General features: G+C 43.9%; 1 protein-coding gene across 1 annotated transcript; it reads right to left on the bottom strand.

The window, feature by feature from the left end:
• Nucleotides 1–76,754: 76,754 nt before the first annotated feature.
• On the bottom strand, nucleotides 76,755–237,885 carry matn4 (matrilin 4). The gene is made up of 12 exons (XM_060919279.1): nucleotides 237,813–237,885; nucleotides 234,818–235,384; nucleotides 231,020–231,142; nucleotides 230,759–230,881; nucleotides 192,124–192,246; nucleotides 190,666–190,788; nucleotides 137,425–137,547; nucleotides 88,406–88,528; nucleotides 87,793–88,206; nucleotides 86,910–87,062; nucleotides 86,478–86,582; nucleotides 76,755–76,813 (listed from the first exon to the last, which is right to left on the bottom strand). The coding sequence occupies exons 1-12, from the start codon at nucleotides 237,883–237,885 to the stop codon at nucleotides 76,755–76,757; spliced, it is 2,109 nt and encodes a 702-aa protein (XP_060775262.1).
• Nucleotides 237,886–288,358: the final 50,473 nt, after the last annotated feature.

The following is a 288,358-nucleotide window of genomic DNA, read 5'->3' as shown; positions in this document are numbered from 1 at the left end:
TATCATTCATTCTTTCCATTTTTAATTGGCAATCAAAAAATGAAAAAATGACTTGTCTTTCATTTCAATTTTAGGCTCATATGAAGAACCAGTCATTTTTTTCATTTTTTGTGTTAAAATAAAAACAAATAACAAAATAACCAGTCACTTTTTCATTTTTTGATTTTTGATTGCCATTTGAAAATAGAAAGAACGAATGATACACCGATTCAAACAATTAAGCTATACGGTACTTTCATTACAAGCATGTTGTTTAGCATGCCCTATAAGGCCTACTTCATGAAACAGTAATCAGTGGCTACATTCAACTTGTAATAGATTTCAGTAGTTAGTAAAGTCTTATAAGCAAAAAAAAAGTCCGTTTTCAGTCATCCCAACATTGCCACTATTTAATATTGTCTAGCCTATTTGAAAGCAGGACCTACATGTAACACTAAAAAGTGCACAGTGCTTCATTGCAAGAGTCACTTTTTTTTTAAATATTTATTTTTGAGCGAGTTTGCCTTTGTTTAACAGTAGCTGGTATAGAGGTTGGCAGAAAACAGGGAGAGAGGAGTGAAGGTGAAAAACCCAAGGCAAGAATCGAACCATGTTTCAGGAGTTACCGGTACAAGACATGTGCAGTAACCACCAGACTACCAAGACCCACAGTTTTGCCTGCTCCTGCACTGAAAAAAGTAACCTACCGTATAGAATTTACCCAATAAATCTGAGGTAACAATTTGCATTGACTTGTTTGGGGTAGATTTAATTCCATATATTGAGTATAAAATAACTGAAATAAAAAGCTATGAAATACTTAAATTGGGTAAAATTTACCTCACATTTATGTATCTATTCAACAGCTACTTTCTCATTGAAATTGGGTAAAATTATCTCTTGTTTGCTAGTAGGTAATACCTGATAATTACTAATCAAAGGTAATTAATATCACTTACGGTAGTATTACTTATTCGGAGAAGATGTACCCCCCCCCAAAAAAAGACTTTCAGATGGTTCATCATCTCAATGTTTTTAATCCATAAAATCATAAAAAAACAGAATAAAGTGCAGTACAACAGCTTCACACAACATTTCAAGTAATGAACCTGTTTTATAACTCACTAACTAACAGCTTCAAATGTTGTTTCTGTACTGACCAAATCTGCAGTTCAGGTGCATCTATACAACAAATAACTGAACTGCCTTGTTTATATGCAGCAATGATGCACCAAATGATCAAAAAACACAAAATAAAGTGCAGTACAACAGCTTCACACAACATTTCAAGTAATGAACCTGTTTTACGGTATACCATAGCTCACTAAACTACCGTAACAGCTGGAGAGAGGAAGATGGCAGTCCGAGAGTTCCCTGGCTGACTGCAATAATTCCTAAATATTCCTTGGCTGACTACAATAATCGAGTAAATTTTATCTGGTTTGCTTAGATTATATTTACCACTCTCCAAAATCACTTCTTACAGTGCACTGAAAAAAGTAACCTATAGAATTTACCCAATAAATCTGAGGTAACAATTTGCATTGACTTGTTTGGGGTAGATTTCATTCCATACGGTATATTGAGTATAAAATAACTGAAATAAAAAGCTATGAAATACTTAAATAAATTGGGTAAAATTTACCTCACATTTATGTATCTATTCAACAGCTACTTTCTCACTGAAATTGGGTAAAATTATCTCTTGTTTGCTAGTAGGTAATACCTGATAATTACTAATCAAAGGTAATTAATATCACTTAGTAACCATTACTTATTTGGAGAAGGTAAGATGTACCCCCCAAAAAATGACTTTCAGATGGTTCATCATCTCAATGTTTTTAATCCATAAGATCATTTAAAAAACAGAATAAAGTGCAGTACAACAGCTTCACACAACATTTCAAGTAATTTTTTTTATGAGAGAAGCGCCATCTAATGGCGACACCATGGAATCGAATGAATGGGCGTGTTTAGAATTAAAATAGGAGAGGGTCTGAGCCCTGGCTGGCAGCCCCCTGGCTTTCAGCTGGGAACTGCACAGCAGTCGCATGGTGTGCGGCGGGAACGGGAATTTACAAGAAAAATTCAATGGCTGTTTCCATATATGGGCATAAGCTGGGTGGCATTTTGGACATGCTACGAGAAAACTGGGAGGAGGGACCTTCACCTAGCAAAAATGAAATCCAATACATTCTTGACCTGCGTGCAAAACTCCACACCCTCACGCACCTAACCCAAGAGAATTTGCAGCAGGCACAAGAACATCAAATCCGGCTATATGACAGGGGCACGTGCCTTAGAGAGTTCATGCCAGGAGACAAAGTGCTTATATTATTGCCCACATTGAGCTCCAAATTAATCGTCAAGTGGCAAGGGCCCTTCGAGGTCACACGGCGAGTCAGGGACGTTGACTATGAGGTGAGGTGAATGGATGGGGCGGGGCATTGCAAATCTACCACCTCAACCTCGTAAAACACTGGAATGAGGGGGTCCCCATGGCATTGGCGTTGGTAGTCCCGGAGAAGGCAATGCTGGGGCCGGAGGTGAAAAAGATAACATCTCAAACCACTCCGGTCCCTTGTGGAGACCACCTCTCACCAGTCCAACTCACGGAGGTGGCCAAGTTGCAAAAGGAATTTTCTGACATGTTCTCGCCCCTTCCTGGTTGTACCCACCTCATAGAACACCAAATCGAAATGCCCCCGGGGGTGGTAGTGCATAGCCGCCCTTACCGCTTGCCCAAACACAAGAAAAAGGTGGTTCAGGACGAACTCAAGGCCATGCTCAAAATGGGCATAATTGAAGAATCACACAGTGACTGGAGTAGCCCAGTGGTCCTGGTTCCCAAGACCGATGGGTCGGTCCTGTTTTGTGTGGACTATAGAAAGGTCAATGCAGCGTCTAAATTTGATGCATACCCAATGCCTCGCATTGATGAGTTGCTTGATCAGTTAGATATTGCTCACTTTTATTCGACAGTGGATCTAACAAAGGGACATTGGCAGATCCCCTTGACTCCTCTATCCCGAGAGAAAACGGCCTTTTCCACACCATTTGGATTACACCAATTTGTCATGCTTCCTTTTGGGTTATTTTGGGTGCCCACTACATTCCAGCGGCTTATGGACAGGGTCCTCATATCTGGATGATATAATAATTTATACCCATGATTGGCCGTGGCACTTGGAACACCTGAGGCCCATTCTAAAGTCACTGAGGCATGTGGGCCTCACAGCTAACCTGAAAAAGTGTGCAATTGGGCAGGTGGAAGTACAGTATCTGGGGTTCCACTTGGGTCATGGACAGGTGCATCCCCAAATTAACAAGACTGCAACAATTGCGGCCTGCCCAAGGCCCAAGACGAAAAAGGAGGTGAGACGGTTCCTGGGGCTGGCTGGCTGGCTATTATTGTAGGTTTATAGCTAATTATTCGGACATCACCAGCCCTTTAACCGATCTCACTAAAAAGGGGGCTCCAGATCCGGTCCAGTGGACAGAGCAGTGCCAACAAGCCTTCTCTGAGATAAAAGCTGCACTGTGTGGGGGGCCACTTTTACACTCCCCTGACTTCTCTCTCCCCTTTATTTTGCAGACTGACGCATTGGGCAGAGGGCTGGGGGCTGTTTTGTCCCAGAAGGTGGAGGGCAAAGAGCGCCCTGTGCTGTACATCAGCCAGAAACTCTCGATGTGTGAAAGCAAGTACAGCACCATTGAAAAAGAGTGTCTTGCCATCAAGTGGGTGGTCCTCACCCTCCGATACTACCTACATGGTCCGAGAGCCCTTTCCCTCTCTGTTCGGACCATGCACCCCTCCAGTGGCTCCACCGCATGAAGGATGCCAATGCCTGGATCACCCGTTGGCATTTCGCCCTCTAGCCATTTAAGTTCAAGGTGGTCCACAGGCCGAGGGCACAGATGATGGTGGCGGACTTCCTGTCCCATCAGGGGGGTGTCAGCTTCAGGCTGGACTGCTCCCCAGCCTGAGTCATACGGTGGGGGTATGTGGCAGCGGGGGCGTGGCTGTCTTACGAGGTTGTGAAGTCTGCTGTCTTAGTGGCATATGAACTCTCTCCAGAGGTTTATAGGCAACGTTTTTGAGGCAGCGGGGGCATGGCCAAGCAGCAGTTTGTGAATGGAGGGTGGGGTCGAGGAAGGTAAGTGGCTAAGTCATTCCACCTGCAGTCAATGTGTGTGTGTTTGTTACAGGGACAGAGCATAAAATGAGGGGGAGAGCAGAGAAAAGGGACTCTCCCGACCAGAATGCATGTGTGGGAGTGAGTCAGCTGAAAAGCTAGACATATATAATTAAAATAAAGTTTGTAAGAACTTGATTTCCCACCTGCCGTGCTTCTGTACTCCACCCACATCAGGGATTTACTACAATTTTCATAGTTTGAAGAAGAATGCAGACCAAACATATATAGAATATGCTAGGGAAAAGGAAATAGCTTTTGATAGATGGGTCTACTCTAAGAATATTGGTCATGATTATCAGAAGTTAAAACAGCTGTTTCTCATGTCTGTGAAGATTCTCAATCATCCAGGTCATAGTAAACTGTGGGTGGTAGAAATGGGCAACTGGACTTGCTTGAAGATTCTTGAAAACGTTTCACCTCTTGTCCAAAAGGCTTCCTCAGTTCTGTCTCCCTATTAGTCAGACAGAACTGAGGAAGCCTTCTGGACAAGAGGTGAAACATTTTCAAGAATCTTCAAGCAAGTCCAGTTGCCCATTTCTACCACCCACAGCTGTTTCTCCTGGAAGATTATGAGTAGTGTGTTGTGTGAGGTGAAAAACTATTTAGAAGATCAAAAGGTTGAGGATATAAAGAAAGCTGCTGTTATGGCAGATGACTTTGAGATCACCCATCAGCACACATCTAGGGGTGCTGGTAGGCCCAATGTTTTTAGGTCCCAGGTTGGCATGGGGGCTTAGAATAGCTCCCTGTAGTCCTCAGTGGTAGCTAAAGATTGAGATCAAATTTCCCACAGTTAAGTTCAGTATGCACAAAGGGGCTAGTGTGTTATTATTGTGGTAAAAAGGGACACAAGAAGTCAGAGTGTTTCACTTTTCAGAATAGACATAAGGTAAAGGAGAGTTCTCCTAAACCTAACATGCTTGTGTTTGAATGGGCTAAGAGTGGTGGGGATCTATTAGTGGAGAGTGGCATTTTTGAGATATATAAGGGTTTTCTCTCCAGTGGCACTGTCTTTGTAGCTGGACAAGACTATCCTGTGGTTGTCCTGCAAGATACAGGTGCAGCTCAGTTGCTGTGGGTGGCAAATGGTGTCCCTCTTCCTCCATCTAGCTTACTGAATGTCTGTGCTCTTATTCAATGGGTTATAAGTAAAGCTGGGGAGTGTAAAGCTATCCCTCTCCATCAGGTCCATCTGAAATCACCTTTAGTGACAGGAGTAGTTAAAGTTGGGGTAGTGGCCAACCTACCTATTCCTGGGGTCACATTTGTGTTGGGAAATGACTTGGCTGGTGATCAGGTGTGTCACTCCTTTGATTATGGAGACTCCTGTGGAGTCATCTGAAACTGAGGCATTACAGGACCAGTTTCCTGGGGTTTTCCCTGCATGCATAGTGACTCATGCTCAATCTCAAAGCAAGTCAGAGGAACATAATGAGGTAGAGGAAGGATAGACCGAGTTGGGGGTAATACTTGCGGAAACTTTCTTGGTGGAGAACACTCTGGGTGATCAGAAGTTTATTTGTGAAGATCTGATAAAAGAGCAAAACAATGACCCTGCCATTAGCGACATCTTGGCCCATGCTGGTACTCTAGAGGATCTGGCAGGAGAGGTGGTAAGGTTTTATGTTTTGAATAATGTCTTGATGAGGAAATGGAGGGATCCTGGGTGTTCTGCTGCAGAGGAGTGGAGAGTTTACCATCAAATTGTTCTTCATCCCTGTTATAGAGAGGAGATACTGTGATTGTCCCATGAAATTCCTACCTCTGGTCATCTAGGCATAAATAAGACCAAGCCCAGGGTCATAAGATACCTTTTATTGGCCTAACATATGGAACAATGTGGTGGCCTTTTGTAAGACCTATCATGCTATCAGCTAGGCAGAAAGCCCAACTAAACTATTCTGCCAGCTCCACTGATCCCTATTCCAGTTCTTGGAGAACCATTCAGTTGGGTTGTAGTAGACTGTGTGGGTCCTCTACCAAGGACTAAGAGGGGATATCAGTATTTGCTGACTGTATTGGATGTGTCAACGCATTTCCTTGAGGCTTTTCCTCTTCATAACATCAGTGCAAAGGCTGTTTTGGACTGTCTTTTGAGGTTTTTTAGTCAGTTTGGGCTTTCCAGAGAGATACAGTCAGACCAGGGCTCAAATTTTATGTATGGGGTTTTTCAGGCTGTGATGCAAGAGCTGGGAATCAAGCAGCTGAAGTCTTCCATCTTCCATCTGCAGTCACAGGGGGCACTGGAATGACATCATCAGACTCTTAAGACTATGATTAGGGCATATTGTGTTGATCAAGAAGGAGAATGGGACAAGAGTATTCCTTTCCTGTTATTTGCCATAGAAGATTCAGTTTGTGAGTCTATCGGGTTCAGTTCATTTTAATTAATCTATGGGCATGAAGTGTGAGGTCCATTGAAGTTGGGAAAAGAAATTTTTAACAGAAGATTCTGAGGTGAATGTGCTTGACTATGTGTCTGAGTTTAAAGAGTGTCTCAGAGCGGCTTGTGCTGTGGCTAAGGGTCATTTACAAGGGCCTCAAAGAAGGATGAAGGATCGTTATGATAAAAAGCTGTTTCTAGGCAGTTTGAGGTAGGAGAGAGTGCTGGTACTTCTGCCCACTGGAGTGATCCACTGCAGGCACAGTTTAGTGGTCCTTATGTGATTAAAGAAAAATTGAGTGATGTCAGCTATATAGTGCACACTCCAGACAGAGGGAAATCTACTCACTAGTGTCATGTGAACATGTTGAAGAGGTATTATGAGGGTGGCACACCATCAGTCTCCTCTGTATGTGTCCATCACATTAATCAGACAGAAGATGACCTAGGGAAGATATCTCCTGGGGAACTTAAGCTGTCAAACAGTGTGGTGTTGGCTGACTTGGACCATTCTCTAAGTCATCTAATGTCACAGGAAGCTAGTGATGTTGTACAGCTTCTGAACAAGTTTCCCACTCCATTTACTGATGCACCATGTGACGCCCGTGTTGGTGCATGATATAGATACAGGTGATGCTTTGCCTGTCGAGCAACATCTGTATAGAGTGAATCCGTATAAACTGTCTAAAATTAGACATGTGCTCTAGCATGTATGCTATCTCATCATCGAACCAAGTATGAGTGAGTGGAGTTCACCTATAGTTACAGTTTCAAAGCCAGATGGCTCCATTAGGCTTTGTGTTGACTATCGTAAAGTAGATGCCCTTACTAAATCAGATTATTTCCTATCCCAAGGGTAGAGGATTGCATTGACCAGATTTGTACTCCCAAATATGTATCAAAATTTCATCTTTTGAAAGGGTATTGGCAGGTTCCTCTGTCAGAACAAGTAAAAGGTCTCTGCATTTTGTACACCTGATGGATTGTACCAATTCAACGTTCTTCCTTTTGGGGTTAAAAATGCTCCTGCTTCCTTCCAGTGGTTGATTAATCATGTCACTGAGGGCTTACATAACTGTACTCTTTGCATTGATGATGTGGTACTCTATGCAGACACTTGAGAACAGCACATGACTGACATGGAACAGTTGTTTAAAAGACTAGAGAAGGCACAGCTTGTCATTAACCTTCCAAAGAGTGAGATGGGCAAAGCTTGTATAATTTATCTGGGGCATGTACAGTTGTGGTCAGAAGTTTACATACAGTGACATGAATGTCATCTTGGATATGAATGTCATGGCAATATTTGGGCTTCCAGTAAATTCTTTGAACTGTTTTTTTTTCTCCCCTGTGGCAAAATATATGGCATACATCTTTAATAAAAAAAAACCCACTAGAATTTGGTGCACAAGTTTTAATTTTCTTTGGGTTTTCTGAAATCAACACAGGGTCAAAATAATGGTCAAGGTGAATCTTGCAAAGAGACAGTTTACCCAAATATTAGGTGTGCTGTATGTATATTTTTGATCCCGTATGTATAATTTTGACCCTGTGTTGACTTCAGAAAACCCAAAGAAAATTAAAACTTGTGTACCAAATTCTAGTGTTTTTTTTTTTAATTAAAGATGTATGCTGTTCATTCTGCCACAGAAAAAGAACAGTTCAAAGAATTTACTGGAAGCCCAAATATTGCCGTGACATTCATATCCAAGATGACATTCATGTCACTGTATGTAAACTTCTGACCACAACTGTAAATAAAACAGTTAGTAGTGGATGGGTCCTGCATTAGCATGTCACGGCAGAATCCCGCTGCAATGTTGGCTGGGGAAGCAGTTCCAGGGCTATCTGTTTCAGCTCTGTCATGATGACATGGAGGGGGGGGCAGGGCCCTGCCCCTGCTCTCTCTCTGGGAAATCCCTCAGGGGATTTCCCATTAGAACAGATGCGTGATGAGTCTCTGAACCATGCTTTTGACCAAGTGAAAATAATTGATGGTCACAACCTCCAGCCTAATGTTGCATTTTCCTTTCCATATTTTTGTATTTTTAATGATAGGCTATATTGAGTGATGCTGGACACTCAGAGTAAAGAAGAAATGACTCAGTTTTTGGTCCCGAGGAGCCGTAGGGAACTTTTATTCCATGTGGCACATCATAATCCTATGGCTTGGCATCTAGGTCAGGACAAAACACTAAATCATCTCATAGCTCATTTCTATTGGCCAGAGATTTGCACCGATGTCCACAAATGGTGTCCCAGATAGCAGAGGGATGTTGAAACAGCGCCGATTCTTGGTCAGAATGGTCGGTTTCCGTCGTAAGTCAGAAAATCAATGCTGAAACGGCGCCGTGAAACGTCGATTTCTCCACCGTCGGAGAAGGTCGATTTATCACTGTTGAATCACCGTGGGTAAAGGTTGATCTGTCGACCATCAGAGAAGGTCGATTTATCACTGTTGAATCACCGTGGGTAAAGGTTGATCTGTCGACCGTCAGAGAAGGTCGAATATACGATGTTGAACCATCGTCACTTTTGCCGGCCAGTTTTCAACATTGGTAGGATGAGCAACTAATTGTTCAGAATATAAATTGTTTGTCTTATCCTGCTTACACATAGATATGAGTAAATGATATAAGTATAAGTGATAATGATAAGTAAATGATAAAAAAAGAACAAAAACCAGTTTACTTTCTTAACTCAGCAATGGATTTGACCTTCTATCTTTGAAAGTTTTTTTGCAAATAACTTAACATTTCCAAGATGATCATAAATTAATTCTAAGAAGAGTGAAAGTGTTACAAAACCTGCATCTTATACCTAACTGGTGGGAATGGTGGTGTTACAACTTATCCTGGTGTTACTTTCATACCCGGTGTCTCTCATCTCTGTTGTATTGACTTTCATTTCAAGGCATGATATAAAAAAGGGCCAGTATGTATACGTAGCGATATGTCGTTGGATGTCCCACGCTGTCCCATAATGCAGTGCGATTACCACTGCTGTTTACTGGATGACGTCATTTCCGTTATATACCTGGGTGCACGTGAAACTCCCACACCACTCGGTTGGATCGCGACTCTCTTGTGGATCGGCCTGCTGTTACGCTTGGACCATTGAAACAACATTGAGAAAAACACTGGACCACGCTACATTTTCATTCATCCCTGGACATCTGGTACGTACCATTATTCAGTCACTATTAATAAAGGGAATTTCGAATACAATTTCAAGCAGTTTAAGAAGTTATGATGAACTTCAGTCATATCACGCGTTGGAGAAATTTCCCTCAACTAGTATCCATTTGAAACAACAACAATGCAGATGCATTATTCAATCGAAAAACGAGTCAAAGTAGTTGTCTTGTTGGAGTGAAAACTTAGCGTTGGTGTGAAAACTTAGCGTTTAAATCGAGCATGTAGGCCTAGGTCGCATGTCGTTTTGAGCTGACCTGTTCTTTTGTGTAGCCATGGGTCGCGCCTTGCGGCCATGAACTTTAAAGATTATCCAGGCTACCAACACTACCAACCCATAGCCTACTGCTGACTTTCTTTATCAACGCTGCATCAAATTAATTTTGGTTATGTTTTTCTGTTTCCATGTACAGGTGTCTGCGCCGCAGGAGGAATAGGCCACAATTATAAATTATAAATAAATCATAAAATGTTTCTAAGAACTTGTTCAAGTGTGTTCTGTTCCTTATAAATGTTAAAAGTTATGCCTCATTAGATAGCTTGACAAACATTAGGAGAGGTGCATTGTTGCATGCATTTTTATATCCTGTTGTACATAAAACAGGACGTAGCCTACGCACATTGATATAAATTAAGTTTCACTTTCATGGTTGAAGTATGCATGTGTGTGTTCATCCTAGGCAAGAGCCCCAATGCTTTATTGTTAGCTAGTTTAATTTAGCCTGTTTTGCTTAATTTGTAGCCTTCCTGTTGTACATAAAACAGGAAGTAAAGTTGGATGAATCATCGCCGAAAATTAAACTATAAATCGACCGAAATCCATAGTTGAATAAAGGGTGAAAGGGGGTCTATTCTCTGTCGGCCACCATCCACTTTTCAACGTCGTTTCAACGCAAACTCGTATGAGCAAAGAGGTGTTGAATCAACACCGGTGATCCACGATGATTCGACGGCGTATGGTCGAAGAACATGCCGATGATTCCCCGTCGAATCAACGCCCTTTTGCTATCTGGGTGTGTGGCTTGTTGCGAATGCCAGTTAGTAAATCCAGCAGCCACACCAAAAGTGCCATTGCACCCATTACATTAATTGAGATCCCTTTCAAAGGAATTGGCATGGATCTTGTCGGGCCATTAGATCAATCTGCATGCAGGTATCGCTTTGTGTTGGTCATCATTGATTATGCAACGTAATACCTGGAAGCAGTGCCTGTTCGCAATATATCTGCATGTAGCATTGCGGAGGAACACTTCCGCATTATCTCTCAAGTCGGGATTCCAAAAGAAATCCTGACTGATCAGGGCACTACCTTCATGTCACATGCACTATGCTAACTGTATGAATTCTTGTCAATCTGTACCAGTGTTTACCATCACCAAGCAGATGGGCTGGTCAAACAATTTAATCAAACACTTAAAAATATGATTCTTAAGTTCATTCATGGGGACACTAAAATCTGGGATAAATGGCTAGATTCTCTGTAGTGCATGAGGTCCCACAGGCCTCCATTAGGTTTTCCACATTTGAATTGTTGTATGGGCACAAGCCCCATGGCATCTTCCTTCCTTCCTTTTCCACGCCAAGTGGCGCATCGGGGGCAGCACCGATCTCTGTTTCACAGCCCTCGGCCTCTCGCCTATTACATAGCTAGGGTTACAGAGGGGGGCTAGTCCTCTGGTAACCACAAGAGTTTGACTCCCCACTCGCATCTGTATTGCAGCGTGCCTTGCCAGATGGTAGTAGGTACCATTTTTATGATGGTCTTTGGTATGACCCGACCGTGAATAGAACTCACGATCTCCCGATTGAGAGGCGGACACGCTACCACTAGGCCACTAGCTGGTCCATGACATCTTAGACAACATTAAAGAAAATTAGAAGGAGGGACTTTCACAAAGCAAAAATGAAGTTCAGTACTGTTAGGACTGGGACTGTTTTGGCCTCTAGAGGCAGCTGTTATTTCCTTTTCGTGTCATGTTTGTTTTGGCCTCTAGAGGCCGCCACTGTTCCTGTGTTTTGTGTTTGTGTTGATTGCCTGTCTTCATTAGTGTCACCTGTTTCCCATTTATTTTTTGTATATATACTCCCTCAGTTCAGTCCCTAGTCACGGAGTCTTTATGCTATGCTGTTAGTGCTAGTTCCCTCTGTCCCATGTACCTTGCCTGTGTCTTAGTATTCTTGGTTTTTGTTACTTTCTTTTGGACTTTGTGGATTTTTGTTTTGACCTTTGAATCTTCTGAGCATTTGAGTTTTTTGCCTCTTCTTTTCTAAGTTGGATTTTGGACAATGAACCTTTGGATATTTTTATTTTTGTATATCTTCTGAGCTTTTGGATTATACTTTTGTTTTTTCCTTTGGATTGTAAATATTGTAAATAAACTGTTTTTGATACTCTACTTTCGCCTCATGCCTCTGCACTTGAGTCATTCCCCTGGTGGCCTAGTGGGGGTTTGCTGGATTATCACACCAGCGACCCGGGTTCGAATCCCAGCAAAAACCTAACAGAAAGACTCTGTTATGACTGACTCAGCAGAGGCTGCTTCAACTGTCTACCCTGCCAACCTTCAGGGAATTATGGCAGCTCCAACACGCTTCGGAGCAACCATGGACATACGCTTGCAAGCCAATGTGAGGCCCTTGCTTGCCACGAGGTACTGCTTCAGCAGATTGGGAAAACCCTGGCACAGCTGACCCCTCTGTCTGCATCTCCTGATCCAGCTCCTGCTCCAGTACCTCCCGCCACGCTGCCTCCTTCACCTCGCGAACCCAGCCTTCCTGCACCACAGAGGTATGACGGCAAGCACGGTGAGTGCCGGGAGTTCGTTACCCAGTGCCAACTCACCTTTGAGCTCCAGCCTACCACCTACACTACGGATCGCTGCAAGATTGCCTTTGTGATAACCTTGTTAGCTGGTAAGGCTTGGGCAACAGCTATCTGGCAGAGACAGGGAGCCGAGTGCTCTGATTTCGAACTGTTTACAGAAGAGATGCTTCAGGTCTTCGATCAGGTGGACATCAGTACAGACGCAGCCAGAAAGCTCATGTCCATCCGGCAAGGAGGAAGCGTCGCAGACTACGCCATATCGTTCCGGACGCTCGCAGCAGTCAGCGGATGGAACGAGGCTGCCCTGGTTTCAGCCTTTCACCATGGTTTGTCTGACCCCATCAAAGACGGCCTGGCCTCTATCGGATGCCCAAGTGACCTCGAAACACTGACTTCCCATGCCATTCGTCTTGACAACAGGATGAGAGAATGCCGCCAAGTCCTGAGCCTCCCCGGCCTCACTGCCTTGACCTGGAGCCCATCTACTTCCTCCAGTGACTGTCCAGAGCCCATGCAAGTTGGCCGTACTCATCTCTCCACAGCTGAAAGGGAGCGCAGAAGGAGGGACAAGTGCTGCATCTACTGTGGCAAGCCTGGCCACTTCCGAGCATCATGTCCCGAGCTTTCGGGAAAAGGACCACCCCGTCCAGCCGAGGGAGGGTTGTGACGGGGCCTACCCTCTCTCCTGAACTTCCTGGCCAAGGAGTCTACATCCTGGTCTCCATCTCCTGGGGTGAGTCCGTCCACTCTTGTCAAGCCTTGTTAGACTCCGGGGTGGCTGGAAACTTTATGGATGTCAACTTCGCCCAAAGTATCAATGTCCCGACTGCACCTCTTGAAGTCCCACTGTCTGTGTCTGCCCTCGATGGCCAAGCGTTAGGTGATGGAAGAGTCACCCAAGTTACTTCTCCAGTCTTTCTCCAGTCTCAAGGTCACAAGGAAGAGATATCCCTGCATCTTATTCATTCACCAGAGTTCCCAGTGATTCTAGGCCTTCCTTGGCTTACCCGCCACAACCCTCTCATAGACTGGGTAACAAGCAAGGTTGTGGAATGGGGCCCTGCGTGCCATGCCTCTTGTCTGCTCCCTAGCTCTCCTGTGTCTCCTGCCGAGCCCCCTGATCTCACCGAGCTATCTCAAGTTCCCACAGAGTACTGGGATTTGAAGGAGGTATTTAGCAAAAGCAGAGCCGCCGTTCTTCCTCCGCAACGTGCCTACGACTGTGCCATCGACTTGCTCCCTGGGACTACCCCTCCTCGGGGCAGACTGTTCTCCCTTTCTCAGCCAGAACGCAAGGCCATGGGGGAATACCTCAAGGACGCCCTGGTCTCGGGGTTCATTCGACCCTCCACCTCACCTGCTGGTGCCGGCTTCTTCTTTGTCGGCAAGAAGGATGGGGGTCTCCGACCATGTATTGACTACAGGGGCCTGAATAAGATCACTGTGCGCAACCGCTATCCCCTTCTGCTGATGTCCACAGCATTCGACCTGCTCCAAGGCGCCACCATCTTCACTAAGTTGGACTTACGGAATGCATACCACCTCATCCGTATCCGACAGGGAGATGAGTGGAAGACTGCCTTTAACACCCCATCAGGGCACTACGAGTACCAGGTGATGCCCTTTGGACTCACCAACGCACCAGCTGTTTTTCAGGCCCTTATCAACGACGTCTTGAGGGACATGATCAATCAGCATGTTTTCGTCTACCTCAATGACATCTTAATATTCTCTAAGACCTTGCAGGAGCACCGCCACCATGTCCGCCAGGTTCTCCAGAGGCTGCTACGGAACAATCTGTTTGCGAAGGCCCAGAAGTACAAGTTTCATGGTCCCGAGGTCTCCTTCCTGGGATTTATTGTATGGACAGGACAACTCCAAATGGACCCAGCCAAGACCCTGGCCGTCCGGGACTGGCCCACTCCCAAGTCTGTCAAGGAGGTGCAGCGGTTCTTAGGATTCGCTAACTTTTACCGCAAGTTCGTCAGGAACTTCAGTTCCGTAGCAGCACCTATGTCAGATCTCACCAAAAGGACTGGTGGATCTTATGTCTGGTCTGCTCAGGTGGAAAAGGCATTTAAAGACCTCAAACACCGCTTCTGCACGGCACCCATCCTGGTCCTCCTGGACAATTCTCAACCATTCATTATCGAGGTGGATGCCTCGGACAGCAGTGTCGGCGTGGTTCTGTCCCAATGCTCGGAGGGTAAGCTGCACCCCTGCGCATACTTCTCACACTGCCTGAGCCCTGTGGAGTCCCAGTATGATGTGGGGGATCAGGAACTGCTTGCGGTGAAACTGGCCCTTAAGGAGTGGAGGCACTGGCTGGAAGGAGCGCAACATCCATTCCTGGTTTGGATGGACCACAAGAACCTGGAGTACCTCCAGCAAGCTAAGAGGCTGAACCCACGACAGGCTAGGTGGGCCTTGTTTTTCAGCCAATTCAATTTCACCCTTTCATACCGCCCGGATTCTAAGAACACCAAACCAGACGCGCTCTCCAGGCTGTTCTCGCCCAACAACAGGGAGAGTGAAGTTGGGCCTATTATCCCTGTGTCCCGGATTGTGGCCCCTGTCCGCTGGGGTGTTGAGGAGGCCATCCGACAAGCTCAACGCCAGGACCCTGGTCCTGGGACGGGGCCACAGGGCCTCCTGTACGTCCCTCGTCAAGCCCAGGCCAAGGTTCTCCAGTGGGGTCACTCTTCCCCTCTCACCGCCCACCCGGGAGCTCGGAGGACCCTGGACTTCTTGAAAAGACGCTTCTGGTGGCCAAACATGGAGAAGGAAGTGAGGTCATTCATCCTGTCCTGTGATGTCTGCACCAGAACCAAGAATCCTCGACAGTGTCCCTAAGGTCTCCTGCATCCTCTGCCTATTCCCCGGCATCCCTGGTCCCATGTGGCGGTCGACTTCATCACAGGCCTGCCAGACTCTCAAGGTAACACTGTCATTTTGGTTATAGTCGACAGATTCTCGAAGGCCCGCTGCTTCATACCACTGTGCAAACTCCCTTCTGCTCTGGAAACAGCTAAATTAATATTTAATCATGTCTTCCGAGTCTTTGGTCTCCCACAGGACATCGTCTCAGACCAGGGGCTCCAGTTCTCCTCCCGAGTGTGGCACGGGTTTTGCAAGCTCATCAGAGCCACTGCCAGCCTCTCCTCTGGGTTCCACCCCCAGTCCAATGGCCAAACGGAGAGGCTCAACCAGGACCTGGAAACCACCCCGCGAGGCCTGGCTATGGATAACCCGACATCGTGGAGCACCTGGCTGCCATGGGCAGAGTACGCCCACAACACCCTGCAGTCATCAGCCACCAAGCTGTCACCGTTCCAGTGCCAATTCGGGTTCCAGCCACCTCTGTTCCCGGACCAGGAGGAGGACGCTGGGGTGCCCTCAGTCAACCAATATGTGAGACGGTGTCGCAAGACCTGGAAGAAGGTCAGGAGGACCCTCATCCAGACCTCCAGAACCAACCAGACTCAGGCCAACTGCCATAGAAGGCCTGCCCACGTTTTCCGTCCTGGGCAGCGGATTTGGCTGTCTGCCAAGGACCTTCCACTATGGGTGGAGAACCGCAAGCTTGCTCCTCGCTACATTGGCCCCTTCAAAGTTGTGCGCAGGGTGAACCCTGCCTCCTACTGGCTCCAGTTACCACGAACGCTAAGGATCAACCCCACATTCCATGTTTCCCTGTTGTGGCCCGTATTGTCGTCCACATATGCCCCTGCCCCTAGGAATCCCCCGCCCCCCCGCATCTTCCAGGGTCAGACTGTGTTCACTGTGCATCGCCTGCTTGACTCCCGCCAGGTCCGCGGTGGGCTCCAATATTTAGTGGACTGGGAGGGCTATGGCCCTGGGGAGCGCTGCTGGGTCCCAGCTTGGGACATATTAGATAAGGAGCTTTGTCAGGACTTCCATTCGGCCCATCCGGATTGCCCTGGGAATGTCAGGAGACGCTCCTGGGGGGGGGGGGGGGGGGGTCCTGTTAGGACTGGGACTGTTTTGGCCTCTAGAGGCCGCTGTTATTTCCTTTTCGTGTCATGTTTGTTTTGGCCTCTAGAGGCCACCACTGTTCCTGTGTTTTGTGTTTGTGTTGATTGCCTGTCTTCATTAGTGTCACCTGTTTCCCATTTATTTTTTGTATATATACTCCCTCAGTTCAGTCTGTAGTCATGGAGTCTTTATGCTATGCTGTTAGTGCTAGTTCCCTCTGTCCCATGTACCTTGCCTGTGTCTTAGTATTCTTGGTTTTTGTTACTTTCTTTTGGACTTTGTGGATTTTTGTTTTGACCTTTGGATCTTCTGAGCATTTGAGTTTTTTGCCTCTTCTTTTCTAAGTTGTATTTTGGACATTGAACCTTTGGATATTTTTATTTTTGTATATCTTCTGAGCTTTTGGATTATCCTTTTGTCTTTTCCTTTGGATTGTAAATATTGTAAATAAACTGTTTTTGATACTCTACTTTTGCCTCATGCCTCTGCACTTGAGTCATTCCCCTGGTGGCCTAGTGGGGGTTTGCTGGATTATCACACCAGCGACCTGGGTTTGAATCCCAGCAAAACCCTAACAAGTACATTCTTGACCTGAGAGCAAAACTTCATGCACGGAGTTACATAATCTAGGAGAATTTGCTACAGGTGCAAGAATGTCAATCCTGTCTGTATAACAGAGGACATGACTAAGAGAATTTGCACTAGGAGATAAAAGTGCTCATTTTACTGCCCACATCAAGCTCAGAATTACCCACCAAGTGGCAATGGCCCCTTGAGGTCACATGGCGAATTGGGGAAGTCAACTATGAGGTCAGATACACAGATAGAGATGATGCCTGTCAAATTTACCACCTTGAGGCTCCCCCAGGGGTGGTGGTGTACAGCTGCTCGTATCAGCTTGCTGAGCACAAGAAAAATGTGGTTTGGGATGAACTCAAGGCGATGCTTAACATAGGAGTAATTGAGGAGTCGCACAGTGACTGCAGCAGCCCAGTGGTCTTAGTTCCCAAGACCGACAGGTTAGTCCAATTCTGTGTGGACAATAGAAGAATCAATGTGGTGTCTAAATGTAATGCATATCCAATGCCTCACATTGATGAACTGCTCAATTGGTTAGACATGGCTCACTTTTATTTGACACTGGATTTGACGAAGGGATATTTGCAGAGCCCCTTGACTCCATTATCCCGTGGAAAAAAGGCCTTTTCCACACCATTTGATTTACACCAATTTGTCACCCTTCCTTTTGGATTATTTAGGACCCCAGCGACATTTCAGTGTCTCATGGACTGAATCCTCTGTCCTCACAATACGTATACCGCTGCCTATTTACATGATATAATTATTTATAGTAATGATGAACAGCAGCATTTCGTCGCTGTCAGTTCAAAACCTGCTATGTGACAATTTAGGTCAACTTGGGTTCTCTATGCTGATTGGTCAATTTTGACCTCGTGCTTCCATTTATGCTAATTAGAAAAGCTAATAATAGAACAAGTAAACTTTTACTGGCTTTTCAGCTTGTTTTTTCAGAGTTTTATTCAGTTTTTTACATCTCCTGTAAAAAAGGAAAAATGTCACATAGCAGGTTTTGACCTGACAGCGACGATTTACAACATCTAAGGGCTGTCCTGAGATCGCTGAGGGACTCACAGCAAACCCAAACAAGTGTGCAATTGGGCAGGTGTAAGTATGGTATCTGGGCTTCCACTTGGGTCATGGGCAGGTGCCTCTCCAAATTGATAAGACTGCAGCAATTGAGGCCTGCCCAAGACCTAAGACCAAAAAGGGGGTGAGGCAGTCCCTGAGGCTGGCTGACTATTATATTCCAAAACTGGGTTTGGAATTTACTCCATAAAAACTGTTTCACCTGTTTCTTAAAATTATCACGTGTTTGACTAGATTGCACTGATTGAGGTAGGCTATTCCACAAACAAATTCCTGTATACCTAAAAGAACTCCAAATGGTTTCTGTAAAGTGTGATGTCACTTACAATACATGAACATATTCGACAAAATGGACCATAGCACCAGCGACATTTCTTCACTGATTTCCTCCAGTATTTTGGACAATGACACAAATAGCAATGATGATCATGATAAACAAGCATTACCATATCACTTGGTTACACACAAGTGAACAATATTTATAGAGTTGTTTTAGTTAGTCATTACCAAGGCTTTTTTGACAAATTCCAAACCTAGTTTTATGATGTGTATATAACTATTTTTTAATCATTTTGGTGCTATTTCTGTAATCTAGTTGTTCCCTGTGATAATTATAGTTAGTATATATTTTTTGTTTATGACTTTTTCATCATTGTTTATAAATTGACAAAATTGCATTATTGTCTCTTATATTTTGTTTCCTGCTGTTATCAAGAGCATAGGTCCCCAACCCCCAGGCCACGGACTGGTACCGGTCCGTGGGTCATTTGGTACCGGGCTGCACTGAAATAAAAAATAATTTATTTCCATTTTATTTATTATCTGAGTCTGAATGATGTTTTATTTTGAAAAATGGCCAGATTCTCTCTGTTACATCCATCTATGACTCACTCTTGACGCATGTCAAGACACTTGTCTCGGTCATGTGATACATTACCATTAAAATTAAACCCACAAGCTTCACTGGTTCCCATGCCTGTCTAACAAACTAGGTTGGTTGACCTACATAACGCTATATTTAGCAACACCGGGGATAGCAGTGAGGCCGGTCCCAGCCAAGCCACAAGCTAGCAAAAATGAGTAAAAAACAAACTCCTCTGGAAAGTTTCTTTGGGAAGGGGAAAAGGCCCAGTGAGGAGACAGAAGAAGAGCCTACAACTTCCAAGAAAAAGAAAGCTGCATTTAACAGACAATACCAGGAGTCCTATTTAAAATATGGATTTATCGCGACAAGTGATCCCACGCACCAAGCCCACTCTGCATTATATGCGGTGACCGGCTCTCTAATGAGGCAATGAAGCCATCAAAACTGCTTCGTCACTTGGAGACCAAGCATTCTGCATTAAAAGACAAGCCTCTAGAGTATTTTGAAAGACAAAAGCGTGAACAAGAAGGACAGAAACAATTACTGAGGGCCACCACATCAACAAATGTGAGTGCACTGAGAGCATCATACTTGGTGGCTAACCGTATTGCTAAGGCTAAGAAGCCATTCACTATGGGTGAAGAATTGATCCTTCCCACCACTAAAGACATTTGCCGTGAACTTCTAGGAGATGCTGCGGTTAACAAGATAGCACAGGTGCCTCTTTCGGCTAGCACCATCACTCGGCACATTGAGGAAATAGCAGAGGACATTGAGACACAATTGTTGGAGAGGATTAATATATCACCGTGGTACGCACTCCAGGTTGACGAGTCTACAGATATTGATAACAAGGCAATACTACTTGCTTATGTGCGATATCTTTATCAGGAGGATGTGCATGAGAATATGTTATGTGCACTATCATTGCCAACCAAAACCACAGCCGCAGAACTATTCAAGTCGCTGGATAATTATATATCAGGAAAACTGAAATGGTCCTTTTGTGTTGGCATATGCACAGACGGAGCTGCTGCCATGACCGGACGGCTGTCTGGTTTAACTGCTCAGATTTTGGAGGTTGCACCTGAATGTGAGTCTACGCATTGTATCATTCACAGGGAAATGCTGGCTAGCCGAAAAATGCCACCTGAACTTAACAGCATATTGAACGATGTCATTAAAGTTATTAACCACATCAAAGCACATGCTCTTAACTTGCGCCTGTTCAAACAGCTTTGTGAGGAGATGGACGCAGAGCACAGACACCTTCTCTTATACACAGAAATAAGATGATTATCCTGAGGGAGCTCGCTGGCCAGAGTATTTGAATTATGAGAGCCGCTGCAGAGATTTCTCTCAGAAAAAAAAAAATCACCGCTGGCAGCACATTTCAGTGACAAGGAATGGGTCACAAAACTCGCTTACTTGTGCGACATATTCAACCTGCTCAATGAACTTAATCTGTCACTTCAGGGGAAAATGACAACTGTCTTCAAGTTGGCAGATAAAGTAGCTGCATTTAAAGCCAAACTGGATTTGTGGGGACGGCGCGTGAACAGAGGTATATTTGACATGTTTCAAACATTAGCGGGGATTTTGGAAGAGACTGAGCCTGAGCCGTCATTCTCCCAGCTGGTGCACGATCACCTGTCTTTGCTGTCAAAAGAGTTCGAACACTACTTCCCAACTGCAAAAGACCCACGAACTGACAAGGAATGGATCCCCGACCCATTTGATGACAAACCGGGTGAATCCGGCATGTCTTTACAAGAAGAGGATCAACTGCTGGAGATCAGAAATGACGGCAGCCTTAAAAGAATGTTCCAGACAACGACTCTGCTGGTGTTCTGGATAAAAGTCATGGCAGAATACTCAGAGATCACCACAACAGCCCTAAAAACCCTGTTGCCATTTCCAACATCATATTTCTGTGAAGTGGGATTTTCTGCAGTGACAGTGATGAAAACCAAATTGCGGAGTAGACTGGACATCAGCAACACACTTTGGGTGTCATTGTCTCCCATTCCCCCCCCAGATGGGATTGTCTCATTGCAGAGAAACAAGCTCAGGGCTCACACTGATTCAGCGTTATGGTGACTTGCATTTTTCATGCACTTTATATTTGTTTTTGCGGTGTATCTTATTTTGAAGGCATGTTTAAATGTTACCACGGCAACCAGAGAGTGTTGGGGGCAGAGAGGATGTTACTCATGTTATGTTGTTGGCACAATATTATGAGGATGCTGCTGACAAAGTTGCATACGAGTATACAGTGGATTCATGTTTATTATTATATTGAGAAAAATCACTTTTTATGCCGGTCATATAATTTATTTTGTTGTATTTATCTGCCACACACGGGCTGGTCCGTGAAAATATTGTCTGACATTAAACCGGTCCGTGGCACAAAAAAGGTTGGGGATCGCTGATCAAGAGGACCACATTAGAAATAAGTGTATTTTATACTTTGTGTTATCCTCGGTGCTATTTATACTGTATCTTTTACATGTATGAATTTTACCAAATAAATCCATACCATACCAGCAGCTCGGGTGTTTCTGGCAATATTTCTGCCTTTTTCTGTACAAATGCATCCTCCTGTAATGTTCACATGAATCCTGTATAGTAAAGCAGTGTTTGTTTACCCTCCTTCTGTGTTGCCATGAGGGTTGGACTGTCTACCACAGTAATTACGGTAGGCTAGCCTGGTGATGTCTTGATGAGGAAGTTTTTCATGAATGAGTCGAGAGCATGCTAAGCATGCTAACGAGTGCTTATGCTGCCAGGAACATGGAAAAACTCATGCACTTGCCTCTTCAACAGATTTAGGTAAGTCAGATTGTATGCAGATCTGTTTGTAGGTAGTCTAGCAAGGTTACAGTCTGCAGAATGAGGTTGTCATAGCAGCACTACTTGTACCAGGGATATAAATATGAAAAGTCGCCTCCCCCCATTCAGTCACAAAGGAGTGCATCAGCTGTTCACTCTTCTCTCTGTGTTTATCAGTGACATCAGTATTATCTTTCTCCCTCCACTTTTTTGTTAGAGAAATAGAATTTCAATTATTTTTCATATAAACTTTTAATAAAATAATCTCCAGCCAGGGGCAGCTTCAAGTCTTACTCGCTATGCGGAGCTTCTATGTTTTGCACCCAAATGAGCATTGCCAGAAACGATCGGGGGGATTTTTCTGATTGGTTAAAAATATTTTCAATGGCGGCATCTATGAAATTGTCCATTCTGCATAGAAACTGACTTTCATAGATCTTAGTTGTGTGAGCTCCTTATTTTCAATTATTCACATGAATCTGTAGTTTATATCATAATCTATCTTCATAAACCTATTTAAAAAATGGGTTTTCTTTTCTTTTAACCCTCTGGGGTCTGAGGGTATTTTCTGGCACTCTGCTGGTCAACAACTGCATGACCATAATCAACTCTTAGAGAGAGTGGATCACCCCATAGAGAAATTTGAACAAGGTGAAAGCTCCATTCAGCTAGCAACGTTTACTCCGGTGTCATCACACACAAGGTCCCACACAATAAAGAAGGGAACTGAAAGCTCCCCAGTGCATGCTGATAAAGATCGGAAGGCTCACGCAGTCCTCCATATGCCAATGGTCGCTGTAGCCGGCCCAGAAGGCCCAGTTATGGTCTTTTATCCCTGGAGCCCAGAGGAGATTATGCAGATGGCTACTGAAATAAAGGACCCTAGGCAGCATGGGGGTCTAAAGTGTGCTGAAGAGCTGCTTCATTTCTGCAAGACTTATTTCCCCACTAGTCATGAAATGTGCACATCTTTGCGAAGAAACTGGGATGAGAGTTTAGTAAGGTTATACTAAGTTCATGTGCAGGGCCCAAACTGGAAAGGCAGTGCTAACACGGCATACCGAGACTTTATTACAGCTGTGCAAACCCACTTGACTGAACAATTCCCAGTGTGCATGGATATCACACAAGTCATGATCTACAAAAAGGAGGAGGGTGAAACCGTCTCGCAATACTTACAATACCTCATGATTGTCTATGATACACATTCTGGCTTGGAAAGACCACATGACATGGCCATCAGTAGCTAGGTCATGCCCTATGAGGTTCATTTGCAGAATGCCCTCCTGAATGGCCTGAAGCCCGAGATTGCATGCATGATCAAAGATGGGTGTGTTACATGGGAAGTCTGCAAGCTTTCTTAGCTAGAGAATCATACTGTACATGTGGAGAAGAGGCTGAGCAAAACGCAGGGTGCAAACAGAAAGCCAGAGATGACACCATGCACAAAGCCATGCTCACAATGGTACAAGTAGCGGGGGATGGACACAAAGCCAGGGAAGCAGGCCAAGGTCGAGGCCATGGATGTGGGAAAAGAGGCCATTCAGAAAACACAGGCCATTTTGTCTGCGGAGCACAAGATCATTGGGCCTGTGACTGCCCAAAAAAGGGGAAAAAGGCAAGTCTAGGGCCAACCATAAAGGAGGCAGACTGAGAGCTAGCTCAACTCCCCTCAGATCCTGTTAATAACAAAGACCCTGTGTGCAATGAAGACTCTGCTTTGCTTTTGCATGCTGCTATCACACACTTAGAAGATAGGGAAAGAGTCCACTATGTAGGAATGTACACTCTTTATACAAATGAGGTGTGCCAAAAAAAATGCCTGTGCTTACTTGAACTGCCTCTGGTAAATCTCTCAGCTTTCTAGTAGACTTGGGAGCAGGGCACTCTGTAATTACAGTGGTGCTTGAAAGTTTGTGAACCCTTTAGAATTTTCTATATTTCTGCATAAATATGACCTAAAACATCATCAGATTTTCACACAAGTCCTAAAAGTAGATAAAGAGAACCCAGTTAAACAAATCAGACAAAAATATTATACTTGGTCATTTATTTATTGAGGAAAATGATCCAATATTACATATCTGTGAGTGGCAAAAGTATGTGAACCTTTTGCTTTCAGTATCTGGTGTGACCCCCTTGTGCAGCAATAACTGCAACTAAATGTTTCCAGTAACTGTTGATCAGTCCTGCACACCGGCTTGGAGGAATTTTAGCCCATTCCTCCATACAGAACAGCTTCAACTCTGGGATGTTGGTGGGTTTCCTCACATGAACTGCTCGCTTCAGGTCCTTCCACAACATTTAAATTGGATTAAGGTCAGGACTTTGACTTGGCCATTCCAAAACATTAACTTTATTCTTCTTTAGTCATTCTTTGGTAGAACAACTTGTGTGCTTAGGGTCGTTGTCTTGCTGCATGACCCACCTTCTCTTGAGATTCAGTTCATGGACAGATGTCCTGACATTTTCCTTCAGAATTCATTGGTATAATTCAGAATTCATTGCTCCATCAATGATGGCAAGCCATCCTGGCCCAGATGAAGCAAAACAGGCCCAAACCATGATACTACCACCACCATGTTTCACAGATGGGATAAGGTTCTTATGCTGGAATGCAGTGTTTTCCTTTCTCCAACCATAACACTTCTCATTTAAACCAAAAAGTTATATTTTGGTTCATCCATCCATAAAACATTTTTCCAATAGCCTTCTGGATTGTCCATGTGATCTTTAGCAAACTGCAGACAAGCAGCAATGTTCTTTTTGGAGAGCAGTGGCTTTCTCCTTGCAACCCTGCCATGCACACAATTGTTGTTCAGTGTTCTCCTGATGGTGGACTCATGAACATTAACATTAGCCAATGTGATCGAGGCCTTCAGTTGCTTAGAAGTTACCCTGGGGTCCTTTGTGACCTTTCTGACTATTACACGCCTTGCTCTTGGAGTGATCTTTGTTGGCTGACCACTCCTGGGGAGGGTAACAATGGTCTTGAATTTCCTCCATTTGTACACAATCTGTCTGACTGTGGATTGGTGGAGTCCAAACTTTTCGAGATGGTTTTGTAACCTTTTTCAGCCTGATGAGCATCAACAACGCTTTTTCTGAGGTCCTCAGAAATCTCCTTTGTTCGTGCTATGATACACTTCCACAAACATGTGTTGTGAAGATCAGACTTTGATAGATCCCTGTTCTTTAAATAAAACAGGGTGCCCACTCACACCTGACTGTCATCCCACTGATTGAAAACACCTGACTCTAATTTCACCTTCAAATTAACTGCTAATCCTCGAGGTTCACATACTTTTGCCACTCACAGATATGTAATATTGGATAATTTTACTCAATAAATAAATAACCAAGTATCATATTTTTGTCTCATTTGTTTAACTGGGTTCTCTTGATCTACTTTTAGGACTTGTGTGAAAATCTGATGATGTCTTAGGTCCTATTTATGTAGAAATATAGAAAATTCTAAAGGGTTCACAAACTTTCAAGCACCACTGTAAGGTTTCAAATTTTTCCACTCTGCCTAAGATCAGTGCATGGTTCTAGATAACTGTGGGCACTTCAGGACAACAGGTTTTAGAGAAATTCACTGTTCCCCTCTCATGCAGCCTAAGTGAGTCTGAAACTTTCAAATACTCATTTTTGCTGTCACACTGCTGTCCAGTAAACCTGTTAGGTTGAGACCTAATATACAAACTTAACATAAGTCTCATCAGCATCCCCAAGAGGATTAAAGTGTTAAGGCCCTCAATGGAGGATAACCCTAGCTCAATCATGGTAAGGTTAGACCCTACATCTCCTCTCTAAGTGTATAAATGGAGACTGGAACCCTCAGATATCTTATCTACAAACTGTAAACTGGTTGAAATGGAAAAAACGCATACTATTACTTACAATACAGAATATATGTTACTCACTGAACTCCAATGCACAGTCCGTGTGAGCCATGATATGCCGGAAAAGGTGGCTCACTGGAAAGATTTGGGCTCATGGGTGTGTGCATGAGTGTGACTGGTGCTATACCAAAGAGCCGACAGAATTGTACAGCAAAACAGTTACTTATCAGATGGACCTAAATTTCATTGTCCTTGCAGTGAGAGAAATTGTTTTGGCAGGAAAAGACAAGGGGGGTGGCAAATGGGCTGATTGTCCATCCATCCATCCATCCATCCATTATCTGTAGCCGCTTATCCTGTTCTACAGGGTCGCAGGCAAGCTGGAGCCCATCACAGCTGACTATGGGCGAGAGGCAGGGTACACCCCGGACAAGTCTCCAGGTCATCGCAGGGCTGACACAGAGACAAACAACCATTCACACTCACATTCACACCTACGGTCAATTTAGAGCCACCAATTAGCCTAACCTACATGTCTTTGGGGGAAACTGGAGCACCCGGAGGAAATCCACACAGACACAGGGAGAACACGGGGCGGCACAGTCGCCTCATAGCAAGAAGGTTCTGAGTTCGAACCCAGCAGCTGGCGAGGGCCTTTCTGTGTGGAGTTTGCATGTTCTCCCCGTGTCTGCGTGGGTTTCCTCTGGGTGTTCTGGTTTCCCCTACAGTTCAAAGACATGTGGTTAGATTAATATGGGACAGCCTTGGGCTGAGGTGCTCTTGAGCGAGGCACCTAATGCCCAACTGCTCCCCGGGCGCTGTTAGCATGGCTGCCCACTGCTCTGGGTATGTGTGTGTGCTCATTGTGCATGTGTGTGTTCACTGCTTCAGATGGGTTAAATACAAAGAGGAAATTTCACAAGTGTGCGATGAAAAAAGTTGTGCTTTTTTTCTTTTTCTTTCTTTCAACATGCAAACTCCACACAGAAAGGCCCCCGTCGGCCTCTGGGCTCAAACCCTGGACCTTCTTGCTGTTAGGTGACAGTGCTAACCACTACACCACCATGCCACCAGGCTGATTGTCAGTTTCCAAATTGACCATTGATTCTCTATGTCTTGCAGAAGTGCCTAAACATCTCTGGGCAACAGGTAAACATGATGTAGGCCTCATAAAGGGCATAGAATATCACCCCAAAATCAGATTTCAGGCCATATTGAAGCCAATATCCACTAAAACCTGAGGCCATAGAGGGCATTAGGCCTGTGTTCAACTCCCTAAAAGCAGCAGGAGTCATTGTAGATTGTCCAAACTCCCCTGTGCTCACTCTTATCTTCCCCCTTAAGAAACACACTGAACCAGGCCAAGCTACTGAATGGCCTTTCATGCAAGACTTACAGGCTGTCAGTGCTGCTGCCCATGCTAGAGCCCCTAATGTCCCAAATCTACATACTATCCTTTCATAGATACTGCCTAATAGCACTTGTGGACTTGGCCAAAGCTTTTTTCAGCATCCTGGTGCACCCAGACAGCCAGTATTGGTTTAATTTTCAGTTTGAGGGCTGCCCCTTCACTTTTACATGTCTGTGTCAAGGCTATTGTGAATCACCCACCATTTATAATGAAGCCCTGAGGCAGAGCCTTGGTTCTCTCTGTCTGACTGAAGGATCTGCCCTTCTCCAGTATGTGGATATTCTTCTGCTGGCCTCACCCTCTGAAGAGCAGTGTAGAATAGACACTTGTTAAGTTCTTAGGACATAACATCTCTAGCTTGGGTAGGTCACTTAGTGAGGACAGAGTTGCTGCCATCTGAAATATTCCCAAGCCTGTTACGAAGAAACAAATGATGTCATTCTTAGGGATGTGCTCCTATCATCATTCTTTCATACATAATTATGCTGTTCTTTAGTCTCCCCTCAGCTCTCTGATCCATGGAAAGGGACTCCAGGCACACTACACTGTTACTTGTATCCCCAAGTGGAGGAGGCATTTGTTTGACTAAAAACAGGTCTTCAAAGTACACCCACACTGGGTATTCCAGATCCAACATGTCCCTTTACTCAGACAGTAGACGAGAGAAATGGGTGTATGACCTCAGTGCTCCTGCAAGAGCATGTAGGTAAGTTATGACTGGTCGCTTATTATTCAGGCAAGCTGGATCCTGTGGCTGTGGGGCTTCCACTCTGCCTTAGGACAATTGCTGCAGCTGAAAAAGCAGTGGCCACATCCAGAGATATTGTGGGGTATGTGGATCTAACACTTTTATTCCCACATGTGGTTTCAATGCTCTTACTTGAACAACAGATGTCACATTTGTCAGCAGCACACTGGCTCAGGTACAATACAGTTCTCTTGGAAATGCCTAATATCACAGTGAAATGTTGCACAGTCTTGAATCCTGTGACTCTCCTTACAACAGAGGAGGATGGAGAGCCCCATTGCTGCATCATGACAGTTTCTCAGGTCTGCAGTCCATGTCCAGACCTCTTTGAGGTCCCAAAACACAATCTGGACCTGATCCTTTTTGTGGATAGGTCTGCCTTGTGTGACCCCAGGTCACGCACAAGTCAGGTTGGTTTGCAGTTGTTTCAGAACACTCTGTTCTCGCTACAGGGTCACTCCCTAAGCATTATTCCATGCAGGCAGCAGAGCTTATGGCCCTCACAGAAGCATGCAGATTAGCTGAAGATAAATCAGCAACTATCTACACAGACAGTAGGTATGTTTTTGGTGTTGTCCATGACTTTGGCACCCTGTGGAAGCATATAGGCTTTCTGACCTCCACAGGGAAGTCTACTACACATCACATGCTTACTCAACTGCTTATTGATGCTCTCTTGCTTCCTAAACAAGTATCAATTTGTAACTGTGATGCCCACATTAATGCCTCTGATCCTGTTTCCTCTGATCTGCTGCTGCAGATGCTGCTGCAAAGGCCGCAACATCCAAGGGCTCCTCTCATGTGCATGTGGTAACTTCTGTTTCTTCCATAGCACTAACACCTATACTTGATTTGCAGGACCTGCAAAAATGAGCTACACCATAGGAGATTGGGCAGTGGAAGAAAGCAGGCTGTGAAAAGTGTGATGGTGTTTGGTATGGTCCAGATTCTGGTAAGCCATGTCTGCCACAGGAGTACTTCCAGCATTTTGCTAAGTTGATACATGGGTGAGACCATGTATGAAAAGAGGGAATGATGTGAACAATGGCTAAGCACTGGTTCACAAAAGGCTTCACAGTTTTTTCCAAAAAATTTTAACAAAAATGTTCCATCTGCACCACACACAACATAGGCCATGGGCAGGCAGCCCCTCAGGCTGCACACCCAATCCCAAACCTCCCATTTGACCATTTACAGATGGACTTCTGTGAAATGACACCCACTGAAAGGAAGAAATATTGTCTTGTAAAAGTAGACATGTTTTCTAAGTGGGTAGAAGCTTTTCCTACAGCCAAGCAAGATGCAAGAGCAGTAGCAAAGGCCCTGCTATCTGAAATAATTTCCAGGTGGGGTATTCCACAGAAAATAAGTATGACAACAGGACCCCATTTGTCAACCAAGCCCTCAAACGGGGAGGAGAGATGCTGAACATAGACTTAAAACAGCACTGTGCATACCATCCCATGAGTAAGGGTGCAGTAGAAAGAAAGAATGGCACTCTGAAAAACAAATTGGCTAAATGCTGTGCAGCTAGTGTTGCCACACGTCCAGGTTTTTCTGGGATTGTCGCGGTTTTTTTGTGGAAAATGGAAAATGTCCAGGAAAATGGAATAACCTTCCCGGGACACGTTTTGTCCCGGTTTTTTACTTCCTCACATTATCCCCCATTGAAATAAACACAAATCATTAATATTTCTCGCAGCCACTTAACATATTAATAGTTTTCACGTAAGCGGGCATATTGTAGGCAGCTACTTGTGTGGCCTCACCGAATGTTTGCACACGCAGCCAGTTGCCGTTGCTAGGTGATCGTGGTCAATACAACGGCGGCCGCGCGAAATCAAAGATACTGGAATACCGTAATACCAAACAATAGGTGAGAGTTCGCTTGGTCGGTGCGCGAGTAGGCTGGCTGTCTACTTCCTATGTTCTGATTCTGATAAAGGCTGGTTCTAAAGCCTGGGCCAATTTCATCAATAAATGAATCATTAAATAAATCATTAAATATATCAAAAAAGAATGCCTGAACACTGGCGTGAGAAATGAATAAATCAGTTGTCCCAATAACATAGCACCTCTCTCTTGTGATTAAAACAAAGGATTAGGGCTATTTGGTATGATACGGTAGTCTAACTTTTAAAGTTCAGTTCTCCAGAGAAAAGGCTAAAACAACAACGAAGCAGACTGAGAGAAATTATATTGATTATATTTGTATTATTTTGATTTGGAAACGGAATGGGAGGAGAGACTCTTCAGGGGGCTGTTAGCCTACTATTAAATATTTGTTAAAAAAAATATTGGCGTCCAAATAAGATCATTCCTATATGAAATTATTTTTTGTAATAATATTTGTGGTAGTGCCCATTTAAGGGTTAAGAAGACAAAATGAATTTTAACTAAACGCCTAACTGCACCAGTTGAACTGTTTTATTTTTAAACGTGAACATTCACATAAGGCATAAGGCATCGTAGATGTGCGTGTCCGCAGCCCTCAACCCCCGCGCTCGTACGTGCGCGCAGGCGCGGCCGCCGACCGATGTGTCCCGTTTTTTTACAACTCAGATGTGGCAACCCTATGTGCAGCAACAGGACTAAACTGGGTAAAAGCCCTCCCTATTGTTCTTTTCCATATATACATGCGGGTATGACCAAAAAACAAACTTTAGGGCCAAAGCCAATGTCATGCCTAACAACAAATTTGTGTGAAGATGAAATGTTGCATTATTGTGCAGAACTATCTTCCGTTTTGTGTGCCATCCACAAGCAGGTGAAAGATGCTCTTCCACAGCCTGTAATGGGTGCACTTCACGATCTGCAGGCCGGTGACTGGATAGTGGTGAAGGAATTCTGACATTGTAAAAGCTGGAGACACCCCAGGTGGCTTGGTCCATACCAGATCCTCCTGATGACACAGATGGCTGTTAACATCGGCGAGAGAGCCACATGGATAAATGCCAGCCACTGCAAGCAAGCACCAAATCTGAAGGGAAAGAAGAGAACAAGGAAGATAATGAGTGAAGGAAGGAGTTGGTGACAGAATAGGGTGTCCCTGAATCTCAGTGAGGTAGGAAGAATACGAAAGGGCATGCCTGCACTCAGAGCACCAACAAACGTCAAGAAGGATGAAGGGTCACCCAACCCTTCCTGTATCCAAGGGTTTGGAAAGAAGGTATCATTTAAAAAAGAGTGACAGTTGTAATTGAAAAACTGACACAAAGGATATTGGTGAAAACTAGTAAAATCAAGTGATACCAAAGCAGGATTGAGCAGTATAGGCAAAATAGAATGTTTTGGTCTAACCAAAAATGTCTTTTTGAAATGTTGGAGAATGAAGAGAGGGATAATTCTGTTATACCAGATACGGAAAAGAATGTAAGTTTTTGGACCAGCATTTGGGATAACCCTGTGAGTCTCAATAAAGATGCTGAATGGTTAAAAAAAACATAGAAGATGAGCTTTCTGGAATACACAAACAGAATGATATTTTGATAACCGTAGATAAAGTAACAAAACAATGAAAGAAGATGGCCAATTGGAAAGTCCCAGGACTTTATGGACTATAGGGCTTCTGGTTGAAGAATCTCACACCATGCAGAGAAAGAATAGCCATTCAACTACATGACTGTCTTGCCACCAACCAAACACCAGAATGGTTTACTAAAGGCCGAGCAGTGCTAGTCCTTAAAGACAAGCAGTCAATTTAAAGGCAGTTTCAGTAGTAAGGCATGGTGCAGGAATTATCAATTGGACCACAGAAGAACTCAAGAAATTGGACCAGAAAACAAGAAAGTTATTAACCATTAACAGAGCACCCACAGGCAGATATTGATAGACTTTATGTGAAAAGATCAGTGGGCAGATGGGGTTTATTAAGTGTAGAGGACTGTATAAGCATTGAAGAAGGTAGTTTATACAAGTATGTTGAAGCAAGTACCAAAAGGTTACTTTGTTTTGTAGCAGATGAAAAAATTTTGGATGAGGGGATGAGAAAGCAAAGTATAGCCAAAGAAAGAATGACCAAATATAGAAACAAAATGCTTCATGGACAATTTATGAAGGGAACGGAGGAAGTAAGAGATTTGGATTCATGGAACTGGTTAAAAAGAGGTACCATAAAGAAATGGAAGGACTCTTAACTGCTGCACAAGATCAAGCATTACAAACCAACAATATCAAGAACAGAGTCGACAAGGAGAATGTGTCCTCAATGTGATGATTTTGTGGAGAAAGAAAAGAGACAATTAGTCATCTAACAGCAGAATGCAAGAAACAAGCACAAAAAGAATACAAAATGTGGAGATGTAATAGAATAGAATAGAATAGAATAGAATAGAATAGAATAGAATAGAATAGAAGCTTTATTTGCCATTGCATAAAATACCTGGTATCAAATACAATGAAATTAGAATTGCCACTCTTGATCAGTGCTTCAAGACTAACAGGTAGTAAAAAAAATAATAAATATGTAAACAGACAGGACTCCATACACTCTCACACACACCCTCTTCCTGCTCCAAAGACAGCCCCACCTCTCCCACTCAAACAAACACTCCCACCCCAAGCCTATACACTACACCCCTCACACAAAACACTACTCCCTCCTTCCCTCCCAGACAAAACAAGACACTCCCCAGCACCAAAAGTATAGCATCATGACAAAACATAGCAGCACCAGACTGTAAAGTGCCTTGTGATAAAGTGCAAGTGCTCAAAGTCAATGTCCAGAGGTACAGTTAATCATGGCAAATGAAGAAGGGGGGGTTGGGCTGGTGGGTGGCTAATGTCTGCAGGGGATATTGCTCTTGTTAAGTGAACGTATGGCCCAGGGGAAAAAGCTGTTGGACAGTCTTGTAGTGCGAGCATTTATGGACCTGAACCGCCTGCCGGAGGGAATCAGGTTGAACAGGTGGTGGGCTGGGTGGGCAGAGTCTTTGAAAATGGACCTGGACCTGGAGAGGCAGCGGGCGTCGGCAAGCTCTTCCAGGGAGGGCAGAGAGCAGCCTATGGTCTTTTGGGCTGTGCTAATAACCCTCTGCAGAGCCTTCCTGTCCATTGCTGAACATCCCACATACCAAGCTGTGATGCTGTAAGTGAGAATGCTTTCGATGATTGACCGGTGGAAGGACACCAGCAGCCTCTGTTCCAGATGGTTTTTCTTGAGAATTCTCAAGAAGTGCAGTCGCTGCTGGGCCTTCTTGGTTATTGCCTTAGTGTTGGTGGACCAAGTGAGATCTTCGGAGATGTGCACCCCTAGGAATTTAAATGATGGCACCCTTTCAACACAGTCGCCATTGAGGTTTAGTGGGGCATGGGCAGTGCGTTTGCGTCTGAAGTCTATGATGATTTCCTTGGTTTTTATTGTGTTGAGAAGTAAGTTATTTGATGAGCACCAGGTTGCGAGTGACTGCACCTCTGCTCTGTATGCCATCTCATCGCCCCCTGAAATGAGACCGACCACTGTGGTGTCGTCTGCAAACTTTATGATGAGGTTGGAGGGGTGGGTGGGGGTACAGTCCGATGTGTAGAGAGTGTACAGAAGTGGGCTCAACACACAGTCTTGGGGGGAGCCAGTGCTGAGTGTGAGTGGAGGGGAAAGATGCTGTCCGAGTCTCACCTGTTGTGGCCTATTGGAGAGGAAGTCTTTAATCCAAGTGCAGGTGGAGGGGGGAGGCGAAGGTCCAGGAGTTTTTTGATCAGAATGTCTGGGCTTATTGTGTTGAAGGCTGAGCTGAAATCTATGAAGAGTAGTCTTGCATAGTTACCAGGGTGGTCAAGGTGGCTCAGCGTTGCATGGAGAGTGGTGGCGATGGCGTCCTCAGTGGAACGGTTTGCCCTGTAGGTGAACTGGTGGGGGTCGAAGGATGGAGGGAGGTAGCCCTTGATGTGCTGGGCAACCAGCTTTTCCAGGCACTTCATTGCCACAGATGTTAATACCACTGGCCTAAAGTCGTTCAGGTTTTTGCTGGTGGACGTTTTTGGAACTGGAATGATAGTGGCGGATTTCCAGCAGGATGGGACGATTGCTCGAGACAGGGAGGTGTTGAAGATCTTGGTGAAGACTCCTGCGAGTTGGTCTGCACACGCCTTAAGTACCTTGCCTGGTACTCCGTCAGGTCCAGCTGCTTTCCATGGATTAACCTCCCTCAACACCCTCCTCACCTGATGTTCCTGGAGGATTAGCGGGGTGTTGGTGAAGGCTTGGGGGGGTGCTGATTGACCATTATCCTCGAACCGGGCAAAGAAGTTATTTAACTCCTATGCCATTGAAGCATCGTCGGAGGGGGGTGTGATGTCATGGCCCTTGTAGTTGGTGATGCATTGCAGTCCGTGCCACACTTGACGTGGGTTCTTCTCTGTGATGTATCCCTCTATTTTCCTTTTGTATTCCGCCTTAGCAGCCCTGATGCCCTTCAGGCTAGCTCTGGATGTGCTGTACAGTTCTCTGTCTCCTGACCTGAATGCTGCATTACGGTCCCTGATGAGGTGCCGTACTTCACTCGTCATCCAGGGTTTTTGGTTGGGGAATATCCTGATGCGCTTAGTGATGGTAACCATTTCAATACAGTAAACAATGTATGATAGCACAGTCACTATAAATTCCTCCAAAACCTGGCTTTCAAACAGGTTCCAGTCCGTGGTGGTGAAGCAGTCTTGAAGCTGGGAGAGGGCATCCTCGGGCAAGGTTTTGATCATCCTGGTGGCCGGCTTACTTTTCCTGATGTGGGGAGTATAGGCGGGTATGAGGTGCAACAAAAGGTGGTCAGACTGGCCAATGTGAGGGTGTGGCTCTGTTTTATATGCATGCTTAATATTACAGTAAACATGATCAAGGGTGTTGTTTTCTCTGGTGGCACTTTGCACATATTGGGTGAATTTAGGGAGAACAGTTTTCAGGCATGCCTGATTAAAATCCCCAGCTATTATGTGTACCCCATCTGGATGGGCCTGCTGTTGTTTGCTAATGCATCCATGGAGATAGCTTAGGGCCAAGTCCACGTTAGCGTCTGGAGGGATATACACAACTGTGATGGAGACAACAGTTAGCTCCCTAGGTAAGTAAAAAGGGTGGCAGATGACAGTTAATGCCTCGAGATCGGGGGAACAGTATTTATGAGTGGCATGGCTTTGTGAACACCAGTCATTATTGATGTACACACATAGACCACCTCCTCTTTTCTTACCAGAGTCACTGTTTCTGTCGTTCTGGTGAATGACGCGGCCTGCTAGCTGCACAGCGTTGTCGGGTATAGCAGAATGTAGCCAGGTCTCAGTCAGTATCAACACACAGCAGTCCTGGACAAAGTTGTCGGTTGCTATCCGTAGCTCCAGGTCATCCATTTTCTGCACAACAGATCTTACGTTTGCCAGGAAGACGCTGGGGAGCAGTGGTTTGTGAGGATCCTTCTTAAGCCTCTTTATCAGGCCAGCTCGACATCCCCGTTTCTGTTTCCTGTCCCGTCTCCGTCGCCGCTGCCTGTGGGAGCCGACAACAATCCATGGAGATCCCGGTGTCCTCTATATTTTGGGCGGTATGTTGTTGGCTTGTCGGAAATAGTCCGTAACAGGAATGCTGTTTTGAAAACCGATGCTGATCAGGTTTGCACGGCTATATACACATCGTGCCTGACGGAGCTCGCCATGTAAATGCCATGAAAAACAAACTAAACACATTAAAAAGCACCGAACTAGAGGGCTACAAGCCGCAGCACTCACGCGCGCCACCATATCTTGGTCAGGAGACTGGCAACATGTCAAGATCGACTAATAAGGTTGGACAAGCCATTCATTGGAAGCTCTGTCAGAAGTTCAGTCTCCCAAGCAGAGATAAGTAGTATGACCACATTCCGGAAGGGGTAATGGAAAATGATCAAGTGAAAGTACTGTGGGACTTCAGGATTCAAACAGACTATCATCTTGAACATAATAGACCAGATATGGTATTAGGGAAGGAGGAGAGAACATGTAAGGTAATCGACATAGCATGCCCCTTTGGCATGTGAGTGCTGGTAAAGGAACATGAGAAAATTGAAAAATATTAAGACCTTAAAAGAGAGATTGGGAAGATCTGGAACTGCAGGAGAGTAAATGTAGTACCAGTTGTAATTGGAGTACTTGGGACAATCACTAAGAACTTCAAGGCATCACTAAACAAAATTGAATTGAATGATGGCAGTGTTGCTTCAGAAAGCTTGCTTGTTGGAAACAGCAAAGATTTTAAGAAAGTCACTTGACACTTAAGGCTATAGGCTGTAGTTTGATGTCTAGATTACAAAAAAAAATGCATTAACAGCTTACCATGTGAATTGCTGAAATAATAATAATAATAATAATAAGAAGAAGAAGAAGAAGAAGAAGAAGAATCTACATTTGAAAAGCCTGGATTTTATTGCTATTTTCACTAAATGTCTGTCCTTTTATGTTAGATTGGTTCAGTAAATGAAGTTCTTGGCAAATCTTTTTATAAAATATGCTGATTTTTTGTTTGTTTGTTTTCTTACACAGATTTATTAGCCAGGATTGATATCATTAACTGTATTAAAATGTAAACAACCTTTATTTCAAAACTCCATTAAAAAGAACTATACAAAATAAAAGAATTCTAAATCAAGATTTAAACAAAACTATATACATTTTAAAAATTTTACTTAATACATGACTCAGAATCTGTATTAAAATGAATCATACAAAAGAAAAAGAAAGTGCAGAAGAAATTTTAATACTCAAATGTACAAAAGTGGTAAAGGTTGTTTTTTCATCTTTGTTTCTCTGTATTTCCAGCTTTAATGTGTCTCATATCAGTGGCATAGACTAATATTTTTCTTTTGTCAACAACACAATTGTAGGGATGGGCTGCCATACCATAGCCATAGTAACCAATTCCTTTTCACTGTACAGCATTGAATACACCAATCCCTGTACTCAATGCCATGTTCTATCTCCAGCCATTCTTCTGACTTCCTGTAATGGTACTGGATATTGAGGTATTTCACCTGACGTCACAGGGTCACGTGACGCCCCGGTGTCCGCCATTTTGGACGGCAAGCTAGCTAATGTCAACAACAGTAGCTGGTATGTTACTGTAGCAATGTTTACGTTCAGTCATTTGGATGACTGTTAAAACCTTTCAGTCTCAAGTTTTTCCTTTACTGGATTTACTAGTTTACTGAGCCAGCCGGCCCCGGAGCGCTAGCTAGCCAGCCAGCTGGCCCCGGAGCGCTAGCTAGCCAGCCAGCCGGCCCTGGAGCGCTAGCTAGCCAGCCAGCCGGCCCCGGAGCACTAGCTAGCCAGCCAGCCAGCCAGCTCCGGAGCGCTAGCCAGCCAGCCGGCCCCGGAGCGCTAGCTAGCCAGCCAGCCGGCCCCGGAGCGCTAGCCAGCCGGCCCCGGAGCGCTAGCTAGCCCCGGAGCGCTAGCTAGCCAGCCAGCCAGCCCGCCCCGGAGCGCTAGCTAGCCAGCCAGCCAGCCGGCCCCGGAGCGCTAGCCAGCCAGCCGGCCCCGGAGCGCTAGCCAGCCAGCCGGCCCCGAAGCGCTAGCTAGCCCCAGAGCACTAGCTAGCCAGCCAGCCAGCCCGCCCCGGATCGCTAGCCAGCCAGCCGGCTCCGGAGCGCTAGCCAGCCAGCCGGCCCCGGAGCGCTAGCCAGCCAGCCGGCCCCGGAGCGCTAGCCAGCCAGCCGGCCCCGGAGCGCTAGCCAGCCAGCCGGCCCCGGAGCGCTAGCCAGCCAGCTGGCTCCGGAGCGCTAGCCAGCCAGTCGGCTCCGGAGCGCTAGCTAGCCAGCCAGCCAGCCCCGGAGCGCTAGCTAGCCAGCCAGACGGCTCCAAAGCGCTAGCCAGCCGGCCCCAGAGTGCTAGCTAGCCCCGGAGCGCTAGCTAGCCAGCCAGCCAGCCCACCCCGGAGCGCTAGCCAGCCAGCCAGCCAGCCCCAGAGCGCGCTCAGTAAACTAGTAAATACAGTAAAGGAAAAATTTATAATAGGCCATGTCTCAACAGACTAAGAAGTTATTTCAATGACATTTAATAACATTTTGTTTATCCTGAGGACCGAAAGTAAATGAAAATGTGAACAAATCTTAGCTGTCAGTGAACAATCCTGGTGGAAGCAGGTAAACGTCGTTCTCCAAGCCTGCTAACCTCAATTTTTGCAAATACCTCTCCCTCTGCTCGCCCTGTAAATGCCCTACGTCGCTGGATAGTGAAGGTGTTTTCTGCATCTCGCTCCTTTTTCTTTTATGTTTTTCGTTTGTCGCCTTCCTCGCATTCAAACTGATTCGAGCCGTGCCGTCCAAAATGGCAGCGTCACATGACTTGGTCACGTGAGTGAAATACCTCAATAGGGATGATACCCGATACCAAATACAGTGACGTCACGACTGTGCTTAAAACCCGTAGTGAAATCAAAATTCCTTCTCTCTGGTGGTGGGTTTTCCATGCGTGAAAGAAACATCATGCATTTGTGCTACAGGAGAACAAAGGACAAAGAACGAGCTATTGATACCAGACCTTTAGCCAAAGTTCAATGTATTTGAGCTTCGCATAGTTGCAATAATAACTGAACCAGTTAGTTACTGCAGCCCACGCAGTATTGAAAAGAGAAAAGGCGACCGGATCCCTTTTCCCTTTCGCAAAGTCGACGAACTACAAACAAGATTCCTTCCAGATCATCGGATGACCGACAGGACTCTGAAGATCTTCAGCTGATGAGCTGTAAAAGTAAAAGGAACAGAACTGTTTTCTCCCTGGACCTGCACTCCGCTCTGTCTTTGGAATAGAATAGAATAGAATAGAATAGAATAGAATAGAATAGAATAGAATAGAATGCCTTTATTGTCACTATACACATGTAGAATGAGATTAAAGCATTTCCAATAACAGTGCAAACAGCGTGTAGAGAGGGAGAGAGAGAGGAAGGGGGGGAAGAGAAAAGAGAGGGAAAAAAGGGGGGTAAGGTGCACAGTCTGAGGTGTATGTGTTGTGTTACACATTATGGAGTGAGGTATTGCACATATAAAGTATTGCACAGTGACAGTCACATTATAAATTATTGCACGAGAGAGTCACATTATAAGATAAAATATTACACATTATGAATTATTGCAAGGTAAGGTAAGGTGCACAGACTTGAGGTATATGTGCTGTGTGTAAGGTGCACAGTCCTGAGGTGTATGTGTTGTGTGTAAGGTGCACAGTCCTGAGGTGCATGTGTTGCGTTTCACATTTTGGAGCACATTATAAAAGTATTGCATAGACAGTCACCTTATAAAGTACTGCACATTTATAAATTAGTAAAATAGTAAAATAAAATAGACTATAAAGTCAGAGCATATCCGAGTTCAGGGCGGTTATGGCTTTTGGAAAGAAGCTGTTTTTTAATCTATTTGTCTTTGCCCTGATGCACCTGTAGCGCCTCCCTGAGGGCAACAGGTCAAACAGATCAAAGCCAGGGTGGGAGCTGTCCTTGATAATATTCTTAGCTCTGCTAAGGCAGCGGGAGGTGTAAATGTCCATCAGGGAGGGGAGAGGGCAGCCAATGATCCTCTGTGCTGCCTTTACTACCCTCTGGAGCCTCTCCCTGTCTACAGCAGTGCAGCTGCCGTACCATACTGTAATACAGTACGTCAGTATGCTCTCAATGGATGAGCGGTAGAAGGTCAGCAGCAGGTTGGAGCTTAAGTTGTACTTCCTGAGGACTCTCAGGAAGTGTAGCCGCTGCTGAGCCTTCTTAATGACTGCTGTGATGTTCTCTGACCAGGAGATGTCGGCGGAGATGAGGACACAGAGAAACCAGAAGGTGTGGACCCTCTCCACATACTCATTGTTAATGTAAAGGGGGGCTAGGTCGGTGCTGTGCTTCCTGAAGTTAACAATGAGCTCTTTGGTTTTCTTGGTGTTCAGAGCAAGGTTATTTTCTGAACACCAGGCTGCCAACTTCAGGACCTCCTCTCTGTAGGCTGCCTCGTCTCCCTTTGAGATGAGTCCGACCACTGTGGTGTCGTCAGCAAACTTGACGATAAGGTTGTTGTTGTTGTGGGTCAGACTACAGTCGTGGGTGTAGAGGCAGTACAGGAGGGGGCTCAGCACACAGCCCTGTGGAGAGCCGGTGCTCAACGTGCGGGTGGAGGAGAAGTGGGGGCCAAGTCTCACAGTCTGGGGCTGGTTAGTAAGGAAGTCCTTTAACCAGGCACATGTGAGAGGGGGGAGGCCGAGAGTGTTCAGTTTACTAATAAGGATGTCCGGGATTATTGTATTAAAAGCTGAACTGTAATCCACAAAGAGTATGCGGACGTAGCTCTGCTGCTGCTCCAGGTGATTTAGTGCAGAGTGGAGAGCTACGGCAATGGCGTCCTCTGTGGATCTGTTTGTGCGATATGTGAACTGGTAGGGGTCGAAGTCTGGGGGGAGGTGGTCCTTGATGTGCTGAAGAACTAGTCTCTCGAAGCACTTCATGATTACCGGGGTGAGGGCCACAGGATGGTAATCATTCAGGCTGGTGACGGGAGACTTCTTCGGCACTGGGATTATTGTTGCAGATTTTAGGCAGGGCGGGATGACTGCCTGAGCCAGAGAGAGGTTAAAGATCCTGGTGAAGGTAGGGGCGAGCTGGTGGGCGCATGCTCTGAGCACCTTACCAGGTACACCATTTGGGCCGGTAGCTTTCTTGGGGTTCACTGCTAGGAGCACCTGTCTGACATCGTGCTCCTGTACAGTGAAAGGAGTGGTGTAGGAACTGTGTGGTGGTGGGGGCAGGGCAGGAGCAGATGAGTGCTGCTGAGATGTTTCGAAGCGAGCAAAGAAGCGATTTAGCTCCTCTGCTAGCGGCGCACTCCAGTCTCATGTTGGCGCATCACAGTCTCTGAAGTTTGTGATGTCCTGAATGCCCCGCCACACCTCCCGTGTGTTGTTGCTGGACAGGTGGGACTCTGTGCGCAGCCTGTGGTCTGCCTTGGCTTTATTTATTCCTCTTTTCAGATCAGCTCGAGCAGCTCTGTACAGAGCTCTATCACCTGACCTGAAGGCAGCATCGCGAGCCCTGAGGAGTGAGCGGACCTGGCTGGTCATCCAGGGTTTCTGGTTTGGGAAGACACGGATGTTTTTATCCACTGTCACATTCCCAATGCAGAACTTGATATAGTCCAGCACCATTCCTGTGAATGTCTCCAGCTCCTGATGTTCAAATAAGTCCCAGTCTGTCTGTTTAAAGCAGTCCTGTTGTTTGGTGAGTGCATTTTCAGGCCAGGTTGTGATAGTCCTTGTGGTGGGCCTGGCTCTGCGTCTGAGGGGGGTGTAGGCTGGGGAGAGCAAGAGGGAAAGATGCTCTGACTGGCCGAGGTGGGGGAGGGGTATGGCTCTGTACGCATGCTTGATGTTAGAATAAACATGATCCAGAGTGTTCTCCCCTCTAGTGGAACACTTAACATGTTGGTAAAACTTCGGCAGTGCAGTCTTCAAGTTGGCCTTATTAAAGTCTCCTGCGATTATGTGAACACCGTCCGGGTGGGCCTGCTGCTGTTTGTTTACGGTGTTCAGCAGGAGAGAGAGCGCTGTGTTTACACTGGTGTCAGGTGGAATATACACAGCTGTGATAATCACTACAGTTAGCTCTCTCAGTAGAAAAAAAGGCCGGCATCTTATAGACATGTACTCGAGGTCCGGGGAACAGTGTTTATCTATAATTGTTCCGTTGTTACACCAATTGTCATGCACGTAAATACAGACCCCTCCCCCTCTGCTCTTACCAGAATTCTCAGTTCTATCCCAGCGGAGCAGAGTGCGGCCTGCTAGCTGCAAGCTAGCATCGGGTATTTCCGGATGAAGCCAGGTTTCTGTGATAATTAAAACACAGCAGTCCCGAACATAGCGATTTCCAGCGAGTTGTAATTCCAGATCATCCGTTTTATGCACCAGCGATCTAGCATTAGAGAGATACAGGCTCAGTAGAGGTGGCTTGTGTGGTTGTTTTCTTAGCCTTAGCATAGCACCGGACCTGCAGCCCCGCTTCTGCTTCCTCTCCCTCCTCCGTCTGCGCCACCTCCTAGACCCGACAACAATCCACGGAGAGCCCGGCGGTCTCGCTATGTCATCTGGGATGTTATGCGTGAAGAGAAAGTCGCTTGAAACAGATACCTGATGTTGGTTACCTATGGCTAAAAGTGTCTGGCGGGTGTACTGTATGTTTGCAGAACCGATGTTGCACAAACAAGCAAGAAATAAATACAAAAACAAACAAACAAAAGAGCACTGAAAAGGAGAGCCGTAAGCCGCTGCAACCACATGCTCCGCCATCTTAACAGATGGTGCACTTTCAGTCACCAAGCAAGAGCTATCTCAGGTAAGGCTGCCATCTGGGCAATTGTTAGTCTTAGCTGTGGCTAGTTAATGTGAAGAGTGTTGTTTGTTTGAATTCATTCATGGTTTAAATGTACGCATTTGGATTCACATGAAAGTCGGTCTTAGACCGCATGTTGTTTGATTTGCTTTGTTTACTATCTGTATTTAGTTAGATCGTGCATGCATTTTCTCTCTCTCTCTCTCTCTCTCTTTCTTTTTAACTCCCTCCATCACACTACACCCCTCAACATTGGGATTTCAGGAGTAGCTAAGGGTTGAGTAGAAGTTTGGGGTTTAAAGCGTAGCTGGAACTAGTTTTAAGCTATGGATTCCTTTGTCTCTCTCTCCCTCGTGCACTCTCTTTGTTGCCCATCCCCTTTTAGGCGGAACCTAGCACAAAGGCTCGTGCACATGCACACACACGCCTACACTCTCTCTCTCTCTCACACACACACACACACACACACACACACACACACACACACACACACACTCTCACACACACATACTCACACACAGACACACATAAACCCATGATTTCCCACTCACATTTTAACATTAACTTGCCCCTACACTGAACACTTGCATATAGTCTATTACTTCTGATCACCATTAGTGCCTTAGTTATCATCATATACACTACTGATTATTACCTGTATACATTGTATCACCATTTACAGTATATTGAATTATTCCTTGGCTGCTATTGTTGCTATATCTGATCAGTATTACTTTCTTAATTCATGTCAGATATTTCAATAAATGGTATCTTTGGAATAAACTGTGTCCTGTCTATTGCTACAACATTCACTGAGTGCCAACCTCTGCCAAACAAGTATTCTAATTGCCTTCACCCATTTGGTTGTTATATGAATGTTATAGATCTAGAGTAAACATATTACATTAGAGCTACAATATTCACTAAAACTATAGCAACATCACTAAGTTATTCCATTGATTTTAGATTTTAGATATAAACTATTAGACACTTGAATTAATGATTAATGAATTTATGAGACTGATCCCTTTTTACATGAGACTGATTTGATAAGCCTATTGCACCTACATATTTTGGTGCCCTGTGTGAGGAATGGTATTGTTGGCCTCAGTGATTTTTGTAGCAATAATGGATAAATTTAGTGTTGAGCCATTCCAGGCCTCTGCTCAGTAATAGGCTAGTCAAGTGGAATTGCCATGGCTATACCAAAGTGTTATTTTGGGCTAATTGCAGTGTAGTGATAGTGTTGTTTAACTAACAGTCTTGGGTGTCAGTCATACTGTGAACACAGCTAGTAGGGAGTGACTGTATCACCAGTAGCCATTGGTAGAAACAAGTACGGTTGCCATAGTTAGTTGGCATATTTTGAAAGAGAGTGATAGTAAATGAGTCACAGGAATAACATGGATCATTATCTAGTTCTTGGGTGGCCAACCCGCAGCTTGCGAGCCACATGCGGCTCTTTGCCCAGTGTCATGTGGCTCTTACATTCATATCGAAGTTTGTGTATGTGTTTTTTTTTTTATGTGCGTGTGCACTTTGCTTGAGTTCAGTATGGTATTTTCGTTAAATGCATCTTCGCTTTGCTTGGGTATATTACGGTATTTTCAGTGTCAAATGCGCATGTGCGTGAGATAATCGTTAAGTTTTTGGCCAAGGTGTATCTTATGTCAAGTAGCCTCTCAAAATGGCAATGAAAAAATGCACAGCAAAACGAAAATATGAAGACAAACATAGGACATTTTTAACAGAGTGGGAGAGTTTATACTTTTTTGTTGAACGTAATGGCAAGCCATTCTGCCTTATATGTCAGTCATCATTAGCTCATTTCAAAGCTTCCCGCCTCCCTGAATAAGCAAGGAGCCAGATATGCAACACTAACTGAAAACCTGCACAAAAGCTTTGTAACCCGGTTCCATGATATACAACTGAAAAGGCCACAGATTACGTTCCTCGTCGACCCATTCAATGCGGAGATGGACTGTTTGAAAGCCCCGCTTGTCACAGATGAGGCTGCGGCTGAGTTGGAGATGATCGATCTTCGTGAGGAAGACCAACTGAAACCTGTTTTGAGGGAAGGCACCATTGAGTTTTGGAAAAGTGTGCCATTGGAAAAATACCCGAATGTGAAACGGGCTGCGCTTAAGATACTGTCAATGTTTGGGTCAACATACGTCTGCGAGTCTGTGTTTTCTACCATGAAACACGTGAAGTCAAAGCATCATTCTGTTCTGACTGACACCCATGTGAAAGAACTGCTTCGAGTGGCAACGACGGAATACAAGCCAGATTTGAAGAGGATTGTTCAAGGCAAGGAATGTCAGAAGTCCCACTAAGCAACATGCATAGTAAGTGCACACAATATTGATTGCTGTAAATGACTGGCCTGTGGTATTAGTACTGACTGAAGGAGTAAATTTCTCTCATGTTGGCGTGTGACATTTACTATTAATCTGGCTGAGCAGAGGTGCGTGCGTGAGCGTGTGCGTGTGTGTCTGTGAGGGAGAGCGAGGGGGGGGCGATGTTCATGTGCGGTCATGTGTATGGTGTGGCTTTTTTTTTGGTAATGCCATGAGTCCCACTAAGCAGCATGCATAGTAAGTGCACACAATGTTCATTGTTAAAAATGACTGGCCTCAGCCTGTGGTCTTAGTACTGTAGGAGTAAATATGTTGGTGTGTGACATTTACTATTAATCTGGCTGAGCAGAGGTGTGTGTGTGTGTGTGTGTGTGTGTGTGTGTGTGTGTGTGTGTGTGTGTGAGAGAGAGAGAGAGAGAGAGAGAGAGAGAGAGAGAGGAAGGGATGGGTGATGTTCGTGTGCCCTTGTGTATGATGTGGCTCTTTGCGGTAACACAGTAAAAAATGTGGCTCTTGGTCTCCAACTGGTTGGCCACCCCTGATCTAGTTGTTGGTGCGAGCCACAGGTTAAAAGCCTCACCTGTGCATTTTCTTATTTTCACTGTTTGAGCACAGCCTGTTTGTCGTTGCCTCATAGCCATGACATTATCTTACATTTAAAAGGGGTAAACTGAGAAATAGTGCCCACATCACTAGCTCGTCAGGTGTAGGTCCGTGCCTTAACCAGGCAGTCAGGATGAGCCACCGTAATACCCCACATATGTCAGGAGGTGAGGAGGATAGCCTTCCAACTCTGGAACCTATCCCCCTCTCTGACTTTGTCTCTGATCTCCTCAAAATCTCTCCTAAGGAAAGGGAAGAACTTGGACAATTAACCCAGGATGGGTGTCTGTAGTAAAGATAGACCTTGCGGCTTCAAAGGCAGGACAGCGGAGTTGATGAAGTCGAGAGGAAGTTTATTTTCTTTCCCAACAGCAAGCAGTCCAGAAGAAAAAAAAAAGGAAAAAAAACCTCCAAATCAAAACAATCAAAAATAAACTACCAACTAAATCTTCCAACTAAGAACAAAATAAATCCAATAAAATAAATCAATTACAAAATAACTAGTGCTCAAATTCTCTGGTAACGGTTGGGTGTTCTCTCTAGCTCACCTCAACCAAGACTGATCTGCCACTGGGTTTCCCAAGGGTTTTCTAGCCCACGGCTTAAACCAAAACAGAAGCAAAAATCAATCTTTTGTAGCCCACGGCTTAAACCAAAACAGAAGCAAAAATCAATCAAGTCTTACAAGCTTAAAATCAGTAAAAAAAAATATATCTCAATATTATCTATAAATATTACAAATATTCCAATTACAAAATATAAACACCACAACCTTCACACACGCTATAAAACACAAACACACAAACACCCCTTTCCCCATACACCAGTGAAACATTCACATCTGTGACGACAGCGCTCCCCTACTACAATTGTCCCTCGGGAGCTGCCGTCGGGTCTTTTGCCACCAGGAAGTCAACATGCCACTGCAAGGTAAGCAAACTTCATGTTCTTACCATCTCATTCGATTAACTGCTTTACCCAAGTGTTAAAGTGTCCAAACATGTCCATAGACCTTTGCCTTCTGTTAACAATGTGAAACACTCAGGCAGTTTATTGATAAAAGTTCGTTTGTGTCTGTGTGTTGCAGATGCTGTCCTTCCGTGATCTCCAGAAGAATGTTCACGGTTCGCGGAGCAAAAAATAAAATAAAATAAACAGGCTGTGTTTAAAACAGTGTCCGTGTGATGATTGTTAGCGGTAGTGTGGTGCAAAAATAAGTGGTAAGCCAGGGTAACGGGCTGCCGCACTGTTACATTTCCCCCCTCCCCTGCAGACGACGCCTGTCGTCCAAGGGAAAAGGACGACCCCTACAGGCAGGGTTGAACAATGGGACCTCCCTACACCTCATCCTCTGGGATGTGGGACAGGAAGTCAGCCACCCTGTTAGAAGCACCAGGGCGATACTCCACCGTAAAGTTGTAGGGCTGGAGAGAGAGATACCACTTGGTGACACGGGAGTTGGTGTCTCGCATCTTCTCCAGCCACTGCAGTGCTCGATTGTCTGTCTCCAGTTTGAATGGCCTGCCCAGGAGGTAGTACCGGAGAGAGTCCAGAGCCCACTTGATGACCAGGGCCTCCAACTCCATGGCCGCATACCACCTCTCCCGGTCAAATAGCTTCTGGCTGATGAAAGCCACTGGTTTGCGCTGTCCATCCTCCTCCTGTAGCAGGACTGCACCCAGGCCCACTCCAGATGCATCAGTCTGCACAATGAAGGGCTTGTTGAAGTCTGGGCTCTTAAGAACAGAGTCACTGCAGACTGCCCCCTTCAGGTCCTGGAACGCCACCTCACACTGCTCGGTCCAGACCACTCTGGTCAGTGCGGCTGCTCTGGTCAGCTCAGACAGGGGAGAGGAACATGCAGAGAAGTCAGGAATGAATCTTCTATACCATCCCACCAAACCCAAAAAAGCTCTCACCTTTTTCTTTGTAGTGGGCGGCGTGCAGTTCTGGATGGCATCAACCTTCTCCACTTGTGGCCGTATGACCCCACCACCGATGACGTAGCCCAGGTAGTGGACCTCCCGCTTCGCCAGGGCACACTTTTTAGGGTTGATGGTGAGCCCTGCTTCTCGGATGCGGTCCAACACCTGTCTGAGGTGATGGCAGTGTTCCTCCCAGCTGTTACTCCAGATGCACACATCATCTAAGTAAGCAGCAGCAAACTGGTGGGTACCCCTCAAGACCTTGTCAATCAATCTTTGGCAGCTGGCTGGTGCTTCCTGCAGTCCAAAAGGCATCATATTGAACTGATACAGTCCAAAGGGGGTACGGAAAGCTGTTATCTCCTTGGCCTGTGAACTCAGTGGCACCTGCCAGTACCCTCTGGACAGGTCGATGGTGGAGATGTACTTTGCCTTTCCCAGGTGTTCCACCAGATCATCAATCCTGGGCATCGGGTATGGATCCACCTTGCTGAGAGAGTTCACCTGCCAGAAGTCGATGCAGAACCTGATGCTGCCGTCCCTCTTTGGTACCAGTACCACCGGGCTGCACCAATCACTGGATGACGGTTCTATGACACCAAGCGACAGCATCACATCAAGTTCCTCCTTTAGTGCTGGAACCAGGAGCTCCGGCACCCGATAGCTCCTCCTCTGGGGGGACATGTCAGGCTTCAGGATGATGTTGTGAGTCACAAGTGTCGTCCATCCCGGTCTCTCCTGGAACAGTTCAGGATCCAGCAACGCACTCAGCTGGTCCTGCCGAACGTCTTCTAGGTGAGACAGATCCACAGTCCCAGTCAATGGCTCGAAAGGGAAGAACTGCTCGTCAGGCTCCTCCTCTTCAGCCACAGCGCGGACGTACATCTGAGTCTCCACCCGGTCTCTGTCATGGTACTCCTTCAAGAGATTCACGTGGAAGGTCTGTTTCTTCTTGCCCCGTTCAGGCATAGAGATCTCATAGGTGACATCTCCCACCTTCTTGAGGACCTTGTATGGCCCATGCCATTGGGCCAGAAGCTTGCTCTCATCAGTTGGCAGCAGCAACAGCACTTTCTGACCTGGTGCAAAAGTTCTTCCCCTGTCCTTCTGATCATACCAGGTTTTCTGCTTCTTCTGCGCTTGCTCCATGTTCTGGTGAGCTAGCTCTAACATTTCTTCCAGCCTTTGCCTCATCTGGAGGACATATGCTGCCACGCTCTGTTGCTAAGCTTTTGGCTCCACCCACATCTCCTTCAGAAGATCCAATAGCCCCCTCACCTGCTGACCATACAGAAGTTCAAATGGCAAAAAGCTGGTGGAGGCCTGTGGAACTTCTCTGTAGGCGAACAGGAGATAGGGTAACCATTCATCCCAATCTGTCCCTGTCTGGGACACAAAGCGGCGGAGCATGGTCTTCAGGGTCCGGTTAAACCGTTCCACCAAACCGTCTGTCTGGGGGTGATAAGGCATGGTCTTAATAGCTTTAATCCCTAACAGACTATAGACCTGCTTCAATAACAGGGACAGGAAGTTGCTACCCTGATCTGTGACAATCTCCCTTGACACCCCCACCCGTGAAAACATCTGCACTAAAAAGTTGGCCACCTGCCTAGCTTTAATGTTCTTCAAGGGAAATGCCTCTGGATACCTGGTGGCATAATCACAAATGACTAGGATGTAGTGGTTACCCCTCTTACTTCCCTCTAGTGGCCCTACTATATCCATGCCTATATGGGTGAATGGTGTGTCAATGATTGGGAGTGGATGTAATGGTGCCCGCGTTACTGCCTTTCCTGAGGTAAGCTGACATTCTGGGCATGTGCGTACGAAGTCAGTGATGTCAGTGTACAAATTAGGCCAAGTGAAATGGCTACCTAGCCTAGCCAGGGTTTTGTACTTGCCTAGATGGCCTGACCATGGAATTGAGTGGGTTAACGTCATGACTCTCTGTCTCAATGGTTGTGGCACGACCAACATCTCTTGCTCCCCCTTAAGTTGGTACAAAATCTCATTCTTCAAGACACACTGTTCATCTTGCCGAAAGCTACCTGGTTCACTGCACTCAACTCTGCTAAACCATGGCTTCAGGGTTTCGTCTTGCCTCTGTCACACAGCAATGTTAGTGGGAATATCCAAATCAGCCAATTCAGGTTGTGGCCATAGTTCTGGCTCTGCCTGATCCATTACCCTGCTCAGCTTCTGCCTGCACTTTTGTTGTCTTGACAAGTGCCTCCTCTCAGGCCTACTGTCTATCACATCCAATTCTGTGTCAGCAAAAGGCAGCTCTTCCAACTCCTTAGCACTCTGCGCCCTCGTAACCACATTGCAGTGCTCGACCTTGGGGACGAGGTCCCATAGGATAGGGAGATCGTGACCCAAGACAACTTTGTAAGGCAGCGTGGGGGCAATAGCAACACACATGAAAAATGTCTGGCCGCTGACCGTAAGAAACACTTCAGCTGTAGGGTAACTCTTCACATCACCATGCACACAACAAACTTTAACTTCTGGCTGACCATTAAACTGCTCTCCAGGGACAAGGCTCTCATGTACGAGTGTTTGTGAACTACCTGTATCAATTAGGGCCTTAGCTGCTTCACCATTAACAAGCACCTGCACCAGTTGTTCTGCACTCGGTGTGTGATGGGTGTGTTGTGTGTGCGGCCTAGGTGTGTAACAGACTGTGGAGTTCTGGGTGTTCCTGGCCTGACAGTAATATTTAGTGTGACCCCGTTTCCCACAGTAGGTACATCTAACCTCCTGACCTTATCTATCTGGGTAGCGGCTAAAGCTAGGTCTAGACTGGAACTGACCACGACTCTCACCACCCCATCAGACTTATGTGCTGGCCATCTGTTGGTGCTTGGGCCCCCAATTCCCTGCCAACCTGTCTGGAACACATCCGCCAGCCTGGCTGCTTCCTCAGCCGTCTTGGGGTCGCGGTCTCTTATCCACACTGCCATGTCCAGGTTCACCATGTCCATGAACTGCTCCAGAACCATAAGCTCACATGGTCTCATCAGGCAAGATGGTTGCAGAGCGGAACCTCACATGATAGGTGTCGGCGCTGATGTTGTATTTCTTCAGGATGGCCTCCTTCACCTTGGTGTAGTCCTCAGTCTCCTGCATATCCATTGCTACGAAAGCACTTCGTGCTTTCCCTGTCAGTAATGGCACCAGCCTGATGGCCCACGTTGGCTCCGGCCACTTACAGGTCCTTGCGACACGCTCAGACGTGGACAGGAAGTGCTTGACGTCATCATCTTTGGTGAGTGGGTGGAGCTTGGGCTCTTTGAAGGTCAGCGGGGGCTGTGTCTCCACCACTGTCTGTTGTATGGTCGGTTGTGATGTTGTGGACCTGGAACTTTCACTACCCTCTTGAAGCTCCACCATTTGGCCTTGAAGCAGGTTGAACTGGTGCGCCATGGCTTTCCAGTGCTGATCTTGGGTCTGCACCTGCCTCTCCCATTTCTCATTCTGGGATGCTTGCACTTTCAGCAGGGTCTTCACGAGGTTCGACAACTCTGCCACAGCTTTCTTTGCTGGTGCTGCAGCTGCTGCACCAGCGTTGTGGAGTGCTGACTGATACTTCCTTCCGGTGGCGCAGCACTGTTGCGACCCAGGCACGAGAGCTCCTGGCTGTTTGTTTGCATGTTTAAAGTTTGTTCTGAGTTGGCTAAAGTTTGTCTAGGTCCATGAGTGTTGTTTTGTTAAGTTCGTCAAGTGTACTGCGTTTTTCGTCTGTCAGCATGTGGAGGACGTTTGGAAATGTATTCCTGGTGATTCTGGTCATCACATCCATTGTTTGGGCAGAATACGCCGATGGAACTAAGTCACCTGGCGCAGGTGCACAGGTGCTACGCTACGGGAGCGAATTGCTTTTATCACTGCGCACGAGAGCTACGCCGATGCCTGATTTTTTAGGAAATGTCCCCGATTTCCTGATATGGAGGGGACACGGGAGAAGGCCGCGAAAACGGGGCAGGAGAGGGGGCATTCGGCAACGTCTCCGACGGCGACCCGATAGACCACCCCTGCCCTCAATCATTTTGAGTAACGTGCACTCTTTGAGAAATAAACTGGACGAAATACACCTCAACACCAGGATCTGTTATGACTACTGGGAGGCATGCTTGATGGCCTTCACGGAGACCTGGCTGCAGGAGGATTTCCCTGATCAATTGACTCAGGTACAGGGGTTTACTAACGTTCGTTTGGACAGAGACTGTAGCTCGGGGAAACGGAGGGGAGGGGGTGTCTGTGTCTACATAAAGGATTCCTGGTGTACGAACTACGCTGTTAAAGACAAGGTGTGCACACCTGACCTCGAACTGCTGTGCCTAAGTCTAAGACCTTTCTACTTACCTAGGGACTTTGGGAACATCTTCGTGTGTGTGGTATATATACCACCAAGTGGTAATGCGGGGAAAGCTGCATCTCGTATTGCGGACTGTGTTCACCAACAATTGCTAAACAAGCCCGACGCACCCATGCTAGTTTTGGGAGATTTTAACCACTGCAACCCAAACAGTGTATTGCCTGGTTTTCAGCAATATGTGAAAAACAGTACGCGGAAAAACAAGATCTTGGACAAGTGTTATGGCAACATCGAGAATGCATATGTTGCTAAAATTAGATCCCCACTCTCGAACTCTGATCACAACACTATTCACTTAATACCTGTGTTCAAGCCATTTATCAAAAAGAGTAAACCAATCACAAAAACAGTCAGTGTGTGGGCGGACTCGGCTAAAGAGGAATTGAGCAGGTGTTTTCTCGCGACGAATTGAGAGGTATTCCACCAGGAAAAAGATCTGGATTTTATGGTGGATGTGATAACAGATTACACTCACTTTTGCGTCGACACAGTGGTGCCTAAGAAGTACATCAAAATCTACCCAAATAACAAAGACTAGGTTACGCCCGATATAAAAGACTGCATTAAGCGGAAAAAGCGAGCATTTCGGACTAATGACACTGTAGAGCTAAAGCGCATCCAAAAAGAACTGAAATGGAGACTAAGGGAGGCACGGGACCAGCATAGACTTAAGATCAAAGAAGCATTTCTAACGAAAGACACGAAAAATATGTGGGAATGTATAAAGGACATGACAAACCTAAACAACATGGGAAGGACCCTCAGTGTGCATAATGAACAAGAACGTGCCAATGACTTAAATATGTTTTATAAAAGATTTGATACTGGGAAGGACAGGGGCCTACCAGTAAATATTGTTTGTGGTGTCGATGATAATATAATAATTGAAACATCTACTGTTAGGAAGGCATTCAGGGCCTTGCACACTAGGAAGGCTAGTGGACCAGATAAGATCTCACCACTAATCTTACATGATTTTGCTTGTGAGCTTGCAGAAGCATGGTGCCCAGTGTTTCAGCTATCTGTTGAGACACACATCATACCTACTGGGTGGAAAAAATCAATAATAATTCCTATCCCAAAAAAGCCATGCCCAAGAGAAAATAATGATTTCAGACCTGTTGCATTAACATCTGTAATAATGAAATCATTTGAGCGATTGATGCTGGGCAAATTAAGAGCACAAGTTCAACATCTCCTTGATCCCTATCAATTTGCCTACAAAGATAGGAGAAGCACTGGGGATGCTTTATGCACTACATCCCACCTCATACTAAAACACTTGGAAAACAGCAGGGCATATGCCAGATTACTCTTTATGGATTTTAGTTCAGCTTTTAATACTATTGTACCAAACCTTTTAGTAGATAAATTAAAAAGTATGGAAGTCAACCCAGTAATAATAAAATGGTATGAAGCCTTCCTTACTGATAGAACACAGCAAGTAAAGATAAACTCCACACTTTCAGACTCACTGACCATTAATATAGGAGTTCCACAGGGTTGTGTGAGCTCTCCATTACTGTTCACACTATATACTAACGAATGTAGAAACTATTATACAAATAATCATATTATTAAGTTTTCAGATGACACAGTAATTCTTAGTCTGTTAATGCAGGACTCAGATGCCTCTGTCTATCAGTCAGAAATAGACAGGGTGGTGAGGTGGTGTGAATCAAACAAACTGGTTTTAAATGTGAGTAAAACAAAAGAGATGATTTTTGACCCCAGATCCATAGGCAACCATGCTTTGGTGACGTTAAATGGGGAGGCAGTGGAACAGGTAGCAATGTACAAATACCTTGGTGTTGTATTCGACTTTGAACTTAAATGGGGACCGCATGTTGAGTTTTTATGCTCAAGGATTAGCCAGAGGCTGCATTTTTTGAGAAGGCTGAGAGTTTTGGGCATTGACAAAGACATAATGATGGCATTTTACAGGGCCTCCATTGAGTCTATCATCAGATACGGCATCACAGTTTGGTTAGGGAACCTGTCTGTGAAACTGAAAGCCCAATTACAAACCCTTATTAAGAGAGCGGGGAAGATAATGGGCATGCCCCCTCCCACATCGCTTCAGGTTTTATTTGATGAGGCAGTGAGGAGGCAGGGATTGAAAATTGTAGAGGATGATGAACATATTTTGCATGGAGAATATGAACTCTTACCATCAGGAAGAAGATATAGGCTGCCAAACTGCAGGACAAATAGGTTTAAATTGTCAATGGTTCCTTGGTCTATTAAATTACTCAATAGTAGGTAGTGTGGGGGTGTTGGGGTGGGGGTGTTAGGTTAGGTTTTTTAGGCTTTGCCACCCGTGGTATTATATTAAGTGCAATTTTATTCTCTGGTCTTTTAATTTTCTTAGAAAGGGAGGGTGGAGGGGGGGGTGATGGGGTTGTGTGTGTGTGTGTGTGTCTATGGGTGGGTGTGTGTGTGGTAATATTTATTATGAATGCTGTTGTGTGGATGTTAAACGTTAAATGTATTTTGTGTTGTCCATTGTGTGTATAAGTCGATGTGAATTGCCAGACTTTGTGCCCAAGACAAATTTCTCTCTTGAAGAGACAATAAAGGCTCTTACTCTTACTCGTCATCTTCCGCTGGTGTTGAGGCATCCACCTGCTCCTCCTCTTACTCTTGCTGGGGTCTTGTCTCCTTCCCCTTGCCGGTCTTCGATAGCATCTTCTCCACTGCTCTCCCTGGAGGCGTACCAGGCACTCTGATGTAGCCGAGTCTTCTGACACCAAGTGCAGTAAAGATAGACCTTGCGGCTTAAAAGGCAGGACAGCGGAGTTGATGAAGTCGAGAGGAAGTTTATTTTCTTTCCCAACAGCAAGCAGTTCAGAGGAAAAAAAAACAAAAGGAAAAAAAAACTTCAAATCAAAACAATCAAAAATAAACTACCAACTAAATCTTCCAACTAAGAACAAAATAAATCCAATAAAATAAATCAATTACAAAATAACTAGTGCTCAAATTCTCTGGTAACAGTTGGGTGTTCTCTCTAGCTCACCTCAACCAAGACTGATCTGCCACTGGGTTTCCCAAGGGTTTTCTAGCCCATGGCATAAACCAAAACAGTAGCAAAAATCAATCAAGTCTTACAAGCTTAAAATCAGTAAAAAAATATATATCAATATTATCTATAAATATTACAAATATTCCAGTTACAAAATATAAACACCACAACCTTCACACACGCTATAAAACACATAAACACACAAACACCCCTTTCCCCATACACCAGTGAAACATTCACATCTGTGACGACAGCGCCCCCCTACTACAATTGTCCCTCGGGAGCTGCCGTCGGGTCTTTCGCCACCAGGAAGTCAACATGCCACTGCAAGGTAAGTAAACTTAATGTTCTTACCATCTCATTCAATTAACTGCTTTACCCAAGTGTTAAAGTGTCCAAACATGTCCATAGACCTTTGCCTTCTGTTAACAATGTGAAACACTCAGGCAGTTTATTGATAAAAGTTTGTTTGTGTCTGTGTGTTGCAGATGCTGTCCTTCCACGATCTCCAGAAGAATGTTCACGGTTCGTGGAGCAAAAAATAAAATAAAATAAAATAAACAGGCTGTGTTTAAAACAGTGTCCGTGTGATGATTGTTAGCGGTAGTGTGGTGCAAAAATAAGTGGTAAACCAGGGTAACGGGCTGCCGCACCGTTACAGTGTCAGACAGAGATTGACAGCTTGACAGCTTGACGTGCAGAATCCCCAATGCAGTGTCATCACCATCCAAGAGGTGGTAGGCAAGTTATTTCTGCTCCATCACCAACGTACCTGTTTGGAGCTGGAAACGCTCCAGGGGAGAACAGGGAGCTGAGTGTTAGCTGCAACCAGCTAGATGCAATGAATCAGACCCTTCACGATGAACTCAAGCTTACCAACGATTCGCTAGAGTAGTGTGCCAATAGACTCCAGCTAGCTGAACAGTCTAGCAGGAAAGCTGCCAATAACCAGGCCCAGGAAAAAAGTCACAAAACATGCGCCAGGGCCCAAGCAATGCTTCATGCACCATCCATGGAGGCAAAGGCAGAAACAGAGCCAGGAGCTGGGAGAGGGGCCAAGTCTGACACAGACTCCAAAGATTTCTTGGTCGGTTGCCAAACGCCCCCCTTTTCCAAACCAAAGCACCAGGTTGCTGGCCCCTCTCGCAATCCCAGTGGAGCAGAATCACGCCCACCTGCACTTGAGGGGCCTCCAATGCTCCCAACCATTAAAAGGGAGAAGAAGAATAAGAAGTATTCAGCAGTAAATCCCACCTACGAACACTCTCTTCCTCCTCTTCTTCTGATGAGTACCATGTGAGGTATCCCCCTCCATCAAACTCATCATCAAGTAGCTCAGACATCGACCCTCCCCAGAGGTCCAGGAGGACACAAAGGAACTGTTCCCCTGGCCTCCGTATGCACCAGCTTGACTCCTTTGCAAAGGACATCGAGCAGTTCGACCCTGACAGCCGCAACTCCAACATTGAAGATTACCTCAGGGAAGTGGAACATTGCCTCTCTGACCTGCCCCAGGCCACACCAAGGGAGAAACTGGAGCTTATCTGGAAGACAACCAGTAGAAGCGTTCATGCGTTCATCGAAACCCAGCCGCCCCGTATCCGCGACAAGTACTCCAGACTCTGCAAGGTTCTGCGCGAAGAGTACTCGGCTTACACAGACAAGAATCAGCAACCATCAGTGCCATTCAAATTAAGCATAAATGAGCAGAACCCCCACGAGAGTACTACAGGTGACTGAGGAATGCCTACTTCCAAGGCAGAAATGCACCAGGCCTGGAAAAAGACAGAGGTTTCAGATCTTTGTTTCTACACAATCTTCACCCATGTGTGTGCACTCACATCATGCTAACGTGCCGACAAGGTGAGAAAACAATGTGGGAAATCAGACAGATGGCCCAGATGACATGGGAGACAGTTGTGTGCCCAACCAACAAGCCGGATGAGATCGTAAGGGTGCTCAACGTACAATCTCAGGGTAGCACACCATTGGAATTAGAGGGCTGCAAAGTGCTGTCAGAAGGGTCAATCCGAAAACCAACCACCCAAAACTGCTTCCCATAAAACCATCAACAGGGTGGGTGGAAGAGCCAGTGAGGCTAGCCCAGGAGAGTTGTTGGTTATGGTACCAATGACCTGAGCAAGCCAGATGGCCATCACCCATGAAGGGAACTGACCCGCCAGGAGAAGAGTAATTGACAACAAGATCATTACCCCATGAGCTGCAGAGAAATAATTTTGATAGGAGACCAAATGATCGGTCCAGTTATGGCCCCCACCGTGGGTTCAAAGGCAAAGAGACCAAACCCAAGGGCCAACTTAGGGCAGAAATAGAAACCCTGAAGGAGCTCGTGGCTGATATCAAGAAGCAGCTTGCTACATCATATAAATGCTCCCCCAGTCCAAAGGGGGGTGGATAGCCCGTAGTGGCCTCACTCCACCTTTTTTTTTTTACCTTGCATGCATTGCTAACCCCATAGTCATGCACCACCATTAAGTATTCACCCAGAAATCCGATAGAGGCTGCTTGTCCAACAGGACCAGCTGCAGGGCCTAGGCAGAACCCTGCAGGGAACTATTCTCACAGTCAACATGCACTCACTTAATAAATAACACCCTGCATGCTTTAGACACATTGTCAGGAATTGTATGGTCAGATATAACCCATATGCATGTAATTAGAGATCTGATGCAGGACTTGTTGAGAAAAGTTAGTAGCTCAGTTAACAACTTAAGTGGTGGAAAAATCTATCTTTACCTAGTTCCTCTTAGCATGGTTGAGAACATACTGAAAGCTACTACCACCACTAATGTATACACCTCACAAGTACACCTGGCATATAGTCTTGGCAGTGCTATTCCCATATTTGTTAACCCACGAGACCTGAAAATAGGATTCATACTTAATCTACCCATCATTGAGAGACAGAACATCTATAGGTTGAAATCTGTCCTAAACGTAGCCTTCTGGAAAGACAACATCCATATACTTATCAAAACACCACCCATGTTAGCGTATCATGATGACAATCCATCTGTCTACCTCATCCCTAATCTGAACAAAAGTGCGTCAATAGTATGTCCATCAAGGATGAGATTGCTGAAACTAGGGTAGAAAGAGTAGGTAATCAATGGATTGTTACCACACCAAACACTGAAATCCTGATGTCTTACGCCCGGCATGACACAGTCACTAGGATGAAAATTCCCAACCAGACGGTGTTCCTCAATGTCCCACAAGGAGCTACCATTCATGTAGATGACATTGTGTTACATCACCTCAACCCTGATAGATATGAGACTGAAATCGAAATGACAGCTGCATTCCAAGGTCACAACCTGAGCACTGATGACACCCTTCAACAGCAGCTCCTGGCTGAAGGGACTAAAATGGTAAAGTTCAATTTGGAACCAGCTGGACTAAAAACCATGTTCTCTAACCAATTAGTCAGACAGTCATCTAATCTAGGACACCCTGTCAGTCTGGTTGTCCTGGGACTCCTCAGTGGCTGGGTCATCACAGCAGGAATCGCGTACATGCTATACAAACACATACAAACACTACAAACCAAACTTGACTCCATCATCAATGTACCCAACAGCTGGAAGCACTGCAGTGTCCGGTACACCCCCATACCGCAGGCCGCCACTAACCTTCCCAAAGAGTAAGCTTGCTAACTGCTATAACTAACACCTCTTTGTTTCTCTTTCCAGGTATACTTGAAAATATACTTGAAATGTGTTGAATCTCATCTCATCTCATCTCATCTCATCTCATCTCATCTCATTATCTCTAGCCGCTTTATCCTGTTCTACAGGGTCACAGGCAAGCTGGAGCCTATCCCAGCTGACTATGGGTGAAAGGTGGGGTACACCCTGGACAAGTCACCAGGTCATCACAGGGCTGACACAGACACAGACAACCATTCACACTCACATTCACACCTACGGTCAATTTAGAGTCACCAATTAACCTAGCCTGCATGTCTTTGGACTGTGGGGGAAACCAGAGTACCCAGAGGAAACCCATGCGGACACAGGGAGAACATGCAAACTCCGCACAGAAAGGCCCTCGCTGGCCACGGGGCTCGAATCCGGACCTTCTTGCTGTGAGGCGACAGAGCTAACCACCACACCACCGTGCCGCCCTCAGTAAATGGTATCTTTGGAATAAACTGTGTCCTGTCTATTGCTACAACATTCACTGAGTGCCAACCTCTGCCAAACAAGTATTCTAATTGCCTTCGCCCATTTGGTTGTTATATGAATGTTATAGATCTAGGGTAAACATATTACATTAGAGCTACAATACTCACTAAAACTATAGCAACATCACCACTAAGTTATTCCATTGATTTTAATAGTTTAGCTATAAACTATGAGACACTTGAATTAATTATTAATGAATTTATGAGACTGATCCCTTTCTACATGAGACTGGCTTGATTTGGTACAAAAATTATATGTCTCTGTTGTTACATTAGCTATGATAGGTGTATTTTAGTTTAAGAAATAAATAAGAGGCAGCATGGTGGTGCAGTCGTTAGCACTGTTGCCTCACAGCAAGAAAATTCTGGGTTTGATCCTCGCAGTTGATGATGCATAGTTTGCATGTTCTTCCCATACTTGTGTGGGTTTTAATTGATAATTAGCAACCTGTCCAGAGTGTACCCAGCCTCTTGCCCAAAGTAAGCTGGAACTGGCTCCATCTTCCCTTGTGACCCTGACAGATAATCTGTATCAATAATGGATGTATGGATGGAAATAAATAAGAACTATGAGGTTAGTTATCATCAAAGTATGTTTTATTGAAACTATAGGTGTATAACATTAAAATACATACAACAAAGTCTGTCAATTTTGATTTTCAAATTTTGATGGCTTTGTCCTCTTTATATAGCTCTAAAGCAAATTATGAGCCATGTAGCAAGGAAACTCATTGATAATCTCATGCCTGACAAAAGTGTAGACAAGTGTACCATCAATGTTGTTGATTGTACAACCCCAATTCCAAAAAAGTTGGGACACTATGTGAAACATAAATAAAAACAGAATGTGAGGATTTGCAAATCATAGAAATCCTGTATCTCATTGAAAATAGTACAAAGACAACATATCAAATGTAGAAACTAAGAAATGTAATTGTTATTTGAAAAATATATGCTCATTTTGAATTAGTTTCAGTAACAAATTTCAGAAAAGTTGGGACGAGGCAAAAAAAAATTTGTGTAATGAAAAAAAACCCAACCTAATTTGGTTAATTGGCAACAGGTCAGTAACATGATTGGGTATAAAAAAAAAGAGCATCCCAGAAAGGCTGAGTCTCTCAGAAGTAAAGATGGGGAGGAGTTCACTGCTCTGTGAAAGACTATGTAGACAAGCAATGCAACAATTTAAGAATAACGTTCCTCAATGTAAAATTGCAAAGAATTTGGGGATCGCATCATCTATGTGATCATAATATCATTAAAAGGTTCAGAGAATCTGGAGAAATATCTATGCAAGAGACAAGGCTGAAACCTGACATTGGACGCCTGTGATCTTCAGGCCCTCAGGCAACACGGCATTAAATGCAGACACATGTCTGGAGTGGAAATCACTGTATGGGCTCAAGTACATTTCATAAAACCATCATCCGTGAAAACAGTTTATTGCTTCATCCACAAATGCAAGTTAAAACCATATGTAAACAAAATACAGAAACACCACTACCTTCTCTAGGCCCAAGCTTTTTTACCATGGACTGAGCTGAAGTAGAAAATTGTCCCGAGGTCTAATGAATCAAAAGTTGAAATTATTTTTAGAAATCATGGACACCATGTCCTCTAGGCTAAAGAAGAGAAGGACCATCCGGCTTATCAGTGCACAGTTCAAAAGCTGTGATGGTATGAGGATACATTAGTTCACAGGACATGGGTAGCTTGTACATCTGGGATGGCATCATTAATGCTAGAGGGCGCTGTGCCGCATGTTCACACAGCAACTGTGTGAAGATTTCTGTAGTTTTTTCATTGACAAAATTGATAAGATAATGAGTGATATCGAGGACATCATTCACTCAGAGAATACTCCTAACGTGTAACGATGGTAGCTGTGCTCCTAGAGATTACCAATTTACTGACTTTAACATGTTGTCCATTGATGATGTTAGGAAACTCATCAACAAGTCCAAAACCAAGTCATCACGGCTGGATCCAATAGATAGTTTTCACATGACGTCACAGAGTCGGGGATTCCCTGGTGGCGGCCATCTTGGAGGGCTAGCTTACCGTACGGGTCACTGAGCACACATTGTAGCACGCGAGTTACATTCATTTATATATTATTTACATTTATAGTTACATTACTACTATTTAAAGCTAGCAATGGTGCACACCTGTCGTAATAGGTCAGATGATGACGTCAAGCAGAGCTTTTATGGAATTCCCACTGTACGGGAGTACGAGGGCAAGAAAACAAACTCAGCATACAAAGGAGAAATCTATGGCTTGCGAGAATCAACCGCAAGGATTATCAGCCTTCCAAACATAGCAAAGTCTGCTCCGATCATTTTATAAGTGGTAAGTTGTTTAAATAAACAATCAATTGTGTTTAAGTTTGTTTTTGGAAACCAAAACATCATGTGAACAATCTCTGGAGAACGCCTAACTGGAACCGCTGAGTGTACGTTTACATTGTAATGTACACTTAATATCGCTCGTTTGTCACGTTTCTATTTGAAACTTGTCACTTCACTCACGCAAGGGTCATTTTTTGAAAAACATTTTAGGTCTATTCTGTATGATTTAATTTGTGTTTGGGATGCAAACAGCGCGCCTTTTGGCGGATGCTGCCTGAATCGCGCAGATCCGGTTTTTTTTTTTAGGGGGGGCGTTGGAGTGTCTGATTATAATTTTAAAGTAAATTCTGTATTAAAATTACTAAATAAGCAAATCCGTTACAGTCCATGAAACAGGAAGTATAAGGATGAGAAAAAAACAGTTTAAATCACAAAGCTGCACACATTTGTGCAGCCCGAGCGGTGTGCAGGACTGCGCAAATGTGCGCAGCTTCCCGATTTAAACTGGTTTTTTCTCATCCTTATACTTCCTGTTTCATGGACTGTAACGGATTTGCTTATTTAGTAATTTTAATACAGAATTTACTTTGAAATTATAATCAGACACTCCAACACCCCCCCTAAAAAAAAAAAAAACGGATCTGCGCGATTCAGGCGGCATCCACCAAAAGGCGCGCTGTGAATATATAAAGTTGTATATATCAGACAGCCTTTAAAGTTTGATGAAGTCAGTTTCAGGCTTTGGAGCAGGCTTTGGCAGTTTCAGGCTTTGGCAGCCCTGCATAGTCACTTGAAAATGCATCTTTGTCCACTTCGTAGGGGTCAATTCCCCCAATCAAGGCCAGTTTGGCATACCGTGAGATGTGTATCTATATACTTCTGTTTGCTTGATTTTGCCGACATTGATCTTTATTTTAGAAAACTGACTATATAACTTCATAAATTCGTCCGAGATAACGTAGCCAGTAGTGGCGATGGTCCGTTTTGTTTGCCCTCCAAGATGGCGGCTGGGGGGGCATTCCCCGGAATGCCGTGATGTCAGTGAAAACTATCTATACCTACAGCCCTGCTGAAGCAGTGTATTGATGTGCTAATCCAGCCAACCACTGATATTGTGAACACTTATTTGTGTGAAGGTGTCTTCCCCAGCAACTGAAAGATTGCACTCATCATACCACTGCTTAAGAAGATGGGACTTGAGCTTACAGTGGTGCTTGAAAGTTTGTGAACCCTTTGAGATTTTCTATATTTCTGCATAAATATGACCTAAAACATCAGATTTTCACACAAGTCCTAAAAGTAGATAAAGAGAACCCAGTTAAACAAATGAGACAAAAATATTATACTTGGTCATTTATTTATTGAGGAAAATGATCCAATATTACATATCTGTGAGTGGCAAAAGTATGTGAACCTCTAGGATTAGCAGTTAATTTGAAGTTGAAATTAGAGTCAGGTATTTTCAATCAGTGGGATGACAATCAGGTGTGACTGGGCACCCTGTTTTATTTAAAGAACAGGGATCAATCAAAGTCTGATCTTCACAACACATGTTTGTGGAAGTGTATCATGGCACAAACAAAGGATATTTCTGAGGACCTCAGAAAAAGCATTGTTGATGCTCATCAGGCTGGAAAAGGTTACAAAACCATCTCGAAAGAGTTTGGATTCCACCAATCCAGTCATACAGACTGTGTACAAATGGAGGAAATTCAAGACCATTGCTACCCTCCCCAGGAGTGATCGACCAACAAAGATCACTCCAAGAGCAGGGCATGTAATAGTCGGCAAGGTCACAACGGACCCCAGGGTAACTTCTAAGGAACTGAAGGCCTCTCTCACATTGGCTAATGTTAATGTTCATGAGTCCACCATCAGGAGAACACTGAACAACAATGGTGTGCATGGCAGGGTTGCAAGGAGAAAGCCACTGCTCTTCAAAAAGAACATTGCTGCTTGTTTGCAGTTTGCTAAAGATCACATGGACAAGCCAGAAGGCTATTGGAAACATGTTTTGTGGATGGATGAGACCAAAATAGAACTTTTTGGTTTAAATGAGAGGCGTTATGTTTGGAGAAAGGAAAACACTGCATTCCAGCATAAGAACCTTATCCCATCTGTGAAACATGGTGGTGGTAGTATCATGGTTTGGGCCTGTTTTGCTGCATCTGGGCCAGGATGGCTTGCCATCATTGATGGAACAATGAATTCTCAATTATACCAGCAAATTCTAAAGGAAAATATCAGGACACCTGTCCATGAACTGAATCTCAAGAGAAGGTGGGTCATGCAGCAAGACAATGACCCTAAGCACACAAGTCGTTCTACCAAAGAATGACTAAAGAAGAATAAAGTTAATGTTTTGGAATGGCCAAGTCAAAGTCCTGACCTTAATCCAATCAAAATGTTGTGGAAGGACCTGAAGCCAGCAGTTCATGTGAGGAAACCCACCAACATCCCAGAGTTGAAGCTGTTCTGTATGGAGGAATGGGCTAAAATTCCTCCAAGCCAGTGTGCAGGACTGATCAACAGTTACCGCAAATGTTTAGTTGCAGTTATTGCTGCACAAGGAGGTCACACCAGATACTGAAAGCAAAGGTTCACATACTTTTGCCACTCACAGATATGTAATATTGCATCATTTTCCTCAATAAATAAATGACCAAGTATAATATTTTTGTCTCATTTGTTTAACTGGGTTCTCTTTATCTACTTTTAGGACTTGTGTGAAAATCTGATGATGTTTTAGGTCATATTTATGCAGAAATATAGAAAATTCTAAAGGGTTCACAAACTTTCAAGCACCGCTGTATATTCAATAATTTTAGACCAGTGAGTAATTTGTCATTCATGTCCAAGCTAGTTGAGAAGGCTGGCCTCACACAGTATGTAGCTCACCTGAAGCAGATCGACAGATTCTCCACCATGAACTCTGCATACAAGGAGTACCATAGTATGGAGACATTGTTGGTAAAAATTCACTCTGATATTATCAACAACATGGACTCTCAGAAGGTGACACTACTGGTCCTATTGGACCTGTCGGCCACCTTCGACACGGTCAGCTTGGACATATTCACCAGTATATTTCGGAGCCAGTTTCACATCTCAGGAAACGTACTTTCCTGGTTCCAGTCCTACTTACAAGATAGGGACTAGCGTGTCATCATTAACAATGCGATCTCTGACCATCACAAGCTGAAGTATGGTGTCCCCCAGGGAAGCTGTGCTGGTCCGGTGGTTTTCCTGGGATACCTGTGCTCCTTGTACGACATCATCGAGAAGCACCTGCCTGTGGTCCAGGTCGGCGGATATGCAGATGACCATCAGCTGTATCTGTCATACAAGCCTGGAGACCACTTATCTGAGACCAGTGCTGTCGACAACCTTCGTGCCTGTATCTCCGAGGTCAGGGCATGGATGTTATTCCATCGGTTGAAGATAAACGACATGAAAACTGAGTTCATGATACTTGGAACTCCACAACAGCTTGCGAAAGTGACACTTCAAGACCTTGAAGTTGGAAACTCTTACATCAAGCCTGTGCAGTCACTAAAAAACCTCGGTGTGGTCTTTGACCAGCAGCTCAAAATGACTCATCGTGTGAACTATATACAGTGGTGCTTGAAAGTTTGTGAACCCTTTAGAATTTTCTATATTTCTGCATAAATATGACCTAAAACATCATCAGATTTTCACACAAAGTCCGAAAAGTAGATAAAGAGAATCCAGTTAAACAAATGAGACCAAAATATTATACTTGGTCATTTATTTATTGAGGAAAATGATCCAATATTACATATCTATGAGTGGCAAAAGTATGTGAACCTCTAGGATTAGCAGTTAATTTGAAGGTGAAATTAGAGTAAGGTGTTTTCAGTCAATGGGATGACAATCAGGTGTGAGTGGGCACCCTGTTTTATTTAAAGAACAAGGATCTATCAAAGTCTGATCTTCACAACACATGTTTGTGGAAGTGTATCATGGCATGAACAAAGGAGATTTCTGAGGACCTCAGAAAAAGTGTTATTGATGCTCATCAGGCTGGAAAAGGTTACAAAACCATCTCTAAAGAGTTTGGACTCCACCCATACACAGTCAGACAGATTGTGCACAAATGGAGGAAATTCAAGATCATTGTTACCCTCCCCAGGAGTGGTTGGCCAACAAAGATCACTCCAAGAGAAAGGCGTGTAATAGTCAGTGAGGTCACAAAGGACCCCAGGGTAACTTCTAAGCAACTGAAGGACTCTCTCACATTGGCTAATGTTAATGTTCATGAGTCCACCATCAGGAGAACACTGGACAACAATGGTATGCATGGCAGGGTTGCAAGGAGAAAGCCACTGCTCTCCAAAAAGAACATTGCTGCTCATCTGCAGTTTGCTAAAGATCACGTGGACAAGCCAGAAGGCTATTGGAAAAATGTTTTGTGGATGGATGAGACCAAAATAGAACTTTTTGGTTAAAATGAGAAGCGTTATGTTTGGAGAAAGGAAAACTGCATTCCAGCATAAGAACCTTATCCCATCTGTGAAACATGGTGGTGGTAGTATCATGGTTTGGGCCTGTTTTGCTGCATCTGGGCCAGGACGGCTTGTCATCATTGATGGAACAATGAATTCTGAATTATACCAGCGAATTCTTAAGTAAAATGTCAGGACATCTGTCCATGAACTGAATCTCAAGAGAAGGTGGGTCATGCAGCAAGACAACGACCCTAAGCACACAAGTTGTTCTACCAAAGAATGACTAAAGAAGAATAAAGTTAATGTTTTGGAATGGCCAAGTAAAAGTCCTGACCTTAATCCAATGGAAATGTTGTGGAAGGACCTGAAGCGAGCAGTTCATGTGAGGAAACCCACCAACATCCCAGAGTTGAAGCTGTTCTGTATGGCGGAATGGGCTAAAATTCCTCCAAGCCGGTGTGCAGGACTGATCAACAGTTACCGCAAATGTTTAGTTGCAGTTATTGCTGCACAAGGAGGTCACACCAGATACTGAAAGCAAAGGTTCACATACTTTTGCCACTCACAGATATGTAATATTGCATCATTTTCCTCAATAAATAAATGACCAAGTATAATATTTTTGTCTCATTTGTTTAACTGGGTTCTCTTTATCTACTTTTAGGACTTGTGTGAAAATCTGATGATGTTTTAGGTCATATTTATGCAGAAATATAGAAAATTCTAAAGGGTTCACAAACTTTCAAGCACCACTGTATGTCAGAAAGGTCATTATCAACTTAAGCGAATCAGGCAAATACAGAAATATTTGGACAAACCAGCCACAGAGAAAATTGTCCAGGCGGTTGTGACTTCTAACATAGATTACTGCAATGCCCTGTTGTATGGGGCCCCAAAGTGTGTGATCAACAAAGTACAAAAGCTGGAGAATTGTGCAGCCAGAGTTGTGTGTGGTGCCCAGAAGAACGATCACGTGACACCACTTTTGAAGGATCTCCATTGGCTGCCAGTTTCGTATCGTATCTTATTTAAGATCACATTATTGACATACAAGTGTTTGAATGGGCTGGCACCAATTTTACCTTAAAGACCTTACTGAGATCTACACTCCACAATGAACACTAAGATCCAGCAGCCAGGGCAACTTCAAGGTCCCTAGGTGTAGGACTCAGGTTGGGACCCAAGCCTTTACTTATGCAGCTCCACAAGTATGGAACTCCCTCCCCATTGACATTAAATTCTATGATCTGGACTCTTTTAAGAAACATCTTAAATCATACTATTTTAAACAAGCATTTTAAATTGTATATTTATACATATATACATATGTTTTTAATTTTATTATATTTGTTATTTTATCATTTTTACTTCATTCCCTGTGTTATGTATGTGCACTGAGATTTTTATTTTCTGCACTGAATAAATAAACTGTTAAACTGTTAATTAATGATGAATGATATATACAAAATTCAGAGCAAAATGCTGTCATGCTCCTTCTCTCCCAGAGGGCCAGCGATAACAAGGCCCACCCCTGCTCCTTCTTCTCTCACCGGCTATCCCCTGCTGAATGTAATTACAACATCAGCAACAGAGAGTTGTTGGCCATCAAGTTAGCCTTGGAGGAGTGGAGGCACTGGCTCAAGGGGTCGGATCTCCCCTTCCTAGTCTGGACCGACCATAAGAACCTGGAGTACCTGAAGTCTGCCAAACGTCTCAATTCCCATCAAGCCCGCTGGTCTCTCTTCTTCTCCCGGTTCAACTTCACGCTCTCCTACCACCCAGGCTCCAAGAACGGCAAACCCGATGCCCTGTCCAGGATGTTCTCTTCCCACCAAGAGGAGCCCAAGCCACCCGAGACCATCCTTCCGCCATGCTGCCTGGTGGGAGACGCCATTCTAGAGGTTGAGATGCTCATGCAGAAAGCCCTGGAGCAGGACCCCAGTGAACGTAACTCAAGCAACATACCACCTAACCATCTGTTTGTTCCCTGTTCTGTGTGAACCCAGGTGCTGCAGTGGAGTCATGGATCCAAGTTGGCTTGTCACCCGGGAGCTGCTCAAACCCTGGTGCTTGTCCAACAGCGCTTCTGGTGGCCATCCATCAAGGAAGACGTCCAGGAGTTCATGGCAGCCTGCAACATGTGTGCCCAGAACAAGACAGCCAATTGACCCCCTGCCGGCTTGCTAAGACCCCTCCCGATTCCTCATCAACCCTGGTCTCACATCACCCTGGACTTTGTCACAGGACTCCCCAACTCAGGTGGCAACACATTCATCCTCATAGTTATTGACCATTTCTCCAAGACAGTCCATTTCATCCCTCTGCCCAAGCTTCCCACAGCTAAAGAAACTGCTGAATTACTCATCCTCCATATTTTCCACATACATGGACTCCCCACTGACATAGTCTCCGACCGGGGTCCTCAGTTCACTGCGCAGTTCTGGAGGGCCTTCTGCAAACTAATTGGGGCCTCCTGTAATCTCTCCTCAGGGTTCCACCATCAAACCAATGGCCAGGCGGAACGGGTGAACCAAGATTTGGAGGTGGCATTCAGGTGCATGGCATCCAGGGATGCTGGTTCTTGAAGTAAGTACTTACCTTGGGTTGAGTACACTCATAACACTCTTCCTTCATCTGCCACAGGTCTCTCTCCATTCCAGTGCTCACTAGGGTACCAACCACCACTGTTCCCCAGCCAGGAGGAGGAGGTCGCCGTACCCTCAGCCCAGATCTTCATACGCCACTGCAGGATGACATGGGCAATGGCCTGGAGAAGACTCCTTCACTCTGCCCTAGCATCCAAGAAGCAGGCTGACAAATACCGCTCTAAGGCTCCCACCTACCAGGTAGGGCAACGAGTCATGCTCTCCACATGCCACCTGCCACTCAGAACTGTCTCCCGCAAGCCGGCTCCCAGGTACCTAGAACCTTTCCTCATCAGCAAGGTAATCAATCCATGTTCCGTCAGACTGGCTTTACCACTCACCATGCGACGTGTTCACCCCACCTTTCACGTATCACAGCTTAAACCCCTGGTCTCCAATCCTTTGTGAAGCAGGGCTATGTTCTTGCCCTGACACTCTTTAGCATAGTCTTCTCAGTCATGCTGACAAATGCCTTCCAAGCTCATCAGGATGGGCTATGCTTCAGATACAGGACTGATGGTGGTCTGTTCAACCTCAGGTACCTGTAGGCCATCACCAAGGTGAAGGAGACTGTCATCCAATACTTTCTGTTCACTGATGACTGCACCCTCAATGTCTGTACAGAGCAGAAGATGCAGCGCTAAATAGACTGTTTTTCATAAACCTGTGACAATTTCGGTCTCACCATCAGCACCCAAAAAAATTAGGTAATGTACCAGCCCGCACCTGGAAGGCCCTACCAAGAACCATATATTTTAGTGAATGGGCAGAACATTAAGGCAGTTGACAAATTCATTTACCTGGGCAGCATCCTTTCCCGAGTAGTGAATATAGATGTCAAGGTGAACAGCAGGATTGCAAAGGCCAGCGTCACTTTCAGGAGACTTTGTGAGGACATCTGGGGATGGAAAGAGCTCAGCCTTATTACTAAGCTGAAGGTCTACCATGCTGTGATACTTACTACCCTACCTTATGCCTGTGCAACCTGAACTGTCTACAGCAGACACACTAAGCAGCTCAATCGCTTCCACTTCACCGGCCTCTGCAAACTCTTTCATATTAAGTGACAAGACAAAATACTGGACACGGAGGTCCTAAAATGGGATGGACTTTCCAGCATTAACACTCTTCTGCAAAAAGCCCAAGTCAGATGGACCAGTCATGTTGTCAGGATGCCAGACAGTCAACTGCCCAAACAGTTGTTGTATGGAGCACTGTACCAAGGCAAGTGCTCATTGGGGGGGTGCTTCAAGGACAATCTCAAATTGTCCCTAGAAAAACCCTAGAAAACCCTAGAAATCAATCTCAACTCTTGGGAGTTACTTGCTCAGCATTGTCCAACATGGCGAGCAAAGCTCACAAGTGACATATGTGCAGCAGAGATGAAACACATTGCTGAGGCCCAGAAGAAACGAGCTGCATGGAAGGCTTGAACAATCACCACCCCCACTACAGCACCTATCCATGCATGCCCAACATGTGGGCATACCTTCAAAGCCTGGATTGGCCTCATCAGTCACCTCCAGACCCACAATTGCCACCCACCAAATTGTCCACCCATGGTCATCTTCGACCCCAAAGGATGAACATCATCACAGTTTGGGTGATGTTGCTGTTCATGTTGGAATTCATCATGGCCTACTTTCAGCACCAGTGGCTGTCTTTCTGTGAAGTAGTCTATTAAAAATACAAAAGAGAACAATATTAGTCTTTATTCAAAAATACCTGATAGTATCTATCCTTATACTATATGATCCTTTTTATTATAAACACATAACCAACATGTCTTTAGATTTTGTTTTTATCTTGTTGTGTCCTTATCTTTTAACAAGCTAAATATACATACATGAAACAATTCCTTCCATACAAATGTTTATATGGAGTTAAGACAAGAGGGTCAGTCTGCTTATCCATACTTGGCAAATATTCACATAACAAATGAATGAAATTAAACACTGCTTCTATTTGAGTAATTCATAATTTTATTAAAAAGGCATTCCCAGTTTAGGAGGTCTAATGCAGCAATGAGGGACCCACTATGAATAATTATGATGACTGATGACTTATGATGACTTATTATGATGAATAATACATACTAGGTGAATAAAGTTGGTAGTTAATAGGATCATGTTTTGGTAACACTGGGTTGTGCATCAAATTACTTTTTCTAAGATGCAAAGGGCTACCTCATAATCAGCTCACCAACTGCTGAAATAAAGCATAGCCTTAACTGCAGCACATAAACACTACAACCAATTATTTGCTGGATTACTTAAGGCCACTTCATATTGCATTGCATAAATACATGGACCTTTTGTCTTTGGTTCATGAAGAAGGTGGCATGGTGGTGTAGTGGTTAGCACTATTGCCTCACAGCAAGAAGGTTTGGGGTTTGAGCCCAGTGGCCGATGAGGGTCTTTCTTTGTGGAGTTTGCATGTTCTTCCTGTGTCTGCGTGGGTCCCCTCTGGGTGCTCTGGTTTCCCCCACAGTTCAAAAGACATGTAGATTAAGTACAATGAGGCCACTGTAATTTGTGCAAGCTGTAGTGGTTTCCCAGCCATAATGTATGTACATATATATCTTGCTATGGCAAGGCTAATAAAATTAAGTGGAGGGGAATACATTTGTGGTCTTGTTCATATAAAACCATGAGTAGTTGGTGTGTGATTTAATTGGTCTGTCTGATCGTTTCATTTTTGCCACTGAAGATTTGAGTAACTACTGAGAAGAGCAAACATTACACCTGAAGTATTAAAGCTAACCAGAACGTTGATAATACAAGGAGGATCCAAATTTAACCCAATCTTAACTAAGCCATGAATCCATGCAATAAAATCTTCAGCCATTATTTTCCAGATGCTATAACTCTGTCTGTAAATCTGTTTTTCAGTAGGTATTCTATTATATTTTGGGTAATGCTTAGGTGCTGATTGCACATAAAAGCAAAAGAACTATGATACCCTGTGATACCTTACAACATGGAAAAAAATATTAACTGGTTAGATTCAGTCTATATTTTATTGACTCATATGGGATGAAATCAGACCATCAGGAGCATTGCACTGACCCCTAAGATAACTTTTGGTAGTTGTATGTTGGTTTAAAAAAAAGAAGCCCTTCAACTCACATTCTGTCAGTCATTTTATTATATTTATCATGATCATATTCTTCATAATAATAATAATAATAATAATAATAATAATAATAATAATGTACTGTACATGTTTTTCACCAAGGCTTGCAACAAGATCCTAATGCAAAACTATTGGGATAATTAACTAAGGCCAGTGGGATCCTCTAACATTTCCCAGCCTCCCTGGGGCCACTCATTAGGAAAAGCAGGCAAAAGGTCAACCCAACCAAGAACACTGCTGAAAAACACACAATCTCTTCCTGGGACTAGTTAAAATTAGTCCACGGAGACTGAGAGAAAATTCAAGATGTAGAAAATAGTTCCTTTGAACCATATAACTCTTTTTTTTTTGTCTCATGATACTGTACATTGGCTTTTGATTGCACGTGGAGACTGACAACACTGCAACTGAGGCACTGGTGTTGATCAAATTCAAGTTTAGCACAGGGGACAATTATAATGACAGTGTTTTTTTAAATAAACTTGAAAAAAATATTTTCTTATTGCAAAGTTTATGTTCAGGTTCTTTTGAACTGAGAGTAACAAGGCAGAATAAAAGTGTTATGATTACACAAAAAGCTGACCTTATGTCATATGATTTGCATCTCTTATATTCTTTCACACCTCTGCAGTCTTGTCCCATTAAGAGGATATCCAAAGCATTTCAAATGATAGGCAGGTTTGTTTGTTTTTAATGCCTATTCCAGGTGGTACAGCAGTGCAGTTGTTAGCACTGTTGCCTCACAGCAAGAAGGTTCTGGGTTTGAGCCCAGTGGCTGACAAGGGTCTTTCTGTGTGGAGTTTGCATGTTGTCCCCTTGTCTGTGGGGGTTTCCTCTGAGTGCTCCAGTTTCCCCCACAGTCCAAACACATGCAGTTAACTGGCTACTCTAAATTGTCCATAGGTGTGAATGTGTGTGAATGGTTGAGAGGAGAAAACCTCTATAATAATCCAGTAGAAGGCAATGGGAAACCACTACTATAGTTCTTCCCGAGAAACTTTGATGGCTGAAGCTATCAGAATGGACCTGCCATCAGGCAGAACACTAAAGAAGAAGAATGCTTATTCCATCAACATTGTTTATATCGCAAGTGCACTATATGGCCAAATGTTTGTGGACCCCTTACCATTATACCTATGTCTGTCTGCTTTTCAAACATCCCATTCCAGATTTAGTACTACTTTGCTGTTATAATGCCCTTCACTCTTACAGGAAGGCTTTCCACTAGATTTTGGAATTTGTGCCCTTTCAGCCACAAGAGCATTAGGCTACATTCACACAGCAGCCAAAAGTGGCCCAAATCTAATCTTTTTTTTTTTCCCCTCTCAAATGTGACACAGAGTTGTTACTTGCATGGCTATGTGAATAGGAAAAACACTGAATCTGATGTTTTCAAGTTTGGGTACTTTCATATGTGGCCTTGAAATCTGTTAGGTATCCCATATGTGCCAATGTAACCTTGTCTGAACAGGCAGATCAAATTTCATGCTACCTTTATGTCAGTCCAACTCAACATTCATCATAATTTCACACTATTGGGAAGGAAAGATGGAGGAGGAGAGTGAAGGATGATTTCAGTGGTGGGATAGTTAGATAACAGACCTCAATTATTTGGGGTGATGTTGCTGTAGAAGCAAAATTAGAAGGCACATCTTGCAACCACGCTGTATTTGAATTTCTTTTCTTTATCTCAAAAGAAATGGCCAAACATGGCCAAAAGATAATCTGGCTGCAGTGCCAAAGGAAGGTTAAAAGTTTAAAAGCAAAACTAAAAGAAATCAAGAAGGTAGCCAAGAAGTGGCTGTGGCTGATTAACAAGCTTGAATGCAATTGTGACACATTGTTCCTTTAATGTCAGATATAGTAGGTCACATTGAAAACATAGTGTGAACAGCCAAACAAAAAAGTCGGATTTGAACAATAAAAAAAGGGGCTCTGTGTTGGTCACTCATGTTTTTCCAATCAAACCTTGGCACACCATGTCTTCTTGCTTTGTGCACAGTGCCATTGTCATGCTGGAGTAGGTTTGGACTCCTTAGTTCCAGTGAATGGAAATTATAATGCTACAGCATACAAAAACACCCAATACAATTGTGTGCTTCCAAATTTGTGTCAATAATTTGGGGAAGGCCCACAAACCTTTGGCCTTATAATGTAAATGAAGGGTGGCATGGTGGTGTAGTGGTTAGCACTGTTGCCTCACAGCAAGAAGGTCCTGGGTTCGAGCCCAGTGGCTGACGAGGGCCTTTCTGTGTGGAGTTTGCATGTTCTCCCTGTGTCTGCATGGGTTTCCTCTCAGTGCTCTGGTTCCCCCCACAGTCCAAAGACATGCAGGTTAGGCTAATTGGTGGCTCTAAATTGACCATAGGTGTGAATGGTTGTTTGTCTCTATGTGTTAGCCCGACGATGACCTGGTGACTTGTCCAGGGTGTACCCCACCTCTCGCCCATAGACAGCCGGTATAGGCTCCAGCTTGCCTGCGACCCTGTATAGACCCTTTTCAGTCACGTGACCTTTGTAAACGCGACCGCCATTTTGGACATGTAGTGGACTTCGGCTCGAATCGGTTTGAATGCGAGGAAGGCGACAAACATAAAAGAAAAAGGAGCGAGATGCAGAAAACTGTATTTACTAGTTTACTGTAATTATGATCTGGCAGCTACTTACACCGGATCCAGTGTAAATAGCTGCCGCGAGCTAGCTGCCGGAGCCGCGCGCTAGCTGCCGGAGCCGCAAGCTAGCTGCCGGAGCCGCGCGCTTCCCGGCCGGAGCTGCGCGCTTCCCGGCCGGAGCCGCGCACTTCCCGGCCGGAGCCGCGCGCTTCCTGGCCGGGGCCGCGCACTAGCGTGCGCACGCTCCGGAACCTCGGACGTTGGCTCCAGCAGCTACTTACACCAGATCCAGTGTAAATAGCTGCCGCGAGCTAGCTGCCGGAGCCGCGAGCTAGCTGCCGGAGCCGCTCGCTTCCCGGCCGCGAGCTAGCGCGCGCGCGCGCTCCGGAACCTCGGACGTTGGCTCCGGCAGCTACTTACACCGGATCCAGTGTAAATAGCTGCCGCGAGGTAGCTGCCGGAGCTGCGCGCTAGCGCGCGCGCGCTCCGGAACCTCGGACGTTGGCTCCGGCAGCTATTTACACTGGATCCGGTGTAAATTGCTGCCAGATCATAATTACAGTAAACTAGAATGGAATGTTAACAGCAATGTAATGCCTTTTCTGGCTAATTTTATTCATCTTACCTCCAACAAAGTGGTCACTGCACAAGTGTTGGTATGCCGCTATCCATCTTCTCCGTCGGTCAGCATCTATTGGGATCCAATAAAATGATAACCCTTGCCTTGTTTGTTGATGGTTACTACATCCAGGTGCACAACAATATAGTGGCATGATGGAAGTCTTGCTGAAAATAAACACTTTCTTTGCTGGTGTTCCTCAATGCTGGCTGTGGTAAACTACTGGTAGTACATGTCCAAAATGGCGGCCGCGTTTGTCGTGACGTCACGTGAAAAGGGTCCATAGGATAAATAGCTACAGATAATGGATGGATGTAAATTAGATGAAATCAGATTGAGGATACTATAATGGATGTTACAATTGTGCCACTATAAATTCAGATGCAATGGCCTTGGTCAGTGGGTGAACAGATAATAAGGATTAAAAATTGTTGAAAATAATTCATGTTCCCAAAAAGGACAATGCACACAAATGCCAATACAGTATACATTCATGATGTATCATTCACTTATTATAAACACAATTCAAGGCCATGTTTCACATTTTCATAAATGTAAAAAATTTCAAAAATATTCATATAACAGCAACCTAAAGAGCTACTCTGTAAAATAATTTTGACCACTCTCAATCTTTTCAGCATCAACAAACAGTAAATTATAAAGTTTCATCTTTATTTCTCATTACAAAGTTGGTGAATGAAAAGGATATAAAATCACAGGTATGAAAATAAATTTTAAAAAATCACTTGAAAGTGTTACAGTATATAATAGGCTATTTCACACTAAAGTTAAGTTATAAATTAAAATCCTGAAAATCCTATTTAATCCAGATTTTGAATGATTGAAAAACCCATTTCAGTCTTATTTCCCTAACCATCTTCAATTCATATAATTGCCACTATAAACTAATTATCATAGAGGACAGAAAGTAGCAAAAAGACTCACAAGAAGTGCTTAGTGAAAATAGCTGAACCAGGTCATTTCAAAGTAGAAGTATTTAAATGATTTTCGTTTCCTTGACTGTGTGATGACAGAATTAATGCAATTCAATAAAGTGTTTTATCTATGTACAGATGGGTGACAAATAAAAAAGGAAAGTTTTTTTTCCAACTAATTACTTTTATCCAAAATTTTTACTCATGGAAGTGGTCTCTTCCCAGCTTACAATGTCCTCCATCTACAGGGCATGAGGGGTCACTGAATTGTTTGAGTATGAAAATCAACTGAACATCTCATCTCATTATCTCTAGCCGCTCTATCCTTCTACAGGGTCGCAGGCAAGCTGGAGCCCATCCCAGCCGACCACGGGCGAAAGGCGGGGCACACCCCAGACAAGTCGCCAGGTCATCACAGGGCTGACACATAGACACAGACAACCATTCACACTCACATTCACACCTACGGTCAATTTCGAGTCACCAGTTAACCTAACCTGCATGTCTTTGGACTGTGGGGGAAACCGGAGCACCCGGAGGAAACCCACGCGGACACGGGGAGAACATGCAAACTCCACACAGAAAGGCCCTCGCCGGCCCCGGGGCTCGAACCCAGGACCTTCTTGCTGTGAGGCGACAGCGCTAACCACTACACCACCGTGCCGCCCCTCAACTGAACATCTTTGGGCAATTTTAGATTGTGTTATCCAACTATCTTCACCACTATCAAAACACTAATTGAGGGACTACATTATCTTTGGGATGAATGGTGTGCCTTCCATATAGTTGAGTTCAAAAGACTGACAGAAACTTTGTGAAGACATGGAAGCTGTACTGGTGGCTTGAGGTGACACTTTACTATGACACTTTCTGTTGGTTTTTCCTTTATCCTGTCATCTCTCTCTGTATCTAAGTACTTTCTCTTTAAATTTGTAACAGTTTAGTAGAACCAAAACACAAAAAATATATAAAATCTTTACATTGAGTTGAATATATAAACTGTGCTCCATAGAGCACTGCTAATATTATACAAAATCGATCATACATATTCTTAATAACTATACAAAAGTTATAAACAAGGTACAATGAAAACTGCATCGAGCATGAACTCCAGTTCTGGTATGGTCATGCACAGTGATTCTTAGTGTAAATGGAGTATATATGTTCAATATTATCAGAACTTTATGTAACAAAAAAAAAAACCCTCTAGTCTTGCAGATGTAATAATCTCATTTCCTTCTGAGCAGCTGCTTCTCCAGAAACTCCAATCGTGTAGTCATTGCTGACAGTGATACAATTAAGGACAGAGTATAGTGGAAAAATGCCAGTTACCTATGTAACTGTGGTTCTACAAACCCCAAATAACTGCTACTGGCAAAGAGAATAACTTGGATACTTTCATTTGTGCATGCTCACATATGCAGTGATATTTAAAAAAAAAAAAAAAAAGGCACGTAATGATGTAGAATTTGCAGTAAATGGATACCAGGCATAGCAAGGTATGTGCTGAAATGTGGCCATCATTAAAATTACTTACTTAATTACTTACTTAATTAATTACTTAATTAATTAAAAAATAAAATGAAAAAATAACTAACACTGCATGTTCAGTTGACTGAGTCATAAAATTGATTCACAAAGACTTTGGGCAGGAATCCCAGGTTCAATCACAAAGTAACCAGAGTCATTTTGCCATCAGTACATCTAAGATTAAGTTATCACTCAGGCATGCAGTTCTCTCATGGTTTTTGCCATAGACAGGGATCAGACACACCCATTTCAGTTTGCCATTTTGTATAGGCTTGTAAGGAAGGGCCTTAAGAGACTTTTAGATTTGTCAGTGTCAAGGCAGCAAGCACATAGCTTAGCATTTTAAACAGACACCGTCTGCATGAGTGTGAATTTGCCACACAGCTTGTTTTGTGATATTGTGTGTTATGTATGAGAAAGGGAAAACCAATCAACCATGCAGAAAATGTTAATGCAGACACCTTTCTCTTTTAGCAGCATTAACTTTTTCAGCAGTTTGTGCTACAGTAGCTCTTCTGTGGGATTGGACCATATGGGCTAGCCTTCGTGCCCCATGCAAATCAGTGTAGCTTGGCTGCCCACGACCCTGGTGCAGGTTCACCGGTTGTCATCAAAAGGAATGATGTCGGTATGACAGTGATATTTAATGTAAATACTGCATCATGTTATTACAGGCTTTATTGAAAGGTCAATATTGTATCCAGGACTATCACTGGTCATCGCTGAATCAGTAGTTTGACCAGAATTCATGAAAATATTCCATCTGTCCCTTGAAATAATATGATAAATCGTTTGTTTGTCATGAACAGATTTTGATTTATTCAATTCTCAAAACAAGGCTTTTTTGGAAACAAAAAGCACTCATCACTGCTATTTTCTTGGTATGGGAACTGCACCATAAAAGCTCTTTTGTGACCACATTTTTCCATAGGATAGTGCAGTAGGGCACCATATGATAACTGTGGCAGCGGGGGCGTAGCCAAGCATCAGTTTCAGAATGGAGGGTGGGGTTGGGGAAGGTGAGTGGCCAAGTCTTTACACCTGTTATCAATTAGTGTGTGTGTGTGTGTGTTTGTTGCAGGGATGGTGGAGCATAAAAGGAGGGGGAGAGCAGAGAAGGGGGGGGGGGCTCTCCTGACCAGAACATGTGTGTGTGTGTTGCATGTGTGACTGTGTGTGAGTAAAGCTGAAAAGCAAAGAAAATAAGAAAAATGAAGAGTGTGTGTGTGAGAACATCAACTCCCGTCTGCCGTGCTTCTGTGCTCCACCCACATCAGGGACTGCTATAGTGATGCCAAAACCCGGGAGTATGGAAGGGAACCACCACATGGAGTCCTCCCCATTCAAGGAGCTCATCCATGCCCTCGCTACCGCCCAGCAGAACCAGCATCAAGTGCTGACCACCCTCCGGAAGGAGCAAGAGCAATGCTTTGAAGCCTTGATGCTGGCCCAGCAGGAAGATCACCAGGCATTCCAGCATCTGCTCGTGTTGGCAGGGGATTCGACTGTTACCACAGCAGACCCTCCTCACCTCACCCTCATGAAGATGGGGCCGCATGACAATCTGGAAACTTTCCTCACTCTCTTTGAGCAAGTGGCCAAAATGTAGGGGTGGACGCTCGAGCAGCGCGCCTCCTCCTGCTGCTGACTGGCGAGGAGCAGCTCGCAGCGCAGCAGCTCCCTGCTGACAGCCGGCTTATGTACGCCAACCTGAAGAAAGCCATTCTGCAGTGTCGGCTGTTCCCTGGAAAAACATCGCCAGCGCTTCCAGACGCTGACATTGGAGGAGGTCAGCCAGCCGTTCGCATTTGGCCAGCAACTCTGGGATACCTGCTGGTGGAAGACCGCGACACCGACAGGATCGTTGACCTGGTGGCACTGGAACAATTCATCTTCTGGTGGAATGGGTCCAGTGTCATCACCTGGCATTGCTAGAATGAGTAATCGAGTTGGCAGAGGACCATCTGGAGGTGGTTCTGACAGCAGGCGGACAAGGTGTCTCTCCTTTTTCCCCCGCTCTCTCTCTCTCTCTCTCTCCCTTCCCTACCCAGTGCACGGGGATATTCACAATTATCCTCTAGTTTCTGTCCATATTCTATTCTGGGGCCAAAAGCATAGAATTAAGGTGGTGGTAAATCCTCATCTCACCCACCTGCTGATTTTGGGAACTGATTGGCTGGGGTTTCGAACCTTAATGGAGTACATAGTAGGGAGTGGGTCCTACAGTAAAACATTATGGGGGGGATCCCGGTGTGGCATTGACTGGAAAAACTGTCACAGAGCCATCCACATCATCACTGCTTCAGGGCGATACAAGGAGTGGGGAGCAGCCCACCCCTCCTCCCTCTCTCAGGGATTCCCTCGAGGATTTCCTTTTAGAGTAGTCATGAGATGAGACTCTCAGACATGAGTTTGAACAAGTGAGAGTAATTGATGGTCAAACTCTCCAGCCAAATGCGGCACCCGTCTTCCTGTACTTCACAATTATTAAAGAGAGACTGTATCATGTGACACAGGACACTCCAACCGGTGAACAAATAACCCAGTTGTTAATCCCTAAGAGCCGTAGGGAACTCGTGTTCCATGCGACTCACTTTAATCCCATGGCCGGACACTTAGGGCAGGATAAAACCCCAGCCTGAATAATGGCCCAGTTCTATTGGCCAGGGATTTGTGGGCATGTTTGTCGATGGTGTGCGGCGAATGCCAACTAGTAAATCCCACGGCCACTCCAAAAGCATCTTTGCACCCTCTCCCTCTAATCAAGACCCCCTCGAGAGCATTGGTATGGATCTCGTTGGGCCATTAGATCGGTCAGTACGAGGAGACCACTTTATTTTAGTTCTGGTGGACTATGCAATGTAATATCTGGAAGTGGTGCCTATCCGCAATATCTCAGCACGCAGTATTGCGGAAGCACTCTTCCGTATTATCTCCCGGGTTGGGATTCTGAAAGAAATCTTGACAGACCAAGGCACTTCATTTATGTCATGCACACTGTGCGAGCTATATGAGTTGTTGGGGATTAAATCTATCCGCACCAGCATTTATCACCCACAAATGGATGGTTTGGTAGAGAGGTTTAATCAAACACTTAAAAATGTAATTCGGAAGTTTGTAAGTAAAGACACATGTAATTGGGACAGATGGCTCGAGCCCCTGTCATTTGCAGTACGAGAGGTCCCACAAGCCTCCACGGGATTTTCCTCATTTGAATTATTATATGGGCGGAAGCCACGTGGCATCTTGGGAAAATTAGGAGGCGGGACCTTTGCCTGCAGGCAAAGCTGCACACCCTCACACACTTAACCCAGGAGAATTTGTGGCTGGCACAAGAACATCAAGCCCGACTGTACGATAGAGGCATGCGCCTTAGAAAGTTCACACCAGAAGACAAAGTACTCGTATTATTGCCGACGTCGAGCTCCAAATTAAATCGCCAAGTGGCAAGGGCCCTTCAAGGTCACATGGCAAGTTGTGGACATCGACTATGAGGTGAGGTGAGCGGATAGGGGTGGGGCATTGCAAATCTCCTACCTCAACCTGTTAAAACATTGGAATGAGGGGGATCCCATGGCGTTGGCTTTGGTAGTTCCAAAGAAGGTGGAGTTGGGGCTGGATGGAAAAAAAAAGTAACATATCAAACCACTCCAGTCCCTTGTGGAAACCACCTCTCACCAGCACAACTCATGGAGGTGGCCAAGTTGCAGAAGGAATTTTCCAATGTGTTCCCATCCCTTCCCGGCTGCACCCATCTCATAGAGCACCACATTGAGATGCCCCCGGGGTGGTGGTGTGTAGACGCCCTTACCGCTTGCCCGAATACAAAAAAGTGGTTCAGGATGAACTCAAGGCCATGCTCGAAATGGGCATAATCGAGGAGTCCCACAATGACTGGAGCAGCCCAGTGTTCCTGGTTCCCAAGACCGACAGGTCGGTCCGGTTCTGTGTGGACTATAGAAAAGTCAATGTGGTGTCTAAATTTGATGCATACCCAATGCCTCGCATTGATGAATTGCTCGATCGGTTAGGTGCTACTCGCTTTTATTTGACACTGGATCTAAAAAAGGGATATTCGCAGATCCCCTTGACTCCTCTATCCTGAGAGAAAATGGCCTTTTCCACACCATTTGGGTTACACCAATTTGTCACTCTTCTTTTTGGGTTATTTGGGACTCCTGCTATGTTCCAGCGGCTCATTGACAAGATCCTCTATCCTCATGCTGCCTACGCGGCCACGTACCTGAATGACAATCATTTATAGCAATGATTGGCAACGGCACCTGGAACACCTTAGGGCCATCCTAGAGTCACTGAGGCATGCAGGTCTCACAGCTAACCCAAAAAAGTGTGCAATTGGGCGGATGGAAGTACGGTATCTGGGTTTCCACTTGGGTCATGGGCAGGTGCATCCCCAAATTAACAAGACTGCAGCAATTATGGCCTGCCCGAGGCCCAAGACCAAAAAGGGGGTGAGACAGTTCTTGGGGCTGGCTGGCTACTATCGTAGGTTCATACCTAATTATTCGGATATCACCAACTCACTGACTGATCTCATTAAAAAGGGAGCACCAGATCCAGTCCAGTGGACGGAGCAGTGCCAACAGGCTTTCACAAAGGTAAAAGCTGCACTGTGTAGGGAGCCACTTTTAAACTCCCCTGACTTCTCTCTCCCCTTCATTTTACAGACAGACACATCAGACAGGGGGTTGGGGGTCGTTTTGTCCCAGAAGGTGGAGGGTGTGGGGGGGTGTAGTCCGCTGCAGGCTGGACGGCTCCCCGGCCTGAGTTGGGCGATGGGGGTATGTGGCAGTGGGGGCATGGCCAAGCGTCAGTTTATGAATGGAGGGCGGTGTCGGGGAAAGTGAGTGGCCAAGTCATTACACCTGTTGTCAATTAACGTGTGTGTGTTTGTTGCAGGGATGGTGGAGCATAAAAGGAGGGGGACAGCAGAGAATGGGGGCTCTCCTGACCAGAACACGTGTGTGTGTTGCCTGCGTGACTGTGTGTGAGTAAAGCTGAAAAGCAAAGAAAATAAGAAAAACAAAAAGTGTATGTGTGAACATCAACTCCCACCTGCCGTGCTTCTGCGCTCCACCCACATCAGGGACTGTTACAATAAATTAATGATCCCACTATCCTATAAAAGGATATGTGGGCTAGAAATAATGCAGTCATTGAGTGATCAAATGTAATCACCAAAGAACCTTCTCAAATCTAGCTAGCTACCATCATTTGTTCTACCAGACATCATCATACTGCCATCAGTGTCTGACAACATTCTCATTATGTATGATGGAAAACTGAGAAAGTTTCATCTGGTCACGGGAGCAGAGCCAGCTAGTTCCAGCATTTGCTGTAAGCAGTGCTCCAAGAGTTACAGTTAAATGATGTCACAAAAAAAGAAGAAACTGAAATCACAATGATAACTGCTACTTACACTATGCACTGGGAAATGGACACTGGTACTTAACCAGGGTATTGTATAATATTCTTAATAGATGAGTTGTACAATCACCCCACCATGTTGCTAATATCGTAGCCTCTTCAGATATCTCAATCAGAATTAAATTAATCTTATTTAAATATTATATTTAAAAATAATTGCAGCTTAACAACCATGTTATAAAATGGCACAAAGAAAACAGAATTTATGATGTTACGAATTTGAGGGGGAAAAAATCGCATTTTAAATAAAAACGCTAAAATGTTTGCGTAACACATTAGATTCACAGCGACGTGGAATTAAAAACAATTGTGCAAAAGTTATATCTCATTAAATATGAAAGGAAAACTTATAATATACAGCACATACAAAGATTATTATCCAATAAAGACACACAAATTTTATGAACAATGGTTATTTATTTTTAATAATTTCTTCTGAGCGGCACGGTGGTGTAGTGGTTAGCGCCGTCGCCTCACAGCAAGAAGGTCCGGGTTCGAGCCCCGTGGCCGGTGAGGGCCTTTCTGTGCGGAGTTTGCATGTTCTCCCCGTGTCCGCGTGGGTTTCCTCCGGGTGCTCCAGTTTCCCCCACAGTCCAAAGACATGCAGGTTAGGTTAACTGGCGACTCTAAATTGACCGTAGGTGTGAATGTGAGTGTGAATGGTTGTCTGTGTCTATGTGTCAGCCCTGTGATGATCCGGCGACTTGTCCAGGGTGTACCCCGCCTTTCGCCCGTAGTCAGCTGGGATAGGCTCCAGCTTGCCTGCGACCCTGTAGAAGGATAAAGCGGCTAGAGATAATGAGACGAGATGAGAATTTCTTCTGATGAAACATATATGCAAGATGTCACTAACACTCACCCCTTCAGAAAATATTGTAAAAATGAAAAACCTAAGTTGCCATTCTCAAATTTAAAATTTAATAAAATCTGTGTGTGTCGATCTGATGGGCAGTAACTGAAATCATAAAAAGGAAAATATGAAATAAATCTTTTGCTCTCAACCTCCATATGAGGAAAAAATATAATTCAGAAGCACTTTTTCTAATGCTAAAAATACACAAAATAAACTAATTTTATCTGGGGAAACAAGAAAATAAACTGACAAACCTGCATGTTAGGGTACTCACTTTAATACCTGTGCTTTGAGCTTGTGTTTATCCAACATCTCCTGGATTTTCAGCCATTTTAAATCATTTAATGCTAGATATTCAAGTTTAAACACTTTCTGCCATAATCATTGTGGTTACAAAGCATAAAGAGCATTATAACATGACATTTAAGCAAGGAAATTGAATTCCAATAGCATCTAAAATCTTGTTCGGCGTTCACTTCTTCTTCAAGAACTTTGTTCGTGAATGGATTATGTGCAATTGCCTATAGTCTTGGGGGGGGGGGGGGGGGGGGGGGTGTTCAATACATAGAACAGATGTTTTATGTTGTAGTTGTTTAAAAAGAATTTGTCCACATTATGTGAACTGCCCATGGATATAAGAAAAGCTTCATCATCAATTTCCTGCAAACAAGCTGCCAAAAAAGAAAACAAAAAGAGAAAAAAGTGAGAGATAGAGAATATTAACTTAAAAATCATGAGGAAAAAAAACTGAGCAAGTCAAGAAATAATGTCAAGTAAAGCAGGAACTGTCAAAGCAGCTGCCACGAACCAGACATGATTTGAAGAAATGTGATCTCAAAGAGCAAGTAAAAGAAAGAAGAAACATAGCCGCAAGCAGCAATGAGGGGCCCTTGCACCTCCGGTTCCACAACCTGTCACACATTTTCATCAAACAAGGCACACGCATCTGAGATGTGAGACAAACAACTGGGTACCTAATGTGTGCGCCGACAGTGATGAGTTCTTAGGCAATGGAGTCATTACTGTCCAGGTCCAAATGGTGGGGCTATACCAAAGGGTCACTTTGGGCATGTGGATATCATCAAAGCTATGATACCCTATAACCTGTGAAGTTTGAGCATTATCAGGTAATGCATGGTGAATTTATGACACATTTCCTGTTTGTGGGCGGAACGGTGGGGTAGTGGTTAGCACTGTCGCCTCACAGCAAGAAGGTACGGGTTCGAGCCTCGTGGCTGACGAGGGCCTTTTTGTGTGGAGTCTGCATGTTCTCCCCATGTCCGCATGGGTTTCCTCCGGGTGCTCCGGTTTCCCCCACAGTCCAAAGACATGCAGGTTAGGTTAACTGGTGACTCTAAATTGACCGTAGGTGTGAATGTGAGTGTGAATGGTTGTCTGTGTCTATGTGTCAGCCCTGTGATGACCTGGCGACTTGTCCAGGGTGTACCCCGCCTCTCGCCCATAGTCAGCTGGGATAGGCTCCAGCTTGCCTGCGACCCTGTAGAACAGGATAAAGCAGCTAGAGATGAGATGAGGTCTGTCGGAAAACCATAGGGCCTTGCACCTCTGGTGCAGCAGCCTCCGGTGGAGACCAGAGGCCTTGCACCTCTGGTGCTCGGGCCCTCATAATAAAGAATCTGTACGAAAACAATAGGGCCTTGCACCTCCAGTGCAGCCACCTCTGGTGGACACCAGAGGTCTTGCACCTCTAGTGCTCAGGCCCTAAAAACTGCCCAAGAAGAAAACAAGAGAAGTAGAGAAAAGATTAAAGAGCAGACCAGAGAAAGAGTCAGAAAATACAGAGAATGAAGGCAACAATATCAAGCTTGGAAACAGTTGGCTCAAGGACACATGGACGGTGGATTTCCAAATTGGAAATCCAAAAAACATGACTTTGATAAAGTCAAAGGAAAACATCCTGCTACACCTAGCAAAAAAGCAGATATCATCCAAAACCTTTTAAACAATCCCAGAATGCAGAAAATTCTCTCCAACCACAGAGGCTTGACAACACCAGAAGAAAAAGAGGTGAAGACGCTAAAGGCTCTTACATCCAATATATTGTTTGGAATAAGTGAAATAAAACAGTCCAACTTGAATGAAAAAATAGCTGCATTTAGAGCTTTTAAATTTCTCGCATTTGGTGATCATGTAAAAAAGTCCAGGGCCAAGAAATCTTTAGGAAAATTTGTTAACTTCAATGAACAAAGCATATTCAGCCCTTTTGGAGGTGGTCCACAGGCCAGGGGGGCACAGATGGTGGATTACCTCACCCACCCAGAGGGGGAGTCTGCTGCAGGCTGGATGGCTCCCCAGCCTGAGTCGGGCAGCGGGGGTATGTGGCAGTGAGGGTGTGGTCAAGCATCAGCTGTGAACGGCGAGGAGTCAGGTTGAACCAGCAGACATGTGATGAGGTACGCCTGTGTCTAATTACTGGCTGTCTATTAATGTGTGTCTCTGCGTGTCTTTCAGATAGCTAGTAATGGGAGAGAGAGCTTTGTTACCCTGTCGTGTCTGTGTGTGTGTATAGTGTGCCTACATGGTTGTCAAAGTCACTGAAAAGTGTTAATAAAATTAAAGCACACCTTGAATTGCAGCGTGCATTGCCCACTATCATAAAGTTGCTACAGGGTGTAAAACTAAAAGTTTCAATAGTTAGCCAAATATTGCAAATATTTTAATTTTTCCAAAAGAAATATCAATTACATGTAATTCTTCAATAATAAAAGCATAAAAGAGATATAAATAAAAAGTATTGTGTTTTTGCCTTATGTCACACAAAATGTAGGGGTGATTGTTGTACTCATCAATACTAACGAATTAGTAAGCATACCAACATGCCAAACTGCAATGTCTGGTGGTAAAACACTATTACAGAATCAGAAAGTCATATTAGACTTCTTTATAGAAGAGTCTTTTGCTTAAATGAGCTGGACAATGTTAAAAATGCTGTATAACCAGCAGTTTCTCTCTCTCTCTCTCTCTCTCTCTCTCTCTCTCATGCACACACACACACACACACACACACACAAATTTTATTCTACTCTTACTTCCTATCGCATGTGAAAGTAGAGTGTTGTAAAATATTTTAGTTGCTTTGACACAGAACTATCAAGGATATGTTTCTGGTTGAGCTCGTTCAGCATGACCATGGTAGCCTGCTGGAACTCCACAAGACGATTACAGGCACAAGGATCGTTCACCTCTATTTCACCCTGACCCTCCTCTGCAAAGAAAGAAAGAAAGAAAGGAAGGAAGGAAGGAAGGAAGGAAGGAAGGAAGGAAGGAAGGAAGGAAAAGGAGAATATATACCAATTTTCAGTAGCTTTGATATTGAAATATTCGAATTTTGATTTTTAAACTTATATCAAGTGCAAATGTGTTCATTTCCCTGTGTGTTAGTAACAAACTATGCCCTCTAGATGGTGGTATAGAATAATTTATCAACAGTGACGGCTCTTGGCCACGTCTCACTCTGTGTGGTTTCAAAGGTGTATTTATGTTGCTCTCATTTTCTCTGTTTCAGAGACAAATTTTCTCTTTTCCCATATACCTGGACAGATATTGAGTTTAATGTTCTCTGCAATCTGGTTAATGGCAGTGAAGTCAGAGGTGTAGAAAAAATGTTTCTCCACTGGCTTAGAGGCAATCTCTCTCAGCTCATCCTCTACAGCTTTGCCCACACCGACAGCATACATTGTAATTCCTGTAAAACACCATAGATATATCTCTTCAAGATTCATATCTAACCACAAATAGTGAAAAATAAACGTGTGACACTGTGAAGTTTTATGAAGATATTTGTACTAGTGTTGAGTCGGTGTATCTGGACTCATTTGTCTTGATGCCTTGCAATAACATTAGTACTTCATTAGCCTTTCAAACAGGGCTGACACATCCACATTGGCAACTGCCTAGAATGGTAATTGAGCAGTGGTGGCCAATTGCACCAAATACCACATTTGAGTTTGAATCTGTGATTTTGCCTTGACCTCTATGAGCAAACTATGCAAGCTCAGGCCACCCTGAGCTTAGTATGGCCCTCATATACCCACAGTAGCCTATTGGTTCCAATAGTCATTAAAGGTGACAAAATATTTGCGTTGACACAGTGACATGCACTGACATATCTTCATGACACTGTGCAAAATATGCTAATGAGAAAGAGGCAGTGCACACAGGGATATGATCGTGAATGTCATTCTATTTTAGCAGCAGAGATAGGATCTATCTGTTGGGGCAAATGAAGTGTTTGGACACAATGTTGGGTGTGTTATTTGTGCATTGGAAGTTGCACAGGACACTTATTTTATTGCATACTTCATGAGTGTTGAAAGTACAAACACTTTAACCCGACAATAGTTAATCTGTGTAATGTGATTAACACAGATTAAAATTAACATCTCTGTACTTTGCAATTTTTGGCTGCAGCTCACCTGCTTCCTTGGCCTTCCTGGCCCACTCTGTTATGTCATCCTGAGAACGTCCATCAGTAAACACCAGCCCAACACGGGGTATGTTTTTTGAGGCAGCACGGGCACCCTCAGCCTCAGAGAAGCTATCCTGCACCATGTGTTTTAGTGCTAGCCCCGTCATGGTTCCTTTCTCCATGTAGGCTACTTTCATCACAGCTGCCTTGACTTCTTCCTTGCTCTTGTACATACTTAGTGGGAACTCTGTCCTCACCTGGCTGGAGTACTGGACAAGGCCCACATGTGTCCCATGAGCAGAGATATCGAGTTGGTCCACAACCTGGTTGACAAATTGCTTGACAAGTTCAAAGTTTTGTGGCCGCACACTCTTAGAGCCATCAATCAGGAGAACCAGGTCAATGTTGGCTGACCCACAGCCTAAAATTGAGAGAATGTATATTTTAAATGATAAAAAGACAAAAAAGATAAAAAAAAAAGAATAAAAGCTTCTCTATATCAATTTTGTATATTGTTCTGAAGGACTGTCCCTAGGCTGCTTTATTTAAATCAAACCGGGTCTAAACAGGGAGAGTAAAATATTTTGCTGGGATATTTATTTGTTGTATGCATTGAATACTTCCACAGCTCCTTCCATCTTCTTGTAGTAGATGGCCCTTGGAGCAGATACAGTGGTATGATCCTGGTGTATTCACACACTGGTGCTGACAGCCATGCTCTACTATATTACACAGGTTGTACACTAGAAAAACGAAACAAAAAAAAAAGTGTATTTGTTTTTTAATCTTAATTATTGTTTGTGTCACAATAAAACAATTTTCACCTTTAAAGCTGTAGGCATGTTGTGTAAATCAAATGGTGCTAACTTCCAAAAAATCCATTTTAATTCCAGCTTGTAATGCAACAAAACTGGACAAACACAAAGGTGGATGAATACTTTTGCAACACACTGTACTCCATTATATTGTCCTAATTGTCTATCCTATATTACTTTTTTGTCATGTTAAGATGAGATAAGATAAAACTTTATTGAACCCTTTGGGAGGGTTCCCTCAGGGAAATTAAGATTCCAGCAGCATCATTACAGATAAACAGAGAAAAGAAATAGAGAAAACTTCTAGATAAATTAAAATAAATTAAGTACTTACATATACAAATATAAAAGAATAAGATATGGGGAAGAGAGGAAGGGGGGAGGAGGGAAAGGGGGCAGAAGTGGGGTTAGGGTAAGTGTGTGTGGGGGGGAGCAGGAAAGATATTGCACTTTATATTGCACATTATATTGCACATTGTCTGGTATTGCTTATTGTTAGGCTAGGCTACTGCTCCTTCCCATCCTCTGTCCTCCTGTTACCCCTCCTCCCCCCCAGAGAGGAATTGTACAGTCTGATGGCATGAGGGACAAAGGGGTTTTTGAGTCTGTTCGTCCTGCACTTGGGAAGGAGCATTCTGTCACTGAACAGGCTCCGCTGGTTGCTGATGATGGTGTGCAGAGGGTGACTGGTATCATCCATGATGTTCAATAGTTTGTCCATAGACCTCTTCTCTGACACCATCACCAGAGACTCCAGCTTCATGCCGACCACAGAGCCGGCCCGCCTGATCAGTTTGTCCAGCCTGGATGTGCTCACCTGTTCTGTGACCATGCATTCTATTTTTTATGTTCTATCTTAATGTATCCTCATCTCATCTCATCTCATCTCATTATCTCTAGCCGCTTTATCCTGTTCTACAGGGTCGCAGGCAAGCTGGAGCCTATCCCAGCTGACTACGGGCGAAAGGCGGGGTACACCCTGGACAAGTCGCCAGGTCATCACAGGGCTGACACATAGACACAGACAACCATTCACACCTACAGTCAACTTAGAGTCACCAGTTAACCTAACCTGCATGTCTTTGGACTGTGGGGGAAACTGGAGCACCCGGAGAAAACCCACGTGGACAACATGCAAACTCTGCACAGAAAGGCCCTCGCCGGCCACGGGGCTCAAACCCGGATCTTCTTACTGTGAGGCGACAGCGCTAACCACTACACCACCGTGCCGCCCCCATTCTATTCTCTCCAAATTTATTCTATTCTAGCCAATTCTCTTCTTTATTTCTATCCATAATGCATTATACTGTCATTTATAGTCTTGAGTATGACTTTAAACTGCAACTGGTGGTGAGTCTCAGTTTCGGGAGGACTTGAGTATTGGGGAAATTGGAGTTACCCCTTAATCATCATTGCTCCCAGGTCCGCTCTGACCTGGAGTGGTAGCACCTGTCTGGGTTCCAGCTATGGGTTAAATAGTACATCACCAATAAGGCACTGGCAGCAGGGTGCTTTTCGGTGCAATGTGGCAGATGAACCCAACAGGGTCAATGGCACACCACCAGATGGCATGTGGAAGAGCCACTGAAATGGCCAACGGATGGCATCACTCGGCAAGTCAGTTGTCATTGTGGGGCAATTTCCATATCCGTCAGGTCTGTGGCACTTTTTGGACACCACTTGGCATCAAGTCTAGAGGTCCAGAGAGACAACACAATGGGGGCACAACATCATTTGTCTTACCTTACTGTACAAGGCACTTCATTAAGACAGGAAAATAGGAAAACCCTGTGGTGATGGAATAAATGTGATGGCAGTAATTTGATGGTCGCAGCCTAGCTGAAGCTCTGGGTAACAGTGGGCTGAGGCAGCATTGCAGGTGTCCAGGCAACCCTATTTAGGGAGAACACTGCCTGTCCTGGAAGGGGAAGCCCCTAGAAAACGTGGGGTAAAAAAAAAAGCTTATCCAGTCCTTATCTGGCTGGCTCACTATGGCCAACAGGTCTCCATAATAGCAGTAGAAAGATGAAGAATATGAAATTGATAGTTGGGACTTGGAATGTCCACACCATGTTGAACAAGGATGAGAGATCTGAGTGTAGAACAGCTCTGATTGCGAAGGAACTAGATCGCTACATCATCGACATTGCTGCACTCCAAGAAACAAGGCTTGAAGTCCAAGGACAAGTACAAGAAAGCAAATACACCTTCTTCTGGAGTGGGAATATAGACAGAAGAAAAAGTGCAGGAGTTGCTTTTGCCATCTCAAATAAGATAGCTGGCAAACTGCTATCACTACTAGTTGGAATATCTGAGCAAATCATAAGTTTATGTGTACCCACAGGGAATAATCACTACCTAAACCTGATCAATGTGTATGCACCTACCATCACCTATCCCAATGAAGAAAAAGAAGCCTTCTATCATGAATTACTTGCTGTGGTAAACAGGGGTACTACAAGTAGAGAAGCTCCTGCTCCTGGGAGATTTCAATGCAAGAGTAGGGAATGATCACGTAACATACAAATGTACTCTTGGGAAATTTGGCAAGGGAAATAGGAATGCAAATGGTGAACTCATGCTCAACTTTTGTTCTCAACATGAATTATGCATCACTAATACCTACTTTCGTCAACCAGACAAAAATAACTTTACCTAGTGCCACCCAAGATTTAAACAAGTACATCTTCATTATGTCATGAATTGCAGATCCAACATGAAAGATTCCATCAACAAAGGTAATGTGAGAAGCTGAATGATTAACAGACCATGATATGGTCTAATCAAAGCTAAGACTCAGACTTGTATTCTTTGGATGCAAGGGAGCAGCCTCCACAACAAATAAGAAATTAGGCATAGACAAGTTGAAGAATGATGAGACACAGTGCAAACTCAAAATAGCTATTACAACTGTTCTACAGGAAAACACCCCTAATCAAGAAGACACAGAAAATGTTGAGGACATTTAGCAATGGCTGAAAGATATTGTGTACACAACTGCAAGTGATATACTTGGAGAGCAGAAGAAAAGTACACCAGACTGGTTTCAAGAACAGGCTGATTCTATCCAAGCGTTGTTAGAAGAAAAACGCAAAATTTATAATCTACATCTCATCTCATTATCTCTAGCCGCTTTATCCTTCTACAGGGTCGCAAGCAAGCTGGAGCCTATCCCAGCTGACTACGGGCGAAAGGCGGGGTACACCCTGGACAAGTCGCCAGGTCATCACAGGGCTAACACATAGACACAGACATCCATTCACACTCACATTCACACCTACGGTCAATTTAGAGTCACCAGTTAACCTAACCTGCATGTCTTTGGACTGTGGGGGAAACCGGAGCACCCGGAGGAAACCCACGCGGACACGGAGAGAACATGCAAACTCCACACAGAAAGGCCCTCGCCGGCCCCGGGGCTCGAACCCAGGACCTTCTTGCTGTGAGGCGACAGCGCTAACCACTACACCACCGTGCCGCCCCTTATAACCTACATCTAAAAGAGAACTCTGATAGAAGCATGAAAGCTTTCAAAGATATTAAAGTGAAAGTGCAATGAGAAATAAGAGCCATGAAAGACAGATGGTGGTGCAAGAAAGCTGTGGAACTACAGGAACTGGCAAACAGGAAGGACTACCATGGATTATTTGCCAGACTGAAGACCAAGAAGCAATGTAGTGGCACCAGTGAAAAGTGCTGAAGGAAGTATACTCCACACAAATTTGGAAGACATAAAAAGAAGGTGGAAGGAGCATTTCTCTAATCTCCTAAATCAGCAAGGGTCAGCCAATCCTGAGGCATGTCACTGGCTTGAGAGGAGACCAACAAGAGAAGATCTGTGTGTACCCATCACATCAGATGAGCTTGAGAAAGCACTCAAGGATACTATATGTGGCAAAGCATCCGGCCAAGATGGCATCCCAGCTGATGTGTTAAAGCGAGGCAGCCCCAGCCTAACACCTGCACTCTTAAAACTGTACAATGCATGTTGGGAGAACATGTGTCTTCCCCAATACTTCAAAGATGCACTAATTGTGACCATCTCCAAAAAGAAAGGAGAAAGGAGCGAATACGGAAACCACCATGGCATATCACTGCTTTCCACTGCAGGTTAGATTCTGGCCAGGGTCATTCTAAACCAAATTAAAAATATCTCAGATGATGTACTTCCAGAAAGTCAGTGTGGTTTCAGGGCTGGCAGCTCTACCTCAGATATGATCTTTACCCTGAGACAACTTCAACAGAAAGCCATCGAGCAACATCAACTTCTGTACATGGTTTTTGTAGACTTCTCAAAGGCCTTTAACACCACTGACTAAAAGACATTTTGGAAGATGCTAGAAGTGTATGACAGCCTGGAAAGACTGATACAGCTCCAGAGGTGGACAGTAACAAAGTACATTTACTTGAGTATTGTACTTAAGTACACTTTTTGAGTATCTGTACTTTACTTGAGTATTATATTTTTTGGAAACTTATGACTTTAACTTCACTATATTTGAAAGACAAATATTGTACTTTTTACTCCACTACATTTCTATGAAGGTCCTTGTTACTCGTTACTGTGAGGCAGCTTAGAAACTGGATGCTTTTTTCTTTTCCTTTCTAAAATTTGATTGTTTTTTTTTTTTGCAGGTGACACTGAGAGCCTATCAGTAATCACTAGGGTCACGTCACATCCATAGACTGGATAAAATCAAGTTCAATGATTTCTCAGCAGCATTATTTAACACGATCAGTTGATGGCCGAATGGAAGGAGGTGGTTCTTCTGGGGAATGCACGCACCCATGGCTATAGCTAGAACTCATGTTTCAGTTTTCTCAAAGGATTAAAGATTCGGGTTTTTTTTAATTGTTTGTTTTGGTTGCCTAAAATGAACCACATCACGGCCTACAAAAACTCGCTATCCAACCTGTGGAAGCATATTGAGGTATGTAAATATTTTATTCCAAGAGAAAGCTTGCAGTGAAGTTGTCTGTGCTTTAGAGCTTGCGATAACATTACAATAGCTATGCAGTCTGGTTAGTCAAATGACTTTCTATGGCTTTGCCCACCAAGTTGCCACAGCCTTGTCCACAGCTAACATTAACACATAGCTAGTTAACTTGGACACTGTTAGTTAGCATGTAAAAACAGTGATGCTAACATGAATAACATTAACTTATCTGAAGTCCTTTCAGAAATATGTTTTAGCATAATCTTGCCAAATAAACAGAATGTAGAAATCTTTCTTTTCTAGTAACATTAGCTAACCAATATGATTTCGAGTTTGAAAAGAGTTTGCTAGCATGTCAGGTGGAGTTTCACTGATGAGCTAGCTTAACATTAAACCACCATGATGGCACAGCATGCATTCATTTTGCAAATAAATCCAGTCGGTTGCTTCAGAGGCATTAGGTTTTGTAAGTGTTATGGCAATAATACAACAATGCACTGACAGAAAATGTACTTTTAATGTTTAAGTATTTTTAAAAGCAAGTACTTCTGTACTTTAACTTAAGTAAAAATTTGACTGTACAACTCTCACTTGTATCGGAGTAACATTTGACCAGTGGGATCTGTACTTTGACTTAAGTAATGAAGTTGGGTACTTTGTCCGCCTCTGTACAGCTCATTAAACTCTTCCATGAGAACATGTCTGGGAAGGTTTCGAACAGAGGAGACATTAGTAAAGCTTTTCCTGTCAATCATGGTGTCAAACATGGATGTGTTCTTGCCCGGACATTGTTTATACTCTACCTTACAGCAGTCCTAGAGACTATGGGCACTAACCTAGATAAAGGAGTCCACATCATGATTCGACTGGAAGGCAAACTCTTCAATCTTGCCAGACTCATGTCCTCAACCAAAACTCAGCAAATATGTGTGCAAGAACTGCTGTATTCAGACGACTCTGCATTTGTAGCAACAGATTTGGATGACATGCAGGAAATCATTGATCGCTTTGCCACAGCTGCAACACTCTTTGCACTGAAAATCAATATCACAAAAACAGAACTCAGAGCTACAGGCAAAATGTCAAACAGTTGTTTTGGTCAAAACTTAGGAGTTCTGAGAGTTTCATCTACTTAGGCAGTGCAATTACCAACACAAACTCATCAGACTTGGAGGTAGACTGCCAGATTCAAGCTGCCACCAAAACCTTCAGTGCATTAAAAAAGCAACTATAGTCACACTATGACATCAAGAGAAACACCAAGTTGAATGTGTACAATGCTGCAGTCTTATCATCTCTGCCTTATGCCACCGAATGCATGACGCTCTACCATAAACATTTCAAGAAACTGACCAGGCTACAGCTTTGACACCTGCGTCAAATCCTCAAAATAAGATGGCAGGACAAGGTCCCCAATGTAGTAGTCCTCAGGTGAGCCAAAACAGTAGAAATCCTTATCACAGCCTCCCAACTTCATTGGGCTGGACACATCTGGTGCATGCCTGACACACAAATACCCAAAGCTGTTTTCTACAGAGAACTGAGCCAAGGAAAGAGGAGACAAGGGGGACAGAAACTGAGGTACAAAGATGTCTTGAAGAGGAACATGAAGAATGCCGGAGTTATCGATCAGATGTAGGAAAAGGATGCCTCGGATAGAGCAAGATGGCGAAGCATAGTTAAGAGCTCAGTGTCCACAATTGAAGACAAGCATCAAAGGGAGTATATGAGAGCTCACAAAACCAGACATTCCATAGCAGCTCAACCAGGCCATTCATGCCACCACTGCAGATGACTCTGTTGCTCTAGTGCAGGCCTCACAGCCCATCTGCCTTTCTGTGCATCCTAATGAAGCAGTCATCATCACTAGCGTTGGACAGCTGATGACGGGTGGAATTGTGCTCTCAGGTCAAGAATTTACAGATTTTTTTTCCACTCATAGAATGCCCCTTATCCCAGTTTTCCCTAATGATGTCCAAGATCCCATGAGACTTGTGACCACACAAAAATTCAAATGGGGAGAATTCTATGGAGGCTTGCAAGACCTCTCATACTCCAAATAAGAAGGGCTCCAGCCACCTCTCCCAATTTTTTGTGTCATCAAGTTGTGCCTTGATCAATCAGGAATTTTTTTTCAGGATTCTAATGTAGAAGAGTGCTTCCGCAACACTGCATGCAAAAATGTCACAGAAGCATTACTTCTGGGTATCCCATTGCATAGTCCACTAAGTTGGTCTGGGTTTAACACAAATTTATACCCTCATGCAGATCAATCTAATGGCCTAATGAAATCCACAACATTCAATCCTTGAATACTCATTGCTACTCTTTATATTCCTGCTCATTCAAGGGAAGCCCAAAGCATGTCAGGAATATGGATCAGAATCCCCACCTCCTTAAGGGGATGCTGATAATGGAAATGCTCAGCTTTCCTACCATGCCTGCAGACCTGCCTGGACTTTGTCCCAGTTCTGGTGTGCATGGATGGTGCCCCTTATGGAGAGAAAGGAAGCTAGTAGCAGCATTGGCATGGAGGCACAAAAGGATAAGGGAAAACAGGGAGGAAAATGGGTTTGGGGAACCGGATTCAGGGGAATTGGCCCCTGTTTCTACAGTGTGGGGATAGATGAGGGGCAAGAAGTCACCAGAGAAGGAAAAGAGAGAGCATGCATGTGAGAGAGAAAAGGGGTGGAGGCACCTGCTTCCAAAATTCTGACAGATGGTCCTCTGCCAACCAGTCCACCTCTTCCAGCAATGCTGTGTGGTGGCACTGTACCTAAGCCAGCATTCCTGCTGGCTGCCAAATGTTAAACTGCTCTAGTACCACTTGGTTGATGATATCACCAAGGTTACACTCTTCTGTCAGCAGTAACTATTGGCAGGCATCTTGGAGCTGTTGTGCAAAGGTTAACAGGTGGCAGATCTCACTGTATGCTGGTGCATGGAAGCATTCACAATGGTCTTCCAGGTGTGTGGCTGACTGGCTGCAAAATATCTCATTTCAGATCTGAATACTCCAGCAGGTTGGTGGCTGTGAGCTGTGAGCTGGGCTGCTCCAGACAGAAGTAGCAAGAGGTGAACTGTTCACTGTGAGTTTGGCCACAAGCTTTGCTTTGGTGACATGCTCAAACAGCTCCACAAACACCTCTGAATCATCCTGCAGAACCATCTTGAGCAGCAGAACATGGGGTTTGGCCACAGCATCCATGGGAGTGGCTGCTCGAGTACCCTTTAGCTGGACCAGGCTTCAGATCAGCTGCCAGTCCTCTGCCTGGGGCTGGAGCAGAACCCAGAAGGGCTGCTCCTGCTCTGTGCACATCACAAAAAGGACCTGATGTGTTTGGTGGTTGCTGTGGAAGGTCTGAAGGATCTTGGTGACTGGTGTGAACTCCACTTTCTCCTCACTCTTGGGTTTTGGCACCAGTGTAACACTTTCAAGGCTTTTGGGAAATGAGGAAATGGGAGATAGACTTGACAACTTAAGATGCATTTTTTTCCATTTAACTTCACTTTTCAGTGACTATTTTGCTACACACACACACACACACACACACACACACACACACACACACACACTATTGACATTATCTTACCCAGCTTCATGTAGTTATCTGGAATGCTTTTCAATTAACAAATGTGCCCTGTCAAAAGTTCATTAGGGAATTTCTTGTCTTCTTAAAGTATTTGAGACCATCAAGTAGTAAATAATAATAAACCTACAGTAAATTGCCCTGTTTAATAATTGTAGTAATCCATATTATGTCAAGAACCACTCAATTAAGTAAAGTGAAATGACAGTCCATCATTACTTTAAGACATGAGGAGTCTTTTAATGAATAAAAATCAAGATAAACATGGGTTCTTCTTCTGTTTCCAGTTGAGAGTACACTGTGGTTGGTAGAAGAGAGCAACTGGACTTGCTTGAAAAGTCTTGAAGACGTTTCGCCTCTCGTCCGAAAGATGTCTGCCAGAAAACTGGCAGACATCTTAGCCAGAGAGGATCGTTCATTTTTGTCAACCTGGAACGACCATCACTGAACAGAGGTGGGTGTCTATGACATCTATCAGCCACCTACTGTACAATGCAGCCATCAGCATTCTGATTCGGATTCTATTATGATCCATGAGAGGATAAATACTTGATACTCCCTATTAGACAGACAGAACTGAGGATGCCTTTCGGACGAGAGGCGAAACGTCTTCAAGACTTTTCAAGCAAGTCCAGTTGCTCTCTTCTACCAACCACAGATTACTATGTACCTGGATGACTGAGTATCTTCACAGATAAGTTGAGAGTACACTGTGAGCCTTTTGGCTGCCGCTTCTCACTGGAGCTTTTTCTTTTTTTTTCTTTTCCCCCTCTTTTTTCTTTCTGTGTTTGTATGGTCTGATGTTTGTTCTTTGTTTTAATGTTTTGTCCACCGGTTGTGGCGTAGCTCCAGACCCAGTTTTGGGTGTTGGTTTCCTCAGGCCTTGGTCTGCCATGGGTGATGCATGTTTTGATTGCTATGGACTGCAGTGAGCTCATTGTTCTTGTGAACATCAGAGTTGCCCAGCACTCTGTGTGGTGGTGCTTTTGTGCTCGCTTTCGGGATCCATGGTGTGGTGTTCCAAGCACTGTTGCTCAGTGGTGCCATGGTGGCTGTACAGGCGGTGTGGGATTTACCTTTGTGCACCTTTTGGTGGGACTGTGGCCAGCTACACCACTGGAATTACACCCTGATCTCTTTTGGGGGACTTTTTTTTGTAATTGTAAAGCGACCTTGGGTGTGAGAAAGGTGTGATAGACCCCTTGTGCATGACATCATGCATCACATGACTATTTCACCTGGGGGGGGGGGGCAAACAGACACCATCTTTCATGTAAGCAAGGCTTAATCTGTCAAGTCAACTCAAGTCAAGTTTATTTTTATAGCGCTTTTAACAACAGACATTGTCTCAAAGCAGCTTCACAGAATTACTTTAAACATGAGCTAATTTTATCCCTAATCTATAATTTATCCCCAATGAGCAAGTCTGTGGCAACAGTGGCAAGGAAAAACTCCCTCAGATGACATGAGGACAAAACTTCAAGAGGAACCAGACTCAAAAGGGAACCTATCCTCATTTGGGTGATAACAGACAACATGATTATAACATTTTTAACAGTTTTAACATGAAGTCTGTTTTGTTGATGTTATAACTCTTCATTGATGGAAACTTGAGTGCAAAACTGTTCATGATAACTGCAGTCCTAAAGTTAGCAAGTCAACTGTAGTCCTCAGCCATAAAAGCATTACTGTAAGTGTCCAGAGCATCTTCCAAGTGTGACTTTCAACTATCCATATGGGACCGTCCTCCACAGGAGCGATGTGATGAGACTCCAGCCAGATGTGGGGCATCAGGATGGATCAGGAAGGTCCGAGGAGCAGAAGAGGTCAGCATCTCAATCTCAAGATTGACATGTACAGCAAGGAAAATAAGTACTGAACGCATCAACATTTTTCTCATTAAATATATTTTTGATGGGGCTATTGACATGAAATTTTCACCAGATGTCAGTAACAATCCAAGTAATTCACACATACAAAGAAATCAAAACATATATGTCCATAAATTAAGTGTAATAGAGTGGAATGACACAGAGAATAAGTATTGAACACATGAAGAAAAGGAGGTGCAAAAAGGCATAGAAAGCCAAGAAACCAGGTGAAATCTGTCAGTATTTAGAAAGCAATCCTGCCCCATATCAGTGCAAATTAATATCAGCTGGTTTAGTCCTAATTGATGGCCTATAAAAAGGTTTCTCATTACCAAGGTGTCACACAAGAAGCATCTCATGATGGTACAAGCAAAGAGCTCTCTCAAGACCTTCACAACCTTATTGTTGCACAACATACTGATGGCATTGGTTACAGATGCATTTCTAAACTTCTGAATGTTCCAGTGAACACTGTTGGGGCCATTATCCAGAAGTGGAAAGAACATCATTTCACCATAAACTGGTCATGACCAGGTGCTCCTCACAAAATTTCTGACAGAGGAGTCAAAAGAATAATCAGAAGAGTTGCCCAAGTGCCAAGGACCACTAACGGAGAGCTTCAGAAAGACCTGGAATTAGCAGGTACAGTTGCTTCAAAGAACACAATAAGTAATGCACTCAACCGCTATGGCCTCTATGCACACTCACCGCACAAGACTCCATTGCTGAAGAAAAATCATGTTGAAACGTGTTTAAAGTTTGCTGCACAACATTTGGACAAGCCTATGAAATACTGGGAGAATATAGTCTGGTCAGATGAAACCAAAATTGAACTCTTTAGATGTCATAGCACACACCATGTTTGGAGGAGAAATGGCACTGCACATCACCCCAAAAACACCATACCAACAGTGACATTTGGAGCTGGGAACATCATGGTGTGGGGCTGTTTTTCAGCATATGGTACTGGCAGACTTCATATAATTGAAGGAAGGATGAATGGAGAAATGTACCGAGACATTCTCGATAAGAATCTGCTGCCATCAACCAGGATGCTGAAGATGAAATGAGGGTGGACATTTCAGCAAGACAATGATCCCAAACACACAGCCAAGGAAACTCTAAATTGGTTTCAGAGAAAGAAAATAAAGCTGCTAGGATGGCCCAGTCAATCACCTGACTTGAATCCAATTGAAAATCTATGGAAAGAACTGAAGATCAGAGTTCATAGAAGAGGCCCCTGGAACCTTCAAGATTTGAAGACCGTTTGTGTGGAAGAATGGGCCAAAATCACACCTGAGCAATGCATGTGACTAGTTTTTCCATACAGGAGGCATCTTGAAGCTGTCATTACCAACAAAGGCTTTTCTACTAAGTATTAAATACATTTCTGTAAGCGTGTTCAATACTTATTCCCTGTGTCATTCCACTTAATTTATGGACATATATGTTTTGATTTCTTTGTATGTGTGAATTACTTGGGTTGTTCCTAACATCTGGTGAAAATTTCATGTCAATAGCCCCATCAGAAATACATTTACTGAGAAATATGTTGACGCATTCAGTACTTATTTTCCCCACGGTAACTCAGAGGGACAGACAGAGTGGGTGGGAGAGGGAGGGGAGAAAAAGAGAGAGAAAAAAAACACAGGTTGTTAGGTATGTCCAGTGTCACCTGATGAGTAGGAACAGCATACATTTTGCACTGAGTGCAAGCAGGGACCCCGGCAAAACTAACTATGACAGCATAACTAAAAGGGGAGAAACAGAAGGTAAAACAGGCATGAGGGCACCTTGGGACATAAAGCAGCCAGCCATCAACTACACCATCAACAAACTTGAGTGAGCAAGTGAGTGCAGGGCTGACAGCATCCATACATCCCAGTTTACCAAAACACTATGTCTTAAATATGGTTCATTTTTGTGCTGTTTTTGGTTGTTCAAATAGAGAGGTAGATAAAAGGCATTACCGTCTCCCTGCTATCAAGAAAAATGTTAAATTCTTCAAGAACAATGAAGAAATGAGTGGTTAAAGATAATGCGATGAGAAAAAGCCTGAAAACTCCAGAGAATTTCGCAAATACCTGCGTTTATAGCGATCAATTTATTTCAGGTAAGAACTTCACCTCATCTCATCTCTATCTCTAGCCGCTTTATCCTGTTCTACAGGGTCGCAGGCAAGCTGGAGCCTATCCCAGCTGACTATGGGCGAAAGGCGGGATACACCCTGGACAAGTCGCCAGATCATCACAGGGCTGACACATAGAGACAGACAACCATTCACACTCACACCTACGGTCAATTTAGAGTCGCCAGTTAACTTAACCTGCATGTCTTTGGACTGTGGGGGAAACCGGAGCACCCGGAGGAAACCCACGCAGACACGGGGAGAACATGTAAACTCCATACCGAAAGGCCCTCGTCGGCCACGGGGCTCGAACCCAGACCTTCTTGCTGTGAGGCGACAGCACTAACCACTACACCACCGTGCCGCCCCAGGTAAGAACTTATATTTTAAAAAAATAATAGAAAGTTGTGAGTGAGTATGGAAGTGTTTGCTTAAGAATCTCATTTTATTTCTGTTCACATTCAAGTTAGCCTCTTTGTGAAAGTGCTTGATTTTCTTACAGGTGAACCAGCTTCCTTATCTCTCTAGCCGCTTTATCCTTCTACAGGGTCGCAGGCAAGCTGGAGCCTATCCCAGCTGACTATGGGCGAAAGGCGGGGTACACCCTGGACAAGTCGCCAGGTCATCACAGGGCTGACACATAGACACAGACAACCATTCACACTCACATTCACACCTACGGTCAATTTAGAGTCACCAGTTAACCTAACCTGCATGTCTTTGGACTGTGGAGGAAACCGGAGCACCCGGAGGAAACCCACGCGGACACGGGGAGAACATGCAAACTCTGCACAGAAAGGCCCTCGCCGGCCATGGGGCTCGAACCCAGGACCTTCTTGCTGTGAGGCGACAGCGCTAACCACTACACCACCGTGCCGCCCCAGCTTCCTTATTTGACATGGAAAACCCAGACTGGGCATCAAGCAAACAACTCAGACATAACTCAGTAAAAAAAAACTAACAAAGAGCGACATGCATAATATATCCTGAAAGAACAGAAAAGATTAAGAGCAGAGAGCGCTGATGGTTTGCTTCTGTTATCAAAGGAACCCAGTTCTGCAGAAAATGTCAACATGGAGCCAGAGTATAGTAATGATGCTCAAGTTCGAGAGTGTTCTATGCAAACAGACTGAACTTTAGAACAGCTGCATGCATGTGAAATGGAAATAAATTGACTAAGGCAGGTGTAGAGGAAAATATAATTTTTAGAGAATTTATAATATTTAGAGACTAGTGATCTTTAGAAGGGTAAGCTTCTAAACATGAGACACGGTGCCTCGTGTTTATATAAGATGAAGAATGTTGGTTTTGTGTCACATTGTTCTATTTTGCAAGGTTATCATAAGTATGTGTACATGCAAAGATAGAAGAGAAGATGCCCCGACCGTGAAAGGAGATAACAGGGGAACATCTGACATGTCAGTCATGCTAAACTGTATAAAAAAAAGCATGTTGATAACAGAAGATGCTTCTCTGGGTGAAATGCTTTGTGATTCACTGGGAAGCTTATTTTTGCAAGAGTATAATAAACTCATATTTCTGTCTGCTTTTCCTAACAGTCTCAAGGTGTTCAATTATCACACTTTTTCACCACAATTCTTAGTGATGAGGATGGCCTGTCATGGGTAGCGGGGACTTTTCCAGATCCAAGTTTAGGGAAATTATTGCCCAGCAAGTCTGATGAGCTCTTTGGAGACAGACTGATTCTTTAGAGAATGGGGATCCCCCGCTGCCACTAATATCCAATGAACTTGTGGTGAGGAAAAGCTTTTTCCTTCTATTCTTGTAAATTAATGACAAATGATTGTGTTACAGTGAACTGTAGAAGATGCTTGAGTAGATGGGTAGACCCATCGTTGTGCGTCTTTTTGAGAGGGTACATGCCAGGTTGAGAGAAAAACCTTTTCTGATCTCTTTAAGTAAGGTTTTGGGCAGACTAGAAACCTACCTGTTATTGATGAATAGCAGTAGGCAATTGTGATCATGACACATTTGGGGTAAACGTGAGATTAAATTACAGTCTTTGCAGTTCCTCTGCAACCTATAAGATGGGACAGAAAGGAACTAAGCAGTCAGAAACTGAGAACTCCTGAAACCTACCCCCCTTTTCCAAACATCAAATATATGTTAACTAATTATGGACCGGACTCGTGCAAGCAACTTAGGTTGTGGGTAGAATGATGTGGTTTCCCAGAGGGAGGTAGTTTAACCCTCTGGGGTCTGAGGGCATTTTCTGGCACTCTATTTTGGCATGCTCTGATTTTGTTGTCAATTTCAACAAATCTAAGCAATATTTTCAAAGTCATGTGACTTTTTTGTATTCAGCACAAGTTCAGCTACAATCATATCCATGTAGTATGTATGTCATGATTGTACTTTAAAAATAACAGATAAATAAAGTTGTGGACATATATATATATATATATATATATATATATATATATATATATATATATATATATATAAAAAGCAGTTTTAGAACTGTGTTGGAATGTGTGAAAAAGCATTACTTTACCCATTGTGACAAACCGTTTTGATAACTTGAGGTGATTCTGTTCAGTCTTAGAACTGTATCAAGCACAAAAACTTAAATCTGCTCCATTAATTTGGACAATTGGGATAAAGGGTTGGCAGTGGGAGGGGTATTCAATGAGAAGGGTAAAAATTTCCATTACATGAGAAGAGTGAAAACCCCTCCCACTGCCAACTCTTAATCCCATTAGGTCAAGTCACAATGGGTAAGGTAATGTAATCACAATGGGTAAGGTAATCACACATTCCAACACAATTCTAAAACTGCTTTTTACAACAGCTTCATTTGTCTGGTATTTGACTTTATTTTGGTATTTGACTCTATTCCGTGTGTCTTGAAATTAACAGTTGGACTATTTTAATCAGTTCAGAACCACAACCAACTCTGTTACTCTGTTACTGTCAGGGAGCAGGCACTTATGGATGTACATGCAAGGGAGAGTGGGGAAGCAAACTGAAGACGTAGCCAAATCGCAAAACTAGAAGAGTAGTCAAAGGCAGGCAAGTGTCAGTCGATCGGTAAACAGAGCAATATAGATTAGACTAGAGACATAGTGGGAAATAGCAATAGCAAGGGTCAAAGAAACAGGAACGCAGGCAGAACAGATAAGGCTTGGTATGATTGGGTAAACTCAGAAGGATACTTTGCAGTGAGAGCGTGTGAGAGAGGGGTTTAAGTAGCATGGCTGATTAGATGTGAATGAAAGATGGCTGGCTTCAATAAGCCAGTGACAGGGGGCACTGTGCTTCTTGGGCGTTGTAGTTCTGAGAAGCCATGTTTGTAGTTTGGTTAGAGCTATCGCTCTTAATGCCATTACTGACAGAACCCCCCCCCCCCCGAGGATCTCCTTCTGGGAGCTACATTTTTCCTGGGGCACACTCTCCCCCTTGGTGCAGGCTTGTCAGGGTGCTGTGAATGAAACTCCTGTGTGAGCAGTGGATCTAGAATGTCTTTGGCTCCTATCCAGCTTCATTCCTCTGGTCCATAGCCCTCCCAGTTTACCAGGTATTCTAACTGTCCTCTTCTGTGTCTAGAGTCAAGTATTTTGTTCATCTGGTAGATGGGTTCTCTTTCTATGCTAAGAGGAAGATGATCTTGGGCAGGAGCATTCTCAGCAAGAGGACCTTGAGACATGGAAGGTTGGGGCTATATGGCAGTGAGGTGGGAGCTCTAGTTGGTATGAGACTTCATTGATGCATCAGAGTATCTTGTAGGGACCGATGTAGCATGCCTGAAGCTTCTTGTACGTGTTGGGTTGCTTGAGGTCTCTTGTGGACACCCGTACTCCGTCTCCAGAAGCAAACTCTGGGTTGTCACTTCTATGCTTGTCAGTGTACTCCTTATATTTGCCATTTACTCTCTCAATACATTGGTGAACCTCCTCCCAAATTGCTTGACTTCATGAAAACCACTCCTCAACTGTTTGAACCTGAGTGGGTGCGTCATCCCAGGGGAACAGGGGTGGCTGGTAGTTGAGCATGCACTGAAATGGTGTTAGTTGCATAGCAGAGTGCTTAAGCGAGTTATGTGCATACTCGGCCCACAGGATGAATCGAATCCAGTCCCGCTGGTTTCTCATGCAGAAAAGCTGAAAGAAACAACCAATCTCCTGGCTAGCCCTCTCCACCTGGCTGTTGGACTGGGGATGACATCCAGATGTTAGGCTCACCTAGATTCCTAATCTTTCCATGAAACGGGTCCATAATCTTGAAATGAACTGGGGACCACGGTCGCTGACTGTGTCCTCTGGGATGCCAAAGTATCTGAAAACATACTGAAAAATCAGTTCTGCAGTCTGGAATGCAGTAGGGATTCCAGGTAGTGGAATGAGTCTCAGTGCCTTGGAAAATCTGTCCACAGTGACCATGATGGTGGTGTTACCTTGAGATGGTGGTAGGTCTGTGATGAAATCGATGGCCAGGTGGGACCAGGGTCTCTGAGGTATGGGGAGGGGTTCACAGAACCTTTGCTTGGGCACACTCGGAGCAGGAAGCAATGAACTGGTTGACCTCAGTTTGCACGTTCTCCCACCAGTACTTACTCTTTAGCATCTGGTGAGTCCATTGGCTACTTGAATGGCCCGTGGCAGGAGATGCATGTGCCCATGTGATGAGTTTCCCTCGGAGATGCTTAGGGACGTAGAGGAGGCCAGGAGGACAGTTGGCTGGACTCTCCCAAGGTTGGGAGGTTCTTATCTCTTAAAATATAGAATATCTTTATTGTCTCATCTCATCTCATTATCTCTAACTGCTTTATCCTGTTCTACAGGGTCGCAGGCAAGCTGGAGCCTATCCCAGCTGACTATGGGCGAAAGGCGGGGTACACCCTGGACAAGTCGCCAGATCATCACAGGGCTGACACATAGACACAGACAACCATTCACACTCACATTCACACCTACGGTCAATTTAGAGTCACCAGTTAACTTAACCTACATGTCTTTGGACTGTGGGGGAAACCGGAGCACCCGGAGGAAACCCACGCGGACACAGGGAGAACATGCAAACTCCGCACAGAAAGGCCCTCACCGGCCACGGGGCTCGAACCCAGACCTTCTTGCTGTGAGGCGACAGCGCTAACCACTACACCACCGTGCCACCATCTTTATTGTTATTGTAATAAATACAAACAAAATTAAATGCAATTCTTGGTGCAAAAAAGTGCATCTAAAAACAAAAATAATGCAACAAAATGAACTAATAAATATATAAATAAATAATTTAAAAAGCTATTTAAAACAGCAGTCATCACTTGCAAACATTCACATCCTATGGTGTGGAGGGCATTGCACAATCCCATATTGTATCATATTTGTATTATTGAATGCACAGGTTTGCTTTATTTAATGCTCTTATGGCACTGGCATAGAAACTGTTCCTAATCCTGTTTGTCCTAGCTGTTAATGACCTGTAATGTCTGCCCAAAGGCAGCAATTCAAACACTGTGTCCAGGGTGAGATGGGTCCCTGAGAATGTTTTGTGCTTTTTTTTATACTGCGGGAACTGTACAAATCCTCCAGAGAGAAGAGAGGGCAGCCGATGATCTTCTGGGCCATAGTGATGACCCTCTGGAGTGCTTTCCTGTTTCCTACTGTACAACTAGAAAACCACACACAGAAACAGTAAGTCAATATGCTCTCAATGGAGCAACGGTAAAAGGACACCAGTAGTTTTTGTGAAAGATGGTAGTTCCTGAGCACTCTCAGGAAATGCAGCCTTTGCTGTGCCTTCTTGATAACAGTTGTAGTGTTGATGTTCCAAGTCAGGTCATCCTGAATGCGGACCCCCAGAAACTGAAATTCTGAGACCCTCTCCACACAGTTCTCACTAATAAACAGGGGCAGAATGTCCATTTTCTTCCTTCTAAAGTCTATGATCAGCTCCTTAGTCTTGGTGGTGTTTAAGACCAGATTGTTATTTGTACACGAATCTGACAGCTGCTCCACCTTCTCAGTATGCGGACTCATCACCCCCAGAAATGAGCCCCACCACAGTGGGATCATCAGCTAACTTGATGATGCTGTTACTGGAGTGGGCAGGGATGCAGTCATGGGTATAGAGGGTGTAGAGTAGGGGGCTCAGCACACATCCCTGAGGGGAGCCAGTGCTGATGCTGAGGGCAGAGGAAATGTAAGCGCCTACTCTCACTCTCTGGGAGCGATCAGTGAGGAAGTCCTTAATCCAATGACAAATGGTGTGGGATATTCCCAGGTTTGTAAGTTTGGTCACCAGTCTGTTTGAGAGGATGGTGTTAAAGGCGGAGCAACCATACATAGCTCCCCTGCTGCTGCAAATGGGACAAAACAAAGTAGAGAGCCATGGCTACTGCGTCCTCTGTGGCCCCATCAGCTCTGTAGGCAAACTGGTGAGGGTCAAACCTGGGTGAGAGGTGTGAAATAATTTGAGTTCGGACCAGTTTCTTGAAACACTTCATAATGATAAGTGCTGCTGGCCGGTAATCGTTAAAGCTGCTAATGGTGTTCTTCTTTGGGAGGGGGACAATTATAGAGGACTTTAAGCAGGGTGGGATGGCAGCCTGAGACAGATTGAAGATCTTGGTCCAAGTCCCAGGTAATAGTCTGGACGAAACAGTTGGGTGTGATAATCGGGTGAGACTCAGGGTTACGAGGTGACAGATTGAAGACACATGAGAGAGCATCCGCCTTGGAGTTCTTGGAACCTGGACAAAAGGAGATTGTGAACTGAAAATGTGTGAAGAGTGCCCATCTGGCTTGGCATGGATTCAGTCTTTTGGCTTTATTGAGATATTCTAGGTTCTTATGGTCGGTTAATATTATGAAGGGGTGTGTAGCTCCCTCTAGCCAGTGCCTCCACTCCTCAAGAGCCAGCTTGATGGCTAACAGTTCTCTGTTCCCAACATTGTAGTTTCTTTCTGCAGATGTTAATTTTTTCGAGAAGAATGCCAATGGGTGAAATTTTGGTTTCTCACTGAAATGCTGAGACAAGACACCATCTACCCCGGTTTTGGAAGTATCTACTTCAACCGTGAAGGGTTTGATCAAGTCAGGGTGTTTCAGGATCAGGGCTGAAGGGAAGGCGGTCTCGAGTTGATTGAAGGCTTCCTCCGCTGTGAGGTTCCATTGGAGGTGTTTGGGTCCCTTCTTTAACAAAGCCATTAAGGGAACAGCAATCGTACTAAAACCTCTGATAAAGTGGCAATAGAAGTTGGCAAACCCTAGGAAACATTGGAGTTCCTTCACTGACATGGGTACAGGCCAGGACATGATGGCAGACACCTTGGAAGAATCCATGCTGATGACTCCTGCACTGATGACGTAACCCAAGAAGGAAATTTGACGTAGATAAAACTCACATGTCTCTGCTTTCACATAGAGGTGGTTCTCCAATAGATGTTGGAGAACAGATCTGACATGTCCCAGATAACTCTAATCATCTGGTGAGTAAATCAGAATATCGACAATATAAGCAATGACAAATCTTCCCAACATGTCCCGAAGCACATCGTTAATGAAACACTGGAAGACACCGGGCACTGAAGAAAGCCCAAACAGCATTACCTGGTACTCAAAATGGCTGCTGGGAGTGCTGAAGGCGGTCTTCCACTCATCTTCTTCCTTGATTCTGATAAGGTTATGTGCACTGTGCAGATCCAGTTTAGAAAATACTTTGGCAGTTCAAAGTAGTTCTAATGCAGAAGGAACTAGTAGAAGATGATAAGGATACTTGACAGAGATCTGGTTGAATCCTCTGTAATCAATGCAGGGCCAAAGGCCTCCTCCTTTCTTTTCCACAAAGAAGAACCCTGCCAAAGCTGGTGACTTGGATGGACATATGCACCCTTGCTTGAGAGCCTCTTGGCTGTAATCTTCCATGGCAGTTTGTTCCTTTTGAGAAAGGGGATAAATACAGCTGCGTGTAGGTGATGTACCTGGCAGAAGATTGATGGCAGGGTCTTAGGGACGATGTGGTGGCAGGTGTAGATGCATTTGGTAATTATTAAGTGATCTCATTAAATCAGTCTCATTAAATTTGAAGGTTAATAATTAAATTGAATCAGTCTCATTTGAATCGTTTAAAGTGAATCATTCAAGTGAATCATTCAAGTGAATCATTTAAAATGAATCAGTGAATCATTCAAAGTAGTGAATCATTCAAAGTGAATCATTCAAGTGAATCATGCCGTTAATCCTGGTGCTTAATAGTAAATTACCAAACAGCCAAATTATGGTATATTCCAAATTATGATCACTTATCATATTACATAAATGATATGCACCTTTCTGAATTCTTTGGGAGATTGGGGACTTCGGAAATATTGGAACACAAATAAAACACAGTTTGTTTAATAAATGAATTTATTATAACAAAGATAAAAATGGATAATAACAGTTGGAATCATTATATACAAATATGATATGGTGTGTGTGTGTGTGTGTGTGTGTGTGTGTGTGTGAGAGAGAGAGAGAGAGAGACAGACCTTGGGTGTGGCTCTTGAGAGGGTTGGCTCTTGTGGCTAACTCCACGTGTTTGTGGGGGAGGAGTTAAGGCCCAAGGACTACCTCGTGGAGTTAAAACAAAGAAAGGTGTGTGTGAGTGTGGGGGAAGGACTACCACATGTTGAAGGCCGGGATTAGCCTCGTGTGGCTAAGCTAAGACAAAGGGGAAGCTAGCTAACGTGGGTTTGTGTGTGCCACATGTCTGGGTAGGCCTGGATTAGCCTCGTGTAGCTAACTACACATGGTGAAGGCCTTGTGGTCCCTTGAGACAATACAATTAGCCCTAGAGGCTAATGGAACAAAATAATTAGCTTTGGACGCTAATGAGCCAAAAGAAATTAACCATAGGCTAATTTCACTAACTTATAACAGTACTGAATCCACTGAAACCTTGATAAGGTCAAAATGTGTGATAAGGAGATTGAGGATATTAGTAGGGAACAAGAGAGAGAGAGAAGCATGCACAGCCTATCTATTTGAGAGATTAAAAACAAAACAGATCAATTCAACATGCTGCGTGTTTAACAGTGTAACAGATAAACCTGGGTTTAAATTCACACTATTTCAATAAAAGCAAATTCCTAAGACTAGCTTTAATTATGCCCAAAATATGTCTAGTCTTACTACCAAATCCCACTTCTATGCGAGATTGAGAAGATGTCCTGAGACTTGAGTTTTCCACCGTTGGGAAGATCTTCCGTGAAGTACAGGGGATTACGTGGAGAGAGTTCACAGGAGCTCGTAGACTTCTGTAGAAACAAAGAATTCTCGGTCCGACGCTTCGTAGCTCGGGGAAGAAAATCTTTGTAGAACAATGTGCACAGAACTTTGGTCAGAAGGAATCCGGTCACTTCTAACTTTTAATTAAAACTGCGTTTGGGCGGCAGTCGTGACGTCACTTCTAATACGAATAAACCGGCTGTAACTCAGGTTGAATTTAAAGATCGCGCGACTCTGGAGTTTACCTTGGCCAAGGGTAAGAAAGAAATCGCGCTAAATCGTGGATCTTGCAAGAAAGAGGTGGTTTTAAATTTACTCGCGGAGCGAGCTTTCTCTTTATGTCTGCAGACCGCTGGTCCCGACGGAAAGAGGAAAAGCGGAGCATTCCTCTTTCTCTTATGCCTTCAGAGAGGATGTGGTGGTGATCCTGCCCCGGCGTGACGCAGGTCAACGCGGAAGTGGGCTGATGGGAAATGTAGTTTCTAAAAGGGACTGTACCCACAATCCCCCTTTTGGTCTCAGGGGTATGATGGAGTTGTAGCACTGAGAGCACAGTACCGTACAGTCCACATGTCCATAGTCCTTGAGGTAGCCTTGCTCTGCACAGTCCATGGTGTCCTGCAAAAACTGTGTAAACTCATGAGTTCCAGTAAGACAGTTGGAGGCAGAGGCATTTTGGGCATGTAATCACTATAGGCATTTTGGGCATATAATCACTATCTAACTAACTAGATCAAAATCACATCTAAAAAAAAAAAAATCAAACAAACATGAAACATGTAGTGTTCAATTTCCTATGCATAAAAAAAACAAGAAAAGAGAAGAAATGAAGGAAAGAAAGAAGTATTAGTGTTTGGGTTGGCAAACCTAATCTTCTGAGGAGGTGATAGCAGTGGGTGGTCTGGCCAGAAAGCGTGCGCTACTGCGGCTAAAGCTGTCAGGGACGCAGACCATCTTATCCAGTTTGGCATGTAGTGTTATGTATGGGTTGCCTGGGCAGACCCAGTGGATGTCTTTAGTGGAGGTGCACATCTCTAAGTCTTGTGGATTCACAAAAATGAGGATAGCACTGTCAAGACTATATGCCAGGTGTATTTGCGATGAATACACACTAGTAATAATAGCGGATTTTAGTATTTCATCTACCATGTTATACCGAAGGGTTATTACTTCATTGGGTTGGTGAAGTCTGACCGGGAATGTTAGTGTACGCTTATGGGTGAGTGATGCATACAAGCTAGGTGGACAGGATAGGCCTAGCTATCGTCCACCCCCTTTTGGAGTGAGGACTGTTCAAAAGGTTTGCTTCGATTATTATGGACCCATCGATATGAGAGCATTTGATTAGGTCTGGATGTCCTAATGCGATACGCGACGGGGAATGGTTTTCCCACGATCGAAAGGTCTCGAGCAGGGTGGTAGGAACTTCTCTGAGATTCGGGCGTAGTAGGCTTTTTGTCCCTCTACGCTCGAATTGAGATTCTTTTGGGCACCTGTAAAGGTTGACTGTAGGTGGCGTCGTAGGTCGGCGACATGTTGATGTGCGGTGTATGCAATTGCAACGCTCATGGCCTCTGGTTTGTATAGGAGATGCGGGGGGAGAACCGTCTCTCGCCCAGTCATCATCCCAAAGGGTGTGACTTCAGTGGCGCAATGAGGGATGGACCGAATGGCCCTTAGCACCAAGGGAAGTTTCACATCCCAATTTTTACCATGGTGGGTGACATACTTTCGCAGCATGCTCACAATGGTTTGAATGGCTCGTTCAACCTGACCAGAGAATTGAGGGTGGTACGCGATATGGAATTTCACCTCGATGCCTAACATGTTCCACAGCGCAGCCATTACACCAGCAGTGAAATGGGTGCCTGTGTCTGAGTCGATGGATCGAGGGAGGTTTTTCAAAGAATTGTGGCCACTAGGGGGAGTCGCGATGTCAGGTGTTTCGACACCGGACTCGGTGTTCAAAGACATGAACTGTAGTTCATCGGAAATTTGATCTCGCGTGGCGCTTGGTTGATCGGTGTTCGCACTAATCTCATCGCAACGAGTTTGTGCATGTTTTGTGGGATCCAACGACTGTGGGATTTTGTTTTGTGTGAAACTGACTAAGTTTATGTTGCAGGGCTTGTTTGGGATTGGGTCACCTTGTGAGAGCTGTGTCTGAGAGATGGTGGTGAAGACTTTAGAGCACGTGAGAGGCGCGTTTTGTGGGTTTGCCTTCACCACCAGGGGGGGCCCTACATCCTGACCCTCGCCTGCTGTTTCAGAGGGATCTCCTCCCCCTTTCACGAGACATACCCGTGGTTCCTGGCCTAGTCATGCTAACGGATAGCTTTTGTCATTTTTCTTGAGCTCTTTTGTTTTATCGGTTGAGGAATTTGACTGTTCCTGTAACAGTCTTCTAAATTCAGCCAAGCAGGCCTTTAAAGAGTCCAGCTCTGAGTGGGACTCATCAGGTTGGTCCGAGTGACTGTCTCGGTCACCTCTACCCCTACGTTTAGTGTTACGGTCGGAACGCTCCTGCCATCTCTGGCCAGAGCGGGGATGACGATCTTGCTGCCAACCGTTTTGTTCCTTATGACCATTCTCATCTGATGAGCGGTTGCCATGGTCACTATGGCCTTGCCATCGGTCTCTCCTGGCCTTACCTTGCCGATTCTCCCACTCACCTTGGTGATGGCTCGGCAAGGGGCGGTTTGGACCGTAATTTCTCCAGGTGGGTCCCCCTTTTGGAGCTTCACCTTCTTCTAAGGTTAGCGGGGGCTTGTCCTCACCCTGGAGGCTAAGGACTCTGGGTTCATCATCGTTTCCGTTTGCGGTTTTGACAATGGTCTCCCAGGTCATTTGGGCTAGTCGCCTAGTTTCCTTCATTGAGTAGAAACCTTGTCGACACGTCAGTGTGACATGGGTCCACACGCTTGGGTGGAGGTTATGTAAAAAGAGGGATTTGAAGCCTCTATCTTCTTCCAAGCCTGGTGCGCTTCTTCTTCTTCTTCTTCTTCTTCAGGACGAGCTAGCTTGGTTTAGGTCTTCTCTTTTTTGACAAATCACTTCGGTTAGCCAGGGTTTTCTTTTCTTAGCTTTTGGCTTTAAAGGGACGCTTTCTCGAGCTGTTTCTCTACATGCAGTTTCAAAGTTTTCATAGGTGGTATTGGCATTTGATGTTAAGGTCGAATCTTGAAGAGCGGAAAATCTATTTTTCACTTGGATTACAAAAGTATCAGCAATCTCAGGGTTAGTCTTAAGAGATGCCCAGTCATATGATGGAGCCGTATTACTGGATTTCTTCCTATTTGTGCGGAGACTCAGGCGGATCTTGGCAGTGATAATCCGATGGTCTGATGTGACATTGACAAATGAGTTGAAAGCCCTGCAATTTTTGGCACTATTTCTCCACTTTCGATTTATGATGACGTAATCTAGCTGTGCCTTATTTCCATTTGGTGCTTCAAATGTCCATTGTTGGCCTGATCTTTTCTGGAAGATGGTATTTAGGCACACGAGGTTGTTTTCGTTCAGGAAATCTTTCAACATTTCGCCCGTTTCGGTTTGTCAGACGATGTTAAGCATGTTTAAAACCATCAAGTTTGCCAAGATGAGCATTGAAATCTCCACTAATTATGAGAAAATTGTGTTTTGGAACGTCTCTGGTGAGAGATGATAATTCCTCATAAAATCTTTCCACCTCGCTTACATCACTGACATTGGTTGGACTATAGCAGGAGATTACAGTGGTTTGAGGATTTCCATTGAAGGTTGCTATCATTATTCTCGGTGTAATCATCTCAACACTGGAAAGCGCTTTGTATGTTCTGGGGCTGAGAAGCAATCCTACTCCTCCAGTTGCTGCATTTACACTGTTTTTCCACGCAGAGCAGGTGACAAGTTTCCAGAGACCGTACGTGTGTTCTTTGGTATCCAGATCATCATGTATAAATCTATGTTCTTGAATACAGACTATGTCCTGATTTGTAGATTCCGCTGATGCGATTAGCTCAGGAATTTTATGATCCTTTTGGAGTGTTTGTACGTTCAATGTGCCAACAAAGATGTCTTTCTTTCCTTTCAATAAACACGTCTTGGATGGAGTTAGTGTCTCTTTCCCAGTATCTAATTTTTTGACTGCAGCCTGGGACGTCACTGCAGGACGCGCTCCTTGTTTGACCGCGCGACGAGCGATGCGGGATGAACGTCGTTTAGAGGTAGGAGTTTGTGACATGTTAAACTTTCGGTAGCTGAAATAAACACTTGCGGTCGCTACTCCATGCAAGTGTGAGCAGTACCCTCCTTAGGGTGGTTGTGCCATTGTCGAAGACATCCAACATTGTTGAAAAGTATTATCATTGCCATGAGTAGCATGGACCAGTTCACGTAATACGTGTTGCTCCACAACTACAGACATCCTGCTTCACAATGCCTTCGCGTGACCCAGCGCGGGTGGCTAACGGGTACTGTGCCTTGCCAAAGGGCAGCCCGTGATTTTGTCCGGCGCTGCTTATTTGGATATTCGCAGCTAACCTCTATATCTAGAGGTCGTCCCCCTATCCGCAACCTGGAGAGCCGGTGGATGGGAGCTGTCATCTCCACACCTGGGCCCTGTACTACGAACGGAGGTTAACCTACCCAGAAGTAACCCAGGGTTCCCCCGCTAAACCGGGGTTGACAAAACCTAGTTATCTTGTTTGGGGTTAAACGGTACTACGATGCCAGTTATGAAGTTGATTTGTTGAACCTGGTTTAACCTAATCAGGGTTAATGCGCGTTCACGTTAAAGGGGAGGTTATCAGCGCAAATCACCACTGTTCACAATGGCACGGTCGCCGTACTTCACGGAGGAAGAATGCGCTGTCATAATGCAAAGCTACGAGGAGTTCAAAACAACATTAAGAGCAAAATCTAACACAGCGGCTGCCAATAAGGAGCGGCAAGCATGTTGGCAACGAATTGCCGATCGGGTAAATGCGTAAGTACATTCTCTCTTCTACATGTTCCAGAACAGAAGTATAGGATGAAAGAAAGCTTCATGATCAATCACAAGTCACAGAAAATGGTCCTTCGACATGGCCCCAGTCATATATAGCTTGTTTAATGTCCGAAAAATCCTGAATAAAATTTGGTATGGTAAATTCATGGAGTAGCCTACTTAAGCTGATATGTGCACAGAGTCACATGAATTAGGATGACTGACTGTTCAGTCCCTTTGACTAAGTTGGTGTATGTCCTGTGAACATTTCAGAGGCAACAGCAGTGCCAAACGCACCTGGCAACAGGTGAAAATGAAATATAAAAACATCATTCATAATGGGGTGTGTGCGCGTGCAAGCAAGCATTCATTTGCCTTTTATTTATTCAAGTTTTATCTGTTTGCCTAATAGTTCAAATTGTTTTGTATATAGTTTATAATGTTGTTGTGTGATATTAATGATAATATTGTGGGAAAACTACTTTGCACGGACGTTCATTTAATTTATTCTATTGTCATTTTGTTTGTTCTATTTTTGTGTATTTTATTTATTTATCTGTTTGTCTAGTTGTATCTATTTTTCTAATAATAATATTTTTTGCATTAATAGTTTGTTTTTTCCTATTAAAATAATCTTGTGTTCTTGTTATAACTTTATCTATTTATCTGACTGTTTAGTTGTATCTATTTTTGTTACAATTTCAATATTTTTAATATAGAAAGTTTGTTTTTTTCTATTAAAATGTTCTTGTGTGATAACTAGTTCTTGTGTTATATTTATTGTAGTTGTATCTATTTTGTACCTCAGACTTAAATATTTTTGTAAAACAAGTGTTTTTTATAAAATATTCTTGCATTCTTGGTAACTATGTTCTTGAGTGGGTTCTTTTTTTTTTTACAGAAAAGCCGTTCTGCATGGACATTCATTGAAGCCCTCATTGTTTTTAATGGTTATTTATGAGCGTTTAGGGGTTACAATAATGTAAGTCTAGGTTGCTTTATATAAAAGGTATGTCCAGAAATATTGATGTCACTGTCTAAGCAGAGGGATCTGGCTTCTTTAGACGCTGTCTTCTTAAAACTGAATAAATATTTAAAAAGAGCCAAATGAGCCAGTCTTTTGAACGGCTCTTTTCAAAGAACGGATCACAAAGATGCGGATCCCATCAAAGAGCCATAAATCCCATCTCTAATCTGAGCTCCGATATCGCACGGGTCATCCAGGTACGCTGGCATTGTCTCTAGAGGAAATGTCGGGGGAGAGGTGGTGTTTAAAAAGGGTGTGGGGTTAATCGGAAACCTCGGGTTAACCAAGAACATAACCTGAGACGAGCAGGTTTGAGATGCAGCGTAAGTTGCCATGGCAGCATACCTCGGTTTGAACATAGCCAACTTTCGTAGTATGGGTTAATCGGGAAGTTACGCTGCACGTGATCAAGTTACTCTCGAAGTTACCCTGGTAAGCCAGAAAACCCGCTTCGTAGTACAGGGCCCTGGTGCGCTACTACCCTGGAAATAGGCAGTACGTAGCCGTCTATAATATTCACGAGGCGCCTCAGACCGTTTTTGTTTGATTTGTATAGCACACAATGTCGCGGAGGTTTCATCCGTGTACGGCACATATTCTTCTCTCATGTAATTGCGAAGTTTCGAATAACTATCGTGAACGTTTGGTGGTAGTGTCTCTAAAAAGGCACGAACGCTGCTACTGGAGGTTTTCCAGATCAGTTTGAGTTTCTCTCGCATTGTGGCTTTCGGTAGGTCTATCAGGCATCGGTCTATTTCTCGTAAATAATCATTTACGTTGGTTCTTTTATTATCGGGATCGAATCGCTCGATATCTTGGGCAAGTAGGTCAATTTGCCGTATGCGGAGGGCTTGGTGCACATCCTTGTGCGGCCTCCTTCGCTCCTCTGAGTACTCACTGTCTGAGCTACTCTGGAATCGCTCCCATTTCACACGAGATGCGTAGTCTGATTCATCTGAAGATGGATCAGGGAAACTGTAGCGCACTGACCTGGGTGTGCTACGGGCCTGGGCTCGGGATGGGCGCAGGACGACTCCATCCTGGCTAGACGACGACGGAGTCGTGTAGCGAGTTGATGGAGTTTGGCGGGATGTCTGGTTCTCGACCAGGTAATCCACGGTGTCGGGTTCAGACGCCGCTTCCCGCTCTGAGCTTCGGCGCATTGTTGGGGGTTTTTCACACCCCACGCGCCCTTCTTGGGGGGTCTGCTCCTCGGCAGCCCTCTTGGCAGCCATTTCGGCTTTCGCTAGCCTTTTGGCGCAATCAAGGGAGTTCTTCAAGAGACTACACTCCCTATGTAAATCATTGACATCGGCTGCCAGCTCGGCGTTGCTGGTGGTCAGCCTGTCAACCTGTCTGCGGAGGGATCTGATCTCTAGATCAGTATCCTGGAAGTGTAAAAGGAATAGCTTACCTAGTGCCTCTTGGACACTAATAGTTGTTCTCTTTGGATCTCTCATATGTTTTATTGAGTTGATTATGTTAATTTGGCATTCACGCCTACTCATGTCCTTAATGCTTGTCCTTTCGGAGTCAGAGCAGTGAATAAGGTCTGCAATGACCTCAAAGAGAGACACGTCTTGAGCGTTGTCTTCAATTCCTGAGACACGAGGGGATGCCATTTTGCTTAGGCTGGATAATTAATTAATTAATCAATGAGTTGATTTATTAATTAATTTTTATTGATTAATATTAACTACATAATCAATCAATTAAGTTTGTTTTGGTAATGCTCTCTTATCCAAAATTGAATAGGTTATGAGTATTGGTGATATGGTTATCACGCTACTGTTAACCGTTTTAACACACCTGGGGATATACCTTAGCAGTTGCTGAATTAAACTGATAGTTTATTTGTTGTTGCAACAATATTCAAGAAGTCAACGATCAATCGCCTCACACGGGGCACCAATTTACTGTAGGTGCATTTGGTAATTATTATGTGATCTCATTAAATCAGTCTCATTAAATTTGAAGATTAATCATTAAATTGAATCAGTCTCATTTGAATCGTTTAAAGTGAATCATTCAAATTAATAATTCAAGTGAATCATTCAAAGTGAATCATTTAAAGTGAATCAGTGAATCATTCAAAGTAGTGAACCATTCAAAGTGAATCATTCAAGTGAATCATGCCATTAATCCTGGTGCTTAATAGTAAATTACCAAACAGCCAAATTATGGTATATTCCAAATTATGATCACTTATCATATTACATAAATGATATGCACCTTTCTGAATTCTTTGGGAGATTGGGGACTTTGGAAATATTGGAACACAAATAAAACACAGTTTGTTTAATAAATGAATTTATTATAACAAAGATATAAAAATGGATAATAACAGTTGGAATCATTATATACAAATATGATATGGTGTGTGTGTGTGTGTGTGTGTGTGTGTGTGTATATATATGTGTATGTGTGTGTGAGAGAGAGAGAGAGAGAGAGAGAGAGAGAGAGACCTTGGGTGTGGCTCTTGAGAGGGTTGGCTCTTGTGGCTAACTCCACGTGTTTGTGGGGGAGGAGTTAAGGCCCAAGGACTACCTCATGGAGTTAAAACAAAGAAAGGTGTGTGTGAGTGTGGGGGAAGGACTACCACATGTTGAAGGCCGGGATTAGCCTCGTGTGGCTAAGCTAAGACAAAGGGGAAGCTAGCTAACGTGGGTTTGTGTGTGCCACGTGTCTGGGTAGGCCTGGATTAGCCTCGTGTAGCTAACTACACGTGGTGAAGGCCTTGTGGTCCCTTGAGACAATACATTTAGCCCTAGAGGCTAATGGAACAAAATAATTAGCTTTGGACGCTAATGAGCCAAAAGAAATTAACCATAGGCTAATTTCACTAACTTATAACAGTACTGAATTCACTGAAACTTTGATAAGGTCAAAATGTGTGATAAGGAGATTGAGGATATTAGTAGGGAATAAGACAGAGAGAGAAGCATGCACAGCCTATCTAATTGAGAGATTAAAAACAAAACAGATCAATTCAACATGCTGCGTGTTTAACAGTGTAACAGATAAACCTGGGTTTAAATTCACACTATTTCAATAAAAGCAAATTCCTAAGACTAGCTTTAATTATGCCCAAAATATGTCTAGTCTTACTTCCAAATCCCACTTCTATGCGAGATTGAGAAGATGTCCTGAGACTTGAGTTTTCCACCGTTGGGAAGATCTTCCATGAAGCCCAGGGGATTACGTGGAGAGAGTTCACAGGAGCTCGTAGACTTCTGTAGAAACAAAGAATTCTCGGTCCGACGCTTCGTAGCTCAGGGAAGAAAATCTTTGTAGAACAATGTGCACAGAACTTTGTTCAGAAGGAATCCGGTCACTTCTAACTTTTAATTAAAACTGCGTTTGGGTGGCAGTCGTGACGTCACTTCTAATACGAATAAACCGGCTGTAACTCAGGTTGAGTTTGAAGATCGCGTGACTCTGGAGTTTACCTTGGCCAAGGGTAAGAAAGAAATCATGCTAAATCGTGGATCTTGCAAGAAAGAGGTGGTTTTAAATTTACTCTCGGAGCTCTCTCTCTCTTTATGTCTGCAGACCGCTGGTCCCGACAGAAAGAGGAAGAGCGGAGCATTCCTTTTTCTCTTATGCCTTCAGAGAGGACGTAGTGGTGATCCTGCCCCGGCGTGACACAGGTCAACGCGGAAGTGGGCTGATGGGAAATGTAGTTTCTAAAAGGGACTGTACCTACACAGGCCACAGGCCTTACCTTTACTAAATACTTTTTTGAGGTCAGAATATCACTCTGGAACATTCTGTACTGAATCAGGCTGTGGACTTTCCACAGAAGTAGAGCTGAGACAGAGTTGGGGATGTGAGAGAGAGTTCTGGAAACATGTGGATGACCATTGGAGAATCTCCTTATTTTGGCAGGAGATTAAAAGGTCATGGAGCTGCAACCATGGATATCCCAGAATGATATTATGGTTAACAGTGGAAGTGACAGAGAGATGAGTTCAGAGTGGGGTGCTCCCACCTGAATATGAACGGGAGCAGTTCTAATGGTGACCAGGCTGTCCTCTATTGGTCCTCCATCAATGGTCCTGATGCTGAGTGGACTTTGCAGAGGGGTTGTGAGCAGATCAAACTTCTGGACGATCGAGCTATTGACGAAATTTCCTTCTGCCCCCGAGTCTGTAAAGGCAGACAGCACATGTGTCGAGGATGCCAGTTTCAGCAAAACAGGTACTTTGAAAGACTGAGTTAAAGTTTAATATCAGTAGTCTGAACTAGCTTAGTGTTTCCCCTAAGAGGGGGTCAGTTAGCAAGTAAATGATCCAATCAAATTGCTAGGTCAGTGAGGGAGTCCAAGGTTAGATGCTTGTCTCTGCATGCCAGTTCGCTTAATATCTCCAGGAGAAGACCTTGACGAAACACTGCTTTTAGAGCTGGCTCATTCCATGCAGTAGCAGCTGCCAGAGTTTGAAAACCCACAGCATACTCTATGACTCCCCTGGAACCTTGTGTGATGGTGAGTAAGCTCTCACCGACTTCAGTCCCCTCAGGTTCATGATCAAATGCTCGCTTGAATAGTTAATACGATATCATGTGCTCCTCTCCCTTCCTCCATACTGCACTAGCCCACTGTAGTGCTTTACTGGTGAGAAACAAAAGAAACTTTGAGATTTTACATTCTTCTGAGATGTTCAGCATGGAAGTACATGGAACATTGAAGTAGAAATCCCTTGCACATGAGGGCATCACTGGCATATTTCTCCAGAATGGGGAGCAGTGGTGCAGGGCTTGGAGAGGCTTCAGGGTGCATTAGGAGGGCCTGCAATATTACAGCTACTAGCTGTGCCATCCTGGTATTGAGGTCTGCAAGCATCTGTTGATGTTCTCCCAAGAGGCATCCCTGAGTGTTCAGAGCAGTCTGGTTCATCTCTTCTTCTGCATCCATGTTAGGCAAAGTATCCTGTCAGGGTGCAGGCACTTATGGATGTATATGCAGGGGAGAGTGGGGAAGCAAACTGAAGATGTAGCCAAATCACAAAACTAGAAGAAGAGTAGTCAAAGGCAGGCAAGGGTCGGTCAATCGGTAAACAGAGCAATATAGAGTAGACTAGAGATGAGTGGGAAATAGGAATAGCAAGGGTCAAAGAAACAGGAAAGCAGGCAGGATAAGGCTTGATATGACTGGGTAAACTCAGAACGACACTTCACAGTGAGTGTGTGTGAGAGAGGGGTTTAAGTAGCGTCACTGATTAGACATGAATGAGAGACAGCTGACTTCAATAAGCGGCTGACCGGAGGTGCTGTGCTTCTTGGGCATTGTAGTTCTGAGAACCCATGTTTGTAGTCTGGTTAGAGCTATGGTTTTCAATGCTATTACTGACAGTTACACAATTACTCTAATTTTGCTCCCACTCCAACTCCAAATTTAACTCTCTAAACTCAAAATAGAGCAAAATTAACTATTTTTGAGGAAAATACTTTTAACTTTCGAAAAATTGCTCAGTCATTTTTCCTGTGTATGCGCAACAGCACATGCATATCAACCGATCTGTCCATAATAAATAGAAGAAATATTTACACTTACTCAAGTTGATCTTCGGCTGGATTGAGTCTAAGTAAAAGGGGAAAAAAAGGCACTGTTCATCATCAGTGTTGCAGTTCTCAAGATTGAATTGCTGTCCTGAATCATGAAATGAATCATGAATTGAATTGCTATACTTAATCATGAATTGAATCACTGTCCTGAATCATCTGAAATGCATAAAATCTGCATACCATCTTGCAACAAGTTTTACCTCCAAACGGTGTTCCCACCTCAAAAGAGAAACCAATTGAAACCAAAAGAGTGAAAGTGATTATCATGCTGTTACCACGTGAATAGTATTTTATGAATGCATAAGTGGGTGCTCAGTGCTCCAACTCCGGTGTGACTGAGTAAGGTGACAAGTTTTATGTTTCATCTAATTTAGGTAATTTAAAAACTATAATATTATTTAGCAGTGGACACATAGGAAAGTGTAAAGTTTGTCAATATGTTTATCATGCTTGTATGATAAAAAAAAAAAAAAACTCGTGAAAGTATTTATCTAAATAAATGATCTACTCATTCTAAACCTGTCGAGCTTTGCCGGTGAAGCTCTTGACCCCAAAGAGTTAAGTGTGTGGCAGATACAGAATCTCGAGAAAGTTTGAAGCAAGTAGAGGAGGATAATGAAAAGGACAAAGAAATATAGAATACAGGTTGACTGGGATGCATTTAAAATGTGGCAAATAGAAGCTGCAGTAAGAGATAAACAGGTCAATGCACATACACATCAGGGTCAATTAGAGCAGCAGGTAACTAAACAGAATTCTAGTGCTTTTGTTTCTGCAGCTTCAGCTCTGCCCCCCATGTGCCTGGAGCTTTGCAGAGGAATGCTGGCATTTATCCAAAACTCAACCCGATGCAGGATTCATTCCCTCCCCCTTCTCCTCTGTCTTCTTCTAGGCCTCCAGAAACAGAGCCCATGTCAATCTCTGCTGGTCAACCGGTGTATGACCATAATCAACTCCGAGAGAAATTTGAACAAGGTGAAAGCTCCACTCAGGTAGTGGTATCTATCCCAGGGTCATCACACAAGGTCCCACACAATGAAGGAGGACTATAAATTTCACCAAATGCCCATGGTGGCTGTTGCAGGACCACAAGGGCCAATGATAGTTTACAGACCATGGGATCCACAAGAAATTATGCAAATGGATGCTGAGATAAAGGATCCCAGACAGCATGGTGGTCCGAAATGTGCCGAGGAACTTGACAATGTCTGTAAAACATACCTCTCCACCAGCCATAAATTGCACTAAATGCTTGCAAAGAAAATAGGTCTGGATTTTAGCAAGATCCAGGACAAGTTTCCTGGAGAAGAAGAGCACGCACTCCACCCAGATTGGATGCACACCAGTAACCAGGACTATTGAGAGTTCATTACTGGATTGCAGAATGCTGTCAGAATGAGGTTTCCAGTCCAAATGGACATCACACAAAAAACAACCTGTAAGCAGCAGGATGATGAGACAGTAACACAATACCTGCAGAGATGGACCATAGTGCATGATACACACTCGGAACTTGGAAGGCCAACAAACATGGCAACCAGTGGGGACATACAACCCCGATTCCAAAAAAAGTTGGGACAAAAGTACAAATTGTAAATAAAAATGGAATGCAATAATTTACAAATCTCAAAAACTGATATTGTATTCACAATAGAACATAGACAACATATCAAATGTTGAAAGTGAGACTTTTTGAAATGTCATGCCAAATATTGGCTCATTTGAAATTTCATGACAGCAACATCTCAAAAAAGTTGGGACAGGGGCAATAAGAGGCTGGAAAAGTTAAAGGTACAAAAAAGGAACAGCTGGAGGACCAAATTGCAACTCATTAGGTCAATTGGCAATAGGTCATTAACATGACTGGGTATAAAAAGAGCATCTTGGAGTGGCAGCGGCTCTCAGAAGTAAAGATGGGAAGAGGATCACCAATCCCCCTAATTCTGCACCGACAAATAGTGGAGCAATATCAGAAAGGAGTTCGACAGTGTAAAATTGCGAAGAGTTTGAACATATCATCATCTACAGTGCATAATATCATCAAAAGATTCAGAGAATCTGGAAGAATCTCTGTGCGTAAGGGTCAAGGCCGGAAAACCATACTGGATGCCCGTGATCTTCGGGCCCTTAGATGGCACTGCATCACATACAGGCATGCTTCTGTATTGGAAATTACAAAATGGACTCAGGAATATTTCCAGAGAACATTATCTGTGAACACAATTCACCATGCCATCCGTCATTGCCAGCTAAAACTCTATAGTTCAAAGAAGAAGCCGTATCTAAACATGTTCCAGAAGCATAGATGTCTTCTCTGGGCCAAGGCTCATTTAACTCATTCCCTATGGCAAGCCGCTGACAGCGGCTCGGCGAATTTTCCCATTCCCTCCGGAAAGCCGGTACTATCGGCTTTGGTGACATCATACGGAATTCCCTCGAAAACTCCCATAATAAAGCAGTACACGTGAATTTGACCAATCAGAGCCGTAGAGGACTGCACATAGACCACATTTGGATATTATAATTAGCGGGAAACCCCAGAAGTCACACGTAGGGAAGGTTTATTATAGCAGGGATAGACTGCTATAATATTATTATAGTATTATAATATTATAATATAATGACTGAGGCTTGTGAAACCTACCTACTTCAGAATTATACAAAAATAATTCCAAATTTAGAAAGGATAGGTTTCAAGGACTCGGTAAATGTATATTTTTCTACCTCTAAAATAATTTGTTATGGAGATAGAGACATTTAACTGAATGTACCTATTAAATTGGTGATTTTCACAAAAAGTATTCCATCAAAACGTGACTGAAAAAAACTGAAGTATTCCATAAGGAATGAGTTAAAATGGAATGTGGCAAAGTGGAAAACTGTTCTGTGGTCAGACAAATCAAAATTTGAAGTTCTTTATGGAACTCAGGGACGCCGTGCCATTCGGACTAAAGAGGAGAAGGACGACCCAAGTTGTTATCAGTGCTCAGTTCAGAAGCCTGCATCTCTGATGGTATGAGGTTGCATTAGTGCGTGTGGCATGGGCAGCTTACACATCTGGAAAGACACCATCAATGCTGAAAGGTATATCCAGGTTCTAGAGCAACATATGCTCCCATCCAGACGATGTCTCTTTCAGGGAAGACCTTGCATTTTCCAACATGACAATGCCAAACCATACACTGCATCAATTACAGCATCATGGCTGTGTAGAAGAAGGGTCCGGGTAGTGAACTGGCCAGCCTGCAGTCCAGATCTTTCACCCATAGAAAACATTTGGCGCATCATAAAACGGAAGATACGACAAAAAAAGACCTAAGACAGTTGAGCAACTAGAATCCTACATTAGACAAGAATGGGTTAACATTCCTATCCCTAAACTTGAGCAACTTGTCTCCCCAGTCCCCAGATGTTTACAGACTGTTGTAAAAAGAAAAGTGGATGTCTCACAGTGGTAAATATGGTCTTGTCCCAACTTTGAGATGTGTTGTCTCTCATCTCATTATCTGTAGCCGCTTTATCCTGTTCTACAGGGTCGCAGGCAAGCTGGAGCCTATCCCAGCTGACTATGGGTGAAAGGCAGGGTACACCCTGGACAAGTCGCCAGGTCATCACAGGGCTGACACAGACCACCATTCGCACTCACATTCACACCTACGGTCAATTTAGAGTCACCAGTTAACCTTACCTGCATGTCTTTGGACTGTGGGGGAAACTGGAGCACCCGGGGGGGACCCACGCAGACACGGGGAGAACATGCAAACTCCACACAGAAAGGCCCTCGCCGGCCATGGGGCTCGAACCCGGACCTTCTTGCTGTGAGGCGACAGCGCTAACCACTACACCACCGTGCCGCCAAGATGTGTTGTTGTCATGAAATTTAAAATCACCTAATTTTTTATCTTTAAATGATACATTTTCTCAGTTTAAACATTTGATATGTCATCTATGTTCTATTCTGAATAAAATATGGAATTTTGAAACTTCCACATCATTGAATTCCGTTTTTATTTACAATTTGTACTTTGTCCCATTTTTTTTGGAATTGGGGTTGTAAAACCTTCTGAATCCCACATAAAGAATGCTTTCCTCAGTGGCCTGAAGCCTGACATAGCTAAGATGGTCAAAGATGGATGTGTCACATGGGAGGTGGGCAAACTTAGCAAGGTGGAGAGACATGTAGTGCACGCAGAGAAGAGGTTGAACGAGAAGATGCAACAAAGGCAGAGGAAAAAAAAGACACTCTTCACAAGGCCATGCTTATAATGGTGCAAGTTATGCAAGCAAGCCAGCAGTATGGAAGAAGTCGTGGGAGAGTAAGAGGTTGACAATGCTAAGATGGCTGTTTCATCTGTGGCTCACTTGATCACTGGTGTGACCAATGTCCACAGTATCGAAGCAGTGAGGGTCCCAAGATTACTGAGATGGCAGACTGACCGCCAGTCCCAGTAACTCAAGCTTCTTGCAATGAAGAATCTGCTTTGTGCTCACCGCTTGCTACAGCCTGTACAGAGAGTAGGATAATAAACAAGTAGGTACATATGCATTATACACTGATGAATTATGCTTGAAAATGCCAATATTTTCTCTAACTATCTCAAATAAGCTTTTAGATTTCTTAGTAGATTCAGGAGCAGGACATTCTGTCATTAGATCCTCAGAGTTTTCTACACAGCCAAAGATCAGCAACCAGTCCCAGGTCACTGTGGGTGCCTCTGAACAACAGGTCCTCAAGAAATTTACTGAGCCACTCCTCTGTAGACTGGGTGAGTCTGAAACATTTGAGTTTTCATTTTTGTTGTCCCATTGTTGCCCAGTAAATTTGCTAGGAAGAGATCTGATGCGCAGGTGAGGCATAAGTCTCCTAAGTACCCCAGATAGGTTACAGGTAGTGTGAATCCCAGATGAGGAGGGTGCAATTATGATAAAATCATGACAATCAAAACAATTCTCCACCCCTTTGTGTGTACAAGTGGAGGCTGGCACCCTCAGACATTCTGAGTACAAATCAGGAGCTGGTTGAGATGGCAAAAACATGCACTAGCCCAATTAGCACTCGTTGTGTTTGATCAGAAAACTTACATTTCACCACTTATGTTAGCCACAGGCACCCAGATGATAAATTTGAGCAGGACTGGTTTAAGGACAGTAGAAGATGTGAGAAACTGTTATTAAAGAAGTTATTTTGGAATAGTCACAGGTGTGCTGTGTTTGTATAACCACCAAGCAATTATCAACTGGTGTTTGGTTCACACACAGCTCCACATGTGTCATTGGAAAAACAACAAGGAGATAGGTGGAAGGATTTGGGCCCATGGGTGTTGAAGTGTGTAAATGCAAGTGATTGGCAATATACCACCGATCCAAGAGTACTGTACAGTAAAAACATGAATGCATTTCAAACAAATCTGGATTTCATGGTCTCTGTAAAGAGAGACGTAGTATTAAATGGTGAAAAAACTGTGCCAGGGATGTGGCCAGGATGGCAATTTACGAAACTTACAGTTGACTCCCCATGTTTAGCACAGGGCAAACACAACGTAGGGCTGATAAAGGGTATTAAGCCAGTGGTGATCACTCCAAAATCTGATCTTAGACACTAATTCCCAGTATCCCCTGAAACCTGAAGCCATAGAGGGCATTAGGCCCATGTTCAATTCTCTAAAGCAGGGGTAATTGTAGCTTGAAAATTATTCGGACACACCGTGTCAGGCTCAGGAAAGTCTCTGGGATCAGGAAGAATCAAAGCCATACAAAATATACCAAAACATCTAACCAAGAAGCAAATGATGTCATTTTTGGGCATGTGCTCATATTGTCATGCATTTATTCCTAATTATGCTGTTCTTGAATCTCCCCTCAGTTCACTGATCCATGGCCAGGGCCTACAAACTTATAAGGTGACATGGACTCCTGAGACAGAAGATATATGTTTGTCGAGCTTGAGTTAGCTCTCCAACACTGGGGATCCCAGACCTCACTTGTCCTTTCATCCAGACAGTTGATGAGAAATCTGGATGTATGACATCAGTATTATTACAACTGCATGGAGAACAAAAAATCTCATCTGTCAGATACAGTATCTGGCTCAGATACAACACTGTTACTCAAAATGCCTAACATCACAATGAAACGCTGTTCTATCTTAAACCCCGCAACGCTGTTACCCACGGAGGATGATGGTGAGCCTCACTGTTGCGTATCCACCATTTCCCAGATTTGTTCAGCTTGTTCTGATCTCAGCAAGGTTCTTTTGTAAAACCCAGACTGTGCGCTTTTTGTGGACAGCTCCGCTTAAAAAAAAAAAAAAAAAACAGACTCAGGTAAGAACCTTGTTGGTTTCACAGTGGTCCCTGCCCACAAAACCCTTGTTTCAGGGTTGCTTCCAAGTCACTTTTCGGCACAGGCTGCTAAACTAGTGGCACTCACAGAGGCCTGTAAATTCACAGAAGGTAAAACAGTGACTATATAAACAGACAGTAGGTATGCTTTTGGAGTAGCACATGATTTTGGTATGTTGTGGAAACACCATGGGTTTCTAACATCTACAGGTATACCTATAGCATATCATGTACTCAAAGAACTATTAGATGCCGTTTTACTCTCTAAGCAGGTTGCCATTTGTAAATGTGAAGCTCATATTAACTCGACTGAGCTTGTCTCTGCAGGTAACGCTGCTACCCCATTTGCGCTTGCATTAACCCTAACTGTCTCAGAATCCTCTTTACAGGTATGCTATGCTAGAGCAGGTTTAGTCAACAGCTATGCCACAGGAGATAGCACACTGAAAAAAAGCTGGTTGTATCAAACATAATAGGGTGTGGTATGGTCCTCATACCAGGCCAGGTCATGTGGGAATGCCCTACCTTCCTACTTGTTGTTTCCCAATGTTTGCCAAGTTGTTACATGGGCAGGAGCATGTATTAAAAGGGGGAATGATGAGCTATATGGCTAAGTATTGGTTCACAAAGGGGTTTTCAATTTTCTCCCAAAAATGTTGTGAAAAAATGCTCCGTTTCTCAAAATCCAGTGAATGTGGATATCATCTCATCTCATTATCTCTAGCCGCTTTATCCTGTTCTACAGGGTCGCAGGCAAGCTGGAGCCTATCCCAGCTGACTACGGGCGAAAGGCGGGGTACACCCTGGACAAGTCGCCAGGTCATCACAGGGCTGACGCATAGACACAGACAACCATTCACACTCACACCTACGGTCAATTTAGAGTCACCAGTTAACCTAACCTGCACATCTTTGGACCGTGGGGGAAACCGGAGCACCTGGAGGAAACCCACGTGGACACGGGGAGAACATGCAAACTCCACACAGAAAGGCCTTTGCTGGCCACGGGGCTCAAACCCTGACCTTCTTGCTGTGAGGCGACAGCACTAACCACTACACCACTGTGCCACCCGAATGTGGATACAATAACAATTATTCCACTCAATCTTGTAGTACATGGCTTATAGCCAGCTTGGCGCTACACACCTTGTTGACCATCAGCTCATGCATGACTCGATTTCATGGAATAATTGTTATATATATATATATATATATATATATATATATATATATATATATATATATATATATATATAGTGACATCACGAGAGGTTGGCCGGCTCTCAGCGGGACCCTTCAATCAGTGCAAGGACACAAAGGTTAAAATAAATTAAGATTTTTAATGTTATGCCAGGAGATTAAACATAAAAGGTATCTCAAAGTCCAATGTTCAAACAAAGATGGATTCCCAAAAGTCAAACTCAAACAATGTCTCTGGCTTTAGAAAAACAAAATTATAGGCAGGTTTCCTTCAGTCCAATATCCTTTTCACACAACAAACAAAATCTTCTGCCTTACTTTGAGTCCAGTCAACAATCCCTGTAGTCTGCGGCCTGGTGGCAGCCCAGTAGCAGGCGCTCGTAACACAGGTAAGTATTTCAGTGCAAAAATCCCTCGGGTAAGAATTCCAGATAAGCAGTTCGATGAATACTCTGCCCAGCAGGATCCACTCAGCAGGAGAGTCCATGAACCTCACTCCTCTCTCCTCCACATTCACACTGGGAGTTTTGAGCTCTCACAAAGCCCTCTTACTCATTAGGCCCTCATTGGCCACAGGTGTGTTGCCGTGTTGGGTGCTGAGGGTGAAGTTCCCAACTCCACCACCAGATGGAGTTATAGCTGCTTGTTGTTGGAGCCATCTACGTGTGACATAGCACCCCTCGACAACGCAGCCTCTCGGGATATCACACATCCCCCCCCCCTCAGGACCAACGTCCTCGTCGGGCTGAAGGTTACAAAGAGGGCATCTAGCCGGGACAGGGCGTCCGCATTGCCATGGCGCCTGCCAGCCCTGTGGACAACAGAGAAGTTAAACGCTTGCAAGCTTAAAAACCATCTGGTAACCCTACTGTTTATCTCCTTGTTCTTGGCCATCCACAGGGGCGTGGTCAGAGATCACTGTGAAACGCCGGCCCAGGAGGTAATATCGTAGGGACTCTAGGGCCCAGGTAATGGCGAGACACTCTTTTTCGACCATTGAATAGTTCTCTCTGGGGAGTAGTTTTCTGCTTAGATATAGGATGGGATGTTCCTCACCTTCATGTACTTGAGCGAGTACAGCCCCCAGCCCCACCTCTGAAGTGTCTGTTTGCACCACAAACTCCCTCTTGAAATCTGGTGCCACCAGAACCGGACTGGAACAGAGGGCCTGCTTCAGGTTGATGAAGGCTGCCTCCGCCGCGGGATTCCACTTTACCATCCTTGAGTGCCGTTTGGTTGTCAGATCTGTCAGGGGTGCAGCAATGGAGGCAAAATTGGCAATAAAATGCCGGTAGTAGCCGGCTACGCCCAAAAATGACCTCACCTGCTTCTTGGTGAGGGGTTGCGGCCAGTCCTGTATGGCCCGCAACTTCACTTCCTGGGGCTTGACTAGTCCCCGGCCAACAGTGTACCCCAGGTAATTGGTTTCACTGAAGGCCAGTCTGCATTTTTTCGGGTTTGCCGTCAGACCTGCATCTCTGAGGGAATCAAGCACAGCTTGTACACGGGGTAAATGACTGTCCCAATCCGGACCTTGAATGACCACATCATCTAAAAATGCAGCTGCATACCTCTTGTGGGGAGCCAGGACCCAATCCATTAAGCACTGGAACGTGTTCAGCACTCCATGCAGACCAAATGGGAACCGTGTGTACTGGTAGAGACCCTCTGGTGTGGCAAAGGCTGTCTTCTCCTTTGATGCCGGGGTCAGGGGCACCTGCCAGTATCCTTTTGTAAGGTCCAGAGTGGTGAGGAACCGGGCATGTCCTAAGGAGTCTACTAAGTCATCAACACAGGGCATAGGGTATGAATCAAACTCTGACACCTCATTCAATTTGCAATAATCATTGCAGAATCTCACCGACCTGTCTGGTTTGGGAACCAGGACAATGGGGCTTGCCCAGGCACTTTTGGACTCTTCGATGACTCCCAGCTCTAGCATCTTTCTCACTTCCTCCTGGATGGCCACCTTGTGAGCCTCCGGCACACAATAGGGACGCTGGGTCACTGTTCGGCCTGGGACGGTGCGGATCTCGTGTTGGACCACCTCTGTGTGCCCAGGGAGTGAGGAGAAGACGTCTCGGTTGCGGTCCACCAGCTCTAGGGTCATCTGCCACTGGTGTGGGGATAGGCCTGGCCCCACCTGAACCTCCTCTCGGGCGGGTTCTTTGGACTTTGTCGGGGGCAAACAACTGAACAATGCCTCCCTGGCGTGCCATTTTTTCAAGAGGTTAACGTGATATATCTGCTCAGGTTCTCTTTTATCAGGCTGTCTCACCTTATAATTCACTTCTCCTACCCACTCGATGACCTCATATGGTCCTTGCCAGGTTGCCAGGAACTTACATTCCATGGTCGGCACCAGGACCAGCACTCTGTCCCCCGGCTTAAACTCTCTCGGCTGGGCAGGTCGGTTGTAGGAGGCCTGCTATTGCCATTGAGCAGTCTCCATGTGTTCACGCACTGTCGGATAGATGGCCCTCACTCTCTCCTACATGGCCTCGACATGCTCGATCAGGGTCTGCTGTCTGCAGGGTTGCTCCTCCCAAGCCTCCTTGGCAATGTCCAGCAGCCCTCTGGGTCTGTAAGAAAGCAACAGTTCAAAAGGCGAAAAGCCAGTAGAAGATTGGGGTACCTCTCTTACTGCAAACAGCAGGTATGGCAGCAGCTGGTCCCAGTTCCGCCCATCCTCTTCAATGGACTTCAGAGTCCTGTTAAACCGTTCGACCAACCCGTCTGTCTGGGGGTGGTAGACAGATGTTCGCAACTGTTTGATTTTCAACAGGGCACACAGTTCTTTCATCACCCTGGACATGAATGGACTGCCTTGGTCTGTCAATATTTCCTTTGGAATCCCCAGACTGGTGGAGAGGAGGAACAGCTCCTTGGCTATCTGTTTGGAGGTAGCCTTCCTCAGGGGGATGGCCTCAGGGTACCGGGTCACATAGTCCAGGATGACCAGAATGTACTGATGCCCCCTGGAGCTTTTTGGCAAAGGCCCAACTATATCCAGTCCAATCCTCTCAAAAGGAGTTTCGATAATTGGTAAGGGGATGAGCGGGTTACGGTATGAGGGTTTAGGCGCCACCTTCTGGCATTCTGGGCAACTACAACAGTAATTCTCCGTTTCCTTGTGCACTCCCGGCCAGAAGAAATGCTGTAAGATCCTTTCTTTTGTCTTCTCTACACCTAGGTGGGCCCCCAGTGGATGTGTGTGTGCCAGATTGAGCACAGTCGCCCAGTGGGGCTGTGATACAAGGAGCTGTTCATGCACTTTGTCATTTTTCTTCACCACCTCATACAGTAGGCCCCGTATAATTGTGAAATGGGGGTATGTAAGGCTTGCTCTACCCCCTTACAGCACACCCTCTAGCACCTGCACATTTCTTAAGGCATTTGCAAGTGTGGGATCCTGCAACTGGGCAGTACCATACTGGGCTGTGAGAGGGGGAAGCTCCTCAATGCCTGGGGCGTCTTCCTCGTCGGAGCTCGGAGAGCTTTCCGGGGCCCCATTCTCTTCTCCAGTCTCCGAGCCAGTCTCTGTGTCAGCCTGGGTGCCTGTCATCCCTGCGAGGGCAAAAGCGGGGATGCGGGGTTGTGCGGGTTGCACTTGTGTGGTTGCAGGATGAGTCTTACCTCTCTGACTGCGGGGTACCCAGGCTGGCCTCTGCTGGGTCTCTCTCCACAGCAGGTGGAAGGTTGGGCAATCTCACCCAATCAGAACAGGAACAGGGAGGGAATCAACCACTCCCACCCTCATGTGTATAGTCCCCCTGGTGGTGGTCATTTTTAGTTCAGTGGTGGGGTACTCTTTGGTGTCCCCATGGACGCAGGAAACTGGGAGAACTTTGTCAGTGGTCAGACACGATGGACCCACCAGGTCCTTATGCACCAAGGTGACCCAACTACCCGAATCTAACAATGCCTCGACATCACGGCAATTCAGTCACTGGGCAGGTGGGGGGGGGGGGGTCGATCTGGGGGCCCGTCTGAAGCCCCGACGAGTGATGCAAACAGCTGGGCGGAGGGTGAGCTGGAGGATCCTGCAGTGGGCATAGGCTCATCCACAGGTTTCCCATACTGCCAGGACATGTGTCCCCTGCCCCCACACCAGAAGCATTGTCGGGTGTCACCATCACGGGGAATCCTAACTGGACCCGGCTGGCTTCTGGCTCCCCCTGGAGCATAGCCAGGTCCTGCTGTGGCTGGGCTGGACCCCTTGGGTTTTTTGGGGTGGCCTCCCCCTGTCAGCAGTGGGGGCATAGTCCTGGGGTCCTTCCTGGAATCACAGAGCATTTCTGTTGTGGCCTGGTACTTTTCCACAGCTTCAGTCAGTTCAGCTGTGGTTAGGGCTTGTTGGCTGATGAAGCGCTTCGCCTCATATGGCAGGGCTCGAATGTAGTGATCCACAACAACGGCCTCCACTACTGCAGCCGCTGTGGTTTTCTCAGGTTCCAGCCATCTCCTCGCGATTCTGGAAAGTTCGTGCATCTGCGCACGGGGAGCCTGGTCTGCTTGAAAGGTCCAGCTGTGGAAGCGTTGAGCCATACCGAACTTGGTGAGCCCATGTCTGCTGAGGATCTCAGTCTTCAGAGCATCATAGTTCGTAGTCTTGTCAGGGGGTAGGTCTCGGACAGCGTTCAACGATTCTCCCGTTAAAAATGGGGCTAACAGTCCAACCCACTGTGCCTTGGGCCATCCTTCCCTAGTGGCCGTGGCTTCATAGGTGTGCAAGTATGCCTCAACATCATCTGTAACCCCCATTTTGGAGATAAAATCACTTGCCTTTATTGGGCCAACGCTCCGAACAGCCATCTTCTTCTGTAGCTGCAACTCCTCTGCCTTCAGTTGGTTGGCTTTCCTTTGTTCCTCCAGGAGGGCCGCGCTCACCTGCATTTGGGCTTGCTGGCCTGCAATAAGGGCCTTCAAAATTTCCTCCATCTTGTTATGCAGAGGGCCTATGGTTAACTGGGAAAATTGAGCAATCAAATGTTCAGTGTCCTCCTTGTACATGCACTATTATTGCTGATTGAAATGCCCACATTCTCCACCATATGTGACATCACGAGAGGTTGGCTGGCTCTCAGCGGGACCCTTCAATCAGTGCAAGGACACAAAGGTTAAAATAAATCAAGATTTTTAATGTTATGCCAGGAGATTAAACATAAAAGGTATCTCAAAGTCCAATGTTCAAACAAAGATGGATTCCCAAAAGTCAAACTCAAACAATGTTTCTGGCTTTAGAACAACAAAATTATAGGCAGGTTTCCTTCAGTCCAATATCCTTTTCACAGAACAAACAAAATCGTCTGCCTTACTTTGAGTCCAGTCAACAATCCCTGTAGTCTGCAGCCCGGTGGCAGCCCAGTAGCAGGCGTTCGTAACACAGGTAAGTATTTCAGTGCAAAAATCCCTCAGGTAAGAATTCCAGATAAGCAGTTCGATGAATACTCTGCCCAGCAGGATCCACTCAGCAGGAGAGTCCATGAACCTCACTCCTTTCTCCTCCACATTCACACTGGGAGTTTTGAGCTCTCACAAAGCCCTCTTACTCATTAGGCCCTCATTGGCCACAGGTGTGTTGCCGTGTTGGGTGCTGAGGGTGAAGTTCCCAATTCCACCACCAGATGGAGTTATAGCTGCTTGTTGTTGGAGCCATCTACGTGCGACATAGCGCCCCTTGATGACGCAGCCTCTCGGGATATCACTATATATATATATATATATATATAATAATTTATATATATATATATATATATATATATATATATATATATATATATATATATATATACACACACACACACACACACACACACACACACAGACATATATCACAACCCCAAATCAGAAAAATTTGGGACAGTAGAGAAAATGCAAATTCAAAAAGAAAGCAGTGGTTTCTAAATTTACTTTATCTTGTATTTCATTGCAAACAGTATGAATCCATGATATTTCATGTTTTGTCTGGTCAATTTTGTTTTATTTTTTTAATATACATTAATTTCTGTGTTTCATGCCTGCAACACATTCCAAAATAGTTGGCATGGGGCAATTTAGGGCTAGTAATGAGGTAAAACAACTAAATAATGATGTGATTTGAAACATGTGATGTCAACAGGTGATTATATTCATGATTTGGTACAAAATCAGTATCCAGGACAGGCCGAGTCTTTGAGGAGCAAAGATGGGCTGAGGATCTCCAGTTTGTAAACAAAATGGATGAGAAAATTATTGAAATGTTTAAAATCAATGTTCTTCAATGAAACATTGAAAGGGATTTGGATATTTCACACTCTACGATTCATAATATCATTAAACAATTCAAGGAATCTGGAGAAATTTTGCTGCATAAAGGGCAATGGTGCAAGCCTAAGCTGACCCCTGTGATCACCAATCCATCAGATGGCACCACATCAAGAACCATCATTCGTCCATAGCTGATATAACCACATGGGCTTGGGATTACTTTGGCAAACCTTTGTCAAGCACTCCAATACAGAGTTATATTCACAAATGCAAGTTAAAACATAACTGTGCAAAAAGGAAGCCTGATGTTAACTGTGTCCAGAAGCGCTGTTGATTTCTCTGTGCTTGAAGGCATCTGGGATGGATCATCACACAGTGGAAATGTGTATTGTGGGCAGATGAATCAGTATTCCAGGTCTTTTTTGGGAAGAAATGGACACCATGTGTTCTGGACCAAAGACAAAAAAAAGACCACCCAGACTGTTACCAGCAACAAGTCCAAAAGCCAGGGTTTGTCATGGTATGGGGTTGTGTCAGTGTCCTTGGCAAAGGTAACTTACACTTCTGTGTTGGCAGCATTAATGCAGAAAAGTACATTGAGATTTTTGAGCAACATACACTGCCTCCAAGATGACATCTTTTCCAGGGATATTTCAACAAGACAATGCAACACCACATTCTGAACACATTACAAACACATAGCTGCAGAAGAAGAGGGTGCCTATCCCCTCGGTCCTCAATAGAGAATGTCTGGCAAATTTGGAAATAAAAAATGTTGACCCCGTACTGTAGTACAACTGATGACCTGTTTCCAGGAGGAATGGTACAAAATAATACCTCAAATGCTTCATCACTTCATGTCTTCATGGCAATGCTCTCCCATCCCAACTTTTTTTGAAATATGTTGCAAGAATCAAAATTGAAATGTTTATTTTGAAAATAATAATAATAATAATAATAATAATGTACAATCCATGAGGTTAAACATCAAATAATGTGCTGTTCTATTGTTTTGACTGCAATACAGGTCAAAGATTATTAACAAATCATTGGTGTCAGTTTTAATTTCAACATATTGTCCCAATTTTTTTCTGATTTGTGTGTGTGTGTGTGTGTGTGTGTGTGTGTGTTATTCTTAAAATTATTAAATTGAAAATTAAAATAAATTGTTAAAACAAATAAAATGTAAGATTTTGATCAGAAAGCCAATATTTGATATCTTGAGAAAATGTCATATTAATCATCATAATGGAAATTTTTTGAACAATAAATCAAATACTTTAAATGTTGAAAAAAAAAACCAACTTACTCTCCCTGTTGCTCAGTAACTTCAGACAGCTTACAATATTTCAGAGTTGCTATTATCTAGCAGTAAAGGCGCTGGTAAAATGATGCATGGTAAATATCATTTTGAACTCATTCCTGTATTCAGGAAAGAACACTGGGATACCTTTAAACTTCAAACTTGGATTAATTTATGTTTGTGACCATTCTGAAAATGTACTGATGACTGCAAAACCTCCCTCAAAGTAAAAATTTAAACTAAGTGTTGATGTATGGGTTTAACACGGTTTCTCAATCTATATAATAATATCTATCTGTCAAGAATTCACAAAATATGCTTGAATATTCATTTTCAGAACTTTAATTCTACTCCAACAAATAGACACTTCAAAAGTATATACTTAAAAATTATGCATTTTAATTAGTCCATACATACCCTGACAGGTCTTTCCGTCCCCTTGAAGTGTGTATCCTTCATTACAGTAGCAATGGAATCCATTTAATACACTCAGGCATTCATGATCACAGCTGTGATTCCCAAATGAACAATAATCAATCACTGGAAAAGACAGAACAAGTTCCATGAAGTTATATGGAAATGAATAGTTGGTGACTAATTGTAGACATATGTATCAAAAGTCATGTTAAACTGTATGATTCCTTGTTGGTGGGGTGGTAGCCTTAAGTGTAAACCTTTTGTGTCTAAAGTTCTCATCTCATCTCATTATCTCTAGCCGCTTTATCCTGTTCTACAGGGTCACAGGCAAGCTGGAGCCTATCCCAGCTGACTACGGGCGAAAGGCGGGGTACACCCTGGACAAGTCGCCAGGTCATCACAGGGCTTTTAGGAGTTTGTTACTCTATAGATTCTTTATCTAAAAGTATGTTTGTTTCAAGATTGATGAAAAAAAGTGTTTAACAAGGTGACTGATTTTCTGTTGGGGTCCCATAACTCAGAGATTTGTTGCAAAAATATTTCAGCAAGTTAGTCGCTTCTTTGTGTGTTTATCTTTGCCTATCTGTATTTTTGCATGCTTGTCTCAGATGTCTGCCATAATTAAGAATATAACTCTTTCTTACAAATTGTAGATAACTAGTGAACCTGTTAGTTATAGAGTTACTGAAATATCTGATGCTTATCTGTCCATGCACTCTCCAAACACAACCACATACCACAACAGATTCCTCTTCCTTGCACCTATCCTGTAAATATGCTTTGTGTTGATATGCTAATGCTTAATAACAATGTGTCCACATACCAACTCTTCAATAAAAAGCTGGGATAAGTGATTCCTTATTTGAATAAAAAAATTTATAAGACAAAATTTGAAACCTGCACATGTCAAATATAGTATTTCGAATTAGAAGTATTATTCGTTTTTTACTTATTCATTAATATGGAATGAAGAGTTCATTGCATCATAAACATGTGGACACATTTGAAGGTAGCTTAATATGCATGCTCTTAGAAAATGCTCATTCTGCTTTATTTCAGAATGAAGGTCTGTAGATGCTAACACTAGACATCACCTGATCCCTGAGCATATATAAACCAATATCATGGATGACAATTGTGTAATTTGTAATAAGCCAGATGATGGCTCTTTCTCAGTGGCAAGTGAAAAATCATTTATGAAGATCAAAACATTTTGTGAAGACTGGTCGGAATGTAGTTTGGACATTAAAAAAAAAAAACAGAAACTGCTAGCAGCTTAGTAATAAATGTATCACAGAAATATCTGAAATGAGAGATTGTGAGCTGAGTTCTGGAATGTAGATAAGCTATAAATATTCTCAAGTTCTGTAGCAATAGTGTAAAATATTTCTGGCTATTTTATGTTCTCTATGTACTTAAATGTCTCATTTTAAACTTAACTTGATAATATCATGTAAATATATGATTTCTATTCACATAAAGTTAGTAAACGGGTAATTTAAAAAAATACAGATGTTATAATGGACTTAAGTGATATGAATGTGTGTGTGGGGGGGGTTGGGTTTTTTTTTTGTTTTTTTTTTACATGTGATATTTAGCATTTCCTTTGTTTGGTGAAAATGGTGATTGCTGACATTACAACAAGTAAAATAATTTGTTTGGGATGTAAATAAAAGATTTAATACTGAGAAACCAGACTTGGCAAATTTTGCAAAGTAGGTTGCATATGCTCCCTGACTATGAAGGAAATACCCCTCCCCACCTTCAGATCAACACAAATTAAAAGAAACTGTGGTGAAAACCTCACAAAAGAAACAGGCAACAGTTTGGTGATGTCACTGAGTCACTGGCTTTACGCAGTTATTGCAGGCAAGGGATAGGCAACCAAATATTACAGTGTCTTGCAAAAGTATTCAGCCTCTGTATTTGTCCTGTTTTGTCACATTACAAGCTGAAATTAAAACAGATTTTTGGGGGGTTAGCACATTTTATTTACACAACATGCCGACAACTTTAAAGGTGAAAATTGTTGTTTCATTGTGAAACAATAATTAAGATGGAAAAACAGAAATCTGGAGTGTGCATAGGTATTCACCTCCCCAAAGCCAATACTTTGTAGAGCCACCTTTTGCTGCAATTACAACTGCAAGGCTCCTGGGGTATGTCTCTATTAGCTTTGGACATCTAGCCACTGTGATTTTGGCCCATTCCTCAAGGCAAAACTGCTCCAACTCCTTCAAGTTAGATGGATTGCATTGGTGTACAGCAATCTTCAAGTTATGCCACAGATTCTCAATTGGATTGAGGTCTGGGCTTTGATTAGGCTATTCCAAGACATTTAAATGTTTCCCTTTTAATCACTCCAGTGTAGCTTTAGCAGTATGTTTAGGGTCATTGTCCTGCTGTAACGTGAACTTTCAGAATCAGAAACACTTTTATTGCCAGGTATGCGAACACACGAGGAATTAGACTCTGGTACAACTTAGCTTTCATAGTACAACACAGATAAAAGTGGATACACAAAACAAACAAACAAAACAAAGGAATGGTAATAGTCGGGAATAATAGAGAATACAGAGAGACAGTCTAACTGCAGTGATCTTCAGGGGAAGATTGTTGCTCCAGCAATGACCTTGACCAAGGCAGTGCTGGCTGAGAGAGCTGAAGATAAGATTGGAATTTGTTTAGGCTTGAAACGGGTAGACGTGGCAGACTACCCCACTCGTCCATTCTGGTCCCTAAAAACCATTTCTCTCTGCAAAGCCATCACTTCCCCTAGGTGGAATCCACAGAGTGGCTCAAGTTCTGAATAGCCACAGTCTAAGTGCCGACAGCTCTGCCCACCACTTCAATCATGTTGGGCAGCTTTATGGGGCTTTGAACAGCTGTCATCATTTTCTGATTTCCTCGATACACCAGGGCAATGCCTAGTCCAATCAGCAAAAGTCCTGTGATCATGGTTCCGAATAGGTAAATATCCTCAATGTCCTCCACAGAAAGAACCGCCAGGCACACGACACGCCACGCCACCTCTCCCACACGTCCATCGTATATCCAGCTACAAACGTTCCAGCAGGACAGGCTGGTTCCCCCGAACCCAGGCTTCTCATTGAGAAGATTGTGTCAATTGCGTGAAGAGACCAGTTTATCAAATCCATGAATTTTGATTTGAAGAACAATGCAGAAAGGGTCTCTCAGACAAGACAAGTCAGCAGAGCAGAAGCAGGAAAGCTCAGGGGAGGAGAGGCAGAGAAATGCAAGATGAGAGGAAAAAAACACCTCCGCATTAGGCTCCTATCAGGAGCACTATGTGGAAACATTTTAAAAACCTCAGCACAGCAGCTTTCCGTGAAAGCACAGAGAAGAATTAACACAACAATTACACAAAACACAGAAAGTACGAGAGAGTGAAGTCCCGAGGCAGCCATCGGCGGCGCCATCTTGGATGGAAAACGGAGGTTTCATCCCAGTCTCAAACCTTTGGCTGATTAAAACCAGGTTTTCCTCCAGAATTGCCCCGTATTTAGTGCCATCCATCTTTCCTTCAGTCCTGACCAGCTTTCCTGTCCCTGCAGATGAAAAATATCCCCACAGCATGATGCTGCCACCACCATGCTTCACTGCAGGAATGGTGTTCTCAGGGTGTTGGGGTTGTGCCACACATGGCATTTCCCATGATGGCCAAAAAGATCAACTTTAGTCTCATTTGACCAGAGAATCTTCTTCCATGTGTTTGGGGAATCTGTCACATGCTGTTGGGCAAACTCCAAATGTTTTCTTAAAGGAAAAATGCAGAACCTTTATCTTTAAATAAATTTCTGAGTGGATAGTATCTCCATCCTTGACTCTTGTATGCTGCATAAATGGGAATAAAAAATATATATATTTTTGAGAGTTAAAATTGACCACAAAATTGGAATTCGAGCTGCCCCGCTGAGCCAGCCAGCCATGAGTGTGTGACATCACAGTGGTAACCGGTTTTAAGGCCGAGGCCTTTGACAGCTATAGACCAAAGTCATATAAATAAAAATTTATGGTGAAAGAAAGAAATACCGTTACCGACTTGCTCAACTAAGACTGATTTGACTTCATTGATTGTGGGTTGACTCTCATTAAAACAAGATAGGCATTATAACTTATGCAACATACATGTACATGCATGCATTTTCACTGATAAAATGTAAAAGGTGAATTAAATAATCAGACGAACTGAGACAATCACATTCTGAAGCAAATTAAATAATCTTATACTGGTAACTTAAATACACAACACAAGTTACGTGTATTAATCTAAATGCAGGTAAACAATGAGTGTTGTTGTTTTTGTTGTTTTTTATCTAAGAGTCGCAGCTTACCCATCCGTGTTCTCGCTTCTTGAAGGCCAATCTTGTGGCTGATTGTTTCGAAACAATCTGACTTTCAGTTCTTCATTCAGTTTTTCGTTCAGTTATTCATTCAGTTGTTCATTCATTTGCTTCTTCCACATAAGGGCGAGATATTGCTGCTGAGACAAACATATCCAGTGGAGAAATCAGATGGCTGGTCCACTCATTCTCCTTACTGAGTACTCCACCATTACTGCTTGGCTCAGGCAATTACTAAAACCCAGGACGGGATAGGACGTCACCAGTTTTAGCAACAACCGTGGGGAGGTAACTGCCCGAGCGATAATATATCCCGTTCCGTCCCAGGTTTTAGCAACAACCCTCAGCTCACACTCCGGGAGAACTGGTGCAACTGAACTTACTTTCCCTTTTCTTATAATTTTATTTTCCTTTAAATATTGGTACTACACCCTCTTTCAGTACGGGCTTATAGCCAACACTCCTCAACAAATCAGAGATTTCATACGAGTCTTCAGTAAAATGTGCAGAGCAGAGGAGAGACTACATCATAGGCACCCAACGTACCTGTGAATTTCTCACAAAACGTGTCCAAATCTTTGCAGTTTGAACATTCTTGGGCCATGAATGCAACATAAAGCCACCTTCTGTCGTGTTGCTGCATCTGCCAAAAACACATCTATGTGGCATGGCAATAAATTAGCTCAAAAGGGAAGATCAAAGTTGCAGTCAGCTCTGTGTTTTAGTATAGCGGAAATGGCGATCAGACCGATAGACTTCCTGCTGTGACATCATGGATCTCAAGGTCATTCACTTAGACCGTTACCTATATGAATCACTTTAATCATAAAAATTACTATATTAGATTTTTTGTTAACACATAAAACTATTCCTATGCCATTCTTGAGGTTTCAGGCATTTATAAATAAAAAGGGAGGCCATGGTTCTGCATATATGCTTTAAGCAATGGCTTTTTTCTGGCCACTCTTCCATAAAGCCCTGTTCTGTGGAGTGTATGGCTTAAAGTGGCCCTATGTTCAGATATTCCCATCTCCGCTGTGGATCTTTGCAGCTCCTTCAGTGTTATCTTTGGTCTCTTTGTTGCATCTCTGATTAATGCCCTCCTTGCCTGGTCTGTAAGTTTTGGTGGGCAGCCCTCTCTTGTCAGGTTTGTAGTGGTGCCATATTCTTTCCATTTTGCTATAATGGATTTAGTGGTGCTCTGTGGGATAGTCAAAGTTTGGGCCATTTTTTTATAACCCAACCCCGATCTATACTTCTCCACAACTTGGTCTCTGACATGTTTGGTGTGCTCCTTGGTTTTCATTTTGCTTGCTTAGTAGTGTTGCAAGAGTCCTTCCAGAACAGGTTGATTTTATACAGGCATCATGTGACAGATCATGTGAAACTTTGATTGCACACAGGTGACTCTTAATCAACTAATTATGTGATTTATGAAGTGAATTGGTTGGCCCAGCTCTTAGGCTACGTTCACACTGCAGGCTGAAGTGACTCAAATCCGATCTTTTCGCCCATATGTGACCCGTATCCGATCTTTTATTGACAATATGAACGACACAGATCCGATTTTTTCAAATCCGACCCAGGCCGTTTGGATATGTGGTCCTAATTCCGATTCCTATCCACTCTTTTCATATGCGACTTCAGTCTGAACCGCCAGGTCGCATTCATCTGACTTACATGTCATCAACAAGCCACAAATGTCACTATTCTGCACTGAAGTGGGGGGTGTCATGGCTCAGATGGCTAAGGCACCATACCATAAATCCGGGGACCCGGGTTCGATTCCGACCCGAGGTCATTTCCCGATCCCTCCCCATCTCTCTCTCTCCCCCACTCATTTCCTGTCTCTCTACACTGTCCTATCTATAAAAAAAAAAAATTCTGCACTGAAGTAGGCAGCGGGTCTCTCAAAAAAAGTAACAACAACATGGCGCATAATCACGGGCGCAGATAGAGGGTGGGACTCGTCCCACCCAGATTTAAATTCACCTCATTCGGTCCCCCCCACTTATAGGGAGGAAGAAACGTCTATGCTGTCTTTCTTTGCATAAGGCAAACCTCACGGAAAAATCAAAAGACTAATTACCCTTCGGTTTATTGAGGTGCACAGCAGTGTATACATAGTTGCAACAACTCACATAAAACAAAGACTGATATTCGGTTGGTTGAGCTGCGCAGACTGCACAGGTTGCGAGCTCAAGCTTGGTTGCTATAGTAACCCACAACAAGTTTGACAGGCATATCGGGGTTGGGGTTGGTTTGCTGGCAGCTTTGTCCCCCCCAGTTCCAAAAACGTATCTGCACCCCTGCGCATGACATCAATGCGAGGGACGCTTCGGGCTGTGAAGGTTCTGAATCTTCTCAATGGAAGGACGCAGAGGTTAGGGAGCTGATTTCCATTTGGGGGGATACAGCTATTCAAGCTAGATTGGATGGGTCATACCGCAACCGGACACTGGCCATGCTCACTGCGTGTGACGTCGTCGTATCCTGCAATGCGCATGCGGAACACTTTTAGGTCGCTTTTCGTTCATACTGAGGATCACATACAAGTCGCATATATTTGTTAATGTGAACGACCTCACAAAAAAATCGGATTTCACAAAAAAATTGGAATTGAGCATTAAGCCTTGCAGTGTGAACGTAGCGTTATTTAGGGTTTTCATATGAAAGGGGGTGAATACCTATGCAGACTCCAGATTTCTGTTTTTTCATCTTAAAAGGGCATATCACAGGTAAATTCAGGAGCAAGATCAATGTAATTCTCCTATTGTATATTAAACTTTGGTCAAATATCTGTAACATTCTGCATTCTCTGCAATTTTTTACCTTGTGCAATACCAGAAAAATTCAGTTGAAACCAAGCCATTTGAGGCGAATTGGTCCGCCTCTGAAAAACTTGCATTTGGATTTCCCAGGGGAAACATTGATTTTCGTGACATCGTGTGCGGGATGCCTCCCTCTGAATCCTATGTCAGCACTGGTTTGTTTATGAGAATACGACCTGGTGGTTTTCTGCAAATTTCTTCAACTTTATTGGGTAATTATTAAAATGGTTAACAGACGTATCATAGAAGGGTGTAGCAACACCAATCTTGATGGGATTAGTACTCATCGTTTTCCAAAAGACTGGACAATGAGAGAGAAATGGGAGTGCTTGGTCTACACCGGCTGTGCACTTAAACCGTGCAAAGCTCACGCAGCCTGCTGGCGCTTCCGCAGGTAACGTCACGATTCTGGCTCCAGACTCCCTTGGGATTTTTCCAGATGCATTTTGTTATCTTATTTTTTTTCTGCTGTAGACAGATGGTCTTGTGCAAAATTACTCTTCTGGATGAGTGTGAAAAGGGACATACTTTCATATTTTAAAAAAATGAAATTGGTCCAGAATATGCCCTTTAATTACTGTTCGTGTCACAATAAAACAATAATTTGCACCTTTAAAATTGTAGGCATGTTGTGTAAATCAAATGGTGCTAACCTTCCAAAAATCCATTTTAATTCCATCTTGTAATGCAACAAAACAAGAAACCACCAAGGGGGATGAATACTTTTGCAAGACACTGTAAGTATTATTTACTTTAATTTACATTAAGACTATCTGATATAATACTTTTGCTGACCTAGAAATTGGGTGCTGTGCCACTAAAGGTGCCATGTTCGAAGTGATTTAACACATCTTGTTATACATATCAGTAAATGAAAGCTGAAATTATGATCCATCATCTCATGTTCATCTTTTAATCTCAAACTCTAATATCTTCAGCATATAGTAAAATCAAATTCACTGACCTTGCTGTTCCAATACTTTGAGAGAGAACTGTGTGCAGTGGTGCTTGAAAGTTTGTGAACCCTTTAGAATTTTCTATATTTCTGCATAAATAGGACCTAAAACATCATCAGATTTTCACATAAGTCCTAAAAGTAGATAAAGAGAACCTGTTAAACAAATGAGACAAAAATATTATACTTGGTCATTTATTTATTGAGGAAAATGATCCAATATTACATATTTGTGAGTGGCAAAAGTATGTGAACCTCTAGGATTAGCAGTTAATTTGAAGGTGAAATTAGAGTCAGGTGTTTTCAATAAATGGGATGACAATCAGGTGTAAGTGGGCACCCTGTTTTATTTAAAGAACAGGGATCTATCAAAGTCTGATCTTCACAACACATGTTTGTGGAAGTGTATCATGGCATGAACAAAGGAGATTTCTGAGGACCTCAGAAAAAGCATTGCTGATGCTCATCAGGCTGGAAAAGGTTACAAACCCATCTCTAAAGAGTCTGGACTCCACCAATCTACAGTCAGACAGATTGTGTACAAATGGAGGAAATTCAAGACCATTGTTACCTTCCCCAGGGGTGGTCGACCAACAAAGATCATTCCAAGAGCAAGGCGTGTAATAGTCAGCGAGGTAACAAAGGACGCCAGGGTAACTTCTAAGTAACTGAAGGCCTCTCTCACATTGGCTAATGTTCATGAGTCCACCATCAGGAGAACACTGAACAACAATGGTGTGCATGGCAGAGTTGCAAGGAGAAAGCAATTGCTCTCCAAAAAGAACATTGCTGCTCATCTACAGTTTGCTAAAGGTCACGTGGACAAGCTAGAAGGCTATTGGAAAAATGTTTTGTGGACGGATGAGACCAAAATAAAACTTTTTGGTTTAAATGAGAAGTGTTATGTTTGGAGAAAGGAAAACACTGCATTCCAGCATAAGAACCTTATCCCATCTGTGAAACATGGTGGTGGTAGTATCATGGTTTGGGCCTGTTTTGTTGCATCTGGGCCAGGATGGCTTGCCATCATTGATGGAACAATGAATTCTGAATTATACCAGCGAATTCTAAAGGAAAATGTCAGAATATCTGTCCATGAACTGAATCTCAAGAGAAGGTGGGTCATGCAGCAAGACAACGACCCTAAGCACACAAGTCGTTCTACTAAAGAATGGTTAAAGAAGAATAAAGTTAATGTTTTGGAATGGCCAAGTCAAAGTCCTGACCTTAATCCAATGGAAATGTTGTGGAAGGACCTGAAGCGAGCAGTTCATGTGAGGAAACCCACCAGCATCTCAGAGTTGAAGCTGTTCTGTATGGAGGAATGGGCTAAAATTTCTCTAAGCCGGTGTGCAGAACTGATCAACAGTCACCAGAAATGTTTAATTGCAGTTATTGCTGCACAAGGGGGTCACAGCAGATACTGAAAGCAAAAGTTCACATACTTTTGCCACTCACAGATATGTAATATTGGATCATTTTCCTCAATAAATAAATAACCAAGTATAATATTTTTGTCTCATTTGTTTAACTGGGTTCTCTTTATCTACTTTTAGGACTTGTGTGAAAATCTGATGATGTTTTAGGTCCTATTTATGCAGAAATATAGAAAATTCTAAAGGGTTCACAAACTTTCAAGCGCCACTGTATAAAATTTAATGTATATAAAATTTGTAAATCTGATTTAAAATTTCTTTCTAAGTTGTTCTTGCAATTTAATAAACTCATATGTCCTAATTGTCAGGGTGCAGGCGCTTATGGATGCAAGCATAGGGGAGTGCAGGTCTGTCACAAAGTGGAAACAAATCGAAATCAGCAAATCACAGACGGGACGGGCCAGGGTTGGCCGATTCGTGAACTGAATGTCAAAGGGCAGGTGAGAAAACGGAGTCAGAAAATAAATGTAAACAAAGTCAAAGCACAAGTAGTCAGGCAGAAAGTCAGATGGCTTGGTATGCTCAGGTACAGAGACACAGAATGATACATCTCCTGGTCAGCAAACATTACAGCAGTCATTAAGAAGGCTCAGCAGTGGCTATACTTCCTGAGAGTCCTCAGGAAGTACAACTTAAGCTCCAACCTGCTGCTGACCTTCTACCGCTCATCCATCGAGAGCCTGCTGACGTACTGTATTACAGTATGGTACGGCAGCTGCACTGCTGTAGACAGGGAGAGGCTCCAGAGGGTAGTTAAGGCAGCACAGAAGATCACTGGCTGCCCTCTCCCCTCCCTGATGGACATTTACACCTCCCACTGCCTTAGCAGAGCTAAGAATATTATCAAGGACAGCTCCCACCCTGGCTTTGATCTGTTCGACCTGTTGCCCTCAGGGAGGTGCTACAGGTGCATCAGGACAAAGACAAATCGATTAAAAAACAGCTTCTTTCCAAAAGCCATAACCGCCCTGAACTCGGATATGCTCTGACTTTATAGTCTATTTATTTTACTATTTTACTAATTTATAATGTGCAGTACTTTATAAGGTGACTCTCTATGTAATACTTTTATAATGTGCAATACCTCACTCCATAATGTGAAACGCAACACATTCACCTCAGGACTGTGCACCTTACACACAGTACATACACCTCAAGTCTGTGCACCTTATCTTACCTTGCAATACTTCTTAATGTGTAATATTTTATCTTATAATGTGACTCTCTCGTGCAATAATTTATAATGTGACTGTCTCTGTGCAATACTTTATATGTGCAATATCTCACTCCATAATGTTTAACACAACACATACACCTCAGACTGTGCACCTTACCCCCCCCCCCTTTTTCTCTCCCCCTTCCTCTCTCTCTCTCTCTCTCTATACACGCTGTCTGCATTGTTATTAGAGATGCTTTAAATCTCATTGTACATGTGTATAGTGACAATAAAGGCATTCTATTCTATTCTATATAGGGAAGTGATTATGGTCCAATAGGAAACAGGTGCACTTCTTAGTATTCCAGAGATGAGGGGCGCTGTGGTGCTTGGGAGTTGTAGTCTGTAGTGGCCATGTTTGGAGGCTGCTCCAAACTCAGATTTTTGGTGCTGACAGAAGTCCCCCAGGAGCAATCTCCTTTCTTAGATGGCCAATTTTTCTTGGTGCTGGCTTGTCTGGATATTTGTTGAGGAATACCTGGGTGATGAGTGGGTCTAAGATATCTCCAGAGTTAACCCAGTCACGTTCCTCTGGGCCATACCCTTCCCAGTCCAGTAGGTACTCCAGCTGCCCTTGTCTTCACTGAGAATTGAGGATTTTGTGAACCTGGTATATTGGATCTCCTTCTTGTTCCAGGGAGGGGGGAGGTTCTTGGGTGAGTGTGTTAGTGACTAGGGGGCCTTGGATGGTGGGCTTCAAGCATGACACATGGAATGTAGGGGCCATTCTGCAGTGAGGCAGGAGTTCCAACTTATAGGAAACCTTATTAACTTTGCAAATCACCTTATAAGAAACAATGTACCTGGCTTGGAGCTTCTGGCTGATATCTGGCTCTAGTAGGTCCTTAGTGGAACCCCACACTTGGTCACCTGGGGCATACTCAGGAGTCTCCACTCGATGCTTGTCTGCATATTGTTTATATTTGCTGTTGACCAGTTCTAGTCTTTGGTGAACCTCTTCCCATATCTGCCAACTCCTCTTGAACCAGGAGTCCACTGCCAGGATTTGTGTTGGGGAATCGTCCCAGGGAAAGAGTGGTGGTTGATAACCAAGGATACATTGAAATGGCATTAGTTGTGTGGCAGTGTTTTAGTGAGATCTGGGCATATTTGGCCCAGGGAAGGAACCATGCCCAGTCCTTCTGGTTCTTCATGTAGTAAATCCTGAGGAAGCAGCCTACCTCCTGGTTGGCATGTTCCACCTGGCCACTGGAATGTGGGTGATATCCTAAAGTTAACTTACCAATACCCCTTGTCTGTCCATAAACTTGGCCCATAACTTGGAGATGAACTGGGGACCCTGGTCACTGATGATATCTTCAGGGATACCATAATATCTGAAAACATGATTGACTAGGAGTTCTGCTGTTTCAAATGCTGTTGGTAGACTGGACAGAGGGATGAGTTTGTGAGCCTTGGAAAATCAATCTGTGACCACTAGGATGACTGTGTTGCCTTAGGATTGGGGTTGGTTGGTGATGAATTCAATGGCTATATGTAACCAAAGTCGTTGAGGCACCGGGAGTGGACAGAGCTTTCTGGCAGGTGGGGTCTGTGGCACCTTCGCTTAGGCACAGGTGTTGCAAAATGAAACAAAGTGGTTGATCTTAGAAATCATGTTTTCTCACCAATACTTATTTTTGAGAAGTTGGTAAGTTCTGTGACTGCTAGGGTGCCCCATGGCTGGAGAAGAGTGGGCCCAGGTGATGAGTTGACCTCGGAATCAGGGCAGCACATACATGAGTCCAGGAGGACAGTTCTCAGGCAGATCTGGAGGTTGCGATTGTGCCAGTTCTTTATCTACATTTCAAGAAAACAGCCTGCAAAAAACATTCAGGTGATAGGGTAAGTGTGGGTTCTGGAACATGGTTGAAAGTGGTGCGTATTCTGGAGACAGCATCTGCTTTAGTGTTTCTGGGACCTGGGCCAGAGGAGATCGTGAATCAAAATTTCATGAACAGAGCCCATCTTGGCTTGAGGTGCGTTAAGGCATTTAGCTGTCTTCAGATATTCTAGATTCTTATGATCAGTGAGGATAGTGAATGGATGTGTGATGCCCTCTAGCCAGTGTCTCCATTTGTCTAGAGCCAGTTTGATAGTTAGGAGTTCATGATTGCCAATGTCATAGTTCTGTTTGGCTGGGGTGAGTTTCTTAGAATAGAAAGCTATGGGGTGTAGTTTAGGCTTATCCCTGAAACGCTGAGATAGGACTCCTCCCACTCCAGTCTCTAAGGCATCAACCTCTACAATAAATCATTTAGTAGGGTCTGGATGCTGAAGAATGGGGCTGTTGTGAAGGTGGTCTTGAGCTGGTTGAAGGCTTCCTTGGCAGCTGGGTTCCCCTGGAGATGCTGTGGCCCCTTCCTTAGCAGGGTAGTGAGAGGAGTGGTGATCATGCTAAACCCATGGATGAAGCAATGATAAAATTTGCGAACCCCAGGAAGCATTGTAGTTCCTTCACAGTAACAGATGTTGGCCAGGACGTGACTGCCGAGACTTTGCTAGGGTCCATGCTTACTCCTTCTGTGCTAATGATGTACCCAAGGAAGGAAATCTGGTGAATGTGAAACTCACACTTTTCTGCTTTCACATACAAGTGATTCTCCAATAATTGGGCGAGTGCTGACCTTACATGTTCATGATGTGAGCTGCCATTGGGGGAGTAGATTAGGATGTCATCTATGTAAGCTATTACAAACCTTCCTAGCATGTCTCTGAACACATCGTTAATTAGGCATTGGAAGACACTTGGAGCACAAGAAAGTCCAAAAGGCATGACCAAATATTTGAAGTGCCCAGATGCAGTACTAAAGGCAGTCTTCCATTCATTGTCTTCTTGAATTCTAACCAGGTTATAGGCACTTCAAAGATCCAGATTAGAGAATATTTTTGCTGCCCTGAGCTGTTCCAAAGCCAACAGTACCAGGGGAAGTGGATAGGGATATTTGACTGAGATCTGGTTTAAGCCTCGATAGTCTATGCAGGGGCAAAGACCTCTTCCTTTCTTTTCCACAAAGAAGAAGCTGGCTGAAGCTCGAGATGTAGATGGCCTAATATATCCCTGTTGTCAAGCCTCCTGTACATACTCCTCCACAGGAGCGATGCGATGAGACTCCAACCACACACAAGGCACCAGGATGGATCAGACAGGTCTGAGGAGCAGAAGAGGTCAGCATCTCGATCCCAGGACCAACATCTAACTCAGAGGGACAGATTTGGAGGGGAAGAAGAGAGAGAAAACACAGGTTGTTAGGTATGCCGAATGTCACCTGAATAAGTAGGAACAGTATACATATTGCACTAAGTACAAGCAGGGACTCCGGCAACTAACTATGACAGCATAACTAAAAGGGGAGAGCCAGAAGGTAACACAGGCATGAGGGAGCCCCAGGACATAAAGCAGCCAGCCACTATACTGTCAACAAACTCGAGTGAGCAAGTGAGTGGGGACTGACAGCATCCATACATCCCAGTTTACTAAAACACTATGTCTGAGGACCCTCGAGATCTACACCTTTACCTCATAAACACCACTAACAAAAGGCTTGATAAAACAGATATGTTTTATCTTTCACAAAACCCAAGTTCACTTTACAGTTATAAATAAATAAATAAATGTCAGTCAGTCCACCAAATAGAGGCCAGGATATCATTCCAATGGTGTAGCAGCCACAGTCCCACCAAAAGGCGCACGAAAACAAGTCCCACACCGCCAGCACAGCCGCCGCAACACCACCGGCAACATCACTCGGAACACCACGCCATGGATCCACAAAGCGAGCACAGAAGCACCGCCACGCAGAGCGCTGGTACATCCCAAACCACCTGCACAGCTGCCGTGACACCACCGAGCAACATTGCTCGGAACACCATGCCAAGCACTAAAGCACAGAGCACTGGACAACCCGAATGTTAAAATGAGCAATGAGCTCACTGCAGTCCATAGCTAGGAGCACAGGCATCACCCACGCCAAACTAAGGCCTGGAGGGAACCGACGCCCAAAACTGGGTCCGGAGCTACACCGCAACTGGTGGACAAAAACACTCAAACAAAAACAAACATCAAACTACACAAACACACACAAAAAATAAATTAAAAAGAGAGAGAAAATAAAATAAAAATGCTCCGGTGAGAAGCGGCAGCCAGAATGCGCACAACGTACTCTCAACCGGAAGCGGAAAAAGGATGATCTCCTTTTCGATCCTTCTTTATGCATATTTTATACTTAACATTGATTTCTCCTTCTTTGTGATGTATAAATGACAGTTAAGATCAGCTTTATATTGCACAAATAAAGCCATTTGGTGAAACTTTGAAGAAGTGTACCCATTTAACATTTTGACCTAATTAGCATAATTAATACTAATTGAATACTAATTTTCAGAATTGGGTTTTACACATTTTTAAACATTGTATTCAGTATACAGCCATCTACAGTGGAGCAAAAAAGTATTTAGTCAGTCACCAATTGTGCAAGTTCTCCCACTTAAAAAGATGAGCGAGGCCTGTAATATGAGAGACAAAATGAGAAAAAAAAAATCCAGAAAATCACATTGTCTGATTTTTAAAGAATTTATTTGCAAATTATGATGGAAAATAAGTATTTGGTCAATAACAAAAGTTAATCTCAATACTTTGTTATATACCCTTTGTTGGCAATGACAGAGGTCAAACGTTTTCTGTAAGTCTTCACAAGGTTTTCACACACTGTTGCTGGTATTTTGGCCTATTCCTCCATGCAGATCTACTCTAGAGCAGTGATGTTTTGGGGCTGTCGCTGGGCAACACGGACTTTTAACTCCCTCCAAAGATTTTCTATGGGGTTGAGATCTGGAGACTGGCTAGGCCACTCCAGGACCTTGAAATGCTTCTTACGAAGCCACTCCTTCGTTGCCCGGGCGGTGTGTTTGGGATCATTGTCATGCTGAAAGACCCAGCCACATTTCATCTTCAATGCCCTTGCTGATGGAAGGAGGTTTTCATTCAAAATCTCACGATACATGGCCCCATTCATTCTTTCCTTTACACGGATCAGTCGTCCTGGTCCCTTTGCAGAAAAACAGCCCCAAAGCATGATGTTTCCACCCCCATGCTTCACAGTAGGTATGGTGTTCTTTGGATGTAACTCGGTGTTCTTTGGATGTAATTCAGCATTCTTTCTCCTCCAAACACGACAAGTTGAGTTTTTACCAAAAAGTTCTATTTTGGTTTCGTCTGACCATATGACATTCTCCCAATCCTCTTCTGGATCATCCAAATGCTCTCTAGCAAACTTCAGACGGGCCTGGACATGTACTGGCTTAAGCAGGGGGACACGTCTGGCACTGCAGGATTTGAGTCCCTGGCGGCGCAGTGTGTTACTGATGGTAGCCTTTGTTACTTTGGTCCCAGCTCTCTGCAGGTCATTCACTAGGTCCCCCCGTGTGGTTCTGGGATTTTTGCTCACTGTTCTTGTGATCATTTTGACCCCACGGGGTGAGAGCCTGCGTGGAGCCCCAGATCGAGGGAGATTATCAGTGGTCTTGTATGTCTTCCATTTTCTAATAATTGCTCCCACAGTTGATTTCTTCACACCAAGCTGCTTACCTATTGCAGATTCAGTCTTCCCAGCCTGGTGCAGGTCTACAATTTTGTTTCTGGTGTCCTTTGACAGCTCTTTGGTCTTGGCCATAGTGGAGTTTGGAGTGTGACTGTTTTGAGGTTGTGGACAGGTGTCTTTTATACTGATAACGAGTTCAAACAGGTGCCATTAATACAGGTAATGAGTGGAGGACAGAGGAGCCTCTTAAAGAAGTTGTTACAGGTGTGTGAGAGCCAGAAATCTTGCTTGTTTGTAGGTGACCAAATACTTATTTTACCAAGGAATTTACCAATTAATTCATTAAAAATCCTACAATGTGATTTCCTGGATTCTTTCCCCCCATTCTGTCTCTCATAGTTGAAGTGTACCTATGATGAAAATTACAGGCCTCTCTCATCTTTTTAAGTGGGAGAACTTGCACAATTGGTGGCTGACTAAATACTTTTTTGCCCCACTGTATGTGCCTGCCAATTTCCATGTAAATATCTTGAAAAAAAGTTATTAAGAAAAAACATTTGATCTCATTCATTAAAGCATATACGCAGAACCATGGCCTCACTTTTTGTTTATAAATGCCTGAAATCTCAAGAATGGCATAGGAATAATTTTAAGCATTAACAATAAATCTAATATAGTAATTTTTATGATTAAAGTGATTCATATAGGTAGTGGTCTGAGTGAATGACCTTGACATCCATGACATCACAGCAGGAAGTCTATCGGTCTCATCGCCATTTCCGCTATACTAAAACACAGAGCTGACTGCAACGCCGATCCTCCATTTTGAGCTAATTTATCACCATGCCACGTAGATGTGTTGCTGGCAGACGCAACATGACAGAAGGTGGATTTATGTTGCATTCATGGCCCAAGAATGTTCAAACTGCAAAGATTTGGACGCATTTTGCGAGAAGTTCACGGGCGCATTCGGCACCTATGAAGTGGTTTCTCCTCTGTTCTGCACATTTTACTGAAGACTCATACGAGAACTCTGATCTGTTGAGGAGCATTAGCTATAAGTCCGTACTGAAAGAGGGTGCAGTACCAACAATTAAATAAAATTACAAGAAAAGGAAAGCACCAGTTCTCCCGGAGTGTGAGCCGAGGGTTGTTGCTAAAACCTGGGACAGAACGGGATGTGACATATTATCGCTCAGGCAGTGACCTCCCCACGGTTGTTGCTAAAACTGGTGATGTCCCATCACGTCCCAGGTTTTAGTAATTGCCTGAGCCCAGCAGTAATGGTGGAGTACTCAGTATGGAGAAAATGGAGAATAAGTGGACCAGCTATCTGATTTCTCCGCTGGATATGCTTGCCTCAGCAGCAATATCTCGCCCTTACGTGGAAGAAGCAAATGAACAGAGAACTGAACGAGCAAATGAAAGTCAGATTGTTTCAAAACAATCGGCCACAAGATCGGCCTTCAAGATGAGTAAGCTCCGACTCTCATTTGGATACAAAACAACACTCGTTGTTTACCTGCATTTAGAGTCATACATGTAACTTGTATTGTGTGTTTAAGTTACTGGTATAAGATTATTTAATTTGCTTCAGAAAATAATTAGAGTCTGATTATTTAATTAGCCTTTTACATTTTCTCAGTGAAAATGCATGTACTAGTATGTACACGTATGTTGCATAAGTTATAACGGCTATCCTGTTTTAATGAGAGTCAACCCACAATCAATGAAGTCAAATCAGTCTTAGTTGAGCAAGTCGGTAACAGTATTTCTTACTTTCACCATAAATTTTTATTTATATGACTTTGGTCTTTAGCTGTAAAAGGCCTCGGCCTTAAAACTGGTTACTGCTGTGACGCCACGCACTCATGGCTGGCTGGCTCAGCAGGGCAGCTCGAATGCCAACTTTGCGGTCGATTTTAACTCTCAAAAATATATATATTTTTTATTCCCATTTATGCAGCATACAAGAGTCAAGGATGGAGATACTATCCACTCAGAAATTTATTTAAAAATAAAGGTTCTGCATATATCCTTTAATGAGGCCCATTTTGGACCATGTTATCCTAATACATAATCTTATGTCAGTTTTCTAAAAATAAAGCCATTTTTTCAGTCTTTGATTTGTAATATCTCAAAAATGCATAAACATTTTAATTCTGTAAAAAGTATGTTGTTCTGCAATCATTTCTGAATTCAGTGAAACCAGTTTAAGTGATTTGGATTGAAGTTGAATTTTCACCTGATATCAAATGGTGTGGTTGGAGACTTGTTCTCGGACTCAACTTGGACTTGACTCAAAATTTTCTTTAATGACTTGGACTTGACTCAGAATTGATCACTGGGGACTTGAGACTGAACTCGGACTCGAGGTTTAGTGACTCAACTACAACACTGGTTCATACTGTCTGCAATGAAATACAAATCAAAATAATGTTAGAAATCGCTGCTTCATTTTTTTTTTAATTTGCATTTTCCATACTGTACTCTTTAACTTTAGGGGAACAGAGGAACTGGAAGCAGGCTTCAGAACAGGTGTGTTCTTTTTATTATGACACTTCGCAGTGGCAACTCACTGCACAAACATATACAGTAAACACATGCGGGGAGACGCTGCTCTCTCTCTCTCTCTCTCGCATTCCTGACTGTATGAAAGACACACAGAGAGACAGGTTAACAGAGAGCCAGTAAGTTGACACAGGTGAACCTCATCACATATTACCAGCTAGTTCAACCTGCCTCCTCGCCATTCAGAACCGATGCTTGACCACGCCCCCACTGCCACATAACCTCAGTGCCTGACTCAGGCCAGGGAGCTATACAGCCTGCAGCTGACTCCCCCCTGGCAGGAGAGGTAATCCACCACCACCATCTGTGCCTCCGGCCTGTGGACCACCTCAAATTCAAAGGGCTGAAGGGCCAGATACCAATGAGTGATCCATGCGTTGGCATCCTTCATGTGGTGGAGCCACTGGAGCAGGGCATGGTTGGAACAGAGGGCGAATGGGTGTCCTAGCAGGTAGAACTGAAGAGTGAGGCCCGCCCACTTGATGGCCAGACATTCCTTCTCCATCATGCTATACTTTGACTCTTGCATGGAGAACTTGTGGCTGATGGACAGCACTGGACACTCCTCCCCCTCCACCACCTGGGACAAAACAGCCCCCAGCCCTCTGTCCAACACATTGGTCTGTAAAACAAAAGGGAGAGAAAAGTCAGGAGAATGCAACAGCGGGCCCCCACACAAAACTGCATTCACTTGAGCAAAAGCCCGTTCGCACGGCTCCATCCACTGGACCAGATCTGATGCCCCTTTTTCAGTGAAGTCAGTCAGTGGGCTGGTGATGTCCAAAAAGTTTGGCACAAACCGCCTATAATAGCCAGGCAGCCTCAGGAACTGCCTCACCCCCTTTTTGGTCTTAGGTCGTGGGCCAGCTGCAATTGTTGCCACCTTATCATGTTGGGGATGCACTTGCTCATGACCCAAGATACCCTACTTCCACCCATCCAATTGCACACTTCTTCGGGTTTGCTGTGAGCCCAGCATGCCTCAGCAACCTCAGAACTACCCTAAGATGTTGTAAATGCTGCTCCCAATTATTACTATAGATGATTGTCATCTAAGTAGGCTGCCACATATGCATTGTGGGGATGGAGAATTTGGTCCATGAGATGCTGAAATGTCACCAGAGCCTCAAGCAACCCGAAAGGAAAGGTGACAAATTGATGTAAGCCAAACAGAGTGGAAAAGGCTGCTTTCTCACAGGATAATGGAGTCAAGGGGATCTGCCAATATCCCTTTGTTAAATCCAGTGTCAAGTGAAAGTGAGCTGTGCTTAACCGATTGAGCAGTTCATCAATGCAAGGCATCAGATATGCATCAAATTTAGACACCACATTGACTTTTCTATAGTCTACACAGAACTGGACCAACCCATTGGTCTTGGGAACCAAGACCACTGGGCTGCTCCAGTCACTGTTCATAGCTTAAGCATAGCCTGGAATTCGTCCCAAACTACATTTTTCTTGTGTTCGGGGAGCCGATATGGGTGGCTGCGCACCAACACCCCTGGGGAAGTCTCAGTGTGGTGTTATATGAGGTTAGTGCGACCAGGCAGGGGCGAGAACACATCTGAGAATTCCTCCTGCAACCTAATTACCTGTGTTCTCTGGGACAGTGAGCGGTGGTCTACACAGGGGACCGAGCTGAATTGGGCTGCACTTTTTAGACTTACCTCCAGTCCCAGCTCTGCCCTCTCCAGAACTACCATCGCCAGAGCCACAGGGGCCTCCTCTCTCCATGGTTTCAGGAGGGGGACATGTGTCACCCCATCTGGCCATTTGACCTCATAGTTGACCTCCCCAATTCACCGTGTGACCTTAAAGGGCCCTTGCCACTTGGTGAGCAATTTTGAACTTGAGGTGGGCAGTAAAATGAGGACTTTATCTCCCGGTGCAAATTCTATTAGCTGGGCCCTTTTGTTGTACAGGTTAGCTTGATGTTCTTGGGCCTGTAGCAAATTCTCCTGGGTTATGTGACTCAGCACATGGAGTTTTGCTCTCAGGTCAAGAACGTATCGAATTTAATTTTTACTTTGAGAAGCGGCGGCATGGTGGTGGTTAGCGCTGTCGCCTCACAGCAAGAAGGTCCGGGTTCGAGCCCCGTGGCTGGCGAGGGCCTTTCTGTGCGGAGTTTGCATGTCCTCCCCATGCCCGCGTGGCTTGTGGGACATCGCGCACTGCAAATAACAGAGTTGGTGGGGTTGAGGCACCTGTCCCAATTTTTATCATCATTCCCATGAATGAACTTACAAAACATGTTCAAAGGCTTTGGTTAAATTGTTTGACCAGCCCATCTGTTTGCGGATGATAAACACTAGTATGGACTGATTTAATTCCAAATAATTTGTACAATTCATGCAGTGTGCATGACATAAATGTAGTGCCTTGATCAGTCAGGATTTCTTTAGGGATCCTGACTCAGGAGATAATGCGGAAGAGCACCTTCACAACACTGCATGCTGAAATATTGCGGAGCAGCACTGCTTCTGGATACTGCACTGCATAATCCACAATGACTAGCACAAAGCGATACCCATGTGCAGATTGATCTAATGTCCTGATGAGATCCATGCCAATTCTTTCGAAGGGGATCTCCATCAGTGGCAATGGGCACAATGGTGCCATTGGTGTGGCCACTGGATTTACCAGCTGGCATTTGCGACATGCCGCACACCACCTGCGGACATTAGCATGAATCCCTGGCCAATAGAAATGGGCCATGAGATGATTCAGTGTTTTATCCTGCCCCAAATGCCCAGCCATAGGATTATGATGAGCTGCATGGAATAAAAGTTCCCTATGGCTCTTCAGGACCAATAACTGCGTCATCTTTTCTTTGAGTGTCCTGCATCACTCAATACAACCTATCCTTAATAATACAAAAGTATGGAAAGGAAAGTGCAAAGTTAAGCTGGAGGATTTGGCCATGAATTACTTTCACTTGGTCAAAGGCATGTCTCAGAGACTTGTCATGTGCCTGCTCCAATGGGAAGTCCCCTAAGGGATTCCCCAGAGAGGGAAAAGGGCTCTCCCCACTCTCTGTGTCATCATGATGCAGAGCTGACGTGGGCGTGCCTGAGACCACCTCCCTAGCCAATGTTTGGCACAGGATCCCCCCATGACATGCTACTGCAGGACTCACCCACCACCATCTCATTAATGTTTTAAACCCCAGCCAGTTGGTTCCCAGAATCAGTGGGTGAGTGAGGCTCAGATTAACTGTGGCTTCTATGCTATGATTTTCTCCCCAGAAGTGGATAGTGATGGGCGTCAGCAAATATTTATGTAGATCACTGTGCACACACTTAACCTTCACCAAACATGTATTTCCCAGTTCCCTGCATTGAGTCAGGCTTTGAAGTATGGTAGTCTGATTACAACCCAATTCAAGGTCAAGGTCTTTTTATTTGCCATTTGTGCATAAACCAACAGTTCAGACACATTGGAATTTTTGTGCAGGGCTCTCTCAGTCAACAGATTAGAAAATAAAAACACTATAATAAAAATATAAAATATAGAAACACTATACAATACATTGGGGGGGAAGGGAAAAAAGTTATATGCTCAAAATTTTAAATACGAGTATTAAACAGAAGGAGAGGGCAAATGTTAAATAACATTAATAAAATAAAAGGCTAGTCCTGAGTGCTGTTCCTGGATTATTAAAGAGGGGAAGTTATATGGAAATATTGCACATTTTGGGAGGGGAATGAAAGTTATGTGGGGATATTGCACAGTTAAAATATTGCACATTTATCAGAGGGTATATGACACATAATCCTGTTTCACAGATAATAGTATATCACATATTGCATATGACAAGTGAACTGAAGTAGTAATGGTTATTGTTACACTTATTCAATAATTTTGTTTTGCCATCAGTCTGACTGTGGCAGGGAAGAAGCTGTTGAAGAACCATGTTCTATGAGTGATGATGCTGTCCAATCTGTTATGTCTCAGGTTGTACGTGCAGTGTTTGTGTCTGAGCAGAGAGTGAGCTGGGTGGAGTGAGTCTCTGATGATTCCCTCTGCTCTTTTCCAACAGCATTGCACATACATAGAGTCCATGGAAGGAAGTTGTCCCTATGATCCTCTCTGCAATGTTTATGACTCTTTGCAGAGCCTTCCTCTCTGCCTGTGTGGTGTTACCGTACCAGACGGTGATGCTTGTGGTGAGGATGCTCTCTATCAGTCCTCTGTAGGCCAGGGTGAGAGGGTGATGGTTCAGACCAGCTTTCCTGAGCAGCCTGATAAAATAAAGCCTTTGCTGGGCTTTTTGAGTCCAGCTCAGGTCAGATGTAACTTGCAGTCCCAGGAATCTGTAGCTGTCGGCCCTCTCCACCTCAGTCCCTTTGATAATGAGAGGCTGTAGAGGGGGAGGATTCTTCCTAAAGTCCAGTATTATTTCTTTGGTCTTGTCTGTGTTGAGGATGAGGTCATTCTCCTCTCCGTAGACAAGAATGTTGTTTACCAGGGTCCTGTACCCTGACTCGTCTCCCCCCTTGATGAGCCCCAGGATAGTGGTGTCATCAGCATATTTGATGATGAAGGTGTTGTCCTGGGTGGAGACACAGTCATAGGTGTATAGGGTGAAGAGTTTGGGGCTAAGGCAGCAGCCCTGTGGGGATCCTGTGCTGACTGTGAGCTCAGCCGACACCTGTCCTCCCATTCTCATCACCTGTGGTCTTTCTGTCAGGAAGTCCAGAATCCAGTTGCAGGTGGGAGTTGGGACGCCAAGGTTTGTAAGCTTCTCAATCAGCTTGCCCGGGCGGATGGTGTTGAAGGCAGAACCGTAGTCCAGGAAGAGCATCCTAGCATACGTTCTGCTGCTTTCCAGGTGTTGCAGAGTGTGGTGTAGGGCTATTGCTACCACGTCATCCACTGACCGATTGGGGCGGTAGGCAAACTGAAGGGGGTCGACAGTGTCCGGGACCATGTGGTTGATGTGTGTGAGGACTAGTTTTTCTAGGCACTTCATGGCGACTGATATGAGTGCCACTGGCCTGAAGTCATTTAGGGTGGATGTGTCTGGTCTTTTGGGGACTGGTATGATAGTGGAAGATTTGAAAATATGGGGGACTACAGCCTGGGATAATGACAAGTTGAATGTGTCAGCATACACCCCAGCTAGTTGTTCCCCACAGGCCTTCAGAACTTTGGGAGGGACTCCGTCAGGTCCCACAGCCTTGTGGGGGTTCACCTTCTTCAGAGCCTTCAGGACCTACATGTGTGTCACCTGAAAGGCAGTGTCCGTAGGGTCACAGGGGGCTTTTGAGGGTGTCTCTGTATTCAGCCTGTCGAACCTGGCATAGAAGGTGTTAAGGCTGTCTGGCAGGGTGGCATCTCGGGGGTCTGTGGTTGCTATGATTCTCCTATAGTTTGTGACAGACTGGATTCCCTGCTACATACTGCGTGTGTTGTGGTTGAGGTAGTAGCTTTCAAGTTTTTGGGAGTGAGCCCTTTTTGCTGCTCTGATGGATTTCTGCAGCTCGTACCGGGCTCTCTTATACTCTACTTGATCTCCTGGCTTGAAGGCCTCCCGCCGCTTCCTGATTTTCTGTTTTATGTCCCCATTAAACCAGGGTTTTTGGTTGGGGAACATATGCACAGTCCTGGGAGGTGCACATATGGACGTGTACCAGCTGATGTAGTCGCTCACGTCTCTGTGTATTCGTGGATGTCATTAGTGGCCTCTTTGAAAGTGCTCCAGTCTGTGGCCTCTAAGCAGCTCTGCAGGCTAGCCTGTGCACCTTCAGTCCAGGTGTTAATGGTTCTGACTGTAACTGGTTTTGTCTTGAGCCTTTTGTTATAAACTGGTTTGAGCCGGATTACTTGGTGGTCAGACTTTTCAAAATGGGGTTTTGGTTCAGCTGAGGCGGCGTTTCTGATGTTGCTGTAGCAGTGATCCAGTGTTTTATTTCCCCTGGTGGGGAAAGTCACAAACTGATGCAGTTTAGGCATGTTTTTCCGGAAATTGCAATGGTTAAAGTATCCCAGAATAATCACAGATGCGTCAGGATATGTGTTTTCATGCTCATTGATCATGTTGTGTAGCTCCTTCAGTGCAGCCTCCTCCTTGGTGGTGGTGGTGGGGGGGATATTCACGACACTCACAATGATGCATTGCAATTCTCTGGGCAGATAAAACAAAGTCAGATATACCACATTTTCAGAACAAGATTTTGAGATGATCTTACAGTTGGTACACCAGGATTGTTTGATGAGGGCGACCGTTCCTCCTCCGCAAGTCTTGCCGCTTTCTGCAGCCCATTGGTCCTCTCTGAAGACCGTGTAGCCATCTGGTGTTATTGCCTCATTGGGTGTCCTCTCCCCCAGCCAGGTTTCACAGAAACACAATATGGAGCAATCCTGAATGTCCTTCTGCATGGAAATCCAAGCATGGAGTTCATCCACTTTATTTTCCAGAGACTGAACGTTTGCAAACAATATAACCGGGAGGGTTAGCCTTCCGTTGCTAACCAAGTGCCAGAGCCTTTGGTCAGCTCCTCCCAATCTGCCGCGCCTCCGCTTCGGCCTGTTGTTCTCAGGAGAGCTCCCTGTCGGGGGCCGGCCTAGCTTCGAGTCAGCATAGCATGTTAGCTCAGGGTGGGATTCCAGCATGCTCTGGTCGAAAAGTCCTAAATGACTTCACTCTCGCAGCTGTAATAAGGTCACCTGATCATAGAAAAAGTTAGCAGAGTGTATCTTAACTCGGCACAAAAAAGTAAGAAAGAAAAGAAGACAAAGAAGTAACTTGACTCGGACAGCTCCATGATGTCGCCCTCTGAGGAGCGCCATCTTAAATTCCACTAAAGCTTGATGTGTAACCCCACTTGATCAGGGGAGCCCTGAGGTGCATTGGGGACACAACTCAGTAGTCCCACCTCCTTGTGGAAGCACTGCTTCCCCACCTTCCCTCCATGCTTACAGACCTGCCTGGACTCGCTCGCAGTTCTGGTGAGCATGGGTCAGTTCACCTGTTGGGGGGGGGGTTAATGGCAGCACAGACACAGAAGGAGAAGGGAGAGGAGAAACATGGGGATAGACATGGGTGCGAGGAGCGGGTTTGGGGGAGTTGGCCCCTGTTTCCGTGGGGCTGGGGTAGGGGAGGGGCGAGGAGAGGGAGGGGGAGAAGCAGAAAGCGAAAGTGAGTGAAAGACAGAGGAAGTTGTAGCACAGCCTGCTTCCAGATATGCCATCAGATGATCCTCAGCCATTTGGACAGCCTCCTCCAGCGATGTCGGTCGGTGACACCGGATCCACGCTGACATCCCACTCGGCAGCTGGGCAACAAACTGCTCCAGTGTCACTTGCTCAATGATGGATTCGACGTCGCACTCGCTGACAGGCATCTCGGACCTGTTGTGTGAACATGAATGGCCAGCCCACTTCACCATAAGCTAGCAAGCAGAAGAGCTGGTACTGCTCTTCTGGGTCATGGTCGATTCGCTGTAAGATTGCTCACTTCAGGTGGAGGTACTCCAGCATGTTGGTCGCCGGGAGCTGTCAACCTGCGAGCTGGGTTTCCCCCAACAGGAGTGGCAACAGGCGAGCCACCCACTGAGAGTTTGGCCATGAGCTTGCCTCCGCAACACACTCGAACAGCTCAAGGAAGGTGTTGGGGTCATCCTGAGGCCCCATCTTTACCAGCTGGACAGGCATGCTGGCCGCAGGAATGAGAGCTGGAGCACCCACAGACTGGATCCAGCTCCATATCACCTGCTGGTCCTCTGCCTGGGCTTTGAGCAGGGCCTGGAAGCGCTGGCCCTGATCTACCGTCATCACGACGAGGGCATGCCGCTGTCACTGGAGGTCGTCAGCAAGCGTTTGGAGGAGCTCTCTGACCGGTTCGGATCCCATGGCGGTGTTCATCCCTTAGTCCCAGGTTTCGGCACCAGTGTAACACCTCTTTAACTTTGGGGGAACAGAGGAACTGGAAGCAGGCTTCAGAACAGGTGTGTTCTTTTTATTATGACACTTTTCAGTGGCAACTCACGGCACAAACATACGCACACATATAGGGAGATGCTGCTCTCTCTCTCTCTTTCTCTCATTCCTGACTGTCTGACAGACACACAGAAACACAGGTTAATAGGCAGTCAGTAATTTGACACAGGTACACCTCATTACATGTTACCTGCTGGTTTAACCTGCCTCCTCGCCATTCACAGCTGGCACTCGACCATGCCCCTACTGCCACACATACCATCCCAACTTTTTCTGATTTGGAGTTGTATTTCTATGAAAATTAATATTTCAATCATTTAACATAAATGTAGCCTCACATAAAACAAACCTTGATTACTTGTTTAATATGACTGTATTCTGATAGCTTTTAGCCTTCAGAAACAAGTACAAGTTAAAATGTCTCTGCTAAGTAATACTCATTCCCCTGCCATTCTCACCTCCTCAGTTGGGCCAGGTGCCCTGAGAAGTCCTCCACCTAGTTCTAGAACTATGACACAAATTTAACAATGTTAGATGCATCACCTTGTAACCTTTGACTTTACGTTGACTTTATTTCAGAACTAGTGGTGGTCATATATCAGACCCATCACAAGGGTCTGTCATACATCCAAAAGAATGCATCATATGAATAGTTCTGATGCTATACCATACACTGAGGATGAGAATCACAAAATGTGACACTGCTTCATGTTAAGGATGAGAATTGCTTAAAGTTCTAATACTAACAATGATGATGTGTTTCTCTTGTGGAAAAAAGAACAGCTCAAATGATATTAATTTCCGATTTGTAAAAAAAAAAATACACAAGGTGTGGCTACTGCTCTTTATTGAAGAAATGAATCACTCAAAGTTCTGGTTCTCTATTAAGGATATGTTTCACTTCAAATCCTGACACTGTACATTATTGAGGATGAGAGTCTCTTAAACCCACCATAGAGCACATGGTGTGCAATGACTCAATGATCCAACCTGTAAAATCTGCCTAATATATCTTTGAAGAGGGGAAACTCTTTCTGATGCTCCCCAAAGCACACAATAGCTGGTCAGTGATTAGACAACTGGCTGTTTTGTTTGTTTGTTTGTTTTGTTTTTCCACAAAAAGTGACCTTTAAAGTCCCCACTGAAAGGCTCAGGCCAGCCCTATCCAATCAGGATATAGAGGATCCACCTGTAACAGAAAAAATTGTTAGATTACAAATGTGCTGTGGTACCAATGCCTTTGGCAGAAATACTGGGTTTGGACACAGCCTGACATGTTGTACTCCAGTCCCCAATGCAGACACAGCATGCTGACCAGTAAAGAATGTAATTCATCAACTCATCTGACCAAAATGATGGCCTGCAAAAAAGATGTTTTTAAGGAAAACCATTTTATAGCTTCAGCTTTTGTTAATTCAAACATCAAGATGCACAAACTCCTTCACACCAAGCCCAGATCCACTGTAGAAACATTGAATCTCTCTGACCCCCACAAAAAACAATGTTCCTTCTTTGTAAACTTAATCTCTAGGCAGAGGACCACTGCAACACAATAGGTGAGTTAACTGGTCAACAGTTTAGCCTGGAGACAATTTTGAAGACAGACATTATGCATGTCCCAGCATCCAGAGCTCACCTTTCCGCATTGCTTGCAATTTTGTGCCCCCTTGGTAGTTGACCACTGTGTTCCTGGCCTGCACTAGGAGGTGTGACCCCCTTAAGGGTTTTCAAAAAAATATATTGCAGCAGAGGCCACAGAGAGACAATGATGGTGAGAATAGTAATAAGTAAAACACTAGTACCACCATCACACAAGATGCGTGTCCAGGCACATTGCTTTGACGCTGCAGATACTTTTCCCCATTTTTCTCTGTAATGTAGTCACCTGCCAATTCCCTCCCACTAGTCAGCTTTCCCCTTATCATGTCGCAACTACTCAAGGGGAAGGTGAAGGCTAACACATGCTTCCTCTGAACCAGTTTGCTTATGTTGAGTAACACTCAGGAAAAAAAGCATTTGCACTCTTCAGCACACAAGCTCATAGATGGCCATGATTGGCTAGTGTCACTGTGATTGGCAGAAAAGGGAAAGTATGCTTCTTCTCCCACACAGACAACATGGCCAATTTTCCTTCCTTGGCCCCCAGCAAACAGATGGCTGTGACATCACCAGGATTTCAACTCACAGTCTCCACACAATTGAGGTATTTCACCCACGTGACCAAGTCACGTGATGCAGCCATTTTGGACGGCACGCTTAAGTCCTTCAGTGCAAGGCAGTATGAGATGGTGGAGACCTTTGCACATTTTAACAAGAAAGTAAGCTGTGATTCGTGTTAAATTGGATCTGTCTTTTATCACAAACACTGTACCCAGCCTTGGTATGGAGCCAAGGTTGTCGACAGAAGTCAACAGTTTGATGAAGGATGACCCCAGCAGTTTGAAACGGTACAAGGTAGGCTATGTTCACAACACTGTCTTGTTACTCGGGGGATCCGAGATCCCCTGAAACAGACATGAGATCCTTTGAAAACATGATTTGGGAAATGTTGGGGGTCTCTAAAATATTGGCAAAATGATGTTTATTGACATAGCAATCGTGTGTAATGGGAAGCATTTGCATATCCGAAGTGTTGTGTTTACATGACAACGACTGCTGCTGCCAGGTTGGTTGTTGAGTAGCCTGACTGTTTTTTTTTTTCTTGCGTGTGGTATCATTGTTGACACGAGGTTGTTTTTTGAACATGCCAATGCGGACACGCATTGAGTTATGATTTATGAGTTATACACGCACTGATGAGTTATGACTTCAGACGCGATGCGTGTGTGGAGTCCGCGTGATATGTGCATAAGATAGGCTTCTCATGTGTTTGGAGATCCGCGCTCTTTTTTTTTCTCTTTCTTTCTTTCTTTTTACTTAATTTCCCTGTTTATTTCTGTGTCCCATTTCTTTCTAGCCTCTGTTATTGCGTTTTATGTCTGATGTCTGCTACATGCAACCCTAGACAAATTAACACTGCCTTGTTTCACTGCTCAGATGGGTTAACAAACACTGACCCATTTACTTTTTGCTATATATTTTATCAAAATTGCGTTAACTGATAAACTAACCTGAAATGAAATGATCACTGCAAAGTCTGGAGTACTCTGTTGGCTCCCAATCCTGTCTTTTCACAGCTGTAATCCCTCTTGTCTGGGTCAGTAGTAAACCGGTAGTGATGTGTCGGTCGCGAACGATCCGGTTCAAAGAGCCGGCTCTTTGAAGTGAACGACGGGAGCCGGCTCTTCGGTGGGAGCCAAGTTGGGGAGCCGAATTATTTTTTTGTCCTTAGGTGCCTCAGAGAGAGAGACTTTCACAAAAAAAAGTTGCTGTCTGATTGCGTCTTTGTGCTGTCTATTACCATTCAAAGGAAAAAAAGTAGCATGGTGTACGCCTACTTTTTTTGGTTGATGTCATTCACAGCTGCGAAAATACGAAAATTGGTGTAATGCTTAAAGCTGTGGAGCGCAGGGGAGAGGAGTCTGTGAGGCACCTGAGGAGGGGAAAATCAGCTGTATATTTTATATTGGTAATATAACACAGTTTTGCATTATGTTTATGAGAAAATAATTTATTAATTGGTAAGTTTTATTTCTATAGCTAGAACATTGTTACACTGCTATACTTTACAAAGCTTTACAATGGCTACAAAAACTAAAAAATAAAATGGAAAACATCCTATTGATAAAATATAAATAATGTAATTAATTAACTAGTTAATTGCAGCAATTAAATCAAAAATAAAATCTCAGGAGCCGTTTGGGAGCCGTTTGGGAGCCGAAAGAGCCGGCTCCTTATAGTAAGAAGAGCCAAAAGAGCTGGCTCCCGAAAAAAAGCCGAAATTCCCATCACTAGAAACCAGTAAAAGGAGCGTCCTGCACGCTGTCCCTGTCTGTTGTGGCAGCCCACAGCACAACAAGCAAACACCATGGTTATTTATAGAGTGCTTACTGAGAAATTAATCTATTCTAGGTGTCTGTAACACGTTTTTTTCAAGCCGGTTCTCCCTCTCTGTCTGCAGCGTTAGTATGTAGCTTGACGTTCAAAATGGCGGACACCGGGGTGTCACGTGACCCTGTGACGTCAGGTGAAATACCTCAATAGGGTAAATGCTTTGATGTTGCACCCCCGTAGAGCCCCAACACTGCAGCTCTACCAATAATACACTTAGCAAGAAACAAAAATAATAGCAATACACTTGGCTTTTTGATGCCATAAGATAAGAATTGGAAAGAGAACAAGCATGGTGTAGCAGAGACCTTTTATAGGTTACCCATGTAGGGTTATGGTCATGAATTGAGAACTTCACCATTGGTACTTGACAAGGAAACAAACATATTTCTATTCCCAAGCGAAACCCCAGGGGTGACCCTGAATGCATGAAACTGTGTCTAACTCACATGAAAAAATAAAGAATATACAACCCAATTGCAAAAATGTTGGAACACTGTGTAAAATATCAATAAAAACAGAATGTAAAGATTTGCAAATCATGGAAGCCATATATTTCATTGAAAATTGGACAAGGACAACACATCAAATGTTGAAACAGAAATTTTATTGTTTTTTGAAAAATATATGCTCATTTTGATTTTGATGTCAGCAACACATTTCAGAAAAGTTGGGACGGGGCAAGAAAAGATTGAAAAAGTTGTGTAAAGCTAAAAAACTAATTTGGTTAATTGGCAATAGACCAATAGCATGACTGGGTATAAAAAGAGCATCCCAGAGAGGTTGAATCTCTCAGAAGTAAAGATGGGGAGGGGTTCACTACTCTGAAAGACTGCATAGGCAAAAAGTGTAAAATTTAAGAATAATGTTCCTCAATGTAAAATTGCAAAGAATTTAGGGATAACATCATCTATGGTACATAATATCATTAAAAGATTCAGAGAATCTGGAGAAATCTCTGTATACAAGAGACAAGGCTGAAAACTGACATCGGATGCCTGTAATCTTCAGACCCTCAGGCAATACTACATTAAAAGCAGACATGTGCCTGTAGTGGAAATCACTGGAGGGGCTCAGGAACACTCAGAAAACCATCCATCCATCTGTAGCTGTTTATCCTGTCCTACAGGGTCGCAGGCAAGCTGGAGCCTATCCCAGCTGACTATGGCGAGAGGCAGGATACACCCTGGACAAGTCGCCAGGTCATCGCAGGGCTGACACATAGAGACAAACAACCATTCACACTAACATTCACACCTATGGTCAATTTAGAGCCACCAATTAGCCTAACTTGCATGCCTTTGGACTGTGGGGGAAACCAGAGCACCTGGTCCTGGAGGAAACCCATGCAGACACAGGGAGAACATTAGCCTGGGAAATCCCATGCTGCTTTGCACAATTGTTCCGATCTGAAAAGACAGCATGGAAACTATGGTCTAAAGGCTCACCTGAGTTAGGGAGCCAATCAGAGAGTGGGGAGGGGTGGAAAGACGGTGATGCGTACTACTCGACAAACGGAAGCTTGTAGTTTATTTGGGACTGTTTACGGATCACATTTAACATGGCGGCGAGCGATACGAACCAAACTTTCGATCAAGCTTTAGACATGAAAAAACATGTCTGTTGAATGTCCAAATACGGAGGGCCCAGCTTCTCTCATATTTGTCTTGCACAAACGGCAGTAATTGTTCGGTGCCATCGTTTTCCTATTTTTGTTTTGCCTTCTCTTTCTCTTTCCTTCTCTTCTTCGCCTCTTCGTCTTCTTCGTCGCTCTAATTACGTCACCGGGTACAACTGCCATGATTGGCCATGGGTTACGTATACGCCAAATGATAGACATTCGCAACGTCCAATAAACGGCTGTTGACAATCGTAAACCACACCTCCCCTATGAGAAATTCAATAGGCGGATTCCAGACCATATTTCACTTGTGATATGGTCTGGTGTTAACCAGACTAGGAGAACATGCAAACTCCACACAGAAAGGCCCTCGGCTGCTGGGCTCAAACCCAGGACCTTCTTGCTGTGAGGCGACAGTGCTAACCACTACACCACCATGCCGCCCCTTAGAAAACCATCATCTGTGAAAACAGTTAATTACTGTATCCACAAATGCAAGTTAAAACCATATACAGTGTCTTATAAAAGTATTCATCCCCTTTGTGTTTGTCCTGTTTTGTTGCATTACAATCTGGAATTAAAATGGATTTTTGGGGGGTTAGCACCATTTGATTTATGCAACATGCCTACAACTTTAAAGGTGCAAATTATTGTTTTATTATGACACAAACAATAATTAAGATGAAAAAACAGAAATCCAGTCTGCATAGGTATTCACTCCCTTTCATTTCTCATCTCATCCCATTATCTCTAGCTGCTTTATCCTTCTACAGGGTCGCAGGCAAGCTGGAGCCTATCCCAGCTGACTATGGGCGAACGGCGGGGTACACCCTGGACAAGTCGCCAGGTCATCACAGGGCTGACACATAGACACAGACAACCATTCACACTCACATTCACACCTATGGTCAATTTAGAGTCACCAGTTAACCTAACCTGCATGTCTTTGGACTGTGGGGGAAACCGGAGCACCTGGAGGAAACCTACGCGGACACGGGGAGAACATGCAAACTCCACACAGAAAGGCCCTCGCCGGCCCCGGGGCTCGAACCCAGGACCTTCTTGCTGTGAGGCAACAGCGCTAACCACTACACCACCGTGCCGCCCCCCCTTTCATTTGAAACCCCTAAATAAGATCTGTTCCAAACAATTCACTTCATAAGTCACATAATTAGTTGATTAAGATCCACCTGTGTGCAATCAAAGTGTCACATGATGTCTGTAGAAATCAACCTTTTCTGGAAGGACCCTTACTCTACAACATTACTAAGCAAGCAACATGAGAACCAAGGAGCACTCCAAATAGGTCAGAGACAAAGTTATAAAGAAGTAAGGATCAGGATTGGGTTATAAAAAAATATCCCAAACTTTGAATATCCCACGGATCACCATTAAAGCCATTATAGCAAAAAGGAAAGAATATGGCACCACTATAAACCTGACAAGAGAAGGCCGCTCACCAAAATTCACAGACCAGGCAAGGATCGCATTCATCAGAGATGCAACAAAGACACCAAAGATAACACTGAAGGGGCTGCAAAGATCCACAGTGGAGATGGGAATATCTGTCCATAGGACCACTTTAATCCATACACTCCACAGAGTGGGACTTTATGGAAGAGTGGCCAGAAAAAAAGTAACTGCTTCAGAAAACATGTATGGAGTTTGCCCAGCAGCATGTGACAGACTCCCCAAATGCATGGAAGAAGATTCTCTGGTCAAATGAGACTAAAATTGATCTTTTTGGCCATCATGGGAAATGCCATGTGTGGCACAACCCCAACACCCTGAGAACACCATTCCTACAGTGAAGCATGGTGGTGGCAGCAGCATGCTGTGGGGATATTTTTCATCTGTAGGGACAGGAAAGCTGGTCAGGACTGAAGGAAAGGTGGATGGCACTAAATACAGGGCAATTCTGGAGAAAAACCTGTTTGAGACTGGGACAAAGGTTCATGTTCTAGTAGGACAATAACCCTAAACATACTGCTAATGCTACACTGGCGTAGTTTAAAGGGAAACATTTAAATGTCTTGGAATGGCCTAATCAAAGCCCAGACCTCAATCCAATTGAGAATATCTGGCATAACTTGAAGATTGCAGTACACCAATGCAGCCCATCTAACTTGAAGGAGTTGGAGCAGTTTTGCCTTGAGGAATGGGCCAAAATCCCAGTGGCTAGATGTGCTAAGCTAGTAGAGGCATACCCTAAGAGCCTTGCAGCTGTAATTGCAGCAAAGGGTGGCTCTACAAAGTATTGCCTTGGGGGTGAATATCTATGCACACTCAAGATTTCTGTTTTGTCACAATAAAACAACAATTTTCACCTTTCAAAAAATTGTAGGCATTTTGTGTAAATCAAATGGTGCTAACTCCCAAAAAATCCATTTCAATTCCAGCTTGCAATGTGACAAAACAGGATAAACACAAGGGGGGGGGGATACTTTTGCAAGACACTGTATAAACAATATCCAGAAACAACACCACCTTTTCTGGGCCTGAGCTCTTTTCTGATGGACTGAGGCAAAGTGGGAAATTGTCCCGAGGTCTGATGAATCAAAATTAGAAATTCTTTTTAAAAATCATGGACACCACATGTTCCAGGATAAAGAGAAGAGGGACCATCCAGGTTGTCATCAGTGCACAGTTCAAAAACCAACATCTGTGATGGTATGAGGGTACATTAGTGCACATGACATGGGTAACTTGTACATCTGGGAAGGCATCATTAATGCTGAATGATATATACACGTTTCAGAGCAATATGCTACAATTCAGACAAAATCTTTTCCATGGATGGCCTTCTTTCTTTCAGCAACACAATGCCAAACTGCTTTCTGCACATATTAAAACTTCATGGGTCCATAGTAAAGGAGTTTGGGTGCTAAACTGGCCTGCCTGCAGTCCAGACCTGTCTCCTATTTAAAACATTTGGTGCATTATGAAGCACAAAATACAACAAAGAAGACCCCAAATTGTTGAGCAACTGAAACTGTATATCAGGCAAGAATGGGACAATATTTCTCTTTCAAAACAACAGCAATTCATCTCCTCAGTTCCCAACCATTTACAGATTGTTGTTAAAAGTAGAGGTGATGGAACACAGTGGTAAACATGCTCCTGTCCCAACTTTTTTGAAACGTGTTGCTGACATCAAATTTAAAATGAGCATGACTCTTAAAATGACTCTGACCTCGTTTCCATACATTCTAGGCCATGACCTAGATTCATCTCCGATACCTTGTGGAAAAGCCCAAATTGCACCCCATCATGTTCTTTTACAAGAAGCTTTCTCCAGCTGAACAAAACTATGACTTTGGCAACCAAGAACTTCTTGCTCTTAAACTCACTTTAGAAGAATGGGGACATTGGTTAGAGGGTGCCATCCATCCGTTTGTCATCTTTACACACCATAAGAATCGAGAATACCTCAAAACAGCCAAACAACTGAACCCCCATCAAGTGAGATGGTCCCTGTTTTCCTCTCAATTCCTCTTCATAATTTCTTATCATCCTGGTTCTAATAATATCAAGGCCGACACCCTGTCCAGACTGCACACCACAACTAGTGCCAGTGGTGAACCCTCTCCCATTCTACCACTCAACTGTTTCGTCAATACAATTACCTGGGAGGTAGACAAAGCCATAGCCCAGGCCCAGCCACACAACCTTCCAGACTTCTGCCCCCCTGGCTGTATGTATGTGCCACCATGTTTCCGCAACAGCTCATCACCTGGGCCCATTCATCCCCAGAAACTGAACATCCAAGTAGTCAGAGAAAATACCAGCTCCCAAATAAGTATTGGTGGGAAAACATGTTGACTGAGATTGACCAGTTTGTTCCCTCATGTTCAGCTTGTGCTCAAGCTAAGGTACCCTGAGCTCCCCCCACTAGCAAGCTTTGCCCTCTTCCGATACCACAATGACCCTAGTCCCATTTAGCTATAGATTTTATCACTGATCTCCTCAAGTCTCAGGACCACATTATAATCATGGTGGCCATCAATCAATTCTCCAGGGCACTAAAACTCATTCCCCTGCCTGGGCTCCCCACAGCACTCAAAACTGCTGAACTCCTCTTCTCCCAAGTCTTCAGATACTATGGCATTCCAGAGGATACAGTTAGTGACAGAGGTCCACAGTTTATGTCACAGGTCTGGGCCAACTTCATGAACAAGCTGGGGGTTTCGGTGAGTCTGACCTCGGGATACCACCCGCAATCAAATGGACAAGTAGAATGTACTAACCAGGAGATCAGGTGCTTTTTAAGAGTATTCTGTATGGAGAATCCACAGGACTGGTCTCAGTTCCTCCCATGGGCAGAATATGCCCAAAACTCAATTAAGCACTCAGCCACACAGCTCGTGCCGTTCCAGTGCATCCTTGGATATCAGCCTCCACTGTTTCCATGGGACGATTCCCTGACCCAAATCCCAACCATCGACTCATGATTCAGGAGGAGTGAATAGGTATGGGAGGGAGTCCATCAAAGCCTGGAAGAGGTAGCCAGCCAATTCAAGCGCTATGTGGACAATCACAGAGGGGAAATGCCGGTATACTTTCCTGGTGACTGAGTTTGGGTATCCACCAGGGTTCTGCCTCAGACCAGCACAAGCCATAAGCTCCAAGTCTGCTACATAGGCCCCTTCAGGTTGCTGAGCAAAATAAATGAAGCCTCATACAAATAGGAAATTCCGCTACGGTGCTGCATGGGCCTGAAATTACACGTATCATACCTCAAACCAGCCAGCCATTCAAGGTCCATTAGCCACCAACTCACCCATCAGTAAACCTCTACTACCCCTGGAATTGGAAGAAGAACCCATCTACAAAGTTCCCAAGATCCTCAATTCCTGTCACAGACAAAGCGGATTGGAATACCTGGTAGCATTGTGGGAAATAAGGAATTTTAAGCAGACTGTCACAGAACAGACAAGTCTGAAATGTTGTCTGCCTGTCCAAATGATGGGCCAAAGGCCTGGAACAATGTGTCTGGGGGTCCGGGGCCCACCTTAGGGCCATGGAAGCTGAAGGGCTTTAAATGCCTGGAAATGGCTTCTTAGCTATTTCCAAGCACATTTTTATGATCTTCAAAGGCCAAATTACATGAGACATTAGTTGCTAATTACACTACAAATTGAATATAATTTACAAGAAAATGTCAAAAGATTCAAGAAAAACATGCTTAAAGTTATACCCAAGAAAACAGTAGTACACACAAGTCAGTTCCATGTCTAGAAAAAAGTATGGGGCAAGGATGTTCCAATTGGTTACAACTTACTGATACTCATATATAGGTACCATAATAACACTCATGAAACATTGTCAACAATGACTATTTTTATACTATGTTTATGATAAGTCTATAAGAAATTTAGTAATTAATAATAGAACTATACTTACATAATAGAGTTAGAATTTTGAGTATGAGATTCCAAGTAACTTTGTAAAGAAAAAAAAAAGACTCAAAATGACTCAAAACTAGACATGGTAATATCATTTGGCACTCAGACTAAAATCTGCTGGACTAGAACTTGGAAAACAGAAGAAAATAAATATTATTTTAAAATATAAATCTACATTCTCCAAAGCATTTTACTATGACTGTCATTCTTATTATGAATGAAAAAAATGCACATAATAATAACTTAACCTCTGATTGGCAGTTTGGCACTTAACATAATATTGTACTGCAAAGTTTCATGTAAACTGAAGTCTTAATCAGCTGACTGGATCAATCAGATACTGTCAACCCTAAAACACTAGTTCAACTGCATCGTGCAATAAAAACAACAGTGAATACTGAGTGTATTATTATTGTCTTATTTAGTGTGCCGCTTGGGTAGAGGGAGGTGCCTGTAAATTTTGATGGGGCTAGGACCTTTGGTGGCCGAGTTATGAATTTTTAAACCCCGTGTGCACACGAGCGGCTGAAGCTAAGGCTCATGCTAAAGCTTTCCGCAATCCACGCTCACTGCTGATGTCTGATTGAGCGGAGCCTGGGCTGGCACGAAAGGTCTCAGGGAGAGGGATGTGCCTGTAAATTTTGGTGGGGCTAGGACCATCGGTTTCCGAGTTATGAATTTTTAAAGTTGCGCCCATGGAGTCCCCTGTTTCACAGGCCGTGTTACGAGATAATGTAACATTTGGAAGAAAACTGGAAGTAGATTAGAACCATATCTTTACAATTTTTTCACGGACAATCTGGTTTGATGCTTCTGAAATACAGACAGACACATTAGAATTATTTTTTAATTATTTAATTATTATTATTTTTTTTTTGCACACTCATGTCCTCCATTTTTCTCTCCTGTTTCAAATTTGTATCCCACAATGCCTTGCGCGAACAGGGAAAGCCCACCACGTGATGCATAACTTTGTATCTTGAATTGGGTCATGGTGAAGCAGGAAAAAATAGCAGAGATTTTAGGGCCACATGGCCCTAAATTCATTAATTGTTCTATTTAAAAAAAAACTCATAAAATTGGAAGTCTGTGATTTGAATTCAGTAGCTTTTGGTCCACTAAACAAAAATAATTGGGTGTTAAGGAAAATTATTTTTATGACTTACCCTTGAAAAACCTGAAAGGCAGTCGACCTTTAACTCAAGAATTCCACAGCCAACAACCCGACAAGGCAGCTCCCAGAACAAGAGCTCGCCCTAAGAAGGAAGTAGCTCCCAGAGTGAGTGCCTCTAGGAGGGTGGGGGTGGTGTCTGTCAGTAATAGCACCGAAAGCGTAGGTTCAGAGAGGCCTTCAAACATGGCCTAAATGGACTACAACTCCCAAGCGCCACAGCACCCCTCCTCCCCAGAATACCAGTCACACTTCTTTCCTGTTTCCCAATCATCCACCTGCTGATATTCCCAGGCAAACAAACAGACAATGTGAAGTATCACTCAGTGTTACGACCTGATCTTACCGAGCCTTGATTTCCTGTTTCTGTATTCCCATGACTCTGACCTTGTTTCCGTATATTCCCGACCTCAACCTAGATTAGTCTCCGATACCCTGTTTGTACATCGGCCGTCCTTGGCCTGACCCTGACTATGCTTTCTGGACTTTGAATTGGATTTGGTTACTAGTTTGCGATGCACCCGCTCTCCTCTGCAACTGCATTCAGTAAGTGCCTGCACCCTGACACATGATTCGCAAATTATCGCTTTCTGTTTTTATTTACAGTTTACACAGCATTCCAACTTTTTTGGAATTGGGCTTGTAGGAAAATAGTAAATAAAAATAAAAGAACATGCCAATAAATATAAAAAATGAAGTAAAAAGAAAATAAATAAAAAATAAGCCCTGTGATGATTTGGTGACTTGTCCAGGGTGTCTCCTGCCTCTCGCCCATAGTCAACTGGGATAGGCTCCAGCTTGTCCATGACCCTGCACAGGATAAGCGGTTATGGATAATGGATGGATGGATGAATGCACAAAAATAAAAAAGAATAAGAAAATACAGAAATAAACAGAAATGGATAAGAAAATGCTTTTCTTTATTGCTTTTGCTATTCCATATTTGTTTTCCCTATTGCTTTTTCTTATTTATTGAAGGACCAAGCGGTCCATCAACTCACTTTGGGCAGGCCTTCCTGTCCAGGCTGAGTAGTCAATTCCTGCACACATGAATTCTGCTTTGTGAACATGGTAGTGATTTGAAGTGGGGAGGGAAGGAGAGTATTTGCTTCCTCTATGTGTACACTAGCCATTAATTATCTGGTCTTGCTCTTTTACAGTCTTCGGGTTTTTTTATGGCACTCCTATGACAATGTTCTGTTTCCTCACATTATTTTTCTGTGTAAAATAACTTGAAAAATATTCATTGGTAAATGTAAATAATGTGTTCCTATGTATAGTCTCAGTCAAAAGTGTTGAAACACCTAATTCAATGTTTTTATTTATTTTTATTCAAAAATACACTTCATATTTTAAAGTAACAATGAACTGTTGTTTCTCTTCATTTAGTTGAGTGATTCTTGATATAATGGATTACTACATGTCAGAAAGCACAGGTTGATTGGAGACAGATGTATGTTCATGAAGAGTGTCTTTATTATAAAAGAAGCAAATGGGCATATAGTCCAAAACGGCAGGCTGAATCTCATCTCATCTCATTATCTCTAGCTGCTTTATCCTGTTCTACAGGGTCGCAGGCAAGCTGGAGCCTATCCCAGCTGACTATGGGCGAAAGGCGGGGTACACCCTGGACAAGTCGCCAGGTCATCACAGGGCTGACACAGACACAGACAACCATTCACATTCACACCTATGATCAATTTAGAGTCACCAGTTAACCTAACCTGCATGTCTTTGGACTGTGGGGGAAACTGGAGCACCCGGAGGAAACCCACGCGGACACGGGGAGAACACGCAAACTCCGCACAGAAAGGCCCTCGCCAGCCACGGGGCTCGAACCCAGACCTTCTTGCCATGAGGCGACAGCGCTAACCACTACACCACCGTGCCGCCACATGCTGAATTAATAACAATAAACAGGTGAAAAGGTTGAGTGAGGCACAGACAGACTAAACAGGGCAAGACTAGATAAGAAACAAAAGCACAGAACAAGAATCAAGAAACCAGGAAGACAATACGGTTACAAATGGGTTGGTAATGGTGATCAACAATGCAAGACTTCGCACAGTCCAGGTGTTGGCAGTGCCCATTTATTTGCACACTAATTCCGCTTAATCCAGGGCAGGTGCTTGTTATTAAAGGCACATGCTGTTCAGAGCATGCATGAGTGAAAGTCTGTTGTGCGTGCCAATGTACACAGATGTGACAGAACCCCCCCTCCAAAGAGCTCCCTCCAGGAGCTAAAACCCATCTTCAATGGCCCCAGGGATGAGGGTCTGGCACTGGACAATGCTGCTCTGGCTTTGGGCAAACATGACACCGGATTTTTGGCTCAGGTGGGGGCTTCCACTTGGGTCAGGCCTTGAATAGATGCAAAAACACAGAATGGAGGCTTGGATTCTGGACAAGACTTGGGCTCAGGCTCTGGACAGGACCTGGACATGGGCTCTGGACAAGGCATGTGCTCAGATTCTGAACTGGAAATGGGCTTCAGACTGGACATGGGGTTAGGCTCTGGACAGGACCTGGACATGGGCTTCAGACAGGACATGGACAATGGCTCGGGTTCTTGACTGGACATGGGCTCCAAACAGGACCTGGGCTCAGGCTCTGGGCTGGGAATGGACTCGGGCTCAAGCATGGGCGTGGACCCAGATGCCACCATGGGCTTTGTCCAGGTAACATTCTTGTCTTTGCTGAAGCTGGGCGGTGTGGCAGCAACATCTTCCTTGAAGCCTAAGCAAGGTGGTGATATCTTCAAAGCCGGGTGGCAGGATGATATCTTCAAAGCCGGGTGGCAGGATGATGTCTTCAAACCCACGTGGTGTGACAATGTCTTCAAAGCTGGGCGGTGGGATGAAGAGCTCATCTGCGCTGAAATTTGGTGCAGAGGCCACCCTGTGGACCTCTGGTGCTAGCTCTGGAGCTGGCAGTGGAACAGAGGCCACCCTGTCGAACTCTGGCACTGGAGCTGGAACTGGCTATGAAGCAGAGACCACCCTGTCATCCACTGGCAATGGCAGAGGACTGGCTCTGGACCTGGCAGAGTAGCAGAGGCTGCCTAGTCAGCCTCTGGCACCAACACTGGTTCTGGAACTGGCAGTGAAGCAGAGGCTGCACTGTTAGCCTCTGGCATAGGCTCTGGAACATGTAGTGGAGCAGAGGCCGCCTTGTCAGCTTCTGGCAGTGGAGCAATGGTTTCCTCCTCTGCCACTGTGTCAACCTTTGGAGGGAGCTCTGGAGCAATGGCCTCCTCCTCTGCTGCTGCATTGGCCTGTGGAAGAAGCTCTTGAGTGATGACCTCCTCCTCTGCCACTGTGTCAGCCTCTATAGGGAGCTCTAGAGTGATGGCCTCCTCCTCTGCCACTGCATCGGCCTCTTGAAGGAGCTCTGGAGTGAAGGCCTCCTCCTCTGATATTGCGTCAGCCTCTGGAGGGAGCTCTGGAGTGAATGCCTCCTCCTCTGATATTGCGTCAGCCTCTGGAGGGAGCTCTGGAGTAGAAGTCTGCACGGGACAGAATTTTCAGTCCCACTCCCGCCCGCTCCCGCATTGTGCAGTCCCGCTCCCGCCCGCTCCTGCAAAGAATTATGATTTTCAGTCCCGCTCCCGCCCGCGTCTGCCATATTTTGTCCTGCTCCCGCCCACAAATCCTGCAGACATTTGCCTTATTTCTCACGAAAGTTCTTGTCATTGGCTTGGGGAATTAAACATGCTGAGCTTAGCTGAGCTCTCCACTGACCGATCCTTCACCTAGTGCACGTAGCGAGGCTGCGCGTTGCCAGGCGGCATGCGCAGCTGAGGCTTTACAGAGATACCCAACACACCTACCAAAATCTACAGTGGATATTAAGAATATTGTACATTGCACATAGCTTATATGTCACTCCTCACATTTACATTCTAGGAAATACAAGTAGGCCTATAAGAAATTAATATAATTTAAAGACACAGCATGATGGTGCCCCGCCCCCTACTTGGAGTGGATTTGAGCATAAATATCTACAGCTCACGTTCAGGGGTGCGTTTCCCAAACAACCAACCAAGTTAGCATTAAACTAATATGGTACGATGCAAGTTTGAACTAACTAACATCCAAAAAACGACTGTTTCCCAAAGCTGTAGTACCAACTTGGTCTGAACCAAGTTGATTTGAACCAACACAGTTCAAACCATGATGTTTTCAGATGTGCTCGGATGGTCTTGTTTATTGTCGGAATTCAGAGAAACAACCCGAAGTTGGCTGACCGTTAAGCCAAATTTGGTGCGTCCATAATCTTCCCCTGATGCTTGCAACTTGGTGTAGATGTTCATTTAGACTAATATAAAATTGCAATACCCCTCATTTGGAAATCACGTGTAAACAAAAGGCATCTCCATAAATTAAAGCATCATATACTAGTTTTGGCTAGAAGGCTATTTGCCCTGATTAAAAATAGCTAAGCAAACTGCTGTGAGATGGCACAGATAACGTTATGTAGATCTACATGTTGTGTATTTATAGGTGGCATTGTTAGGTTGATTGTAAGTTTATTGTTTAGACTGACATTCTGCTGACACATTCCAAGTTGAGCGCTGCATGCGCTCATGATTGACAGCTCTCGCTTTGATTGACAGCTCTCGCTTTGATTGACAGCTCTCGCTTTGTGCACTCGCACTCCCACTTCCGAGTCTGTGGCGTTATGATTCCAACCGCGATTTCATTCTCCTCTCAAATGAAGTGTTGCGCAACCACACAGCAAGCAAAGGGCAGCTGATTTCCCTGTGCATCGTACATGAGTGAGAACGACTTCCTTAATGTCTGATTTCAGGACTCTTGACTTTTTAACGGCAAATGTACCTCTTTTTAAAGCAGCACTTACTTCTGAAGCACTGTGAGCTTCACTAGAGGAGCTCTGCTCTTCTGCCATGATCGGAGATCTCAAACACGGAAGAGCGGAAAGGAATCGGAAACGTACGCGAGATTAGACCACATCCGCAAATTTAGGCATCTTAAAATGTTTTTATTAATGCCAAATAAAATATCCAGCACAAATTATATATGATAGACATAAATTAATAATTTATAAATTTTATTTTAAACATGTTTTTAGTTAGCGGGACTGCAGCTTATCACCTCTCCCGCCCGCTCCCGCATTGTGCACTCCCCCTCCCGCCCGCGCCCGCAATGCTTTGCGTCGGGTCCCGCGGGACTCCCACGGGAGTGCAGGGCTCTACTCTGGAGTGAATGCCTCCTCCTCTGATACTGCATTGGCCTCTGGAGAGAGCTCTGGAGCAATGGCCTCCTCCACTGCCACGGCATCAACCTCTGGAGGGAGCTCTGGAAAGACGGCCTCCTTCGCTACCACTGCATTGACCTCTGGCGTCTTAGCCCCACCCCCAAAATTTTATGGGGGCATTCCTTCCTGGAGGCCTGGAACCAGGATTTAAAGCTCCTCAGCAAATGGCTGGACATTCTGGAGGCATAGGTGCTGCATCCTGACCAGGCCTTCAGGCCAGCAGCGTGCTGGTCCGGTGAGCCAAAATATTATGCAGCCTACACAGACATGCTCAGAAGGCTTGGGCTCCACCAGCTCAGAATAAAAGAGCACACATTGTAGTAGGAATACTCCACCGCATCATAGGGTGCCAGTTTGTCCAACCCTAGCCGCTGCAGAAAGATTACCAAGACAGGTTGAGGCATGGAAACCTGGGCCTGGTGTTGAGCAGCATGTCGGCTCTCTTCTGCTACATCGTGATATGGTGAAGTATTCTGTCAGAGTGTGCATGTTGATTGGAGATGGATGTATCTGCAGCAAGAATGTCTATTATAAAAGAAGCAAACAGGCATATCATCCAAAATGGCTGGCTGAATCAATAACAATAAACAGGCAAAAAGGTTGAGCAAGGCACAAACAGACTAAACAGGGCAAGACTAGATCAGAAACAAAACCATAGAACAAGATTCAAGAAACCAGGAAGACAATATGATTACAACAGCTTAGTAATGGAGATCAACAACACAATACTTTGCACCATCTTGGTGTCGGCAGTGTCCTTTTATGCGTGAACTTAATCCAGGGCAGGTGCTTGTTCTTAGAGGCGCACACTGTTCAGAGCATGCATGAGTGAAAGTCCATGGTGCGCTTCAATACATGCGGACGTGACACTACAGTTGTCGAATAGGGCTATTTTGTGTATTTTTTTTTTAATTTACTGTTCAATGGTCTGAATGAATTTAAGAAAGCAAGAAATTCCACTAATTAACTTTTGACAAGGCGCATCTGTTAACTGAAGAGCATTCCAGGTGACTGCCTCATGAAGGTGGTTAAGATTATGCCAATTGTGTGCAAAGCTGTCATCAAGGTAAATGGTGACTATTTTGAAGAATCTAAAAGATGAAACATTTTTAACACCTTTTAGTGGGGCAGCATAGCTAACCTATTGTGCATTTTGTGATACAAGCACCAAATTTGGCACAAATGTACATTGACATATGGCGAACATTTTCAGATATTGAGCCACTCGGAATTCTCTCTTCATGTCCGCCATATTGGAATTCAAAATGGCCGCCATTTGAAATCTACATTTGCACTTATCTGACCTAAACTTCACTTCCCTGTTGTTTCCATTCTGTGGACTGTTACATGAAGAATAGATATTTTTATATTCCAATTAAATTTAAGGTAATACTAGCACTGTGTTTGCCATCCAGACTGGTCCTATTGCAAGAGGATAGTGATGACCACATCAGTGGATTTTATACTTTTCCTCATTAAATAATATTTGGTGCAGGTGATGACCTAATCAATACCTCATTAAGTAAAATGAGATGTGTTGGAATCCCAGCACAGACACTGGAATGAAATGGCTGCCGTACACAGAGATGCTGATTTAAGAAAAGATTTAAGTGGTCTCTTATTTCTTTTTTTTCCAGAGCTGTATGTCATGTCTCTACACAAAATAGCCCATATTATTGAGAAATGGATTGATCAGTATAGTTTGCAAAATTATTTATAAATAAAAAAAATTAATTTGTCAACTATTCACCCTCCTTTGGTGTAAAACCCCTAAATTAGTTATGGTTAAATCAGCTGAAAGTTTCCAGAAACTATGAGGTGATTTCCATTCTAAAGACAGTGATTTGATTGTAGAAAGCTCCAGGGTTTATTAGAGAGCATACTTAAGCAAACAGCATCATGAAAACCAATAACCTATGAAAACATGCAGGACAAGGTTCTGAAAAAGTGTCAATTAGGGTTTGGTTATTAAAAAAATATCCCAAACTTGGAGCACCCACAGAGCAATATTAAATCCATCATTTTAAAAAAAGGAAAGAATTTGGTACAATCATGAGGAAGTCATCCACCAAAAGTCAGTGACTGAGTAAGTAACCAAGAGGCAGAGGACGGAATAGATGCTCATTCTTGTTCATCAGCATTATCTAGTTGTTCCAGTTAAACTTTCAGGAACACACACCTTCTCCTGCTTGACAATGCAGTCACCTTCACCCTTCCATCCATCCATCCATCCATTCATCCATCCATTATCTGTAGCCACTTATCCTCTCCAACAGGGTCACAGGCAAGCTGGAGCCTATCCCAGCTGACTACGGGCGAAAGGCGGGGTACACCCTGGACAACTTGCCAGGTCATCACAGGGCTGACACATAGACACAGACAACCATTCACACTCACATTCACACCTACGGTCAATTTAGAGTCACCAGTTAACCTAACCTGCATGTCTTTGGACTGTGGGGAAAACTGGAGCACCCGGAGGAAACCCATGTAGACATGAGTAACATGCAAACTCCACACAGAAAGGCCCTCGTCGGCCGCTGGGCTCGAACCCAGGACCTTCTTGCTGTGAGGCGACAGTGCTAACCACTACACCACCGTGCTGCCCGTCACCTTCACCTACTTTAGGATAATTAGCCTATTGCTTAACTGTTGGAACTCCTTCGGGTTCCATATCAAACCTAGAACAACACAGAATCTAATCAATATCTCAAACTTGTCAAAACAATTTTTACTTCACAGACTTTGAGTAAAATATTGTCTTGTCAAAAATACATGATGATGAATATTCATCTCTCATGAATTAAGTGGAGTACTGTAATAAAGTATGTCATTTTGAAAAATGGATACCAGCAAATATTGTCATGTACTATAAAAATATTTGACCCAGAGGTAATCGCACATGTAGAATTCAAGTGGCGGCCATTTTGAAATCCAATATGTTGGCTAATTTATAAAGATACACAATGCGGATTGTAACCATCGGATTCCTTTCCTCCCAAAACATACATTTGGACACCAGAATCGAGTCAATAGCAGCATTAGACCCAAAGATAATCGAAAATGTAGATTTCAAATGGCGGCCATTTTGAATTCCAATATGGCGGACATGAAGGGAGAATTCCGAGTGGCTCAATATCTGAAAATGTTTGCCATATATCAATGTACATTTGTGCCAAATTTGATGCTTGTATCACAAAATGCACAATCCTTTTGAATATTCGAGCTAAACCGCCCCACTAATATAATTCCACATATGTTCCATATAAGATAAGTCTTTATTGTCATTGTCACTTTTCCAAAGGTACAACAAAATTGAAGGTGCTGTTGACTCATTATGAGTTATGGAAAAAAATAAGAACAAATAAAAGTATAACAAAGTATACAGAATTGCACTGGTAAAATAGTATAAACAGAATATAAACAGAATTGTATTGTATTGGCTCTATATGGGGGGCACGGTGGTGTAGTGGTTAGCGCTGTCGCCTCACAGCAAGAAGGTCTGGGTTCGAGCCCCATGGCCGGCGAGGGTCTTTCTGTGCGGAGTTTGCATGTCCCCGTGTCCGCGTGGGTTTCCTCCGGGTGCTCCGGTTTCCCCCACAGTCCAAAGACATGCAGGTTAGGTTAACTGGTGACTCTAAATTGACCGTAGGTGTGAATGTGAGTGTGAATGGTTGTCTGTGTCTCTGTGTCAGCCCTGTGATGACCTGGCGACTTGTCCAGGGTGTACCCTGCCTTTCGCCCATAGTCAGCTGGGATAGGCTCCAGCTTGCCTGCGACCCTGTAGAACAGGATAAAGTGGCTAGAGATAATGAGATGAGATATATTTTATATTTATATATATATATATATATATATATATATACACACATTATATATTATATATATATATATATATATATATATATACACAAATTGCACATTGGGGATAGGGCCAAGAATAGTTCTATTGCACCTTTTAGTTTAAAGCCATGATTGCTTTGGGATAGAAATTGTTTTTAGGCAGTTTGTCCTGGTTTTCATTGCTCTGTATCACTTGCCTAATGGCAAAAGCTGGAAGAGACAATGACCAGGGTGTGAAGAGTCTTTTGAATTGTCCATTGCTTTCCTGCAGCATCTGGAGGTGTAAATCTGTTCCAGGGTGGGGAGGGGGCAGTCTATTGTTTTCTCTGCTGCCCTAACGACCCTGTGGAGCACCTTCTGCTCTGAGGATGTGCAGCTGCCATACCAAACACACAGTCCGTACGTGAGCACACTCTCTATGGAGCAATGATAGAAGGCCCGGAGCAGATTTTGGGGGAGACAGTTCTTTCTGAGGATTCTCAGAAAGTACAGTCTCTGCTGCGCCTTCTTCAGCAGCTCCTTGGTGTTGGCACTCCAGGTTAGGTCGTTCTCCAGCTCAATGCCGAGAAACCTGAACACCGGGACCCTCTCCACACAGGTCCCGCTGATGAGTGGCTGGATATCAGTTTTGTTTTTCCTAAAGTCAATAACCAGCTCCTTTGTTTTGGTGGTGTTGAGGAGCAGATTGTTGACTTTGCACCACTCTGACAGACACTCCACCTCGTCCCTGTATGCCAGCTCACCCTCCTCGCCCAAGATGAGTCCGACCACGGTCGTGTCATCTGCGAACTTTACAGTCTTGTTGCTGAGGTGGGTGGAGACACAGTCATACATGAAGAGGGTGTAAAGTAGTGGGCTAAGTACACAACCCTGTAGCAAGCCGGTGTTCAGGCTGAGAGCAGTGGAGGTGTGGGAACCCAGCCTGACCCTCTGGGAGCGGCCTGACAAAGTCCAATATCCAGCTGCAGGTGAGTGGTGGAAGCCCAAGGTCCACCAGCTTGGACACCAGTCGTTGTGGGAGGATGTTGTTAAATGCCAAGCTGAAGTCCACAAAGAGCATTCTGACATAACTCCCCTGCTGCTCCAAGTGGGTCAGTGCAACATGAAGCGCTGTGAATACAGCATCCTCCATGGATCTCTTTGCTTTATAAGCAAATTGAAGAGGGTCCAGCTCAGCAGGCAGGCAGGCAAGGATATGACTCCACACCAGTTTCTCAAAGCACTTCATGATGACAGGTGTAAGTGCCACTGGGCGGTAGTCATTCAGGGTGTAGATATTCGTTTTTTTTGGTAGCGGTACAATGGTTGAGGACTTAAGGCAGGATGGGACAATGGCCTGAGACAGGGACTGGTTAAACATTCTTGTGAAGATTCCAGCCAGTTGATCCACACAGTTTTTCAGCACCCATCCCATCACACCGTCGGGTCCTGCAGCCTTCCTTGGGTTCACCTTCCTCATCACCCGCCTCACCTCACACTCCTCTACTGTGAGTGTGAGGCTACTGTGGACAGGCGGCTGTGATGGAGCTGCTGTTGGTGTCACCTCAAAGCGCACAAAGAAGATATTCAGCTCCTCTACCAGAGAAGAGTCTCCCTCCGTGGGCGGGGGGTTGCTGGATCTGTAACTGGTGATGTGCTGGACACCCTGCCACACCTACCTGGTGTTGTTGTTCCTGAGCTGGTCCTCTATCCTCCTTCTGTATGTTGCCTTGGCCTCACAGATGCCTCTTTTCAGGTTGGCTCTAGCTGCACTGTGGAGTGCCTTATCCCCCAACCTGAAAGCAGTGTTCCTGGCTTTCAACAGGCTCTGGACCTCCTTTGTCAATCAGGGCTTCCTGTTGGGATAAATCCTTATACGTTTGTCCCTGGTGACATTGTCTGTGCAGAACCTGATGTAATCCAGGACTGCTGTAGTGTGGTTCTCCAGGTCCTGGTGAGCAAAAATCTCCCAGTCAGTTCTTTGGAAGCAGTCCTGTAGCTGGTGGGAGGCATCCTCAGGCCATGTGCTAACAGTCCGGGTCATAATGGGAGCTTGTTTCCGGAGGGGGGGGTGTATGCAGGGATCAGAAGCAGGGACATGTGACCAGACTGGCCAAGGTGTGCTAGGGGTTTAGCCCTGTAGGCCTGTCTGATGTTTGTGTAGAACTTGTCCAGTGTTTTTTCTCCTCTGGTTGCACACTTTGTGTGTTGTTGGAATTTGGGGAGGACTGCTTTCAGATCAGAATGATTAAAGTCCCCAGAAATGATGTGAGCAGGCTTAGGATATTTGTTCTGTTTGTTGCTGATGGTGTCATGCAAAAGCCCCAGAGCCGAGCTAGCATTAGCATCTGGTGCTATATACACAGCAGTGAGTAGTACAGCGTTAATTTCATGGGGGAGGTACAAGGATCTGCATTTAATTGTCATGAACTCCACATCCAGAGAGCAGTGTCTAGCGACTCTTGTGGAATTCATGCACCAGCTGTTATTTACATAAATGTATAGCCTCCCTCCTCTTTTCTTACCGGAGCTTTCCGACCTGTCTTGCTGGTGTGCAGTGTAGCCTGCTAGCTCGATAGCCGTGTCCGGTATGAGTGGATTCAACCATGTCTCCATGATCAGCAGAATGCAGCAGCCCCGGATAAGATTATCGGTTGCAATCCGCAGCTTCCAGTCGTCCAGTTTGTTCACAAGAGACCTCACATTAGAGAGGAAAATGCTTGGAAGCAGTGGTTTGTGTGGCTGCTTCCTTAGCCTCACTAGAACACCACCTCAGCATCCCCTCTTTTGTTTACGTTCTCTGTGCTGCCACCGGCTCCTCGAAGCTGGGATTGTAATCCACGGGGAGCCTGGTGTCAGTGCGATGTCGTCTGAAATGTTGTGGATACGGAGAAAGTCGTATGACAAGCTTCCCTCGATCTTTTGTCCTATACGTAGATAAAATATCCAGCCAGCTATGGAGCACTTGCATGTGATGTCACAGCCAATCCAGATTGTGACAGACGCCATCTTGTCGGTCAAATGCCATATTTCCGCCTTCTGCTTCTAGTTCTACTTCTGCTTTTACTTCTACCTTTTCTTCTGGAAAACCCTACTATATACAATTCTACTACAATGGCTGCGGCTACAAGCTCTCCCTACCTGTGCACGGTTTTTATGTTTTTTGTGTGTATTTTTGCGTGTTGTTCGTCTGTACCGGACTTCAATATCCACTACAACCGTATGGACTTACTGTACATTGGTTTCCAGCAGAAAATGATGGTTTGTAGCGATTTCCATCGCATGCACAACATTCCAGACGAGATAGCGAGACCAGCGGGGTCTCCATGGATTGTTATCGGAAGCAAAGCGAAGGAGGCGGCGCCGGGAGCGGAAGCAAAAGCGAGGCTGCAGAGCCGGCCTGTTGACTAAGCTCAGAAAACAGCCACTCAAACCTCCACTGCTAAGCCTCTACCTCTCCAACGCCAGATCCATGTTAAACAAGACGGACGATTTGGAATTACAGCTGGAATTACCTTATTCTATTCTATAATCGGCTGGTCAGTGCTATACTCAATACTTAAGTGATTTACCCGTCCAATGAGGATTGTTATTTTCTTGTTTACAAGATGCCACATCTGAGTCGCTGACAAATCCTGAATTTCTGTAAAGATAACTGTCCAGAGATTTATAAGCAGGCAGTGCTTCACCACTGAACAGCAAGGGAAAGTTAATGAGGTAATTATACACATCCGGGTATTCCGCTGGCAGTTCAACATCCACTGACACGGTCGTGAAAACTCCGTCCGGTAAGCCATAAGGGTCACTAATCTGTAGATCGTTTATTTTAGACATATATCTAGTTATCTGTTCATTAGAAAAATGAGCCGTGTAGTCCGTCGGTTGAAATTGATCCATTCTGTACACAAGTGCAGCAGTATTCAGCTGTGTTTTTTACCGACAAGATGGCGGCTGTGTACTTTCCGGTCACGTGACTGCAAGATCTCTATAGGTGTTTTTAACCAGACAGGATGGAAAAAACAAACTCTGAGTCGGACAGCACAAAGCCGCTGCATCTAGGCGCGCCGCCATGTTATTTCATATGTTATTTCATAGTTATTTAGTCTTCCAGTAAAAAAATCAATAGGGAAAAGTCAGATGGAAAAGCAATAGGGAATAGCAAAATCAATAAAGAAAATGTATTTTCATATTTTATTTTTATTTCTATATTTATTTTCTTATTCTTAAGTTTTATTTCTGCATTTTTTCATCTTTTTTATTTTCTTATATTTTTCAACATTTATTTTCTTAGTCTTTTACAGAATTATTTTTTTTAATCGCACTACCGTGGCATCATCGTTAAGAGTACATGCCAATTCAACAACAACAACAAAAGCCAAAAAATGTTACCATTAGCAGGGGACAGTGCAGCTTAGGTCTGCAAATTAACTGTGATGCCACATTTTGTCACTGCTTCCTCCACCAAGTGAGCTTCACTGTACTTAGGTACGCTTGCTGAATTTGGGTATTCTTCTTACCCAGGTATTTTCTGAGTCAAGCTAAGACATATTGGAAAGGTAGAAGCAATGACCTTTGGTCTATCAAAAAAATTCTAACAGAACCATTCTCAGAATGTCTCAAAAAGGAATCATAGTCTTCTGAAGCAGTGTATTATCTGCTGAAGTTTCTGAATGCACTACAAGTTTGTATGGGTGGAGGACTCATACTCTAACTTTTGCAGGTTCTTTTCTCTTTGTTTAGTATGTATGCTTCATTACAGTAACAATAAAAGGCATTGAGGGTGCTAATACACTGTCATTTCTGAATGAACGGCTGTCTATTACTTCAGCAGATGGTTTACTTTCAACACAACACAGAAGCAAGCAGTGCAAACTATAAGCAAGCAGTACACGCAATCCAAGCACGCGTATGTACGAAAACATGAACATAGAAGATAATATGGCCTTTCTGATAGGAGATTATTTGCACTGGACAAGCTGATAAAATATAATAGAAAATTGGCTCTGAAAAAAAAAGCAGCTGTATATTTACAGCAGAGTTTTGGCATGTGTTCAAAGAGGATGCCTGTGTGGGTGGAGGGCAGAGATTAAGCTTCATTAACTTGTGCAGGTCCTTTCATCCTTGTTTAGTTTGTATCCTTCATTACAAGGGCAGTAAAAGCCGTTAAGGATACCCACACAATTGTGCTCACAGCTATCATTTCTGAATGTACAGTAGTTTATCACTGAAACAGGCAGAGAACAGTAAGTTACAGTAAGTGAACTTAATTTAGAAGAGTAAGAATATCAAGAACAGTTGATATGCAGCAAGCATGAATTACTACTTGTCTAAAATATTATTACAATGCACAAGAACAATCTGATCTAATGAAAAATGCTGTTGAAGTTAAATGAACAAGGGTGAAGTGGTTAGACTTGATTCAGTTGCCAATGTTTTGCATTGAAGAAATTCATTTAAAGAAATCAAAACAACTAGAAATGCAGTTTTCAATAATAATAATAAAAATTATTATTATTATTATTATTATTATTATTATTTCCAAAAAAATTCCACATTTTAAATCTGACAATTCCTCAGAGTAGTCATTTTTATAAAGTTTCAACATAACTTTATGATGTTTGAGCAGGAAATAAGACTTTACTGACTGAACAACCATTTCACTGATGTTCAGAAGACTAAAAGCTAAAACAGGTTTCAAACAAGTATACTCGGGCTTTAGAATAGTAATACATTCATGCATCATATATTTGATGTAAACAACATCAGAGAACACACAGTAAAAAAAATACTGTTACATGAGTAAGTTGTTAAGAAAAGGCAGTTTTACAAAGGAACAGGAACATCAGGCCACATTTATGATAGATATTGCAAAGATATTCTGTGAATGAACAATCTATCCCAGTAAATCATGTTGTAAAACTAATTTCTTGAATGGCACAGCAAAAGATTTCTTTCCTTTCATTATTAACATTCCATACCTCACAATTCTTGCAATGAAAACTTGAGGAGCTGAGGAACAAAAGCCCTATTAAGATGCGCAAGCCTACCTTTTAGGTAAACAAATGAGAAGGGCCTTCATTACCAATATAAGTCTCAATATGGTCTAACAATTGTGAATTCTTAAAAAAAAAGTTAAAATGGTTAAGTTTAGGGCTGGGATGGGAGAGTGGTTGTAAATTTTCTTGTAGCATGTATATCATATACAACAAAAAGCAAACTAAGCTTACTAACGATGACTCTAAATGATGATAATTGAGCAATGCGCAGATCAACAAAAAATCATTGTAGTCTCTTGTATTATGATTATGATTACAATACATTGTAATTGTTAATGATACTCAAACTAAATGTATTTCAGGTTTGGATCATAAGCATTAAGCTTTTTTCAAAAAATACTGAACAGATTGTATTCACAAATTCAATTCACAAACAAGTTATTATCCCTTTTCTGTTCTATCTAGTGCTTCTGTTATTTGATCCACCTCTCTTTATATGCGTGCGTGTGCATGCGTGTGTGTGTAAAGTAGGAAAGCATAGATGGACTGTCAGCTCCACTAACTTGTGCAGGTCATTTTATCATCATTCAGAGTGTATCCCTCCTTGCAGTGACAGATAAAGCCATTAAGGATGCTGACACACTCATGCTCACAGCTATGGTTTCCAAATGAACAGTAGTCTATCACTGGAAGAAGTAAAGCAAAATAAATGGTACTATTAGATGAGCAGCAAACATGTGAGACAATACATTTATAGAAAAGTATTTGAAAATGTTAAGTTCTAGAAAATATAATTTCTGACAATCATGGAACGGCAGCAATATATACAGTTGTGGTCAGAAGTTTACATACAGTGAGATGAATGTCATCTTCGATATGAATGTCATGGCAATATTGGGCTTCCAATGAACTGTTCGTTTTCTGTGGCGAAATGATTGTACAACATATATTTTTAATAGAAAAAAACATGAATTTGGTGCAGAAGTTTTAATTTATTTTAGGTTTTCTGAAATCAACACAGAATCAAAATTATACATACAGGGTCAAATTTACATACACTCACTTAGATTATTAATTCAGAGGTGCTGAGACTTCCAAAATGTCTCTTATCTGGCCAAGGCCTCTTAACTTCCTGTTAGTGATTATGACTGACTACAGCTGGTAGCTTCTCTGTGCCTTCATAAAAAGGGTTTGTTTCCAGCACTCATTGGATTGACTAACACACAGTAAAATGGGAAAGTCCAAGGAGCTCAGTGCAGATCTGAGAAAGAGGATTGCAGATGTACACAACTCAGGAATGTCTCTTGGAGCCATTGCTAAACAACTGCAGATCCCAAGATCAGTTCAAACAATTGTATGCAAGTTATTGTGAGGTGTAGTCACTTTGCCAAGCCACTTTGCTTCAAGAAAACCCAAACTGTCACCCTCAGCTGAAAGGAAATTGGTTTGGATGGTCAGGAACAACCCAGGAACGACCATGGCACAGCCTTGCCATGAACTGGAAGCTAATGGATCACTGTCTACAATTCAGCGAGTTTTACATCACCATGGACTAAGAGGCTACTATCCAAGAAATAACCGCCTGCTCCCAAATGGACACCTTCAACCTTAACTAAAGTTTGCAACTGACCACATGGACAAAGAAAAAGACTTCTGGGGAAAAGCTGTATGGTCAGATGAGACAAAGATTGAGTTGTTTGGCCACAATGACCACCATGTACAGAAAAACACTGTACCAGCTGGTGGTGGTGGTAGCAGCATCATGCTCTGTGGCTGTTTTACAGCCAGTGGAACTGGTTCATTGCTCAAAGTGGATGGAATAATGAAGGAGGACTACCTCAGAATTGTTCAGCATAATCTCAAACCATTGGAAACTTGAACATGATTAGGAGTCACAACAAGACAATTAGCCCAAACACACATCAGAGCTGGTTGTGGAGGATAAAGCAGGCAAACATTAAGCTTAAAACAAGCCCTGACTTCAGCCGTACTGAAAATATATGGATCGTGCTTATAAGTCGAGTCCGTGCCAAGAAAAAAAATAATAATTGAACTCTACCAATTCTACCATGAAGAGTCATGAAATATCCAACCAGAATTCTGCCAGAAGCTTGTTCATCGTAAACAAAAAATGTTTGGTTAAGTTGAATCTTGCAAAGTCATTTTACCCAAATATTAGATGTGCTGTATGTAAATTTTTGACCATGTGTTGATTTCAGAAAACCCAAAGAAAATTGTGCATCGTATTCTAGCTTTTTTTTTTTTTTTTAATATGTATGCATTCTGCCACAGGAAAAAAAAATTTCAGAGAAATCATTGAAAACCCAAATATTGCCATGACATTCATATCCAAGATGATATTCATGTCACTGTATGTAAACTTCTGACCACGACTGTGTGTGTGTGTGTGTGTGTGTGTGTGTGTGTGTGTGTGTGTGCGCATGCACAAACCCCATTTCCAGAAAAGTTGGGACATTTTCCAAAATGCAATAACAAATCACAGATTTTTGTTTTTAATTCATGTGAACCTTTATTTAACTGACAAAAGTACAAAGAAAAGATTTTCAACTATTTTATCGACCAACTTAATTGTGTCACTGATAGCACCAGCAATCAGTGTTCGTGGCAGCCTTGGACTACAACTCCCAAACACCTCAGTGCCCTCCCGCTCCAGAATTCTAATCACCGCCACACCTGTTCATCATTACAAGCCTCATTACCATCAGTACTTAAAGACATCTGTTACAAGCCTTCAGTGCGAAGTATCGCTCAGCGTATCCTTACCTGATCATACCAAGCTTTTTTTTTTCCCCCCTAGTGTTTGACTCCTTTGTGACTTTGACCCTGTTAACTGTTTATTTCAGACTCTGAACTTTCGCCATCTCTCTGACACACTGTTTGCTCATCAACCGACCCCTTGTTCGATGCTGATGTTGCTATTAGTCTCATGATTTGGCTGCCAGTTTGCGATGCACCCACTCTCCCCTGCAACTGCATCCATAAGTGCCTGCACTTCTGACAAGATACTTCACCATGGACGCAGCAGAGGAGGAGAAACAAACTGCTCTTTCTGCACAGGGACTTCCGTTAGGAGAACACCAGCAAATGTTGAGTGATTTAGATATCCGCATATCACAACTCACTGCTGCTGTCTTGCAAGGCCCTCCGAACATGTTCAGCACCCACTGTGAGCTCATCTATGCTTGTTCCTTGATCAGAAAAATTCTCTTGGTGTGGTATCCGAGTGCAAGGGCTTCCTTCTGCAATGCTCGCTGTTCTTCTCAGCACAAACTGGAACTACCGATCAGCAGAAGATTACTCAGTTTCTCAATCTGCTCACTGGCAAAGAGCTTCAATGGGCCACTGTGGTATGGGAATATGGTGACAAGTCCACAACCTCCTACGAGTGCTTCACAGACTTATCCAAGTAAGTGTTCGACCACCAGCCCAAGGGCGTGGAAGTAGGAGAAAAGCTGTTGACTTTACAGCAAGGGGAAAGAAGAGTGGTTGAATTTGCCCTTGAGTTCCATACTCTCACAACCAGCAGTGGATGGAGTGAGCCAGCTCTGAAAGCTACGTTCTGTCAAAGTTCTGACCCACTGATCCTTACAGAATTCACATGCTATGATGAACAGCAAACTTCTGACTTTTTCATTGACCTGGTTATTAGACTAGACAATCTCCTCTGCAACAGGCCTTCCTTGTAGAACTCCCCAATAAATGTCCAGCCAACCCAATCTCCCATGCCAATGGAAGTTTCTAATACTCACATGCCCCACTTGGAGAAAGAAAGGAGATGCTAGGAAGGACTATGTTTTTACTGTGGAGCTTCTGGTCATCTGTTAGTCCACTTCCCAGTCAGACCTCCTAATCCTAAAAAGCATGATGACCTCAGGACAGAAGCTAACACCATGCCCCTGGTCAAGTCACAATGCCTCTTCTCTCAATCAATTCCTCAAGCTCAAAGTATGATTAAACATCTCAGTGTCTTCCCATATTCTTTTCTGCTCTGATAGACTCTAGGGCTGAGCACAATATAATTGACTGACTATGAGGTTGTTCAAAAGCTTGGGTTACCCACAGAAAACCTTCCACAACCTGTAAGTCTTAAAGTCACTGATGGCAGACCCACTGGGAAAGGGTTCATCATCACTTGCACTGCACCTCTGGAGATTCAGATGGGTTGCAATGCACAAAGAACGCATCTCACTGTTTGTCACTTGCACTCCAAACCAAGCCATCATTCTGGAGTTCCCTTGGCTGCAGCTCTATGACCCTCTTATCTCCTGGCAGAAGAGGGAGATTATCCATTGGTCCACATCCTGCCATCAATGCTGTCTGCACCTGTCCCAACTCTCCCCAGCTTCCACGTCCATGGAGATCCCTTCACTCGAGGGCATCAAACATGTTCCAGCCTGTGATCACAAGTTCAAGGAGGTCTTCAGTCAAGGAAAGGCCAGTGGATTACCTCCTCACAGATGTTATGACTGCGCGATTGACCTCCTCCCAGGTACCACATCTCCATCCTGTCACATTTACCCACTTTCAATCACAGAGCAGACTGCCATGTAAGAATACATTCAGGAAGCACTGCAATAAGGCTGTATCTGTCTGTCCATGTCTCTAGCATCCACAGGCTTCTTTTTCATTGAAAAGAAGGGGGAGGGAGGTCTCCAACCTTGTATCGATTACAGAGAACTTAACCAGATCACTGTAAAGTACCCTTATCCACTACTACTACTGCCTTCAGCCCGTAAACAACTACAGTCTGCCTGCATCTTCACCAAACTAGACCTCAGGAGTGCCTACAATCTGGTGCATATCCGGGAAGGTGATGAATGGAAGACTGTGTTTAGCACCACTTCTGGGAACTTTGAGTACTGCGTCATGCCATATAAGATAAGTCTTTATTGTCATTGTCACTTTTCCAAAGGTACAACGAAATTGAAGGTGCTGTTGAATCATTGAGTTATAGAAAGAAAAAAGAAGGAAAAAGAAAAAAAAGAACAAATAAAGTATAAAAATAAATAGTAAAGTATACAGAGTTGCACTGGTAAAATGGTATAAACAGAATATAAACAGAAATCTATTGTATGGTTCTATATGTACACGGATTGCACTTAAAATAGTATAAACAGAATTGTTTTGGTAAAATGGTACAATGGTATGTACAAAGATTGCACTGATAAAAATATATACACCCATACACACACACATTGCACATTGGCCAAAACTAGTTCTATTGCACACTTGAGTTTAAAGCCATGATTGTTTTGGGATAAAAACAGTTTTTTTAGGTGGTTTGTCCTGGTTTTCATTGCTCTGTATCACTTGCCTGATGGCAAAAGCTGGAAGAGACAATCAGTGCGTTTACATGCACATAGAGAAAATCGAATTTCTGCCGTAGCTCGACTGAAATCGAAGTTCTAAATGCCATGGAAACACCTTAGCTCGGCTGAAATCGAACCGAACTGGATTTCTCGTAATCAAGCTACGCAACCTAGATTATGCGATTGTAGCTGAGCTACTTAGTGCATGTAAACCCTATCGAGCTACGTAGTCAAGCTAGTTACTTCAGCACTGCCCCTTCCGGAAGTGACGAGTGACGAGACCACAAGCGGGAAACACAACAGCCTCGGTCGGCATGACAACAGTAGTAGTAGCGAGCAGCAGAAGAGGTCAGGAGGAACAAGGAGAACGAACGAATGAAGAAGAGAAAATGGCGAGCAGAAACGTGCACTTCTGGAGCAATGAGGAGACAGAGTTCATGCTCATTCAGCTTAAGGAGTTGAATATATTAAAATGCATGAACACGGAACTGATAACTTTGTTTATACTCTTGAATAACTCTTCTTCATGACGACAGCCGGAAGTGTACCAACACGATGGGGCGTGTAGCGCCACCTGTGGCTTGGGTGCACAATGTACCTCACACAATAGCTCGATTTCCTTGTGTGCATGTAGGATTGGATTTCTCCAGCACCCCTGCTGGGACCCTTAGCTCGATTACCGACAGTAGCTCGATTTGGATGTGCATGTAAACGCACTGACTGACCAGGGTGTGAAGAGTCTTTTGAATTGTCCATTGCTTTCCTGCAGCATCTGGAGGTGTAAATCTGTTCCAGGGTGGGGAGGGGGCAGTCTATTGTTTTCTCTGCTGCCCTAACGACCCTGTGGAGCACCTTCTGCTCTGAGGATGTGCAGCTGCCATACCAAACACACAGTCCGTACGTGAGCACACTCTCTATGGAGCAATGATAGAAGGCCCGGAGCAGATTTTGGGGGAGACAGTTCTTTCTGAGGATTCTCAGAAAGTACAGTCTCTGCTGCGCCTTCTTCAGCAGCTCCTTGGTGTTGGCACTCCAGGTTAGGTCGTTCTCCAGCTCAATGCGAAGAAACCTGAACACTGGGACCCTCTCCAGACAGGCCCCATTGATGATGAGTGGCTGGATGTCAGCTTTGTTTTTCCTAAAGTCAATAACCAGCTTCTTTGTTTTGGTGGTATTGAGGAGCAGATTGTTGACTTTGCACCACTCTGACAGCCGCTCCATCTCGTCCCTGTATTCTAGCTCACCCTCCTCACCCAAGATGAGTCCGACCATGGTCATCTGTGAACTGTACAATCTTGTTGCTAAGGTGGGTGGAGACACAGTCATAGGTGTAGAGGGTGTAAAGGAATGGGCTAAGTACACAACCCTGTGGCAAGCTGGTGTTCAGGCTGAGAGCAGTGGAGGTGTGGGAACCCAGCCTGACCCTCTGGGAGCAGCCTGACAAAGTCCAATCTCCAGCTGCAAGTGAGTGGTGGAACCCCAAGGTCCGCCAGCTTGGACACCAGTCATTGTGGGAGGATGGTGTTAAACGCCGAGCTGAAGTCCACAAAGAGCATTCTGGCATAGCTCCCCTGCTGCTCCAAGTGGGTCAGTGCAGCGTGAAGCGCTGTGAATACAGCATCCTCCATGGATCTCTTTGCTTTATAAGCAAATTGAAGAGGGTCCAGCTCAGCAGGCAGGCAGGCAAGGATATGACTCCACACCAGTTTCTCAAAGCACTTCATGATGACAGGTGTAAGTGCCACTGGGCAGTAGTCATTCAGGGTGTTGATGTTCGTTTTTTTGGTAGCGGTACAATGGTTGATGACTTAAGGCAGGATGGGACAATGGCCTGAGACAGGGACTGGTTAAAAATCCTTGTGAAGACTCCAGCCAGTTGATCCGCACAGTTTTTCAGCACCCATCCCATCACACTGTCGGGTCCTGCAGCCTTCCTTGGGTTCACCTTCCTCATCACCCGCCTCACCTCACACTCCTCTACCATGAGTGTGAGGCTGCTGTGGACAGGCGGCTGTGATGGAGCTGCTGTTGGTGTCACCTCAAAGCGGGCAAAGAAGATATTCAGCTCCTCTACCAGAGAAGAGTCTCCCTCCGTGGGCGGGGGGTTGCTGGATCTGTAACTGGTGATGTGCTGGACACCCTGCCACACCTGCCTGGTGTTGTTGCTCCTGAGCTGGTCCTCTATCCTCCTCCTGTATGTTGCCTTGGCCTCACGGATGCCTCTTTTCAGGTTGGCTCTAGCTGCACTGTAGAGTGCCTTATCCCCTGACCTGAAAGCAGTGTTCCTGGCTTTCAACAGGCTCTGGACCTCCTTTGTCATCCAGGGCTTCCTGTTGGGATAAATCCTTATACGTTTGTCCCTGGTGACATTGTCTTTGCACAACCTGATGTAATCCAGGATATAGCATGAAAAGGGCCTGAAAAGTCAGACCCGAACCGGCCGGGGCCCGACAGAACTCGACCCGAGCCCAGCCCGGCCCGTTGTGATTGACAGCTTTGTAGAGCCCGTACCCGTTGCAGCCCGATTGTTTCTTTCAGGGAAACCAGGCGGAAATAAAGAACACATTTTTATCCATTCATTTATTTTATTATTTTCTTAATGTCAACTTTTTTTAGGCTACCTCAAAACATTCATAGGTCAAATGAATGCATCGTAACTTTTAACAAAATAGCTAAGATGTCCACCTTACTCAGAATCGAAGAGGGGCGCATAACAAACACAAATGCGCACATAAAAGAAAATATAGGCCTAGCCATTAAAAAAACAGAACGTGTCTTTTATGGAGAAAATATGGAGAAAAAAACGCTATCCATGTCTTTATATATTTGAAAATGATGCAATCAGCGGCGGCTCGTTGAAAAATGAAAACTGTTTAACTGAAGTCTCTCCTCAACCCTCCACGTTGTTCAGCAGCTGAAAATTAATAAAAGAATAGCATTAGCCCACGAGCAGGCATTTTGCACAACACAATGACCGCTCACTATAATTAAGCATTGGATTTCAAAAATATTTACTCACCAAGATCACATGCTTTTGTGGAGGAAGATGATTGCATCCACAGTAGACGGCTTCAGCGCAGTTCTGCGCTGACTGATGGTGCGTCCAGCAGCGCTGAAAACCCTTTCGCTGCTGCTGCTACTGGCAGGGATGCAGAGCACTGATCTCGCTAACTTTGCAAGTTTGGGGAATGATGTTTTGTTGATCTTCCACCAGTCGAGAATTTCCACTTCGTTATCCATGACAGCCATTTCAGTGTAGCGCGTGACCTCGTCATCTTCCCAGCCAGCTTGCGGTTCATTTTCCCATTCAGCAAAAAGCGCTCTTTTTGCTGGAAGAGGGGCTTCAATCTGGGGGTGTTCCACATCTGGGCCTTCTTCTGCAGAATGCAGAAGGGTGCGGACATGAGCATACACGGCGTTTCTGTCTGATGATGACATCATTCTCAGTTGATTGAATTTTGGCCAGAGGAACAATGCGATCTTATGCATGTCATGTATACACACTTTCCGTATGAGCCAGTCTCCGTGTCGCTTACGTAGGACAGCTTGCTGTGGGGTGTCAAGGGCATTGGGCTGACAGTGGCGTTTAAGTTTCTCGACCCAGAGGCACACACGATGAAGTGTCGGGTATTTGTCTCCCTCAAGCTCCCGTTGAGCTTCACAGAATGGCTTCAAAAAGTCTATCAGAAAGCTCAATGTGTCAGGTGCTACGTTGTCAATGCGAGCGCTCTCCCCGCGTTCAGCCAGCTTCTCGTAGAGCTCCTGAAAAACGGACTGAATGGATGTCAATGTTAGGTACACCGAACTGAATCGCGTGTCTACCATTTGCCGCAACGTCGTGGACAGGTGTGCAGCCAAGCCTGACTGTTTCACGTACTTCACTAATGCTTTAGCAGCACAAATTGTGTCTGCTATGTCTGGAGCGCCGTCTGGTTTTGACAGCTCTGTGATATCTAGACCATGGCGAAGTACTGTGTTGAGGACATGATCAATGCAGTCCAATCTCTGATATGGCCGCAGAGCTAGTTTAATATTCGCCCCCTCATCAGTCACCCACACAATTTTGTTGAGAGCGGAGGCGTTAAGGCCAAACTTCGTCACCAGCAGTCGCAGTATCTCCCGTCTGATGTTCTCTCCCGTTTTTGCCTCATCCAACGGGAACATCGCAGTCGTCAGGGTTCTGTTGACCAGTTCCATGTCAGTGGTTATGAAATGGCAGGTGATTGTCAAGTAGCTAACTTTACGGTAATCATCTGTCCACATATCCGTAGTCATTGCTACGGTAGAGTCGTTCAGCACATCATTAAGTGTCTTCACTAAAGCATCCCTCTTCTCCTCTGCCATGTCAATGCACCGGCTCGCAATCGTCTTGGGGGTGGGGATAACGGAGTCTGCGGGAACCCTCCCGTACGCAGCCCCAACATTAATTAGCTCTTGAGCCAACTCTGCAAATCCCTCTCCATTTACGACATTAAAAGGTCTAATGTCTTTACAGCAGAGGCTAACACACTTCTCGGTCACCGTTTCTTTCAACTTCGCAGGTATGGGTTTTGGTGCCGTAACAAAGGAAGAGATTGAGGTTTGTGTTTGATCAATGTTACCTTTACAGCTACGATCAACATGCCTGATGAGGGACGAATTCCCGGTTGTCTTGCTGTCATACTTCAACAACGCGTCGCACTTCTTGCATTTAACATACCCCACTGCATCATTATTTTCATTGTGCACATGGTCAAAGTTTCTCCACACTTCTGACCTTGCATTTTTTGCTTGCTGAACCAACACATAATCGCCACTGGCTAATCTCCTTTTCACTTCTGCAATGTCCATTTTGAATCTATCGCGTACCGGTCAAAATGCTCACGTGATGGCGATTTTCCCGCGCGAGTAAGGTTAAGCCCGAGCCCGACCCGAGCCCGACTATAAATCATAAATAATATGCGCAACCAGCCCGAACCCGGCGCGTCACATCGGGCCCCGTCGGGCTCGGGCAAATATTACAGGCTCTAATCCAGGACTGCTGTAGTGTGGTTCTCCAGGTCCTGGTGAGCAAAAATCTCCCAGTCGGTTCTTTGGAAGCAGTCCTGTAGCTGGTGGGAGGCATCCTCAGGCCATGTGCTAACAGTCTGGGTCATAATGGGAGCTTGTTTCCGGGGGGTATGCAGGGATCAGAAGCAGGGACATGTGATCAGACTGGCCAAGGTGTGCTAGGGATTTAGTCCTGTAGGCCCATCTGATGTTTTTGTACAACTTGTCCAGTGTTTTTTCTCCTCTGGTTGTGCACTATGTGTTGATGAAATTTGGGGAGGACTGCTTTCAGATCAGAATGATTAAAGTCCCCGGAAATGATGTGAGCAGCCTCAGGATACTTGTTCTGTTTGTTGCTGATGGTGTCGTGCAAAAGCCCCAGAGCCGAGCTAGCATTAGCATCTGGTGCTATATACACAGCAGTGAGTAGTACAGCGTTAATCTCACAGGGGAGGTACAAGAGTCTGCATTTAATGGTCATGAACTCCACATCCAGAGAGCAGTGTCTAGCAACTACTGTGGAATTCATGCACCAGCTGTTGTTTACATAGCCTCCCTCCTCTTTTCTTACCCGAGCTTTCTGACTCGTCTTGCTGATGTGCTGTGTAGCCTGCTAGCTCGATAGCCATGTCCAGTATGAGTGGATTCAACTACGTCTCCATGATCAGCAGAATGCAGCAGCCCTGGATAAGATTATTGGTTGCAATCCACAGCTTCCACTTGTCCAGTTTGTTCACAAGAGACCTCACATTAGAGAGGAAAATGCTTGGAAGCAGTGGTTTGTGCGGCTGCTTCCTTAGCCTCACTAGCACACCGCCTCGGCACCCCCTCTTTTGTTTACGTTCTCTGCACTGCCACCAGCTCCTTGAAGCTGGGATTGTAATCCACGGAGAGCCCGGTGTCCGTGCGATGCCATCCGGAATGTTGTGGATACGGAGAAAGTTGTATGACAAGCTTCCCTCGATCTTTTGTCCTATAGATAAAATATCCAGCTGGCTATAGGTGTTTTTAACCAGACAGGATGGAAAAAACAAACTCTGAGTCGGAGAGCACAAAGCCGCTGCATCTAGGTGCACCGCCATCATATGAGCTCTCTTGCATGCCCAGCGTGTTCCAATTTCTAACAAATGATGTACTCAGAGACATGCTTGGATGCTCTGTGATCACCTACATACATGACATCCTAATCTACTCCCCTGAAGAGGTGAGTCACCAAGAGCATTGGTATTGGAATTGGTACTCACCCAATTCCACAATAAGCAGGATAATTGGTAAAAGGTGAAGGTATCATGATTGAGTATAACAGGAGCATTCACCAAAGGCTCAGTCTTTGCAAGCAAGGATGGGTCGTGGCTCACTCCATTGTTCCAAACTTTGTGAGAGAATTGTTTGTCAAATCAAAAAGAACATTTCTTAACACAAGACTGCAAAGAATTTATGTCTTTCAGAATCTCTCATCTCATCTCATCTCATTATCTCTAGCCGCTTTATCCTGTTCTACAGGGTCGCAGGCAAGCTGGAGCCTATCCCAGCTGACCATGGGCGAAAGGCGGGGTACACCCTGGACAAGTCGCCAGGTCATCACAGGGCTGACACATAGACACAGACAACCATTCACACTCACATTCACACCTACGGTCAATTTAGAGTCACCAGTTAACCTAACCTGCATGTCTTTGGCCTGTGGGGGAAACCGGAGCACCCGGAGGAAACCCACGCGGACACGGGGAGAACATGCAAACTCCACACAGAAAGGCCCTCGCCGGCCACGGGGCTCGAACCCGGACCTTCTTGCTGTGAGGCGACAGCGCTAACCACTACACCACCGTGCCGCCCTCTTTCAGAATCTACAGTACATAATATTGTGAAAAGAATCAGGGGAATCAGAGACATCTCAGCGTGTAAAGGGCAAGGTAGGAAACCACTTTTGAACGAGCATGACCTTCAAGCCCTCTGGCAGTAGTGCCTGAGAAACTGTCAGGGCGATGTGACAAATATAGCCACATGAGCTCAGGAGTACTTCAGAAAACCTTTGTCACCTACAACACAGTCTGCCGGTACATCCAGAAATGCAACCTAAAACTGTATTACACAAGGAGGGAGCCATTCAGAAATGCTGCTGATTTCTCTGGGCCTGAACTCATCTCAGATGGACCAAAAGACAGTGGAAACATGTGCTGTAGACAGATGAGTCCACATTTCAGCTCGTTTTTGGGAAAACTGGACATCGAGTTCTCTGTGCCAAAGGTGAACACAACCATCCAGTTTATCAAAGAAAGGTGCAAAAGCCAGCATCTGTTATGGCATGGGGGTGCCTCAGTGCCCACGGCATGAGTGAGTTGCATGTGAAGGTACCATTGACGTGGAGGCATATATTGGGATTTTAAAGAGACATATCAGTTGTTACCTTAAACAGTGAAGGCTACATCAGGGGGCAGAGCCTTTTCTTACAAAGCTCCACAGTTATGGAACAGCCTTCCAAGTAGTGTTCTGGACTCAGACTCAGTGTTTAAGTCTAGGTTGAAAGCATATCTGTTTAGTCAAGCCTTTCGTTAATAGCATTTTATTAGGTAAAGGAGTCGATCTGGAGGTTCCTTGGGCATAGTGTGTTTTGGTAAACTGGATGTATGGATGCTGTCACTTCCACATGCTCATGTATTCACTCAGGTTTGTTGATTGTGGAGTGGCTGGCTGCTTGATGTCCCAGGGCTCCCTCATGTCTGTGTTACCTTCTGCCTCTCCCTTTAAGTTATGCTGTCATAGTTAGTCTTGCCAGAGTCTCTGCTTGCACTCAGAGCACAATGTATACTGTTCTTAACCATTAAGTGACCAACAGGCATACCTAACAACCTGTGTTTTCTCTCTGTCTCTCTCTCCTCTCCCTGCTTTCCTTCTCTCTGTTTCTCCCTCTGTCCATCTCTCTCTGTCAAGTTACACGTCAGTCCTGAGACACCAGTGATGCTAGCCTCTCCTGCTCTTTGGACCTGCCTGAGCCATCCTGATGCCCTGCTTCTGGCTGGAGTCTCATCATCAGTAGAGATGTGGACCCCAAGGAATTTGAAGGACTCCACTCGCTCCACGCTTTCGCCGTTGATGTACAGGGAGTAGAGGGGCGGCTTTGTTCCATCCTGGACTTCCGACGGAACAAAGCCGCCCCTGCCCCCCTGTACATCAACGGCGAAAGCGTGCAGCGAGTGGAGTCCTTCAAATTCCTTGGGGTCCACATCTCTGCTGACCTCTCCTGAGCAGCCAACACCACTGCACTGGTTAAAAAGGTGCAGCAGAGACTACACTTCCTGAGAGTGCTCAGGAAGGAGCAACTTGACATGAACCTGCTGGTGACCTTCTACCGGTCAGCCATTGAGAGCCTGCTGACCTATGCTGTGTCAGTGTGGCACTCAAGCTGCACAGAAGCGGACAGAAAAAGACTGCAGAGGGTGACTAACACAGCACAAAAGATCATCGGCTGCCCTCTACCTCCCTTGTCCACCATCTACAACTCCCGGTGCCTAGGCAGGGCAAAGAGCATCATAAAAGACTATACACACCCTGGCTTCCACCTCTTCGACCTGTTGCCGTCTGGCAGGTGCTACAGGGCCATACCAGCCAAAACAAACAGACTCAGGGACAGTTTCTTTCCAAGAGCTGTCACAATACTCAACTCAAGTTTGCACTGAGGAACTGTCATGCTTGAATACCACTGACAAGGTCACCATCACCACAATGCTGCTAACCACTTGATCTCAAACCTAGTCTCTCCTTGTCAGACTGTAAACTGTCATATTTGCACTGTAAATGTCACAAGACTGTCATATTGCACTATCATATTGTGGCAGTGGGGGCGTGGTCAAGCACCGGTCTGTGACTGGAGGGCCGAGTCAGGGAAGGTAAGTGGCAGAATCACTACACCTGATGTCAATTAACCTGTGTTTGTGTGTCTTCCCAGTGACCACGCCCTATATAAAGAGAGAGAGAGAGCAGAGGAAGTGAGCTCTCTCCTGAACCAGCCAACTTGTGTGGGTGTGAGACTGGGAGAGTATTTGTGTCTGAAAAGAGCAAATAAATTGAGTTATGGAACTTTATTCTGGCCTGCCGTCTTTCTGTGCTCCTCCCCCTTCTACGAACTGCTACAGTGGTGCCGAAACCCGGACGGAGCACAGGAAAAGAACAGCCCCATGGAGTCCTCCCCCTTCGCAGACCTGGTCCACACCCTCGCCACGGCCCAGCAGAGCCAGCACCAGGTGCTAGTCACCCTCCGGAAGGAGCAAGAGCGCCGGTTCGAGGCCCTGGTGCTGGCGCAGCAGGAAGATTGACAGGCGTTCCGGCACCTCCTCGTGTCGGCGGGGTCCACCACCTCCACTGCCGCGGGTCCTTCTTCCCTCACCCTAACTAAGATGGGCCTGCAGGACGACCCCGAGGCCTTCCTCACACTCTTCGAGCAGGCAGCAGAGGCCTCGGGCTGGCCGGTGGAACAGCGCGTCGCACGCCTCCTCCCCCTGCTAACAGGCGAGGCGCAGCTGGCTGTGCTACAGCTCCCTGCCGACCGGCATACGCGGACCTCCGCCAGGCCGTCCTCCAGTGGGTGGAGCGCACCCCCGAACAACAGCGACAATGCTTCCGTACTCTGCGTCTGGAGGAAGTCAGCCGGCCATTTGCATTTGGCCAGCAGCTCCAGGACACCTGCTGGCGGTGGTTGAGGGCTGACAACCACGACGCCGAGGGAATCCTCGATCAGGTGGTGCTGGAGCAGTTCATCGGCCGCCTGCCAGAGGGAACCGCAGAGTGGGTCCAGTGCCACCGCCTGGCGCCGCTGGATCAGGCCACTGAGTTGGCGGAGGACCATTTGGTGGCTGTTCCGACGGCAGGACAGCGGACATCCTCTTCTCTCCTCTCCTCGCTCTCTCTCTCTCTCCCCTTCTCTCCTCCTGTGTCTCATCCTCGCCCCGTTCCCCCATCGCGGAGGCGGGGGCCGGCGCCACCCCAGCCGGCTCATCGCACCCGCGGTGCCCTCCCATTTTTCCCTTCTGTGTCTGTCTCTTCCCCCCCCTCAGGTGAGTGAGCCCCAGGGCGCCGGTGCAGAGAGGAAGCCCGGGCCGGTTCGCTGGCGCTGCGGGGAGCCGGGCCACCTCCAACAGCAGTGTTCGGCAATGGAAGTGGGCGCGGTGGTTCGGATCCCCAACGCTCCAGGAGCTGCCCTCGATCGGGCCGGAGTGTATCGCATACCGGTGAGTATCCAAGGGGATACATATCAGGCGTTGGTGGATTCTGGTTGCAATCAGACCTCAATTCACCAAAGCCTGGTGCAAGACGAGGCATTGGGGGGAGCACAGGGGGTGAAGGTGTTGTGTGTGCATGGGGATGTTCACAGCTGCCCTTTGGTGTCGGTCCACATTTTTTTCCAAGGGGAAAAATTTATAGTAAAGGCGGCGGTTAATCCTCGCCTCACCCACTCGATAATTTTGGGGACTGATTGGCCGGGATTCGGGGAGTTGATGAGTCATTTGGTGAAGAGTGGGTCCTGCCATGTGTTTGACCAAGTGAGAGTAATCAATGGCCAAACACTCCCGCCGAATGCCACCCCGTCCTTCCCCTATTTTTCTATTATGAAAGATAGATTATGCTGAGTGATGCAGGACACTCAGACGAAAGAGCAAATCACACAGCTTTTGATTCCAAAAAGCCGCTGGGAATTGGTATTCCAGGCGGCTAACTTTAATCCCATGGCTGGACACTTAGGGCAGGATAAGACACTAGCCCGAATAATGGCCCGATTCTATTGGCCGGGGATTCGTGGCGATGTCCGTAGGTGGTGTACGGTGTGCCGCGAATGCCAGTTAGTAAATCCAGTGGCCATTGCAAAAGCGCCTTTGCGCCCTCTACCATTAATCGAGACCCCGTTCGAAAGAATTGGGATAGATCTCGTCGGGCCATTAGATCGGTCAGCACGATCTAATCAGAACTAATATAAAGCAGTACCGCTTTATATTAGTTCTGGTGGACTATGCAACGCGATATCCGGAAGCAGTGCCTCTTCACAATATTTCAGCATGCAGTATTGCGGAGGCACTCTTCCGCGTCATCTCCTGAGTTGGAATCCCGAAAGAGATTCTGACTGACCAAGGCACCTCGTTTATGTCACAAACACTGAATGAACTGTATGGGTTATTAGGGATTAAGCCAATCCGCACCAGCGTGTATCACCCACAAACGGATGGTTTAGTTGAACGGTTCAATCGCACCCTCAAGAATATAACTAAAAAATTCGTAAGTGAGGACGCACGTAATTGGGATAAGTGGCTCGAACCCTTGTTGTTTTCAGTGCGAGAGGTCCCCCAAGCCTCCACGGGGTTCTCCCTGTTCGAATTATTATATGGGCGTAAGCCGCGCGGCATTCTAGATGTGCTGCGAGAAAACTGGGAGGAGGGACCTTCACCAAGTAAAAACGAAATTCAATACGTTATGGACCTGCGCGCAAAACTCCACACACTCACACACCTAACCCAGGAGAATCTGTGGCAGGCCCAAGAACGGCAAACCTGCCTGTACGACAAGGGTACGTGCCTTAGGGAGTTCGCACCGGGAGATAAAGTACTCGTACTGTTGCCCACATCGAGCTCCAAATTGATCGCCAAGTGGCAAGGACCCTTTGAGGTCACACGGCGAGTTGGGGACATTGACTACGAGGTGAGGCAAACGGACAGGGGTGGGGCGCTACAGATTTACCACCTCAATCTGCTCAAACTCTGGAATGAGGAGGTCCCCGTGGCATTGGTGTCGGTGGTTCCGGAGAAGGTGGAGCTGGGGCCAGAGGTTCAAAAGGGAGCATTGGCATCGCGTACCTCTCCGGTCCCCTGTGGAGACCACCTCTCCCCAACCCAACTCGCGGAGGTCGCCCAGTTGCAGACCAAGTTTTCGGATGTGTTCTCGCCCCTGCCCGGCCACACCGACCTCATAGAGCACCACATTGAGATGCCCCCGGGGGTGGTAGTGTGCAGCCGCCCTTACCGGCTACCCGAACACAAGAAAAAAGTGGTTTGGGAAGAACTCGAGGCCATGCTCGAAATGGGCATCGTCAAGGAGTCCCACAGTGACTGGAGCAGCCCAGTGGTCTTGGTTCCCAAGGCCGACGGGTCGGTCCGGTTCTGTGTGGACTACAGAAAAGTCAACGCGGTGTCTAAATTTGACGCGTACCCAATGCCTCGTATTGAGGAGTTGCTCGATCGGCTAGGCACGGTTTGCTTTTTCTCAACGCTGGATTTGACAAAGGGGTATTGGCAGATCCCCTTGACTCCATTATCCCGAGAAAAAACAGCCTTTTCCACACCGTTCAGCTTACACCAGTTTGTCACACTTCCTTTTGGGCTGTTTGGGGCGCCCGCTACGTTTCAGCAGCTGATGGACAGGGTCCTCCGCCCCCACACCACCTATGCGGCCGCATACCTCGACGATATCATTATTTATAGTAATGACTGGCAGCGGCACTTACAACACCTGAGGACCGTCCTTAGGTCGCTGAGGCGAGCGGGTCTCACAGCCAACCCAAAGAAGTGTGCGATTGGGCGGGTGGAAGTATGGTATCTGGGCTTCCACTTGGACAACGGGCAGGTGCGTCCCCAAATTAACAAGACATCAGCAATTGCGGCCTGCCCGAGGCCCAAGACCAAAAAGGGGGTGAGACAGTTCCTGGGGCTGGCTGGTTACTATCGTAGGTTTATACCTAATTATTCGGACGTCACCAGCCCGCTGACTGATCTCACTAAAAAGGGGGCACCAGATCCGGTCCAGTGGACGTAGCAATGCCAGCGGGCTTTCTCTGAGGTAAAGGCTGCACTGTGCGGGGGGCCACTGTTACACTCCCCTGACTTTTCTCTCCCTTTTATGTTACAGACGGATGCGTCGGACAGAGGGCTGGGGGCTGTTTTGTCCCAGGAGGTGGAGGGGGAGGACCGTCCAGTGCTGTACATCAGCAGAAAGCTGTCAGTACACGAGAGGCGCTACAGCACGATCGAAAAGGAGTGCCTCGCGATCAAGTGGGCGGTCCTCGCTCTCTGCTACTACCTGCCGGGATGCCCTTTCACCCTCTGTTCAGACCACGTGCCCCTCCAGTGGCTCCACCGCATGAAGGATGCCAACGCGCGGATCACCCGTTGGTATCTGGCACTCCAACCCTTTAACTTCAAGGTGATCCACAGGCCGGGGGCGCAGATGGTTGTGGCAGACTTTCTCTCCCGTCAAGGGGGGGGGGAGTCAGCTGCCCGGCCTGAGTCGGGCGGTGGGGGTATGTGGCAGCGGGGGCGTGGTCAAGCGCCGATCTGTGACTGGAGGGCGGAGTCAGGGAAGGTAAGTGGCAGAATCACTACACCTGATGTCAATTAACCTGTGTTTGTGTGTCTTCCCAGTGACCGTGCCCTATATAAAGAGAGAGAGAGCAGAGGAAGTGAGCTCTCTCCTGAACCAGCCAACTTGTGTGGGTGTGAGACTGGGAGAGTATTTGTGTCTGAAAAGAGAGAATAAATTGAGTTATGGAACTTTATTCTGGCCTGCCGTCTTTCTGTGCTCTTCTCCCTCCTACGAACTGCTACACATATCAAGTCAGTTCATCTGTTCTTCGACATCCTCTTCCTTTGTCATTTTAAGTATTGTAAACTGTCATATTTGCACTGTTAATATCATAGCTATCTGTAAACTGTCTTATTGCACTATCATACCAAGTCAGATCATCTGTTTTTTAGTTGCCTACATACTGAAAATAGGTGTCTGTACATGCCAATGCTACCTCTATCACTTGATGCAGCTAGTCACTTTATTCTCAACCCTGTTGCTGCTATGCACCTGTGTTCCTTCAGGGGCTTGCACAAGTTTATTTATAGTTTATGTACAGTTGTCAGTAGTTTTTTAGTAGTAGTTTTATATTAGTTTTTTATTGTACATATTTATTGTACATATTTTCCTATGTTTATTTTAGTATTTATGTGTGCACTTTATGGTGAAGCTTTAAATCTCATTGTCCTTGTATAATGACAATAAAGGTTTTCTATTCTATTCTATTCATTACATTGCTTCTTTTTTTTGCAAAATATTTTTATTGGCAAAAATAAGAATGATGATGAAACTGCAGTACAGACTTACCAAATACTTTTCTCATCTTTTTTTTTTAAAGGACAGACAGACAGACAACTGGATAAAGGAAACAAACATTAACAACAACAGACAAAAATAAAATTAATGAAACAAAACAAAATCAACAAATTAATCCCAACATTCACACAGCCCACTCTGGCTGAGGCAGAAATCACAAACATGAATATTTAACAAACCAGCATCTAATCTGGCAGGACCCACAACTCATTAAAATACGAAATAAAGGATTGCCACTTGGAAAAGAACTTATGGGTACACCCTCTCATTGTGTATTTAATTTTCTCAAGTTTGAGAAAGAACATGGTGTCCTTAAGCAACTGAGACACAGAGGGGGGGTTAGAAGACTTCCACTGGAGGAGGTGGCGGCATTTGGCTATCAAAGAGGTGAAATTAATAATTTCTCGTTGAACAGAATTGAATAGCCTTGGGGCAACAGGAGTTCCAAAAATGGCAATAAAAAGACAGGGTTGTATGTCAATTCCCATTATGGTGGATATTATATTGAAATAACTGGACCAATAATTGTGTATGTGAGGGCAAAAGAAAAACATATGACTCAGATGACACTGTGAATTTGAACAACAGTCACATTTGTCCTGTACCTCAGGGCAAATGTGAGATAACCTCAGTTTAGAAAAATGAACCCTGTGTATCACTTTAAACTGAATAAGTGCCAAACGTGCACAGAATGAGACAGTGCCCAACTTGCTCACCACTCCATTCCACCAGTCATCATTGATTTGAAGACCTATCTCCTCCTCCCATGCAGCCCTAATTTTCAAGTTGGAGTGATCACTGAGGCCCAGTATACGGTTATACAACACTGAAATAAACCCCCTACTCAGCGTCTTGAGAGTAAGCAAGTCTTCCCAAGATTGCTGGGGGGGGGGTAGAGAGGGAAAAGAAGAGAAATATTTAGAGACAAAATGTCTAATTTGAAAATACCGAAACAGGTGGTTTGCAGGTAATCCATACAATGATGACAAATTGGGAAAGCTATGGAAAATACCATGAGAATACATATCCCGGAAACAATGGATACCTTTTTTATGCCATGCTGAAAAAGCAGAATCTATACATGAGGGGGAAAACAAGTGATTATTACATAGTGGACCCAGAGGAGATGCAGCAGAAAATTTAAAATATTTCCGAAATTGAAACCAGATCTTAAAAGTATTGAGCACAACAGGGTTTTTAATATGCATTGAAATCTTGACTGGAAGAGAAGAATATATAAGAGCAGATATAGAGGACAAATTAGAGCAAAATTGAGCTTCTAGTTTGCACCAAATTAAATTAGGAAAATCAATCCAACAGCGTATTTTATGAATATGGGTTGCCCAATAGTAAAATAGAAAATTTGGCAGGGCAAGACCCCCATTAAACTTGCATTTCTGTAGTAATGATCTACAGACCCTTGGAGATCGCGCACCCCAAATAAAGGAGCCAATTACCTTATGGGTTGTTTTACAATCAGGGTACGCAAGCTAAAAATCACATTTAACACTTATTATCTTCAATATCAAAAGGCTTGACTAAATAAACTTGGTTGTTTATTGTAGCCCTGTGATAGCTCTATTTACCATGCAAAAAAAAAAAAAATTGGTGATAACGTTATTTTTGGTGAATGTATGGCAATATATGTCATATTTAGCAAAATTACTTGTGTCATTTAGAAAAAGTGCTTTGTTGACCACAGGTAGCTCCAAAAGCGATGCACTTAAATCATTCTTTATACCATAAAACAAATATTTAGTTCCATATCATTGGAAACATAGTTAAGTTTTAATGTTGAATGCCAGTAAGTTTTCAGACTATTTTGATCAAATTAATATGTAATTGTGTCAAAAAAATGTCCTCTCCGAGACAGCTAATTTTTCAATATAAAATAACATATCTAAAATGATTATTTTCATCCTAAAATGTGGTCAACGATATTGGGACATAAATATTAGAGACAACTAACACAAAGCTTACAGCCTTATATTTAAAAGCACTATGGAAGTAGTGGATTCTGAATTGTCAAAAAAAAGTCCTCTCCGAGAATCACTTCATTTGTTTCTCCCATCTTATAGCAGATTACACAAAACTACCATACACATATGTCAAAAAATTACCTGAAATCTGTTCTTTAACTTGTCCTTCACTTAAAAACTGGTACAAGAACCAGTTTGAATCAATTTGAATTTTGGACCCCTGTGACACAAACTTTGTACCCTGATTGTAAAACAACCCTTATCTAAAGAGTCAAAGAAATATTTTGGTAAAAATAAAGGAATTGATTGAAATAGATAAAGGAATTTCGGGAGAACGTTCATTTTCACAACATTAATCTTTCCTACCAAAGAGAGAGGCAAATTATTCCATCTCTGAAGATCAGATTTTACTTGAGCTACGAGTGGGGTGAACTTAGCAGAAAAAAGTCCAGAAAAAGTGTGAGTCACATAGACACCAAGATACTTAAATCCAGAAGGACTGATTTTAAAAGGCAAATCGGCTTGTTGGAGAAGCAAACCAGCTGCATTAATAGGGAAACATTCATTTTTATTAAGATTTACCTTGTAACCTGAGAATGAGCTAAACTTATCTAAAATGGATAGGACATTTGAAAGGCAAGATACAGGATCTGTAACATACATCAACAAATCGTCCGCATACAGACAGACGATATTCAACACCATTACGGATAACACCCCTTAGTGATGTGCAGGAACGTATTGAGATAGCCAAAGGTTCAATCGCCAAAGCAAAGAGGGATAGAGATAGAGGGCACCCCTGGCGTGTCCCACGTTCCAACATGAAATAATCTGAGATTACATCATTAGTATGGACACTGGCTTGTGGTGAATTGTACAATAATCTCACCCATCGAATAAATTTATTGCCAAAACCGAATTTTTCCAGAACAGCAAACAGGTACCCCCACTCCACCCTGTAAAATGCCTTTTCAGCATCCATAGAGACCACAATTTCAGGTAGGTTGTCAGAGGGCTTGGAATAAATGATGTCAAAAAGAGTACAAGTATTAAAAAATATATGGTGACCCTTGATAAAACCTGTTTGATCCTCAGAGATAATATTAGGCAAAACCTTCTCTAAATGACTGGCAACAGCCTTCGCCAAAATCTTCACATCAGCATTGAGTAAGGACAGGGGTCTATAAGAGCTACATAAAGTGGGGTCCTTCTCATTTTTTAAAAGAAAAAAAATCGAAGCTTGGGTCAAAGTAGGTGGTAACGAGCCATTTTCAAAAGATTCATTAAACAGTGACAAAAGTAAAGGGGACAATTTATCAATACATTTCTAAAAGAACTCAATAGGGAGTCCATCCGGGCCAGGGGTCTTATTAGATTGCATTGCTTTAATTGAAGATTTTAATTCCTCAAGGGAAAGAGAAGTGTCCAATTCCTTTGCTCTGTTAAGTTCAACAGTGGGAATTTGAAGATCAGCCAGAAACTTGTTCATTTCAGTAGTGTCAGTGGGGAATTTAGATTTGTACAAGTAGGAATAAAAAGATTTAAATGTGTTTGTAATAGAGTGTGCCGAGCGGATGGAGTAGTCAGTCAAAATGATAAGTAAAATAAGGAAAATTCTTATACAAAAATATTTTTTTTTTTATTCTCAAGCCGGCAGTTTCAACAAACAGGACAAACAAAAAAAAAAATACTAATGGCAAAACCAAACAAAACAAAAAAAAAATTATGGGACAAAATACCCACGCAAGCTAGGCTACTCTGGCATTACTCACACAGAGCTCACATCATGCATCCTCTCCCTACAGAGGCCATCTCCCTAATAAATCAGTGCAGCGCATATTTAAAAGACTACGTCACAGTCTTAACCCAATTAAAATCAATCCACACATCTAGACAGATTTTAACAGTTCTAAACATTTTCACTGCATACATTACACTCCTACAACAATATGCAGACCTTAAATATTACCACAAACACTTCCATAAGATTTTTAAATCCTTTCTCTCTGCTCTAATGAGCTGCTTTCCCACACATCGCGGAAGAAACCTTAAAAAGCGCTTTCAGACCCGCATTCTGGCTTGGTCCCACCCCGGAAGACTACAACAGGTAAACAGCTACAAACATTTCTGGTTTACATGTCTAAAAGTTATAACAAATGTTCCCATAACAAACATACAACACAGATTATATTTAAAATGTCTTTGCAACTGTGGTTTAGTCCATTGCACTTGACCAGCGGGAGGAACCGCTATTTAGTGACAGACGTGTTGCGCTCTGTCACAGTGTTATTAATTGCTACAGGATCAGTGACAATAACATTGGAGTCATTATTAACCTGGTATATAAGACGCGAAGTAGATTGACGGTTCAACTGGTGAGCTAGCAATCGGCTTGGTTTATCACCATGTTCATAGTAAATACCTCTGGTTTGTAATAGCATACATTTCTGGTAGAGATGAGATCAAACTCCGCTTTAAGATTTAGATGCTTTTTAAATAATTCTGGAGAGGGAGTAGAAGCACATTCCCGATCAAGGTCATCAATAGCAGAAGCTAACTCTACAAGTCTAGCATTCCGTTTCTTGTTAGAATAAGAAGAAAAAGAGATAATCTGCCCCCTAAGAAAGGCTGTTAGAGACTCCCAAAATAATGAATAAGATGTGGATTCATTTTGATTAAAGGACAGGAAGTCTCATCTCATCTCATTATCTCTAGCCGCTTTATCCTTCTACAGGGTCGCAGGCAAGCTGGAGCCTATCCCAGCTGACTACGGGCGAAAGGCGGGGTACACCCTGGACAAGTCGCCAGGTCATCACAGGGCTGACACATAGGCTACGTTTACATTAGACCGTATCTGTCTCGTTTTCTTCGCGGATGCACTGTCCGTTTACATTAAACCGCCTGGAAACGCTGGGAAACGGGAATCCGCCAGCGTCCACGTATTCAATCCAGATCGTGTCAGCTCCAGTGCTGTGTAAACATTCAGAATACGCGGATACGCTGTGCTGAGCTCTAGCTGGCGTCTCATTGGACAACGTCACTGTGACATCCACCTTCCTGATTTGCTGGCGTTGGTCATGTGACGCGACTGCTGAAAAACGGCGCGGACTTCCGCCTTGTATCACCTTTCATTAAAGAGTATAAAAGTATGAAAATACTGCAAATACTGCCCATTGTGTAGTTATGATTGTCTTTAGGCTTGCCATCCTTCCACTTGCAAGTGGTAAGTGATATGTGCTGGGATCACACACACAGCGGCTCAGTCCCAAAAACACTGCTAGTGTGCTTCACTCGCGCGCTCTGTGAGCTGCGCAGGGCCGGAGTGCGCACCCTCCAGAGGGCACTCACTGTTCAGGGCGGAGTGATTTGGAGCGCAGGATGCCTGCGGAGCCGAGCGTATCCGTGTATTGGTATTGTTGTGTGCACGCAAATCGTGTATTGGTGTTGCTGTGTGAACACTAATCGTTTTAAAAACGTTAATCTGATGATCCGCTGATACGGACTAATGTAAACATGGACATAGACACAGACAACCATTCACACTCACATTCACACCTATGGTCAATTTAGAGCCACCAATTAACCTAACCTGCATGTCTTTGAACTGTGGGGGAAACACCTGGAACTGCTGCTGCTTGCACCACTGGAGGGCCTGGACCTGCTGCTGCTGTTATCATCGCTCCTGCTGCTGGCATGTCCTCTGCTCCTCCAGGACCTTGGTCTTCCGATGCCCACCTCTGCAGCTCTGCCTGGGCTTCCATCTGTGTGGCATGTGCTGGACTGACCGCTGTTGACACTGGTGCTGACAATGAGACGCCATGTTGCTCTGCCCTCAGTCTGGACCTTCCCTGGCCCCGACCGAGCTCCCATCTCTCCCGCCGCACCTCCTCCTGGAGCATGCTGAACTGGTGCATAATACCTCTCCAGCGATGCTCTTGTCGTGCTTGGTCCTCCAATGCCCACTCCTCTTGCTTCTGCTGTACCATCATGAATGCCTCGAACATTGACTGCAGTTGCTGCACAGACTTCTCCAGGTCTTGCTGAGGTACATCCTCTTCCTCCTCAGCTGCTTCAGCTTGTGGCTTTCTTCTATTTCCCATTATTTGCCATCATTAAACTGACATGCGCACACTAGTAGTTTTCGCTGACACCAAATGTAATAGAGTGTGCCGAGCGGATGGAGTAGTCAGTCAAAATGATAAGTAAAATAAGGAAAATTCTTATACAAAAATATTTTTTTTTATTCTCAAGCCGGCAGTTTCAACAAACATGACAAACAAAAAAAAAAATACTAATGGCAAAACCAAACAAACAAACAAAAAAAATTCTGGGACAAAATACCCACGCAAGCTAGGCTACTCTGGCATTACTCACACAGAGCTCACATCATGCATCCTCTCCCTACAGAGGCCATCTCCCTAATAAATCAGTGCAGCGCATATTTAAAAGACTACGTCACAGTCTTAACCCAATTAAAATCAATCCACACATCTAGACAGATTTTAACAGTTCTAAACATTTTCACTGCATACATTACACTCCTACAACAATATGCAGACCTTAAATATTACCACAAACACTTCCATAAGATTTTAAATCCTTTCTCTCCACTCTAAAGAGCTGCTTTCCCACACATCGCAGAAGAAACCTTAAAAAGCGCTTTCAGACCCGCATTCTGGTTTGGTCCCACCCCGGAAGACTACAACAGGTAAACAGCTACAAACATTTCTGGTTTACATGTCTAAAAGTTATAACAAATGTTCCCATAACAAACATACAACACAGATTATATTTAAAATGTCTTTGCAACTGTGGTTTAGTCCATTGCACTTGACCAGCGGGAGGAACCGCTATTTAGTGACAGACGCGTTGCGCTCTGTCACATTACCCCCCCCTCAAGAGTGGACGTCTTCCTCGTACACTCGTGACAGATAATCTGCCACGACATTGTCAGGGCCAGCACGATACTTGACAGAGAACCTAAAAGGCTGGAGTGACCAGTACCACCTCGTCACTCTAGAATTTGTATCTTTCATTTTATCAAGCCACTGGAGGGCCCGATGATCTGTCTCCAAAACAAAGTCTTTATCCATGAGGTAATACTTGAGCGAATCTAAGGTCCACTTGATGGTGAGCCCCTCCTTTTCCACAGTGGAGTACCTCACCTCCCGTGGGAACAACTTTCTACTCATGTAGACCACCGGCTTTTGCTCCCCAGCTGGACCCTGGAGCAACACTGCCCCCAACCCCACCCCAGATGCATCTGTTTGCACCAGGAAAGGCTGAGAGAAGTCGGGACTTTGCAGGATGGACTCTTTGGTCAGACAGGTACATAGGTCCTCAAAGGCCTGAGAACACTGGTCTTTCCAGACCACTCTGTGAGGAGCCGACTTCCAAGTCAGCTTGATCAGTGGAGCTGCCCTGGTGGAGAAGTGAGGGATGAAGCGCCTGTACCAACCCACCACTCCCAAAAAGGAGCGGACTTGACGTTTGGTGGTCGGCACAGGAGTATCCAGGATGGCGCTGACCTTCCCCACCTGTGGCTTTATCAGCCCTCCGCCGATGACATGGCCCAGGTACTGCACTTCCCTCTGGGCCACCGCACACTTTTGGGGGTTGACTGTCAGACCTGCCTCCTTCAGCCGCCTCAACACATCTTTCACGTGGACCAGGTGTTCCTCCCAGGAGCGGCTATAAATCACAACATCATCCAGATATGCCGCCGAGTATGTCTCCGCCCCCTTCAACACCTGGTCCATGAGGCGCTGAAAAGTTGCTGGCGCCCCCTGCAGGCCAAAGGGCATATAACAAAACTGATAGAATCCAAAAGGAGTTTTAAAAGCAGTCAATTGTTTAGTGTCACTAGACATGGGTACTTGCCAATAACCCTTACTGAGGTCAAGGGTCGTCAAGTACTTGGCACCACCCAGTCTATCAATCAAATCATCAATTCGCTGCATTGGATATGGATCAAAAGCAGAGATTGTGTTTACCTTTCTGAAGTCCATACAGAAACGCAAGGACCCATCTTTCTTGGGTACAAGGACCACCGGACTCGACCACTCACTTGAAGAAGGCTCAATAATGCCCATGTTCAGCATGCCATCAATTTCTTTCTTGAACTTGGACAGAAGCTGTGCTGGAATGCGATAGCATGGGAGACGAACTGGCCCAGGAGCCTTCAGCTTGATGTGATGTTGCACCAGACTTGTCTTGCCAGGAGTGCCTTGGAACACCCCCTCTGGTACACAGGTTCTCAGCTGCTGCTGCTGGGTCTCGGAGAGGTGGCTCAGGACGATGTCTTCAGCGCCCTCCTGCTGCACCGGGAAGTACTGCTCCTCTACCTCTTCCTCCTCCTCCACCGCTCTAGCAAACCAGCAGTTGACTGGCTGCTCCTTCTCATGCCACTCCCGCAGCATATTGATGTGAAAGTTCTGGGTGTGCTTCTTCTTGTCCGGTGTATAGATCTCATAGGTGACCTTGCCGGTCCTCTGCTTGACGACGTATGGCCCCTGCCACTTCGCAAGGAGGCTGCTCTCAGAAGTGGGAAGCAGCACCAACACTTGCTGGCCTGGCTGAAGGGACCGCTCTCTGGCTGACGCGTCGTACCACTTCCGCTGCTTGGCCTGAGCCGACTGCATATTCTCCTGCACCATCTCAGTCAGGCACTGCATGTGGTCTCGCATCTTCAACACATAGGTTAAAACGTTCATCTTCTTCTCTGGCTCCTCTCCCTCCCACGCCTCCTTCAGGACATCAAGTGGAGCCCTCACCTTCCGTCCATAAAGGAGTTCAAATGGAGAGAAGCCAGTAGATGCTTGCGGCACTTCCCTGTAGGCGAATAACAGATAAGGTCGCCAGTCATCCCAGAGTCTGACACAAACTTGCAGAGCATGCTCTTTAGGGTCTTATTGAAGCGCTCAACAAGCCCATCAGTCTGAGGGTGGTATGGCATGGTTTTAATGCCCTTAATTCCTAAGTAATTATACACATTTTTCATTAGGCCAGATGTAAAATTTGTACCTTGATCTGTGAGCACCTCCTTAGGAATCCCCACCCGTGTGACCAACTGGAGAAAAGCATTAGCTGCCTGCCTTGCCTTGATGTTACACAAAGGAAATGCTTCTGGATATCTAGTGGCATAGTCTGAAATGACAAGGATGTATCTGTTGCCTTTACGACTGCGTTCTAGTGGGCCAACTATATCCATCGCAACTCTACTGAAAGGGACATCAATGATTGGCATTGGAACCAATGGAACTCTCGCTCCCTTCTTGCCTGGGGCTGTCAGCTGACACTCAGTACACGTTTTACAGAACTTGACCACTTCAGCATACATGTTAGGCCAATAAAATCGTTGAACAATCCTATCCCATGTTTTATTCTGGCCTAAATGCCCGGCCCATGCACTAGCATGACCAACTTCCATGACTGTTTTTCTTAAAGAATTTGGCAACACCAGCTGCTCACCTTCCTCCCCATGTCGATACAAAATACCCGCCTTCAGCTTGAACTTGGGGCCAGTTGCATCCCCCTTTTCATCAGCATCCAAGCCTAAATAACAGGGTTGTAGGGATTTATCAGCTCTTTGTGCCTGGATTATATCTGAGGGAACAGTTAACTTCGCCTCACCATCCAGCTCAGGGTATGGATCAGTTTCAATCAGCTTAGTGCCTTTAAATTTCTCTTTTCTTTTCTCCCTCCTTGTTTTACGTTTCAAATCAGGAAATGCTAATGAATTCCATATATTGTCTCTTTCCTTCTTTTGTGAATGTGTCATCACCATGTTACAACTACGACAATCAGTTAATGCTACTAGATCTGGGATGTCTCTGCCCAAAACTACTGGGTATGGAAGTTTGTCTGCCACTGTAACCAGGTATAACACATTATCCACCTCAAGGTGAACTTCAGCTGTTGGATAAGACCGTTCATCACCGTGAACACATCGTATAAGCAGCCTCCCCCCTGTAGGTGTACTGTGTTGGGGTACTAGATCAGATCTCACAATGGTTTGGCTACTCCCAGTATCTACCAGGGCCTGCACCTGCTTCCCCTCCACCCGCACTACTGTACTAGCCTCCCCATCATCTAGTATGGCTTCCCCCCCACTAGTACTAGGGACAACAGACACATTGGATACATTGGACACTTTGAGCTTTCTGTTAGGACACTTTGGTTTAATATGTCCTACCTCACCACAGTAAAAGCATTTGACATCAGAACTAACAGGTCTAGAACTTTTAACGCTATCACCACCATGCCAACCACCCTCAGACTTACCGGGCCGTGCAGCTGTGCCGTCTCTCCCCCCGGTCATCTGGTGTGGTCTTAAACCTCACCGAGCCGCCATGAAGGACTTGGCCAATACCACTGCCTCTTTTGCCGTCTTGGGGTTATGTTCTTTAATCCACAGCCGTACGTCACTGCTCACCATCCTCAGGAACTGCTCTAGGATGAGCATGTCGTTAATCTCCTCCTTGGAATGGACTTGTGGACGTGTCCATTTCTCATACAGCTCCCGCAGTCTGGTGAAAAGTTCTTTAGGTGACTCCCCAGGTAACATCTGGGTTGACTGGAAGCGCTGCCTGTATGTCTCTGGATTAATTTCAAAATTTTCCAGGATAACTGCCTTGACCTTGTCATAGTCCATTGAGTCTGTAAAGTCCATGGCAATATATGCTGCCCTTGCTTTGCCGGTAAGTAGTGGAACTAAATGCAGTGCCCATTGTGTTTTGGGACACATACTAGCCATAGCAATGAGTTCGAAAGTTGTAAGAAAATGTTCAGTGTCCTCATCATCAGAATATTTTTGCATTTTAGGCCCTTTCCAGCCTGTGACTTGGGTACCTCCAACAAGATGCGCCATCGGCGCCTGAGCCCCTGCCATTGCTGCCCGGGCCGCTGAATCTGCTGCCGCCGCCGCCGCTTGGACCCCCATCACTGCCGCTGAAGAGCCATGCACTGCGACTGTTACACCTGGAACTGCTGCTGCTTGCACCACTGGAGGGCCTGGACCTGCTGCTGCTGTTATCATCGCTCCTGCTGCTGGCATGTCCTCTGCTCCTCCAGGACCTTGGTCTTCCGATGCCCACCTCTGCAGCTCTGCCTGGGCTTCCATCTGTGTGGCATGTGCTGGACTGACCGCTGTTGACACTGGTGCTGACAATGAGACGCCATGTTGCTCTGCCCTCAGTCTGGACCTTCCCTGGCCCCGACCGAGCTCCCATCTCTCCCGCCGCACCTCCTCCTGGAGCATGCTGAACTGGTGTACAATACCTCTCCAGCGATGCTCTTGTCGTGCTTGGTCCTCCAATGCCCGCTCCTCTTGCTTCTGCTGTACCATCATGAATGCCTCGAACATTGACTGCAGTTGCTGCACAGACTTCTCCAGGTCTTGCTGAGGTACATCCTCTTCCTCCTCAGCTGCTTCAGCTTGTGGCTTTCTTCTATTTCCCATTATTTGCCATCATTAAACTGACATGCGCACACTAGTAGTTTTCGCTGACACCAAATGTAATAGAGTGTGCCGAGCGGATGGAGTAGTCAGTCAAAATGATAAGTAAAATAAGGAAAATTCTTATACAAAAATAATTTTTTTTATTCTCAAGCCGGCAGTTTCAACAAACATGACAAACAAAAAAAAATACTAATGGCAAAACCAAACAAACAAACAAAAAAAATTCTGGGACAAAATACCCACGCAAGCTAGGCTACTCTGGCATTACTCACACAGAGCTCACATCATGCATCCTCTCCCTACAGAGGCCATCTCCCTAATAAATCAGTGCAGCGCATATTTAAAAGACTACGTCACAGTCTTAACCCAATTAAAATCAATCCACACATCTAGACAGATTTTAACAGTTCTAAACATTTTCACTGCATACATTACACTCCTACAACAATATGCAGACCTTAAATATTACCACAAACACTTCCATAAGATTTTTAAATCCTTTCTCTCCGCTCTAAAGAGCTGCTTTCCCACACATCGCGGAAGAAACCTTAAAAAGCGCTTTCAGACCCGCATTCTGGTTTGGTCCCACCCCGGAAGACTACAACAGGTAAACAGCTACAAACATTTCTGGTTTACATGTCTAAAAGTTATAACAAATGTTCCCATAACAAACATACAACACAGATTATATTTAAAATGTCTTTGCAACTGTGGTTTAGTCCATTGCACTTGACCAGCGGGAGGAACCGCTATTTAGTGACAGACGCGTTGCGCTCTGTCACAGTGTTATTAATTGCTACAGGATCAGTGACAATAACATTGGAGTCATTATTAACCTGGTATATAAGACGCGAAGTAGATTGACGGTTCAACTGGTGAGCTAGCAATCGGCTTGGTTTATCACCATGTTCATAGTAAATACCTCTGGTTTGTAATAGCATACATTTCTGGTAGAGATGAGATCAAACTCCGCTTTAAGATTTAGATGCTTTTTAAATAATTCTGGAGAGGGAGTAGAAGCACATTCTCGATCAAGGTCATCAATAGCAGAGGCTAACTCTACAAGTCTAGCATTCCGTTTCTTGTTAGAATAAGAAGAAAAAGAGATAATCTGCCCCCTAAGAAAGGCTTTTAGAGACTCCCAAAATAATGAATAAGATGTGGATTCATTTTGATTAAAGGAGAGGGAGTCTCATCTCATCTCATCTCATTATCTCTAGCCGCTTTATCCTTCTACAGGGTCGCAGGCAAGCTGGAGCCTATCCCAGCTGACTACGGGCGAAAGGCGGGGTACACCCTGGACAAGTCGCCAGGTCATCACAGGGCTGACACATAGGCTACGTTTACATTAGACCGTATCTGTCTCGTTTTCTTCGCGGATGCACTGTCCGTTTACATTAAACCACCGGGAAACGGGAATCCGCCAGCGTCCACGTATTCAATCCAGATCGTGTCAGCTCCAGTGCTGTGTAAACATTCAGAATACGCGGATACGCTGTGCTGAGCTCTAGCTGGCGTCTCATTGGACAACGTCACTGTGACATCCACCTTCCTGATTCGCTGGCGTTGGTCATGTGACGCGACTGCTGAAAAACGGCGTGGACTTCCGCCTTGTATCACCTTTCATTAAAGAGTATAAAAGTATGAAAATACTGCAAATACTGCCCATTGTGTAGTTATGATTGTCTTTAGGCTTGCCATCCTTCCACTTGCAAGTGGTAAGTGATATGTGCTGGGATCACACACACAGCGGCTCAGTCCCGAAAACACTGCTAGTGTGCTTCACTCGCGCGCTCTGTGAGCTGCGCAGGGCCGGAGTGCGCACCCTCCAGACGGCACTCGCTGTTCAGGGCGGAGTGATTTGGAGCGCAGGATGCCTGCGGAGCCGAGCGTATCCGTGTATTGGTATTGTTGTGTGCACGCAAATCGTGTATTGGTGTTGCTGTGTGCACACTAATCGTTTTAAAAACGTTAATCTGATGATCCGCTGATACGGTCTAATGTAAACATGGGCATAGACAACCATTCACACTCACATTCACACCTATGGTCAATTTAGAGCCACCAATTAACCTAACCTGCATGTCTTTGAACTGTGGGGGAAACCCACACGGACACAGGGAGAACATGCAAACTCCACACAGAAAGGCCCTCGCCGGCTGCTGGGATCGAACCCAGGACCTTCTTGCTGTGAGGCGACAGAACTAACCACTACACCACCGTGCCGCCGGAAATAAACTCACAAAAAGAATTATCTGCAAGTAATAGAGAGTTAAACCTCCAGAGGGGAGGAGTAGGTTTAAGCATGGAGAACTGGATGTCTAGATACAAAAGGCGCATGATTGGATATTAGAATACTTGAGTAATCAGAGGAAACAACACATGAATTAAGTCTATTATCTACAAAAAAGTGGTTTATTCTTTTTTTTTTTGTTTAGTTAGAAACTTTATTGTCCCCATGGGGAAATTTTGGTCAGCAAGTGAGGTACACCAGGCATGCTGTACTTGCCTATGACATGAAGGAACAAAGTCCAACACACTTACATTACACATTTACAAAGATATCAACAACAACAAAAAAAACATTGGACATTAGACAGGACAAAACAAACTATTCAACAGTCCCACTCACAATTTCTACTTCTTTGGCACAAGTGCATAATGGCCAAAATGCACTGGCCATGCAAAAACACTGGCTGTGCAGGTACAGCAGGGAGGGGAAACAAACAGCACTAAAGTGCCCTAGATAAAAGTATATACTGGAGAAATGTGCAAACAGCAAGGAGGAAATAAATACATCCTTAAAAACAATAAAAACGCCAGAAGTTAAAAGTGTACACTCAATAAAATAAAATGTGATAAAATGTGGCTTCCCTGCTCAGGTCTGCTGAACAGCTCCTGCACAACCAAAACCAAAATTAAAATCACAATTAAGATCTGGGGTTTCGTTTATTAAAAAGGCTAATGGCTTGTGGAATGAATGACTGCTTGGTCCTATTCTTGGAGAGAGCAGGGTAACGGAATCTATTGCCTGATGGCAATAATTCAAATGTATAAAATAGAGGGTGTTTCTTATCTGCTAAAATCGTGTCTATTTTACCCAGTGAACGTTCCCTATAGATCATCTCCAAGCCCTTGAGATTTGTGCCAATCAGCTTGCTAGCAGTTGTTATTATTTTCTTTAGCCTTCCTTTTTGTGCAACTGTAGCATTTCCAAACCAACAGATGATGGCAAACGTCAAGACACTTTCCACAAAAGCACTGTAAAACATTCTGGTTATGCTGGGATTTACATCAAAGGAGACCAGCTTTTTTAAAAAGTGCAGCCTTTGCTGCCCCTTTTTTTGGATGGCTTCAGTGTGCTGCTCCCACCTTAACTTGTTATCTAAGACTACCCCAAAATATTTATACTCTGTGACAGACTGTATGGTCTGCCCCCCGATGACAGTGGGGTTAGTTGGTTTGTCTTTTCTAAAGTCAATAGACATCTCTTTTGTCTTAGACGTGTTAAGCAGGAGGTTGGACTTCTCGCACCAGACGAGAAACTCTTCCAGGACTGGTCCATGGTCCTGGTCGTCCTCTCTGAGCAGGCTTACCAATGCAGTATCATCTGCAAACTTCTCGAATACGACTGATGTACTGGGGAAAAGAAAGAAAATGTCTTTGCTAGGGGATTGCGGAATCTCCAAGGGTCAACCAAGCCACTTTGAGTCATAAAATCAGAAAAAAAACCTAGCCATGGCCGAAAGGGGTATAGAGCAGGGACTAGAGCGATCTAGTATAGGGTCAAACACGCAATTCAGGTCACCTCCAAGAATCAACATGTGGGTGTTCAAATGGGGTATATTACTAAGTAATCTAATCGAGAAATTAACATCATCAAAGTTTGGTGCGTAAACACTAACCATCACCACAGTTCTACCTGGCGTAGAACTGTGGTACAGGAGCTTCAAAAGATCAACCTGTAGTGGGGAGAAGCTCAACATGCTGCCAAGGACCGCATGTAATGGAGAGAGCTCATTGAAGCCTTATGTCCCATAGGGGATGAAGAGGAGTAAAATAAATAACTTTTGTTTGCATTAGTGTACCTGCAACTATAATATATCTGCCATCCTTATCAGCAATGATGTCTGTAGACTGAAACGAAGACGTTTATTGAACACAATAGCAACCCCTCTAGCTTTAGAGTTGAAGTCAGAGTGGTATATCTGCCCTATCCAGGGAGACCGGAGCCTGTAATGATCTTTACGTCTAAGATGGGTCTCCTGCAAAAAAATTATGTCCGAATTAAGTTGTTTAAGTTGACTAAAGGCCATAGACCTTTTAGTAGAACTGCCCAAACCACATACGTTCCCAGTAAGAAAACGAATTGGTTTACCCATGCCAGAAGTGCTGGAGTTCAAGCTAGCTGAACATGTGTGTAAAGAAATAAGGGATCCCCAGAAACGATTTAAAAGAACCAGAGTGGACTAAACTCCCATCCCACCCCCCCACCCGACACATATACACGAACACACAACAACGAAAAATTGTGTCTCCAAAAGGGAGAATACAGTGAAAAAGGCGAAAAAAACCCATTGTTGCCACAGAACCATGACAACAACTCGGAGAAAACCTGAGCTAAACCTCAACAACGGCCTCCTGCAGACTAATAGTAAACATGAAAAGCCAAATAAAAATAATAGTGGCCAACACTGACCAAATACTAAAGTACCATATTCCAATAAGTGAACATACCAGTATATCATATGAGGTAGCATATGATACACAGTAGAAACATCCAGAACATTGCAGCTTAGTAAGTCCTGACTTTTTAAGGTTAGAGGCATAGTATATTATCAATGCAAAATATTAAGTAAACAAAATATTTATAAATACTGTACAAAGGGGAAGACCTATTAATAACACACACAACAGTTAACTCAGCATAAAGCAATAAAAAAAATATTTTATATTATATATACACACACACACACACACACATACATACACACACAACGCCAGGCCAATACTATTCACAGGTAAACAAACGGCCTGAAGGCCTGTGGCCCAGTGTGACAGTACTACACCGCGTAGAGTAAAAATGTCAGGCAGTGTTCAGCTTCTTGGCGTAGGTCATAGCATCCTCTGCTGAAACAAAGTCCTTAACCACCCCGTTATGCCTGATCCGAAGTCGAGCTGGAAAGAACAACCCATAATGGACCCCTCCATACCGCACAGTAGCTTTCGGACTTCAGTGAACTCTGCACGGGCCCTGGCCACCTTAGCAGTATGGTCAGGGAACACGGAGATCCTCGTGTTGCCAACAGAAATCCGTTGAGCCTCTCTGGCGCGCCGCAATACATCCGCACAATCGCTGTAGTAATGGAACCTGGCAATGATGGGACGTGGCCTCTCTCCTGGTCGCGGCTTGGGCTGGGTGGTTTGGTGTGCACGGTCAAGTAGTGGTTCTTTTTCCATCTTAAATGCCTCCTTAAGCAGTGCGGTTAACAACCATCTCTTCAGCGATGTCCATGATCCTTATATTATTCCTACGAGACCTAGATTCAAGTTCTTCACATTTACTTTCCAGTTTGGAAAACTGAGCCGCTAAATTCTCGAGTTTGGTGTTAATCTCAACAACATCATCTGTGCAGCCAGAAAGAGACACCTCGATATCCCCCACAGTACCTTTGAGCGTGGCTATCTCAGCCTTCGTAGCAGCCTTGTCATTCTCGAGTTGCATTTTCACTGATTGAAGGTCAGCTCTTGTTGCGGTCAGGTCGTCACCCAACGCTTCATGGAGTTTAGCTTTAAAAATGGCCACGATGTCTAGCCTCAATGATGCTAGTATTTCTAGCTTCAGTGCCTCCATATTGGTAGGGGTGGGGTCATTGGGTGAAGCCGAGGTACCTGAGCACGGGGTCTTGCTGTGCGCAGCAGGCTGTGTAAAACTTCCGAGAAGTTTTACGAAGCTTGGTGGACTCTTTCTGCATTATCAACTGGGTCAAAAGTGCTAAAATTTGGAAACTTGTAGAAAAACACACCATAGCATCAAAAAGAGTCAGGAGTTATGGCCAACTAAAAAGGATTTTAGACAAAGTTCGTGGGAGCTACTAAATATGCGTCCTACTCTATTAGCTGCTCTCGGGCGCCCCCCATCACATCGCTTCTGTAGAGGATGGCCCCATATGGACTGTCGAAAGACACAGAAAAGATGGCTCTGGACACTTATGGTTTTGCTATGATGGCTGAGGACTACAGCTGACATGATAATTTTAGGACTGCAGTTGTCATGAAAAGTTTTGCACTCAAGTCTCCATCAATGAACAGTTGATAACTTTAACAAAATAGACTTCATGTTAATACTATAATGAACTTGCTGGTTACACAATTGTACTTTGTGACTATCTAGGACACAGTTATAGAAGCAAGTTATTTATCTATGTTATTTGCTATCTGTTATCATCCAAATGAGGATGGGTTTGAGTCTGGTTCCTCTCAAGGTTTCCTTCCTCATGTCATCTGAGGGAGTTTTTCCTTGCCACCAACTCCTCAGATTTGTGCAACAGGAATAAATAAATTTATTAGGGATAAAATTAGTTCATATGTTTAAAGTATTTATTTTTCTGTAAAGCTGCTTTACGATAATGTCTGTTGTTAAAAGCGCTATACAAATAAACTGACTTGACATATGCTGCATTAAGGCGATGTCTCTTTCCAGGAAGTCCATGCTTATTTCAGCAGGACAATACCAGGCCTCATTCTGCATGGGCTACAACAGCATGGCTTCGTAGCTGGCGTGCGTGTGCTTGACTGGCCTGCTGCCAGTCCAGCTTTGTATCCCACTGAGAATGTATCACACATCATGAAGAGCAGAATCAGACAATGGTGACTACCACTGAGCAGCTGAAGTCTTGTATCAAGCAAGAATGGACAAAATTCCAATTTCAAAACTGCAACAATTAGTGTCTTCTGTTTCAATATGATTAAAAGCTGTTACTAAAGGGAAAAGTGATGTAACTCAATGGTAATAATGTCGCTGTCTCAACTTTTTTTGACTGTGTTGCAGGCATCAATTTCTAACTTTGTTTATATTTCTTCTTCACCCATCCACTGTGTTGGCTCCCTTTGCTAGGGTTTCTTGGCTAAGTAAGTACAACTGGTTAGCCACTCCTCTGCTACACTGCTTTTGGTCATGGAAATTTAGAGTCGCCAATTATCCTGACTGCATGTCTTTTGACTGTGGGGGAAACCGGAGCACCCAGATACCCCTTTTCCACCAAATCAGTTCCAGGGCTGGTTCGGGGCCAGTGCTGGTGCTGGTTCACAACTCGTTCAACTTGCGAGCCAGCCGAGAACCAGTTTGCTTTTCCATAGCTTGCGGTGCTAAGGGAAGCCACGTCATTACGTCGCTGTATACGTCAGTTATGTCGTTGTATACGTCATTACGTCGCTGTATACGTCAGTTACGTCACTACGTTTGCATAAACCTTGGCGCGAATATCGAAGCAAAAACAACACAGAAGAAGCAGCAGCGGCAACAACAATAATAATAATAATGGATGACTTCGCATTTGTACAGCTGCTGCTTCTCGCCGCTTAAAAATGGCGATCTTTCGCGGTCTTGTTATTGTTGTTGGTCTTAACAACTCCGCCCCCCTGCTGATGTAAGCGGTTCTTTCCTCTGGCCCAGCAGAGAGTTGGTGCTAGCCTGGAACCGGTTTTTCTGGCCCCAGAGCCAGTTCTTTGTCAGTGGAAACAGAAAACCCGGTTCCAAACTAAGCACTGGCCCCGAACCAGCCCTGGAACTGCTTTGGTGGAAAAGGCGCAAGAGAGACCCACACAGACACAGGGAGAACATGCAGTCTCCACACAGAAAGGCCCCTCATCAGCTGTGAGGTTCAAACTTGGAACCTTCTTGCTATCCACTGCACTACCGTGACACCCTCATTTATATTTACAAAATACAATTAAGTTGGCCAGTAAAACTACTGAAAAATAATTTCTTTGTACTTTTGTCTGTTAAATAAAGGTTCACCTAAATTAACAAAATCACAGATTGTTTTTATTGCATTTTGGAAAACATCCCAACCTTTCTGGAAATGAGGTTTTATATATTTCTTATGGCAATCACAGTATTGATCGTGTCATGTCTGTTACTGATTTACTGATTCAATACTGATTCAAGTATTTTGGCAAATCTGTTTCTGCTACTCTTTAAACCACTGCTCTTGAAGTGAACACATTTCTGTACATGTATGTACAGTATATTGTCACTAACTTGTGCAGGTCCTTTTGTCTTCATTGATAGTATAGCCTGTATTGCAGTCACAGTTGAACGATCCAGGAGAACTGATACATATTTGCTCACAGTCATGTTTCTCCTCCGCACACAAATCAATAGCTAAAATCAAACAAAAGCATATAAAATCAAGTACATGAATATGCTCATAACATTAAACATTCTGTTTAAATTAACTACAAGTTATTTTTCAGTTTTATTTATGCAGAATCCCCAGCAGCTGTGTTCTGAAGTACACACCTGTGCAGGTCTTGCCATCATCTTGGAGTGTGTATTCTGGTAGGCAGAGACACTGATAAGAGCCAGGAGAGCTCTCACAGATATGATCACAACCATGATCAGACTCAACACAAAGATCAATTTCTGAAAAACCAAACCACACTTTAGTACTCAGACAGAACCAGTTAAATTAGACATTTAGATCCCATTTTACCTCAGTTTAGCCTATGGGCAAAAAGTGAACTTAATGTTCAATTAATTAAAAAATATACATCCATATAATCATGCACAAAATTTTATATTTCAGTATTTTAATTTTACTTTATAAATCAACCATAAAATTGACTGCCTTTGAATCATCTCAGCTGCTAATGTCAATCTCAGCAATTAAATAAATGAGTTAAGACTATAATAGGCCAAGTCTGACTTATAAGGCAAAGCAAAAGAATAATTTCTTATTGATTAGATTTAAACACCATTTTCTAGTGCTAGTGCCCAGGTGTCAAACTCAAGGCCTGCAGGTCAAATCAGCTACCTTGCAAAAAAAGGCTAGTATCTAGTATTCACACCAGACCCAGAATTATTAAAATCAACTCCTATCTGCTGAATTTGATACAAAGAATTCTTCAGAAATGCATCAGATGTGGGTCCCTAATGTGATTCAGTGATTGACTCCAATTCCCAAAATTCCCAAAGTGTCAAAACAAAACAAACAAAAAACAAATAAAAAAAAAAGCTGATGAAGTGCCAAGACAAGAAAGATAGAATATTAAGGGCATGTACATGGGCATATCTGTGATAAGCACATAAGTGCTTTTTAAATGTCTTTCTTAATGTTAAATATTTGATATTTGGAAAAAAAAAACCACACACACACTAATATATATATATATATATATATATATATATATATATATATATATATATATATAAAATCTTTAAAAAAAAAAAAAAAAAATATATATATATATATATATATATATATATATATATATATATATATATATATATATACACCAGGGCTTTACATTAACTTTTTTGCTCACCGGCCACTGTGGCTAGTGGTTTTCCCGAGTCACTAGCCATTCAGCCTTTTCACTAGCCACAATTTTGGTGCCAGGAAATCACAGTTTTTTCTTCACCATGATACGTTAAAGTTCGGAAGATCTAGATTTAATTATGAATGGCAGCGTATAATGTATCTCTACAGTAGCACTCAAGTATTCAGTGCTGTTAAGGTAGCTCCCTATATGAAAACATGCAACCAATTCAGACAAAAATATAAACAGGGTATTCTGTTTATTGAACTCAAATTCAAGCCCCTTACAATATGAAATATCGTATAATATGAAAAATAATATTCAGTACAACTGAACTGATTCTAATATTAAAAGTCCAATTCAAAACATTTATCACTGAAAAACATTTGATGTTTTGATATGCAAGTATTATGTGTATTATCAAGTATTATTATGTATTATCTATTAATAGTGTGTGTGTGTGTGTGAGAACATGTGGAGATAGAGACAATAAATGTCCTCATGACATTCATCATCAGATGAGTCTGAATGGTCCATGAAAAATGGTCTTCGTGACCTGAGGCTTCCAGCAGGCCACAAGTTGATAGCTGGGGCGGGATCAACTTCTTTCCAATTGCGTGAATGTTTCTAAACAGCAGCTCCATCCTCTCCAGCTCAGCCGACTTCATGACAGCCAGGGACTTGAAAGCAATGCTGTCCTATAGTGAACCAGCCGTCTTCGCCTGTTTTGATGTTATAGCGGAGCTCCCAGCGGAGCACCATACCTAAGAAAAAATGGTAAACCCATCGAGTCGATTTTTTGTGGTTTGTCCGTGTACGACCAGTCATACACACCGCCTAGTGGTCAGTGTTAGTAATTACCAGTCATACACACCGCCTAGTGGCCAGTGTTAGTAATTACCAGTCATACATACCGCCTAGTGGTCAGTGCTAGCCAGTAAAGAAATAAAACAAAAGAGACTGGCTATGATAGAAGAAAATTCTACAACCCAGAAACAGATGGGAGCTCCGCTTTTAGGCAGTCCCTAAATCTATATATTAGTACCGATGTGTGCATTTGACTTTTCATGGTCCTTTATAGTTTCGAGTTTAAAATTACTGGTGCCTGTCTTTGCCAGACTTTCTACAGTCTTCGCAGGACATGGTATTTTCGGTTTTGCTATGAACTAGCCAATCTCGCCCTAACTTCCATTTGCCATTTAACTGTCTTATCTTCCTATTAGCGTCTTGTTCATCTCCACGGCCGTAGCCAGCTATGAGGCCCCCACGGTCCAGACCTTGGTCATTTTTAAGAGCTGAAAATACATTTGTACACTAAATATTCAACTGGATAAAAAAAATAAAGAATAACATTAAAACGTCGCCGTAAAAAGTGCATTGTTAATGATGTTAAACGTTGATTCTGTCTTCTGTGTGTGTTTGGTGTGCACGGCTCTGAGACCAAGAACACAAAAGCGAATGAGCGCATGACTCGGGGGAGGAACACAGTGCAGGAGACACGGGGTTTCCATGGTAACCATCAGTGCACTTTCATCAAGCTGTTCAAGTTACATTTTCGAAGCAGTGCAGTTGTAGCCTGCCTTGTTTGTGATTTTAAAAATAAATCATTCGATAAGCCAAAACAATAAAGGGGAAAGTTTCAACTTATGTTTGCCTTGAATAACTTTGCCTAAAACATGGTGGTGTATACGGATTTTTTCCGAGAATTTTTTTTTTGTGTGTAGGTGTAACGGATGCCAGATTGTTAATGTATCTTAGTTCCATAGGCTCCATGGTTAGGGTATCTTTTGTCCTCATTGCTTGGGCCAGATCAACCATTAAACAAGCTTAAGTTATTCTTACTCTTGCCACATACATGATTTTTTTTTCAAAACTGATGATATTCAGTTCAAACACCATTAAAAGTAATTTCAGGAATAGATCTCTTGTGCGACGTGTAATTCACCCCTCTCATTTAAATATGTAGAACATTTTTCAGCGTGCGCTTTGCACATCACGGACCCCGGTGATTTTAAAATGCTGCCTCCGGCCCTGCTCATCTCTGCCCCTTTTTTCCTGAACAGCAGGGTGTGAAATTCCAGCTATATGCTGCCACATAGTACGCTTGTCAGTCATCAGCAACTTTCTTGCTTCGTTCATTAACCGCAGGTTACCGTATCATTTGATTTTATCTGAGACGTTAATGAACATTCTAAACAATTCTAACATGTTGTCAGAATGTTTATGCAGGTGCTCATGGGAGTTGTAGGCGCGTAATACTACATTGCAATGCGTATATATCAGATGCCTTCAGAGGCATCTGATATATACGCATTGCAATGTAATATATTATATTAGATGCCTTCAGAGAAACTACAATTAAAATATATTGTCATACCATAGAATAAACCACCCGCCAAAGTGGCTCGTGAGACTAAAGTCATTACCCGCCAAAGCCGAATTTTACCCGCATTTGGCGGGTGGGCGGGTGCTAATGTAAAGCCCTGACACACACACATTTTAATAAATGCTATCAGTGGAACAGTTTCTCTTAACTTATCTTTTCCCTCAAAACACTGTGTTCTAATTTCAGAGCCTACATTATTGCTGTTAATTGATAGAATAGATAGTATGTTACAAAATGAACAGCATAGTTTATGGGCCTTCAAGTGTTCAAAAAATGCTGATGTGGCCCTGGCAGAATTTGTGCTTGACACCCATGCATTAGAGGAAATTCTGTTCCTGGACATGATTCAGTATGTGTTTACTGTGGCAGAAGTATGGGGAAAAGTGAAATTACTGCAAAGCTTGTCTTGGAACTGGAGCCCAAACTGGTGAATGAGATTGAAGGTCTCTACTAGGAAGACATGATCTTCGAAAGGTGGCGATGCCATAGCTCTCAGGGATGTCTTGTCAGCTCTGGCTATGCCCACTGCATAGATCTCGATCCCAGACTCTCGAGCAGCCGCGGCGACCTCAGCAACACGGTCCTGAGGCCGACCATCAGTGACAATCACTGCTACATGAGGCACATTGGGCCGAGCCCCCTCCTCAGTAGAGAATGCCACATTCATGGCATAGTGGATAGCCAGGCCTGTCATGGTACCCTGTGCCAGTGGAATGATTTCTTTGATGGCCTTGACCATATCCTCATGAGTAATGAACTGTTTCAGGGAAAAGACATTTTGCACTTGACTGGAGTACTGAACAACACCCACACGGGCAGCACTGGGACTGACATCCAGCTCACTGATAATGTTAATCATGAACTTGCACACTGTCTCAAACTCGTGTGGCCGAACGCTGCGTGAGCTGTCAATTATGAAGACAAGGTCAACCGGGCCAGACTTACACTTTTCATTTCCAGCTGTGCAATTAGAGAAGTATATAAAGAAAAAAAAAAGACAAGCACAGCATATTGAGACAAACTGAATGCTTGATGAGGGAAAAATAAAGAGTAAACAGTGGAAGTAATAAACAATGTTGACCTGGCCAAATATGACCAAATTAACTACCAGGTAAAAATTTTAAGTTTATATCTGAAGTAATATCCACTAGACAAAACATTGAGCAGTTTCAACATGGAAAATATTTTACATACCGCTAATCTAATTTCTAACACTAGTATACTTTTATCAGCAATAAAGAACCAATTAGCAGCATGTGAAGATAACCCAACAGCCCCAGTCAAGCTTGATCCAGACTTCTGTTAAGGTGCTTCCAAGTGTCACAATCTACAGTGGTGTGGAAAAGTGTTTGCCCCATCCTGATTTCTTTTTTTTTGCATGTTTGTCACACTTAAATGTTTCAGATCATCAAAAAAAATTAAATATTAGACAAAGATAACACAAGTAAACACAAAATGCAGTTTTTAAATGAAGGTTTTTATTATTAAGGGGGAAAAAAATTCCAAACCTCCATGACCCTGTGTGAAAAAGTGATTGCCCCCTAAACCTAATAACTGCTTGGGCCACCCTTAGCAGCAATAACTGCAATCAAGCGTTTGCGATAACTGGCAGTGAGTCTTTTACAGCACTGTGGAGGAATTTTGGCCCACTCATCTTTGCAGAATTGTTGTAATTCAGCCACATTGGAGGGTTTTCAAGCATGAACCACCTTTTTAAGGTCATGCCACAGCGTCTCAATCAGATTCAGGTCAGGACTTTGACTAGGCCACTCCAAAATCTTCATTTTGTTTTGCTTAAGCCATTCAGAGGTGGACTTGCTGGTGTGTTTTGGATCATTGTCCTGCTGCAGAACCCAAGTGCGCTTCAGCTTGAGGTTACGAACAGATGGCTGGACATTCTCCTTCAGGATTTTTTGGTAGACAGCAGAATTCATGGTTCCATTTACCACAGCAAGTCGTCCAGGTCCTGAAGCAGCAAAACAGCCCGAGACCATCACACTACCACCACCATATTTTACTGTTGGTATGATGTTCCTTTTTTGAAATGCTGTGTTACTTTTACGCCAGATGTAATGCGACATACACGTTCCAAAAAGTTCAACTTTTGTCTCGTCAGTCCACAGAGTATTTTCCCAAAAGTCTTGGGGATCATCAAGATGTTTTCTTGCAAAACTGAGACGAGCCTTTATGTTCTTTTTGCTCAGCAGTGGTTTTCATCTTGGAACTCTGCCATGCAGGCCATTTTTGCCCAGTCTCTTTCTTATGGTGGAGTCATGAACACTGACCTTAACTGAGGCAAGTGAGGCCTGCAGTTTTTTGGATGTTGTTGTCGGGTCTTTTGTGACCTCTTGGATGGGTCGTTGCTGCACTCTTGGGGTAATTTTGGTCGGCCGGCCACTTCTGGGAAGGTTCACCACTGTCAAATTAGCTCATGTTTTAAGTCATTTGTGAATAATGGCTCTCACTGTGGTTCGCTGGAGTCCCAAAGCTTTAGAAATGGCTTTATAACCTTTTCCAGACTGATAGATCTCAATTACTTTGTTTCTCATTTGTTCCTGAATTTCTTTGGATTGCAGCATGATGTCTAGCTTTTGAGGATCTTTTGGTCTACTTCACTTTGTCAAGCAGGTCCTATTTAAGTGATTTCTTGATTGATCACAAGTGTGGCAGTAATCAGGCCTGGGTGTGGCTAGAGAAATTGAACTCAGCTTTCCAAAGATGTGATAAACCACAGTTAATTTGTGTTTTAACGGGGGGCAGCAATCACTTTTTCACACAGGGTCATGTAGGTTTGGATTTTTTTCCCCTTAATAAGAAAAACCTTCATTTAAAAACTGCATTTTGTGTTTACTTGTGTTATCTTTGTCTTATATTTAAATTTGTTTGATGATCTGGAACATTTAAGTGTGACAAACATGCAAAAAAAAAAAGAAAATCAGGAAGGGGGCAAACACTTTTTCACACCAATGTATATTGTACAAAATTCTATACTGTGACAGCAGGGGCATGGTCAAGCACCAGTTTGTGAATGGAGGGCAAGGCCAGGGAAGGTGAGTGGCAAAACGATTCCACTTGTGTTTAACTGATGGTGTGTGTGTGTGTGTGTGTGTGTGTGTGTGTGTGTGTGTGTGTGTGTGTTTTGCAGTGGTGGCTGAGGGCTGATAAGGAGAGAGAGAGCTGAGAGGTGGGAGTTCTCCCTAATGAAGCATTCGCGTATGTGTGTGTGAGATGCAGTAGTCCTGGCTGAAAAGTTATTTATAAATAAAATCTAGTGAAATTTACCACCACTATCTGCCTGCGCATGCTTTGGTGTTCCACCCACTCTCAGGGACATTGACATATACATTTAAAATAAATTAGAGTTTGGTGTTTTTGGATTTAAAATGACCTGCTTTGTGTATCGCTTCCAAGATGTTCAATAAAGTCAGCAGTGCACCAACACACACAAACAAACGTCTCATTCTGGATACTCGAGGCTCAGGCTTGCTGTGTAATCAATCTGCTCTGATGCCTGTAAGTGTTCAAAAGAAAGAAATTGAGAATTAGAAAGTGAGAGAAATAAAGTGAGATCAGAGCACAAGGCATACATTTTAGCAACAACTATTCCTTCCAACTTAGTCCTGCCACAAAACTACAATGACAAACAGATCACCTGCAGCAGCATGTAAAAATTCCAACCAGAGAACACAGGGAAAATATTCAACTCATAAATGACTCGCATGTAAGCACGCTGTTCATTTAAACATATTGCATGGTAATTACAGTAAAATAACAGTGCACAGTTAAGCTTGTAAAAAGCATGCTGCACATAATATGAGACTAAAAACATGGTTCTCAGAGGGTCTGGGAAGTGTTATCACTGTTTGTGGAATCAATCTAAAAACAGTGGTGACTAAGGGGTTGGCATGGAATTCTTTGTAAATTTATTATGTAGAAGGATATTCCTTGCAAACCTTATAAAGCTAAAGCAAAACTTATTATACTCCTCGTCAGCAGACTAGATTAGATTAGATAAAACTTTATTGATCCCTTTGGGCGGATTCCCTCAGGGAAATTAAGATTCCAGCAGCATCATTACAGATAAACAGAGAAAAGAAATAGAGAAAACTTCTAGATAAATTAAAATAAATTTAGTATTTACATATACAAATATAAAAAGAATAAGATATGGGGAACAGTGAGTGTGAAATGTACTTCTAAACTTGTCAAGCACTCTACATCAGTCATTTGCAGTCCTTGGGACCTTTTGCTGTGCTCTTCCTCCTGCTATATATCCAGTGTTCTGAGGTAAAAGGTTGTGCAACTGTTTGCTTTTGCACTCCCTTTGGGACTCCACTAAACCACAGTAGTTATTTCAGCATCACCAGAACTTTTTCCATTATGCCTGACTGATACAAAGAGTGTGTGTGTGTGTGTGTGTGTGTTTCATGTCAAGATAATACACCTGAGTATTTATGAGGCATGCACACACAGACATTCTATTTATAAAATCACATATTTTAACCTGAAAGATCACTAACATGCAATAGGATTACTGTTGAAATATGTAACCATCCTGGATTTTTTTTATATTATTTGTGAAAAATTTTACATTATTATTGGCAAAATTGCTTTCAGTTTAAATTGATTATCTTATGTCAATAGATAGAAGATGTAAAGTGAAAGTGCCTTTTTTGCTATCTTTTTTTTTTGGACATTAGAAATAGAGTAGAGTAATACCTAGTGATTTTTATGATCACCCATAATTTGCAGTTTTACCTTCCCTAAAAAGCATCATTTTAAGTTTAACCACTTCCTGGTTCATCAGTTCTCTGTAAAGGCTTCCTATAATCTTCTATGGCTCTATTTTAACCCAACAACAGTCCAAGTAGACCTTTTTAGGAAGCTAAAAACCCTTAAACTAGCTATAGAAGCCTTGAGGGAAGTGTAATATTATGAATTTCTGCCTGGGTCAGACTGAATAAACTTAATAACAACATATTCCTGAATGTACTTATATCTTGTAAATCAATATCATGCTGACAAAGTGTATAGTCATGTACAAATTGTTTTTGGATATCATAGATATTGTGTCCTCTGTGCTAAAGAGGAAAAAGACCATCCAATTTGTTACCAGCACAAAGTTCAAAAGTCAGCATCTGTGATGGTATGGGGTATGTTTGTGCCCATAGCTGGGGTAACTTGCACATCTGTGAAGATGCCATTAAAAGAAGAAGCCTTTATTTGTCACATGCACACTCAAGCACAGCGAATTTCCTCCTCTGCATTTAGCCAATCTGAAACAGGTGATGCCAGTAAACCTGTTGAAAATGAACAAACTACAAACATGGACACCTTGAACTACAGTTCCCAAGAACTGTAGTCAAGGAACTCCAACACTTCCTAGGTTTCGCAAATTTCTATCACCATTTCATTAGAAATTTCAGTACTCACATGGTGCTCTTGACCTTCCTGTTAAAGAAGGGACCCAAACACCTCCACTGGACCCCTGCAGTCAAAGAGGCCTTCAACAAGCTCAAGACCCCCTTCACCACAGCCCCAATCCTCCAACACCCTGACCCTACCCGACCTTTCATGGTTGAGGTGGACGCCTCCGAGATGGATGTAGGAGGTGTCCTCTCTCAGCGCTTCAGTGAGTAGCCCAAGCTCCATCCAGTCGCGTTCTTCTCGAAGAAACTCACCTCAGAGGAGAGGAACTATGACATCGGGAACAGAGAACTACTCGCGATCAAACTTGCTCTGGAAGAATGGAGACACTGGCTGGAGGGAGCCACTTACCCCTTCGTCATACTTATGGAGCATAAGAACTTGGAATATCTCAAGGCGGCCAAGAGACTTAACCCACGCCAAGTCCGATGGGCTCCATTTTTCACGCGCTTCCACTTCACAATGTCCTATCCTCCAGGCACCAAGAACACTAAGGTGGACACCCTGTCACGTGTCTTCAGCTCATCTCCTCATGACCCTGAACCTCACCCCATCCTCATGCCTGTATGCTTCATCCAAGCGATTTCATGGGATCTAGACAAGGAGATAAGGGAGTCGCAACCACAGACTCCTCCAGCTAACTGCCCACCTGTATGTCCCCAACCATCTCCAAGGTAAACTCATCACTTGGGCACATGCATCTCCTGCCACCGGTCACCCAAGCAGTCATCGTACTCACCAACTGCTACAGAACAAGTACTCGTGGGAGAATATGTTGACTGAGATCATCCATTTTGTCTCCTCATGCACGGAGTGTGCACAAGCCAAGGTACCTCGAACACCTCCCACTGGTAAACCATGCCCTCTCCCTGTAGCTCAGAGACCCTGGTCTCACCTGGCCATCAACTTTATCACCGACCTACCACCATCCCAGGGCAACACTACCATCCTGGTCATCATCAACAAGTTCTCCAAGGCACTGAGACTCATCCCATTACCTGGCATTCCCACAGCTTTCCAGACCGCCGAACTGTTATTTCAATATGTCTTCAGATACTTTGGCATCCCAGAGGACATAGTCAGCGACCGTGGCCCTCAGTTAATCTCTCATCTATGGACCAGTTTCATGGAAAGGTTAGGCGTCTCAGTGAGCCTCATGTCTGGATATCACCCCCAGTCCAAAGGCCAGGTAGAGAGGGCTAACCAGGAGATAGGCTGTTTCCTCAAAATCTTCTGCATGCAGAACTACATGGATTGGGCCCATTTTATCCTGTGGGCCGAGCATGCACAGAACTCTCTGAAGCACTCTGCTCCACAACTAACACCCTTTCAGTGCATGCTCGGCTACCAACCCCCCCCCCCCCCGTTCCCATTGGATGGCTCACCAGCATGGGTACAAGCAGTGGAGGAGTGGTTCTCGCGCAGCCAGTCAGTGTGGGAGGAGGTTCATCAACGCATCGAGTCTGTCAATGCCAAGTATAAAGAATACGCTGACAAGCACAGGAGCGGCAACCCTGAATATTCTCCTGGTGATCGGGTGTGGGTGTCTACTAAGGTCCAATGTAGCATGCCTGTAAGAAGCTACAGGCATGCTACACCGGACCCTACAAGGTGCTCCAATGCATCAATGAAGTCTTCTGCAGGCTTGAGCTCCCACCACACAGTTGCTTGTCACCCATGTATCATGTCTCCTGCCTAAAACCTGCCATCACCTGTCACCTTATCCAGAAGGGGATCCCATCTACCAGGTAAATAGAATCCTAGACTCTAGGCACCGAAGACGTCAACTTGAGTACCTGTTAGATTGGGAGGGTTATGGACCTGAAGAGCGAAGCTGGGTAGGAGCAAGGGATATTCTGGACCTTCTCCTGACTCAGGAGTTCCACAGCCAACACCCCGACAAGCCTGCGCCCAGAGGGAGAGGGCGTCCTAGGAAGAATGTAGCTCCTGGAGAGAGCTCTTTGGGGGGGGAGTTCTGTCAGTAATGTTGTCGAGAGTGCCGGTCTGAACCCAACTACAAATATGGCCACTCAGAACTACAACACCCATGAACCACAGCGCCCTCCATCACCTGTTTATTAAATACACCCGTCACTCATTTCCTGACTCAATAGCGCTTGCTATATAAACACCTCTGCCACTATCACTCGATGTGAAGTATTGTTCAATGTTCATTCCTGTCATACCGAGCCTTTATTCTACTGCCTGCTTCATTGTGTCCACAACCCTCACTCTCGCATCTTTCTCGTTATTCTCTAGCCCTATCCGCATTGCCCTGTCTACCAATTGACCGATCCTCGCCTGTCCCACGACCTTGATTCTAGTCTCATGTTTTGGCTTTGTTTCTAGTTTACTTTCCCTGCTCTCCCCTGCACATACATCTGAGTGCCTGCATCTTGACAGCATCAAATTAAGCATGTGTATATTTACAAAAAACAAGAAAGCTTATCAGCTTGAAAATTAAATATGTTGTCTTTGTATTGTATTCAAATTAATATAGGTTGAAAAGGATTTGTTAATCATTGCATTTTGTTTTTATTTACATTTTTATACAGTGTCCCAATTATTATTTTTTTTAATCAGGGTTGTGTAATGAATATGAAAATACATATTTGTGATGTGTGATACTTAATTTTGCCTTTCCTTCTAACTGGAAACATACAGTTGTGGTCAGAAGTTTACATACAGTGACATGAATGTCATCTTGGATATTAATGTCATGCTAATATTTGGGCTTTCAGTAATTTCTTTGAACTGTTCTTTTTCTGTGGCAGAATGATTGTACAGAATACATCTTTTTTTTGAACCAAGTATTTATTGGGATTCATATGTATTTACACATATATTTTGATTTACATCAGAATTTTCTTTGTTACATACATACGAAAAGCCAATGTTATTCAAGAAATGTATAAACTGAACAGTTGAACCAATAACAGTTCGGCAAACAGCTCAAGTTCATTTGGTTGTTTCTGATATTCCTCTGCACAAATCACAAATACACTGTCAGTTCTCCTAAGACAGCACAGTTTGACAGTGTTTCACATTGGTAGATTTAAAGTATTCACTTATGGGAGCCCATCTTGTTCTGAAAGTGTCCATCTTAAGATGAAGGTGTGCTGTTATCTTCTCCATTACATATACCTTCTTCACTCTCTCCTGCCACTGAAGTATAATAGGAAGAAGTGGTTTTAGCCACAAGAGAGTTATCATCTTCCTAGCTATTAATAACAGGGCATGTAATAGATACAACTTTTTTTTTTCCCATCTTCCTTTAGGGAGTGCACCTATAATATAAAATTGTGGGGTTAGGGGTAGATCAATGTTCAATATAGAGAGTAATTCTTTCCGAATCCCCTCCCAATAATCTTTCAACTTTGGGCAGTCCCAGAGTGTGTGTGTGTGTGGTCTCCTGTCTGATGACAATCCCTCCAGCACAAATTTGTTTTACTACTATCAAATTTTGAAGTTATGGAGGGGGTTCTAAAATATCTCACCTTTAATTTCCAGTTGAATTCTTTCCACATTGGGCTACTGGTTATTTTATGCCCCTCCTCACACACATCTTCCCAGAATGCATCTTCAATAATAACATTCATTTATAACTCCCATTTCCCTTTTATATCAAGAGCACTCCCCGACATCAGCAAATTTAAACATTTGTAAATTCGTGAGACAACCTTAGTACCTGTCTTTTCTTTTATAATATTTAAAACAAGTCTTCTATAGGTGTGGGTTGTTTCTTAAGTAAACTCCATTCTTTATGTGACATCAAGTAACTTCTCAGTTGCAAGTACCTATGAAAGTCTTTGCTTGTTAGACCAAATCTGTCTTGCAGTTGTCTAAAAGACTGCAGGACTTCTCCTTCAAACATCTGGTGTATCATTGTAAGCCCTTCCAACCCCCCCCCCCCTTCTTTAAACCCAACATCCAGTTTGTTTGGTTCAAAATTCATCAGCCCTGAAATTTTCGTTGCCCTTGAAATCTCCAGGGGGGCTCCAATCTTTTTTCTAACCACATTCCAAACTCTTTGGGGGCACTTAATCCAGTCATTTTTAATCTTGAGTTTGCTTTGAGTTTTCTTATCCAAAAAAGGTAGTGTCTCAAGAGGCACTGCTGTACATGAATCTTTTTCTAGCTCAAGCTGATTTGTATCTTCATTTTGCAATAACCACTCCACCATTGCTCTAAGTTGTGCTGCCCAGAAGTATAGTTTCAAGTTTGGCAGATCGAGACCCCCCCAGCCTCTTGGGCCAAGTTAGTTGTTTCAGTTTAATTCTGGGTTTTCTCTTTTGCCAAATAAAAGTGGAAATTAGCCTGTCTAGCATTTTGAATACTGAGGATGATATCCAAACCAGAAGCGACTGAAAAAGGTAGAGCAGCCTGGGAAGGACATTCATCCTGATTGTTCAATCCTGCCGAACAGGGACAGCGGGAGTATCATCCATCTTTCTAAATTCGCTCTTATTTGAGTAATTAGTTTCCCATAGTTTGTGCTGTACAATTGTGAAATATCTGGAGTGATCATAACTCCCAAATATCTGAATCCCAAAACTGACCACTTAAAGGAGACCATTTTTTCTAGTTTAGATGGCCACTTCCCCACCAGCATCATCACCTCCGACTTGCACTCATTAACCTTATAGCCTGATGCAGATCCAAAGTCCCTCAAGCAATTGTAATGTAATGTAAGTCTTCTATAGGTGTGGTTGTGGAACACTGGACCAGCTCTATACCCTTCATAGGGTGCTCGAGGGTTCATGGGAGTTTGCCCAACCAGTCCACATGTGTTTTGTGGATCTGGAGAAGGCATTCGACCATGTCCCTCGTGGTATCCTGTGTGTGTGTAGGGGGGGTGCTTCAGGAGTATGGGGTTTGGGGCTCTTTGCTAAGGGCTGTCCGGTCCCTGTACGAACAGAGCAGGAGTCTGGTTCACATTGCCGGTAGTAAGTCAGACCTGTTCCCAGTGCATGTTGGACTCCGGCAGGGCTGCCCTTTGTCACCGGTTCTGTTCATAATTTTTTATGGACAGAATTTCTAGGTGCAGCCAGGGGCCAGAGGGAATCCTGTTTGGGAACCACAGGATTTCATCTCTGCTTTTTGCGGATGATGATGATGATGATGATGTCCTGTTGGCTTCTTCAAACCAGGACCTTCAGCATGCACTGGGGTGGTTTGCAGTCAAGTGTGAAGCAGCTGGGATGAGAATCAGCACCTCCAAGTCCAAGGCCATGGTTCTCGACCGGAAAAGGGTGGCTTGGCCTCTTCAGGTTGGTGGAGAAGTCCTGCCTCAAGTGGAGGAGTTTAAGTATCTCGGGATCTTGTTCACGAGTGAGGGAAGGATGGAGCGTGAGATCGACAGGCGGATCAGTGCAGCCTCCGCAGTGATGCAGTCGCTTTACCGGTCCGTCGTGGTGAAGGAGCTGAGCCAAAAGGTGAAGCTCTCAATTTACCGGTCAAGCTACGTTCCGACTCTCACTTATGGTCATGAGCTTTGGGTAATGACCGAAAGAACAAGATCACGGATACAAGCGGCCAAAATGAGTTTCCTTCGCAGGGTGGCTTGGCACTCCCTTAGAGATAGGGTGAGAAGCACAGTCACTCGGGAGGAGCTCGGAGTAGAGCCGCTGCTCCTCCACATCGAGAGGAATCAGCTGAGATGGCTCGGGCATCTCTTTCAGATGTCTCCTGGACACCTCCCTGGGGAGGTGTTCCAGGCATGTCCCCCCAGGAGGAGGTCCCAGGGAAGACCCAGGACACGCTGGAAGGACTATGTCTCTCAGCTGGCCTGGGAACACCTTGGTGTTCTTCCCGAGGAGCTGGCCAAGGAGTCTGGAGAGAGGGAAGTTTGGGCTTCCATGCTCAGACTGCTGCCTCCGCGACCCGGCCCCGGATAAGCGGATAAAGATGAGATGAGACGGGACATTGTAAGTAATTATGTTTAACATATTCTTGTTCTGCCCTTGATTTTTCCTGCGCTAGATAGTCTCTCAACGATCACCATACCTCATAAATTGACCAAAATTAAATTCAGATTACAATCCAAGAACTTTCCAATTTTCATACCCATGTCTGCCTGTAACAATAGAACACATAGAACAAATAAACAGTAAATTGTAAACATTTTAGAACTTCCAACTAACCAGTAGTCTGCCTCCATAAACCGAAAAACACCACGCAACTTTTTGCAAATAAAAGTTCTATAGGCAGTCCACTCTCGATCCAAAATGGGCAGAGAGATGGAGCTCTCTGGGTGAAAAACACAAAGTGCAATTGCAACAATCTCCCAAAGTGCCCTAATTTGGGGATTATGTTGCCTTGAATGCCCTGTTATCAGCATACATGACTTTCACTCTTTATTCTCCTTCCCACCCGACCCAGCAATGTTCAATGTCCTTTTGTAGTAGTGTATTGGCTCGAAATTCTCATGTCCATAAAATTGCAATGTCACTTCACAGAAGATTATCTGATAGTGGAAGTGTCTGTGTAATTAACATAAAGGCCGACACATATCCATTCGGACTGACTATACTCATGTCCCTCACGTGTGTGTCCGCTCAGTCAATAATGGCTCTGATTTCCGTGGGAGACAGTAGCTGTCTCTTCCTCTTCTGTTTGTCCTGCGTCATCCAAGTGTCCTGGGTTAGCTCTTTCTCCAGGACATCTCTCTTCTCCATCTCAGCTGCAACGCCGAGCTCCCTCAAAAGCGACTGCGCCTCCAGTAAGGAGGGAAACACCTTCACACCTGTGTCTAGAAAAACTGAGTTGGGCTGGATATGGAGATTGAGCTTTGATGTTTTTCTCCCTCAGCTTTTTACTCACCTCCTGCACTTGTTTCCTCTTTCTTTGCACCTCTGGCGAGTAATCCTGATCAAAATATACCTTCTGGCCCTGAAATGTGACGTCCCGCTGCTTCCAGGCTTGCTTCAGCACCGCCTGCTTCACGCTAAAGTCCAAAAATCTTAGTATTATGGATCTTGGGGGAGCCGTCGTCTTTGGTTTCGGTGCAACAGCTCTGTGTGCTTTTTCCAATTTAATTTCCACACCCTCCTGAAGCTCCAGTGTTGTCCTGAAGAACTCAACTAAGAATGGCACCATTTCTTTTCCCTCCGCTTCTTCAGGAATCCCCACTCTGTTCTCCATGTCCTCCTGTTTAGCCATCAGCTTAGCCTCCCTTTTCAGCAGGTAGCCGAGAGCCCTCTCCTGGCATATACCCCTGTCTTTGGCAGTGCTCACTCTGTACTCCACCATGGTTAATCTTTCGTCTAACTTCTCCATTTGCCGTTTTATTTCCCCCGGGGATGTTTCGAGTCTGTTTAGGGATGGTTTGGTCTCCTGGAAGGCGTCGCCATTCTCTTGCCTAAGTTTCTTTAACTCTGCTAGCAGTTCAGATTCCCTGCTATTATCACCGCTAGCTATGCTAGCTTCTAGCATTAGCGGCTTCTGGTTGGACTTGGTTTCGTCATGTTTTCCACTTCTAGTGTCCTTTTTGTTCTGTTTCTGACTGGCGTTCATTTTGGAGCACTGTTTATTGCTCAGTCGTGTGTTCTTCTGTCAAGTTTATCTTTGTTTTGGGAACTTTTATTCTTGGGTCGGACGGAACACTAAAATCAAGCATCTGCTTCAGGCATACCAGAAACGGAAGTCCCAGAATACATCTTTAATTTAAAAAAAAACACTAGAATTTGGTGCACAAGTTTTAATTTTCTTTGGGTTTTCTGAAAATTAAATGAACTCTACCAATTCTACCATGAAGAGTCATGAATATATCCAGCCAGAATTCTGCCAGAAGCTTGTTCATTTTAAACAAAAATATTTGATCAAGGTGAATCTTGTGAAGAGACATTTTACCCAAATATTAGGTGTGCTGTATTTATATTTCTGACCCTGTATGTATAATTTTGACCCTCTGTTGATTTCAGAAAACTCAAAGAAAATTAAAACTTGTGCACCAAATTCTAGTGTTTTTTTTTATTATTAAAGATGTATGCTGTACATTCTGCCACAGAAAAAGAACAGTTCAAAGAAATTACCGAAAGCCCAAATATTGCCATGAGATTCATATCAAAGATGGCATTCATGTCACTGTATGTAAACTTCTGACCACAACTGTATGTCTAACTAAGAAAACCAAAATGTATAACTTAATATATAAAGAAACTCAAAGCAAAAATAATTATTTGTTCAGATGATGTCCATGTTTATACTCTATGGATCTCAGTCCTTGTATTTACTAGTTTCAGCTACTATTTAAAAACCAAAGTCGGGGCATGAGAACTATACACCTGGGTGCTGGTTGTTATCTCTCAAAACAAATGTACACAGGAGTTGACACACACTGCCAAGACTTCAACACCAGTGCCAGAACAGCAGGTGATGACGCTTACATTAGAGGTCTGATGAAAATGCCATCTCCCTGCAGATAGTTCAGAAAAAATGGGTGTACTGAAGTGCAGAATTGTGTCCAATGGAATATAGCAGGGCAAAAGAGCACTAGAAGATACAAGGCAAAAATTGTGACTGAGAGACATGCAGGAACAAAATGAAGCTCAGAGAGAAGTCGGTGAGTGACTGCATTCCATGGCTGGGCTGCTATCTTTCACAGAAAATTCACACTTTCTATAGGCATAAATTTCCCAAAATGGTCAAAGCAGTTTTAATATAAAAAAAGAGCATCATTTTGAAAAACAGTGGTTTGGTGTTAAAGTCACATTAAACTGAATGAGCAAACTGATATTAAAAAGTTATAAATGGCTGTGGTTAAGGTGAGGAACAAAGTTAGCAGTCTCAAATTTTCTTATTGTCTACTGAAAAATACAACAAAATTGGTCTTACTTGCAATAATTCCCACATATTTCATGAGATCAAAACTTGCAAAACTTTGTTTTATTTTAGACATCTTAAGACTATTGTGTTTTTGTAAACTTTACGCACCTACACCTAGACATTTTTCTAAAAAGAAAAATAGATAGATAGATAGATAGATAGATAGATAGATAGATAGATAGATAGATAGATAGATAGATAGATAGATAGATAGATAGATAGATAGATAGATAGATCAAACAAAACCAACACTAATACTTGTTTTGGAAACCTGGATTTAACTTCCAATTTTGACATTCTCAGCACCCTCACACATAACTTTCAGGACTTTCAGTGAACAAAATTTATTTTGAATTTCATACAAATCAAGTTGTAAGTAAAACTATGACCACTTAGCCCTGCCCTTAACTCTAAACTGTTCAGAACTGTTCATACGAGTGTACTTGAAGGGGCTTTTCATTGTTAATTAATAGAATTATATCTCCAAAAGAGATTATTTATATATATATATATATATATATATATATATATATATATATATCTCATCTCATTATCTCTAGCCACTTTATCCTGTTCTACAGGGTCGCAGGCAAGCTGGAGCCTATCCCAGCTGACTACAGGCGAAAGGCGAGGGGGGTACACCCTGGACAAGTCACCAGGTCATCACAGGACTGACACATAGACACAGACAACCATTCACACTCACATTCACACCTACGGTCAATTTAGAGTCACCAGTTAACCTAACCTGCATGTCTTTGGGGGAAACCGGAGCACCCGGAGGAAACCCACGCGGACACGGGAAGAACATGCAAACTCCGCACAGAAAGGCCCTCGTCGGCCACGGGGCTCGAACCCGGACCTTCTTGCTGTGAGGTGACAGCAGTAACCACTATACCACCGTGCCACCCATATATATTTATTTTTTTAAGATAAGAAGATTGAAATGAATGACTTAATTAAAACTCTTTCTCCATGTATGACCATGTGTACATCAAGCCCTGAGGAATCTCTCCAGGAGAAACACACACATTCTGCTCAGCTCAAATTGGGGCACTGGCAAAAGAAAAGGGGATCTCACCACAGAATTAGAAAGCTGTGTTTCTATGACTTAGGGATAACTGACAGCTTCATAGTAGCCTGGGTTAAGGAAAAGCAACTTCTTGTTAGAGGGTGATTGGAAATAGATGTGGGACTGTAGGCAATTTACACTGTTGCTTTGCCTCCAGCAAGCCATTGTACACCGAACACAGCTGATAACCTCAAACACCATATGGGTTTGGCTTCTTCAATCAGATGTTATTAGTAGTACTATGGAAGACTCTGAAAACAAATGGGTGCCACAGACACATATTATAAAGGAAGAGCATGAAAGGCCTGGAGTAGATATCACATTATCCTCAATGGCTGAAAGTATTCATATTCTCAGTCAGCACATTCTGATAACTCAGTAACAGAACAATTACATTTTTACTATCTAGTCAGAGACAAGACAAGGTGAGAAGATTTGTGAGTTTGAAATACTGAAAACAGTTTCCAGTTCCATTTGAAAAATTTTATTAGCTACAAAACATATTCAAGCTTATAAAAAGTCCAGCCATCTTGACTTACTACTGCTAGATAATTGAATGACCTTGTGAATGACATGTTTGTCAATTTTTATATGCTTCATCAATGAATCTCCATATATTATATAGTGCTATTCAGGGGCAGGGGCTATTCTAGCCCAAATAGAAAGGGCTCATTTCTGATTTCGGAACTGTGAGCTTAAGCAGACTCTAAGAAGAAACAGACCATGTAAAGTTGGTTTAATATTGGACATTGTCTTATTTTGTTTGTAAACTCAGTTCACTGCTGTGATACTCGAATATCATTCACCAGAATGACACACATCAGGGGAACAACTCCAGCGGACTTATTACCAACTTTACTGGTGTCATCTGTGGAAATATTTGGACATAATGGTCAAAGGTGCGCTTACCTTTGCTCACTCAGTGAGATGCCTAAGGAAAGGGAAATGTGCTGGTGCACTCATGCGCCTCCATTGGCATGGACTTCACACTCCCCTACCTGCGATATTTCTCTCCAATTTGTGGTCACTGTACAACAAACTGGACAAACTCCAGCTGCTGGTGGGGAGAAACAAGGATTCATCTTCCGTTTTATGCTTCATGGAAAATTGGCTATGCGGACTCATACTGGACTCTGCGTTGCAACTGGCCAGCTTCCAACTTTTCAGAGCAGACCATAACATGGATCTCTCCAGTCAAACAAAGTATGGTGGAATCTGTTTCTATGTAAACAGCAGCTGGTTCAGTAATGTGTCAGTGATCCTGCAACACTGTTCTCCTGACCTAGAATAATTTTCATTAATTGTAGACCCTTGTACTCCCCCCGTGAGTTTGCTTCATTCATTCTGGTTGGAGTTTACATTCCACTGCAGAACGCACAGTGCACGCTGGCCGATCAGATACTGGGTGTAGAGCAGACTAACCTGGACTCCCTAGTTATTGTCCTTGGTGACTTTAACAAAAGGTAACCTCAGCCATGAACTACCCAAATACAAACAGTTTATTAAATGCCTGAGCAGAGAGGAGAATATTTAGGATCGCTGCTACACTACAGTCAACAATGCCTATCACACCATCCCCCACGCTGCACTGGGCCACTCTGACCATGTCATGGTCCACCTGAGTCCTGCATCCAGGCAGAAATTAAAGCTGAGGAAACCTGTACTGAGGACATCAAAGATGTGGAGCAATGAGGCTGTGGAGAACTGTCAGGTGTGCTTGGACTGTACAAACTGGGATGTGTTCAGGAATGCTACCAATAGTCTGGATGAGTACACAGAGGCTGTGACATCCTACATCAGCTTCTGTGAGGACTGCTGCATTCCATCGTGAACCAGGGTGATTTACAATAATGACAAACCCTGGTTCACAGATAAGCTCAGACAGCTAAGGTTGCAAAAGGAAGAAGCATTCAGGAGTGGAGACAGGAACAGGTTTAAAGAGTCTAGGAACAGGTTTAACAAGGCGGTGAGTGAAGCTAAAGGACTGCACTCTGAGAAACTCCAACACCAGTTCTCAGTCAACGGCTCTATGGCCAAGTTTACATTAGACCGTATCTGTCTCGTTTTCTTCGCAGATGCACTGTCCGTTTACATTAAAACGCCTGGAAACACCGAGAAACGGGAATCCGCCAGGGTCCACGTATTCAATCCAGATCGTGTCTGGTCCGGTGCTGTGTAAACATTGAGAATACGCAGATACGCTGTGCTGAGCTCTAGCTGGCATCGTCATTGGACAATGTCACTGTGACATCCACCTTCCTGATTCGCTGGCGTTGGTCATGTGACGCGACTGCTGAAAAACGGCGCGGACTTCCGCCTTGTATCACCTTTCATTAAAGAGTATAAAAGTATGAAAATACTGCAAATACTGATGCAAATACTGCCCATTGTGTAGTTATGATTGTCTTTAGGCTTGCCATCCTTCCACTTGCAAGTGGTAAGTGACACGCATGCCCGATATGCACTAGGATCACACACACAGCGGCTCAGTCCCGAATCACTGCTCGTGCACTTCACTCGCGCGCTCTGTGAGCTGCGCAGGGCCGGAGTGCGCACCCTCCAGAGGGCACTCGCTGTTCAGGGCGGAGTGATTTGGAGCGCAGGATGCCTGCGGAACCAAGCGTATCCGTGTATTGGCGTTGCTGTGTGCACGCGAATCGTGTATTGGCGTTGCTGTGTGCACGCTAATCGTTTTAAAAACGTTAATCTGATGATCCGCTGATACGGTCTAATGTAAACCCCACCTAAGTCTGTCTGGAAAGGGCTCAGACAGATCACTAACTACAAACTTTCAGTCCCCCACTCTGTTAAATGACTTGTGCCTGGCCAACCAACTGAAGTTGTTCTACTGTCGCTTTGAAATACAATGGGACCATCCTGATAACATCCCCTGTGACTCCACACTCCAGCTCCACCCCACCATCACCACCTCTACTGCTGTCAGGGCTTCTCTACAACTGCTCACCCTGAAGGCCCATCCACCCACCACCATAGCCTCAATTCTCTCCATTCTGGAGAGGTATGTCAACAAGCTCTTTAAGAAGCTGAACCCCCCACAAAGCAGCAGGTCCCGACTCTGTCTCACCATTTATCCTGAAGCACTGTGCTGATCAGCTGTCTCTGGTGTTCACAGACATCAACACTTCACTGGAGACATGCCATGTGCCAACCTGCTTCAAGGCCTCCACCATTATCCCTATCCCCAAAACGCCAAGGATCACTGGATTAAATGACTACAGACCCATCACCCTGACATTTGTGTTTATGAAATCCTTCAAGCGCCTTGTGCTTTACCACCTTAAAGCCATCACTGACCCGCTCCATCACTGGACCCCATGCAGTTTGCCTACAGACCCAACAGATCTGCAGATGATGCTGTCAAGATGGCTCTTCATTTCATCCTCCAGCACCTGCACTCCCCAGGAACCTATGCAAGGATCCTGTTTGTGGATTTCAGTTCCACCTTCAACACTATCATCCCAGCTCTTCTGCAGGACAAGCTGTTCCAGCTGAGCATGCCTGAATCTACCTGCAGGTGGATCACTGACTTCCTGTGACAGGAAGCAGCACATTGAAGCTGGGGAAATACACCTCTGACTCCCAAACTGTCAGCGCCAGATCCCCTCCAAGGTTGTGTCCTTTCTCTTCTACTCTTCTCCCTGTACACTAACAGCTGCACCTCCAGTCATTAGTTTGTTAAGCTCCTTAAGTTTGCTGAGGACACCACACTCATTGGACTTGTCTCTGATGAGGATGAGTCTGCCTACAGGTGGGAGATTGACCATCTGGTGTACTGGTGCAGGCAGAACAACTTAGAGCTTATGTCTGTGAAGGTTCTCAGTTATCCAGGTCATCGTAAACTGTAGCTGCTAAAGCACCTACAGTTCAAGTTCAAGTGTACTTTATTGTCAAAAATCTATGTAACAGGGTTAGCACAGAAGTTTGAAATTGCGTTTGACCAGTCTCCAATATGCAAGTTTAATTAAGCATACATATACTATTGATAAAAATCAGCCACCCACACACACACACACACACACACACACACACTGCAGTAAAACACACACACACACACACACTGCAGTAAAACACACACACACACACACACACACACACACACACACTGTGCAATAATAAGACATACTGATGGACAATAAATACACACACACACACAGCAGCAGCAGCAGAGAGTACAATCAGTCGTCGTATAGGTAGAGTCCTGCAGTATAGATGCAGTATATAAGGTGTGAAGGGTAAGGTGCAAGGGCATGGTGAATAAATGTTCATGGAATGTTCTTGGTATCTTTGGAATGTTCATGTAGTTTTCCTCAGTGAGTTAAGGAGTCTGACAGCTTGTGGAAAGAAGCTGTTTCCCAGTCTGCTTGTGCGGCACCGCACGCTGCGGTAGCGCTTCCCTGACTGCAGTAAGGAAAACAGTTTATGTGCTGGGTGAGTGGGGTCTTTGATAATGTTCATCGCAATCTTGGAACAGTGTGAAGTGTACAGGTACTGAATGGCTGGTAAGGGTGACCTGATAATCTTTTCTGCTGTCCTCACCACCCTCTGCAGCGCCTTCTTGTCTGCAGCTAGACAGCTGCCGTGCCAGACAGAGACGCTGCTGGTCAGGATGCTGTCAATGGCACCCCTGTAGAATGTGGTGAGTGCAGATGTGGGGAGGTCGGCTCTTCTCATCCTCCGCAGGAAGTGGAGTCGTGTCTGCGCCTTCTTGACCAGGGCGGTGGTGTTGGTAGTCCATGAGAGGTCATCTGTGATGTGCACTCCTAGAAACGTTGTGCTTTTCACAGACTCCACTGCACTGCCATTGATGATCAGTGGGATGTGTGTTGGTTGTTTTTTCCTGAAGTCCACAGTAATTTCTTTTGTTTTGTTGACGTTGAGACGCAGATTGTTCCTCTCACACCAGTTGATGAGTAGCTGTACCTCCTCTCTGTATGCTGAGTCATCATTGTCTTTGATGAGGCCCACCACTGTTGTGTCATCTGCAAATTTGATGATGTGATTCGTTTCAAATCTGGCACAGCAGTCGTGAGTCATCAGTGTGAACAGCAGGGGGGACAGCACACATCCTTGCGGCACCCCGGTGTTTATGATGGTGGTCACTGAGGAGTTGTTTCCGACTCTGACTGTCTGCGGTCTGTTTGTTAGAAAGTCCAGCAGCCAGTTGCACAGTGAAGTGCTGATGCCTATTTCACTCAGCTTGTTCACCAGATGTTGGGGGATGACAGTGTTGAACGCAGAGCTGAAGTCAATGAACAGCATCTGCACGTGACTGTTTTTGTTCTCCAGATGAGCCAGGCAGAGGTGGAGTGCTATTGCTATGGCGTCATCAGTGGAGCGCTTGGGGCGGTAGGCAAATTGGTATGGATCCAGAGTAGTGGGGAGGGTGGATGTTAAGTGGGCTTTAACCAGTCTCTCAAAGCACTTCATCGTGATGGGAGTGAGTGCTATGGGTCTATAGTCGTTCAGTGATGATGCTGGTGACTTCTTGGGTAGTGGTACAATAGTGGTGGCTTTAAAACTTGCTAGTATGATGGCTTGATTCAGAGAGATGTTGTAGATATCTGTGAGGACTTCCGTGAGTGAGTTCACACAGTCTCTGAGCAAGCGCCCGGGTATGTTGTCTGGGCCTGCAGCTTTCCTGGGGTTCACCTTGAGTAGGGTCCTCCTCACGTCTGCTGAGTCCAGTTGAAGTGTTGTGCTGTCTGGGTTGACGGGGGTTTTTGTAGGTGTTGTAGTGTTGTTTTCTTCAAACCGGCTGAAGAAAGTGTTCAGTGAGTTGAGGAAGTCTGTGTTGTCCTCACACGGTGGGGGGGATGGTTTGTAGTCTGTGACTGACTGGATGCCTTGCCACAGGCGTCTTGGGTCCTTCGTATCAGTGAAGTGCGAATTGATTTTTTGTCCATATGCACGCTTGGCTGCTCTCACGCCGCGGTGCAAGTTGGCCCTGGCAGACTTTAGGGCCTCCTTGTCCCCAGACCTGAAAGCAACGTTGCGTGCCCTTAGGAGCTCACGTACCTCCCTGGTGAACCAGGGTTTTTCGTTTGCTCTCACTGTAATGTCCTTGGTGACGGTTACATCTTCCATGCATTTTGTTATGTATCCAGTTACAGAGTCTGTGTATTCGGTGAGATTGACGTCCTGGTTGGTGGTGGCCGCCTCCCTGAAAACAGACCAGTCTGTGCGTTCAAAACAGTCCTGTAGAGCTGCTATGGAGCCCTCTGGCCAGGCCCTGATCTGTTTCACAGTTGGCTTGCTTCTCGTCAACAGAGGTCTGTAGGCTGGGATTAGCATAACAGAGAGATGGTCTGATGAACCCAGTTGGGGGTGGGGAACAGCTCTGAAGGCATGTCTGATGTTGGTGTATACCTGGTCAAGTGTGTTCTCTCCCCTTGTTGCAAAGTTCACACACTTGTGGTAGTGTGGCATTACTGATTTCAAATTGGCCTGATTAAAATCACCAGCGATTATGCAGACCGAGTCCGGGTGTGTGTTTTGTAGTGTACTCACAGACTTGTACAGAATGGAGAGCGCCTCTTTAGTGTTGGCACTGGGGGGGATGTAAACAGCTGTGATGTTGACTGTATTGAATTCTCGCGGCAGGTAGAATGGATGGCAGTTGAGGGTTAAAAACTCAATGTCCTCTGAGCAGTGACGTGTAATAACTGCAGCGTTTGTACACCAGTTGTTATTTGTGTAAATGCACACACCACCTCCTCGAGATTTACCCGTGCTGGCGTGGTTTCTGTCCACGCGGAATGTTGTAAACCCATCCAGTTTAATGGCGCTGTCCGGAACGTTGTTGTGAAGCCACGTCTCGGTAAGGATGATCGCGTTGCATTCTCTCACGTTTCTTTGTGTGGTTAAATCCAGCTTGAGATAGTCCATTTTATTTTCCAATGAGCGGACGTTTGATAGGAGAATAGATGGTAGTGCTGTTTTGTGAGGGTTTCTTTTCAATCGGTGTGTGATGCCTGCTCGGCAACCTCGCCTTCTCCTCCGGCGTATGCTCAGTCTCCACTGCCGCTTCTGCTGCTTCCAGTTTCGGCTGATGGTGGAGGGGGAGCCCGCTGCCTCGGAGGGGCCGTTGTCTTGGGTCATTATTCCTAGACCGAGAAGAGTTTCACGATCCGTGGCGAAGTTAACTCCGGACAAATCCTTTGTAATGTTGTTGTTCCTAAGTCCCAGTAATGTACTCCTGTTGTACGCGATTCTTGAAGACGATTTTGACGGTACATTTAACAAAAAACACACATTGTTATCGGGAGCCGGCTTGTTTATGATGACCTGGATGATTAAGAACATTCAGAGATGCATTTCCATGCACTTTGGGATGAGAACCTTTCGACTGGTGAGGGAGTATGAGAGGACTTCCAGAAAACTTGCAGATTACAGAAACCACCTGCATTTCAACCTAAGATGCTGACAATCCAAGATTATCCCCACAAACCTATACCTGTGTTCCACTGTCAAAGGACATAGAGCAGAAAGAATCCTCCAGAAGCCCCAGAACCAGCTTTTCAAAAAGAATGAGACAAGTACATTTCACCATCGATACCCTCCAAGCCAAGACTGAACTGATGTTTGAAGAATTGACAGCACTTCTTTCCAGTGAAGTTTTGGGAAGAGTCTCCGAGTTTGTTGAGAAGGCATGGATCTCACTGCACAACAAAAGGCAAAGAATGACAGATATGCAAATTTCAAACACTGCTGTCTAAAACCACCTCTTCCCACAAGACAGAAGTGCTGACTTATGCCGCTTTTCCACTACAAACGCGGCTGAGCCGTGCCCTGCCGAGTCGAGCTGAGTCGAGCTGAGCGGGGCTGTTGGAGTTGCATTTCGACTACAACCGCGCTGAACCGTGCTGGCTGGAAGTGGGTGGACACATTGGGTGGAGTTAGCGAAAGTGGGTGGACGTCATGTGATGTCGTTAAGCAGCGCAAACAGTGACATCAGTGACAGTGGCGGAACAAGTCAGAGCCGGGCCGGGGGCGGGGCAAATGACCGGGCCCTTTATTAAAGCTTATCATAACATCATTTTAGGCTACAAAATGTCCGCAACTGCGGTGTTTACCAATTTCAACACTACCGGGTGCAACTATGTTATTTAGTACATCAAGTCCTTCAAACGAACATGTAACTCAGAAACAAAAAACATTAGGATACTGTACATGGCTCATAATAAAACATCAATAGCCTATACTGCGCACATTATTTGAAGGGCATACGAATGAGCGCTCAGAGGTTGCAACGGTGACAGGAAGAGTCAGAAATAAAAGGAGGGCGGTGCAAACCTCACTGAATGCACTGTGTTTACCAATTTCAACACTCCGGGGTGCAACTATGTTATTTTGTACATTAAGTCCTTCAAACGAACATGTAACTCAGAAACAAAAAAAACATTCGGCGACATACTGTACATGGCTCATAATAAAACATCAATAGCCTACTGCGCGCATTATTTGAAGGGCATACGACGAGCCTTGCGCTCCGCGAACTCGTGCACGATGCTCTGTATGTCACTGATTCAGTGATCTTTTAAGCGGTAGTCTCACGACCCGGACAGTAAACAATAAACATGGAGGACATGGAGTCGTTAGTGTTGCTGGTCTTGGTGCTGTGGCTTGTTGTCACCGACAACGCGGACAGATACTGGCAAGAGCGTATAGATGAGGCGAGGCGCATAAGGCTTCAGAAATTCTCGTAATTCGTAATTATTCTCCTTCCGGGTTTGCGGTGTTTACAGATCCCAGCGCGCTCGCGGGGCGTGTGTGGGCATGTGAGGACACTCCTCCTCACCAATCAGTGCACAGGGGAGTGTCTGCTCACGCCCCCAGCCTCAGTCGGCACGGTTTAGCTCGCTTCAGCCCCACTCCAAAACGGTGCGAGTTTTAGGGGCTAAGCAGGGCTGAAATGAGCTGAGTCGTGCTGGTTTTTGGTAGTCGAAACGCGAGCCGTGTCGGGCTGAAGTGAGCTGAAGCGAGCTGAAGTGAGCTGAAAAAGGGTAGTGGAAAAGGGCCATTAGAGGAAGATATCTGACCAGGCAACACAATCTGACATTCAAGAGAAGTTGAAGAATTTCTCTGACAGGGAACTCACCCAACCAGAGAAGGATGTTTTATCCAAAGGACTAAACTTTGCAGTTTCACCAGAGCAGATACTAGTGGTAGATCTCATCACAGCCACAGAGTCAGCCATCAGAAACAACAATTTGACCAACACAGAGGCAGAACAACTTAGACTGAAAGTATCAGCTGCCCTTGCCAGTGCGAAAGCACCCCCTCCAACCTCAGCATCCAAAAAAGGAAGGCTCTTACATCATTTCAAAAGAGGCCAGAACATCACTATCCTTCCTGCTGGCAAAGGGAGATGCACAGTGATGCTAAACACAGCAGACTACCACTCAAAGATGACGAGTCTCCTCAGTGACAACTACAGTTAGGTCCATAAATATTTGGACAGAGACAACATTTTTCTAATTTTGGTTCTGTACATTACCACAATGAATTTTGAACAAAACAATTCAGATGCAGTTGAAGTTCAGACTTTCAGCTTTAATTCAGTGGGTTGAACAAAATAATTGCATAAAAATGTGAGGAGCTAAAGCATTTTTTAAACACAATCCCTTCATTTCAGGGGCTCAAAAGTAATTGGACAAATTAAATAACTGTAAATAAAATGTTCATTTCTAATACTTGGTTGAAAACCCTTTGTTGGAAATGACTGCCTGAAGTCTTGAACTCATGGACATCATCGGATGCTGTGTTTCCTCCTTTTTAATGCTCTGCCAGGCCTTTACTGTGTTTCCAGTTGCTGTTTGTTTGTGGGCCTTTCTGTCTGAAGTTTAGTCTTTAACAAGTGAAATGCATGCTCAATTGGGTTGAGATCAGGTGACTGACTTGGCCATTCAAGAATATTCCACTTCTTTGCTTTTATAAACTCCTGGGTTGCTTTGGCTTTATGTTTTGGGTCATTGTCCATCTGTATTATGAAACGCCGACCAATCAGTTTGGCTGCATTTGGCTGGATTTGAGCACACAGTATGTCTCTGAATACCTCAGAATTCATCCGGCTGCTTCTGTCCTGTGTCACATCATCAATAAGCACTAGTGACCCAGTGCCACTGGCAGCCATGCATGCCCAAGCCATCACACTGCCTCTGTCATGTTTTACAGATGATGTGGTATGCTTTGGATCATGAGCTGTACCACGCCTTCGCCATACTTTTTTCTGTCCATCATTCTGGTAGAAGTTGATCTTGGTTTCATCTGTCCAAAGAATGTTCTTCCAGAACTGTGCTGGCTTTTTTAGATGTTTTTTAGCAAAGTCCAATCTAGCCTTTTTATTCTTGAGGCTTATGAGTGGCTTGCACCATGCAGTGAACCCTCTGTATTTATTTTCATACAGTCTTTTCTTTATGGTAGATTTGGATATTGATACACCTACCTCCTGGAGAGTGTTGTTCACTTGGTTGGCTGTTGTGAAGGGGTTTCTCTTCACCATGGAAATTATTCTGCGATCATCCACCACTGTTGTCTTCTGTGGGCGTCCAGGTCTTTTTGCATTAATGAGTTCACCAGTGCTTTCTTTCTTTCTCAGGATGTACCAAACTGTAGATTTTGCCACTCCTAATATTGTAGCAATTTCTCGGATGGGTTTTTTCTGTTTTCGCAGCTTAAGGATGGCTTGTTTCACCTGCATGGAGAGCTCCTTTGACCGCATGTTTTCTTCACAGCAAAATCTTCCAAATGCAAGCACCAAACCTCAAATCAACTCCAGGCCTTTTATCTGCTTAATTGAGAATGACATAACGAAGGAATTTCCCACACCTGCCCATGAAATAGCCTTTGAGTCAATTGTCCAATTACTTTTGGTCCCTTTAAAAACAGGGTTGCACATGTTAAGGAGCTGAAACTCCTAAACCCTTCATCCAATTTTAATGTGGATACCCTCAAATGAAAGCTGAAAGTCTGGACTTTATGTCCATGTCCATTATATAACTATAACTTGAATATGTTTCAGTAAACAGGTAAAAAAAAACAAAATTTGTGTCAGTGTCCAAATATATATGGACCTAACTGTACCTATGAAACCCTAAGGTGGGACTCCACCAGCAGTTACAAAAAGAAAATTGTGAGCTGCCTACAACAACTAGAAAAGGACCATGCCATCAACTGATCTCTGTACTACAGACTGTATCATGGGGAAGCGGTTCCTCTCATTTATGGACTCCCCAAGATTCACAAGGATGGAGCTCCACTCAGACCCATCACTGGCAGTATAAACTCAGTCACCTATAACATTGCCAAATACCTAGCCACCATCCTGGCTCCTCTTTTTGGAAACACGCCACATCACATCAATAACTCCCAATATTTTGCCACTAAAGTAGCAGACCTTAAGCTAGACTCGGATGCAACCATGGTTTCTTATTATTTCACTTCTCTTTTCACCTGCATTCCCACCACAGAAGCAGTCAAATCTGTTAGGAAACCACTTCAAGACAGCAGCTTACCGGACAGAATGAACCTTACTACAGACCACATTTGCACCCTGCTTGACCTCTGCCTGACACCACCTATTTCCAGTTCAACAAATGTTTCTACAGACAGAAGCATGGATGTGCCACAGACTCACTGGTGTCCCCTATAGTGGGCAATCTATACATGGGGGAAGTGGAAAAGAAAGCTTTGACCACTTTTCAAGAGTCGCTCCCAGCCACTGGTTCAGGTATGTGAATGACACCTGGGTTAAAATCAAAACCCATGAGGTGGAAGCCTTCACAGAGCACACCAATGCAGTGGATGTCAACATCAAGTTCATTTGGGAGGACGTCAGTGGAAACAACCTAGCCTTTTTGGACTGTGGCGTACACATCAAACAAGGGTAATTCTGCCCCAAATCACCAGATTTAGAAAAATGTTCACCACTGACCATCTCAGATTTGCTTCATACTTTCTGGAAATATTGTCAGTGTGCCCATTAAATAGTGTACAAAGTTTTAGGCTTGTAACTTCATTGGTTTCTGAGATATAGGGGCTTTAAAAAAGGGGCGTGGCCCCAATTTCACTGTTGAAATGCGTGCTACAGAAAACGGACCTATTTTCCATAAGTCATTAAACCATTCATGCAAGATACATGAAATTTTCAAGGATTGTTCTTCAATGCCAGATGGCTTTAAATACTATAATAGAAAGTTCACAATTCAATGTTTGCTGAAAATCATTAAAAAAAAAAAAGTCTTCTATCTTGCTTTGGAGCAACTTTGACGCCCCATATCTCCACATTAAAGCATACCAGATCTTTCAAATTTTCTTATTTATTACTCATAGTACTCTTTAGGCAACTGGGTATGTGTTCAAAAGAAATCAAACTTTCTGATTTATTAGGCTTTAAAAATAAAAAATAAACATTTTGCGCCTATAATTCAAATGCATATTACAAATGTATGACAAGGTCTACCATAAAAACAATTATACCACTGGAAAGAGCTTGTTCTGATTAGCAAATTCACAAAATATAAAGTTGGTACCCTAAACCAAACTATAAATATTAAGGTATCAAGTACGGCATGTTTTATGATAGACGGAAATGCTGTTTTAAGGCATATAATCTACTTGGATGCATCCAGAGATGCATAACAACTGAAAAACCACAAAATTCATGAGGATTTTTATCATTATCCCTTAGAAGCACATATTTGAGCTTCCATTTGCCAGCCAGATACATCCCCAGCTGAAAAAGGTCATTTACTTCAGTGACGGATCAGCAGCCCAATACAAAAACTATAAAAATTTCACAAATCTAATAAAGCATGCAGACGATTTTGGACTTTTGGCAGAATGGCATTTCTTTGCCACTTTTCATGGTAAATCACCCTGTGATGGTATTGGAGGCACTGTAAAGCAGTCAGCAGCTTGAGCTAGCTTACAGGTAGTCACGAGTTATCACATACTAGCCCCATCTAATCTGTTTTTGTGGGCAGAAAAACATAAAGAACATCCATTTCATCTGGGTTGGTACAGGGGAAGTTATGAAGAGTGGAAAAGCATTGGAGACAAGATTTTCAAGGTCAGCTACTATTCCTGGAACAGAAGACAACCACTCATTCATTTCCAGTCATGTCCAACCAGCTGCAGGTCAGCAGGGTGTCAGGTGGCTTCATTGTGGATATGAGTGGGAATCGGCCACAAGTAATGCATAAAACCCTTGTTAAAGCAGCAGTCTCTCTGTCAGATACAATTCCTGGTAAATATGTTGTATGTTTGTATGACAGACAGCGGTGGATAGGCAACATTCGTGCATTATCAGAGGAGGAACAAGATGTAAAAGAGCAATTCCAGCGTTATGGACGTGACACTTGAACTCAAAATGGCAACAAATGACCCAGTGCATGTTTTATTGTCTCCCAGTATTTAAACAGGTGTTGCATATTTTAAGGCTGTACCATACTGGAGAAGTGATAGAACAAGAACAATTCCCATAGTACATCTAGGGCATGCCAGAAAACGCCAATAAAAGATGCGTTATGGACGTGACAGAAAAAGTATCACTTTTCTTGGGTGACTGTACATTTTTATCAAACTCTGTGAAATTGTAAACCTAATGTCGAAATGGAGATATCCATTTGATAGAGGGGTCCAAGGTGAATATTAAAAAAATCTTTGTTTAAAATATTTTGTATTTCATGCAGAGTTTCGGAAGGAAAAGTCAGCGTTATGGATGTGACGAAATTCCGTTATGGATGTGACGCGTCTGAAATAGACATGGCGTATGTTTAGAAAATCAGCAATTTAACCACCATAACCCTTTGAAAAACTCTCTAAATATCAGCTAAAACTATCAAAGTTCTTAAATAATATTTAGGATGGCTATTGTTTTGCTGTTTTGTGGATTTTAGCATACATTTCTGTGGCTTGTGGGAATAATATAGAATTGTACATGATCAAAGTTGATTTTAGCTTGGGTTTTACATTATAAGAAAGAAAGACTGACAGTGACATATTAGGTTGGTTACAAATTGGTTCAACTTATTCACATCTGTAAAATACAGGCCTAGGTGATATCTCTGGGAGTGGTTTTGATGTATTACATGTTGCTTTATTTTTGCATGGTGGGGTTGACATTTACATGGAATTGCCCAAAAGTAACATTTATGCATCCTCATGGTCCCTCTCAGACTTACAGCTGGTCCAGGAGAGAAGATAACTGTTGGGCCCCTCTGGTGCATGTCATGAAAATCATTGATGCCACACTTACATCAACTGGCAGGCAGTATAAACTTACAACCCTGATTCCAAAAAAGTTGGGACAAAGTACAAATTGTAAATAAAAACAGAATGCAATAATTTACAACTCTCAAAAACTGATATTGTATTCACAATAGAACATAGACAACATATCAAATGTCGAAAGTGAGACATTTTGAAATTTCATGCCAAATATTGGCTCATTTGAAATTTCATGACAGCAACACATCTCAAAAAAGTTGGGACAGGGGCAATAAGAGGCTGGAAAAGTTAAAGGTACAAAAAAGGAACAGCTGGAGGACCAAATTGCAACTCATTAGGTCAATTGGCAATAGGTCATTAACATGACTGGGTATAAAAAGAGCATCTTGGAGTGGCAGCGGCTCTCAGAAGTAAAGATGGGAAGAGGATCACCAATTCCTCTAATTCTGCACCGACAAATAGTGGAGCAATATCAGAAAGGAGTTTAACAGTGTAAAATTGCAAAGAGTTTGAACATATCATCATCTACAGTGCATAATATCATCAAAAGATTCAGAGAATCTGGAAGAATCTCTGTGCGTAAGGGTCATGGCCGTAAAACCATACTGGGTGCCCGTGATCTTCGGGCCCTTAGATGGCAGTGCATCACATACAGGCATGCTTCTGTATTGGAAATCACAAAATGGGCTCAGGAATATTTCCATATATATATATATATATATATATATATATATATATTATAAATCATCTCATCTCATTAGGGGGTCACAGGCAAGCTGGAGCCTATCCCAGCTGACTACGGGCAAAAGGCGGGGTAAATCCTGGACAAGTTGCCAGGTCATCACAGGGCTGACACAGACACACACAACCATTCACACCTATGGTCAATTTAGAGTCACCAGTTAACCTAACCTGCATGTCTTTGGACTGTGGGGGAAACCGGAGCACCCGGAGGAAACCCACGCAGACAACATGCAAACTCCGCACAGAAAGGCCCTCGCCGGCCACGGGGCTCGAACCCAGACCTTCTTGCTGTGAGGCGACAGCGCTAGCCACTACACCACTGTGCCACCCCTATTATAAATCATAGCACTTTTATTTTTTAAAGTACTTCAGCTACTTCAATGTTACACAAAGATCAATACATAACAGTTGTAAATGTCACTTAATTCCACAGGGTGTCGATAATGGTGGACAGCGATGAAAGTGATCACTTTTATCGACACCTCACGCGACTTCTCAAACGCGCATTTAGATACAAAATGGCGAATGTCAAATGAAAGAGTAAGAAACAAAGTAGGTTTTGACAAGGATATCATGAAATATCTGTGAAGTTGATAAGTAAAAACATGTCCATGATCTTTCCACCATGCTTATCTGCGATGAAAACATCTGGATTCTCCTCAAATTGCTGATCATGCTAAAAAAAAAATTCCATCTCAGGTAATGAGCTGTCTCATCAGCTGACAAGATCAAAGGGTGAGGGGTGAGGAGGGTCTTCCAGTTGATGAATTAACCAATCATAACTGTTGTAACTGAAACTCACCTTTGTAAAATTGTTTTTTATTGTTAAATCTGAAAAGGTGTCAATAATTATGGACTGTCGATAATTGTAGCCACCACTCTATTATGGTGCATTTGGTTTTACATGTATATCTTCTGTGATCAAACAGTTATTGAATTATGATTAATTTTCTGAAAAAAATACAAAATGAAAATTGAAATCTTTTTCTAAAATCTGTTTGTTGGAGTTAGTAGAATTAATGGACAGTATTATAGTGCAATTGGTTTATCCTGCAAAGTAGTCGACTATATTCTTGGTAAAATATCCATAGTGGCCAATGTCAAGCACTTTTAAGGCAGTCCCTTACTGACTTCGGTGCTGTGAACTGCGTTTCTGAATCTTTAGCTTTACAGGGCTTTAACTTGAGAAAATGTTATATTTTGTGTATATATAGGATTCATAATAGAATGGAATGCTTATAGAGTATTTGGAATCCTTTTGCAATAAATAGAATCAGACCAGAATTAAATTCCTAGCATATAAAAAAATTACATGCTTGAAATATTCAGATTTTTCTATTCCATTCAGATTTTTTTTCCAGTTTGTTGTAAATATCTACCACATATTACAATATCAGTAGACATTTTATATTTTTAGATGTTAAAATGAGATGAGTTTTGGTTCGAGGAATGACATGCGACCTTTGACCTGGATTTTCATGCGGTTACATATACATATATATATATATATATATATATATATATATTCTCCATTGTACAACCCCGATTCCAAAAAAGTTGGGACAAAGTACAAATTGTAAATAAAAACGGAATGCAATAATTTACAAATCTCAAAAACTGATATTGTATTCACAATAGAACACAGACAACATATCAAATGTCGAAAGTGAGACATTTTGAAATTTCATGCCAAATATTGGCTCATCTGAAATTTCATGACAGCAACACATCTCAAAAAAGTTGGGACAGGGGCAATAAGAGGCTGGAAAAGTTAAAGGTACAAAAAAGGAACAGCTGGAGGACCAAACTGCAACTCATTAGGACAATTGGCAATAGGTCATTAACATGACTGGGTATAAAAAGAGCATCTTGGAGTGGCAGCGGCTCTCAGAAGTAAAGATGGGAAGAGGATCACCAATCCCCCTACTTCTGCGCCAACAAATAGTGGAGCAATATCAGAAAGGAGTTCGACAGTGTAAAATTGCAAAGAGTTTGAACATATCATCATCTACAGTGCATATCATCAAAAGATTCAGAGAATCTGGAAGAATCTCTGTGCGTAAGGGTCAAGGCCGGAAAACCATACTGGGTGCCCGTGATCTTCGGGCCCTTAGACGGCACTGCATCACATACAGGCATGCTTCTGTATTGGAAATCACAAAATGGGCTCAGGAATATTTCCAGAGAACATTATCTGTGAACACAATTCACCGTGCCATCCGCCGTTGCCAGCTAAAACTCTATAGTTCAAAGAAGAAGCCGTATCTAAACACGATCCAGAAGCGCAGACGTCTTCTCTGGGACAAGGCTCGTTTAAAATGGACTGTGGCAAAGTGGAAAACTGTTCTGTGGTCAGACGAATCAAAATTTGAAGTTCTTTATGGAAATCAGGGACGCCGTGTCATTCGGACTAAAGAGGAGAAGGACGACCCAAGTTGTTATCAGCGCTCAGTTCAGAAGCCTGCATCTCTGATGGTATGGGGTTGCATTAGTGTGTGTGGCATGGGCAGCTTACGCATCTGGGAAGACACCATCAATGCTGAAAGGTATATCCAGGTTCTAGAGCAACATATGCTCCCATCCAGATGACGTCTCTTTCAGGGAAGACCTTGCATTTTCCAACATGACAATGCCAAACCACATACTGCATCAATTACAGCATCATGGCTGCGTAGAAGAAGGGTCCGGGTACTGAACTGGCCAGCCTGCAGTCCAGATCTTTCACCCATAGAAAACATTTGGCGCATCATAAAACAGAAGATACGACAAAAAAGACCTAAGACAGTTGAGCAACTAGAATCCTACATTAGACAAGAGTGGGTTAACATTCCTATCCCTAAACTTGAGCAACTTGTCTCCTCAGTCCCCAGACGTTTACAGACTGTTGTAAAGAGAAAAGGGGATGTCTCACAGTGGTAAACATGGCCTCGTCCCAACTTTTTTGAGATGTGTTGTTGTCATGAAATTTAAAATCACCTAATTTTTCTCTTTAAATGATACATTTTCTCAGTTTAAACATTTGAAATGTCATCTATGTTCTATTCTGAATAAAATATGGAATTTTGAAACTTCCACATCGTTGCATTCCGTTTTTATTTACAATTTGTACTTTGTCCCAACTTTTTTGGAATCGGGGTTGTACTTGGTTCACTGTCCACTCCAGAGTAAGAAAATACACATTTTGTCCTTTGTGTTTAGTTCTTGAAAAATAGACGAAAGAATCTCGAATGCGCAGCGAAAGTCCAATATAAAACCAACTTGACCGCGACAACAGTGTTTTTTTCATGTATGACTAACGTTTTAGGCAATTCCTGTCAGCCTTAAAACGAAAAACAAGTTAACAAGTTTTAGTCTTCGACTTTTAAAAATAAAATTATTCTGAAAATTATCATAAAACCTTTTCCAAGGCACCGACTTTTTAAAATAAAGGATATGATGTCAAATGATTCAGTCCAATTCCCTTTGAAGCTGAGAGTTCCCGACCGTTTTCTTAGGACATGATTCTATCTATCTATCTATCTATCTATCTATCTATCTATCTATCTAAATTATATTGTACAATTACAATTTTGTTGTTCACATATTAGCGACGATTACAAACGAGCCATACGAATCGTTTGAAACGATTGAACATTTTACAAAACTTATAAAATTCCCCTCCCAGCATATACTTGATTACTTTAATGTTTGCATTATAATCTTTCAGGCCTGCAGAATGAGGATTCTGTCATCTCGCACGTATACGGAGCTGAACAATCAACCCTTACTCACCTTGGCGAAGAGCAGGGAAGAAATGAGACGCAGCCGACTAGATGGGACAGGTAGACTTCTCTCTGAGTCTCTCTCTCTCTCTCTCTCCTCGTTCCACTCGGTCTGAAGGGTCCGAAGGCGACCAGATAGTGTTCCCGTTTCTCCAAACAGAGACAGAATAAACACAATAATGACTGAAAACTAATGTAATGACTTCTCAGAAAGGTAGAGTGCAGTCAAGATCTATAACGATGCACGGAATGAATTTGAAGCACTGGGATTAAATGCGTGGAGAAGGTTATGTGGACCCACCCCCGCTGAAACTCTTCTTCTCCCTGTAAGGCCCACTGTTGTAAAATTACATCACTTTTAGCTCTCCCATAAACAAACCTGCAATTTTTTTAAGACCACATTTACATAGTCAATGGGTTCTATTGTTTAGCCTTGCAATGTCATTGGATGGTAAATGTGTGTATAGGTTTGGCCATCAGGCCATGAACTCATAACCTGCGAACTTTCCTGGAGGTGACTTTCCTTGTTTCCTTGGACTGGATATATTAACACTGAAGTAAGTAAAATACCTGAATTTTTATTTATTTGTGATTATTAGCATGTCTAGGTCATGTAAATACTAAATTATTATGGAATGCATGCATCAAATTAGATTTTCAGCTGATGTCTTTGTTGTAATTTTACAATGTTGGGTGAGGATGGTAGTCAAAATAATGTGCATCTTGCACATTACATAGGGACATTGTACTTCTTGAATGTTCACATATGGAAAAAAAATATTTCTCATCTCATTATCTCTAGCCGCTTTATCCTGTTCTACAGGGTCGCAGGCCAGCTGGAGCCTATCCCAGCTGACTATGAGTGAAAGGCAGGGTACACCCTGGACAAGTCACCAGGTCATCACAGGGCTGACACAGACAACCATTCACACCTACGGTCAATTTAGAGTCACCAGTTAACCTAACCTGCATGTCTTTGGACTGTGGGGGAAATCGGAGCACCCGGAGGAAACCCACGCGGACACGGGGAGAACATGCAAACTCCGCACAGAAAGGCCTTCGTCGGCCACAGGGCTCGAACCCGGACCTTCTTGCTGTGAGACGACAGCGCTAACCACTACACCACCGTGCCGCCTACCTGTATTTTATCAGGGGAAAAGATAGATAGATAGATAGATAGATAGATAGATAGATAGATAGATAGATAGATAACTGTTTTTCTGGGCTTTCTTTGTTTGCTCAAATATCTAAAGGGAGACACTGGTTGTGGAATGTTTTGGAGGATAGTTGTTGCATGGGTTCAAGGACAGGTGTGAATGCTCTGGACTGTGGGCATGTAAGTGGTCTGGGGGGTTGCATGTATGGTGCATTGTTCAGGGACAAGTGTGAATGTTCTGGAATTTGGTGTTGTAAGTGGTCTCCTTTTAGTATGTTAACTAGAGTGCACATTAGCCTAGCCAGACTGGACACTGGTCCTTTAACAAAGTTTTCTTTTTTTTTTTTAATAAAAAAAAAATTATGATTCATAAACATGACTGTTGTCAGCCCTGCATGACTTGTCTAGGTTGTACCCTGCCTCTCACCCATAGTTAGCTGGGATAGGCTCCAGCTTGCCTGCAACCCTACACAGGATAAGCAGCTACAGATAATGGATAGATGGGTGTAGTAGTTTCACTGCATAATATAATCCCAAATCGGGATGGTATGAAATTGAAATTAAAGCTGAAAACAATAATTTGTAAATGCTCTTTGACCTGTATTAACTCAAAACAAAATCAGCACGTTATTTGATGTTTTACTTCATGAATTTTATTGGCTTTTCAAAATAAACACATTTCAATTTTGACTCTTGCAACACATTTCAAAAGAGTTGGGAGAGTAAAGCATTTGCCACTTTGTACAACGTATTGTTGCCATTCCTTCTCACAACACTCAAAAGATGTTTAGAGACTGAAGACACCAAGTGATGAAGCATTTCAGGTGGCCACTATAGGCAGGCCAGTCCAGCACTTGCACCCTTTTCTTCCGCAGTCATGCTTTTGGAATGTTGTCTTGCAGTGTCTTGTCGAAATGCATGGGCATCCCTGGAAAAGATGTTGTCTTGAAGGCAGCATATATTTTTCTAAAATCTCAGTGTACTTTGCTGCATTAATGCTGCCATCACAGAAGTGTACATCACAGAAGTGTACATTACCTTACACAATACACATTTACACTGTGTGATGGTCCATCCCAGATGCCTCTGAGCCCAGAGGAGTCAGCAGTGCTTCTGGACATAGTTAAACGGCATATCCTGGACCAATTTAGTGTTTTGTTTTGTTTTTTATATGAAAGTATGTCCCTTTACACACTCATCCAGAAGGGTAATTTTGCACAAGGCCATCTGTCTACAGCAGAAAAAAATAAAATGCGTCTGGAAAAATCCCAAGTGAGTCTGGAACCATATTGATCCAGATTTGTGGCATCACATGCGGATCCACCAGCAGGCAGAGAGACCCTGCATGGGTTCAGTGCACAGTCTGTGTAGACTAGGGTGACCAGACGTCCCGGTTTTACCGGGACAGTCCCGATTTGGGGTTGTGTGTCCCGGGTCCCGACAAAAGTCTGTCGGGACACGGATATGTCCTGGTTTTCGCCACTCGTGACGTTTGCGACTGAGCAGCGTGGGAATCATTAGCGGAGAAATGTTTGCATTTACTATTTTGATGAATTGACAGGAATCGCAAACTTTCCTGGTTACTGCCCCCTGGCCCTGTGGCATGGGTGTTTATTCAGCCACATTATTCCAGACAACAGATCGCAATCGCGCAATTCCTCCAGAATCCGCTGCATGAAGCTTGGATGTGGTTCCTGCATAACCAGCTGTCCTTGTTCAATGACATGTTCGTGCACCGTGAAGGCGCTGGAGAGGCAGAAAAACACAGCCGCGCATTCAACTCTTCACTTGCGCACCTTGCAAGAGAAACTGCAGGAAAGGAAGTTGGCTGTCTTCACAGGTCTTAAGGTAATGTATTGATATAGTACATGACATTTAGCCTATTTGCCAGACAGCTCTCTCTTGTCCCCTATAACTTCAATGCAGTGCGCACAGAGGGTTCCCTATTGAAAACAACAACAACAACAACGTTATAGCACTAAACACAGTAATTATAGGCTACTCACATTATGTCCACACATCTCTCATCACATCTCCTCAGCTCTGATTAAAACTTACTGAACGTCCTAGAACCTTGTGGCGCACAGACGCGCAGGCATTGCGTTTTAATACGCTTGTGTTATTTCGCCACACTTTCTCATGGAATATGAACTAAAACCAGCTATCCTACAACTAATTGTAAACATGAAATAAAAACAATTGAACCCTCCCAAAATGTTTTTTTTAATTATTCTTATTCTTCTTATTCATCTCATCTCATTATCTCTAGCCGCTTTATCCTTCTACAGGGTCGCAGGCAAGCCGGAGCCTATCCCAGCTGACTACGGGCGAAAGGCGGGGTACACCCTGGACAAGTCGCCAGGTCATCACAGGGTTGACACATAGACACAGACAACCATTCACACTCACATTCACACCTACGGTCAATTTAGAGTCACCAGTTAACCTAACCTGCATGTCTTTGGACTGTGGGGGAAACCGGAGCACCCGGAGGAAACCCATGCGGACACGGGGAGAACATGCAAACTCCACACAGAAAGGCCCTCGCCGGCCACGGGGCTCGAACCCGGACCTTCTTGCTGTGAGGCGACAGCGCTAACCACTATTCTTCTTATTAATATTCTTATTAATATAGGTGAAGAATCTCCTGAGTGCCCTTGATGATCCACAGAAGGCAGAGGCATTTCGGGACACCGTCTCTTCCTTTTACGAGTGTTGCATGTCATACTTGGAGGAATGGGGAGCTCTGTTGAAGGAGACAGAAGTTTTCTCCTGGACTCTCTCCTGGACTCCTGGATGAGGTTGAGTCATCCTTCCAGTTCGTCACATCAAGATTGCGAGATCAGTGAGACGGAGCTGTTTGATGAGACCTCATTGGTGCGGGCATTTGTAACTGGGAGGGTGGATCAATGGAATGCTGAGGGCAAGGCAGCAGATGAGCGCTGGGTTGACATGTTAGGGCATTTCAAAAATAGGGAGATTCCTCATCGCAATGTTAGGCAGCTTTGCGAATTTGCAATGTGCCTCCCTGGCACCAATGCGCCCGTTGAGAGAATTTTTTCTCTCATGAGCAATACGTGGACCAATGAGAGGAATCGCATGACCGTGCCGACACTGAAAGCATTACTGATCACCCGTGTGAATTTCGACGACACGTGCGCATAATTTCACAGTCAACTCTCGGCCAATAAAACCCTACTGGAAAAGATTCACTCTTCTTGTAAATATACATAGGCTTATGCATTTTGTTTAGGGTGGGTGGATTGACAGTCGCCTTAGCTTTGTCCCTGTGCTTTGTTCTTGTACTGAGTTGGGTAGCCTATGTTGCAAATGATGTGCGCTCCTGTGGGGGCTTTCCTCGGGCTGTTGCCCCCTCCTCCTTTATTGCTGTTTTGTTTGAGTGTATATTCTCAAATCACTTGTCTCTTTTTTGTTTCTGTTTAACATACCATTCTGACAGTTTGGCCATATTGCTGTGTTGCATCTTCCATTAAAGTGTTCACTTTTGTACACATCTTCTTGCTTTATTCATTCAGTTGTGGGGAATGGTTAGTAAGGTTGATTCTGACCTAGGCTATGTTGAGGTCACATATCTACTTTTTAAGGTCATGCTATAGTGCATACAATTTTAGAGATATAGCCTACATGTGCATATGCATTCTTCTTGGTGTTCTCATAAACAGGTGAAATAAATCAGTTTAAATTTGGCCTATGGACATAGCCTGGCCTATTCTCAGCTAGGGATGTCCCGATCCGATCACGTGATCGGAAATCGGGCCCGATCACGTGGTTTCAGACTCGATCGGAATCGGGCATTACCTCCCGATCAGGGATCGGATATATATCTATATAATATATTCTCATTTTTAACACATCAAAAACTATGCGTTGGCACAGAGTGAGACCAGACCTCTTGTCTCAACACAGCAACATCAACGCGTGCGGCATGACATCACTTTGTAGCAGAGACACTATTGGTTATTGGCTGCCCGTTGCTGGCAAAGTTGAACACGGAAGCAGTTCGAAGCGGAAAGCAAAGCATGTCTGCGGTGTGGCAGTATTTCAAAGTTGATGACAACATTGCCATAGCAAACTGTGAAATATGTAAAGTTGGAATTTCAAGGGGTGGACAGGAAAGGGCCGCATTTAATACAACAAACCTGATACGGCACCTGAAAAACAAACACCCGACACAATACAGCGAGTTTTTAGTGCTGTTGCAAACGTGTTGGATGACAAAAACAGGCTCAAACCTGAAAGGGTAGAAATGCTTGTTTTCATCAAGAAAAACATTCATTTCCTTAATTGAAATTACTGTATACCACTGTGAGATGCGTTCTTAAAAGCAAATTACTGGCACTGTGGCAGTTTTATTTTTTTTTTTATTTGTTTACATTCCTGCCAGGTATTTTAAGGTTATGTTTTTAATTTATGTTATTTATTGTTCAAACTACCTCACGTAAGTGCTCTGTTTGCTAACGGAGTTGTTGGATGTTAAAATAAGGTGTTAAATAAAAAAATGAGGAACATCCTGGATCCGTTTCTTTCCTCATCTTTATTATTTTTTATGGATTATAAGAAGTATCGGATCGGGACTCGGTATCGGCAGATACTCAAAATCAAATGATCGCTATCGGATCGGAGGGCAAAAAAACCTGATCGGGACATGCCTATTCTCAGCCATTACAAAATCTGTTGTCTGACCATAATTTAACTGATCTGTATACCACTATGCTACTAGATAACAAAATGCCTGTTTGTTTTATTTCATGTGAGATGTTGATAAATGTGAGCTTCAACAAAATGATAAGAGCACCTCTTTGAGTGTCACGTTTACGTAAAAAAAAGGTGTGCATGCACGAGCATGGTTGCGCGCAAAAGTGTCCCGGTTTCAGACTAGGGAAATCTGGTCACCCTAGTGTAGACCAAGTTTAGCAGCTAGCGATTTTGCATTGAAATGATGATAGTTAAAAGCTTCAGCTTCTAAACCCATGGATTCATGTATCAATGCTCATCTATCTATTGTTACATAAATCATTTTTCTAATTACTATGTATTTATATATTTCTTCAGTTAGAAGAGTACTGGCTAATGTAGGAGAAAGATTTCATAAGCTACACACATGGAATCAGCTAAGCAGGGTTGCATATACATTTAATGTGTTTGACAGGTCCCAAGATCTCAAGCCCTGACATGCATATCCTTTGATACATGTGAAGTAAGTGTATTATTGCCCAGCACTTTCGTGTTGTTTACTTTTGTGTGTGTCAATAAATAACATTATCCGTATACTACACAAACACAGGAACACCTAATTTAGAGTATAGTCTCTTATTTCTTACCCTGGCAACAGTCAACTTGTGAATTGCCGATTTTCTTGGTCTTTTTCTCGGCTCTGCTTGTCCTCGGCTTCGAGGGCCTTAGTGAATGCAGCACTTCGCCTTCTGTCATGGGAGACAAACATGGCTGGCTCCTTTGGTGACACTGACACAGATGGAGACAGTGTTGCTTTGAGCATTCTAACAGATGGAACTGAGTCTTTTTTCAGATCAAGTTGCTTCTTGAAGCCCATTTCCCACTGCAAATAGTTCTCAAAGTCATCGGGCTTTATGAAGTGAGCCCTGCATATGATGCTGTGGTCTGTTGCATGTTGCCAGTTTTTCTGGGTGCCTCGCATGAAGCGCTCCCATTTCTCTCTCATTGTCCGGTCTTTTGGAAAATGACAAGTACTAATCCCATCATGCTTGGTGTTGCTACACCCTCCTATGATACATCTGTTAACCATTTTAATAATTATGTGATAACATTGAAGAAATTTGCAGAAAACCACCAGGTCATATTTTCATAAACAAACCAATGCTGACATGGGATTCAGAAGGAGGCGTCCCGCACGTGACGTCACGAAAATCAGTGTTTGCCGGGAAATCCAAATGGCAAGTTTTTTCAGAGGCAGACAAATTTGCCTCAAATGGCTTGATTTCAACTGAATTTTTCTAGTATTACGGAAGGTTAAAACATTGCACAAAATGCAAAATGTGACATATTTGACCAAAGTTTAATATAAAATAAAAGAATTACATTGAGCTTGCTCCTAAATATACCCAAGATGTGCCCTTTAAGATAAGGCTTCCTTTTTGCACAAAAAAAATTTAACTGGTGTTTGTGGATGTAACCCCATTTTGTAGTGTTTGAGAAAGGTTTGCCAAAGTAATCCCATGAGCCCATGTGGTTCTATCAACTGTAGATGAATGATGGTTCTTGATGCAGTGTCATCTGAGGGATTGGAGATCACAAGTGTTCAGCTTTGGCTTGCACCCTTGCCCTTTATGCACCAAAATTCCTCCAGATTCCTTTAATCGTTTAATGATATTATGCACCATAGAAGCTGAAATATCCAAATCCCTTCCTATCTTTCTTTGAGGAACATTGTTTTTAAACATTTCAATAATTTACTCACAAATTTATTGACAAAGTGGAGGTCCTCAGTCCATCTTCACTCCTCAAAGACAAGAACATTCCTGGATGCTGCTTTTGTACCAAATCATGGTTACAGTCACCTGTTGACATCACCTGTTTCAAATCACATCATGACGTAATTGTTTTACCTAATTACCATCCCTAAATTGTCCCATCCCAATGTTTTTTTGGAATGTCTTGCAGGCCTAAATTGTGGGAATAGATTTACAGACGTGGACAAATTTGTTGGTAAATTTCCACGAAAAAAAGAGAACCCACAACTGTCTCTGAAATAATTCGAAACTGACAAATGTTAATGGCATCCATCATTGTTTATTCCATGTTTAGCACAAATCAGACTTTGCTTTAGATTTTTGATTCAACTGAATATTTTACATAACAAAACACATGAAAATGGCATGGACAAAAATGATAATACCCTTAATTTAAAATTTTTGTTGCACAACCTTTAGCAGCAATCACTGCTAACAAGCAATCTCTGTAACTTTCAGTGAGACTTCTGCATCTGCCAACTATTAGTTTGGCCCACTCTTCCTGAGTAAACTGCTCTAGCTGTCTCACATTTGAAGGGTGCCTTCTCCACACTACATGTTTCAGCTCTTTCCAGAGATGTTTGATAGGATTTAGATCAGGGCTCATAGAAGGCCACTGCAGAATAGTCCAATGTTTTGTTCTTTGCCATTTTTGGGTACTTTTAGCTATGTGTTTTTAGTCTTTATCCTATTGGAGGACCCATGACCTGCAACTGAGATGGAGCTTTCTGACACTGGGTCATACGTTTTGCTCCAGAATGCCTTGATAGTTTTGAGATTTCGTTGTGCCCTGCACAGATTCAAGGCATCCTGTGCCAGACACAGCAAAGTAGCCCCAAATCATAACCAAGCCTCCTCCATGTTTCACAGTAGGTATTGTGTTCTTTTCTTTGAAAGCTTAATTTTTTCTTCTGTGGATATAGAGCTGATGTAACTTGCCAATAAGCTTGAGTTTTGTCTTATCTGTCCAAAGGACATGCTCCCAGAAGCATTGTGGCTTGTCAATATACTTACTTATGCCTTCTACACCTCCTTGGGCATAGGCTGCCAACAAGGGATCTCCAGGCATCTCGGTCTTGGGCTATCCACTCCAGTTGGCTCCAGGTGTATCCCATTATTTTAGTGTTAACTTCAAAGTCTCAGTGCCACATGTTTCTGGGCTGTCTTCTGTTCCTCTTGCCCTGGGGATTCCAGGTGAGCATTTGTTTGGTGATGTTGGAGGCTGGCTTGCGGACTGTGTGGCCATTCCATCTCCAGCACTGTCTCAGGATCTCCTTTTCTGCAGAAAGCTGGTTGGTTCTCTGCCAGAGGTCCTGGTTGTTTATGGTGTTCGGCCAGTGGATCTGGAGGATCCTTCACAGGCTGGCATTGATAAAAGTCTGCACTTTTTTCATTGTTGTCACAGTTATCCTCCAGGTTTCTGCTCCATATAGGAGAACCGACTTGACATTGGAGTTGAACAGTCTGATCTCGTTTGCAGAGTCAGTTCCTTTGAATTCCAAATGTTCTTCAACTGAAGGAATACTACTCTTGCTTTGGCTATTCATGCCTTCACATCAGCATCAGTTCTGCTCAGCTTGTTGATAACACTGGCCAGGTAAGTAAAGGCTTCCACCTCTTCCAGCACCTCTCCTTCCATCTTGATTGGGTCACTGCTTGTGGTGTTGACCTTCAGGATCTTGGTCTTCCCCTTGTTAATATTTAAGCCTATTTGAGTTGAGGTGGTTGCCACTCTGTTGGTTTTCTCCTGCATCTGTTGACAGGTATGGGACAGAAGTGCCAGGTCATCTGCAAAGTCCAGGTCATGAAGTTGCATGAAGGGTGTCCACTGAATTCCTGTTCCTCTGTGTGCTGTTGATGTCATCATTATCCAGTCAACAGCCAGCAAAAAGAGGAAAGGCAAGAGTAGGCACCACTGACAAACTCCAGTTCTCACTTCAAAGGCATCAATGAGCTGCCCTCCATGGACTACTCTGCAGGTCATCCCATCATATGAATTTCTGATGATGTTGACTATCTTGTCTGGCACCCTATAGTGTCAGAGAAGGTTCCAGAGGGTGAACCTGTCCAAACTATCAAATGCCTTCTCGTAATCTATAAAACCAATGTAGAGAGAAGAATTCTACTCCAATGACTGCTCAACAATTATGCGAAGGGTAGCAATCTGGTCTGTGCAGGATCTGTCCTTTCAGAAGCCCACTTGCTGATCTCTTAGTTGGGCATCCACCTGGTCCTTCATTCAGTTCAAACTAATCCTGTTAAACACTTTCCCTGGTATGGACAGGAGTGTAATCCCTCAGTAGTTTGCACAGTTGCTGAGGTCGCCTTTCTTTGGTAACTTTATCAGATATCCTTCCTTCCATTCTGATGGTACCTGCTCTTCTTTCCAGATCTTCTCAAACAGTGGAAACAGCATCTCCACCATGGTGTCTAGGTCTGCCTTCAGTCAAGTCAAGTCAAGTTTGTTTGTATAATGCTTTTAACAATAGACATTGTCCCAAAGCAGCTTTACAGAATCTGAATGACCCAAGACATGAGCCAATTTTATCCCTAATCTATCCCCAATGAGCAAGCCTGTGGCGATGGTGGCAAGGAAAAACTCCCCCAGACGACACAAGGAAGAAACCTCGAGAGGAACCAGACCCAAAAGGGAACCAATCCTCACCTGGACAACAACAGACAACATGACTATAACCTTAACAGTTTTAACATGAAGTCAGTTTCGTTGATGTTTTAACTCTTCATTAATGGAACCTTGAGTGCAAAACTGTTCATGACAATGGCAGTCCCAAAGTTAGCAAGCCAATGGTAGTCCTCAGCCACAAAAGCATTACTGTAAGTGTCCAGAGTGTCTTCCAAGTGTGACTTTCAACTGTCCATATGCGGCCGTCCTCCAGAGGAGCGATGTGATGAGACTCCAACCAGACACAGGGCATCAGGATGGATCAGGCAGGTCCGAGGAGCAGAAGAGGTCAGCAACTTGATCCCAGGATTGACATGTAACTCAGAGGGACAGGTTGGAGGAGGGGGAAAGAAGAGAGAGAAAACACAGGTTGTTAGGTATGCCCAATGTCACCTGAATAAGTAGGTACAGTATACATTTTGCGCTGAGTACAAGCAGGGACTCTGACAAAACTAACTATGACAGCATAACTAAAAGGAGAGAGCCAGAAGGTAACACAGGCATGAGGGAGCCCCGGGACATAAAACAGCCATCCACTACACCATCAACAAATTTGAGTGAGCAAGCAAGTGGGGGACTGACAGCATCCATACATCCCAGTTTACCAAAACACTCTGTCTGAGGACCCTCCAGATCTACTCCTTTACCTCATAAACACCATTAACAAAAGGCTTGGCAAAACAGATATGTTTTCAGCCTAGACTTAAATGCTGAGACTGTGTCTGATTCCCGAACACTACTTGGAAGGCTGTTCCATAACTGTGGGGCTTTGTAAGAAAAGGCCTGATGTAGCCTTCACTATATGAGGTACCAGCAGATAGCCTGCACCTTTTGATCTAAGTAGGCGTGGCGGGTCATAAAGGACCAGAAGCTTGCTCAGGTACTGTGGTGCGAGACCATTCAGTGCTTTGAAGGTCAATAGTAGTATTTTATAATCAATACAAAATTTGATTGGGAGCCAATGCAGTGTGGATAAGACAGGGGTGATGTGGTCATATTTTCTAGTTCTAGTAAGGACTCTTGCTGCTGCATTTTGAACTAACTGGAGCTTATTTATGCACTTATTGGAACATCCAGACAGTAAGGCATTACAATAATCCAACCTAGAGGTAACAAAAGCATGAACTAGTTTTTCTGCATCGTGTACTGACATTAAATTTCTTATCTTAGCAATATTTCTGAGATGAAAGAAAACTATCCGGGTAATGTTATCAATGTGAGTTTCGAATGAAAGATTGGGGTCAATAATCACCCTGAGGCCTTTTACTGCTGCACGTGAAGAAACAGAAAGGCCATCCAGAGTTACTATGTAATCAGAAAACTTACTTCTAGCTACATGTGGTCCTAGTACAAGTATTTCAGTCTTATCAGAGTTAAGCAGAAGGAAGTTAATAAGCATCCAGTGTCTAACGTCTTGACACATTCCTCAATTCTATTAAGCTGGTGTCTCTCATCTGGTTTTGCAGAAACATACAACTGTGTGTCATCAGTATAATAGTGGAAACTAATACAATGTTTACGAATAATATCACCCAGAGGTAACATATATAAAGAAAAAAGCAGTGGACCCAAGACAGAACCTTGTGGAACACCAAACTTTACCTCAGTATGTCTAGAAAAATCACCATTTACATCAACATACCGATAACAATCAGTTAAATAAGACCTGAGCCAGGAGAGGGCCATTCCCTTAACTCCCACAACATTTTCTAGTCTATCCAGAAGAATGGAATGATCAGTGGTATCAAATGCTGCACTAAGGTCAAGTAACACAAGCAGTGAGACACAGCCCTGATCAGATGCCAACAGTAGGTCATTTATTACTTTAACCAGAGCTGTCTCTGTGCTAAGATGAGGTCTAAATCCTGACTGATACATTTCATGGATGTTATTCCTTTGTAAATATGAGCATAACTGCTGTGTCACAGCTTTTTCAAGGATCTTGGAGATAAAGGGGAGGTTTGATATTGGACAGCTGACAGGGATCAAGGTCAAGTTTTTTAATCAGGGGTTTGATAACTGCTAGTTTAAAGGATTTGGGTACATAGCCGATCCTAAGAGAAGAATTTATTATTTTTAGAAGCGGTTCAATTACTTAAGTTATTATCTGTTTGAACAGACATGTAGGTAAGGGATCTAGTACACAAGTTGAGGCTTTTGATGTGGAGATTCATGAAAGTAATTCAATTTCTCTAAGGGGAGTAAAACATTCTAATTGCTGAGCTGATACAGTTATATTGTTAACTACAGGGTCACTTACATTGTCTGACCTTAAATTAGTAGTTTGAATTTTTTGTCGGATATTCTCAATTTTGTTATTAAAAAAATTCATGAAGTCGTTGCTACTACATACTGCAGGTGTGCATGTGTCTATAGTGGACTTATTCCTGGTTAATTTTGCTACAGTATTAAATAGGAATCTAGGATTATTTTTGTTCTCTTCTATTAGGGAGGACAGATGTGTTGATCTAGCAGCACTAAGAGCTTTTCTATACATTAGGAAGCTCTCCTTCCACGCTAATTTGAACGCTACCAATTTTTTTTTTGATGCCATTTACATTCCAATTTTTGAATGGTCTGTTTTAAAGTGCGAGTCTCATCATTATATTAAGGTGTTAATTCTTTTTTCTCTCTGATCATTTTCCTTTTAAGAGGAGCTGCATTTATCTAAAGTATAGCGGAACATTGACTCTAAGCATTCAGCTGTCTGATCAAGTTCTGCAGGGGCTGACAGTGACCTGATCAAAGTTGATAACTGGGAGATAATTTATAAAGCCCTGTGCAGTAGTTGACGTGAATGTACGTTTAATACAGTAGCATGGTGAGGTGCATATATTATTACTTAGACATATTTTATATTGTCTTAGACATATTTAGCTTTGTCTAAGGAAATAACCAGGTCTGAGATAAAATCTGCAAATTCAGAAAGAAACTCAGAATATGGCTTCTGCTGGTATGCTGTCTGGGCCTGCTGCCCTGCCGCTCTTCAACTGCCCTATAGCATTTCAAATCTCCTCTTTAGTTGGCGTACTGCAGTTGATTGGTAGATCCTCTGCTGCTGGTGGTATGTCTAGTGGGTTTGGTGGTGCTGGTCTGTTTAGCAGCTCTTTAAAATTTTCTTTCCATCTGTTCTGCTGCTGTTCCTCTCCCATCATTGTCTTTCCTTCTTTATCCTTCACTGGTCTGTCTGGTTTGCTAAATTTTCCTGACAGCTTTTTCATAGTGGAGTACAATTCTTTCATGTTTCCATTTCTTGCTGCTTCTTCTGCTTTTGTTGCTAGGCCATCCATGTAATTTCGTTTGTCAGCTCTGATGCTTTTCTTCACATTCCTGTTGGCTTCTGTGTACTCCTTTTGTGCTTTTACTCTTCTGACTCTTGTTCTGCTGTTGTTGATGGCTGCTTTCTTTTCCTTCCTGTCTTGGATATTTTTCATTGTCTCTGTTGACAGCCATTTCTTATGTTGGTGCTTCATGGGTCCAAGAATATCACTACATGTTGTTGTTGTCACTTTCTTCCATCTGCTGTCAACTGTCTCTTCCTCTTCCATCAGTTCCTGCAGCATTTGGAATTTGTTGCTCAGAGCTACTCTGTACTCCTCTTTCTTTTGTGCATCCCTCAGAGAACAAGTGTTGTACTTGTGGTGCTGTACTGCTGATCGATTCTTTCTTCAGTTTCAGCTTCAGTCATGCCACAACAAGGTGGTGGTCTGATGCGACGTCTGCTCCGCACTTCACCCTCACATCCTGCAGGGATTTTCTGAACTTCTTGGTGATGCAGATATGATCTATCTGGTTATCGCTGGAGCTGTCTAGTGATACCCAGGTTGCCTTGTGTATCGTCCTGTGTGCAAAGATGCTGCCACCAATCACCAGGTTGTTGAGTGAACACAGGTCTGCAAACCTCTCTCCATTCTCATTCATTTCACCAAGGCCATGTACCCCCATCATTTCCTCATACCCAGTGTTGTCATTTCCCACTTTTGTGTTTAGATTAGATTAGATTAGATTAGATTAGATTAGATTAGATTAGATTAGATTAGATTAGATTAGATTCACTTTATTCATCCCACATCAGGGAAATTCACATGTTACAGTAGCAAGAAAATGTCAAACAGATAACAAATAAAACTGAAATAAAAATTAGACAAATGAAGGATTAAATACAAAGGGCTATTTGCATTATCTACTGTGAAAAAGTATAGAAAAATTGCCTTATTGAGAGGCTCAGAAAAATTGCACAGTACAGGTAGACTCTGTATATATACACACACATATATACATAAATAATATATATATATATATATATATATATATATATATATATATATATATATATGCATAAAAATAGTTTAAGGCCTATATTATTACACATAATAATTGCATCAATGAGAGATGGCAGAGGTAGTAGTGGTGAAGTAATGCAAATATAATGACAAACAGGTTATTGGTGCTATGTTACAAGTTGTGGGTGTTATACAGTCTGACAGCAGCAGGTATGAATGACCTGCGGTATCTCTCCTTCTTACACTGTGGGTATAGATAGTTTTCACATGACGTCACAGAGTCGGGGATTCCCTAGTGGCGGCCATCTTGGGGGTCCAGCTTACCGTACGGGTGACTGAGCACACATTGTAATGCGTGAGTACAAAGTCTTCAAAAGAACCCAAGCAGGCTATTTAAAGCTAGCAATGGTGCACACCTGTTGTATTCACGGCTGTCGTAATAGGTCAAATGATGAAGTCAAGCGGAGCTTTTATGGAATTCCCACTGTACGGGAGCACGAAGGCGAGCAAACAAACTCAGCATACAAAGGAGAAATCTATGGCTTGCGAGAATCAATCGCAAGGATTATCAGCCTTCCAAACACAGCAAAGTCTGCTCCGATCATTTTATAAGTGGTAAGTTGTTTAAATAAACAATCAATTGTGTTTAAGTTTGTTTTTGGAAACCAAAAACATCATGTGAACAATCTCTGGAGAATGCCTAACTGGAACCACTGAGTGTACGTTTACATTGTAATGTTATCGCTCGTTTGTCACGTTTCTATTTGAAACTTGTCACTTCACTCACGCAAGGGTCATTTTTGAAAAACATTTTAGGTCTATTCTGTATGATTTGATTTGTGTTTGGGATGCAAACAGCGTGCCTTTTGGCGGATGCTGCCTGAATCGCGCAGATCCGATTTTTTTTTTAGGGGGGGCGTTGGAGTGTCTGATTATAATTTCAAAGTAAATTCTGTATTAAAATTACTAAATAAGCAAATTCGTTACAGTCCACGAAACAGGAAGTATAAGGATGAGAAAAAAACAGTTTAAATCGGGAAGCTGCGCACATTTGCGCAGTCCTGCACACCGCTCGGGCTGCGCAAACGTGCGCAGCTTCCCGATTTAAACTATTTTTTTCTCATCCTTATACTTCCTGTTTCATGGACTGTAACGGATTTGCTTATTTAGTAATTTTAATACAGAACTTACTTTGAAATTATAATCAGACACTCCAACGCCCCCCCTAAAAAAAAAATCGGATCTGCGCGATTCAGGCGGCATCCGCCAAAAGGCGCGCTGTGAATATATAAAGTTGTATATATCAGACAGCCTTTAAAGTTTGATGAAGTCAGTTTCAGGCTTTGGAGCAGGCTTTGGTAGTTTCAGGCTTTGGCAGCCCTGCATAGTCACTTGAAAATGCATCTTTGTCCACTTCGTAGGGGTCAATTCCCCCAATCAAGGCCAGTTTGGCTGCATACCGTTGTCGTGAGATGTTGTCTAATGCATCCATATACTTCTGTTTGCTTGATTTTGCCAACATTGAGCTTTATTTTAGAAAACTGACTATATAACTTCATAAATTCATCCGAGATAACGTAGCCGGTAGTGGCGATGGTCCGTTTTGTTTGCCCCCCAAGATGGCGGCTGGGGGGTGTTCCCCGGAATGTCGTGACGTCAGTGAAAACTATCTATAGCAGTCTACTACTAAAAGAGCTGCTTAAAGCCCCCACAGGCTCATGTAGAGGGTGAGAGGGGTTATCCATGATTGAGGTCAGCTTGGCTAACATCCTCCTCTCACCCACCACCTCAATGGAGTCCAGAGGACAGTCCAAGACTGAGCCAGCCCTTCTGACCAGTTTATTAAGTTTCTTCCTGTCCCTCTCTGAACTTCCACAGCCCCAGCAGACCACAGCGTAGAAAATCGCTGATGCTACCACAGAGTCATAAAAAGTCCTAAGCGGTGTCCTGCACACACCAAAAGACCTCAGTCTTCTCAAGAGGTGGAGACGACTTTGGCCCTTCTTGTACAGGACATCTGTGTTGTTAGTCCAGTTCAGTTTGTTGTTAAGGTGAACACCCAGGTATTTGTACTCCTTCATGATCTCAATGTCCAAACCCTGGATGTTCACTGGTGCAATTTGAGGAACCGTCCTTCTGAAATCGATCACCACCTCCTTTGTCTTGCTGGCGTTGATGCGCAGGTGGTTCAGTTCACACCAGGCGACAAAGTTGGTGATGACCTCTCTGTACTCCAGATCGTCCCCCTCTGACACACATCCAACGATGGCTGTATCATCTGAGAACTTCTGGAGGTGGCAGCTGTCCATGTTGTAGCTGAAGTCAGATGTGTAAAGTGTAAAAAGGAAAGGAGAGAGCACTGTACCCTGTGGAACCCCTGTGCTGCAGACTACCACATCAGACACACAGTCGCAGAGCATTCACAGACTGCGGTCTGTTAATGAGGTAGTCGATGATCCATGCAGCCAGGTGGCAGTCGACACCAGCTCCCTCCAGCTTCCCCTTAAGCAGTGATGGCTGGATTGTGTTGAAAGCACTGGAGAAGTCAAAGAACATGATTCTCACAGTGCTCCCAGTGCCCTCTAGGTGCAAAAGTGACCGGTGTAGCAGGTAAATGATAGCGTCATCCACACCAATGCCCGGTTGATATGCGAACTGCAGGGGGTCCATCTCACTGTTCACCAGGTGTCAGAGGTGGGAGAGAACAATCCTCTCCATGATCTTCATTTGTTGAAGTTTCCCATCAGAATGTCAGCAATGAGGAGTGAGTTGTCTGTCCATATGTCTACCATGTGCTCTAAAATCGACTTGTTAGCAGGGGAACAAAAAGAGCAGAAATCAATCTTGAATAGTCATAGCTGGCGATTGGACACAGTTGAAGAACAGCTAGTTGAGTTGCAAGACCGCAGCCAACGTAACAATCTCCGCTTGTTTGGCCTGCCTGAGGGTGCGGAGAAGGACGACATGGTGGGCTTTCTTAAAAAATATCTACCGGATTGGCTGCCCATGCTGGAAAATAGAGAAATTGAGATCGAGAGAGCCCATCACATTTATGGGAATACTTCTAACAATGCAAAACCCTGGGTCATCATCTTTAAACTCCTCCGCTACAATGATGGAGATCTCATTCTACGCGAAGCCAGGAACCATGGTCCTGTTCGTCTTGATGATAGAGGGACCCTCAGTTTCTTCCCTGATTACTCTCTGGTGATGACAAAGAAACGGAATGCCTTTACTACAGTAAGGAGGGAGTTAAAAGAAAAAGGAATTCAGACCTTTCTACAGTGCCCGGCGACTCTGAAAGTTACCATGAGGGGAGAGACAAAATTTTTGCAGTCGTCAGAGGAGGCACGTTTACTCCTGGACTCATTATCGGACTCTGTAGCAGTCCATACAGGTATTTCTGACTAATTGCAGGCTGCTAGGCTACCTTTGGACTTTCATGTCTACCAAAAGATTGTTTTCATAGCCTAGTTTAGTCTGTAAAACATTATTGTCAATGTGTATAACCGGGATAGGTTAGCCATTTGCATTTTATTATTATTATTATTATTATTATTATTATTATTTTCCCCCTGCTGACTTAAACTAGCAGGTTGTATCTTCTGTGCTTTAGTTTATGGTTTACTACTTATGTCAACACTATCGGATGAGGTTTTTGCACTTTATTGGGGAAGTCAATTTGACTTTATTAGGCGTTGTTTCCCCCCAGATGGGCTAATGTGCATTTCAGGCACCTAAATGTATTTTCTAGAAAATTTCAGTATGGTTTTGTAATCTAATGACCTAAGCCTACTAGGATACTTTTATGTTAGATCATAATTAGCTTCTGGTTACAGAGGTGATTAGACTTCTTTGTTCAGATAACTGGGCTGGTGTTGGCGCTATGAGTGCGCGCAAACTGTCAGTGATGTCACGGATTATTAAGAGGGAGTGTTGCAGTTCTGGGCCTGTTCTGTGTCCAGCCTGCAAAGATAATGTTTTTCTGTTTTTTGTCTATTTGAAGGGTGGGGGGAGGGGGAGAGATGATGGAAAAGGGAGGTGGGAGGGGTCATTTAGGGGAGGTTTCTACATGGGAAAGAGTTGTTCCAACATAGTCAAATACATTTACACAATAGTTTCTCAGATTCCAGTTAACACAGTAATAAGTTGTTTCCACTTTGCAAGTGTATGTTTGCCATACCTCAATATTGACAATGGATAGATATAGTGTTATGTCATTTAATGTGAGGGGGCTGAACTCCCCTTTCAAGAGGTCCAAAGTTTTAGATTTTCTTCACAGAAAAAAGGTTGATATAGCATTATTACAAGAAACTCACCCTAAGCCTACTGATACTATAAGACTACAAAACAAGAGATTTAAATTAGTAGCAGCCTCCTCAGATGGAAGTAGCTCTAAGGGAGTAGCTATCTTAATGAGACGCACACTGAATATAAGTATTATTAAAGTTAGCTCTGATGCTTCAGGAAGACTAGCATTTTGCTGTACATCCATAGAAGGGAGGAAAGTTGCCTTTATTAGTATTTATGCCCCAACCATTTTTGATCTAACATTTTTTCAGAGCATCACAAACGACCTACTATCTTTAGATGAATATCATTTGGTTACTGGAGCAGACATGAACGCAGTTTTTGACAACAACTTAGACAGGTCCACTACGTTACCTACCCACTCTCAGATGTCTTCTTCCAAGGCCTTGTGTAATCTAGCTAAAGACCTGAATTTGATAGATCTATGGCGGCTTCAGAATCCTACATCTAGGGATTATACGTACGATTCACCATACCATAAATCCTTTTCTAGAATAGACTGCTTACTTATTTCTAATTAAATAACCTCTGCTTCCTCCTCCATGAACCTTCTTCCCAAGCATATTTCAGACCATAACCCTATTGAAACAACATTTAATTTTGACATAATTAAAAGGAATAAGACGACTAGATGGAGATTTAATTCCTCATTGTTACAAAACGAATACTTTCTTAACCAATTATAACCTGAATTAACTTTCTTTATAGATATGAATAAAGATAGTGTGGAAAACTCAATGTTCCTGTGGGCCTCCATTAAAGGTTGCCTCAGGAACAATGCGATTGGGTTTTCTTCACATCTAAAACAAAGCAGGGAACACCAGATCTCAGTTTTAGAGGACAAATATAAATAAATTGAAAATCAACTTCAACAGTTATAATAAAGAGCTGGATTCTGAATTAAAAACATGC

Source organism: Neoarius graeffei, chromosome 4, assembly GCF_027579695.1.
Source record: "Neoarius graeffei isolate fNeoGra1 chromosome 4, fNeoGra1.pri, whole genome shotgun sequence".
Lineage (NCBI taxonomy): Eukaryota > Metazoa > Chordata > Actinopteri > Siluriformes > Ariidae > Neoarius > Neoarius graeffei.
Note: the sequence above shows the minus strand (reverse complement) of the source record. Positions and strands in the feature narration are given on the sequence as shown.

Bases quoted from the DNA above. Each gene is read 5' to 3' on its own strand.
- matn4 (XM_060919279.1), bottom strand. From the start codon at position 237,885: ATGAGACGTTTGTTTGTGTGTGTTGGTGCACTGCTGACTTTATTGAAC. The intron at 231,143-234,817 runs GTAATTTCACTT...TTGGTTTTTCAG, and splicing joins GTTCCAAGACAAGCTTTGCA to AAATTGATCTTTGTGTTGAG. The intron at 230,882-231,019 runs GTGTGTACTTCA...GTTTGATTTTAG, and splicing joins TGATGGCAAGACCTGCACAG to CTATTGATTTGTGTGCGGAG.